Here is a 262,475-nt window from a genome sequence, read left to right as displayed (position 1 = left end):
TTTGCCTCTTCTTCGCATCTTAAGAAGAAAAGAGGCAAAATCAGTTATTTTGTATTCTCTGCCCCTGATTCCTTTCCTACTATTTCTAAGCACGAGAGGAATTCCCCTCTCATGTCCTGTATAACCTGTTCTGTCTGTTTTCCCGTTGTGCAGATCATTATGGTCACTCCTATCTTACAAAATGTGAGTGTCAGAGGTAAGAGGGGATTAATATTTAATACAATACCTACATGTAGGCAGAGGAACAGGTGTTTTGAAAATGGTAAAAGAGAAGTTGGAGAAGAACTGTCAGGAAGGGCACTGAAACTTTAATTACAGGATACGGATCCTGGCTGCCTTGTTTATAACTCATGTTTTGTTGCCCTTGGCAACCACCTGCTCTCACTGTTATGCAGCCATACGTAGACATGTAGGAAATGGAAAAAGAATTCAACAGTCAAGTCGTGGGCATATGTCTGCAGCTGCTGCCGTGGTCACAGCTTGTGCAGCACCACGCCTCAACTAGTGCTGAATGAACTCTAGTGCACCGCAGTAGTACCATGGAGCATACCTGTGACCACTATAAGCACCCAAAGCATCTAAATATGTGTTTGCACAGTTAGTCTGAGCTTCATTTCTCTGTATGGTGATCCCAGTGCTTAGCCAAGCTAGTTTAAAGCCAGTACAGATATGCATAAGGACATACTACCAGTGGCAGTGAAGAGGTTCCTGGGATAACTGTGAGCGAGACCAGAAGAAACACAAGAGCTTCCCCTGCACTGACCTGCCACCAGGCAGGCAGAGCTCTGCTCTGCAACGCTGCCTGCGGGGTCCCTGCTCTCATGCTGTGAGCTAGCTGTAGGACTTCTACGTGAATTGGGCAACATCAGTGCAGACATCTCCCAAATCAATTAAGTGGTTTTTTCTTTCTTGAAAACTGTGAAATCCAGTTTGTCCTCTGAGATGTATGGAGGCTACACAGATTGTGCTCTCCAGCTGTGAAAATCAGGCCAATCTTAAAGTAGTTCTGTAAATGCCTAATTTTAGATGTCTAACCTTGAAAGCGGAAACACAGACTAAAGATTGTATCAAAAGTACTACAGAAGATACTGATGCCATAATGTGAGTTAGAAAGGTTTTATTATTAAAATAGTGTTATTTCAAAAATAACTGTTTCCTACTTTTGAAGCTATACTGAAGAGTTTGCTTTTGCTCTTGGGTTGCATTTGTCTCTTTTATAAAAAATAACAACATCCTTCCTCCCCGCCTGCCACAGAAGACATGTAAAACCATACACACAACAAACCAGATTAACTCCTGAGGCAGTCTGGAAAGTTAGATGCTCCTGTAATACCAGTTAGTATCCTACTGAGTTCCCTTTACACTAACCAGGGATCTAGCCCATCACATAAAATTCCAATTTACTGTGAGGACCAGAGTCCTGCCCTAAGCTTTGATATATATTAATTTATGATAGTACATAGTATTGCATGGCATGAAATAGGAAGGGCAGATGAAGGATCAGCAGTTTATCATATAAAGACATTTTTGCATCATTCTAAATAAAAAATTCAGACAGATGCTAAACTAACAAAACATTTCAGCGCCCTCAGAACTGAAACATACATGACTTTTTGCTTAAGAAAATCAGATGGATGGGCAAGGTTTTGTTTCCATCATCGTAACTTGTAACACACATTCTTTGCACAGAAGGTTAAAGAACTTCTTTGAAGACAGTGCAGCTGCCTACTATCACTTCCCTGTCTTCTTCAGGTGTAATTTATTTGAATGAATGCTCCATACAAAAAAAATCTTGAATTCTGGAAAAAAAAAAACAACTCCAAACTTCTCTGGAAAAAGCAGCTGAAGTAGTAGTTTTTCACTGAATGATATTACTACAGTACCTGAATTATGTCATCCTTACCAATAAATGACACATAAACCAAGTTCTCAAGTATTAACAATTAAAAATATGATTCAAACAGATGAAAACTGATTTAGAGTGTTCAACTTCTGGCTATTTGTTTAACTGAAGAAAACTGACATGATTCTGAAAATGTCCATAAATTCTTGCAAAAGGCAACCTTCAGGAACTAATAATTTTCCCCAGGGAAGATCAGATATTTTCCCCTTTTTACACAGATAACTGCTTTTCAAATTTATAAAACATATAAGATACCACCAAACTGTGTGTTTCAAAGCATAAGTTTTAAAATGAAGAAGGACGTGATGCACTGCGTAGTAGGGGACTACCGCATGCAATCCACATGTACAATCTTCCCCCCAAAGGATTGTAAAAAACCCAATCTTTTCTTCTCAGAAACTTTGCACAAACTGAAAAAGAATTCGGCCATTTGTACAGGATTGCCGCATTCCTGGCAGCCTGATCATAGCTACTGCTCTGTCTGGCTACCAGACATCTGGACAACTCAGGCTTCTGCAAACACAGAGGTGGCAAACATAGTGAGCCAGCACATCTTGCATGCACTGGACCCTCTGCATGTGGCGTGTCGCACCCCATTGGTACAGGTAACACAGTAGGTCCAAGCCTTTTTGCACTTAGTACCCATGTGCTGAATATTAGGGAGTGCCTATGCACACATATCTAGTATTTCTCAACTGAAGTACGGGCAACTTACAGTCCACCTTGTTAATTAACATACCTGAGTGAGTAAAATGTACTAATTATTGGCATTATTTTAAAATAATAATTTTATGATGTGCTACCTTTTGCACTTAAGGTAGTGCAGGTCTCCTAATGTGTATTCATTTATATGTGTATGTATATACATATATATTTGTATACATTGAATACAGAAAAATGTAATTTTACAGCTAAGCTTGACAAAAGTGGAACCATTCATGTGCTTAAAAAAATAAGAAAGAAATTTCCTTACAGGACATTGCTTAAAAATATGCATATCTATAGGATCATTTGAGGACTACTCATCTTTTGAGTAGTTAGTAAGCACAGAACCACCTTATATTTACTGTAACCACACAGGCACCCCAGAAAGCAACGAAAAATAAAGCACTTCCCACAATCCTGGGAAACAAACAAAATTTTAAAAATCCTGCCAAGAAGGAAAAAAAAAAAAAAGCAAAACAGACGTACATGACTGAGTCATACGGGGCAAAAGGTGAATCCAGAGAGGACAGCTGTCTGGCTAATGTGCAAGTTTAAACATGGATAGACGTTGTCCGTTTGAACAGAAATAGGCTGGCTTTCCCCTTCAGCTGGAAGAATCAGTATAAAGATGGAGGAGTGATATACCCCATGCTCCTGTACAGATCCCAAGCACAGAAAAGGAGCAGAAATTATTAGTTTAGATCGTGCTCTGTTCAAAGGCTGCATTTCAGAGACTCATGAGACTTGAGTCTCATGACTCAAGTCTCAAGTCTTGACTCAAGTCAATACTTGCCAGTATTTTCACCCATTGCCCAAACACTGTCAGAGAACTTTCCTGTCCCCTGCCATCAGGCAGATTTTGGAGCCAAGGCTGAATTTTGTGAACAAATTATGGTTCATCCAAGGACCCCATTGTACACCGAGGACATTCTGAGGTAGTTGAACAAACTCAATATTAGGAGGGAGGTCGGAGAGCAGCATTTCTGCTATTCCTCCCACCAAATCATAGTGAGAAATTTGCTGCTGAACAAAATGATTGTGGCTGTCTGAGCAATTAGATCATCTGCCTTCTCTTAAGCCAAACAAGATTTCTGCCTAAAATCAGCTCCACTACATTTCAGAAGAAACCTACATCAACATCTACATAACCCTTAATTTGATTCACAATTTTTTTTTTATACTGCCCCCACCCCAAGCAAACCTCTGAGGAAAAGAACAGGCCACTGACTATAAACAAAAGTAAAACAGGTCTCACCTGGCTGAGGTTCTCCATCCACTGCATCACACTTGTTAGCAATAACAAATGGAATGTCAGAATCACACAAACTCCAACAGATTTCCATGTTTTCTGATTCTGTGTATTAGAAGAAGGTTCAATGACAAGCCAACGAGGACGCTTCAGAGTACTCCTTTGTCTGGGTAGTTAAAAAATGTCACAATTCATGCCCTTGATTATGTTTATTGTTTAGCTACCATACAGCCAAGATCTCCTTTTATCACAGGGTGATACATGCATTCTTATGTCTTACTGCCAAAATACCTTATGTAAAAAATTATTTTGTTTTTTAGTTAGCAATATATGTGTAACACACAGATTCACAGTATATTCGTTCCACTTCCTAAACCTGTGTATTGTAAAAAATATATTAACACCGAATGATTGCAAAATTTAGCTCATCTTCTCTCATTCTTGTGTATCTTGTTGTTTTATTTTCCCAAATATCATGTTAACATAGCTCTTACAGTTAACAAACTCCTTATGTTCCACAGGGTTCTACTTTTTTTTTTTCTAGCTAATCATTCAAATCTAATGCCTGTTATATACTCCCAAAACGAAAATGCAGTTAGGTTGATACAGAGGTTGTTATACGGCATATCAACAAATCCAAATTGGTATAGAGCCAGGAAATAAGCCGTTCATACATTCAGTTCTACCTTTCCAGTTTTCATCTGCTCTGTTACAACACAGTATCCTCTTAGAGAAAAATGTGTGTGGTCTTAAATCTGAAAAACTTGATGGTGACATACCCAAGCAGAACTGATTCGTGTTATGACTATGTTTGTGTAGTTTGAATGTGTAACTCATAAACACAGCTGGAACAAAACCTGGTTTCCCAGAAATGAATGTAAGGACAGTGCAAGGGGAGTAAATGGGCTACTAGAGACACCAGAGTAGGAAAATTAATGTTTTTTTGCCTTATCTCTTGACTGATCTCAAACCCTCGGCCAAGTCACTTACTCATAATCTCAAATCCCGATCTACACTTAAAAGTTCTGGCCTAACTGTGTGTCTCTGGAGTGTAAAAAACACACCTCCAACCAACTGCAATGATTAATGCCTTCAGGTAGACACAACATTGCTGTCAAAACCAGTAGGTTATCACGACGTGTTGTTCTGCATAGGATATTGCTTTATGGTTCTGCTAAGCAAGCAGAGTGGTGCAGAAGCTACATCCCCATTTGGGGAACAGTTATGAAAACTTTTCCTTGGAAGTTATATTAATACTGACCTCCCACGGTAAACACAATCTACGTGCACACCTTTATTGAGAGAGCTCAACACAGATGATAAAAGTTAGCTGCCATTTAGCCAAAAGAACTGCATCATCACAATAAACTAATAATAGCACTGCACAAGGTCATTTGAATGGAAGTTACCTTTTACCAAATCATCATCAGTAATCTGGCATCCATTAGCAGAAACACCCTGAAAACTGAAATGCAAAAAATAATGGGTATTTCTCCAGTCTTGGATCAAAACCAAACAAAAAAAAAAACAACAAAAAACCCAAACAAACAAACAAAAAAAAAAGACAAACAAAAAAAAGCCCACAAAACCCAAAGCTGAAAATTTCACTGGCTTCAGAGGACAGGACTAATTTACTCTAACTCTTTCCCATTACTTAGGAGGCATATAGGGCATTGGAACTGGACACAACCAACCAGAAAAAGCATTGAAAACTTTCAACAGCAGCAAATATTTATGCCTCTTGCTTCCAGTCCGCTAAGCAAGAAGCCTATAGTGGCTCTATACAACAGCCACTCTGTACAGAAGGGTGCTGCACCCCTGAAGTGAGAGCTGTTCACAGAAAGCTCCTATTCCCAAGGGTGTACATGGGTTTTATAGCTGGAAAATTAAGAATGAAGATTTGTTCTCTGCCCCAGACCCTCCTTCCATGCACAATGAGCACAGCTCTGGTACAGCTGAGAACCAAGAACCAAGTGAATACAGTAGACTTTTGAAAACTTATGTCAGTGAACAAAACAAGATGTACATGTGGAGTTCAATAGTGTGTGACATTATGACTTGTTTTCACTTTTTCATGAAACGTTTGACCTTTAGCTTCTGCTAAAGAAGTGATTATTAAATCAGTAGATCCTGCCCTGCTAGTTATCCACAGATTTAAGCTGTTTACAAAAGATGTTTGCATGCAGTAGGACTGCATCTCCTCTCAGCACAGGACCACGACAGCTTGTTACATTCAATATCTAGACATAAAAAGAACAAGCAGCCTTGTTGCTGAACAGTGCTGAATGATTCTAGAGGAAAGCCTTAGCAAAGTTTACTTCACTAAACATGGACTCAGAAGAATTCTCAAATGGCAATTTTTATCCTGTTGCTATTTTTTAAAAAGAACCCTTCATCCTCATTTTTATATCCACATAATTAAAAAAATATTTTCTGACACTGAAGATTGTTCTTTTTAATGGGATTCTAGCAGCACATCTACAAAATATATAGGTACATACACATAAGCCTATGTATTTAGCGTACTATGCATTTTCCACATGTAAAGTATACACTTAGATGTGAAAAAGTATCTGTACTTGCACTAGCTCAGGTGTGTTTAGGTACATGTTTTTATATTGTGCAAAACTAAATAAGTACTTTTGTAGGTGTGGAGTGCACCTTAGCAGAACTTTAACTCTTTATTGATGGGGTGAAACTGCAGCTGAGTTTCACATCAGTATAAGTTGAAGTTGTTATGCCTCAGTATATATAGCAATGCCCTTGTTCTCTACATTCAAGGACATAACAACCTGTTCATTAATTAAAGTCAGTGTTGTTGACAGGAAAAAACTGGACAGTAAAGATCACATTTGTTTCCTTGGTCTACTGTTACAAATAAAGTGATAACCGGAGGAAGCTTGTGGATTCATATTTGATTCTATAAATTTTAAGAGTTCAAAAACCTGGAGATAAGTCTAAAGAAGTTTTAATTCAACTTAAAATAAATTAATTGTAATTAATTCTATATTCCTTTTATTTGCCTGTCCAGAGCCTGCAGAACTGCTGTTCTTAGGGGTGAAGGGTAGGTATTACAGTAGTTTACAGACTGTAAGTTGAATTGTGTAGCTTCCACACTGCTATGTCCTGACACTCAGGAGTTACTGGGCACAAGCAGTGGGCTAACAACGGTGAGCAATTGCTCTCTCAGTCCACTGGAAGTTTATCTTCAGCTAGTTCTCACTGTGACAACCCTTACCATGCTCACTCTTAAGGACAACCAGTGTATATATACAGTGTACGTGATGATAGCCAGCACCTGGGTTTGCATCTTCATTTGCCTCCTGGTCAGCCTGTTAAAACCCCATCGCAACTGCCTTTAGTGCAGTGAAGCCTTCAGGACTTAAACTTCGCTGTGTGCTCTGAACAGAAGGCAGCTTTGCAGCCGATAATCATATTACAAGGATGCCCCTAATCGCTCCTCACCAAGCAATTTGAAGTCTTTTTTTTTTTTTTTTTTTCCCCTGGTTACAGCCCCCTGAATGCCAGCGTCTGAGAACTGCAGTCAGGTATTACATGGCTACCCCATTCAGATATCCCCCGTGGTGTTTTGTACTTGACATTCTGTCCCCTTGGCAACTGATTTACCTCTGCCCCCACTCTGGATTTACCTCTGCCCCCGCTCTGAAGCCTTTTACTCCTGTAGCACGAAAGCAACTGTAAATGCCGATAACTTTACCATGTAGTTACAAATAATTTCTCTGTAAGACAAGATATGAATATGAATTTCCAAAGAAAAGAAGAAAAGTTTTATTTTGGCAGAAAACTCCCATTGTGCAAATCAATAAAATATTTATTCTTATTCTCCTATGGAAAAAAACCCACAGAGACAGATTTCTATTGCATTTTGTATCATTTTACAATCAATTACCAATTAATGGTTCATCTTCAAATTGCTAGGTACTACAGTTGAAATGTTTCTATTGAATTTGCTCATTGAACTCCATTTAAATATTTCAGGCATCTTTCTTTTTCTTGCTTTCACTTTTCATATAATAGATACATTAACAATATCTAAAATTATATAAAATTTTTAACTAACATTCTTTCTCTACCCACCTACCAAGATAATTTTGTACTTTCTATGACTCTGTTATCAGAACACTTGACAGGTAAGGAATATGTCTTCCCAGTGACCTCTGAGGGCAGAATTGTCATTATCAGCCCCGTTATCAGAAAATAAATAAAATAAAAACTGAAGACAGTAATATAGGAATTGCTGAGTCTTCACTTCTCCTTGAGAAGTTTCATGAAGGTAGCACAAAGGGTCTGTGACAAATGCAGGAGTTCCTGTCCCCCTGCCTTTATTTAAAATTCCTGCCTTATGGCATTTCCTGCCATCTCCTGGTTAGTTTTAGCTGCAGGTCCTCTCCTCCCTTGGTAGTTTTGCCACTGAGAATAAAGACATGCACAATGGACTGAGTGCTGCTGATCAACACTTTCCTTGGTCTTCCACATATACTTGTTTTCTCTTTTTATTACTGCTCTCTAAGAAAACGAGAGGCCATTGAATATACGATGTTGAAAGGGCAATGATGAAAAAGATCCAAACAGCCTAGGCCTGGATTCAGTTCAAAAGCAGCCTTATAGCCAGGTCACAGTTTCTGCTGCATATGCAGGAACAAGTCATACAGATGTGCAACTGGCCAGATTTTTTCAGGTTTGCTCTAAAACACTGGGAAGAATACCACACATAAACTTAAAAGGAACCTCAAAGTCCGTGAATGAAGAGGAAAGGAAGAACCTGTCTCCCACAGAAGCCACTAGGATCCTTTCTATTGCTGGTAACAGAAGCTGTGTTTGTTCTGAAATGTAGTTACATTAAATGGCCAATGAATAGGAAAACCTAAAAGAGTATATAGTCCAAATTTTATAAAACATCAATTTTACAGCACTAGAGCTAAAAATTAATATTGTTATTAAATAAAAACCTAATAAATAGAAGTAAATATATACCATAACTTCTTCAGCAGAATAGTTTTTTTTCAATTCACTGATCTGAAACTTACAGAAAGGGCATATAATGAAATGATTATTGCACAAAAGATGAACTGCTGCAAAAATTAATCGAATTATTCCTAATAATCCTCTATGTTTTAAAATAGTTTTACTATTCAACCCAATGTTCTCATTAGGGAGTATTCAGCCACAGCTAATGTTCTGACGAAAACTAGTTACTTTCTATAACTGACAATCTGTTTACAGGATCCTTGCTTTTGTCAGACAATTTGTGTTTGCTGCTAAAGGACTTGTTCACATTACTTGGCTGGTACCTAGGACAGACTACCTATTTTGGGTATAATACATATATGAAGCATGCTAAATCATTTATCTACATTTGTGCATATGCAACTGCATATTTACATCTTTGCATATCAAATAACAGTCTATAACACTACTTTTTGTCCTGTTTTTGATACATCTTCCACCACAACAACAAGCAGTAGCAGCTCTGAGTTTTCAAGAGGCAAGATGTCAGAAGCAGTATAACATTGCTGATACATAGTCAAATGTGCTATCTAATCCTGACTGGCAAAGCTCTGGCATAGCCCCTCAGTTTGGTGTCAACTGCAAATATAAGGAGCAAACTGTCTACAGCAGCATAAGGATCATCACTGAAGACTCTCAATAGTAGAGGACAAAGTACAAAGACTGTAAAGAGCTCAAAGCATTCTTCTTATACTGAAAATAATCCACTTCCGTCTACTCTTGCACAGATTCCAAACATGTTTTCATTCATTCGCAGATATATGCAGCCAGCATGTTTCCCTTGGTTGCTTGTGAGAACAACATGGAGAAGAATGTCAAAAGCCTGTTTGTTCTTACTCTCTCTCTAAGGCCTGCTAGCATATTGCAGAAAGGGGCTACCTATCACCTTTATATTCTTCACCATTAATAGTGAAATTTTATTAGTTATCTGAAAATTCCTCCAGGATGGACATTATTCTTAGCACACTATAATTCCTGGCTTCCTTCTTTTTCCTCCTTTCAAAAACAAGCATACTTTAGGGCTTTTAGAGTCTTCCAGAACCTCCTCTACCACAACGAAAAATGCTTATGCTGACAGCTGAGATTTCATCTGCCTGCTCTTTAAGAGCAGTAAGCCAGGAGGAAGCATAGAATGCCTGATCACCTGGAAACATCTAAGCTATCCAAGTATTATACAGCCTGTTTCTTCCCTATAAGATGCTGACTACTTAGGCATTTATCTCTGTTATCAATTATTTTATTCAATTGACTGTAGTTACCCTTATGTAAAAATTGATTTAAATATTTCTCCCACATAGTCTGTCAATCACTTTCTTGGCCCACCTAATACAACATCATTTTTCCTTACTCTTCCACTTATTACTGCTTATGTAGAATGACTTTCTTGTAACTAGTGATAAGACTCCCTAGCTACATCTCCTCTGGAAATACGTAGTTATCTTGTTAACAAATACACTAGAAATTGCACAGAATAGCTCCTAATAATATATGTTTCAAAACACTAAATTCTCTAAGTCATCTTCTATTTCTGAGACTGTTCTCTGGGAAGCCATTATACATCTTAAGCCCCCCTAGTTTTATATTATCCTCAGGTTTAATTAATTGATTTCAGTAAACCAGCCACTGAAACATATTTTCTTAGTAATACAAAGCCTTGGCGATGCTTTTTGTTTACTTTTCTATATTTTTCTGTTGAAAAATCTTGACATACTGATGAGCACTGTATCAATTTCATCACAGTACAAAGGGCTTCAAGGAGTTTTTGTAATCACTGGTTGATCAGTGCTGTATGGTAGCTATGACCACCATCTTAATCTATTCTGATCCTTAAAAGTTCTTAAATGTATTTTAAAAAATCAACAGAAACTAAAGATTGTGTAGGTTTGTGTGTATTATCCTTATGAGGCTGAGGATGAAACCCTGATCTCATTAAAGTTGATAGGAAAACTTCTGAGTTCTGTAGAGACCAACTGAGTCAAATGAGTTTCAGTATCTTCTTTGGTTCTGTTTTTATTCAGAATAAGAATCTCACCTATTTAATCCTTCCCCGTTATAAATGCAACACTCAGAAATATACTGCATCAGGTAACTTTTCTCTAGGTCCTGTTTAGACAACACAGGACCGCCTGCTAAGTATATTAAACAAAAAGCCGTGGTGACATGGGCTCCCCCTCGTGGTTATTTGTTATGAAATATTTTAAACTTTCCACACAAAAACCTTAAATTTGCTAGGACTAATAACAAACAGAAATCCAAGTAAAGAATGTTTTGAAATAAAATGTCTTCTGTGTAAAAAACATTTTTCTCAGTCATATGTAAAAGATCAAAATCAAAGAGTTCTTGAATCATTTAATACTGATCAAAAGCAACCCAGAATCAAGTAATTCCATCTATAAATTTTAGACCTTAAAAGAATTTTTATACCAATATAATTTGTGTATGCTAAAAGAAAATTGAAGACAGCTTTGAAAAAGAATAGGTATAGTTTTAACTGCTGTTATGGTGATGGAGTTTCTAATAAAATGTCAGATATGTGTGCTTGTGGAAATCTAATTCAAGCACGTTAATTTGTATTGTCACATTATCTTTTCCAGCAGAAATTGCTTTGCTTGGCACAGCAGTGTTTGCCTCATGGGCAGCTGCAGAACAGTTTGTTTTAACTTAACTGTTTAATTCCTGGTTCCATGTACCACCTACTACCCATTATTCAAAGCCAGGTCTAAGACCAGACCTACAGCAACAGAACATCTCACAAAGACAAATTGTCCTCAACATATAGGACAGCTAACAGTTGTTATTATTCCCATTTTATATATGAGAAATGGAAGTACAAAGAGTGTAATAATTTACAAACTTTTCACAGTAGTGGAACTTCAGTAGAGATGTGTCTTCTTCAACACATGGCCAGGCAGATAGTTGGAAAGCAAAGTAGGCAATATTTCTTAATGAAATTTGTAAAACTGAATGCACAAGTTTAAAAGAAACATTAATACCCTCTTTCACTTTGTGAGTGTAATCAACCACAAATACATGTTATACAATGAAATCACAGTGTTATAATATGCAAATAACCCTACCATTTAAAAGAGCCACAGACATAGAAATTAAGAACTGTGTCAAAATGGAATTTAGAAGAGTGCATCTCACTGCACTGACAGTCTTATGCAAACTTATTTTTAGGATGTAGTAGTTAACTGAGCAAACTGACAGATCATGTAGCTAGACCTCTGCATCCTGTTAAATGCACCCAAGTTAATTCTACTTACACTGGTTGCATTTCCTGGAAGGATAATGGGTTTTTAAAACCACACCTCAAAGACTTACTACAGGTTCTTCTGTGCACTTTCCCTTGCATTAGTGAGAAAGATTTATCAGTCCCACTCCCTGACTGACCTTTTTGCAATGTTCTCCAAATAAGGAGATAGGTTTTTATTAGCATTGACATTGCTGTGTTATCATTAATTATTTGGAACTGAATCTCCTCACTTTTATAATGGTATGAACCAGGAACACACTCAGTTACTTTGCTATATAAAAGGTGCAAGTTAGAGAAAAAGCTGTCCCAGTGTTTAGTCTCGTTCATCCAAGATAATTGTTCTTTGCCTCAGCTGTAAAACCAAGATAAGAATTATGTACCTTAACTGGAGTGCTGCATAGTTAGTCAGTCAATGTCTGCATTTTTCTCTGAAAGCCTAAGTTATTATACAAACACAAGGAAATGTCACTATTTCAGTTCAGTAAAACAGAGCTTAGTAAACCAACAGGTCCTTTCTGCCATCTGTTTGTTCCTAAGAAAGGCTGATTTGAGATACTCGTCTAGTAAAAACTCATCTTGCCATAGATCCTCAAAGTTTTAAAAATATAAGTTCTTCTAAAACATGTGGAACTTCATATGTTTATATGAAGGACTGTAGTAAATTCACTCCCAAAAGCTACATAAATTAGGAAGCATAGTTACTGACAAAATCAAAATACAATGAGAAAGTGTGTCTATTTTATTATGGCATTTTGCCCATGTAAGTTAAAATGCATCATATATTGGCAAAATCTTTAGATGTGAAGCATGAGGAATTAATAGAACAAATGTGTAATATAAATCCTTACTTTTAGTCACATATGCCTGACAAAGCTAGACCTTCTTTATTTCAGTTTTCTAATTTTCTGTAAAATAGGGGTAGCAGTAATTGATTGCCATTAGGACACTACTTCAAAAAGGTACACCTCTATACTGTTACCCATTATCACTACATAACATACTTAAAATACATCCTTTTTGTATCCAAGTAGTATTTATAACTATCATCATGCATTTTATTGCACTGCAATGTCTATCACTAATTCCTAGGATTTAACCATTACTTTTTCAGTAATGTCCAAAATACAAAAGAACATGCCTTCCACAAATAGCATAAGTTTAAGTACTGAGGTGTACAACAACAAGTATGTACAACAAATGGAGGAGAACAAGGAACCAAAAAGACTGTTCTCATCACATGCTCTACATAAACTTATTTAAAAATTGTATAAAGAAAGGAAGCAGACCTTTATGTGGAATAAATCTTCCCTTGAATGTACTTAAAGTAGAAAATGGCACATTTTTTGAAAACCAAAAATATATGAGCACATAAGCCGTACTATATTTCTGAAAAACCAAAACTTGCCTCACAAAACCTTGCATTACCTTAGGAGAGTTTTTGCAGTGATTAAAGAACTAACCCCTCATCAGTAAGCTGCTGGTTTTCATCATGGCAAAGGTAAAGAGTGAAACACTGAGGATGACTGATTGGCCACTCATCATTCAAGTAATGGTAGTCTGCAATCTGAATCTGCCTTCCTGCAAAAAGAAACTCATGTTACTATGATACACAAAGAGGTACATCCCTATTCCATTGTTTGGATGATGTAATAGGTTGAAAATAATTTCTTTAAAGACTTCATTTCAAGAATTAGATCCAGAATATATGTTCAAATGTGTTTTTCTAGTAATAAATCCATCATTAGAATACAGAATGAACTAAAGATGAACTTTGATTACTTCACAAGCAAAGGCCAGTTCTCCTCAAACATACAAGAAAATTAAATCACATACATGCCCTTTGTCTTCTAATAGCAAAAAATCCTTTAGAAGTTTTACTGCTATTTGATATGGTATTACCACTTGACAAAAAACATTATTCCATACTCAGACAGTGCCATCTAGAAACAATCTTTATATACTATTATTGATGAAAGAATATTTTTTGCCTCTGCATATGTATTCCATTCTCATGTTCACTTTTCCCTATGAAAACACAGATCTTTTTTTTAGACCAGACATAATCCTGCTTTTGTCATACACAAGTTTCAGACAATTATTGAAGCCAAAGCATAAACGTTGTTTTACCTTAAAAGTGTCGTAACACATTTACTGTGAATAGAAAAAGAAGAACAATTTCTGAGGACACCAATAGTTTTTACCTGCTCTTGAGAATGAAAATCAGAACATGGGAGTCAAAACAGAACCCTAGTCTCAATTCAGCTGGTTTCGGCATTCAGGAGTTCATCTCACAAGGTATAGGAGCTACAGTGATTTAGGTCAATAAATGTCCAATAATTAGTGAAGATCAGTAGTTCTCATCTAACTGTTGGCCTACAGCTGCAAGATCTGTGCCCGCTCATTTCTCTAGCAGGACTGCTCACTTCCTTGTATGCTTATTTATTCTATCTATTTCTTGTATGACTGCATATGTAAATTGCTTTAATTTAGTCTGGGTTCTCAATCTTTATTTCACTCCACTTAAAACTGAAGAATTTCTGATATACCAAAACTAGCAACACGGGATACTAATACCAGCAAGCAATGCAACTCCTATTCAAATTCAGTATTAAATGTGCAGAATTCTCCACATTCTCCTTTACAGAATGCAACAAAATACATTATTTGGGGAAAAAAAATCATCATGTTAGCTCCCAATCAAACTGGACAACAAAATAACTCATTCTTCCAAAACTTTGTCTGTAGTGGGTAAAAATTAATTGAGAACTTTGAGTAGACTTCAGATTAAGTGAAGTACACGATATTTCATGCAATGAGCAACAAATCATTGCATTTGTTTATATTATAGAAGTGCTTCGACTAACACAAAGACGTTGCACAAAGCAGTAAATACCTCTACTTTTTAACTCACTGTAATGAATAAAAATTAATGAATTACAAGACTGGAAAGTAGTGGTTGCTTAAAGACCAGTTATTGTGACACACTTGTATTCAATATGGGAATACAGAACACAGCCTCAGCAAGTAATTACACATAATTTCTTATTCAAAGGGTTAAATTTTCCAATGCAAAAAAATTTAAGAAAAATTCAGAGAAAACTATATAACAAGTGTTGCATTGGCAGAACTCCTTAATTCCAGTCATCTTAGTTCCATCTCCATCTAATGAAAGACAACTGCATTTGGAAGCAACAATTAGAAATAACAAAGAGAATTTAATTAGTGTGAAAAGAAGGAAATAGATGGTAATAAAATTGAAATTATAAAATGCAGGAAAAGGGTAAAGGAAGCTAAAGACTGCTGAAGTAAATCTATATTATCAGATGTAAGGCCTAAAAAGCAAACATGTCTGATGAAATAAGGAACAGAAGAAAAAATGCCAGAGGTATAATCCCACTTCAAGATAGAGATGGTAAACTATTAATATTGCCTGAAAGGCAAAATTGTGCACCACGTGTTTCTGTTCTGTATTTGAAAAGAATCCATATAGTTTACTTGTACAACAGATTTGCAGGTCATTAAGAACTGAGGATTATATTTGAAAACATTCACTAAATATAACCCTTTTGAAATCATCAAGCCTGAGACTTCCATCCTAAAAGAGCTGGGTACATAGATAACCAATTTTTTAAAACCTTGAATTATTTAGAGAATATCGTCAGAAAGGGCATACAGGTAGACCAGGTACAACAGGTAGCCAGTTACCCATCCTAGTCAAAATAAAGGCAGAAGTGTCACTTTATTAAAATAATAGAAGCTATAAAACTTGAAATCAAATCAATATTGTTTTGTAGGAAGTAGTCTGGATTCCCTCTTGGGTTTTACCGCATACTTCCTGATTTACAAACACAAAACGAGGAAACTGCATCCTCTGCTGGATCTGCCCAGGAGATATGGCAAGGGAAGGTGGGGTTAAGGTGTACATGAAAATGAGGGACATTTGTTCCACCTGACAGAAAATGGCTGAAAACAAAGGCAATTCTCACTGGCCTGACAGTGCAGCAAAGGAATGAGAGGAAATAATTAAATAATCTATGATCATCAAGGGAAAACAAGCAAACTATTGAATCACTGCCCTTCGCTGCATCTTCTATAAGCTTGTATGAAGACAAAATTTGTCTCTCTGTCCATTTGTTCCTGTTCCCCTTGTGTTAACTTGAGATGAAAATTATCTAACATAAAGGAGAAATAGCAGGGAAAATCCCTTCAGGTCTTGCTTTTATTATAGAATGATACAGTAAATCCTGAAGAACTACACTAGGATTTCAAGGTCAACATAATCCCATTTCTGCCATCCACAGAACAACATACAGAAGACAGCTAACAGCAGAATATGCAACCAACACTGAGACTTCAGGTGGAGTCCAGGAAGCGTGGCATAAATTTACAGTTAATGTGCCATAATTACGTTAAATTTTTTCCCATTAGAAGTTAAGGTAATTTATGCATGTAAATGCCAGAATTAATAGAACCTCAACAAAATCACAGGGAAAATATCACCTCAGCTAATGAATTATAACGAACTCCTGAGACGGAAACTGGGAGAAAAATATTAGTTAGCAAAAAAAAAACCCAAACCCACAGGCATTCTGCTAGCATATACAAGTATTATTAGCACCCATAACCCAAATAAGTTTAAAACATAAGATAAGATAAGATAAAACCTACAGCAAACAGTTGTCTGTTCTTCAGACAACTGGCAGAAGCCTCGCATTCACAGGTCCTGATTCTCATGGGGGACTTCAACCACCCCAATACTTGCTACACCAGTGCAATCCATCAGGGCATAAGCAGTCAGGAGGTTTCTGGACTGCACTGATGACAATCTTCTGGCAGGTGATCAAGGAGCCCATGAGAAGCGATGATCTGCTGGGCTTCACACTTACAAATAAGGAAGGACTTATCAGGGATGTACAGGTCAGGGGCAGCCTTGGCTGCAGTGACCATGACACAGTGGAGTTCAGGATCCCAAGAAGAGAAAACACGGCAAAAAGGAGGATCACAATGCTGGACTTCAGGAAAGCAGACTTTGGCCTATTCAGGGACCTGCTTAGAAGAATCCTATGAGATACAGACCTGGAGAGAGAGGAGTGAAGGAAAGCTCATTGATTTTCAAGGCTTACATCCTCAAAACTTAAGAATGCTCCATCCCGACAAGCAGAAAATCAAGTAAAAGTCTCAGGAAGTGTGCATGGATGAACAAAACAGTTGTGACCAAATTCAGACATAAAAAGCAACCATTCAAGAGCTGGAGGCAGGGTCAGGTAACTCAACAAGAATAGAGAGATACTGTCCAAGCACACAGGCATAAGTTTAGGAAAGCCAAAGCCCACCTGAAGTTGAATGTAGTGAGGGATATGAAGGGCAAGAAGAACTTCCACAGGTACATTAATAGCAAAAATACAGTCATGATGCTGAATGGGACGGGGACCTGGTGACAACAGACATTGAAGAAGTTGAGGTGCTCAATGCTTTCTTCATCTAAGTTTTACTGTTAGGATTTGCCTCCAGGAATCTCAGTTTCCTGAGACCTGGGGGAAAGTCTGGAGCATGGAAGACTTACCATTTGTGACAGAGGATGAGGCTAAAATTCTGGTCTCAGAAGGTTATGCATCAGTGGCACAGAATTCAGTTGGACAGTAGTCACTGGTGGAGTAGAGTACTAGGGATCAATCTGGGGGCCTATATAATATAACATCTTCATTAACAATCTAGATGATGAGACAGAGTGAACCCTCAGCAAGGTTGCAGATGATACAAAACTAGGAGGTGTGGCTCATATACCAGATGGTTATGCTGCTATCCAGAGGGACCTCAGCAGGATGGAGAAATGAGCAAACAGGAATCTCATGGAGTTCCACAAAGGGAAGGGCAAAGTCCTGCAACAGGGGAGGGATAACTGCATGCACCACAACATGCTGGGAACCAACCAGCTTGGCATAAAAAGACCTGGAAGTCCTGTGGACAAGTTGAACACAAGCCAGCAGCTCGTCAACAGGAACTAAACAGCTACCTATTTTTTATTAGGATAAGCATCACCAGCAGACCAAGAGAAGTGATCCTTCCTCTCTACTCAGCAATGGTGAGACACATCTGGAGAGCTGGGCTTTGGAGCTTTGAGGTCCCCACTATTAAGATAGACATGGTCATTCTGGACCAACTCTAGCAAGCAGCCCTGAAGGAGACTGATGTACCATGATTAAGGGACTCAAGCATCTGTGACAGAAGGAAAGGCTGAGGAAGCTGGAAGAAGAGAAGGTTCAGAGGGACCAGTGTGTATAACTACCTGATGGGAAGGTGTAACAAAGGCAAAGCCAGCCTTCTCTCGGTGGTACCCAGTGATAGGGCAAGAGGCAATGGGCACAAATTGAAATGCAAGAAATTGTGTTTAAACATAGGAAAAACTTATTGACTTAAGTATTATCAAACACTGGAACATGTTGCCCATTGTAGGCTGTGGAGTCTCCATCCTTGGAGATATTCAACACCCACCTGGAGACAGCCCTAAGCAACCTGCTCTCGCTGACCCACTTTGAGTTGGGGCATTGGACTAGCTGATTTCCAGGGGTCCCTCCTACCTCAGCCATTCTGTGATTCTATGAAACAAAGAAACCCAAAGCTATAGATAAGCTACGTCTATTATGGCATCACTTTCTAAAACCTCTGTCTTCTCTTCCTTTAAAGTGTAGCGTCAATGAATATGACCAATGTCTTTTACAAACCTACCTGTTTAGTGCAAGTCTTACTAATGCAGGATTGAAGAACAGCTGCAGTAAATGCAACCTGGCTTACCTTAAGTCTCAAAGTGTTACCAGCCTCACGGTAACGCTTGTGGAAAGTATTCAGAAATTGTCCATTGTGCAAAGGCCTTGTGAGAACATCTACACCACGGAATGCAATACCATGCTAGGGAAACAGCTGATCTAACTATTAATGAACTGGAACGCCACATTACCATGCAATAATATTAGCTTAGGTTCCAAAAAGCTGCATTATTGCATCAGCACAATGCTGCATCCAGGCTAATTAGCTCTGCCAATCAGCTTAATTAACAGAGGGCATATCAATGCTGATGTAAACTACTAATCACAACACTACACTACACAGTGAACACCAAACAAGAGGTATCATCTGAGTATATTTAAAGGTGAAAACTCCTGTTATTCTGCCCATAATATAGTGTAAAATCTTTAGGAAAACATTTTTTTCTTGCTTTTCAAAACAGACATTTTTAGTATGAGGCACATTTGAGGCTATTACAAAAAAATTTTCAAGGATTTTAAAAACCTTTTTTTGCTGAATACTGGTTATTCTGCAAGATGATTAGCTGCTACAGCAGACTTTATCATCCCTTGGATTCTTGTCAGGTTATCTCTTTTAGAAGGAGAATCTATGAAAAGTCAGTAATTTCATTCATGCAGTTTTGTTTCTTCACACAGGGTGTTCACAAAGCTGTTTCCTTTAACACCATTGGAATAAAAACACCATGCATTTTTCTTGCTCATCCAGTTTTCTACTATCACTTTCTTAAAAAGTGTCGCTCCTAACTTTTAGCTGCATGAGAAAAAAAAAATACATTCTGGTGTTTGGTAAATGCCTTTATTTGTTTCAAAATGTTATGATAAAGCTTAGACTACTTTGTGCTTGCTAAAAACTGAAGGTACATTAGCAATTTCCTCTAGAATATATGTCAGGCTTTGTGTAAAGAACAGCTCAACCTCAGTCATGCTCTGCTTGCTTCCCAGAAACTGATCATATTGCTCAGGTAGTTCATGTCGACTTCATCCACTTCCAAATAAGCAATGTCTTTGATGCCAGCTAATTAGTTCTGCACTGCTTGAGCCTGTTCAATGAGGTTCTGTGTATCTGGGCTAACGCAACAAGCATAATAAAACCTTTTAAGTAAACTCATGATCTAAATCACACTTCTCAGGTCATACTTCAGAACATATTTTAAATTCCAAGTTTATATCCTGAATTAGCCCATCAACATGGCCTTGACCTGTCCAAGGTTTTCATCTAGGCAGGGCCTTGTTTGGCTTGAAAAATCTTTTCTTTAATCTCGGTCTTGAAAGGATCTTAACTACCAGAGTTTCACTTTATTTCTTTCCTGCTGTGACACTTTACTTGGAGCTGCTCACTGTGTGAAAGCTCAGTTTTCTGGTTGACTCCACAGATGACTGACTAACGACAAATGCATGGGACATCACCAGGGCAAAATCTGAGCAGGAAGGATCCTGAGTTACTTCTAGCAGATATCTAAATAAAGTAACCAGAAGACTTGTAATATGTGCTCAAATGCTAATGATTTGTTATAGCAAAGGTTAATTTGACTGTTACCACTGAAAAAATTAAACCTAAAGGTTTGACATTTCCCAAGTAACTGAAACTTATCCCTAAAAATGGCCCCCCTGGAAAGTTCAGTCCTTGTCTATGCTTGCAACATATTGTATACCAGTGCCCATAGCAACTTCAAAATGAAACACTGCTGCAGGGCAAACTTCCACACAGCCCAAAGCAGTGGGTGTGGCAAGACACTAATAAAGGTCACCCCGATTACCTCCCCTTCTTCTGTGTTTTAAATGTTGTTTCTTTGGCTGATGATTCAACAGGAGAAAGTCCTTTATATAAATATCTGAAACAGCCTTTGAATTAGCTGCTTAATATCAAGAGATATAGAAAACACATAGTAAGAAAGAAAAGAAACCCAAATCCGCTGGACAGATAAATGAAGGATTAAATGATTGCACTTTGCTAGGCTCAGTGAGCAAGAGGATGCAGAAGAAACCGTATCTAGGATGCCATGAAGAAGTCGTATTTTAGTTGTGAAAGGGAAATTCTAATTGTAACTGCTCAGCAGTGGTAATTTGTGACCAAGGAATTATCTGGCAAGAAGGGCAAGAAGGCCCAAATTCAGGGAGGAGTTAAAACTGGCTGGAAGCAGGAATGCCAGAGACAGAAGCACCCTTTGCAAGGGAGTGCACTTTTCCTTGGTGATAGACAGGAAACAGCCTCAGCATTGTCTTGTACACTGTCCTGGAACGGGAGCGCTCAGAAGCCCAAACTCAGGAGCCACCTTTGGGCAGCAGAGCTGGGCTGCGGGATGGACCCACACTGAGGTGCCCCATGTAACCACTCAAGGGATTGGTGCTGGTGCAAGAGTACATGAGGAACCTGCTTGTGACACATCTTTGGAGACTGCATGTAGAACCATGTATTGCAGTGGGACTCTGTTCAACACATTGTTCACTAAATTTTTGTTTTATGTTTGAACACCAACATGTGTTTAATTCACCTTGAGGGGTACCATAAATGTTCCCTAACAGTTGTCAGCATTATTTTAAAGAGGTTACTTAAATCTTCAACATACAACAGCTTCAGCTGGTAAGGTACACCTATCTACACTCTGCATCCAAACTGGAGCAATACAGGATAATAGCTCCTAGGGTATTTCATATGGCTTTTCATATCCTCATTATTGCATAGATTTTCAACACATAGCAGCCTGAGTTTATACTCTCATTCAAAAGTGTTCTACTGTCTGTTCTACTAATGGGAAATGTTTGAGGGCACTGTTTAAACAGCTGGTTGCAGCCATTTAAGAGTGCTTCCTTTTCCCTTTTTTAAGATCAGGATTTCATAATGTCAAAAAAAACTATATGAGGATCCTATTATCAGTTATTCCCATTTATTTGCTGTCTTTTCCTTCAAGTATCATTAAGTTTAACCTAAAAAAAAGCTTAAATACTTTGCTTACTTGTCCAAGGGGTAGCACATGCACTTCAGGGCCTGTATAAATAGCCATGATCACAACAGCAATAACAAACTTAATTCATAAAAGATCTAGAATCTGCTATTTCTCACCACATGTGCTGTCTTACTTTAAGTTAATCACCTTAGCGTCTTTTTCTGTGTGCCAAAAGTCACTGTAGGACTTGACAACAAAACTTAAAGGAATCACAGTACTTACCTCCATTAACTTAAACTGCAGTTGCAAAAAGAAGAAAGGAAAGTACAAAACAGATTTTCTGTTAAGTGACTTGGCAAACCTCAGCCATTTCGATACACTGATTTAATCTCTTCTCTTTTATACACAATGTACACACCAGTTCGAACTGTACATACAAATGACCTAGGCATATGTTGTATATTGTCAAACTAGGGCTTCATTTGGAGATAATAGGAAACTCTCCCAGGATGCATTCAAGTCTACAGAAACTGCTGGTTCTCCAAGACTGGGCCCAGAGCACCTCAAAATGGAACACAGAAAAAGAATAATAATTGAAGAGTTTAAAAATGTAATATTGATGATTAAAGAGCTTCATAGACAGAAAAATATGGATTCTTTCTAAGGTTGTGGTGTGTATAATTTGCTGTGGCAGACATGCTAACATCTACTGATAGACTTAATTAACTGTGACTTAATAAGCTTGGGAAGCACACAGCTTCTTTTATGTAAATAGTGTATATATTAAATAGCACTTTGTTTTCCAGAGCTTGGACCTCAAAGATTCGTTTCTTTTAAAATATGTATATGTACAATGCAAGTATGTGGGTTGCATTTAGGAGAGCTTCGTGTAAAACTTAAGAAAAAAAATCCATAACTTTGGTTAAGACCCATTTTCAACTGTTTCCTCCAAGAGGAGACAGGGAACAATATAGACGAGCTAAACAATCCTGCTGTTTTAAACAGTCAAATATAATTTAGTTGCTCAGAGTAACACTATTTCCCAAAGAGAACTGCCTCATTACATGAGATTGCCTCATGCTCAGTCCCCAGATCTTTGCCTGACAATCACTCTGGAAAATGGCATTCACCATTACTGCAGCCTACTAAAAATACATTTGAATAACAGGTTGAGAAGAGAAATTAAGAGTATTAACCAAGCATTAGAAGCAGAAAAAGACTTCGCTTTCAGGGACATAAACCCTAAACACCAAGGAGCAGAAATTACAGAAAGAGAGAGATACCTCCCACTCCACGCTTGCTGTATGACGGAGTATTGCACAACCAGCTGAGAGACTGTCCATGAACCCAAAGCAGCTATCTGCACTTACAACTACAGTGGAGCTAAATGATTTAACTATTTCTAATTGAGCCTGATGAGATAGTATACTTGTCTGCTCATAGAATACATATGATAAGCTAATATAGATCTGTATTTTTACTTAAAAAGAAGACATTCTTAAATATGAAATACATGCTATTAACCCTAATGGCGGAATAACCTACCGCAGCTGGTTAGAGAAGCAGCCCAGGATCTTCATGCCTTTGTGTGTTCGGAGTAGTAGCTCTTGCATCCTGCCGTACTTACTGTTCCAGCAACTGGAGGGGAGTTTTGTTAAGAATATTATTTATACTACTATGAATCTTTTCGTCCATACCAGCTGGGCACTAGCAGGCACATTTTTAAAAAGCTGCCTTTGGTTTGGCTTCATCCTTGTATTTCCCTATACTTAATTATACCAGTTAAGAAACTGTAATAGTTAAAGTGGAAAGTAGCTACAGATACTGAACACATGAATACAGGAATTTAAGAAAATTTTAAAAATACACATGCGAAGTACATAATTGTGTTGGCATCAGGGGCTGAACATGGTATTATGTTAGGGCAAGATAAAGACAGACTAACCCTTAAAACAAAGTGCCCTCTGCTCAGAAAAAAAGCTAGGGTCAGTTGTTAGAGGCTTCCTAATAGGCTAACAAGATCAGCATTACCTTCATATTTGCAAACTTTGTGTTATTAGTAGCAGAATACCGATAGCATAGAAATATTCATACAGAAGTATCTACTGTCAATCATAGTAGTATGCCTTAATCAATTTTGGAAACTTAATAATGTGCTGCATTTGGAAGTACTACATACCTATCCTCACTACACAGAAGCTGACAGCCTTTTTCTGATTTAACTGACCGTGTACAACTGAAAAAACCTTACTGAGTTTTGAAGTTTTGGTTCTTTGTGATATGCACAACATCCAAAGCAGAATAAAATGAAAGCACCACAGGAAAACTCCCAGACTCTGACCTGGGCTTTTCCATGCCTGCCTGATGAGTTTGGTTTACCTGATATATGACAGTCTATAACAGAGTACAAAGATCCTGCAAAGAGGCCTGCTGGCTTCCTCTGTTACAAGCTCCTCAAACGATACTCCTGGGCTGAGCCAGGACTTGCCTGCCTGCCCGCAGGGCTCCTGCCTCCTGCTGCTGCCGCCGCAGCCTCTCCAAAGGAACAGCACGCTTGGTTGCTAGAACATTTGTTCAGCTACCACTGAAATGCAACACCTGACGTTTGTTTGGGCAAGGTGTAAGTATTTGCTCAGGAATTCACTGAGAGAACGTGACATAAGCCATGACAGAGCTACCTACAGCAGGTGACCTACAGTTTTGTTTGCTTCCTTAGTCACAGCCTGGAGTTTCTTCTTTTTTTAGAAGCCACTTCCCCTATTAACCATTCAGGTCATTCAGTGCATTCTGAGCTGTTCCTCTTCGGCCTTCCGAGGAAAGTTTGCTAGTGCTTTTATTTTATTATATTTTGACTTAAATTCTTGAGAACAATGAAACAGAAATACTGTTTGACAATGGAAAATCTTCAATTTTATTCCTCTGCAGTAAGTTAAACTTTTCCACGGGTGGGATATCCTGGAAAAGTTTACAAACAAACTGAAGAAACTTGGGTTCAGTGACTTACCTCAGTCATGAATGAAAATCTGTGGCAAAGATCTGAACCCAGATGCCACGATCAAAAACCTGCAGTTTCTCTACCTATCTATGCATATGAGCCCAGGTGGTCAAAATCTCTGCTGAAGGAGGAGAGCAGGAAGACTTTTTCATTACAGAAAACTCGTTCAAGTAAAATGTGTCAAATTTAGTAAGTGGATCAGACCTAACAAGATAGCACACATTTATGTGTTCTTTTGCACCAAAAAAACCCAGTTTTTTTTTTTCATTCTTGGTTTATACTCATGTATACATTTAGCTGGGTACTGAATGTAGGAGTACTTAGAGTACCTGGAGAAAATTCATAGCTACCGTGTCAAGGTGAACTTAAAAATGAAAACAAAAATATAAAAGGGAGAGGGCACCTTGAGAGAAAATCACAAGAGATTAATATGTGAGAATTTTCCTTAAAAGAAACACTTCATTTACTGAAAAAATCAAATTAAAGTAATTTATAAGTGACAGTTTGTCAAGGATTATTAACTAGAATTTACAATAGTCCCAAAAGTATAATGGCTACAATTTTATATAAGAATATTTAAAGAACTTAAATATAAATATGCTAAGGAAAAAAATTTTTTTTTTTAATACATTACATGGAACAGAACAAGCATAGTAATATCTGTTATTGTTTCATGTAGTGCAGTTACTTAGCCATTACATGTTATCGTTGTCTTGATTTACAGCATACGACAAAAACAAAATATTTTGCAAAGCCTTTTTGTAGTGCAAGTGGTTTAGCAAATTAAAACAGTCTTTCTGTGTTCCAGGAAAAATGGAACACTATGGAGTATTACCCTTAATGCAGAAGCTGAATACATGGACAAGTCTAGACTGAATTAATTTTCCAGTAATACTGAGATTCACATAAAAAGAAAAACAAGGCATATCTAAAAGATCCATATCTAAAAAGACTTAAGATACTGAAATAAAAAGGGGTACATTACATATCACAGTGCACATGAAAACAGAGATCTTTTCATCCCCCCTCCAGAGAGACATAGGTTTCTTTGTAACCATGATCTGCATAGATTATCGATACACAGACATTTGTTCCAAACATCAGATTTCTACCACATAACTCATTAAAGACAAAGAAAACCTTAACAATTTATGACTTCAGAAATGGGTTTAATAGCTTATGAAATATTACATTTATTTCCTCGAAAACTGAGCAGATTCTTTCTCTTCAAAAATTTCCTAAAAGTTAAAATATTTGCACCAGTTCTCAATGGTAACCTGTTATTTACAACAATGACTGTACAACATGAACAGGAGTTATTTTTTCAGCAAATACAATATTCACAGACATTTATTCTAGAAAAACTTACAACTGTTGGAATAGGGTCTGTATTGCCAAATTAAAATTTAGGTCTGAACAGCTGTGAACACAAAGTTATTTAGATTATAAATAAATACATGTTTGAAACACATAAATGTCATTCACAAATTTCATATATCTCTCAGTGGTTACTAGGGTGTTTCTTAGAGTTTTCATTTGTTATTTCCCACCACCGGGGAATTCTTCCCTTTCTGCTTACTGATGTTAATCCAGATATTGTAATGCACTTACAAAACAATTCATCCCTCACAAGCTGCTGGAATTGGTGGCAGACTTGAGCAACATGTGAAAGTTCCTTATGGGACAGCACTGAGAAGATGCATAGCCATACCTCATCAGGCAGAAGCAGCCACACCGAGAAGCCACTTTTACCTTTATTGCTCTTACTGTAGATTAAAGCTACATGTAATTGCAAGGGATGACAAACAAATACCGTACAATCTCTGAGAATCGATTCTTGTCCAAGCAAATAAGCATCCAAAGTCAGATACTGAAGATGGGAGCATTCTCTTTTGTTCTTCAGACCGATTTTAATGCTGATTTACTGATTAAGAAATACAGTCTAAAACATGAACCAGAGACTCTTGGATTTAAGATCTTTAGGCCCTACTTTAAAAACTGCTTACAACACTCTGGAACACAGCTATTTTGTAAAAATGAGTTAGAGAACAGCTCTGCAAATAAATATCAAGTTGTTATAATTTTCAAGTCAACTTAGATACTCAGGCTCTGCAATCTCAGAGTAAGAATCTTTAGGAGAGACTCCTAAAGGCTGATTGGTGTCTTTGGAAAAAAATAAGGAAAAATGCAGTATTTTGAACATATAGCTAAGCATAGATGTACATATTTACCCAATACATTGTTCTTTCAGTAGTCTGAACTGTATTTGTGGAAGCTGGACTGTATTTGGAGTTGGAACCTAGAAGAAAGAGATATTACTTTGAAATCCCACAGTTACGAGAAATTTTAATTGTTTTTTAATATGGAAAGATTAAAAAAAAAAAGCCAAAGTAATACATACATAAGTAGTTGTCAAGCTGCAGTGGTATACCCTATGAGAACTTGAGATATGTACATTGTCACCACAGGGCAAACAGGATCAATATCAAATTTCTAAATTTTCCATGAGAAATTCGGTATTTCCATTTTACCCACTATACAACTAGCCAGATTGTAATTTCTAAAAACTTCCAGTGCAAAAGGTCAAAAAAGCCCTACAGCGTTAGGGGGTCTAGTCTACATTTTAGTTCAGACCTTCAAAGGGCTATTAGGCCTTCAAATCACCAGCAAAGGCAACTGGACACAAAATTTTGTGCCAGGATCTTTTGTGTTTGTACTTGGGCATAACTGCTGTCTTAGAGATGTCTAAGCATGCAGAGGAACATTTTCTGCAAAGCCAGCTCTAATGACTACTAAGATACAACATTGCAGGGAATCATCCTAGAATAGGAGGCAGACAGATTACATGGTTTAATACTTCATTCCCATTTCTAAGAAATCAGACCTCACCAAATGAATCACGTATTTGCCAGTCTTTCATTCAATTAGTATTTTATCTCAGTCACTGGTATTTTGTGATTATACATTAATTTCTGTCACTGCAATTGCTACATGATCAACATTTAATAGCTGACAAATTACTCTAGCATGGAGCAAATTAAGCTTTTACACACCATTGTGAAATATTGACACTGCTTTCTAGACTGAGCTTAACACTGCTTAAATTCAGCAGCATGGTGGATTAGAGAGGACTGCTGGCTTACCATCAGCCTGACAAATTCCACTCCATTGCTCCACTTATACATGAAGCTAAATAGCTGGGCAGAGTAGGGAATTGAAGGTCTCAGTTTTAATTGAGCATCTTAATTTTGGGCATAGTAAACTCGTACATGAAGGGCTGTGAACACAGCAAGTGAGAACATGGAATGCCACAGTATCTGCCCTTCACTTCAGCTTCTGTACTTCAGCTGACAGCTGATTTTCTAACAGAATTACTATGCATTAAAACCATCCTACTAAATCTGTTGATGTGATTCTTTGCAGAACACCAGAAGTGCATTTTGAAGAAAAACTGAATGACTCATAAACTTAAAAAAAAAATAATTGAATTCTGCTTAGCTTAACATGCTCAGTCTAAACCCACTGTGATTATAGGGCAACTATATTTTATCCAGATAGCTTTTGCAATGATGCAAAGCCACATGTGATCCCAGAGTCTTTCTTGGGAAGCAAAATAGTTAGCATGCTGAACTATCCATGCTAAGGGTATCATGTAACTACTGGAATAGAGTCACTGACTATCTTTGTGGATGGAAGGGAACAGTGTCATAAACTCAGATGGACCTTAATTGCTAGTATTTGTTGCAAAACAATAGTAAAACTGCAAATGTATACACTATTTCCAATTATAGACACAAGCTGTGTAAGTAATTACAATCAACCCATATAATAACAGATATGTATGTTTATGTATACACTATACACCTACATATAATGTTCATGTAGTTTACAGAATCTAAAACTTAATACACTACTTACTGTCTGCACTACTTCGTATAAGAACTTAAGATATAAAATCTTGAGACTGCTTGACTATCTCTTCAAGGAACTGGGCATATCAGTAGTATCCCGTTCAAATCTTATAGAGCTGTTAATATCACTTCAGCCACTAATCCAAAAATAGTTTCAAACCATTTCTAAGAGAGATTATTTTATTATGTTTTTATGCCACCTCCTGTAAGCTTCTTAAACGTGACTATAAGAGATGGAGCAGCTTCAACTGCTCAACGTTCAGCTGCTCAGGACGTCACTGAATGAATTCGTGACACCAGATCTGAGCAGAAGTTAAAACAAGCAAGGAAAGCAGTGGATGTAGCAAGCAGAGAAATTAGGTGATACTTATATAAATATTTTTATTTATGTGTATTTACAGTCTTCTGAAGAGCTACTAGTCTGTCTTCAGCAGGCAGTTTCTGATGTACTTTCTCAGACACAGTAAATTTCCAGGAAGGGTTTTCCCTTGTCTGGAATTGAAATGACCTATGAAAAAAAGTTTTCATAAGGTAATAACATAAGTTAATTACTTAATCAACAAATACATGATTTTCAGTATTCTCAGTTTCTCAGGATATGATAAGTAATGGACCATAGAACAAAATTATTTCAAAGGTTGGAAGGAATCCATGCCACAACTCAACTCAGTCATTGTGCATAACCTATTTCTAGTAATCCAGTAGTTCTGTGCTGCTGAACCATAACGATTCAGTCTTGACATGAGGTATCTTCACACAGTCTTGAATTTACCCGGCAGGTATTTCTTGGACCAAACATTCTACCCCATGCTTTGGTTCCTAAGTTTTTTAATCTCTTTAAACACTGCAAGCCCTATGTTAAGAAGTTTAATCGTTTTAAACACATCATGTCTCAGAAGTCATGGGCTGCCTCTCATAATATGTGGCTTGGGATCCACCAACTTGATTAACTCGGAGATATAATCCAATAGGAAAAGAACAGAAGGGGGAGAAGAAAACCCTTTATCTTCCTGCCTGACATTTTCAGTTGTGCTGTTTGAATGTGTGACTAGATTAATGGCAGAAGAATAATATGGATTCTAGTTGCGTTGCTGTTGAACAGTGTTGCTTCTATGAAACCGTGTTGTTGAGTCACGCAGTCAAAGTTAAATAAAATTATGTGTCAAATGATTGCTGATTTGGGGCCTTCCTTCTTTGAATGACCCCTCATTACTTCCAGTAAGAATGCATCTAGTACAAGCACACAGTCCATTAAGCAATGGGATGTTAAAGCCTTTCCAGGATCTCTTGCAATGTTCTGACACTGTGAACATGACATCTGAAAGACTGAAATGCAATTTCTTCATTTATTATAAGAATATATTTTTTGTATACTGTGCAAGTGTTTGTGCATGAGATTATTTCCTGGAACTTGTCTGTTATAAATTAGCCACCTTGTAGCACAAAAGACATACAAAAAAGGACAAAATCCAGTTCTGTAATCTACAAAACCAAGAATTATTTGCCATGGAAGGATTTCATCTAATTGATCAAGCCCAGGACTTCTAAATCAGCGTGCTTTAGAATGCATGTAAAACCCTTTAAGACTGCTATACGATTTAAGAATTGCCAAAGAAGTTGTTATTGTAACAGTATGATAAAAAATCAGTTAAATAAGCATTTTCCTGCTTTGGAAAGTGTCTATAATTGTCATTGTCATCATATGATTTGTGAAGAAACACAGTAAGCATAAACATAAGCATGGACCAGAAGCTGAAAATACAGAACACAAACCAAAACCTGAATATTTTATATGATAAGAGTAATAGCTGCTTGCTTAAGCAGACAATTCAGCGTAGGGTCAGTAAAAATCAGTTGCTCCTCCTATATGAAATATCAGCAGAAGTTTTGCAGGGACAGTATTACATTGCATTTTACACAGCATACATAATTAAATTAAATATACCACAACAGTACATAAATAATCCTAATCTATCTGGTTGATCTGCCAGTTGGTTGCACTGTCTCAGAAGGCTGGAAAAATGGATAAATGGGAATATCATGGTGTTCAGCTAAGGGTAAGGCAAAGTTCTGCAGCTGGGGAGGAATAACCACATGCACTAGAACAAGCTGCGGTCCAACCAGCTGGGAAGCAGCTTGGCAGAAAAGGACTGGGGGGTCCTACGGACAAGAAGTTAAACGTGAGCCAGCACTGTGCCCTTGCCACAAAGAAGGCCAATGACCACCTGGGCTGTATTACAGGGAGTGTCACCAGCAGGTTGAAGGAGGTGATCCTTCCTCTCTACTCAGCACTGGTGAAACATAGCTGGAAAACTGGGTCCAGCTCTGGGCTCCCCACTGTGAGAGAGACATGGTCATACTGGACCAAGTCTAGCAAACCGCCATAAAGCAGACCGACTGTGAGGTCTCTGGTCATGGATATATTCAATACCCAACAGGAGATGGCCCTGAGCAATCCACTCTAGTTGACCCTTCTTCAAGCAGAGACACTGCATGAGACGGGCTCCAGATCTCCCACCTACTTCAGTGACTCTGTGATTCTACATTCAGCTAGGGGACTGTTTACTCTCCCAGTTTTTTAAAAACTGCTCTGATTTTCACTCTTTATTAAGGCTTATCTCAGCAATGTGAACAATAAAATGCTTACTCTAAGTAAACTTGTGATGAATGCATTGACACCACTTTGCATGTTTAAACCAAAGACCAAAACCCAAAGCACAACTCTGTGAAAGCCCTTCAGCAGGTGTATGTAGATAGTAGAAGAATGTCTCTCCAAAAGCATGGAGAGTGAAAAAGTAGGAGCATGTGCAAGAGAAGAATATAAGCTTTTAGATGACATGTAGAAATCATGTACATTTGAATTAATAAACTTCTGAATTATTTTTCAAAGGCCAGTCTCCTACCTTTGGTAGCTCAGAGTCAAGCTTTCAGTAACTTTGTCTACCAGGTGGCAGGTGTAACTGGAGATTAGGGTAGTAATCAACACAGACATACAGGCTCCAGATTCTGTTTTGCAAGAAAGAAACACAACATCATTACCACCAAACTGGGGGATGTTACACTGGTCTTGTGTATTCCTAGGCATAGGTGCAATCCAGTTCCACTTTCTGGGCTGATAAAAAGAAAATTTTATGCTTGCTTTTACCTATTCATAGTATTTGTTTGTTTGGAAGTGGGATTGCAGCTACCCGAACATCACATTTAATGACAGTAATTCGGAGAAATAAACCAGAAAGGAATAAACTGAAGAATATTGAGAGATTCCAGTACCTGGTTTCCTCTTCCATTGAAAAGCCATGCTTTATTTCTGTTTTTAATTAAACTATAAAAATCTGAAATCTATTTTCATCCTTCTTAACAGAGTTAAATGGCCATTTTAGACCATGTGAAAACGTGGACTGTGAAACCTTGAGATTTATCTCACACCCATCAGCAGCAGTTACAAGCTACCTAGGTGTTGATCAGAATTTGTATTTTATCTACAAATATGCAATAGCATATACATTTACTCTGGCACATCATGAACAGATATGCCCCATTGCCTTAGCCATACACTTAGCCTAAGGACTCTTGTCATTTTAATGGCTCTTAATTCATGTACCTGCAGATTGACCATTTTGATACATATCATTAAACATCATCTTGTTTATAACAATTGAAACTGATGTTTGGACATTGTGTGATCTGTATCAGGAAATGAAAAAAACTCATTAAATTAGTTCTTTATTTTAATTTCTTTTCATGAAGAGCTATTAGTATGCTAATTAGCATATTATGGAGCATTAGCTACTACAGACTGCCAAATATAGTACTAAAATACACTGAAGACAAAAACATAACTGAAACTGTACTACTAGTATTTTACTGAATGTATTAAGTAAATTACATGCCTTAATAAGTGGGCCCCTTTTTGCTGAGACAGTATAATTTAATAAGTTGCAAATCCATATAAGGAATGTGGAACCACTCTAAGAGGCATATGAAGAACTTCAGGAATTCGCTATCATATTTATGAGCTTATTACCTCTTCAAAGAAAGCAATTTAAATTCTATTATTTAGCTTTCATAGGTTAACTATTTTGGAGAGCTGAATACAGATTCTTCCCATTAAAATGTAATTATCAGAAAACCCAAACTTTTGTTACATTGCTTATACTAATTTCATAATCAGACATTCGTATTAACATCTATTAGTCATCTATTAGACAACTGATATTAAGAGCATCTTTGTGTTCATTTTAGCATTGTTCAACAAATAAAATCAAATGTTAATATAAGTATACTTCTCCCCTAGGGATATAATCTCTGACAACAGTGTATTTCATAAGAGTTTCATTATTTCTTCTTAGTGAAGTACTCCAGAAAAAGAATACATGCATATGGATTTACACTATATGGGTTAAAAAAGCTTTAGCCTTGTATTTTTTTGTTGTTAATATAAATAATTACTGCTTGCCTTTATGAATGAACCAGGAAAAAATAGAGACAAAGTACAGAGTTTTTTCTAAGCAATAAAGTTAATTCAAAAGTCTTTTAGGAAATTGATGGGGCTTTATACAGTATTTGCTACACTTTTTCATGCAACATTACACAAAAAGCTCATTCAAATTTGTTTGGCTTGCATGCAACAAAAACTGACAGAATGAAGAAAAAAAAGCAGCAAGTTAGCAGCAATTAACTGTATGTAGGGAGACTTTTGGAGGAATAATCCAGAGTCCTAACGTTTGGTTTTATCACATTTAAATTCTTTGCTAATGATGTAAAGTTGTTGGCAGCAGAACCTAGGAGTGGAAGAGACTGCCCAGGTTGCTGAGTTCATTGTTCTACGTGACTAATACTACATCAAATAAACCTAGCCAGGACTAAAATTCATTGCTGTTTAGTCAGAAGAAGTTATGCATTAATAAAAACAAAAGAGTAACAATGAAGTGTTAAAAACCATTAATGGTGGAGCAGGGGGACAGGGATGATCCAAAGACATTCAGCTTTGAGAGTTTCAGGTGGTAGTAGGGTCACAATATGGTTAGAAATATGTGCTGTCAAACAAAAAGAGAAATAAAAAGTAGCATCAGCCCACTGAAGAACCTTTCTTTTTCCTTTTCTCTCTTCATGAAAGTCTCCAGCATGGTAACTGAAAAAGATGCATGCATGCATGTGTTTTAGCAACTTATGAACATAATAATTTGAGAACAATCTGTGTGCAGACACTGCATAGATGATCTAAGTTCAGAGGAAGTATTTTGGTGGAGGAGTTTTCCACTGGAAGATGTTACTTAACTGCAAACATAAGCTTTTGCAGAAATGTACCATTTTGACAAAACTTTCAGTGAAAAAATTGTGTCTCAAAAATAAAATGTATTTGTCTTTCAAATTTGTTTTGTTACACCACTTTTTTATTACTTCCCTATATAATTTTACATTGCAACTTTATTTTCAAAACATAATATTGTCATAAGGTTCTGACAATAACACCAAATTCTTTATATTTTGTGCAAAAAACCCCAAGTTTTCAGCTAAGGATCAAGTAAAATGAGGATAAAAGGCAGGAAAAGATTCTGAATAAAGGTGGCACGTCTTGCCCATGGCAATAAACTGGCACAGTAGACCCTGAAAATCAGTGAACTGGACAGATTTCCCACTAAGACCAAATACTGCTCAAGAATAAAAAGATATTAAAAAGCACTATTTGCAGTACTTCAGTCATCCACCACGTTGTTATTCCCAGTTTCAGGCTGGGAGATTTATGAAGTGCGCACATGCACAACTGAATAGGAGAGTGCAGGGAAACACGCTAGGTCCAGAGTCCTGTTGCCTTTGTGGGACTCCATGGGCAATAATTTGGCAGGGATGCTGACAAGCACATCACAAAGACAGGATGGGAAAAGACCTACTCAGACAACAATAATGCACTCTGAAAACAGGAACATTCTAAACACACCAGCCGAGAAGGGCTCAGCCAGTTTACTTGCACTCAGTTTCCTGGTGTGGTAAGTGACCTTAGGAGAAGGTGTATAATGAAGGTGGAAATAGAAAAATACATACTTGTTATGTAAGTGGTTTTTCAAGGCCCTTTTCCTCACCTATTTTCCGAAAACTTTTCTTCTTCCACTGCTTTCCTCCAGTAAACTTGATTTTTATTCATCTGTAGGTCAGCAACTTCAAATTTTTTCTCATTTTAAACTAATTTTAAGTTCATCTAGTGTAAATGCAAATCTGTTCCATGCTAAACAATATCTTCTGTTTAAATATACAAGCTTTCTACTTCTAATAGTTTTTTTTTTCTATTCCTCATCTTAAATATTCAGCTGTCTACTAAACAAAAGTGATGAAGTTCTGAGGCCTTTGAATAAAATTTTACCACAGACATTATGGAGGCCTTATGGAATATTAACAATACAGGACTTGTCTCATTTATGGATGTGCTTCAAACAGAAACATTGATTAAAAGAATGCATTCATTGTTAGTCTACCACCTCACCAGAGAGTGTATTAAAACAACACTCAGACAACTGTCATTTGATTTCTTTGAGTTAAATTAAATCATTATCAGGACAATTATAACCTTAAGGCAATACACTAAATATTGAGAAAAATATTAAAGCTGAAGATAAGAATTGAGGATGCTGCAGTGTTAAATATCAGTATTAAAGCCCTCACTGAAATATTCACTAAAGATAAGAAACACCTTATAAGAAATATAAACCAAAAAGTAAGCAAACGTTGGATTCAGCTGCCCATGTATGTAAGATGACTGTGCAAGGCTGGACTTCTCCCAGTGCCTCCTTGGACAAGTCACATTCGTTCTAAGGACTTCTGTTCCAGAGAGGTTCCTATCTAAATTACATGACAACAGTAAATGTTACCAAACACATTTATTTAATGCAAAATACAACATGTTGCTTTTAATAAGGAGAGAGCAAAACTTCTCCTCCACTGTAAGAGAACTGCTTTGTTTAAGCACAGTTTCATGGTTCTCCAATACATCGTGCTGCATTAAAACCAGTTTTTAGCATCATCTCTTGTAAACAACACCCAAGAATAGCTTTATTTGGCATGTTTTGTGTACAACCAGGTTACAGAAAAGTGCTAATGTTAACAATTAGTTATAGGAGCAACTTTTAGGTGCTATTTGGCAACATTTTTTTAATGCAGAAACTGACCATGCAGGAATAGATCAATCTATTATCTATTTCAATGAATAAGGGTACTATTTTTCAGAGTAATGCAATTATGCCTACTACTACATTACAGACAGCAACAAAGTGTATTTATTAAAAAATTAATTATAGTCATATCAAAATGTGTGACTTTTATCTAACAGCTTATATCTAAGCATATGTTAGAAATTCTTTACCTATCTGAACTTGACATTTGTTCTGCTATATGTTCTTACTTGACTCAGGCCTATCCAAAGGCTTTGAAAAACACATTCTAAAGCAGATTCTGCTTAAGAGCTCTCATATTCAAGAGGTATGGTTTTTTGTTCCACATCACCAATCTTTTAATTACCAATAAAACTTATATTGAATGATTTATAATCATTGCCAGTTTCTCCAGTCTTGTCTTGTTCAACCCCTTTATTTTCAGGATGTCTGGCAACTATATTCTCTTCAGAGAATGCATTTTCTCTTTGGAGACAAGGTGGTTCATTTCCTTCTTTGGGCAGAAGATTTCTCATCATACTTAGCATCCTCAAACAGAAATAATATTTACTCAAAACACTCATTTTGTGATCTATGCTTAATATTTCACCCTCCCAACACAACACTTTTCTTACTGTGGGAGCCTCATCTAAGTTGCTTTTCAAAACTTAGGTAGATGCGTTTATCTGATTTGATGCACTCCCTGCATACCAGCATGCTGTTCCACATCATATTTCCTAGAGTTTATTGATATACTGAACAGAGTACAGCCACATTCACTGCATGAATTTGTGTTAGGAGAGTTGAGAATTTTATAATTGGAAAAAACGTTAAAGGACAGGCAACTTCCTGAAAGACTGTCTCCTGAATTCAGCCCCAAATTACTGCTTTCCAGAGCAGAACCTTCTGCAGGTGACTGTAGCACTGTTTTACTACCAAAAATCCTGTCAATACTTGGTTCAGTAAGAGCACTATCCTTTTGCTTTGTGCTAATCCACTTCCTCACTTCTGACATTTTGTATTCCTCTTCTGTATCTTAAAATCTTTCTTTGTTTTCCTGATTTTTCAGTACTTTCAAAACTTCAAAATATAAGATCAAATCCTCCTAATCACCTACTTTTTCCTTTGCCTCAGGAGGGAAACCCTACCCATTGATGCTATTTGTAATATTTTTGCAAACACAGTAAATGTCAGTCTTTATGGGAAAAGCGGATTTTTTGATCTCATAATCTTCATTATCTAGTATATGCTTTTTTTCCCATGCTGCATTTTCCACTGCTGTTGGCCTTTTTTTCTGAAGAAAACATTACCTTCCAGCCAAGTAAAACACAAATGTTTTATATTTTCTCTTTTGAATTAAGAGACCTTCTTTGGAGACGTTTTTGATATGGTCTCTCTATCAGATCTATTTTTAATCTCTGTCAGAGCAATTGTTTCTGCACAGCTCTCATTAGAGATATCAATTAGGAGAGCCCAAAAACAGTTGTCTGTATTTTCTTGCAGTCTTTTCGTACGTGTTTGAATAATCATGCTTATTATACACAGAAAGCTGGAGTTGGCCTTGACATATGTCTACCCTTGTTCCTCCCTCATCCAAGCTTTCAAAATACTTTTCCTTGAGCTTTTGTGGTTGGTCAGCAACTGGAGGTTGGCCCAAAGTAACTTGGAAGATCTCAGGATCTTTTTCTTCCCATTTATCCATAATTACTGCTATTGTCAATTGGTATTAGACTGAATCTTACAGAAACACTTGTTTTGAGAAGGTAATGAATACTCTCTTAAGAAATTAATGCAAATTAATTCTTTTGTGCACTCTATGCTGATAGATCATAGAATTATAGAAACATAGAATCATTAAGGTTGGAAAACACCCCTAAGATCATCAAGTCCAACCATCAACCCAACGCTACTATGTCTCCTAAACCATGTCCATCTACACATCTTTTAAATACCTCCAGGGCTGGTGACCCCACCACCTCTGGGCAACCTGTTCCAATGCTTCACCACTCCCTCAGGAAAGAAATTTTTCGTAATATCCAATCTAAACCTCTCCTGATACAGCTTGAAGCCATTTCCTCTTGTCCTATCACTAGTGATCTGGGAGAAGAGACCAACACCCACCTTACTACAAGCTCATGTCACGTAGTTGTAGAGAGCAATAAGGTCTCCCCTTAGCCTCCTCTTCTCCAGGCTAAACAACCCCAGCATCTTGAACCTCTCCTCTTAAAACCTGCTCTTCAGACCCTTCACCAACTTCATTGCCCTTCTCCGGACATGCTCCAGCACCTCAATGTCCTTCTTGTACTGAGAGGCCCAAAACTGAACACAGTATTCGAGGTGTGGCCTCACCAGTGCCGAGTACAGGGACATGATCACTTCCCTACTCCTGCCGGCCACACTATTCCTGATAAAAGCCAGGATGCTGTTGGCCTTCTTGGCCACTTGGGCACGCTGCTGGCTCGTGTCCAGTTGGCTGTCAAGCAGCACCCCCAGGTCCTTTTCTGCTGGGCAGCTTTCCAGCCACTCTTCCCCAAGACTGTAGCATCACATGGGGTTATTGTGCCTCAAGTGTGGGACCCAGCACTTGGCCATATTACATTGCATACGGTTGACCTCAGCCCATCGATCCAGCCTGTCCAGGTCCCTCTGGAAAGCCTTTCTACCCTCGAGCAAATCAACACTCCTACCCAATTTGGTGTCATCGGCAAAATTACTGGGGTTACACTCAATCCCCTCACCCAGCTCATTGATAAAGGTGTTAAACAAGACTGGTCCTGAAACTGAGCCCTGAGGAAAACCACTTGTGCCTGGCTGCCAATTGGATTTAGCTTAATTCCCCACAACTCTCTGGGATCTATTTGGATCTTACTGGAGGAAAAGAAGCAGAAATTTAAATAGCAGGAAATCTGTTCTATCTACACTTGTCTACAGAGATAGACCTTAATCTTAAAAGAAATGTTTTACATGCTTAATTTCAAGCATATAGGTATTCTAGGTTACATTAAAAAGTGTTCTTTTCTCTCTCTTACAACTTAACACCAATATTTGTCTTCCAGACTGACCACGCAGTCAAACATGGAAATGTTTTGATAACATGATCCTGCATGTGACTGAGTGTATTAGTAAGACCTGGGTAAGGCTTACTCTCAACAGCATTTTCAGGGGTCACCTCTGTAATAATTAATTTTTCCTTAATATAAAGGAATTTTAGCAATGTCTCTTTCAGGCCGAAGTACTCTTTTGAAAGTAGGTGCTGGTTATTTTTAAGTATCTTCTTTGAGTATTTATCCTCAGATTTATATTGCTACTTTTTCATTTTAGGAAACAAGGCAATAAAATACACAACAATCTAACCAATCACAATCTTAATGATAAGTAAAAAGGGAGCAGTGAAACAATTGAATTGACAGCACAGCTAAGACTGGCTTTGTGTTTCCAAAGATGAATTCTCCAAGTTAATCTAATCAATAAAACAAACCCATTCAGAGGCTGCTCTTAGGCCAAATTCTTCCAAAGTAAAACTGACAGCAGATACTGTCAAGGCAAGTCAGACCCTTAAAATCTTAAGCTTCCACTAGACTTAAAGCCACTAAGGTGAACAAATAAATATGACCAAGAATTTAGGTGAAACACTGCATATCCTTGAACTTCTGTTCCCACCCTGATCTTAGTGTTTTGCCCAAGTAACTCACCTCAGCAGGCTGACTCATATTAAGCAAATAACAAAGTCAGAACTCCAAGCCCTGTGATATCATTCCTCAGGTTCAAGATAGGTTAGACTGACCTTACTACTGACACAGGTCTTTCACCTCCTCCCCCTTTGGCTACTCTGCTCATGGAGCAGAGGGCACATGGGCTCAGGTGTCAAAGAAAAAGAAAACAAATATTATTCCATCCAGTCTCTGTTCCAACAACGGGTTCTTGCATACCTGCTGGCCTCAGGAACAATGTCCACATCAGCAAAGCAACTGGTGTGAAACCAAGCAGTCTGCACAGTCCAATTCCTGCACAATCCAGTCCTGCACAATCCAATTCCAGCAGAGCAGGCAGCATGAGGCACTACAAGACTGTCAGAAGGACAGTCAAGTCAAAATGACACCCATCAGTTAAACGTGAAAAAATTATTTTAATATTTATGGGGAGTGAGTGACATCTATAACAAAATAGACACCAAATTAAATGCTTAATAAATTAAAATCACCATATGATTTTGTAAAATACAGCAGATTTGATGATTGATGCCTACAGCCATAAGTAAGCTACGTAAATAAGATACAGCAGGAAATAAGAGATGGAAGACAGGGCAGACAGGGCAGAAAACCAGGTCTTCTTGTTAAAAAACCTACTTGAAGTTCCTTCCAAGAAAATACCTTTTCGTTATTTCACAGCCTAAGTTTCCTTCCTGCACAGTTCTTTCAAGGCCCAAAGACCTGTCATTCCCTGTACATATCAAGGGCTTTTTTCCTAAATATTTTTATTTCTAAATTCTTCAACTGTTCTCTATTTTCCACTTCTAATTTAGACCACAAAAGTAAAAATATCTTTGTGCATTTCTACATTTTAAACATGGCCTTGGGGAATGACAAACAATCTCTCAATTCCTAGAGGTAAGAAGGACAACAACTAAGCAGTTGACTCAAAATCTTAACCGGCACAGCAAGAAATGCAACCCAGAGCCTTGCAGGTTTGATAAAAAGCAAACTAAAGCAAATAACTAGCATTCAGAAATAATTTACAAATTATATGGACAAAGCAATAACACCCAAGAACATGGAAATTAACTTCATCTTGCAAACACTATCTGAACAGGTAAGAAAATTATACTATGCGTTTTTATAACTGTTCTCAGAAACGCGGTTTTCAGGTTATCAGCCCACAATAATTTTCAAAGCAAGTGTCTCTCACATGCTTTTTCTTGCCTGCTTTCTCTAAGGGTAATTCTCAAATATTCTTTGGGCTTTTTTTTCCTCCTAAAATGAAGTCTAAAACCAAAGCGCTCTGACTCAGATCAAATTCTCTTAGGTTTTTACCAGTACATCCTGTTCTTCCCCACTAAGAGAAAAAGAAAAAAATCAAAAGTCTGATCTACATAGGTTATGAGGCAAAAGAAGATTTCATAGCAATACAGTGCTTTCAGACTTGGAGACTGTCTGGAGCTCAGAACAGTGCACTGTGTGTTAGTACACATGTATAGGTTGTACGGATACTACCCTTGATTGTTCCCAGGGAAGGTCTCCACAGTATCCTCCTCACGTGTGCCTGTTGGCAACTTTCTCTCAGTGAACTCTTTCTTCTGTATCCCCTTTGTCAGGAGTAACAGGACACCATGACAACTTTATTAATTATGGTTTTTCTGTAAAATTAAAGACAGCACCTGCATCAATTGAAGCCGCCGATGATTTTCAGTTTTGGCCATTTGGTGAAATGCAGCAGATGCACTTGTGCTACCCATGTGAAGATGAATAGGGCTGACAGGAACTTTTCATATGAAACTTGTCAGTGGAAAACACCACTCCATCAGAGTACTGCAAAACCTTGTTCTCTTTTAAGTAATTGACTGCTCAGGGGAAAAAAAAGATCTCTTATAAATTAAATACTTGAGCTTGGCATTACACTCGTCATCAGCTATACAACCGCACTGTCTTAACTACTGACCTCTATTTTCACATGTCTACTCTTTGGCACCATCTTAGCCTACAGCCAAATTTTCCAACTTGTTATCAAATGCTTCAGGTCTCCCTTCCTATTAGATGCTGCTCAGGAGCAGCTTCCTATACAGAAGTGCAATGCTGTGTGTTATCAGGACTTTTAGACCAATCAAGAAAGACAATGCACAGCAGAGACTGTCTGTCCTGGATGAACAGATTTCTCTTCTGTGATGCTGTACAACATCACCAATGTCACCATTAACTTCTGGGACACCTGGGCTACATCAGTGCTGTGGTAAGTTAAAATTCATGTGTGATTATGTTTGGTGCAAAGTAACTTCAGAAGCACAGGATGGGCAGGGGAGAAAGTGACTAAAGATCTCCCATTTCACTAGGCTGAAAATAAGTAAGAAATGAGGCCAGCTGCAATTATCCACGATACCATCAGCCAAACATGACCATACAATAAATGTTTGTCATTGCTGAGTGGGTTGAGAGGCATGACCAAAGGTGGGCTTGGTGTGCAGAGGGAGACAGAGGGAGGCAGAGGGATGCAGAGGGTCATTACAACCACACAAGACCAGCCCAGGGCTTAAACAGAGCTTGCTTTCACTAACCCCACACAGAAAAAGTGCTATGGGTATACTATGTATATAATGCATATATAGGGAGATACATATGTTTCCCTGCCTGCAGGGGCGCCGCCGGCAACGGCAGAGCTCTGAGCGCAACAGCTGCACACTCACTACTCCACCAACACAGGGGCCACCCAGCTCTGTCCCCTCAAGTTGGTGAGAAGAGGTGCCACTGGAGACCTATGCCGTTGTTGTTTTCCTGAACCAGTGTAAAAGCTAATTCCCAGATCAACAAAACATGAAAGGCACGTGTAAAACTATAAATGCCGAATTCAAACTTGTTTGCAAATATTTAATTAGTGTCATTAAAAAAAAAATCAAAGATCAAACAAAATCAAAAATCAAACAAAAAAAAAAACTAAAGGAAAAAGAAAGTCAGTACCAGAATCCAACCCTTAAAAAAGTCTTTCTGTGGAAGACAACTTCTGATGGATTATTCTGTAGTGCCACAAGAGGCCACTCTTAAACCGCATCTTTTAATGAGGTCCAGTGCTTTACAAGTTGTTTTGATTCAGGGGTAAATACAGATTTCTGCTCCCCAGCAACACAGAAGATAAGCACAGTTCTTCATATTCACGAAGTCTTGCTTGAGCTCAGAACTCAAGTAGTAAACAACTAATTAAATTGGGGTTTATAATCCCTTAAAAAACATTAGCTCAACTGACATCTCTAACCCTTTATACAAATTGCATATGCTTTGGTTCTTACAGCTTTTTCTAATACTGCACTTATACCTTTTGAAGGCATGTAATAAATAAAAAAAAAAAAGATAAATAAATAAATAAATAAATACATACATACATACATACATAAAAGGCATGTAATATATTTTACGCTTTAGTTAAAACATTCTTAGAAACTTGCTATTTCCATATCTGTACAGACATGGTACCAGTACTCATATACCTTGACTTTAACTGCTCAAAGCAAATAAGCATGTATATTTTTTTCAATGACTTAAGAATTATGTTTCTGGAAATGTAAAACTAGGTTCATAAAATTAGCCGTAGTATTAAAAGTATTGAATTAAAAACAACGTCATTGCCTTGTCATTATTTTAGAGATATTGGGTGCAAGTTTTCTAGATAGAGACAAGCAAGTAATTAGAATATGTGGATTATACATTAAAAACACCTGAGTTGATGGAACCCCATCATCAGTTCAGGACAAATGGAACAGAGATACGTAAAATGTCTTGCTTCTTTATAGTAAACTCCAGTGGAACAAGTGTTTACAACATACAAATGTAGACTATTTCTCCATTTTGCTTATTATATGACTTGCAGTAAGTTCTGTGGCCTGAATGAGAAAAACAAAAAAAAAATTGAAGATTAATTAGTTTCTTTATATCTACAAATAACAATAAAATGATTAGGAACAATAGAGTTTAAGATACCTGGTGATGCTTGTTACATTTGGGATAACTTCATTTTACATAAATTCATTTTAAAGTTGCCATGGAGTTGAATGATATTGTTAACCAAGATAAGTAGGACTTTAACACCTTTATTTTAATGGTTAATTGTTTTGGGGGGAGGAGAGGAACCTCAAAATGTTATTCAAAGCCTCAAATTTACACTTTCAGCTTTGGCTATCATCACAGCAGCAATTAAATGGATGCAGGAGACCACAACTACTGTTGTCTTGACCAGTGTGGCCAGCTCTGGGATGTTCTGCTAAGTCCTGCTTAGGCCCTTCTCATCTGTTTGCTGATTTTTGTCCAGTCTGATGTAGTACTACCAAAACAGCTTTTCCCACATCACTAGGTCCTGCCTGACCCACTACAGCATTTCCCACAGTCTAAATCTACCACACTGTCATCATACCCAGGAAGTATTTGGGTAAAGAAAACATGAAGAAACTCATAACAAAACAACCAGAGGTGCTTATAACTGCTGAAGCATACCCAGTTTATAGCTGATAATAATATGAACCACTGTGTTATTTCTTTTTTCTTCTTTTTCTCTTATATTCTATATGGAAGCTGAACATGTAGATAAATATAACTGCAAATAGGATTACAGTCTTTGCTTTGGAAAGAGTCAAACCAGCATAATTAGCAAGGCTGTCAGGTGTACATTCACAGTTGTAAAATGTTTTAACTAGATGTGCGGTCTGCTTTATTAACGCTCAGTAATGATTACGTAATTTCAAATTTGCTGTATTCCTTTTTCTAAGTTGTTATTTTGTGATTAATAGCTCCAGCCTTGGTGGGCGGCAGAATATCTTGTGATTTCAGAGTTCTGCTGATTGCTTTTTGCTAAATGCTCTTCTCACTGTCCTGCCAAGGGAGTCCAGATGACTTCAGAAATCAATATGCAAAGTACAACCATAAATTCAGAGGTGTTATTCACAGGCCGGAGAGCAGAGACTCTATAATTGTAGATTTTTAGTAAATAGGTAAGGACAGCGAGTGCTGCAATGGAAGTCGCAAAATGATAACTGTTCAGCACACGATATACAGGAATCAATTGTACATGATTTACAGCTTAAGAGAATTGTGAGTCAAAGTAGTACTGAATTAAAAAGGATGGGAGAGAAACTGAGAGCTGTCTCCCACTTTCATGTTATTCAAATGCAGTCAGAAACAACCCTTTCAGTGTAAAAGCTGCACTTCTTGTAAAAAACAAAACAAAAACAAAAACCACAGAAGAATGAAAAGGAAATACAGTTTTTAATGCACTGCCAAAGATTTAGCCTAACCTGTTCTTGACAGAAACTGCTACAGCAGCACATCCGTGTGAGCCAGGATGGCCAAACTGCAGTTCTCAGGCAGCTTAGAGGTGGCCGTTGAGGTCCCCGGAGCAGGCAGCCGACGTGCAGGGCTGCAGGGTGAGGCTGCAGGCGTGGGCTCGTGTGCCCGGCAGGCCCCGCACAGCCCTGCAGCCCCCCGGTGAGCCAGCGGCAGGGGTCTGCACCTGCATTTTAGGAAGCACCGCCACTGCTGTGATGGCAGATCAGTTGCAAAATGTTTCTGGTGCTGGGTGTTCGGTGGGCTGCAAAGGCTTGCACAGGGCTAAGAGAGCAGCAGAGAACTGGGGATGGGGCACATGAGAGAAGGAAGAGGAAGAGAAGCTTAGGAAATGGGGATTTTGACAGGAGGAGCTCTGTGCTTTGTGGAGCACAGTTGCCTAAATCAGAACAGCAATGGAGACTTCAATCAGAAGGACAATAAACATGAAGGAGGAAGCCATGAGTACATGGCCGGCAATAGAACGTTTCCAGCCTCTGAGCTCCCGTCCCACACCAGCGCCAGTTACGCTATTGTCATGACAAAGGCACTGCTCGCACAGAAAAAGAAGAGATCAGCCATTTCTCTCTTTACCCATATCACATCATGTTCTTTAAAGATACGTTGCTTTAGCTCATTTCTGAGGCTCCAGAATAACTTTTGGGGAAATCAATGGGGCGCGGGGGAGGGGGGGGGGGATGCTGAGCATGGGGAAGAAGGAGGGAAGAAGGGAAGAGGACTTCCCATCCGAGGCGGAGAAAATTGTGAGGACAGAATAATAGACTCAAAGGTAATAGAGTTAGTAATATCTTTGGTGGGCTGTCCAAATAAAATATAACTCAGCTATACTGGCTTAACAGTAGTTTTATTCCAGAAAAGCAGTAGAAATAAGAACAGATAGGCAGCTATGAAGCAAAGCTGACTCAATCTATTTTTCACCAGCGGTTGACATTTATTCCATTTTTATGACAGTTTACTACAGTGCAGACATCTCCTTATATCACCTTTGTTGTTACAGATCCCTCTGGGCATATCAGGGCCTCAGAATGAAATGGCACAGACCATCAGCTAGGCAAAACCACTAACAGGGGTGGTCATAATGAGGAGACCGTGAAATGCTGTGCTACTGAGTTTGGCATTCCAGTGGTTATATACCCGCTGAGTGAGGATTACAGCTGCTGGCTTAGATCCCAAGAACAAGATTTAAGCAAACTCTGTGTTCAGATGCTTCTTGTATTTGGCTTTGCAGAAGTCCTTTTTTCCCATACCTGAAGTGTAGCTCATTATGTCCACCCAGCTCTATCTGTGGGAAGAGGAATCTGAAGACCTGATCTCAGAAAATTACTGGACAGTTTAGGTGACATTTTAAGCTTTTATTGCCAGGTTCATTGTGCTAGAAGTTAATTTAAAAATACCTGCAGCCCTCTTGAAACTTCTCTTTAGAAAAATATTCCTGTGCATAATATTGAAAATTAAAAAATACCTTAAAGTGGTTTGAAAAACAGATTTTTCAGAAGACATTACATTTAGTAGATCTTTTTACTACAGATTCTAAATAGGATATATAGGACTGCAATTGAGAGGCTTTCCATGTTCTTTGGTCTACAGCACTTTCCAGTAACAGATGCCCCCTATTCAATCAATATAGTTAATTATTCTTCAATCAAAGAAATTTAACCTATTTCACCTCAATTTCTAGTCCATTTAAACCAATTATGTTCTCTTCATCTTTTATGACTAGCAATTAGTAGGTGGCATTTGTTCATCAGGACATTGATGAAGATTCTAGGGGCCATTTCACTTCTCTGAAATATCTGCCACTTTGTGAGCTCAGCACACATATCTGCATTGAAATTAAAAGCAAACTAACATGGGAAAAGTCAGTATGAAATAAACAGAGAGGGTGACTTTTCATGCTTGTGTTTCATTTTTAATTTTTGCAACCATTTTTTGTGTACTCCTCCACTACATGATTGTGAAGTAGAAATCAATGCCTTACTGTTCATCCTTTCAGTGCAGAAGCACTGAGCCGTGGCTGGTTATAGCAGGAAAACTTTCATGATAGAATTTACGCCACAGCTTTGAATTCACACCACGTCATCAAGCATCACTACACAGGGACAGATAGTGCCAAGTTTTCTAGGAGGGAGCTACAAGACATGCAGAGGGCAAGCTGTGAACCTTTCTAACAGTGTAAGACTGAATTCCTGCAGAGTTCATGTGCCTGAGATGAACAGCAATAACCTGCCTTAAAAGAAAGCAACTGCAAGCAAGACAGCTTCAAAACGTCAGAGCAGCTCCTACAAATCTGTGAGGATAAGGCTCATGAAGGACTTGCCTTTGTAGAGGGGCAGAATGAAAGGCATAAGACTATGGAATCAAAGTCTCGTAGCATGGCATTTAACAGCCACGATAGTAGAAAGGTCTGTCAGAGGCTTTCTTACACATTCAACACAGGTGGAAGAAAACCCACAACAAATCCATACAAACAGAACAGACAATTACTTCCTTTGGGATTAAAACAAAAACAACAGAACAAAACAACAAAACAAAACAAAAAGTTGATAAATGTACCTTGATTTCCAGATGAAATTTCTTGCACTCCAGTTCTTGTGATCTCCAGTTTGGCCAACATGGCTGTTGTTAAGTTCTAACGGCTACCCTACAGACACCATTAGCACTATTTAATGCAGCCTGATTTCTTCAAATGCACCTTTGGCATGACATTTCAGTGAGTTGTAATTTTAGAGAAATTTTGTGTGTCATTATTATGACATATGCTGAAATTTCCACCTAAAGTACACATACTATTTTCGTCAACTGTACTAGGTACTTAAAATGCAAACTATGTTGAGAAGGATGTGCTGTATTCTTATGCTAAAGAAAATGCAACCTCTTTTGAAAGCAGTGTTACAACGTACGCTGATCTAACGGAATGAATAATAGGTCTACCTGTACTATATAATCCTGGCCCTTTACATTTCAAATCACCAGAGAGTCCATTCAGATTTTGGCACTTTCTATACAGTACAGGCATGTCTGCATCTAAACGTTTTATGTGTTTAAGAAGTAGCCCTGGTGTCTCTGCCTCAGCTCCCCAAAATGATGTTCAGTTGCCCCTTCACAACTGGTATGTTTCTTACCAGATGCTTTTGCACTGAGCTCCAAACCAACTTAATGTTAAGCAAGCTCCATCCCAAAGCTGCACAACTTTGCCTGCGTAACACTGTAGACAGATCTGCCCCTACCAAAAGGTTGCAGCCGTATGTCTACAGCCAGGGCCTGACTTTAAAACCAGGCATCTCCCTTTGTATTCTGTGTGCCGTAATTTTATTTCGGGGCAAATTCAAGACTGTGACTAACTCTTACATGGTAACTGGCCAAACCATTAGGCCCTTGGTTAGTGCATCTGAAGCCATAATAACATCCTATTTTAAAGCACTTCCTTAGTGTCTCTCCGGCTAATGAATAAAAAATGTATGTTAAAAAAATTGTAAGACTGTTAAGAAATCTGTACTATATCATGTACTGACTAATTCTCAACAAAAACTATTATTTATGAAACATCTTTCACGATACGGACTGTCATAACTGCAGAAAGTTTTTCTCCAGTGTATTTTTATTAGGGATTCCTGCCATCATATCAACATACAAAACAATCAGGATGTTGACATATAGAAATGTGAAATTCACTGTACAAAGATAAGGCTCAAGTTACAGGTATATTTTCCCCTTAGTCTCCATGAAATAAAACAATTTTTAATTCTTCCCAGAGTTGTGTTTATAAATGTTAGACAAACCACAAAATAGATTTCAAGTACGTTAACATTTTACAATATAATCCAAGCACAGACAGAAATACACAATACTGTACCTATAGATGCTCCATAATCCAAGTCTGTCATCCTCACTAATAAAATAGTAGACTGCTACGCTGTCTGAATATCCCCAACTATATCCTTCCGTGTGTACTACGTGGTCCTGGCCTTTAAGTTATAGGACTTTCATGACTCTCAGTTAAGTTACTTAGAAACACCAGAGAATATCAAGGAAGGAAGGGAGAATTTTAAAAGGCCAGGCCTGAATGTACGCACACGGTTAGTAAAGGCAGGCACCTGTGCACACGCACACTTGCATTTATCCCTATGCAAAACCTCACTGCACTGCACATTTTCTGAGATGATGTTGTCATGCAACTCAGCTATTTTCTGACAGAGTTAAATCAAGCATAACAATACTCCTACTTCTGGAGTGCTGTAATTTACAAGGACAAGACTATGTTTTCGAGCATAGATCTATCTCTTTTTTTTTTTTTTTTTTTTAATAATTATCAGACTTATATAGGAGTCTGTGTGGAACCATGACTCCATAGTCCAGCAGGATGCCAGCTCTCACAGCCTTCACCACTCCAAACACCTTTTCCAACACCTTTCTTTAGAAACAATACAAGTGAGTAATCTCCCATTAAGGCCAAATGTCTACTTTCGTTCACTCTCCCCTTCTGTTAGGCTGAATGGTTATGACCTCATGGGAAAGGATCATTTAGTTGCAAGTAGCACAAGAAGAAATACACATCAAGTAACTAATCAGTAATGATTCTTCTGGGGAACAGATCAGCAAGGACAAACAAAGACAAGAGAAAAAAGGCCGTTGATTAAATTAGCCTTTGTTGGTTGGGAAATGAATAGCAATCCAAAAGTTTTCAACTGAGAAAAGGAACTCCTAAACCCTGTAACATTTGTCCTTTAAAAACTGGAGAAGATTAGAAGGGAAGGAGAAATCCTCTAAGGAAATTGCCATTTTCAAACTAGACATTTGCAAAGGCTTACATGAGAAAACCAAGCAGAACTGATTCGCTGATATCGAAACTAAAGGAATTTATTCAGTAGGAATTAGAGATGTGGTTACAATGCGTTAAATGCACATCTAATAAAACAGCCTCAAATACGTCTCCGATTCATAAATCTCTAAGCAGGAAAAGACTCTGAGGCCAAAATTAGAGTTCCCTAGTTTAAATATGAAATACATCTGCACTAAGATTGGGGCAGGGGAAAGAACAGAAACTTTCTCCTCTTAAATACAACCTCTGTGGTAACATTTGAGGGCCTTCAAATGTTCTCAGCATTGACAAGATTTTACTTAAGTATATGCTCTAAGCTACATTGGAATATCTTTAGATATACAAATCGATGTTACATGAAACAGCATTAGATCATGTAACTGGGCTTGTAATAACAGGGAAAGAGGGTAAGTATGCTGCTATATGTAAAAGGAAGCATATTAGTATGCACAGAAAATACGTTGTCTTAGAGATTAGTAATAATGGGCATCAAGGATGAAGATGCGCCTCTTGAAGTGTTTAAGCCTTTAACTGTGAGTCAGTAGAATACTTTCATGTCAACTGTGCAGCCTAATGCTTTGCGTTTAAAAAGGAATAAATTCTGCTCTATAATTTGTAAAGTAGGTCACTCACCTACTGATTTAGCTAGGGTTTTGGCTTTTTTTTTTTTTTTTTTTTTTTTTTTTTTTTTTTTTTTTTGCTACTTACTATTATCTTCTTCCATCTTATGTACAATAATCTACATTTAGACTGAAGACTCACTCTCTTCCAAAACATACTTGGACGATCTTGTAGAGACTTTCTACGGCACTGATAAAGTGTAAGACAACCTGACAGGTAAGAGGAAGCATCATTACTTTCAGTTCTGCTCACTTCCCCAAGCTTTACAACTGTGCCTTTCAGAAATTCTTCTGTGTACTTGGTGTCCTTTCACCTCCCTCACGCAGCCCCTACTGAACTTGAGTGAACTTTCTATATATTTCCCAAACCACAGTCCCTCTGTATAGAGCTATATTAAACTCATTCATTCTCCAGCCAGTAGTTTAAAAACAAATCATGGCTAAAACCCTAAAAACACCCTACATGCCCTTGTGCATTATTCTTACCAATTTGTACATTTAAATAACATCAGAAGTTGTCTTTTGCTAAAAATTTACCAAAATATTTTAAACACATAAAAATGTAAAAAACCAAACAAACAGAAAAACAAACCAAAACCAAAAACCCAGCATAAACATTGCTTGTATAGGCATTGGTTAGAAGAGATTGCTGCACTAAGGAGTATATTCAAAAAAGTTTTTCTTTCAGTTTCATTGGGTTTAGTGTCATGGATTGAAAGGTTAAGGACAATTAAACTTATTGTGACCCCATCTTATAGAATGTAATAGATGAGCAGGAAGTCTGAAATGCAATTTACATAAAGCTTCTTTTTGGTTACTGAAAGGTGACTGTATAAGCCTGTAAATAAAGGGGCAATTTAAGTATGTAAAGGGAACTTGAGAACCTGAAGTGTCTGTAATGAACTGGATATGAAGACAGATGCTGACTGATGGCCCCATGAGCATTATGGAAAGCTGGCACTAACTGAAATTTTGAATATAGCCCTTAGTTGTATCATATTTATTTAAAATTTAAAAGCTGCCCAGCATGTCACGAATGAAGTTTATTTTGCAAGCCACCCACTGTCTAAGGGGGCAGTAATATTCAATATGAAACTGCTGAAATTCCGGTGTCTGACGGATTTCATGGAGAAAAGAGATTTGAAGGTCCGACTCCAAGAGAACAAGGAGAAGAGGGAACACAAACAACAACAGTCCAAGGCCTACAAGAAGAAGTCTGGAGAAACTCTTCACAAAGGCATTCACCTCCATGTTACCCATTAGAAAGTCATAGCTCCACCTAAGCGCCCTCCGAGCTTCTTTCAGTTCTTCTTCCTCTGCAATCAAAAATGCATTTTCATCTGCTTCCAGTTCCTCAAATGAATCTGTGTCATCTTTCTCATTCTCTACTCTTGGACAGGGATCAAAGAGCATATCAATCTCATCATCAACAGGGGTGGGCAGCAAGCTGGCACTAGGATTGTACACCAGTTCTGAGATGGTTAAAGGTTCCTCTTTCATCTTCTCTTCCTGTTCAATGGCAAGATCAACATTCTCCCCGATGTCCTTAACTGGGGAGCTTGAAGTCACAGGTACTGAAATCTCATCTTCCTTTGGCAGCTGAATACCTGAAAAAAGGAAATTAAAATAGTGATCCTACATTTCTGCTTTCCTGGTGGGAAAAGTCAGCCTTCCAATAGTATCTAGCAGAGGTTGGAAAGAAGATTCTGCAATCATTTTGCATAATGAACCAAACCATGCACAATTAATAAAAACTGGAAAAGCTTTTTGAAAAGCTCCAGAGGAGGGCAACATCTTTTACAACACTGCAGTACACCAGATCTGTTTAACTCTCTCTGGTGCAGCTACTGCTAACAATGGTGTAATACAAAACAAAACAGAACAGCTCATTTTCTACTGGCAATCAGATTTCTGATATGAACGAGTACCTAGTACATATGTGAATTGGTGCTATTTGGTGTGTAACAACAGAACCACCACCCACCTTTATTTGTTTGAGATGAATGAGGAGAAAGTGATAAGATAATGGCTGAGGTTGAGAATTCTTAATAGTGTTTGACATTAAAAAGAGACAATAGGTTACCACGATAAATTCGTATTAACAGTAGAGAGGATAAAAGGAGAGGAAGGTTGACACACAGTATGAGAATTAGATATCATTGAAGCAGAATGAAAATGCCTCACCTCTTTAAAAAGCTCCCTCACCTAGTGTCTCCTTTTCCTCCATTCACCTTTCTATTCCTCATACTCAGAGTCTCTTCCTCTCCTTTAAATTTCTCTCTCCCCCTTGCAGAGGAGTATTTCGTAGCCTTACTGTTATGCATGTTTCTTATGACCCCACTCTTTGTGCCAGCTCTCTCCTCTCAAAACTTACTACCCTTTTTCCAGGCTAACACTAACAGCAATAAGGCTGCAAAAAAGTCTAGCAGTTTTGCGGCTATATCAACACTGCAGTGACTGCTGTTAGCTGCCAGTTGCAGGAGTGGAGGGGAGGAGAGTCGGGCACAGAGCTCGGACAAAGTGATGGGAAGTTTTGAATTTGTCCCACACCCAACACTGTCCTGGTTTCAGCTGGGGTAGAGTTAATTTTCTCCCTAGTAGCTGACATAGTGCTGCGCTTTGGATTTAGGATGAGAATAATGTTGGCAACAGAAAAATGTTTTAATTGTTGCTAAGTAGTGCTTACACCAGTCAAGGACTGAGGACTTTTCAGCTTCTCATGCCCTACCAGCAAGAAGCCGGGAGGGGGCACAGCCGGGACAGCTGACCCAAACTGGCCAGAGGGCTATTCCATACCATATGACATCATGCCCAGCATATAAAGCTGGGGGTAGTTGGCAGGGGAGCAGTGACCGCTGCTCAGGAAGGGGCTGGACACCGGTTGGCAGGTGATGAGCAACTGCATTGAGCATCACCTATTCTGTATATTCTTTATTATTGTTGTTGTTGTTATTATTATTATTTTCCCTTCCTTTTCTGTCCTATTAAACTGTTTTTATCTCAACCCATGAATTTTACTTTTTACCTTTTTCCCAGTTCTTTCCCCCATCCCACTGAGGGAGGGCAGTGAGCAAATGGCTGTGTGGTGTTTAGCTGCCTGCCAGGTTAAGCCACAACAAACACTCATTACCATCATCAGATGCCATCTATGTGCAAAAGGAACAGACCAAACACAGTATCATGTGCAACACTAATATATAATAACGCTTAATACTTCTTGTTTCGTGACGTTAAACATCTCTCCATCCTTTACTAATGACTAATCCAAATGCAACATATAGATAAGGATATAGCAGGTAAAACCAATACAAGATTACATGACTTGTCCAACAAGTAACTCAGGAAATTAATGTCAAAGTACTTTCTATAATTCAGATGAGCCTAATTCTTTGATTTGAGTGAAAGATCTCTGTAAAGGATAGCAAACTGACAACATTAAAGATTCATTCCAGTTTTACTCCAGTAAAGATTAAGGTTCAGAGACTTTAAAACAATGTCATATGAAACAAAATGCATTATTTCAGAAAAACAACTAATCAGAAAAGCAGTACATTTCCAGTGCTAATTACACCAGACATATAATGGTTTTCAGTGTGAAGTAAAAGGGTCTCAGCAAGCTCTGTTAAAGTTTTCTATTAAAAGACAGCAAACATAAAAAACCCCAAACTACACAAAAGGCCCCTTATGGTAATTTTGAGATGAGGGAAATAAAGCATGACTTGAACCATGCTATGAGGAAAAGATGCATCACTGCTTTGTAGACATATGACACAGGACAAAATTGAAAAGCAAAAATCCTGATCATAAAGACATCTGCAATATAGGACGATACACAGCTTAGATGTATTTTGCATCACAATTCTAAGCCACAATTTTACACAGTAACTCAGCTCTAATTGACTAAAATTCTGCAAAGAATCTCACTTTGAGATCAGAAGCCTTTACACATTTTTTCTTGAAAAGGTCAGATTTTTTTTTTACATTAGTCCTAAGAACTGCAGATACCATTCACTGCACTGAAATTACTAACTTTGCTTCTGAAACCTAGTTTCCCTCTATTTAACTAGATAGCAAAAGAATATTCTTACACTATTGGCTACTGATCATTAAAATAGCAGTAGGCATTACACTTCAGCGAAGTTGGTGATATAATTTACCTTACCCCGGACTTTCTAACTGTTAAAAATTTTGCATTTCTTGAATTACAAGGTCTTACAATCTCTATTTTCAATTTCTCTTTCTTTCCCCTTTTATACCTACCATGACTACCATGTCAGGACAGGACATATCCACAAAAATTTCAGTTTCGTAACTGATACCAGATTTGCACGCTACCAGGTCACTCAGCAGTAGACCTGCCCTGAGCCAGGCACAGGCACATGATCTCATTTCTGTCAGAGCCTGAAATACTCAGTATTTGCAGAAAAATCTGCCAATACAAAGTTAACATGTCAAAACTTTGTAAATGAAATTAAACAAGCAGATTAATACTTTGTGATACAAGGTTGCTGTACTGGGAATCTTAAATCTTGTTAAAACACTTCCTCATGGAAATAATCCGCCATAGTACTCTGCTGTATGTCAGAGTGCCTGGCAGTTACCACAAAATCCTCCACGCAACCTCTGCAGCTCTGTTAGCTGCATTAATACCAGTTGGGATGAAATGCCAATAAATGCAACATAAAATATATAACATATTACAAATATTTCTAAAAGGTGTAAGAAATGACAGAAAACCCGCCCTTTAAACCTACACAGATTAAATCACTCCTTGAACAAGCCAGCTCTCTCCTTACCTGACAAGACAACTTTCTGGATGCCCTTCTTAGTGCATTCTTTTATGTGTCGTGTTATATTAATTACATAAAACCTCTTCATTACAATACACCGTCCTCAGGAAGCATTCCCCCTTCAGTAGAGTACTCTAGCTATTAAAGTTCATTTCCCCTATTAAGTCTTCAAAATGGCCGAGAGAGATCTCTCTCCCTGTAATTTGTTACCTTTTCCTGCTCTCTGTGAGATAAGCTGGCCATGGCTCCATGTGAGGTTTCACATTCTAGCTAAATCAACCAAAAAGACCCTTTCTGCTTCCTCTTGTTTCATCCCTGAGCAAGCCAGCTTCTAAAGCCAATCTAGGAAAATAACTGTTTTTCTTCTTGGGTTAGTTCTCTGGTGGTTTTTCTTTCTGAACTGGCTTGTCAGATGTTCTCATAGGTGAAGCACATTACTGGGGATGGAATCACAGAATCACAGAATCCCAGGTTGGAAGGGACCTCAGGGATCATCTAGTCCAACCTTTCTAGGAAGAGCACAGTCTAGACAAGATGGCCCAACAGCCTGTCCAGCCGAATCTTGAAAGTGTCCAACATGGCCGAGTCAACCACTTCCCAGGGGAGATTATTCCAATAGTGACTGTCCTCAGTGTGAAAAATTTCACTCTTGTGTCCAATCGGAATCTCCCCAAGAGCAACTTGTGTCCATTCCCCCTTGTCCTCTCCATGGGACCCCATGTGAAAAGGCAGTCTCCATCTTCTTTGTAGCTGCCCCTTAAGTACTGGTACATGGTGATGAGATCCCTTCTAAGCCTCCTTTTCTCAAGGCTGAACAAACCCAGTTCTCCCAGCCTACCCTCATGGCAGGCTGCCCAGGCCTGTGATCATCTTGGTGGCCCTTCTCTGGACCCCTTCCAGCCTGTCCACATCCTTTTTGTACAGCGGGGACCAGAACTGTACACAGCACTCCAGGTGTGGCCTGACAAGCGCTGAGTAGAGTGGGATGATGACTTCTTTATCTCTGCTGGTGATGCCCTTTTTGATGCAACCCAGCATCCTGCTGGCCTTCGCAGCCACAGCAGCACACTGCCCGCTCACATTGAGCTTCTTGCCCACCGGCACCCCCAGGTCCCTTTTCCACAGAGCTGCTCTCCAGCCAGGTGGATCCCAGTCTGTGCTGCACTCCCAGATTATGTTTTCCTGGTGCAAGACCTTACACTTGCCCTTGCTGAACTTCATAAGGTTCTTGTTGGCCCACTCTTCCAGCCTATCCAGATCTGGAGAGAGAGCAGCAGTGCTCCTTTCACCAGCACCCAGCCAGCAGATCTGTATAGCTGAAATAAAACCTTTCCCTCAATAAAGAAAATGTAGATGTCTCCTCATTCGCTTGATCTGACTGCCTAGCTAGTAATTCCTTGCCTCAACTACTCTGTCCTCTCTTATCACAGCCGTTTTAGAAATTCATCACATTTCAGCATGAAACATAGTATCATAGAATCATTAAGGTTGGAAAAGACCTCTAAGATCATCAAGTCCAACCATCAACCCAGCACAACCATGCCTCATAAACCATGTCCTGAAGTGCCACGTCTACACCTTTTCTGAACACCTCCAGGGATGGTGACTCCACCACCTCTCTGGGCAGCCTTTTCCAATGCCTGACCACTCCTTCAGGAAAGAAATTTTTCCTAATATCCAATCTAAACCTCCCCAGGCACAACTTGAGGCCATTTCCTCTCATCCTATCACTAGTTCCTTGGGATAAGAGACCAGCACCCACCTCACTACAACCTCCTGTCAGGTAGTTGCAGAGAGCGATAAGGTCTCTTCTCAGCCTCCTCTTCTTCAGGCTAAACAACCCCAGCTCCCTCAGCCGCTCCTCATAAGACCTGCTCTCCAGACCCTTCACCAGGTTTGTTGAGGTCCTGGAGCATGTCCAGAGAAGGGCAATGTCCTTCTTGTAGCAAGGGGCCCAAAACTGAACACAATATTCAAGCTGCGGCCTCACCAGTGCCGAGTACAGGGACACGATCACTGCCCTGCTCCTGCTGGCCACACTGCTCCTGATACAAGCCAGGATGCTGTTGGCCTTCTTGGCCACCTGGGCTCAACTTACTATCTACACCAGTCTTTACATTAGCAAATACACTTGTATCCTCCTCTTGATGACTGTGGCAAACTCATTGAAAGTAGACGTAAGAGTATATGAACACTAAGAGGTGAGAACAGATTTGGGGAGATCTTTCTCCTAAGCATACTGTAACAGCAGATAATGCTGGATCACTTTCTTTTAATAGGAGTAAAAGGTAAGTTGAGCCACTTACTTTGGCACCTCAATATGGATTAAAGGACCTAATTTTAACCTCCCAAATTTGAGAATCCTGGCCATAGGCTTCTCTATACCTACTCAGATGCAAGGTCAGTAATGTACCTTCATCATGTTTCTCATCATAGAGGACAGCTGCAGCTACTTACTGCAAAGAAAGGTCACCCCAATATATGATTCTTGAGCCTTCTCTCCCTCCCCAGAGCAAATTCCAGAGTGCGCAGCATACACAGTGAACATAAACAAGAAATATCACATTAACTTTTGTTAAAACTGCATTTTTCTCAAATAACTGGCAAACAACTGTCCTTGTAATTAACCTGTAGACAGAAGGCAGCAAAGAAACCTTTTCAGATCAGTGTTTTCTGAAGAGGTGGTATTAAAATTGGAATGGGTCACAGTTCTGAAGCGTACATCAACTTTACAGTCCACTATTTAGTTTGACCAGATAACTTAGAGGCAACACAATCAGAGGAAGGCACATATGAAACTAAAACAATTACTACTGCAAATCCATCTTACCCAAACTCTTTTCGTAACACAGTAGTAAAAAATTTACATTCTATTCCTTAGTATCAAAACAAAAAAGAAGTTCAAAAAATAAAAAGGAATTTTTAACAGTTGTACATGTTGTTGAAACATATTACATCAAAGTAACTGCATTTTACATCAGCCAAATACAACTGTAAATAAATAATATTTTAACACAAAAATTTAAAAATTTGGAATGAACATAACTACTGCTGTTGCAAGCTTATTTGATATTTAAAAAATTAAATATATAAAGCTGTTTTTTTCATTCCTTCATATTCCCTATAACATCAGTTTTCTCAAGTCAAGGACTGAGGAAACAATTAGCTATTAACCATGGTCAGTGTAACCCCACAGCAAAGTTCCAGTCATGTTGCAATATACAGAAAAGTATGTTGGGCCACTCAAATTCTGATGGTGTCAAAAGACACAAATCTAGTGTCATCATGGCACATATCACTTACAATGCTTGTGCAGGCATAAGAATATCACATCACAGCACCAAAATTCAAGATTATTGTACAGTACAGTAAATATTCCAGTCACACATTTTTAAGAAATGAGCAGGTTTTTCAGATTATTTACCTTTTGGATAGCCTTCAAGACAGTCAGTTATCTGAAATAATAAAACCAGATTAAAAGAAAAACTAATCCTCAAAGTCTTCCAATGGAAAAAGGCAATCTAAAAGCTAAAGCAAGCCCAAAGTCAATATCCTTTGATTACTCTACAACATTGCTGCAAATCCTTTGCTCCTATTTATATAGAACAATTATTTTGCTGCTACCCTTATAAGGCTACAATTTTGTATAATTTTGGGGGGTAAATTTTGAAAAGTCTACTGTTTCTTTAGCTAAAATTTATATTGTATTTAGATTTAAAGGACTATGATTTGACTATCAAATTACATTTGAAAAGACTTCTTTCCAGTCTTCATTTTGTATTTTTATCGGCAATTTACATTCCATAGATCAGAATCTGTTAATACATATTACTGGAATATCAAGTAAATAAGCTGAATTTTATTTCTTATATATCTATAGCAAAAATTCGCTACACTTTTCTGGCAACTGGACAAATTTTAGAGAGCCAGAGATATCTCATTACGCAAGCCAAAACACAGTACTTCCACCAAATACTGGGATTGCTCCAAACCTCTAACTTGCTATAGCAGATAGGAGCAGGAGCAGCTGAATAAAACACAAGTTCACTGTGGTCACCTGGTGTGAACATGAACATGCAAGAAGTCTCACACAAATGCTGTCAGCTGCTAGTGCTTCCAAAGCGGCCAAAACCAGCAGCTGAGGATTAGCAGGATGAAGGGCAGCCCTAGATCCACCATTCTTAAGAAGCTGCAGTTGCTGGAAATACAGCACCCCAGAAAAATGTATTCTCTGCTTATTAAGAAAATCAGGTCACTTGTCTGGTGGCCAGATATACTACATATTACACACAGCTTTATTTACCAGACGTGCAAACACAAATACACATCTATAAAGGCTTTGTATAGTGGAGAAAGGAACAAATGTGAATATTTCCTTCTTTTAAACAGAGAACTGAAAAATAAGATACAGTCCAGAAAGAGCAGTGCTGGGAATTCTTCATATAGATGTGTGAATGAGGCCAGCCAGGCTGCAATTAGGACAGTTCCTTCCTATCCCTTTTACTATTTCCTCTAGAAATATTGTGCATTCCTTATTTTCAATGCAGACAAAATTTATTTGTACTATGAATAGAATGACCTTTTAGGGGAACAGAGAGGGTGACTTTCTAACATGAGAAAGTGCGTGGATATCACAAAGAAAATATAGGAAAGGGAAACAGAATCTAGAATTGCACTAAACTCAAATATTCCCTTACACAGGATCTATATCAAAGCAGGATCCACCTTATGGCCAGATGTCCAGCCCTCAGAAGTAGGAGGACAAAGATCCCTACCTTACCCACATCCCATGCCACAGAAGACACCTGTTCTAGCTTTGCAAGGGGAGTAAATCAATGACAGTTTATAGTAACTCCTTTTTAGGCAGTGACCTGGCTTTCCTGCTGGCCATTCCCATTTGCTTTAGTCTTATGGGAACTTCTAGAAGGGAGCAAAGCCCTGTCAGAGTTGCCAACTCACATCAGTTGCAAGCACTGTGACTCTGCAGAGTTACAACTGGCCTCCCAACTGCATTGTGTGTCACGGTGTTGAACTAATGCCACAGCTAGTGCAGCCACTGGAGACAGCCACTCTGCTTTTCACACCCCGCAAAGGGCAACCGAAGTGCAGAGACAGAAGCAAAACAGAGAATGCAGTGCAGCGGGCACTGTGGGGTGCCTGTCTCTAACCTCCCCTTGCCCTGGAAGGAGCCCTTTCGAGAACCAGGATTAAGTAGAGAAAAGGCTATGGGGAGTAGCAGGGAGAGAGAACTGTGTATCACGGAATGAGAAGGCAAGATACACCTGTCAGCAGCTCAGAGAAAGGGGAGGAGTTGGTGAAGGGACTGCAGCGACTCAGTGTCTAGCACCAAGCCAAAGAGAGCAAGCTGAAAAGAGCTAGGCACTGATGTAAAAGCTTAGCACCTGAGAAAAGGACAACTGGGACATTTCAGCATCGCTGCTCAGCAACAGGGTTCTCCCAAGGACTTATGCCACCTGCCATGAGTTTTGCACAAGCTAACTCCAGTCCTTAGGTTTCATATGCTGATACATAGGTTTTATATGCTGGTACACAGGTTTTATACATGTGTACACCAAAAGGAATAATATCCTATAAACAGTACTGCAAAATGAAGGTTTTTAAGAACCAGCATAGCCCCAGTGCACAAATCTGTTACTAGGCTGGTGTCATATTAAACCAAGAAAATGGCTTGTGTCTATTTAGAGCCAACATTGAACCTCTGAGGTGTAAGAACACAAAATACATGTAAATGCTAATGCTTTTCCAACTTTGCTACTCATTTTTGAATACAGGGAGTTAGCGGCATTTTCACAGACGCTACAGATTCCCAAGTGGTGAATTCAGAAAGCAAAGACAGACAGGAGCTGTTGTTACTCAGAGACAAATCACTGCAATAAGCAGGTCCTCCCATATCTGCTGCACTTACTGTCTTCTGATTTTCAGGTGCCAAAAGTGTGAGAATATTCTAGTCTTTGCCAAAGAATTCTCAGTCAATTCTTCTGTAAATACTTATTTCTGAAATGAAGACTCAATACAAGGGCACAGTTTTATATAGGTGGAAACTTAAATTTGTCAACCTATTTATGCAAAAATATCAGAAATAGTACCACAGAAAGCATGGAGAAACACACTTTGAAATTTCTTACTTCATTAAGGAAACAGAGCCATACAGATTGATAAAGGGGCCGATTTATCTTTGGCAAAGGGTTCTGATATAAAAAAAAGAAAAAAACTCCCTTCGTTTTGGTTGTTATGCAAAGCAATACTGAATTCTTTTTGTCCCTTGGGTTGCATTTCTATTTTGTGTAGTGAAAAATGGATCCAGATGAGACCCCTTTCCCTAACCACCCTCCCCACAGTATTATTATTCAGTATATTAAATTATTTGATATCTAAAAAATAAAAAATAACGTTATGATCTCACAACCCAACCCACTCAATTGCAGTAAAATGCTAAACTGTATCCACTACTGAATTCAGCTCAAGTTCAAACTCTGCTACCAACAAATTCTGCTAATCTATGAACAATTTACTTTTGTGAGAAATTATCCGTTTCAAGGTATTTCTCCCCCTCAGCCCAAGAAAACTAGAAAGGCGAAATTCCAGGCACTCATTTGTTAGCAATTAACAAATAAATCCACAATTTATATAAGATATTACAACAAATGTCATTTAAGTTTCACCTCATTCATTCCTCATTTGCAACCCTGCTTCTGTCAGTAATTCATCCTTACTCTTTACTGTACCTGATGTAACACTGTCATTGACAGTATAGTTCCTTTCCAAGAGGCCACTATTAACATAATAAACCTGGGGTGGGGAGGGAAGGAAAGGTTTGAGTAAAATAAATGTAAATTTACCAGCCCTTCTGGCTGTGATCTTGGAGCCATGCCGCAGTAATCGAACGCACACTTCCTTGTTGCAGTGGTTGACCATCCGTAAATGAATGCTTCTCTTGGTTTGGATTTTTACAAGACATTTCACCATTTTGACTATTTATTCCTCTTCTCAAAGCCTTGTAAAGACTCTACCCATACCAGCTTTGACCTTTTATTAAGTTCCCACTGAGTTCTAAGAGCCTAACACAAGTCACTCTCAATGAATCAAATGACAAGCTTCTAACATGGCCAACAAAAATATCCCAGCATGGAACAGAACGAGAGGTTATTTTTAAACATTTCCAAATGCCTCATAACGTACAACACAAACTTCCACAGCATCCATCTCAGTTAGCAGTTGCTAGCATAACAGCTGAACCACACACACAAGCATAAAAATATCCAAGGCATCAAAACAGTGAAACAAAAGGCCAGCATTTAGGGTCTGTTCTTTGTAGAACAAAATGACACTGTGGCCATTATTTTTCTGTAGAGCTTCAATTTGGCCACTGATGTCAGTTCCCCACCACTGCCTGGAAAGTATTTGTGGAAAATGTATAAATACAAAAGGAAAAATCCTACACTGTGCTTACAAACCTTAGTCACAAGGCAAACCAATGAGATGAAAACGCTTTCATTTCAAGCCCAGAATCAAAGCTGACCTGCATATGTATAAACAAGAAGAGAAGATTCCTAAGTTTAGCAAAAATATCTCTCTTTGTACATGTGCTCCAGTTCCCACTTATGGACATCTGTTGGACACATTTGTATCCACCAGAAAGAAGTGTTGGTTCAGAAGGCTTGGCACTTCCCTGTCCAGCAGAAATACACAGGCTCCTAAAAAAGGCATGACGAATATATGCTGGCTGCTGCTAACTTGCTCCAGCTGGAAGCTGGAATGCAACCACGTGCACAGCATCACACTCTCCCAGTGGGAAACAGGCTCTTACTGGCTTCACTGAAACCACAGAGAAGAGATAAACTGGAAGGAGTGCACTGGAGGGGAGGTAGTCTCCTACTTCCCAGAATACTTACCTTTCATGTTTACGACACGTCTTGCCATCTGACTCTTCGTTATCTGACGTCCTTATTCCCACTGAACCATAAAATCAGTGATGTGCATGTGAGTATGTGGGAAAGAAGGGAGTAGGATAGCCAGTCATGCAAATGTGTGTTTTACACCAAGTGATTTCTCTCATGCAAGACATCTGTGTCAGTGGAGCTTTTGGAATGCATCTTTATGGTGGCTCCTTTCCCCTGTGCGGCCCATATAGTATGAATATCCAGCAGTGCTTCTTTTTACTCCTTGCTCCTGTTGGGCAAACACTTCTCTCTTCCATTCCTTCTCTGCAAGCACTTCCATGTTGGTCTGAGGAAAGATCAAGCGCCCCTTTGCTTTCTATCTCCATTTTGTCACCACTTCAAAAGTAAGATTCTGTCTGCTTTTCTCATCTTTATTCTCATAACTGTTATAGCAACCAAAAGAGGATCATTAAATTAATCGCACTTAAAGGCTGGAATCTTCACTGTGGACACAGCTACAAAAACTGGAGAGCACCAGTTCTCACAGTAACCACCACCATGTCCAATACAGAAAACAAAGACTAATCAAGGACAAAAATACCACCTGGACAAGGCTGTGCATGATTTCCAACTGAAGCACATTCATGCCAATGAATAAACATGTATCGTTTATGTTTCATGTGACCATGCTCATGCAAAAGAGGAATGACTGTGATATTTCAAGTCACTGCCCACAAACCATGTATACAAAACTAAGGGAGACTACATTGAAATCTTGCACTGAGTCGGCAACTCTCTGTCTCTGCTACTAACTCTCAGCAAGTAAGGAACAGGCTCTGTCTCCTGAGAGAAAGACTTTGCATGATCTGACATTGGCAGCGTGTCCTGTGTAATGGTTGTAAAATGTTCTTCCACAAAGATTTTCCAGACAAGGAGCCTGCTTCCCTCCTGCAGAGCTGACTGTGACTCCGTGTGCAGAAGAGAGCCAGCAAGTCGACAGGTCCACTCTCAGTAACTAATTGGTTTTGCAGCTCTTGTCGTTCTCCTCCTTCCTAAACTGCTTCTCTAGATTTTACACAGCTGAAAGGCCAATGACTGGTGGGAACTGTGACAGAGAGACCCTTAGCATTCATGCCCCGTTACAGAGGGGACAGAAAACAGCAGATAGTTAACTGCTGTTAACTTCCCTTAAAATCAGAAAGTATGGTTTACAAATGCAAAAATAATCCCGTCCTAAAACAAGAAAACTAAAACTAATAGAACACTCTTCAAAACGAGTATCCTTCCCTAGCCTGTTCACTGAAAATAGTGAGCAGGAAACTTCTATTTAAGCATAACAATTTTAACGTATTTGTGAAAGGAAGTATATCACCTGTCTTCAGATTTTAGAGGTACCTTATTATGGTGATGGAGGAAACATTGTTTTCTTTGTAACAAAAGTAGCGATCTTATTTTGTAGACACATGGATGGTAGGCAACTGGAAATCCAAGATTTTGTAAATAAGTTGAAAAGGAAAGCTGGCAGAGCTAATTGTTGTTAGTGTTAGGTACTGTTACCTTGAAGTGAAAGGTTTGCTTGTAGAAAAGTTGTTTTCAGTCCTTGTAGGGCTCTATTAAATGGTTAGAGGACTGTAAATCCAACTTAGTTTGTTGAACACAGACATGATGATCCATGCAGTGATAGTAAGATCTCCTGAGACCAGAACACTCTTTGGGAAACTTGCACCACCCTCATGGTGAAGAATTTATTCCTTATATCTAGTCTAAATCTACCCTCTTTTAGTTTAAAGCCATTACCCTTTGTCCTATCACTACATGCCCTTTTAAAAAGTCCCTCTCCAGCTTTCTGGTAGGCCCCATTCAGATACCAGAGGGCTGCTGTAAGGACTCCTCGGAGCCTTCTCTGTTCTTCAGGCTGAACAATCCCAACTCTCTCAGCCTGTCCTCAAAGGAGAGGTGCTCCAGCCCTCTGACCATCTTTGTGGCCCTCCTCTGGACTCGCTCCAACAGGTCCACGTCCTATGTTGGGGGCCCCAGAGCTGAACGTGGTACTCCAGGTACCTCTACTCACAAGAGCAGAGCAGAGGCCAAGAATTGCCTCCCTTGACCTGCTGGCCACACTTCTTTTGATGCAGCCCAGGATATGGTTGGCCTCCTGGGCTTCAACTGCACGTTGCCAGGTCATGTTGAGCTTGTCATCAACCAACACCCCTAAGTCCTTCTCCACCTGACTGCTCTCAATCCATTCTCTGCTCAGCCTGTATTTGTGCTTGGAATTGCCCCAACCCATGTGTAGGACCATGTTCAACCGCACATGGAGCAAGGACCATGGGGAGGACCTAACAGGACCATTCAGAAGGACCTGATTTGGCCATCTGTGACAAAGATGAATTTTGCAATCCCACTTCTGGATACACTTAAAACTTTTGCAGCTAGGTGCCTTTTGAAGAATGTCTTTTAGGTTCAAAAGGTAGAAATGATCTCTCCAAGCCTATCTAACACTCCTACATATAAAATCTGATTCCATGAGATAACCTTCTATGCACAACAGTGATTTTATGGTTGCATATTTACACTACCATGCCTCTTTCCTACTCTGGAGACAGAAAGGATATTAGTGCAAAACAAGAGTCAGTAACAAGGAATGTAAAAGCCTGAAGACTCTTAAGCAGTAGCAACAAAGCACTGAGAGATGACCTGCAAAACCTAAGGCATGAAGACTTGAGCTTAGTTTTTAAATTTGATAAAATATGCATGGCTGGTAGCCAATCCCTTAGGTAAGTCACATAAGTGTAATTCGAAACAGGAATAAAAGCATATTTAAGTAAGAATACCAATGCAAATCTGGGTGCTTAAATTAGTAATTGGACAACTGTATATGGCCTCTGAGGGTAGACTGAAGAACTGCCTCTTGAAGAATGAGACACCAATAGACAAAGTCAGCGTATTTTTGCCTGCCATTACAATAAAAAGTAAAATGTCATTACTTATTTTCAAATCCTCTTGCATAAGTGTCAACTGCTAAAGTAACTGTTACAGGGATATCATTGGAATCCAGTATCTATCTTTCCACTAACAGTGGTCATTTATGACCATGTTTCGTCAGCATACCCTTTCTTAAATGTCTGCAAAACCACTGGACAATTTGGGCTTTTTTGCAGTACAGCTTCACTCCAGCATGACAGCCAGAGTAGATTTATAAGATGGAATTTCTTACAGGAGAATAGCTGGGCTTTAGTTGTTTTTCAATATTTGGTTGCATTGTGTTTATTTTCCATCTGAAAGGATTATGCTAAGGACAACACGGCAGTCTGAAGCTGCTCAAAATCCTCTGCAGACTCTGCTATCACCATAGCTTTGTCCCCTAGCAACTATCAAGTAATTGGCACGAAATCTTCCCTCTCACCTGGCAGTTTCTGTTAGTTCACTTTCATACCTCCCAGGCTCAGCGATCTCAGAGTTCATCTCTCCAGAAGTTTCAGGAAGCAGAGGTATTTACTCAAGACACTAAGGTGACCACATTTTTGGCCATGTGTTTTGCTCACAATATATAGAGCCAATTAAAAATTAAGAACAAGTGCGATTTGCTCAGTTAAAAGGCAAAGCTGTGCGCTCTCCTGAGTCTGCCCAAGGTATGTACAGCTGACGGCACCATTACAGCCAGCGCTGCTAACGAATTGCTTGGGCCCATCTACACAGCAGAGTGCAGCACTGTGCGAAGGTCTCAGCCATCAGCAGCTGGAACATCTGTACGAATATGGCAGCACCTTGCAGAAATATAAGCATGGGTCCTGGAAGCTGCATTAGCCAGCCAATACAGCGTAGGGACATCTGACCTAGGCATGGCTGCACTGTGCTCTCTACAGCATCTGCAGGCCCCCTGGAAAGCACTCCAGGGTGTCCACCCTCACCTCAGGCCCGGACGTTTAGGGAGATGCCAAGGCTGTTTCACATGTATAGCATGCTAAAAGCAGTTTCCCAATGCAGTTGAGTCAGTCTCAGGGCTAGCTGCCTTCCCCCCCCCACCTCCTGCTCCTGCACTTGCACAGGACCTTGCCCAACCCTCTCTGATGAGCCACTTGAAGGCTGAGCCGCTCACTAGTGTTACAGTTTGTGGGTTGTTGTTTGTTTGTTTTAATTTTTTTTTTTTTTTTTTTAAACTCCTTCTCCCAGTTCACTCTAAGGTGATTAGTGCTGGTGCAAAGGAGAAGATGGGAATTCACAGAATTGGATCGAGTGCATGTGGAGAAGAGAGCCAGCATCAGTGTCAGAGAGCTGTGAGACCAGTTCAAGCTGCAATTTGATAATATAGCCAAGTTCACTGCAGGAAAGTACTGTAAAAGAGCTAAGTACTGTTAACTTAGCAGCTGGTGGTATTTAACTCTGCATGACATATTCTACAGGAAACCCACCAACAAATATTTCTATTAAATCATAGTAGTACCAGCAATCTGTCTGACTAAAAGTAAACATGACTTTCAAAGTTATGTAATGCATGCATTTGAAATCAGCACTCTCTGGTGAGTGTATAGCAACGGTAAGTCAGCAGTTTCCAAAAATGGATTTCATTGCTCAGAGTTGTAAGTGTGGCACAGCAGTCTTACAAGCAGCAAGCTGTTGCTACTCTGCGGTGGTGGCAGTTGCCTGGGAGGAACACAGTGCTTCATACTTTGCTGCGAGAAAGTGAATTCTCAGCCACAGGTATTTCACAGCAGAGGTAAACAAGAAATTGTTAAAATTAACTACATGTCATGCAGCGTAATAAGCTAAGTGCACAGTCAATCTAATTCACCCTGTTCTTACTACATTCAGTGTTGAAACTCCAAAGAATGAATAAAACATGTTCATATGACTTCTATAAAATGAAATTAAGACATAGTCCCATGAAAATGAACATACTTGCTCAGCTGTTTTCTGTTTCCCATTAATTGACCACAACAAAGTAACAGCAGAAGTTGTATTTCCCAACTTCCGAAACAATTAGCTCGCAACACCTCAAGTGAGAAACACTGTTTTGTTTGGCTTGCTTCCTTTTTATTAGGAAGAATGCAGTTATCCTCATTTGAATTGTCTAAGATGTTCATACCATTCTTTGTAATGACTGCATCTCAAAAAGAGAGGTGTTGAATGTGTCTTTAAAAATACCAAATAAACAAATACATGGAAATCTTTGTTCTACAAAATGCATTCAAACTGATCTTCCAATAACATCCCTTTTTGTCAATGGGATTAAATTAGCAGAGACTTTCCTAGCTGAGCTTCAAATAACATCCGTTTTTGTCAATGGGATTAAATTAGCAGAGAGTTTTTCCTGACATTAGAACATACAGAAAGAAATATAAAAGTAAAGGGAAGCAAGACAAACAACACACCTAGCAGTAAACTGCCAGTTTTTACTCCTGAGTAACTGCAGTTACTATTTAGTAAAATGGTGTTATGTTGAGTTATTTATTTCCCGTTAAGTTCCTTTCACCTGACAATCTAAAAAAAAAGATTTTTAAAACAGAAAGATTAATAGCAGTAACTTTCTTCACAATGTATCTCACGAGGCTTGTGCGCAATTTCTTGAACTAGTGGCCATTTCTCAGGAAGACGTGCAGAGGCTTAATGGCGTACTCCTAATGGAAATTATTAGATTTCTTCCATATCCCTCAGTCAGTAACACACCCTTCTCCATGCATTTTGTAATAAATATTGGTAGTGTTCGGCAGGAATTGGGTAAGCAACTCACCTTCATCTAAAGGAACCTCTTCCTCCTCACAGGGAGAAGGAAGGAGGGGTTGCAGAGGTTCCATGTTGATTATGAGTTGCTTGTTCAATGAGGGAGAGCTGCGACTCTGGGTAATGCTGGTTCTAAAAGAACAGGGAAAACAGGATCAGTTTATTCACAAGAAAACAACTGTGGTCCAATACACCTCATCTCAGAATTGTTTTACATAAATTACAATAGGCCTTGAGCTATCACAACAAGCCCTGCACACTGAACGCTGCTTTCAGCCGTGTTATGTTGCACCCTCAGCAGACATACACCTTTCAACATCTGAAGTGTAAGAGATGGGTTTATGCTCGTTTGCTTCCCTTTACACAGCCTCACTCCTTCTCATCTCATGCAGGATTTCAGCATGTTGCTGCCTTCCACACTGCACAGCAGTATTTGGCTTCAAGTAAGGGCAAGGTAGAGCGGATACAAATAATTTTCCTGATATTGTTCCATTGCCTCCAGAACTGGGTAAAGGATTTGTTATGGTTTGAGCACTGCAGCCTAAAGACTAAAGCAGAAACAACCGTATCTCTTCAGTTAACAGATGCACAGTGCTTTCATTCTCATTCACACCAGACACTACCTCTACACCATGTCTCCAGGTTGCTCAGGCTAGTTTTCTTTCTCGTCTGACTTTGCTCTAACAGGCTTTCCTGGTAGCAGGTGTTGAACTTTCTAAGGTGAGTTTGAGGAATGCTGCTGATTTGCTTCAGTCATGAGGCTCATTACCCTAAAATCATATTACTGAGAATATAAAATGGCTCTTTAGAATAAGTCATCTAGCACTTACATGATACAGGTCTGAAGCAAGAATCCTGCAATAATTCTGAACCACTACATGATAAAATATTTTGACAAAAGCAAAGATGAAAGGGAAGAGGATTCTACTTGACTTCAAATGGTACATAGGTAGAGTGCTGAAGTTTCACAAAATGCATTTCAAGTTTGCACAAAGACTCGACTTAAAATTCCACATAAACAAACTGAACAAAGCACCTCTTGCAATTGAAAAGAAGGGACTGTGCATTGCTGAGGGCTTAGGTAAACTCAGGATCTCCTACTCTAAGTCACATTACATGTAATTAAATATTCTGTGGGGATAAAGAAGCTTTCTTGCTCAACTGCCATGATTCCTTGCCCATTAACATATGCCCAAAGCTCCTTATGTCTTCATTTGCATTCTGTGAGCAGTCTCTAACAATTATTTAGTTTAAATTTTCAGTATCCAAGTAGGTTTTTCACTCAGATTACTGCAATTACAACCACTCCATTCCAATGGTACCTCCACAGGCTTGTTATGCATCCCCTGGGTCTTTGTGCTTGCTGTAAAGAGCTGACAAGCAACCCTCAAAATAGAGATTGTGCCTGGGAACACCCACAAGGCTCATATCCATACGTATTTACAAAGACCCCTCTTTCAGGCACACCCCAGAAGCAAAATATTAAATCATTCACTGTGTATCTGACAGAAGAACTTGCCACCGCATTAATGACTACACACTCCAACAGATTTTCAGTCTATAGGGCTTGAAGTGTAATATCCAAACACAAAGATATTGAACAGTAACGTCCTCACAACTGCATGTTTCTTCCTCAATGTGGCCGTAGTCCCACTGAATCAACTTTGAGGGAGGGGACGCAGAGAAAGAAGATTTTATAGATATAGATAGATAGATAGATAGATAGATAGATAGATAGATAGATAGATAGATAGATAGATAAATGTATATATTTACCTTCATCTGTATCATTTTCTCTAAATGTTTTGCATCTGAAAAACAATTTCCTTTCCTCTTTCACAGAGTAACATGTTTCTAAAGCTTGCTTTTGTTTGAGCTGAAAAAATTTTTTTTTTTTTGCCTACTTGTTCTATTAGAAGGACAAGCTATCTACCAGTGTCTCCCATTTCAAGACCTCCATTATAAAAACACTTGAAATCGTTAGACTTTTCCTTAGTCTTTCTAAGAAACTGAACTTGGAGCTTCCATAATATTCTAAATGCAAGCATTTTAAGAAGGTTAATAATAAGAAATATACATTACTATTTATGGGTGTTAAATCCATATGATATTGCTCTATAAAATTATTTGCCCTCTGATCTGTTGCTTTATGTACACTAAGAGTTTTAAACAATATGTTTAAAATACTTTATATACTGAAAGCAAAGAAAAGGAAAACACAAGACAAAGAATTTCATGTGAAAATCTTTTTTTATCATATGGAAGAAAGAAACCCTATGGAAACTAGACAGTAAACTACTTCCTTATGTGAGTAACTATTTTCATTTAAAATGCATTTGTGTGCCCAAGTAATCTGCCTTGCCTCAACGATGGACCTATATTCTGCCTTCTGTGTTTTCAGTTAACATATTCTAGACCATTACTTACCCCATTTCTAAATGTAAGTTGCAAAACATCTTCAAAAGCATCCCTGCATGGCCTTACTATGAATTACATAGTAGGGCTGGACAACATATTTATAAATATTTGCTGCAAATATATTCCTACCCTTCAGTAAAGACAATCTACTTTTCTCTCAAATATAGATGGAATAGCCATATTCAGTGAAAAATAAACCAAACAAACACCCCCCACACCCCTGAAAAAACATCACAATAAAAGTAGGGATATGTAGATCACAATTCCACATCTGTAGAATGTCCAGAAAGTTAAGCAACCTTTAAAAAAATTTTAAAATAGCTTTTTCCTGCTGACCTCTTTCTCCTCTTCCAGAGGACTTCAGTTAGGTTCTTATCAATTTACATTGTCACTACAATGAGTGATAAGGACCAGAAAGTGTTATTGCAAAGTCCATCTGCTTATTTCTAAAAAGCCAAATCTTTTTTCTCCAAAAAATATTCTTTAATATTTTTTCTCTTTACTGAATGAACTTCTTCCTTTTTAATCTGACTGCATTATGGAAAAACTATCAAGTATACCTTTAAACATACCCATATACCCACACAAAACAGAATCTTTCAAACTGGGCAAGAACGAGGAAAGAAATGAGAGTGTACTTTTCCGTCAGGATCATGTAATAACAGTCTATGTCATAACATAGAAAATAATATAAGCTACTTATCTGACTGACTGATTAAGCCCAGCTTTGAAGCAGCACGGATTAAGTTCCCTTGTGCAGGAGACAATATACTATTGTCAGGCTTGCATGCCTCATTGTGGAAGCTCAGAATGACAGTCATTACCTCTCACAGTAAAGGAGAGAGAATTTCTCTGTAGAGGACAATAGTGCTCCTTAGTCCTTAAGCTTTAATATTGAATGTCAAGACATACCTGTGAACTTCAGGAGGTTCCCTCTGGATTTTAGCGCTTGCCTCCACAACCTCTTTGGCTACTTTTCCACTGCATTAAAACACGAAATAAATATTCAGGCAAATACTAAGATAAGCTCATTACATGCCAAGCACTATATATACATGAACAATTAGGTTACATTCAAAAGATGAAAAGGAAAAGGAAAAAAAATAACCCCATGTAGTGGATATATAATGACCCCGATCAAAAGTTCTGCTGACCACTTGTCTGCAAAGCTACTGAAGAAAAATTAGGCTTTTGTAGTAGAACACTAGGAGTGGGACTGGACTGTCCCGCTAATGCACCCCTGGTCTGGAGTTGCCCAGTTACAGGGGACATACAAACGCTACACTAGCAACACATCCTTGTTTTTCCAGAAACTGCACCAGAAGTGGAGCCCTGTTCTGGTAAAACTAGTCTTTGAGAGAAGACTGCATAAAGCCTCCAGTTTATTTTATAAGTGACTCTAAAAGGCAACAGAAAATCTTTTGAATCCTGACCTGGATTAGGTATGAACAAGAAGGAAAGCCCTCAGTTTGCCATGAGTAATTGCTGATGTTTTCTCTTACTTTCTGAATTAGTTCACCATGAAAAACAAACAGCTAACACCCACCTATATCGAAATCTACTGCCTTTAAAAAATATCTTGCTGCTGGACATGGTCTTGATCTGACTGGATTTTGCATACCTGGAAGAAAAAGAACAAAGGCTGTCACATTTTCAGCACAGAAGGAACCTGTTATGAAAAAATTAACAAGGCCAACTACAAGCTTTGTTATTTTTATACCACAAAGTAATATTCAGTAATTGGGCTTTCCAACATATTTTAAGGTCTTTATACAAAATAGAATATGAAGTGTACATAAAACCATTCAGACAGTACAGAACAACTGAACATATACCAAATGATTACACGGATAGGAAACCAAGAAAATTAAATGCTGACAGCTGCTGCATCTCTACAGACTTTCATTGACAGGATGAAGGAAAGACCATGGTACACCAAACACCCTTAGGACAAGTTTGCCCTACCATTACCTTGTTTGTGGGAAGATATGGCTATTTCCACTTTCCCAGTAGTAAAGCAAAGAAATAATAAAAAGTTGTAACACTTGTCTCCAAAAGTAGTTGCAGTTCCAATGTCTCTATACAGTCAACTTCTTCGAAGCCTACATCATATCCTACTGCTTCTCTCTAATCAGCGAAGTACAGAGCAACCCTTTATCACAGTCTTTTATCACAAAGATCATGGAAGAGTACCTCAGACACACCATCTCCTTGATATTCTCTGCCTTCAAAATGGCAAGTTGATTTCATACCAAGTCTCTCATTCCTAGACCCTACTAGCTTTTTATCTACTTGAAAATAATCACAACAGTCAACTCTGAGCCTGGATTCTGACAGGACTAAAGCTCTGTTTTTCAAGACATGCCAAGAGATCATGACCTTATCTTAAATTCCAAGTTTCAAGCTGTTGCCAAGTGTCATTATCATGAATTACTTACACAACCTGGCTACATCTGTTCTGATCTAATTAGAATACCTTGTTGATATAATACAAAACATAATCAGACAGGATTTATCTAGTGCTGTTAAGTAACTAACAGTCTACACTGTACAGCTCAGTCTCTCTGAAATGTATGAAAACTTTGCTGTTTCAAAACTGCTATCCTAGACCTTTATTTACAGATTGCTTTGGCTTCAGTTTCATGTCTGGAGGATTGTTGTTATTTTTCTGCACTCTGCATATTAACCATTACTATTTTCCAGTCTATCAGCCAGGTTCCTCTCCATTGACTATCACTACCAATCTTCATTTTACTGAAGTAGTCCTCTTTTAAGATCCACCAATATCAAGACAGGCAAGCATAATCTTACGCAATCGTGCTGAAGAAATAACCTGACAGTAGTGCCCTGAAGACATCTGTAAAGTAAAAAAACCATGAGAGAAGCAGCCCTGCAGACACCAAAGTCAGAGAAGAAAGAGGGGGAAGGGGTGATCCAGATGCTGGAGCAGAAAATACCTGCAGCCCATTGAGAAGACCACAGTGAGGCAGGCTGTCTCCCCTGCAGCCCATGGAAGACCACGCCAGAGAAGATGTCTACACTGCAGCCCGTGGACTACACTTCAACCCCTTCACTACAGCAGGTGGACATGCTCTGAGTGAAGCTGCAGCCCCTGGAAAGCCCACATAGGAGCTGGCTCCTGGTGGGATTTGTGGCCTGAAGGACACTGGAGCAGGGGAAAAGTATGAAGAGGAAGGAGCAGCAGCGATAAACTGCTATGAACTGACTGCAACCCCCATTCCCCATCTCCCTGCACTGCCTGGGGCAAGTAGGACAACGAAAAGTCAGGAATGTATGAGTGAAGTTTAGCCTAGGAAGAAACTTCCCCTCAGATGTCTTTACTTTGAGCACTAATTTCTCTCCTTTGGGTGGGATTTTTTTCCTATTCTAAATATTTATTTCTAGTAACATAAAATAAAACTGCTCAAACACCATGCACTATTTTCCTACTTCCACGTACTTCTAATGGAAAACATTTCCTGATAATCTTTTTGCTAATTCAGTCTCAAATGCAGTGGACGTTAACATAGAGAATTAACAGCTGTATTGTGCCAGCTCATATTTCCTGTTTCTTCATCGAATGTATCAATAGAACAGATTATATTGATATATTATTGTATCAGTGTGGAAACAGAAGGAGGAATCTTCTCCAAAATAAAGCAGGTCATTAACATCCATGTCAGAAGACACATTCTTCCTACTTAGTTATTATTTACCCTTATAGCAGCCCCCTGGTGTTGCTATGCTCCAACACAGAAACAATATTTTTTATAAAATATGCAAGATGCTGTAATGAGAGACTATGTAGCAAAAATAAAAGCTACATGCCTAAAGGGAAGCATCAATAAACAGATCTAACAAAGTCAGTGGAGGGCAGATAGAATGCATAAGAGCTTTTTAATGAAGAATTATTTTCAGGTTCCCTTTTAGGGAATAGGGAGGAAGACACGCTTTTTTTCTTGTCATTTTACAGGCATTTTTGTTTTTTTAAATGAGATGGCTGGCATCTTTCAAAATGTATCTGAGAATGGTTTCTTCTTTTTTTCAAGCATTGCAGAGAATTTTTTTTTCAACCAGTTCTTACTAAACCTTGGATTTCAAGTGGGAGTACATAACCTACCAGCAGAAGAGCCCAGAGAATCAAACGTAACAGATTGTTTCCTCCATTCTCAAGGTATTCAACAGCAGGGCTAAGATTAACAACTACGTTCCCAGACACAAGTACAGTACTGTGTCCATCCAATGTCACACTACGGAGCGGCAAAACCAGTGTACTTGAAAAAGTGTAATTATTCACTGCCAAAACCCTCCTGCTTCATTCAGATTTTAAACAATTTATAATACTGGCTTGAAATAAAATAATATTCCCCATTAACTTGCATATTTTCTGTTTGCACTTTGAATTCTGCTAAAGAAACGGAACATGTCGCATTCAGCAATCTTTGACTCACGTGCACATTTTTTTACTTTTAGTATAGATAATGACTTCAGGTTTACATACTTGTAAAAAGCCTGGTTCTCCACCCCACATTTCCAAAGATGCTTGCAGGCTGCTGGTGTAGAGGTATGGAATGACAGCACAGCCTTTTTCTAAGGGCAAGGAAAAAAAGGCGAATAAAAGTAATGAAAATGTTGAATAGTCAAAGACTGAAGTAGCTGTACCTGATGGCATCACCATGAAACAGATACACTGAAGACCAAGTTCTCCTGTGTAGCCTCAATCTGTCGTTCACCCACTGAAGTACAACCCATAGGTGGCTGATGTTTAAACTGCCCAGGCAACCGTTTCAGAAATAAAATGGGACGCTTGGAGGGGGCAGAGAAGAGCATATGTACAAGTGGCTTGTAGTATAAATCTGATCAACTGTCTTCAGGCCAAAATCAAGAAAGGGAAGTCTCTATATTCAATATTCCATATTGCACAGTCGCTGCACTACTTACCATCCACTTCTCCCTGTTCCCTATTTCCCACCATCAGATCCTCCTTCCAACCACACAAACAGCCCCTGATATCTCTGGCATTGTTTCCTTCCTCCATTTTCACCTAGACTGTATCCAAAGCCATCATCTTTGGCTATATCACTCTGCCCTAGAGGAAGAACTGGTTATAGCATGCTGTAGGCAAGTATCCCTATGATTTCAACAGCAAGAGTCCAATGATAGGACTCCTGTCCACTTAGGATAGACTCCAGCCTATTCAGCTGACCAGTATTTGAGGAGATGATCATAATTAGCCCAAAATACTTCACATAGATCCAGGCATCTACCAATGCCCACCTGAATTTTCAATCATATACAGATGTCACTCATGCTTTAGAGTGGGTGGGTACAGCTTTAGTACTTTAAAAGCCATTAAAACTTGACTACACAGATGACCCAAACTATGAGCAATCAACACAACACTGCATGAATGATAAGCGAGAAAAGTCTCAAGCCTTTGCAAATCAGACATTCTTTTGACAACAGCGATATCCACATTCACTTATATTCTATATTTTAGTTACAATATGAGGTACAATTATTGATTGTTTAGAATTTTGCTTAGTTAAAAAGTTATGTTTTAGTTGATTCTAAATCAAATACAGAAGTTCTGTAAAAATATTAAACCTGACCTCTTTCTGAGATCCAAACACATAAAAGGTCTTCCCTTCAAATTTCAGTTTATAGACATCACACCTATAAAGAGAAAGATCATTTAAGTATAGGAAAAACAGATCTACAGGTAAGAAAAGCAACTTGCATGCAAGTTTCCCTGATTCCCAAAGTCAAGCAGGCTGCCAAATGACAAAAAGCCTCAAAAGAAGTCTTAAAACCTTTAGCATAAAAGCATTTAATATTCTAATTTTCTTTAGAGTAGAGAACATAAGCCCAGAGTATTTCTTTTACATCCCTATGTACCTTCAAATAATTAACTTTGGCTGCTGGAAAATGAAGAGGAACTTAAAAGTAGGCAGAAGCTTATGTTTACATTCTATTTATTATACAGTTTGTAATTCCTATTATACCCTAAATTCTTGTAAAATCTGATGTAATTAGATTGAGGGGAAGACAATACTCTCAGCCTGCATAGGTTGCATAAGGCATACAATTTTCTAGATTCAGGCACTTTTTACCAGCAACACCTTACCTCTATCCTTATTTATTTGTGGTTTCATATCACACATCTTAGTAACTGACTACTTACAGACAGAGCACAACAGGAATTAAAAGAAAATGTTTGACAGCACTTACTACTGGGGCAGGTTAAAAGCACAATCTACATACGCAATAGCGGTGCACCATATAAAGGCAATATGATGCCTCTGCTTAAATTGTAGTGGAAATTTTGTCCCTACCACAGCTAAAATGGAGACACTGTAGTTTTTCATAAACTCCTCTAAAGATTTTGGATGTCAGATGGTCACACTGGGAACGATTCTGGAGGTAAGAACAATGCTGTCCTGGAAACTTTATAACAAGAGTTCTGCTTTAATATTAAAAAACAACAAATCATTCTATTTGAGAAAGCTCTTCCATTGAAAAGGAAATCTCAAATACGAATTTTGATTTTTACTCTGTAGTCCAAATTTCAGCTAATATCAGTTCAAGCTACTAGCACTCGCTTCTAGGTCTCAGAAATGAAAGGAGCAGTACGTGACATTCAGATAAACCTCACTTGATCGACCTTCCAATGGCCAGTGTAACACTGAGACAGCTTAATGGCTTTTCCTCTCTCACTATTTCATTTTGTATCTGGTTTACATGCCAATGGACTAAATTAATACCCTGAGATCTCTGAAGGGACATGCTATCCTTGGGTAACATGAAAAAATAAGTGCTGTGAAACTCATTCCCACAGTATGGTGGATACATGCTCAGCAAGTGCTATTCTCTCCTCCCTGCACCATATATTGACATTACAGTTAAACTGTCCCTATGCCAAAAGCACAAACCACCCAAGCACCATGACTAGGGCTACCTGAAATAAACCCTAGGGAAACTATAGCACAAATCCAGGATCACAAATGGATGGTATTTGACAGACACGTCCCCAGAGCTCCACATGCATCTGAATCATACAGACAGGACTACACTGACTTTATATCTCTGAGGATCTCAGGATAGTCACTTTTCGGGGATGTTTCTATGGATATGCAGCAAAGAGTCCAGCTCCACACAAAAAAACACCTCACTGTTTCTTCACCTCCTGCCCATCTTCTTCCCACAAGACAGGCTGGGAGCACTGAAGTGGAGCAGCCACATCTAGGTAACTGCTGTTGGCATTTGTTTAGCGGCAGGGCTAAAACGAGATTTATCGCTGCCTGAGCATGACTGTGCTCACTCTGCACGACATGGCTGACGGCATGGACAGCTGCTATTACACCACCTACAGAAACTCGGTTTTACCTCTCCCTCAACTGTGCTGAGGCTGCCCAATTAAGTCAAATGTTCTACAGGAGCAGAAAAGAAAAGTAAAGCCAGACAAACCAAGGACAATTGCATAAATGTCCACTTCTTTAAAAGACAGGCTAAAAAATAAAAATTCAAAGGCATTCTCACCGCCTCCTCTGCTTACCAAATAAGCTGGTTTATAGTTTTCAAAATGAGGTTACTTAAATGATAATTAGAACAATTTCTAAGGGTCACAAATAAAGATGCAGGTGGACTCTTGTAAACTCTTCCAGACATCTCTGCCAAGAAGCCTCACCAGTGCTTTACAAAATAGTTGAAGATTCGACTTACACAATTTTAGCATTTGTGCATTATGTTGACAAATGCACCCTGTGGAATAATTTTCACTGGAGGAAGAACAAGATCAAATTATTATTCTACTTCTCATCTAAGATCCTTTAAAACAGAAACATGGTGGGGCAAGAAAGGAATATTCATGTGATTCACCTTAAAGACAACAAATGCAGGTGAAGATAGTAGGAAGGAAAGACATATTAATCAACTCTTACTGCAAATGCTTACCATTTTAACAAATGAATTCTTTTATTCCCCTGGAAAACTACAAATCCTGCAGCTGTGAATCCTAAAAATGTAGTCATCCCCATTGAGTCCTTGAAAAAGAAAAAAGAAATATAATTTCCCCCTCATCCAGTGAGGTATTTATTACTGACAGCATGAATTGTTACTCCATTATAGATTACCTCTATTTTGTTTTCTTTTCAAAATATATTTTGCCTTCAAATTGTACACCTCTACATAGCAAAGACTGCTCTTGGCAACACAGGCCTTATTTATTTCTAAGCATTTAAGAGCATTTTATGCTTTGTTTCGGTCTACCTGTAGCTGATGACAATGGGGAATCTTTAGGGATACTCAGTAATTCTGCTGAGAACAGCACTTCTGTGTATGTCCCATCCTTATCATGCTGACTAACTACAAACCAGGGATTCATATCTGCTTCAACACTGATATTTTTTTAAGATTTCATAATACACTGTTCCTCCATGAGATGTTGTGTTGGAAGTACTGCTGACAGACAGCATTTACTACAATAAGCAAGTATTATTGAATATAAAACTGAACATATGGTACTTGATATGATACTTGCCTCTCAGATGGGAAAGACCATTTTTTAAATTTTTAATTCCACAATAAAAGTTCTGCTTCACAGTTTTTGAGCAACAATTCAGGTGAGTTTTGTATTAACCAGATTCCATGTCTATCCCAAGTTCCAGACCCTCACCTTGCTAAAGTTAGTCGACTTCATTGTGCTTTATGTTCCACCAATAAAATAAGGGGGAACAGAAACAGTGATGCTTCTGGAGTAGCAGATAAACCTCACTTGAGTGATCTTCCAACGGCCAGCGTAACACTGAGACAGCTTAATGGCTTTTCCTCTATCGCTATTTCATCCAGTTTCATGGCACTGGAAGGCGCATGTCATAAGGAGCCAGGGGAGCACTTGCTTTGCATTTCACTTTCAGAAGACTGAAAAATTGTCCTTAAGCACGGGCTGTGAACCCCTTGACACCCCACACTACAAGCCCTGCCACATAGATAAAGAGGAAATTCTGAGCCAGTTTTGGCTCTGTCCTAAGCGCCAACATAAGACTCTGCAATACCCTCTGAAAATCTGCAGTATAGTTGTGAACTAAAGTTTACCAAGTCACTGACTTCACTGAGCTCTGAACCAGACCCTGTATTTCACACAGAACCACCATTTCTAGCAAAGTATGTATGAAATCCGATGCAGCTCTGTTAGAGCTGACCGTTCAAGGGCACTCACCACTAGAACAGCTAACTTGACAGCACTGCTGTTCCACCAAATGAGGTGGTATACCAGTCAAAGTAAAAACAGCAATTAAAACATGAAGCAAGTAAGACTACAAACAAACACTGCAGATTATGCAGATAAAACCAAGGAATAAAAATGCAGGTGTAAGCGATAATCTAATCGGAACTGGTAACTAAAATCACCCTCTTATAGAGAACCACAAAACAGCAAGGAGGAGGAATATGCAAATGTATATCTGGTTCTCCCCTCTGTACATTTGGTTTGCAGTTCTTCCTAAGATTTGCACATTTTGATGGTGTTTGAAAAACTAATCTGCCAAGGACTAACAATTTGTTGCATCTTCCAGACAAGAATAACGCTGAATCCTGAAAAAAGTGGCAAACATAAAATATTTCACGCCTGGAGTATTTGGAGAAATCTTTGCACTAAATGCAAAGAAATTATGAAGTATAACCAAAGTTTTTGTCATGATGCTCTACCAAATTCTCCCGTGATGTTCTGCTTCCTCTGGAGAGACTTTTCCTTTGACTGATGCAGAAATGTCCACCAGTCAATGTTCTTCCAAGGCTTAAAAGTAATATGCAGTTCCAGGGCAAGTTCTTTTATAAATTACTCCCTATTTGTGTCTGGATAAAAAACAGAGCTAAATCAATTCAATTAACAGCTTTTTACTAAATGTTAGTAAAAACAACATTTTATTAAATGTTAGTAAAAAGAACTGTTACCTTGCAAGGATGAGGATCAACACCATAAGTTTCCAAAGAATATGCTTTCAGGAGCAAGTTAAATTCAGCAACAGCTGGGCTCTGGCCTCTGAAATTACAGAAGAAGCAGTAGTTTGACAGCAAAAAGAAAACAGGAGAAAAAGACTTTTTGACTGCAGAGTATAAATGCCTAAAAAGGGAGGAAAGAAAAGTTCTTACTGAAATACAAATTATTTCAACCATGTCGTGCTTATATTTAAAGATAGAAAACCTCTCACATGTTTTCTCCTGTTGAATTGTATTGAATTGTACAGTGCCTAGTGGTTTCACGTAAATCCTGATGGCTTTTTCTCAATCCTGAGATAACATGTTATGCAATTAACCAGAGCTATCCAATATCCTGCAAGCACTTCTTGTCTTTTGATATACATGCATGTCAGCCTGAATATGAAATTAACCCCAGCATCTTTTTTCCACAAACTTTTGCTCCCCAACTTATCTAAAAGGACCGTGCAGATTAACAAACATTCCTTCCAGCGCAGGTTATAAACAAGGCAATCGTATTACACTGTCTACTCAGATGCATGCCTAATTATAGCAGTGCCTGTTACCATCATGATAGTTCAGAATCTGTCAGCATTTCCATTATATGCTCCTATTTTTAGGGTGTCTATAATCAACTATGAATATACACTAAAGCCTGAAACATGGCATGCAAGATTTGAGTTCTAGAGTAAGTTTTATTATTTGATTTTTGCTCTACTAACTCCTGCCATTACGACAAGCTCAAACACAGATTTGCAATGCCTGTTTGTCAGTGAGCTGTTCCAAGTGTTATTTTATTCATCTGTTTGCATGACTACAGTAAGCAATTCTGGTAAATGACAATGAGCAGTGCTTAGGGCCTTTAGAAAGCCAGGCTTCAGAAATGCTTCTCATGCAAATTATCCAAAAAATGAGCTATACAGAAATCTTCAAGGAACACAGCAATAGTCATACTTTATTGTTTTGGGGTCCAGTCTCACACTGTGACTGATGGCACTCAGGAACTGGCATTTAAAAGCTGTTCTGTGCACTGGTGTATAATAATATCCCTGTAAGTCTGTTCTCCGCCAGTAGCTAGAAACCAACAAGCATTGACATATGACATTCAGTATCTGGCCCAAAGTTCAGTTTAACAATTAAGACAATGTCCAGCATGCTTGTGGATGTCAGTTCCTATCTTGAACCTACCAGGCTGATGCCCTGTAGCAATATAAGTGTCAATAACCTTTTCTGTTACAAAATTTTAATTCATTCTCATTTCTACTTCACTGCTCATCGTCTCCCAGGCAATCCCATGATACTTCTTTGGCTTTTTCCATGTGTTTTTTTGGTCCTCCTTGTTACTACACTACTTGCACTTTATTTCAGATCATGTTTTTGTTGATATTTAGCTTTTAAAGAATAAAAACCAGACAAGATTAGAGAAGAAGTGCCCTTCCTTCTCCTTCCTTTCTTGTTCTCTTTCTCACCACTTTACAATGGAGAAGAACATGTATCAAGCGGAACACCAAAAATTGTAAATGTGCATTTACACTGATAAATGTTTAAGGGGAAGGCAGCATAAAAGCAGCAAGTAGAAAATAAAAAAAGCTTATTTTGCCCAATCAAGTTTTTGATGGCTCCACTAAACTCTGTTTCTCCCCTTTCAACACGAATAAATCACAACTTTAAGTGTAATCACAACTGTAAGACCATAAATGATCCTTGAAAAGTCAACAAGTTTGTTTCAGGTACCAACCAACCGCACAGGACAGAAGTAATTAACTAACTTGACCTAAATTACTTTGAACATTTATGCTGCATAGTGAAAAGCAAAACAAAGAGACAGTTTGATTGCTTATTAGAAATTGGGCCTCACAGAAATATAAGATCATAAAATCCATCTTTTTCGCACCTCCCTTTGGTGGTACAAAGGAAAGTAGTCAGTCTTCTGGTTTGACAGTTCTAAAAGAGTGACAAATAATTTGGAACAATGTGATCTGGGGGCTTTGGCATTTCCAAAAGGGAATAAAATATTAAATCGTAGTGTTTATTAAAGAGAGGCATTAAAAAGAATTGGCATGCTCTCCTCACCTACAACCTCTGAAACTACGCTGTCTTTGTTCACATCAAGTGGAACAAGCTGTGGTGCTTGGAAAAAAAAGCAGAAGACAGGGACAAGTTTGATCTTATCGGATTACAGGCTAATGAAATGGCTACTGTGCAAAGCCTTAAAAGAACATCACAAAGCAAAAGAGTCAAGGGCAATATCAAATGAAAAAGTCCTCATTCATCCCTTATCAAGGGATTAATATTCCAGCCTTGATAATAAGCTTTTCATCTGTAACTTAGCAATGAAATGTTCCTTTCTAAATAAAAATGTAACTACAGCAAATCCTATCAGCAAAGAAAAGTCAACATTTTTTTATCAATCACTGATTTAACATTAGATATGCCTTTGATTGGTTTTGTTAAAAAGCCTTCAAGCTTTCTACATGCAACAAACAGCCTTACACAAAAATGTATAGTTTCCTCGCTCATGCAAGTGTTTAAACTAATATCTCCTACAGTGGAAAAACAGGGACTATTTAGACAAGGCATCTTTGCTGGTCTGTAACTCAGTTCTGTCAGGAAAGTCAGGTATCTTTCTCAGTGCATTCACTCCTTTTGACCTTGGGATGACTTCCCAAATTCTTCAGTATGTATTCAACATTAAATGGAAGATTTCCATATGTTGGAGCCACTATAGCACCGAGCAGCAGTATGCCAAAGGTTTTGAACAGCCCCAGTAAAAGAAACCATTACACAGGAAAGTTTCTGTATATGGTACAAATAATAAATGTGGATTACTTGTGAAATTAGAGCTCCACAGTTATTAGCTATGAGTTAATGATTCAGCCTAGGACTCAATCAATCTAAAAGTTCCTAATAAAATGTTAATGAAACAAAGACATTAATAGAAGAGAGAGGAGTCTGCAACACACTCTGTTTTTTCCTTTAGGCTCATGAGAAGTATGCATTAGAGCATGTACAAGCTCTTTATTCCCCACAGGGCCCCCAGCTCTAAAGCACTTCAAAGGCCAGGAAGCTCAACAGGGAATGCTTCCAGGGTGTGCCACAGCAATGATCTGCTTATTTTGCTGGCTGCCCACACCAATTCACTCTGGAATTTTCTTCCCTTCATACCTTTCCTTTGAGGTATGTATCTGTTACAAACTCAAGTAGTGAAACTTAGTTAAAGTCAAGGACCACATAGCACAGGACTGAGCATTAATTCCCTCTAACAAACAGAGAAGACTATGTAACAGTAACAGTAAAGAAAAAGCATTTTCAATTCTGTTCTTGTTTTCTTGCTTCCTAATGACCTTAGTGAAGTCACTTCTCCTATCTTCTCTGATTCTCTTACTGACTTATAAAGTGCTGTGAGATACTACTATTAATACAGTACTACTAATAATAAAAGGCATAATTATTGTCCACTTTTTTGCCTCACCTCTGTGTCAAAGTTACTTGCTGCAGAATACAATAGCAATACTGTACTTGAGCATGCCCCACGTACGATTAATTTCTGGGTATTTATGGTCTGTAGGGTGCTTCCATGTAACTACTTAAAAGAATAAATAAGTACGTACATAATGATCTAGCCTCTAGAAACACTACATATTCACCTCTATGCAAAACAGGGAAAAGTACCAGCCATGAAGCTTTAACTATCATATGCTCAGTCTCCATCAAACACCCTTAGCACTACCCTGCAACTATGGGTATAGTTAACTGCAGTCTTGGAGGAGACTGCAGTGACTATTTCAAGAAAGATCTCCATCTATAAAATATTCTCGTTGTTATATTCGAGATCTTGTACAGGACATCCCTCAGTAGAACACGGTTTACTGGGTTTGCTTTTAACCTAAAAAATAGCCAGAATTCTGCATAAAGCATCAACACATTTAGCTACGCCACATACTGATCACAGATCAGCTTACTCCATGGCTGAGGTTTTGATGTTATGTCCTTAAATATTTTTACACGTGGTTGAGACTCCAATTGCTATACAATTATAGTGCTAAAAGTCTTGAGTAATTTTTACTTTTCCTTTAAGCTCAGGAGATTTTGGTAGACAGTGAACATGTTTTTAAATACAGTCTTTCTGCTAGTATTTTTAGTCGTGATGAAGGCGTTAAGGAGGACTATGTGGTACTGAAACACAAATCTGCTACAATTATCAGTGTTTCAGTTGTACTGGAGACAATGCCACAATGGCGGTGATAATTTCAAAGAGAAGAACTAAATGAAGACACTGGTAAATGAAATTGCATTGTAGGCTGTGGCCCGGTGTGTCAGAATAGCAAGGCCAGGCTTTGCACATTGCCCAGGCAGCAGCACTGCTGCTCCCCTGAGAACTGCCTGTGACACCGGTAGAGAGGAGGGGAAAAGCCTTTAAACGGGTCTCCATATGAAAAGAGACCTTATCACCTAGCAAGTAGCTGAACTGCTGAAAAGTTGCTGGAACATATAAAACTGAGAAAACTGCAAAACACTCAAACGTCAATTTTAACTTGTACTGCAAAATTGTTTTTACTCTCAAATAGAATTCTAGGATGAGAAAACCTGAATAATCACTTTAAAACAATAATGAAGCTCTTCTACTGAATCTTTTAAATGCTTATAAGGTTTAATTTTACACCACGCACTCTCTAATGACATGTGCCACTTAAGTAATTCCTTCTGCCAGAACATTTCAAATAACTTGTGTGCTTCAGAGATCAGGCTGAGACAGTATCTCTGAAATCTGTGTTTAGGTATTTGTATTTCAACTCTATGTCATAAATTGATGCAGTGACGCAGACAGCTTTAAGCCTATTCAACAGACCAAATACATTTACAGAGCAGATGCAGTTTTACCTATTATTATTAATATAAAATCTATTCCCATGACACAGAGATATCTCAGCTATCTGTTTTTAATATCACAGTAGATTCATCTTTCTGGTCCAGACACACCTGGGCCGTAAAGCCTTCTCCCAGATAAAGAGGAGGGAGAGAGGGAGGAAAGGGACACAGGAAATAGGTCCTTTCAGCTGATGAAGAAATCCCTATGTTGTAGAAATTCACACCTCTGAGTTCTGCAGTATGCTAAATAAGCAGAACCTGAATCCAAATGTCACCATGAGAGAGGCAAAAACTAGCTTGGTAAAGAAAACAACCACATTTGTGGATCGTGATTACGACCACTCTTCCCAGGGCGGGGGAGGAGGGAGTGCATGCACATACACATACCACAAAATAAATCTTTCCTAAAGCTAAAAAATTATCAATGTTACAATAAACACAGCCACCTTTTTCAATTCAAGTAGCTTACCCCTTCTACTGAATACTTCTTGGAATTCCCATTAAAAGTAAAATCACATGTATTGATATATCTTTTCAGTTTTTCATTTTATCAGATAGACCTTTGGGAAAAAGAGAGGGAAAAAGACATCTGTTTTGTCTGTGAAGTTCCTTTCTCTAGATTACTACTACAACTGCATCTTCCATTAAGATCCTGCTCAGGTAAAGCTGCTCCTCACCATAAAGCTTCTGGAATTATTCTCTGCGCCATGTGAACACCAATCCAACAAAACAGCATCTCACTCTTACCATTTTCTGGTAAGTGCATCCAGAATCACAAGTACAGTTTTAATTAGTTTTAAGCACACTTCTGTAAGAAAAATATGGTTCAGAAGAACAAAGTTTTGAGGAAAGCAACACACACATCATTCTCCAGGGAAAGGACTAGGTGACAGGGAAAACATGTTATTTCAGACCTCTGATAAATACACATACCAGCCATCTCTCTAATTCAGTCAAATGACAACTGATAAGAACAATGGAGTGAAAGAATACAGAAAAAACACAGCAGAATAGAAACAAAAAAATTATTCATCTATTACAGCAAACACAATGGCATTTTAATACCAGATTGCTAAATTAGATAGAATTAGATAATTGTGAAGTTGCAGTGACATGTGCCAACATATACCCTGATGGATAAATCTAAATGCCTACACTGGGAAACTGTAAATGAGCCAGCATGGGCTATCAAGGCTGAAATGATGAGGACATTCAGTGCAGCCCAGGGCTGCTGTAATGACGGTGGGACCAGAGTAGCTGTCATGACTATCTGCCTGTGAACTTCCACTGCACATCATCATCCTCCTCAGCTCTCCAAAGTCCTTGGCAAACTTTGTACAGCTGAGAACTACAAAGGCTTTGGCTCCTTAGGCCTGGAAGTCAGCTGTCCCTGCTGTAGCCCAAGTCCTGCTCTTTTCCAGACTCCCTTGTCCCCTCCACGTAAATCTCTAAAGAGCCTCAGTCCCCAGCAAAGTGGCTTCTGTCTCGTGTAACCTGACTTCCAAGTTTTGGAGCACACCATATGTCCTTCCAATCGGACTCCCTTCATGTGTACAAGGCTGTTAGATACCAATGTGATTAGGGTAGTACAAGAAGCTAAATATAAAGCGTAGATGAGTATGCTTCCAGCTCTAAATGCATAAAAACAGATAATACGTAGTTTTAATTGCAAGTAGATCTTAAATGAAAGACAAGATCCACCTCATTCCGGACTTGCTAAACGGGAATTTAGTTTTAGCACTCTTTAATATATTCAAGAGCATGCAAGAAGTTGCTTTAATCTTGGATCAAACTATATTAACACCCACAAAGAGAAGCATTCTCTAGCAACCCTTGCCAAGTCTTCTAGGACAGCCTCCCAGAATATACTCTGATAGTAACATTTGTAGTTATGCTTGCCAGTGGCTCCATTGACAGCTGCATGTCTGCACAAGAGCTGGAGAGCCAAATCAGCAGAGATAGAGAAATCCTGTACTCCTGCTGGCACCAGAGTCTAAGCACCCATGGTAACCAACGGTACAGTGAAGGGAATACAATAACAGTGAGGGTAGCGGAGGAAGTTAAAATTGCTTAAATCCCCACTGTGTAGTTACAGTGTAGATGATGCAGCAAAGGATAAAAATTTTATATGCCCTTCAAATCAAATTTAAACAACACTTCTCATTTAGCTTGGATCAAAGACAACTACTAATTTGCTACTCTGGTTTTCAATAGAATACTACACTTTAGCTTAAAAATTTAAATTGCCTTTGAGATCATTAATAGCAGAACATGGTAGTGATTTCATACCCTCCGAGGAAACTTTTTCTTTCCCCAAAAGGTGTTCTCCCACATACAACTTTTGCAAAAGCTGGCGTATTTGATACACACAATGAAGACAACAGCCAATTCAGTAGCACTCAATCTTCTTGAGCCTGTATCTGCACTGGCCATCCCAAGCAATAATAAATAACTTGCATTTACCTATATGAGGTGAGTCTGGGAAACAGGCATTTGAAAAGGTCATGCAACTATAATTTACTGGGCAAAGTTAATGTTTGCAGAGGGTTCTCAGATAAATTACTGGCTGCTTACATAACACTTTCATATAAATTACATGGCGTAATATTTCATATCACAAATAAGTAAAAAAGAATCATTAGTTTTCAGGTGGGACACACACACACACAAATCTATTTTTTCAACCACAGAGTCCTTTCAAAAAAGAAAGGAAAAAACCCATTATTCCAACAAATATAAATTCCCTTGATAGGGATTTATGTGGAAATATTTGGAAACCTCTGTATTTTCGAGTGTCTGGCCTCAGGGAGCTCTGGCTGACAGGTATCTTTCAAAAGCCAGGGAATTTTATCAGAGTAACAAATATTCTGTTAAGGGACATAATGTTTGATATAAATTCATAGGAAGGAATTTGTGTCTTGGAAAAGGGAGAAAAGAATTTGACTGCACTAAAAACATCTGATCTTTCATTTGGTCGTCTGAAGCAAATCCCACAGTTGTAACAACATGGAAGTTGATTTGGAACCAATACTGACACAGGTGCGTTTGTACGGACAAAGTCCATTCTTTTGTAAGAGGAGCCCACAAAATCCAATAGCAATAGATAGAAGCAAAACTGGGTCATCTACTAATGCAGGTTGCCCAAACAAATAAACAAACAGCACTAGTTCTTCCATGGAAGAAGTACTACTGTTTTGAGAACATCTGGAAGCAGCAAACTCCTGATACGTTAAAAAAACAAACAAACAAAAAAAACACCAAAATGTCAAATCCCAAAGAGATTAATAAGATCACCTGAGTGATCTTCCACATAAAAACCCAGTAATCCTAGTAATCCCTGCTGTTATGCTTGAAGAATTAACCTTTCACTCAGCCTTCTTCTCCCCTACCTAGAAGATTCCATGACTGCTTAACCTCATTTGATGAATTAGTTTGGGTTTGGTTTTCCCCAAATCTACATAGAATTCTTCACTATATTTTTGTTAAGCTGGGGGCTTTTAGTCACCAGAAATAAAAACGAACTCTGGCTTTATACACTGAGAACAGTGCAGTGTATTAAATACCTTTAATACTGCCAAAATAGGTGAGAATTGAATGAGTGGTTCCATGTGTTTTTGCATGGAAGTAAAGTAAAAGAAAATAAGTTCTTTTTAATCTGGATCATTCCACTGTGATGTAATGCAACCTTACAAACACTTGCACACATCTAACTAAAAGGATAAGGGACATGCAGATGAACAACCTGGGGAGGGACATTAGCATTCACATCACTTGAAGAAAAAGCTGTATGAGAATACACTCACAGAATATCTAGATTTTTATAGCCTTAATCTTTTCCAATATGTTAAGAGCGGCAGGGGAACAGAAATGCAAGTAGCTATTACTTCAGTAGCTATGCTCTGTTGTAACCATACCTAAAAACATAACATTAGAATAAATTTTGAATTCATTTCAGAATAAGTCTCCAAGTCTCATCAGTTCCTATTGCACCCTCACATATATAAGATTTTAAGTAGTTAGAGCATTCTCTCTTCGCCTCCCAGTGGTATACTGTATTTCAAAACAGGACTCACTAGGAATGACAGGAAAGGAGAATATGTATTGTGATGAAGTCAAGGCAGATGTTTGCCCCACCACTGGTAAGGTTCAATTAAATTATTCCTGTACCTCTCCTTTTCTCAATAAGGGAAGAATAATTATTTAAAATTCACCAGACAATTAATCACAGCTTAATAAAGCTGACATGCCTTTCTGTCCATCACATTTATATTTTTGCAGTTAGGCAGAGGAAAGTCACATAAAAGGTCATATTTTAATAAAATCCAGTGATATTCTCACAGGCACAAAGCATAAGAAATAGGGGCACCCTGTCATACCTCAGTTTTAATTAATAAGAACAAGGTTTTTAAATTACATAAAATGAGTCACTAAGTCACTGGCAGCTGTCACGATGCCCTATCACTACTACCCAGACATTCTCCTCACTGTCTTCAAGCGCCTTTCAAAAGGCAAATTATTCCATCATGCTGTAGAGCAGAAGAAAAGATGTGCCCAGTGAACAGGTCTTGAGGATGCCAAGACAGGATCCAGTGAAGAAATGGCACTTTCCAAGTCACCAGGCTTTGGTTATATGGGAGCCTGCTGCAGCAGAGAGATGCCATGATCCTTCTTTATTTACATGTGTGAAGAAAACAAAGAACCAGGCTCACTTGCCATGCTGAAACTCAGAAGTAACTCTTCTGAAGGTAGCAAAATGGCAGCTGGATTAAAATGGCTTAGTCTCTTCTGCTCTCTTCATAGGTTAGCTGTCAGCTAACACGTCACTCAAGTATCTTCTCACAAAAATGCCAAGGGAACCTTTTGCAGCATTTTTAAAAATATTGAGCAGCAAAATATTAATTCTTATCAGAAAATTGAACTTGCTGAATGTGGTGAAACAGATGTGCTGATCAATAGTTCAACAGAAGCCTGTAAGCTCAGTGTTTTTTCTGATCAGCTTTTTCCGGGTAGATATGGAAATCTGATAATCTAGCACTGGACCTCTCTCTATAGTTAATTGTATGACAGATATGTTTTATTAATTTGTACTCCTAGAATAGAGATCCATGGAATTAAATATCAAGGAAAAGGTAAAACTTCTATATAACTCGTGAATGTCTGACATAAAATATGGAACAGGATCATCCATTTTAGGAAGACAGAGCTACAGTGGAAAATTGCCAAATAGTAGCTATCAAGAGAACTCTGAAATTGTCTTTGTAACCAGACAAATAGGTAAGGCACACCAGATGCTGATGTAAGTGAAAGGAAACAGAAAAGAGAGAAAACTGTTCCTGAGGGCTGCGAAGAGCTGTAAGCCACTGAGCCTAACATTTATAACATATAAATAGGTAAAATGTGGAAGAGAAGTATCATATATATATAAATGGGATATGTGAGGACAGTTCTGTTATAAATTATAGTTATGCCTCAAACACCTCCGGGAATTCTTGGCAGGAATCAGCAGATCCACAGGCGAAAGAAGTCAGGTTGATACCACCTGATTTCCAAAAGGCAATAATGAACAGTGTCTCCCACCAAGACTACTGAAGAAATACAGGGGACATCCTCACATGCTGAGCAGGCATTGATGGGAGGAATCCACAACTACGAGAATCCCAGAGGGACCTGTGCAAAGCTTGTAACATTTACTGTCACAGGATCAGGAACATCACATGAGCAGGAAAGGGTGTTTAAAAAATTGGCTAAAAAATATGCCTGGTTATACACAACAGAGGAAATAGCAGATTAAATTCACAATGGGTGGGCAGAACTATGCACAGGGAAGAAAACAACACAGAAAATTACATCTCTCCCAGAGCTATGATGTATAAAAACACAAGTTTTGTCTAACCACCCTTCTTTCCCTACTAACTTTAAATAAAGGACTAGCACGTTCTTGAAACACTGAATTGATCAAAATCTTTTCAACTGTACCTTGACTTAATTAATGAAAGATGTTGGGTTCTAAATGTTGAATTTATCCTTTCAGAATCTGCAGCCACTGTATGGAACAATACTGAAAGTAAGAGAAATTCTGGTTTTGTTTTGGCTTCTTTTTTAAAAAAAAAGGCTGTTTCTATGGGTGTGTGTAAAGTGCAGCCTGGACTGCTCTAAAATATTAGATGTAGGTGTGCCATTTAAAAAATTGTTTTGCTGAAAGAAATATAAACAAAGCATACAGGCTTAAGGAAGGGAAAAAGAGAAGACACGTTAACACTGGCAAGCTCACTGTCATGAACATTGCACTTTGGTTGAACAACATATTTGATAGGCTTCTGAAAAAACAAACTGTTTTAAGCTTTAACTCCTCTGAAAGGGAATTTTTCATTTTCTTTTTTTTTTTTCCCCCAGGAAATTGGTGTCTCACAAGCTAATTTCTGTATAAATAGTATACATATGCTTAAACAAACAATTACATGTATCTCAATATACAAACAAAACATAGGGGTTTTAAGCAAGTGCAGAGAGCCTTGCAATCTTTGAATAAATATTGTCCTCCTACTTTGTGTACTTAATCGTTTGCTTTCATTTGATTTTCTCCACATCCTATTCCTCTCCAAGTTTTCCAAGGACCATCCTCAACAAAGCGAAATGACTAGGGTATCATGCAAGCTATGGACAGGACTGCCGTGCGTGTCATTCGCTGACAGTCCTGAAGAGGGTATAGTTGCACAACGCACTGCCACTTCTCTCCTGAAACACCGTACTTCAGGGACCCGTTCAACTTTGAAACCGAAAGATTGATTAATCTATTTTCCTCAATTCCCCTTTGTCACACTGTTGAAGGTTTAGGACAGAAAAAGAGCATGCAGGGTTCTGAATCTCACTTCCTTAGTGTTCCAAAGAAGTTACTTAAATACATTTCTGTGCAATTCACCACTATGTTAACAACCTACAGATAAAATAACTTAATTAAAGTTTCAGTCAGGTCAATATCTATCAAGAGTTCTATAATTGCACTACATACAGAAATTTCACAGCAGAAGATGTGTGATCCCTAAATGAAAGATGTTACTCCACCAGTCAACCAGAGCAGCCCCCGTGATGTGAGCCACTCCCACTAACCAGACCTACATTTCAAGCAAATGCAGTCTAAATTACAAGCACACATGCTGGAATTAGTTATAATTAATGAAGGTTAACAGGACAAGAAAACCCACAAGCTGAAACCGCACTTCAAATACAGCATATTAGACAGCATATTGGTAGAGCATCTATTATAATCCAAGGCACAAACCCTCCAAAATTAACATACACTGTTTGGAAACACATAAAAGTATTTCTTAGCTGTCTTTTTACAAAACAGCACTCTAAATTACCTGAATTCATTTTTATGCATTTCAGCTATTTTCTTCTCTAGCTTTTGCGACTGCTTGGGAAAAATCTTAAAGTCGCTGATGTAATTCTCTGCGTGCTCATCAGGATCATAATCACCAAGCTCAGCTAAACAGATCCAAAATACAAAACAAAACAGAAAAATTCAATTGCAACATTAATTAATACGGAAAAAAGTCAGTAAATACAGTGTAATTCAAGACATTTCCATGATCCTTAAGAATCCAGCATCTCTCAAGAAATCCTATTTGAAGAACTGACAGTTAACTGAAACAACAAAATCCTTATAACTGCCACTTCAATCAATGAGTTTCAAGCGAAGTTCATGGTTCATTAACTGCAGCAGTAATTAGCAATCCTCAACTATTTTCTGTGGCTGAAATACTCTCTGTAAAATAGAGGCATAAGTAATGCTCCCCTTTGAGTACCTGTCATTCTGGTACCAGGCAGAACTAAAACAATGCACTCTAGATTCTCCTCTTTTCTACAGCAATTTATCCTTGCTGATATGGACTCTTTTAATTCTGTTCTAGCAGAGAAACACAGACTGTAGCATTAATTAAGGTAGCCCACAGTACTTGATTCTTCTTCTAAAAGATGCGTCACTTAGGTACCTAAACATGGCATTTGGTGTTTTAGTTTTCTAAATAATCCTCTTTTAATAAGGTCTAGGCTCAATCTCGATTTGGATACACTGCCTCATAATGCATTAAGAGGTTAATTCCTGTTAAGGCAGAATGAAGGGGACTTCCACACACATGAAGTCCCCAGTCAGACATCTAGCTAACTATTTCTCTGTGTGCAATCCAAGACACATACCTGAATTTGGCTCTAAGGAAGTGATGGGAAGAAAGAGAGGGAGAATTTAAAATAAAATGTAAAAAAAAAAGGAAAAAAGAGAAAAAATTACTCTTCTCCTTGAATTACCTCTACTATTTTTGCCAGAGATTCCATCATCACACAGGTCGTCTTTAACATAAGAAGGGGCACTGAATGACACTTTTCCCTGCTTCATTCAAATGAAATAGGCTACATTTACATTCAGGATTCAGAACAGAATTTTGTTTTGTTTATAACCGGAATCTAGCATTGATGCCATACTTTTTCCACTTAAATGCTAAGACAACCTATTGTTTTTAAAATTTTCTTAAGTTCCAGTTTGGTTTTAGTTGGCTAAATGGCTGAATTCCTTGAAACACTTTACAGTTCATGTCAATGTAGGGAAACAGTACAACTAAAAAAAAAATACATTATTGCTAGCTATATTCCCACAACAGATTTGAGTTTCTTTTTCTACTGAACATACCTATGAGTTTAGTATTTTAAAAAGCCTGCTGCTTGTACTTACCTTGGACAATACAGGCACCCAGGTAGGCAGCATCAGAAAAAGAACACAGCAAACGGCCATGGAAAATGTCCCTTTTTATTTGTAGATATAAGAGGTATCTGAAATATAATTTAAAAATTAGGAAATGATGTGTCATCTTTTTAAAACAGGTTTAACTTATCGGTGTGAAACCAGTTGTACAACTGTTCTGGATCTCTCTCTTGATACCTTAAATGGCAGGAAAAAGAGGCAAAGCTCAACCACAGGAAAAACTAACTGTAAGACAAGAGATTTTTCTCAATGACAATGAAATAATGACAGCAGAAGTTACAAAAACACACTAAGAGGTAGCATGGAGAGTACTTTATTTAAAAAGTACAGCTGTTACAATGCTCATTAGTAACATGAGATAAATTACAGTACTGTAAGTTTGTTTGAACACACTTCTCTCATTAATTACAGGTTTACACAATGAAGTCTCTCTCTCTTATTGCTGTAGATAAAATAGTACATTGACCACAGTGGAAAGGATTTCCTTCACTTTCTTTTCTTAATCCACAAAGAATCCTGGATAAAGTTTTGAGGAAGAAGCGACTCCCTGAGGCCCAGGGGGGTGCCAGGCACAGGGGACCTGCCTGGGAGGAACCTCTTCCATTCCTCTCAGAGATGTTCTTCCTCCAGCAGAACTGGGGAGAAGAAAACAAAATGCTCCTTCTGCCTGCTCTCCCCCTCCTACCACGGAGCAGCATTAATTCTAACAGCAAGTGGAGAGGCACAGCTGTGAGGCCATCACTTTCTCTTTTGCTTTCTCCCCCGGAGAGCAGCCCCTCAGTGATGGACCAAATCACAGCCCAGTGACTCTCTCAGTTCCTTTCCCAGCCACCTAGCTGGTTACAGCTGCGCCATTCAGCAGCTTCACCCCTCTGGGAAAATAAACCATTTAAGCATTGCTTTGGCAGATAAAGTCAACTATCTAGAGGGTGCTGTCAGTCTCAGTGCCTTCTGCAGACCTTCAGGACATTCCTTGATGCTGTGAGTCCTCTCTAACCTTGAGCTACAGTGTAGCCAATAAAAATCTGCTTTTTGAATAACATTGATGCCAGGCGTACTTTGGCTAAGTTACTTGGTTCTGTGTGTACCATGAGTTCCTGCACCAAGTAGCTTATCTGAAGCTTAATCTGAGTCCTGATTCAAGAAAGGGTGGAAGTATTATCTGAAGGGCAAGAAAAATTTTCCTCCTTTCCTTCGATTGTTACTAAGTGGTACATAAACACGAGACAGTTATCACTGAGAAAAGCAATTTGTACTCATTGTGAACACATCCCTTCACTGCATTAACAGTATTACAAGTTTCTACAGGAACTTTGCACTTCAAGGCCTTTTTTTTTTATTATTTTGCAACCCCTGTTTTTTTCCTGTAATCAGTGTCCAGTAACAGCTCACTAATTCACTTCCATAATTCAGTACTGCTACAGTACAGGTAGTTCACAGAGCAGAACTGCATCAGGGTGAACCAAAGGCCTCAGAGAGATCCGGTAAAAATTCTTAATGTGCAACAACAGCCTACTGGAAAAGGCTCAGTATACTGATGCAGATTCTACACATAACTTTGGCAAATGAGCAGTCCCCATCCTAGAACTTCTATTAAGTCTTGCCAGGGTGAAAAGTTGGGCTGTGCTTCCCCAGAGTGACCATCATCTTGAGGCCAAAGTGAGTTCACCTTTTAAGAAGTGCCAAAAAAGCCACCTATGAAAGAGCATCCCAAGATTTCACAGCATGGCCTGTTAGCTGAACTGTAAGGTCAAGAGATCTCCAGTGACACCGCGCATTGGTAGTTTCTGAGTCTGAAAATTACTATAATGAGATATGAAAGTAAATAGGCTTCTGGAAAATCATATTAGCCCAACCTACATTTGCAGACATGAGGCAGAGATGAGGACTAAGAACCTGAAGTCTCAGGACCAGGTGTATCTTGCTCCACAACCTTGAAATGGGCAGTAGAAAAAAGCAGCAGAAAAATAAGAAAATCCCTCACGTTGTTTTGATTATCAGTAATAAATCTCAGGGAGTGGAAAAGGCTCTTCTGTTGGCAGGGTGATTTCATCATCTTGATATAAGGAACAAAATTTTTTACAGTCAGAACAGTCAATCTCTAGGATAACCAATCAAACCTCCTTAGGGATGTGGTAGAGTAGCCATCACTGGAGGCTTTCAAGATGCAACTGGACAGGGTGCTAGATGATCTCATCTAGGCTCCCTTTCCCACAAAAGGCTGGACCAGATGATCCTTCAAGGTCGCTTCCAACATGGTCTGTTCTGTGATTCTGTGACCATGTTAATTCCGACTCCCCAGCTCTATGGATGGAAGCAAACACTATGAACAGTTACTTTTCTTCGTATTTACAAAATATTTACTTTGTAAATACTTTGTAAATATTTTGGTATTTACAAGATGAAAAATTAGTTTTGCAGTAAATTCTTTCCCATGTAATAGGATGAGGCACCAATACTGCCCACCTTGACCATCTATTACAAGCCATTCTCTTCAGAGCCCAGGGAGAACGGACAAGCTTCAAGAATGGACTCAAAGCACCTACTCAAGAGTCAGGCAGCCTCTCTCTTTCTCCCTCTCAAATGCTATGCAATAAATCACAAGTTAGATTCCTGAAGGTGAGATGGCAGGGAGTCCCGCTCCTCCCCAGTATACTGTTATTTTATGAGAATAAACCTAAAAACACACATACATTAATTCAAACCCAGTTTTTTTAATACAGGGGGACAGCCATCAATACAACAATTTGGGACACTAAGATACTTCAGCAGCACTTAGGATCAAAGACAACAGCAGCATTGACAGAAAGCCCTCAGAATGAAGTAAAAAACTCATTTCTACGCATTCCACTAAAATTCTATATAGATGAACATGGGAGTTTGGGTGGGAGTGTGCATACTTGTGGCATTTCTAAGCAAATAGTTTGTTGCTGACCAGGATCAAAGATATTTCTGCATCCGTAGTAGTCTCCATTATCTGAGCTCATCTTAAACAGAAATACATGGTTTTATTTTCCCCAGAAAGAAATCAGGCAGGAATATATATAGGTATTATACTAGTTTCTTGCTTAAGCTTGTTTGCAATATGAAACTACCAGAATTTGTCCAAAAAATACCCCCCAAAGTTAGCTTAATTACAATAATGATACATACTTTCAATCTACAACTGTCAATATATGCACTTTTGTCAATTACATGAAGCTAATAAAAATGTCCATTTCCTTCAGCTAAATCACTGACTCTGCAGTTGTTCAGAATAAAAAATCAGAATTAAAAAATTGCAGAAAATTTCCACTATAATTTTTTGACACTTCAGTACAACACATTTTAAATTCTCTTGTCTCCCTAATGTACCAGGGAATATTTTCTTCCTGTAACAACTGGGAAAATGCAAATACATATTCGATTTTTGCTAAGAGATATGTTAACAGAAAATAAATAAGATTAAGCAGAGGATATATAACCAAAACAGCACATAATGTATAATTTTAGGAAAAAGAACATTTGTGACCCAGAGCTGAGTTCTGCCCAGTGATCATCCTGGGATGACAGAGCTGAACACAAGCCATTGTGTCAGCTAGCTTCCGTCATAAATGACGGCTGTGGATGTTATTAATCTGTATTTGTTTCAAAATATATAGTCCCTAGCACTGAGGAAGAAGCTCTGGTTTTGCTCCCTTATATGAAAGGGGGTTTGTTGTTCCAGTGTTTCATTGGCCGTCTGGGGGGAGAGGGGACGCTTCTTGAATTGTTCATATACCTTTCCTTTACACTAATAAATTTTTAAATAAAAATACTGAAGTTTATTTTTTCTGTCACTACAGTTCTGTGCTACTGAGTTGCTGTATGTATCTAACCATAGAAATCCTTAATCAAATGGTTTGAAATTGCATGTGGAATTTAAATTATTCCACTTCTGAGAAAAAAAAAAATAATAAAAAAAAGAAACATCTCCAAGACAGAAGGCAATAGTCAAGAGGGGAAAAGAGGCACAGAGCACAGTTCACAGTGGAGAACGGAGAAACTGTTGGCTACGATACAAGGGAAGCATTTGCACTTATAAGAGGGGCAGAGAAATACCCATGCAAAGCAGAATCAGTGTCTGATGTGTTTTTCAGAGACCACCCACACCGCAAGCTGCAATACTGTTCATCTTCAAAGCATGAAGGGCAGTCTGGAACAAGACTAAGACATTAAGGAGTTCTTTCAAATGAAGGAGTTATACACACTTTGGACTGAAAGCCAAAGTTGCAAGCTTTGCCAAAGGTTGGCTCAACCTCAGACACTTCCTTTATTCCAGATAAAGTAATTTATGTCCCAGATCAGCAAAGACCTATGAATGTATACCTGACTCCTGAGTTCAGTAAGGTTTATGCATGTACTTAAAATTGCCTACACTTACAGAAATAACTTGCAAAATCAGATCTGATTTTGCTGCTTCTCATGTCCTTCCACCACAGCTGTTTTCTCCAAGTCCTGGCACAACTTTATAGCCTGATTTACAGCCCTAAGTACTCAGGCTTACCAGCAGGCTAGTAAATATATGCTTCCGTGCTTACACTCACAAATGTCTATCATTGGAATAACCTCATTTCCATTTATTATCTGTTTGCAATACAGATGACTCAACTCCAGGTTAGCCAAGCCCTTCCCGCAACTGCAGATGAAGGGTCAGCAATATCTATTCTTGTTTTCAAGCAGGCTTCATGACCTCCAGAGACCATGTTGCTAACTGCTTAACCGTCAATTTATTTATCTATTTTAAGATGTTCAGTGAGGCAAGAAAGCTTTCCCACAGCCAAACTTTGTGGTTTGCCCGCATAGTGTTTTTCTTCTTGTGTTGGAGTCACTTCACTCATTTTATTCCAGTAACAAGCATTTCTCCCAGTGTTGTCGCAGCCTTTCCAGCTGACAGACAAGGTCACCGCAACAGGTCCGGCAATGTTTCAAAAATCGTTATTTCAGCGTGGTGTCTAACTTTGACTGCCCTGCTCTTTCCCATGCTGCTGCACGTACACAGGTGCAGAGTAGCAGAGGACAAATGCCTGTGTTTACAGTATTCCTGGATTGGGTGCCCCCCACCCTGAGCAGAATTTATGAGTTCCTTATGTATATTATTCTGGACACTAACTTTGCATTCTATCTTTTGCAGTAGATATCATCAAGTACACTGTAGGAGCACTAGTTTCCTGCCAAAGTCTATGAATCTAACCTAAACAGTAACTACTACATACAAGTATGTAATAGCACAACTAAGAGAACACCTTTTCTATGCTTTACAGTGCCACCTAGATAATCAGACTAATAGAGAAAATAATTCTAGTCTCTAAAAATATATCGCTTGTCTACTTACTAATACCGGATAAGTATTTTGATATCTTATAAACTAAAGAAAAGCCAGCAGTCTATTAGCTACCAATAAAACACAGAGTTGACAGATCTTGGAGTCATCATAGACTGGTCTCTGAAATCATGAACCCAGGGTGCAGCAGCAGCCAAAAAATCTGATAAAACATTGGCCATCATCAGGAAAGATGCTGTGAACAAGACAGAGGGGCATTTTGCCACTGTTTAAAGCCTTGATGTAATCACATCTTGAATGTTTTAGCCCCTGCATCTTAAGTAGGACATAGTTGAGCTTGATACAGGGAAGAACAACTAAAATGAGTGAGAGCATAGAGGACAGACAGTGACTGAGGGGGAATATGATTAAGTCTTATGAAATCTTGAGGGTAGTAAGAAAGGCAAACACAGAACTGCTATTCCCTGAATCCTTGTATACGTGAGGCTAGGGGGAAGTCAGTGAAATCAGGAAATTGCTTAAAGCAGATGAAGGAAAGTACCTTACACAGCAGGTAGTGAAGAAATTGCTTCAGGAGGCTGTGAAGACAAACAGCGTTACTAAGTGCAAAAAAAGAGTGATAAGAAATATTCATGAGCAACAGATCCAGAAAATAATACCAAAATTAATGGGCAATAATATAACTTAAAATTCCTAATAAAATAATTTGAGAAACATTTAAGTGAATTTGGGTCAGGAAGATATCATCTATTTGTTTTCTTGTTTTTCTGGAACAATACGAAAGTTCTGTTCACACTAGCATGGCTTAAAGCCATCACAGCATTTGTAAAACAGATACACATGGCAACAAGCATGCCAAAGTGATGTTAGTACAGCAGTTGCCCTTTCAATCTACCTCATCAGTCATAAGCCAAATTCTAGCAGAAGCATTAGGAATTTTGAGGATAGACATCATAACTTCAAAACATAATCTTCGTTCAAAAACAGGAAAAGAGAAAAAACTTATTCTCTTAAAATATCTAACACCAGAAGTAGTAGGAACTATCTTGTTAACCCAATTGGGGAACTGCATGATTGTCTTTGTGTTAACAGGCACCTGTAGGAAGAACCACCCTCCTTGTTCTGTACTTTCTGGAAAGAAGTACTAATGCTAAGGATTCAAACACAAAAAAAGTAGCAGCACCCCACAGCTCCATCCGGAACCTATGTTTCTCCCACATCGCCAAAATAATCAGCAAAGCTCTGGATCCATAGTATTAAACAAAAAAAAAAAGGCAAAACAAAACAACCAAAAAAAAAAAACCAGACAAAACAAACCCAACAAACAAAATCCCCCAAAACTAAACCACAACACTAAAATTACTCCCTTAGAAAGAAACGTCCATTTTCTGCCCTGGGAGGGGGGTGGGAAGGTCACTTGAATAACAGCTTTCCAGTTATCTCAGATCTCTCATTTCTGTGGTCAGGATGACGACTGTCACTTATTTGACCTAGCACTACATGGGCTTGTCCTCCTGGCCTTGGAGCTGGCCAGTGTATGCATTACAGTGTAAGGTCTTTCCTTGGGAAAAGGTAAAAGTGTGAAAAATCACCATGATAGCCAGCTGCTTGACAACACTAGCTACAGGGGGAAAAAAAAATTTAAAAAGCTTTATTGCTACACAAGAATTCCTTTCACTGCTGAATAAAAAGGACAAAGGATTGGTAAAGGACAAGCTTTGTTTTGAATATTGGGTACATAACAGCACAGGAATAGATGCCCCTCTGCAAGTTTCCACAACTGAACTGCATCTCCTCAGCCCTCCTGCCTTCCCCTCAGAGGACCCCAAGAGGACACCTGAATGTGTATGCTCTCCTTGTCCCACAGGCACAAGCTCCACCAAAAAATCCAGCACTCTCCTGGATCATTTTTTTCCCCACTGGGAATGCTATCTGCAGGCCTGCCAGCACCGAGTGCTCTTACTAATGACTCTATTCCTTTTTAAGACCTATGCTATTCAATCTGATTTTGAGTCCAATACTATTAAAACTATAAACTCACTTGCCAACTGCCAATACGGCCTCAAGAAACGCAAAACAGACAAGTGGACTTGCAGTGGCATCAACACATGGCTACCACTGCACATCTCAAGAAACGCAGGACAGGGTACCCAGAGAGGCTGAGGTATTCCTAAATGATGCCTGCAACAGAGTTCAGCAGCACAGGCCCACCTCATATTGGCTCACTTTTGGAAGGAAGAACATATTGCAAGACTTTTCAACTTGCAAATAAATGGTTTGATAGTCAAGCATTAACAACCAGCTGGAGCACTATCAACCTCAAATGGCCTTCCACTTCTGAAGGAAAAAGCACTAGGCTCTTCCAGCACAAGGCAATATCAAGGACAGCTGTTTGAGACAGGACTAGTCAAGCATTGCATGCATGCAGCCGTATTGTTCTTCCTGGCCCAGGCTAGCTCACTCAGGGTCTTGAATCTACCATGTTTACATACCCCAAGACTTCGTCATTTTACATGGCTTCCGGTTAAACATTTTTTTACCTGCTTTTCTTGTATCAAAGTACTTATTACACTGTTTTATGACTGCCCAATGACTGAAGAACTGCTTCTTGGAGTAGGAAATATGGATTAGGAAAAAAGGGCATGATGAAAGCTACTTGAAATAATCCATCTTTGGTTAATTCCACCAGCTACTCACCCATGCCCTCTTCTAGGTCTGTTTTTTCTACAATAATCATGGATTACTGTTGATACAGTATTATCTGTAGCATTTTAGATCATTCCTTTGGGACCTCAAATGACTTTATATTATCTCATTTTAATTATGTATACACAGTAAAATGTAGGGATTTGGAGATAAGAAGGCATGAGGCCTTGGGCTGCCTTATTATGTAAGAAAGAGCAAACACTGATTTATTTATTACCTAACCAGGAACACTGAAAAGAAATAACATAGTAAAAATCTGGGCCCAAGTGTGACCAGTCTTTGGATCCATCTGTATACAGTCCCTTGACTGTTCCCATTCTGTTCACATGCAGCATCTCAGGCTTGCCCAGCTCTGGCCTGTGATCAAAAAATAGTGAAGAGCCACAGAGCAAAAATATTTGTGCTTTCCAGACAGTGTAGTGGGATGCTGTGTGTACTGCAGACTGAATGACCTCTGTAGTTACAACTTCCTTCATCGCAATTTTGTATCTTTGCATGCCACATACATAGCTAAAGAAAACCCCCTCTCACCATCAAACCTATCATGCTTTCTGCAAAAACAACTGGAATGCACCGAAAAGATGAAAAAAAAAAGAAAATTAGGAGAAAAGGAAATTAGCAGTAATACTGAAAATGTATATATACAAGGCCTCTACCCCAATTCTGTGTAGTGTCACCCAGAAGACAGGCTGCAGAGAGGATGCTGGTCTAATAAGAAAATAAACTAAAGTTATGTTTTACAGGTATGTGTGGCAGGAGGTGTGAGCACCTGCTTGTCATGTTGCCTAATTAAAAACTAGTAGTTATTACTCTCATCAGGGATGCTCAGCGAGGGCAGTTAAACGCTGCTTTCTGAAATTGAAGTACTTTGTTCTGACTTCACATCACCTGTAAGTGCTAGACAATCAGATCTAGAAATCCACAGATGTACCATTCAGAAGAGCCTGACATCCTCCAGATGGTACACATGAAGCAGAAGTCAAACCCTGATGCCACCTCATAAAGCAACATCACTCTTCTACTAAGTTTGAGCACCTTTCTCTGTTTAAAAGATTCTGTTCAAAATCCATATTCACTGTTTGTGTTGCAATCTGCTGACCCTCCAGTGAACCTGAAATAAATTCAGAGGCCCATCATTCAAGCAAAATAAGTTAAATCCTTGCCAGTATCATATCACAATTCTTTAAAAGGATCGGAAAAACTGCCTGATTAGTTTAACTATTAAAAAGTGTGTCTTTAGTCATTCTTGAACACGTTTCAGACACGTATGGCCTCACTGCTGAGGAAGCCATATTTCCAAAAACAAGGACAGATCTTCTAAAGCCATGCTAATACAAGTCAAGGAGATGAGTTAAGATGGCTAAGTACTGAAGTGTATTAAGATTAGGACTTTGTTGAGAAGTGGGGTTTCATGTAGTCTGTTATTACAGAAACAAGAGAGGTCAAGGCAACAACCCCCATGGCCATGGAAGTTAACTTGTGAACTGCAATCCTAACACCAGCTGACTCTAGAGAAAACAGTGATCAAGGACCACGCAGAGCCTCCTTGTGCAGTGAGAGGTGGAAATTTTGTCCTAAGTCCATGGAATTCCTTATTTAGCAAAAACACCTCAAAGTGCCTTAACATCCAGAGGCAGACACTGATTTTATTTCAAAAGCATAGCTATTGAAGCAATTGTTAATTAAAACAAGGGAAGATGAAAGTAAGCAGCTGGTATGGTATGACATGACTGACAATATTCACAGGCGTCCTTAGCAGTGGAACAAAATGCAGTGACAGGCAAGTGTTGTGGCTCGATCCTTTGCCCAAGGCACTCCTGGCCTCTGAACAGGCAGTGTGCACACATTTTCAGGCTCTTATGGGTTTTTTTCTATAATATCATAGACAGAGGGATGACTTCAGCTACATGATTCTTCATCTTAATTTCCAGAAAATAGTTCCACCTGTAAAACCACAGACTAACTGAAGGATTACAGTCCAGCCCAGACTACCAAAGGTGAGACAGAAACGAAGCCACAGTAATCTGAGGTGACAAATACTCAAGTTTTCTTTCTGCAAGTGATGTCTAAATCTTGAATGCTATTTCTATCCAAGTTACACTATTTTCGCAGAAATCAGACAATTTACCACATACACACACAGCTTCATGTATTGAAAAGATAATTTTTTAACATCAGATATTCCCATGGAAGAGCTGGAAAAACATTTTTTTTAACATCTGTATGTCTCTTTCATGTCTCTACGGTACTTCATTAAAGATTTACTCCTCCTATAAAGCTTTTACAAAGACTGCATCGACAATAATCCCCACGAGGCATTTAGACAGGGTTAATTAATATTCTGAACCGAGGAGTAGTACGACAATGTGACAGGATGAGTCTTACTGTATCTTAATTTCATTATCTAAATGGGGACTACAGACACCCGTCAGATTTCTACACAGTTGAAGAAGCAAGAGAGCAGCTCTGTGACATGCTTAGGCATGGAGAATAGCAGAAATGCAAAGCCCTATTATTCTGACTAAGCTGGCTGTATATACAGCTATGAAGTACTGATGGCTTTTAAGTCAAAGGGTGACAATATTATTAATTTCTTTTCAAATTATCTTAAGCACATAGTGCAACAAATATGATTGCCTGGTGAAAAGAGAAGAGCTTAAAAAAAAAAAAACCTTTCAAAAAGCCAACTAGCTATCAAGGTTTCATGACTGCTCCCTGTCAAATACTAATGGACCTTTCTTTTCTTGAATGTCACCAATTGTTTCAATTCAAGGAAAAAAAATTTAACTGAATTTAGAGCATCATCTTGAACCTGATCCTCTGCTTTAGATGATGAAGCAAATTCTCAGATGCGAGTTACATGACTACACTTCACTTCCTCATTTCAGGAGCTAGTGAAGCTATCTTGTTTCCTATACTTTGTTATTGTTTAAGAGACCTGGGCAGAGATAAAGCAAAGCTTCCCAAATAGCAACAGTGGGAAACTACAAAGCTGATCAGATACAAAAAGGTGTCACATGCACAAGGACATACAAAAAGAAATTATTTCTCCTTTTTTAAGTCTTAACAGTATTAGTTTAAACAATAGGCTGTAAACCAGTTTTCATACAGCAGCTTGACTTTAAAAATTGATTTCGAATATTCCAGCAAAGCCTAAAACATACTGACAGCACAATACACTTCAGAAAGCTAATTCCTTGTGCTTTGCATTTCGATAAAGCTTCTCCTGGGAGGGTATCCAAGTAGTTAAAAGGAACAAAAAATCAATTAATTAAGGTTCTTGAATGAGGAAGCTCTATACAAAGTTTATACTCTGGATCATAAAAAGTAAAACGTTCATCCAAGGACAAACACTGACAAATAATGAAAATCCTTTGACTTCCTGGTTTACAACCTGTTCACTCATCTAAATAGTTTCACTATTTCACCCAAGATAAACAGCTATAATATGAACTGCATGTTCCAGCTGCTCTGTACGAACCACAAACCTACTACTCAGTAGAACACTAGCTGTTCCTGAAACTTTCAGTATGAGGCCAGGGATAACGGGATCACTCCCATTCATGAAGTGACTTGTGAGCATAAGAATTTGCAGGGCTTGGGGAAAGCATCAATGAAGAACTCAAAGCAACAAGTGCTCAGGCTCTCATGCTCCTGCAAAAAGGAACTAACAATGCGGTAAGGTGGACATACAGACCTGCACAGCTGGTACAGGTCAAAAGAGCAGTTACTTTCCCACATTTTAGCCCCTAACTGCATTTCTTGAAAAATACCCTGAGCAACAGAATATTCACAATGGCTAGTAGGAAGGATATCACTCCCATGTATTTGACTGATCTGTTGCACAGGTGTGTCTTCATAGCAAAGGCTGGAAAATTCCAATGTCAGCAACAAGACTTGTTAACCTCCACAGCAGCGGTACTTTAAAAATATAAATATATTACACCACTACATCAGTTTGCTAAAGGTCTATCAGTACTTTAAAAATATGATCTTCTTTCTGGTCCTAAAGACACATGCAAGACAAAATTCAGTGAGGCTATTCATGTTCCTGTTGAAAGACTCAGGGCCATTACTGAATTAAACCTCACAGCTTATTTCACACAAAAAAAGAAAAACTAAGACACAGAAGGATTCTACTCCAGACCACAATCCTTGCCAAGAGAAAAGTCAAGGTAATCCTTGCCAAGTCATTTGACCACTTGTTCTAGTCAATGTGGATTCACCACGGGGAGATCACGCTTAACCAACCTGAAAGCCTTTTATGATGGTGTGACTGGTTGGGTAGACAAAAGGAAAGAAGTGGATGTTGTTCACCTTGGTATCACCATAATATCCTCGTGGACCAGCTAAGGAAGTATGGGTTAGATGAGAGAACACTGCAGTGGACTGAGAATTGGCCAACAACAGAGCTCAGAGCGTTGTGATCAACAGGGCAGAGTCTAGTTGGAGGCCTGTCACTAGTGGAGTCCCCCAGGGGTCTGTGCTGGGTCCAGTCCTGTTCAACATATTCACCAATGACCTGGATGATGGGACAGAGCGCACCCTCAGCAAGTTCGCTGATGATACCAAGCTGGGAGGAGTGGCTGATACACCAGAAGGCTGTGCTGCCATCCAACAAGACCTGGACAGGCTGGAGAGCTGGGCTGAGGGGAACCTCATGAAATTCAACAAGAGCAAGTGTAAGGTCCTGCACCTGGGGAGGAACCACCCCATGCACCAGTACAGGTTGGGGGCTGACCTGCTGGAAAGCAGCTCTGCTGAGAAAGACCTGGGAGTGCTGGTGGGCAGCAAGTTCACCATGAGCCAGCACTGTGCCCTTGTGGCCAAGGCAGCTAACGCTATCCTTGGGTGCACTAAAAGGAGGGTGGTCAAGGGAGGTTATCCTCCCCCTCTTCTCTGCCCTAGTGAGGCCACAACTGGAGTACTGCATCCAGTTCTGGGCTCCCAGTTCAAGAAAGACAGGGAACTACTGGACACAGTCCAGCAGAGAGCTACCAAGACGATCAGGGGGCTGGGGCATCCCTCTTCTGAAGAAAGGCTGAGAGACCTGGGTTTGTTCAGCCTGGAGAAGAGAAGACTGAGGGGGGATCTCTTCAATGCTTATAAATATCTGAAGGGTGGGTGTCGAGAGGAAGGGGCCAGGCTCTTTTCAGTGGTGCCCAATGACAGGGCAAGGGGCAATGGGCACAAGTTGGAACACAGGAAGTTCCACCTGAATATGAGGGGAAAACTCCTTTCCCGTGAGGGTGCCAGAGCAGGGGCACAGGCTGCCCAGGGAGGTTGTGAAGTCTCCTTCCCTGGAGACGTTCAAAACCCACCTGGATGCGTTCCTGTGCCCCCTGCTCTGGGTGTGCCTGCTGAAGCAGGGGGGTTGCACAAGACGATCTCCAGAGGTCCCTTCCAACCCCTACCATTCTGTGATTCTGTGACTCTCTTTCTGAAAGTTCTTCAACAGCATCACTACTTCTCTGTACGTTATAGATAAGTCCCCTTAAAATCCTTTTTAAGATCCACAGATATCACAATAAATAAAAAAGCTATTGATAGTGCAAATGTCTGTCCACTCTAGTATTCTAGCATAAATAGTGAGAACCCTACTCAATGCAACAAACTGTCTTATTTTGAACTTGTTAATGATGTACATCGAATGCACAGACAAACAAAGAAACAAATACCTGGTGAGCTCTTCTTTAATCTTCAAGGGTTCATGTGGGTAGAATTTCACTCTAAAGCACATGGTATATGGTGGGTGAGCTGAAACATTATAAAGAAAAAGTATGAGAACAGTAGCAAATAAACATTGCCTCAGCCCCTCCAAAGGAGTGGCCTCCAAGAGTCTCACAAAGTAACGTGCGTGATGGGTGGCTCTGAAGCACCAGGCATGGATTTAAACAAAAGGAATAAATATTATATATACACATATGAAAAGAACTTATGACAAAGAAGGCCAAAGCACGTGCAAATTACAGCTAACCTATGCAAATCAATTTATAAATGGTTTTGCACCTCAGAAGACTTATTGCTTGATCCAATAAGTGCAAAACACATTTGGGCTGCTCCTTCTTTTTTTTTTTTGACAATTGATAAACAGGAAGTAATTGCATCTCGTCACAATGAGATATAAAGGTGTTATGTATATTTTTTATTCCTGATAATAATAATGCCTAGACTGCAAAATGGAATAAATAATTCATTAAATTTGATTAATGAAGCTAGAGACAACAGAATTGTTTCTACTTCCAGTATTTAGTAAGACTAAATTACCTATTCCTTAGCCTTATATCAATAGCAAAAATAAAGAAGGAAAGAAAATCACAGTAATGGGAATTATTTCAGTTCTGCAATTGGTGTCTCTCAGTTTTACATTAATGAACACCTGTTGTATCTTTGATAGCATTCAAGATATTATCAAATCCTAGGTCAGTGATCTTTCAGTGATTACAGGACGGACAGAAAGCAAATCGAAGACTATTATTCTAATCAAAGAGGCAGCTTGTGATAATCATGTTAGGATAAAAGATGTATAAAAACCAAGTAGAAGGCTTAAGAGTATCACATCAGGCACAATAAGCAGGTAGACAGAGCCCTCAGAGCTATCTGTAGCCAGGTAATGTTCCTGTTTTAAATACCAGTGTGAAGTGAGAAGGAAAATACCACATCTTCAAACGTAAATGATGTGGGGAAAAAAACCACCTATATTACTCAGGCCATGGTAATTGGCAGGCCTGCTGGTGACACTGAAAGAGAGCACAGGGATGAAGCAAGCACCAAGGCAGAACTGTTGTCCAAGCAGCACGAGCCTTGGCACAGTAAGCTCTTTACCAAAACTTTACCAGCACAGCCATTTTTAGATGGACAGAAATAGAGGAAAAGCTGAGGCTTCAAACAAAATGGGAATACGTGATCATTTGGGCGTGTCCTAAAGACGTCAGTGAAGAATTATAATCCTTTTATTAAAATATTTAATTCTGAAATTAACTTTCTGCATACATTTACAGTAGTATGCAACATTTATAGACCCTTACTTTTAACAAGTTGGGGTTTTGTGGTTTTGTTTTGGTTTGGTTTTTTAAAGGAAAGCACCCATGCAACTTTAATTCATAGTAAAGTGCAGGTCTGTAATATTCTAGTTAGTTTTAAAAGTCTCTTAGTTAATGTATACTCAATGCACACAACCAATCTAACATCTTGAATAGACAGTGCTTTTACAGGGGGGAAAAAATTGGCGGAAGAAAAGGGCAAAGAAAATCACAGAGAAAATGGAGGAAGAGAACAGGTGAAACAGACAATTACATTTTAATTGTTGTAATCTACAACAGTAATCACTAAGCTACCAGAACATTTGACTGTACTATCTCCTCAAGCTTACTAGCTCACTGGCTTGTATACACTGCATGTGGCAATTAGTTCAACAATCATAATACTCCTGAAGCTACTTTGACTGCAGTATTTACCTGCACTTTTCCAGAAACACATCTCTGAATACCACATAGTTCCATGTGATGTACAAAAGCAACAGAAAATAAAAATCCATTACAATTTTTATTATGGTTGGTATCTTTTGGAGTGTTCAACTGCTTTAAAGATGAAGGAATGTTTTCCCCTTTCAAGACCTCATGTTGCACTTTTTTTAAGTATGGTCAGCCTCAACAAAAACTGCCGATTTAACTCTTTTTTTACTTTTTAAAATAACTACTCATTTAAGACATGAGGAATGTCAGAAGAGATGGGGATGGAAATATGAAAAACACAGAAAAAAAAGAAAGCAAGGAAACTGTAACAAATAGAAACAAATGAGAGGAAATGAAGAAAGGAAAACAAGCCTTAAGAGTTCTGTAGGGATGGTTTGAACATTCAAGCTAATAAAATCTGGACAACCCATCTGAAGGCAAGAGAAACACTCAGACTGCTTTCACTGGGCTTTGGCATCTTAGATGCGACTGCAGCATTGTCTTTCAGTGACTGGAAATAGGCTGCAAAGCAGACGACACTGTTATGTCTTCCCTGTCCTGTCATCCAAACTAGAACTTAAACTGAGTTCAATGTCCCGGAAAGGAAAATAACCATCCAGAAATGTGCTAAAGAGTCACGTTGCCTGGACAAAGCAAAAGATAATATAAGTCATCATAAATGGTTCTGTCTCTTCTCAACAGCCTTCTTTAAACTGTGCAAAGGAGAAAAACTTGCACTTTCAGAATAAGGTTCCACTTAAAAAAAACAAGTGATAGAAGAGCCAACCTGTATTAAACGAGCAAGAGCTCTTCCTCAGGAAAAAAAGACTTTTAAATATACTGGCAGATTTAGAAATAGTTTGTGCTTGAAACAGGCATAAGAGCAGTTACTGCATGGTTCTGCAGGGCCCTAGCTAGTAAAAGCCTACTACAATACCCTAAAAACGTACCAAAAAATACCCATAAATTTTACCCAAATTTTTGGCTGCCAATGAAACAACTGAAACTTTGGCTGTGGTAAAAAGCAAGAAAAAAATATACAAAAATTAAAGCAACAGAGCCACACTCTGGTTGTATGTGGTAACCTCAGAAAAACAACAGCTGCCCTACACACAGAGTATCATAGCGAGAAATGGATGGCATACGCTGCACTGAAAAATAGCGCACATTCAGTTAATAGCAAAGGTTATAACAGGAAATGTTTTCCATGTAGCAGGACAGTACATGAGAGAAGTATACACCAATGCTCAGAATACACGGGAGATTTGGCAAGGTAGTTTGAAGACTACTTTGAAGACGTGTTCCTAAACTTGAGCTTCTGTAACAATATTCCTCCTCAGCAGTGGAGCAAGCAACACAAAACAAGGCTGCTGCAGCCTGCTAAACAGAGGTCCTTTCTCAGCAACACCTGCAAGAATAGCACAATCCCGACCTGCAATTTGAAACGTTATAAAGAATATGATCCCCTCCATCTAATTCACCTCTGGAGATGAGATAAGAAGGTACGCTGCAATTACAGAAGGAAACAGAATGCTCTTTTTCTGTAGCTCTTTCCCAGTTAGGAGACCAGCCACAAAAAATGAACACTTGAAAGGGGAACAGGAGAATGCCCACAGCTCTCCAGTTTACTCTCCATCTTAAACGGATCATAAGTCTTATGTGATTCCAAAAACGCACTTGATGATGTGTAAACATTTAGTAAGGCCTTTGTCTTACAGATTTTACAGCAATGGAGAAACACATATGAGAACCTCATATTCTCTCATTCACTCTATTCTTGTAGTGGAAAACAAGACAGGCACTTAATTGTATCAGCTCAAGAGATGAGCCTGTCAAGCCAGTCAATTCCTCAAGTCCTTGAAAGCAAAATTACTTTCTACCACTTATTCACACATTAAAGTGGAAACATTAGCAACAAACCCTCCCAAAACAGAACTCAATTTGCAGAACATTTCTTCAGCACAAATCTAGCCTGAATATAATCAATTTTATAATAGCTATTAGCCTTTTCTTTCAGAGTGGTCCTTTATCTGTCAGATAAGGAACAGCTGGTGTTGCGAAATGCCCAAGGCTTTGTTAGAATTTTCTACCATCACAGGCTTTGCTTTCTCACTAAAAAAGACTCACAATTACAATAATTTCAAAGGACTTTAGCATGGAGAATAGCACTGACTGCAAACTCCATTGCAATAGGGCTATCCATTTGCCAGTTTATGTGCTAACAGCACATAAGAGATGAAGCCAAAAGAACAAATAAAATCATTCAAATGATATAAAATACTGAAACCAGTCATGATCTAGACCCTCATGAAGGAACTCGACACACAGTGTGGAAGGTTTCCAGGCAACTGATTGTATGTTTTTAAGGTTTATTTCAGTTGCATTTAACTAAGACGAACTATCCAAGTACAAGAAACAGTAAGGATCTGCTAGCTAAAAACCAAACCTCTAACACTCTGACAAGAACGAAGAGAAATACGGGAGCTGCACCCCTTGGCACAGATACCAATGTGTAAGAGACTGAGTCTCACGTGCATTCATTTTTATACAAAGACCACTGAATCACTCATCTTCTGTGTATGTGAAGAGTTTGTAGGGAATAATAAGCCTAAGAAAAACTATACATTCATATTACCATTTTCTTCATAGAAAGACAATCTGAAGAAAACAAGAAAAATATTTATGTAAGAGAAAAAATTGGTTTTAGAAGCTGGAGAAAAATTTGAAAAGTTTTAGAAATGTGAACCAAAGAGGGAAAAGAACAGAACATTCTCAGCTGCCACTTTTGGGAAGGTTTCCTGTTTAAGAACCTACTTTTCATCCAGCACAAATACTAGTTTCTGTAATGAGCTGTACTGGCGGTGTGTTTTTTTGATTAAACACAAAGTGCAGATGGATACTGAAAGCCCAAAACAGATGTTTACATTATTTTCATAGGCCTGAGAATGCACCATTGCAGAAAACTTCCTGCATCTCTCCTTGACTTTACATATTCATCTGAACTACACTACCCTACCAAAAGTTAGAGCTCATTTTAAATAAAAAGCAAAACCATTACACTCTAACAATCTTCATGTTCACTGATGCTGCAGAAGGATCTCTGGTGAACCCTAAAACATATGCTGTTCTTTCCATATTCCTCTTTGTGCTGGTTTCGGTTGAGAAAGAGATAATTCTCTTCACTTTAGCCCCTGTAGTAGTCAGGGACCTTCCCAGCTTCCCATGCTCTGCCATGTTGGCAGGAGGCTGGGAGGGGCGGGGCCACAGCCAAGACAGCTGACCCCGACTGGCCAATGGGATGCTCACTCCATACCATGTGATGCCATAACCAGTACATTAACCGGGGCAGTTGGTGGGGGCTGGGGTGGTGGTGGTCTGGGGACTGGCAGTGTCGGGGGTGAGGGGGTGAGGGGGTGAGGGGGTGAGGGGGTGAGGGGGTGAGGGGGTGAGGGGGTGAGGGGGTGAGGGGGTGAGGGGGTGAGGGGGTGAGGGGGTGAGGGGGTGAGGGGGTGAGGGGGTGAGTCACCTGCAGTTTGTTTTGGTGGTTCATTCCCCCATTGTCGGGTTCTGTGCCTCTCTCATTGTTTTCCTTTCCATTGCATCTTTTGTTGCTTTACTTTAATTATTAAACTGTTCTTATCCCAACCCACGAGTGTTACCCTTCTGATTTTCTTCCCCCATCCCACCAGTGGGGGAGTGAGCGAGCGACTGTGTGGGGCTGAGCTGCCGGCTGAACCGTGACAGTCTCTATTGGTGCCCAATGTGGAGCTCGAGGGTTCAAGATAATAACAGCTGCTGGTCACAGCATCATGTTCTCATTTTTGCAGTTTTTGTCAAAGATTGATGTTGGTTTGTTTAGTCTGCTGTGTTCTGCTGTGATCAGTAATGTTTTGCCTACGAGATCTGTTATGCAGATACTGGTTTTCAGTTCTATCTGGTATTTCAGGTTTTTGCTGAAACCATTACTGTACTTTGGATACCACCTTGTTGAGGTGATTAGCAATTATACCTCCTCCTCTGAGAGATTCTGTATGGAGAAAATACAGAATGGTATCTTTGCAACTTTCTTCTATGATGTCTCCGCCTTTATTACAACAACCTTTTTGTATCTTGAACGTCCTTGGACAGTTAAGTTATACTTATCGTTAGTTTTTGGGCACGTTGTTTTGGTTTTGACTAAGGTTAGAAAGCAACTTAAGAATACCACCCAGAGATCTGCCCCAAGGCTTGATAGTTACGAGTGGCAGGGCATGGGGGATAGCATGGGCAAATACCTAGGGCAGTGGGCACCCCCAGTGTTTTGGAGTTTCACCCCTGAACAAGTGCAGAATCCTGAAAAACTAGTAGAATATTTGGAGAAAGTATGTTGTTACGCTGGGAACTCCAGAGAGACACAAATAACTGCAACGTGCTGGGGCCTGGCCCACGCGTACCGAGCCCTGCTCAACAGTGTTCAGTGCCCCCAGGGGGAAGAGAATGCCTCTGGATTGAAAGGCAACGTGACAAACACTGCAGCCACTCAAACCCCCACGACAAGCACTGGAGCTGACTCAGAAAATCAGCCCGTACCAGTATCAGTCGCCCCCATACACAAGAAGAAATATTGGAAGCGGATGTCAAGTCGTTTAGACAGGGATGATGAACAAGCAGGGCCATCATGAGGAGAGGAGGAAGAAGTCATAAATGAAACAGAGAGACCACCCAGCCCTGACCTTGAGTGAGTAGTGAGATATGTGTAAAGATTTCAGCCCTCGTATAGGTGCGCACATTGTCACCTGGCTGCTCCGATGCTGGGATAACGGGGCAGTAGCCTGGAGTTAGAGGGAAAAGAAGCCAAACAACTGGGATCCCTTTCTGGGGAAGGGGGCCTTGACAAAGCAATTGGAAAAAGAACACAAGCCCTCAGCAGCTGGAGGCGACTCCTGCCCAGAGTGAAGGAAAGGTATCCCTTTAAAGAAGATGTTACATATCACCCAGGAGAATGGACAACCATGGAGAAAGGTATCCAGTATCTAAAGAAATTAGCTGTGCTTGAGGTGATTTATGGTGACCTGGACCATCAACAGTCATCCAAAGATCCAGATGAAGCCAAGTGCATACGACCCATGTGGCAGAAGTTTGTACGGAGCGTACCATCCTCGTATGGCAAACTCATTGGCAGTGATGTCCTTGAGAGGGGACGAGGCACCAATGGTGGTGGAGATGAGCGATAGACTCTGGGATTACAAAGCAAATATCTCTTCCTCGCTAGTCTTTGCTGTGGAGAAACTATCCTGAGAGGTCCAGCAACTCAAAGAAGATGTGTCCTACTCCCCACTGGTACTGACCAGTATCTCGGCTGTTAGGAATAAGCATCATTTTGCTCAAAGGAGAGGATACACACCACAGGCCACCCTATGGTTCTACCTGTGTGACCACGGAGACTACATGAGGAGGTGGGATTGCAAGCCTACCCCGACACTAGGGGCACAGGTACATGAGCTGCAAGGAAGAACAATCACTCAGGGAGCTTCGTCCATGAAAGCTGCTGCTCCAATTTCCAGTGAGCAGGTCCCCAGACAGAGGAGTAGAACTGCTGATTTTATTTCTGAGCTTAACAGAGAGACTCTTGATTCACATTTACAGGAAGTGAGTTGCAAATGCCATGATCGGGACTAGAGGGGCCCTGCCTCCAGCCAGGTGGAGGAAAGGGATAACCAGGTGTACTGGTCTGTGTGGATCCGATGGCCTGGTACATCCAACTCACAGGAGTATAAAGCTTTACTGGACACTGGTGCACAGCGCACCTTAATGCCATCAAACTATATAGGGGCAGAACCCATCAGCATTGCTGGAGTGACAGGGGGATCCCAAGAGCTAACTGTATTGGAGGCCAAAGTGAGCCTACCCAGGAATGAGTGGCAGAAGCACCCCATTGTGACTGGCCCTGAGGCTCCATGCATCCTTGGCATAGACTGCCTCAGGAGAGGGTATTTCAAGGACCCAAAAGGGTACAGGTGGGCTTTTGGTGTAGCTGCCTTGGAGACGGAGGAAATTAAACAGCTGTCTACCTTGCCTGGCCTCTCAAAGGACCCTTCTGTTGTGGGGCTGCTGAAGGTCAAAGAACAACAGGTGCTGATCGCCACCACAACAGTGCACCGGCGGCAATATTGCACCAACCAAGACTCCCTGATTCCCATCCATGAGCTCATTCGTCGACTGAAGAGCCAAGGAGTGATCAGTAAGACCCACTCACCCTTTAACAGTCCCATATGGCCAGTGTGGAAGTCTAACAGAGAGTGGAGGCTAACAGTAGTCTATTGTAGCCTGAATGAAGCCATTCCACTGTTGAGTGCTGCTGTGCCAGACATGCCAGAACTTCAGTATGAACTGGAGTCCAACGCAGCCAAGTGATATGCCACAACTGATATCGCTAATGCATTCTTCTCAATCCCTCTGGCAGCAGAGTGCGGGCCACAGTTTGCTTTCACTTGGAGGTGTGTCCAGCACACCTGGAATCGACTGCCCCAGGGGTGGAAACACAGCCCTACCGTTTGCCATGGACTGATCCATAATGCACTGGAACAGGGAGAAGCTCCCGAACACCTTCAGTACATTGATGGCATCATCGTGTGGGGCAGCACAGCGGAAGAAGGTTTTGAGAAGGGGAAGAAAATAGCCCAAATCCTTCTGAAGGCTGGTTTTGCCATAAAACAAAGTGAAGTTAAGGGACTCGCACAAGAGATCCAGTTCTTAGGAATCAAATGGCAAGATGGACATCATCAGATCCCAATGGATGTGATCAACAAAATAGCAGCCATGTCTCCACCAAGTAGCCAAAAGGAAACAGACGCTTTTTAATGGGTTGTGGGTTTTGGGGGAATGCATATTCCAAACTACAGTCTGGCTGTAAGCCCTCTCTATCAAGTGACCTGGAAGAAGAATGATTTCAAATGGGGCCCTGAGCAACAACAAGCCTTTGAACAGATTAAACAGGAGATAGTTCATGCAGTAGCCCTTGGGCCAGTCCGGGCAGGACAAGATGTAAAAAATGTGCTCTACACCGCAGCCGGGGAGAATGGCCCTACCCGGAGCCTCTGGCAGAAAGCACATGGGGAGACCCGGGGTCGACCCCTAGGGTTTTGGAGTCGGGGATACAGAGGGTCCGAAGCCCGCTATACTCCAACTGAAAAAGAGATATTGGCAGCATATGAAGGGGTTTGAGCTGCTTCAGAAGTGGTTGGTACTGAAGCACAGCTGCTCCTGGCACCCCAACTGCCAGTGCTGGGCTGGATGTTCAAAGGAAACATCCCCTCTACACACCATGCAACTGATGCTACATGGAGCAAATGGGTTGCACTGATCACCCAGTGGGCTCAAATAGGAAACCCCAGTCGTCCAGGAATCTTGGCATGTGATTATGGACTGGCCAGAAGCCAAAGATTTTGGATTATCACCAGAGGAGGTGACACGTGCTGAAGAAGCCCCACTGTATAACAAGCTGCCAGAATATGAGAAGCAATATGCCTTGTTCACTGATGGGTCCTGTCGCCTCGTAGAAAAGCACCGGAGATGGAAGGCTGCTGTATGGAGTCCTACATGACACGCAGCAGAAACTGCTGAAGGAGGTGAATTGAGCCAGTTTGCAGAGGTAAAGGCCATCCAGCTGGCCTTAGACATTGCTGAACGGGAAAAGTGGCCAGTGCTCTATCTCTGTACTGACTCCTGGATGGTGGCAAATGCCCTGTGGAGTGGTTACAGCAATGGAAGCAAAGCAACTGGCAGCGCAGAGGCAAACCCATCTGGGCTGTCACATTGTGGAAAGTTACTGCTGCCCGGGTAGAGAAACTGGTTGTAAAGGTACATCATGTGGATGCTCACGTCCCCAAGAGTCGGGCCACTGAAGGACATCGGAACAACCAGCAGGTAGATCAGGCTGCCAAGATTGAAGTGGCTGAGGTGGATCTGGACTGGCAACATAAGGGTGAACTATTTCTAGCTCGGTGGGCCCATGACACCTCAGGCCATCAAGGGGGAGATGCAACATACAGGTGGGCCCGTGATCGAGGGGTGGACTTGACCATGGACGCTATTGCACAGGCTATTCACGAATGTGAAACATGCACTGCAATCAAGCAAGCGAAGCGGGTAAAGCCTCTGTGGTATGGGGGACAATGGCTGAAATATAAATATGGGGAGGCCTGGCAAACTGACGATATCACACTCCCACAGACCCACCAAGGCAAGCGCCGTGTGCTTACAATGGTAGAAACAACGACTGGCTGGATGGAAACATATCCCGTGCCACACGCCACTGCCCGGAACACTATCCTGGGCCTCGAAAAACAAGTCCTGTGGTGACATGGCACCCCGGAGAGGATTGAGTCAGACAACGGGACTCATTTCTGAAATAACCTCATAGACAGCTGGGCCAAAGAGCACGGCATTGAGTGGGTGTATCACATCCCCTATCACGCACCAGCCTCTGGGACAATTGAACGGTACAATGGACTGTTAAAAACTACACTGAAAGCAATGGGGGGTGGGACATTCTAGCACTGGTATACACATTTAGCAAAAGCCACCTGGTTAGTCAACACGAGGGGATCTGCCAACCGAGCTGGCCCTGCCCAGTCAGAAATCCTACATACTGTGGAAGGGGATAGAGTCCCTGTAGTGCACATAAAAAATATGCTGGGGAAAACAGTCTGGGTTATTCCTGCCTCAGGCAAAGGCAAACCCATTCGTGGGATGGCTTTTGCTCGAGGACCTGGGTGCACTTGGTGGGTGATGCGGGAGGATGGAGGAGTCCGATGTGTGCCTCAAGGAGATTTGATTTTGGGCGAAAACAGCCAGTGAACTGAATGGCATAAGGCAAACTGCTATGTAATATTGTATATCATCTCTTCTGAGGTTGCTATATGGCATATCAATGATATCATAGCACATATCTCCCAATCTATGGAAGATGAACTTTGATGAAACAAGCAAAGTGCAGCAGTGATGGAACGGTGACTGACTTGGTACGCAGCTACTCAACACCACACACACCATCTCTCCCACCCTGAAAGATTGATACAATAGATGGAGCTCAGAGTCATGGACTGGGTGAACTCAACAGACATTTTTATGGACATTTTACAGGGAAGGCCTATAAACTAAGGGAATGATGTCTGTGTATTATGTCAAAGGATGGGAAGGGGAGGGGTGGTGGTTGGTAAGGTTGTATTGGATGGTATGGGACCTGGGCATGATGTAAATGTTATGGAATAAGGGGTGGAGAATGTGCTGGGTTTGGCTGAGAAAGAGGTAATTCTCTTCACTTTAGCCCCTGTAGTAGTCAGGGACCTTCCCAGCTTCCCATGCTCTGCCATGTTGGCAGGAGGCTGGGAGGGGCGGGGCCACAGCCAAGACAGCTGACCCCGACTGGCCAATGGGATGCTCACTCCATACCATGTGATGCCATGACCAGTACATTAACCGGGGCAGTTGGCGCATGGGGGGCAGTTGCGGCTCGGCGACTGGCGGCGTTGGGTCAGCGGGCAATGAGCGGCCGTGTCATGTGTGGCCAGTTTTGGTGGTTCATTCCCCCTTCCCCAGGTTTTGTGCCCGTCTCATTGTTTTCCTTTCCATTGCATTATTGTTGCTGTTAACGTTTTAATTATTAAATTGTTCTTATCTCAACCCATGAGCATTACTCTTCTGATTCTCTCCCCCATCCCGCCAGTGGAGGAGTGAGCGAGCGACTGTGTGGGGCTGAGTTGCCAGCTAAACCACAACAGTCTTCCCTTACCAAATGAATCAGCTGTTTATCCATAGCACCTGCTGGGCATATTTAAGACAGAACACTGCTCAAGTGCTTTTATTTTATGCATTAGAGATACCTGATCTAGCAGAAATCTCAAATTGTGGGGTCTTCCTCATTGCACTCAATTAGTTATGGGACAACACATGGCAAGGTGGATTTTCCTCAACCAGTTATAATAATGTTTTAAAGCATGTTATTAAATCTTCATGAGGATCATAGGTAAACATACAGCATTCAAATTAGTGCCTGAGGAATCACAAACTTCCTGTTTCATTGTGCATGGATTTATGAACCTCATATTTGATTAAACTTGCTTTCAGATTTGTACTGAGAGACAAACAGATGGCAAGTTTGTTGAGATTTAAGAATCTTTAGAAAGTTTTGCACCACCCATATCTGCATCTAGGTTCTTGTTTCCACTGATTCATTCCACGTCCTTTCACATTTTATGACAGCATTAGATATTAAGGAAATTAACTTAACAAATTCCCATGGCCTGACACAGGATAACATCCGTTTTGCATTACTCTCTCAGATCATCTGAGGTGTGATTCTGCAAGAAAAGCATGTAAATTTTGGACTCCTGCATATCAGAGCAACAGAACTGATGCTATTCCACTGTCATAAAGAACGAAACCCATATAGTTGGATATTTCCCACAAAGCAGGTTACAGGATAGCTGCATACTTATTGTACAGAATAACATTTAAAATTAATGACAAAAAGAGAGAGGAAAAGTACAAGGGAAAACTCTGTTCTTTACTTAAACATTAGTGCTGATGTGACCAGTAAGATTTACACCAAAACATTCCTAGACAGAATATAAGTTAAAAACTGTAAGCTGGCCAAACTGAGAGGAACTTTAGAGAATAACAGTGTACTCAAAAATATGCAAAAGAACAGAAAAAATGGTTTTAAAAGGTCTTTATCTAGAGTGACAAAGATGCAGCCACCTTAGGCAACCTTCCAGAGAGTTTTTCAACACACTGGCTCCAACCAGTACAAATAAGGCTGGCAGAGGTTCAGGACATTTCTCAAGCAACTAAAATTTCCCCTCTCAGGCAAAATTAGTGGTAAAAATGGTTGAGGCACAGACCTAGACTTTACACATCATGTTATGACAGAAATGTTTCAGTGAAGGTAGAAAATCCAAAGGTAGATGGCGAGACAGAAAGAGGCCATGCATTCATTCTTCCTGTGTTGCACTAGGACACATTTAAATATGGTTTCATATGTGATAAGACAAAATATAGGATATTTTGGAAGATCCCTTCTATCATATCCCAGTATTACTAAACATGAACTTGAAGCAATCTTTGTAAAGCTACAGAAATTAAAATGGTAACGCATCACACAAGAACCTGTGCAGACTTCAGAGCCTCAAACATACAACATTCTACCCCACCAACAGAAATGTATAGCTGCCAAATTGTGATTTCTGTACAGCCCGACTATATAGAGGAATTATGCCTGAACCTACTGAAATTTGTATTAGAATAGTACTCCCAGTCATTTGTTTTCTGCTCTGAATATCTGTCAATACTGAGCTGTATGAATAAATATGCTGAAAAACTTGTCACTGTGCTGGGGGAAAATGAAGTTCCCCGTAAACAGTAGCTGAGGTGAAGCATGAAGCTTTTCTCAAATTTTGCTGCATGTATACAAGTGCTCTGTAATCCTACGTAAATCTAAGCATTCAACTGAATTTAGAATATTTTAAATCATTAGTACTAAAACAACCTACTCTTGCATCAGAGGAAATGAAAGGTCATTCTTACAAAACCAATCATTTCACTATTTTCTGAATTCCTTAATGACAAAAAAAAGGAAACCTCTAATGCAGTCACTGTAAACAGCTGTCTGCCACCATTTCTCCCAGAAGTCATATATCTAATGTATGTTCTATGAACCAGTCACTTCATTGCTTCAGGTTTTACACTTTCTACCTGCTACTCATTTCAGTCCTTACTTGCATCACCTGTGACTGCGGTGCTTTTCAAATGAATATCAGTAATTTCTTCTTCTGAGTCTAAACCTTTCCACAGTAAATTGATTATTTTTAGACAAAATATAAATTAACCTTGCATGTCTTTAGAAATTTTTTAGTGTTCTACATTTATATAGCATATTTTTAGAAAAATAAATCAAGAGGTTCCTGATGTGAAATGCTTGCAAAAACATCCTTGAAACCTGTGGGAGTAAAAGATATATTTATGCATAATCTACATGGATTCTACACATGCTTGTAATATATACATGTAATATATGTAATTACATGTAATATATACATGTAATATATACATGTACATATATGCATGTAATATATACATCTCTCCTCTGTTGTTTACTAAAAGGGTTATTGTAGCAACTGAAGGCCTTCATCTAATACAAAAGATAAAGTCACCCTACTGTTAAATTGAAGTTGCTCAAGAAAAGCCAATCACATAGTTCAATACTTCTGTGTCCTAAATCTACAGCTGAAAACAAAATACCTTTCTTAGCATCTCATTCTTTTTTGCTGTTTTTGTTGAGACCTTTTCATCATGATAAATAACCTCACACTAACTGCGTTTTATTTTGCTTTTTTCCTATGCATTCATTTTTCAGTCTTCAGAGTTTTGATTAGGATTCTACCACAAAAGTCACACAAGTCCTCTGATGACACCATCACATCACTGCATCTATGGAATTTATGGAGTACCATCGATCACATCTAGACAACATCTATATGCAGATAGAGTTGTTTTAAATAAATCAAAACACTCTCAGTGCATCTGTTGGCAGAGTTCCTGAATATGTTGCTATGCAAAGTGCAGCAAGAAGCATGAGCCCTTACACTTTGTTGGGTGAAAGCAGTGATACAAATGCACATTAGAGGATACTTTGAGGAAACCCTGTTCTTCTTTTGATAACACACTGGAAGGAAGAGATAAAAGATAGTTTGTAATTATTACAGTCCCTCTTTTCTTCCTTCACTAGCACTGCAGAGGAGCACAGCTTAGTTTTAGCTTGACATTCTTGAACTTATTTTTTACGAGCTAACACTTCAGCTACCTAAACACTAAACAGTTCACACTGAATACGATAGGTATGTGTGTGCATGCTTATATACACACCTGTGCATACATTGCAATATATACTATTGCTGCATTAATGGAAGAATTTCTTGAAGCATTCCATGATGTCCAGCCAACACCCAGGATTAACTGTTTTTACGTATTAGACAATCTCTTAAGCCTCATCACATTTTAAACCAAATACATTACCTCCTTCAAAAAAACCCACCTTATGCTTAAAACAGAAAACAACTGCATACAAAGGGTATGTGAGTAAAATTCTCCTTCATTTCAAAAACTAAGTAGACAACAGCTTTTATTAAAAAGACACAACTCCCAATGACCTAAATGAAGACTCCAGCACTGCCAAATAAACACTCTCTTCCACTGCTAGATATAAACTTCTGAGTACCAAAGCAGTTCTGTTTCCTGATAAAGTCTTCACAGTTGGCCCATTTCATGAAAAGGATGAGTCAGACTGTAACTTTTCAAAAAGATAATTAAAATAATACATTCCTATTTCAAGGAGTCTTTTTTGAATAACGATTGTAATTTTCCACTTGCCTGTGGCAGGAGCTCACCACTTAACCCATAGCATTTGAGTTTGCTGGACCATAACAATGTTCTCAGACCAATGCTCTGCATTGTCAGGAAGCAGGGGGAAGGGGAAAGAAAGCAAACTAGTAAGACCCAGAAGCAGAGTGCCACACTCCATAGTTTATTGCCATCTCGCAGTGGCTGACTGCATCTGACTGAAAATGAGAGTCAGAACATACAGGTCTTCCCACCAGACCGGCCACCTGACACACTGGCCAGCTGGCCTCTGGCTCTAGCCTTGAGCAGTAAGGGAAAGCTCCTGATGTGCAGAGCACTGAGAGGCAGTGAAATGATGGTATCATGGAGTTTTTAGGAGTCCAGATAGGATATGAAGAGCTTATTTGCACCAGAAAACAAATGAAGCATATTCTAAATTACTGCATGGAAGCACAGGAAAACCTTTGGGCATTTCAAAAGCAGTTTAAAAACAAGCACTCAACACTTACATTTCATTTGCTTGAAGATGGACTTGTTGGGCTCAAGCCAGTGCTGGAAAGGCAAGGCAGAGAGCAGAGGTTAATATGGATCAGAGCAGACAACAACATCCTTGTAGTTGTATGTGGTACCAAAAATAGGAATTGGGATTCTTGTTTCACTGAGGCATACATAAACTGGAAAAAGCACCTCCATACTGTTATAATACTGGAATTGCACTGTAGAAGTATACTTGATGTTACCACTGCTTATAAGATGTAGTTGAGACAAAAATAAGACAAATATTTCAAAGACAAATTTAAAGGAGACAGGCTGTAGTGATTAGTTTACAGCAGACATTTCAGCCTGACACTTTCAGCCAATTTCTTCCAGAAGAATGGTCATATTGGACAGTAGGACAGACTATTAAGAAATGTTAATGTCATCTGTTCATTAATGCTGTCTTCTACAGTCCTTATAATTAAAGTATGTGTAAATACTGTATTCTCTGCCAGCACCCTCAGAACACAAGGTATTGTTCTTTTCTATCAGAAACTAAAAATCTGAAGGGAAAGAGTGTAGTTTTCCATGAAATGTTTATACTATGGCCAGTCAATGCACAACACAGAGGTATGGATGCCTACCAGTTGGTATATAACTTTCCAGGGAAAGACTAATGGCAGGAAAACTTTGGATTTTTGTTCTCCTGGAAAATTAATTCAGCTGCTTCTGTGGCAAAAAGCTAGGCTAACACTTTAGTTAAGACCCTTAGCACATCCCCTGCTAACCCTGGCTGAACTGTTCAGGATGATGTTTTGATTGACAAAGGAACATGCTGATATTTGAGTGCCACTTCTGACCACATCCAACAGCATTTGTACTAGGATTTTTCCTGTAAGCAAAAAATCACCACACTAAAATAAGATTTGTGCTGCAGGAGCAGCTGGTCAAAAAGCACAGTATTCAACTTTAATAAGCATAATCAACACTGTAAGGCCTTGCACTAAGGGGTTTCATTTTTAACCCTTTTCATTCTAGCCCTAAAACCCTACTGTCTACTGCAAAAAGAAAACCTAGCATTTTTTAAAACCATGTGTAATACTTAAAATATCCTACCCCAGCTACTATTTTTCCTCATAACTTAAGACAAATTATACTACAGAGAAAGGGCGAGGGAAGAGATTTTGTAGGAACTGATAACAGGTGACAGAAAATTATTAATATAAAAATCATGACATCTCAAGAATTCAGTCAAAATCATTGGTAACTCTTAGCTTTCTGGAACATAACTTCTGACAAAATTAGTAGCTTGGAAAGAACAACGTTCAAATACCTGCGGCCTACACGCTATGGCTGCTCAGCGACTCTCGCATATAGTTTACAGCAATATTGGAGATAAACACTACTGTGTATTTCTGTTTCACAGAATCACAGAATGGTAGGGGTTGGAAGGGACCTCTGGAGATCGTCTTGTCCAACCCCCCTGCTTCAGCAGGCACACCTAGAGCAGGGGGCACAGGAACGCATCCGGGTGGGTTTTGAACGTCTCCAGGGAAGGAGACTTCACAACCTCCCTGGGCAGCCTGTGCCCCTGCTCTGGCACCCTCACGGGAAAGGAGTTTTCCCCTCATATTCAGGTGGAACTTCCTGTGTTCCAACTTGTGCCCATTGCCCCTTGCCCTGTCATTGGGCACCACTGAAAAGAGCCTGGCCCCTTCCTCCCGACACCCACCCTTCAGATATTTATAAGCATTGAAGAGATCCCCCCTCAGTCTTCTCTCCTCCAGGCTGAACAAACCCAGGTCTCTCAGCCTTTCTTCAGAAGAGGGATGCCCCAGCCCCCTGATCGTCTTGGTAGCTCTCTGCTGGACTGTGTCCAGTAGTTCCCTGTCTTTCTTGAACTGGGAGCCCAGAACTGGATACAGTACTCCAGTTGTGGCCTCACTAGGGCAGAGAAGAGGGGGAGGATAACCTCCCTTGACCACCCTCCTTTTAGTGCACCCAAGGATAGCGTTAGCTGCCTTGGCCACAAGGGCACAGTGCTGGCTCATGGTGAACTTGCTGCCCACCAGCACTCCCAGGTCTTTCTCAGCAGAGCTGCTTTCCAGCAGGTCAGCCCCCAACCTGTACTGGTGCATAGAGTGGTTCTTCCCTGGGTTTGAAGCTCCCTTATCACTGAGAGGCTGATATGGAACTCTGGTACGCAAAAAACAAGTAAAACAAAAACCCAACAACTCCAAACAACAACAACAACAACAAAAACAATCCTATACCATTTCTTTTCCTCTTCCATCTACCCAGTAACTCTCCTTTTTCAGAAAAGAAGGAAGAAACAGAACTGAGAAATCAATGACCGTTTAACCAGCTTACCAGAAATATGCAGCCCATTTTGTGCTTTTTTAGATCCTACAGATACATTATTTATACATCTTGCTCTTAATAATGGGGGGTGAGGGTTGTTCAAAAAAAGGTAAGGCAATTTAAGAAATTTGATACAGTATTTTATAGACACAAAATCCAGAATGAATTCACAGATAGGAAACCAGTCAAGACACACAAATATCCAAGTTTACTTTCCTAAACCTCTCCATACTCTCACATCAACCCCACCAGGATCTAGGCAGTCCTAGCTGAAGATTCAGACAGCAAGAAGGAAATTTGACAGTGAGCCCTGCTGTACTGTTCCCAGGAAACTGAGAGTTAAGGGGTGTATCACTATTTTCATCTAGCAGGAACACAACACATTTTGATATTTCTTTTTGGAAGGCCATGCTGAATTATTAGGACAGACTAGGTCTGCATTTACAGCTGTTTAAAAAAGTCAATTACCTATTCTAACAAAAAGTCAGAGGTAAAAAAAGCCAATCTGCAAATACAAAACCCTCATAATTCACCATATGAATAATGAAAAAGGGGAAATATGGATAAAATTGCTCATGCAGTGCACCAAACCCCAGGAACGCAGATATAGCTAACATGTCCAAAAGCAAATGTTTCACTAAGACCTAACTTTCATGGGCTAGAAATGGATTGAAAAGACACTGAGCAATTAATAAGCAGTCTAGACTTTCACCTGGAGGTCAAAGAACTGACAGGCAGTGTTTAGAAGCTCAGATTTCTGTGGTGACCTTCTGTTGGTGAAATATTGCAAGTGTGTAGGCAATTCAGCTGAATCTTCCAGAAAACTGAACAGTTACCTTATAATTTGTGGAGATTTTTGAAGACACAGCAATTAGCTTAATGATCTGTGAGTGTCAGGGGAGATAAACACCTAGTCATTGCTAGCACTTCTGAAAATAGCCACTCCTATATTTGTTTGCGTATTTCAATTTGAGTTTTAGGAAAGATTTTCCCCTGAGTACTTATCTTCCAGCCTTAGAGCACTGACTATTAATAATTAATAACTGTGCCTCATCTCTGCTGTAGAGTATTCATGCTATATTTATTCCAAGATTAATTAGCTGTTATAGCTAGGACCAGATTAAGGTTCCTATAAATCCATCGAAGGGTTTCTGCAGAAATTTTCAACTGAAAAGCATCTGGCTTTGCAAAATACTTCTTTCATGTATCAAGCTTTTTATAAAATAATTTTGCTTACAAATAAAAAAAAATCTTCAGATGAAAGGAAAAGATAACATTTCAAGTTAGCTCATCGGGCCAAATTATAAAAGCTTTTTAAATCTTCAACTGCAAAAAATTTTCATTACTACTGTATGCCACACTGCCTTGCAGGAACAGACCATAGGTGTTTCCAATTCTTTCTTGTAAGGCTAACACCTCATAAGACAAATAAACAGACAAACAAAACAAACATGTCAAACGTAAAATTGGAACCAGAGACATGAATCTTTAATTTCTCTCCTTGCAGTAAAATGCACAAACTAGGGAGAGAAAAAAACCCCAACAATCTTACACACTTTCAGTTTTGCCTCATGTATTTCACTGTCCTCCATAAAGGTTGCTTTAATTGAGTGATGGCCTACACCCTCCAACCAGCTTGGCTTATATTTGATAGTACTTAATGATCATCAGAAATCATTCCTGCAGAGGCTAAGCCTCCCGTTTCCTTGATGTCATGTTAGCAACATGGTTGTTGGCCAATGGAGGAGTCTTTGATCCTAATGCAGCTAGCACCTATTACCAAGGAGCCTGTGAAGAGATTCACGTTCAACATTATCAATTTCTAATCTCTCCCACTGAAACAGTTTTGGGTAGCAGCTGGGTATCTAGATAGTCAGGCTGACATCCTCACAGAAGTGGAACGCAGAGAGAAAGATATGTAAGAAATCTTGAAGGTCAGTCATGGGATAGCTACTGAGTCTTGGTGCTTCAAGCACCAGTAGCAAGTAAGCAAACTATTATGGATATAATTTTGGTCCCGGGATCCTAAAATATGCTCAGAATTGCCTACTGACTAAGGTTTCATTGTGACTGCATGCTGTGCTTCAGACTAGTGCAATTTTTACTTTGTAAATACAGCCCTCACCTCTGATCAGCTTTTAAGTGGCACTGAGTAGTCATTAGCGAGGCCAGGTGTGTTCTTGCTTACCCACAAATGCTGAGCAGCTGATGTGCTACCAGCTTCCACAGCAAAAGTTCAGGATGAGCAAGGACACCACGCAAGGGTAAAACCATCATTCTAGAAAGTCAGTTTAACTCCACAAATGCTGACGTGCTTTTAGTAAAGACACTTCTGCCAACAACCTGGTTCAAACTAAGTCATTACCTAAGAAGCTCAGACAGGATGGAGCTTGATCTCACTGTAGCACAGGGTTAAGGGTTTTAGCGTAAAAAGTGGGGAGGAAAAAGGACACAATGTCCCAAATCTATTCTTACAGCCTTTGTAAGGGGCCAGGTGTCATTAAAATTCCCACACTGTTCTTCTTCTACATTGCAACAGCCACTCTACAGTACAAAGGTGTGTGCTCCAACCTCTTCTTCCTATGGACTCCTGCACAAGACTGGCATAAACTAAAGCCCACCTTCTAAAAAACTACCCTCCCAAAAGCAGGTGCTTGGGACCCAACCAACCAGAAGTCCAACAAGTTCAGTGAAAAGTCTCTCCCCTCCTCCAATGCAAGAGGCTTTTGATTTAGTCCTTCAGTTTGCAAGAAGGGCAGTAATGAAGGGGCAAAAGTGGCCAAATGCTGTGAATATTTAAATCCCCCTCAGCAAGCAATACTCAGTCAAGTGCTCAGATGTGCATACAGTAAAACAGAAACAGAAGAACCTGCAGATGTCACAAGAATATTCTAGCCAGGCAGGGACTGGATTTGAAAACTTTGTTTAATGGACAGAGGAGAGCAGGAGACTGGAGATACGCACTGAAACACTGCTAGAAAAGTAATAAAATTCATTTTAGTTAAACCTCAACCCTATACTAATATCGAAAAATTAATACCCAACCTTTTCCTTGAACAAAAATCAAAATCAATTTGCTTTAGCCTCAAGGCAGTAACTTGCACCAGGTCACCACCTGCCAGAAGTCTGACAAAAAAAATAGTAACAGTATCCAAAGCTAATGGCAGCTCTGATAAGGGAATTAATTGGGTGCCTGCTCTATACCAGCACAGCAGATGCCAAATGAGCCAGGGCACCCTGCAGATCTCCTTCTTCACTCCCCGAGGCTGACACCATTTTTTTCATGCCTTCAAGAACCTTTATACCAAGAATATCAATGTTGTTCTGTTGTAGCAAAGGAGCTGTTCCTCTGTACTGTTCCCAAAATCAGGGCATCAGCTCTGGCTAATGGTATGCTAAGCAGAAAGAAACAACATACATCGCTATCACAAAAATTAACCTCGTCCAGAAATACTACCATATACTGGAACAGAATCACCTCTTCTATGATTCTGAACTGGAATTTACTAAAGAAAATTCCAAATTGTCACTCTGTTATTCCTATTACATCAAAATATTCAGAGAAACTCCAGCGCTGTAAGTTGAGAGTAGCTCAACCAATCCATAACCTCTACCTCAGCTGAACATCTCGCCATAACACCTGCATATATTGATGCATGTATGAGCCACCATGTGCTTACAGCCAACAGGTTCACAATTGATGAAAAACCATCTTTATTTTCATTAAAATAACATGCAGAATGATCTGGTTTACAAGGTTACTAATCTTCACACAAGGTATTTCAGTTAGTAGTGTTACTACTGAATTAAGTGTATATTTATGTTCACACTACTACTCATTTGTGACAAGATTTTGCTATAGTACCTACCTGATACAGTTAGAGCTGTTGTGACTAAAACTTGTTGCTTTAGGGGAGTCAGAAAGGCTTCAAGACAAGAAGTGCTTAAACAAAAATTTACAGCGACAACATTTGACCTCAGAAAAGCAGAAGTACAGAACCATAAAGGCAAGGACCTGCGAAGCAAACGCTAAACCAGAACAGACCATCGCTCAAGGACAGTATATAAGTGATCTCAGAACTGAGTTGGCATGAAAGCAAAAGTTAACTAGTGGACACAGTGAGGAAGAGTATATCCTTCATCCAGAGACCCCTGATGACCACCTAGAGACACCAACAGGCATGCGCAAAGGACATTAGCATATGATAATGAGTTCTCAGAAAATTAATGAACATGTATATCTTTTCTTAGGAAAACTAATTAATATGTATGTAAAGCTTGTGTAAGTTATGCAACTAACCCTGCACAGGCACGCACATTAGGATGGGTGATCCCCTGTGTGTCCAGCTTTGCCATAAAGAATACCTGCTTAATAGTCTTTCAGACTATTGGGTCCTGATTTCGGCTTTTCATGGCATCACACCTCTACTGGTAAAAGCAAGTACCCATTTAACTCAGCATTTTGTCCCTGAAAATGGCCTGAAGCAAACACTTAGAAAAAAAAACGGTCTTTTTCTACCAGCCTCCATTACAATTTAATTCTAAGCCTTTATATACTTTCACCAATTTGTCTAAACACTTACTTTTAACACTTTTTTTATGTATTTTGGCAGCTGTAACAATGAATTTTATGACTAGGTATTATATTTTTAAAACTATTTCTCTATACCAATTGCTTTATAATTTCCTTAAGTGCATTTTAGTTCTAAGAATCACAGGGCAATCTTTCCTTGATCACCACCTGCAAGCCATTTTGCATCCTATTGTTCTCTCTCATTCTCTCTTGCTCATTCTGTTGCTCTCTCCTCCTAGCTGAATTATTCTAGGCTAATCCATCTCTCTCTGTATGAAATCCATTCCTACTTGGTATCATTCTCATGGTCTTCTTTCTTTGTTAATTTTCTAGTTCTACTGTATTTTTTTTTAAAACAGCATGACCTGAACTGCACACACCAAGCAGGGTCACAGCAAGACTTTGTGCAAAAGGACATAATTTTTGTGATAACTCTGTCCAGGAGTAGAAATTCATATGCATGGAGAAGCATTGAAATTTTAATTAACCTATGGCTCAGTCACTCTGGTGTTCAACCTGTAATGCTTCTGCTCCACCCCTTCAAAGAGACTGGAGGGCTCCCAGATAGCTCTTTACATAGCTGTATGGAGCCTTACAAGTCATTACAGAAAGACATAGCTTTGTTAAACTGAGGTTGCAAATTATCTGTTGTCTCTTTCTGCCAACCTTCACATAAGACTAAGTGCATATTTTTAAGAACATGTATTAAATAGCTGTGGTTGCTAAAGCAGAGATCAGCTGCACCCAAGACTTGCTGACCCTTTCAAAAGGTCTCTCTGATGAGGCATTGCTGCACATTTTGCGTACATGTCCCATTAAAAAAAGAACTGCTACTTCATGATTAAGACGTTCATTACTCACTAGACAACAGGCTCCAATTTCCTTCACTAGTAAACACCGGGAAAATGCTGAACAACTTAGGTCATAGGATTAAACAAATACTCTGTCCAGGTCCATTGGAAATGATGTACTCTAAAATAGAAATGGGACCCTTCAGCTGCCTTACTAATCATACAAACATGTAGTCTGACAAAAAACTACCTGTGTGTAGAGATGCTACCAGTTTTCAGTGTATCTAAGCTTGAAAGCAAAACAAGAGTTGTATCTGCAATGTTCTTTAGGGAGAGACTGGCAGGAACCAGCAAATCTGTTGCGCACAATTCTTTCTAACGATGCACAGACCTGGGCTCTGTGGTCTGGGGAAGGCAGAAAATCCCACTGTACTCACAGCCACCATTCAAGATTGGCTGCATAGTGGGAGTGTGTTCATAGAGCAGCTTCACTGATTCAAAAGCTTTGTTTTCGTACTGACAGGCATACATGCACAGAGCTAAAACCGCTGCACGGCTGTGCTGCTTCCAGACAACCCTGCAGCACATCCAAATGGCAAAGCTCCTTAATGCTTCAGGGTGATCACAATCTCAAACATTTCTACAGTGACTGGTGAGACTTCACAGTTGCTTTAGGGTCCTACAAAGCCTTTTATAACACCTAACACTTCCAACCTTCCCCATGGGTAGCTCCAATGTATTTCTGCCTAAATATCACTTCATACTTTCACATTCAAAAACCTAATCACAGGCATGTGCTCAAATCCACCCACTGGGGTGAAAAAAAAAAGTAAACTTAAGTATTTTCAACTTTAAATCACTGCTCAGATGCCCTTCTGAGGGAACTTAAAGAATAAATTTCACCTCACTACCATGTTCCTTCAGCCCAGTCCTCCATTGCCCTCAATACCTCTCCAGTGAGAGATGCTGAACAGTAGCTGCATTATTTCATCCTATTCCCATCCCCTGCCAGCCCCAACACACAAAAAAGGTGCTCAGTCAACCCAGGGGAAGGAAGGAGTATACATTTAACATACTTGAAAAACAACCTATTAAAATAACAGCTTTTTCCAACCCGTTTTCCCATATTTCAAAATTTTGCTCCAACCTAAGACAATTAGCTCTGTTATCTACATTTTTCCCATAGTCAGAAGTTCTGAATGTTCTAAAAATAAATACTGAAACATTTCATTTGAAACATCTAAAATACTGAAACATTTCATTTTTTAAAATCTCAAACTCAGTCAAGTGTTTCAACAATCCTAAGTCAAAATGCTACATTCTGGTAGCATACTCTGAAAGAAGACATTTAGGATGAATTAAAGCTGTTATTTTTGCCTGCTTGAGCTCCCTCAATAGATTACAAAACAAAAAGTCTGCAAATTAGCTTTTGGAGCAGCTCTGCAAACTTCGCACAGAAAATTACATAAAAATAAAAAGGAGGCCAGCATCACTGGCAAGCAGGAGTAAGCAGGAGTAATTCTGCATAATATTTATATTTTTATATACATATATATGTATGCGTGTGTTCACTACATACTAATAAACTATTATGCCATATAGCTTAACTATTCAAAGCACCAATCAAGAATAAATCACTAAAAGCCAGAATTAAATGCATGATTTTTCCAGTTTTATTTGGAACCACAGATATAGCCCTTTCTGTGCAAAGACTGAAACTATGCAGTGGAATATAAACCACAACAGAGGCATTCAACACTTCCAAGAAAATGGGCAAAGCAACATGAATTGTACATTACCTGCATCAGAATCAATAATGTCTCCTAAAAAAAAGTTATGCTTTCTTGTTTCAGCTTTTACTACATATTCTTTGCAGGAAACTTCAGAAGATGGTGTCTAGTCTCTGTCAATGTTTAATATAAGCCCCTTCCATAAAATCATAGATATGTCTCTTAAAATTCATTACAAATCCAGTTTAAAAATTTGCCCATTGCCTCCATTATAGCTGTTCCAGATGCTGCAGTCCTCATTGGCTTAATTAAGAAACCACCTCTGTTGCTTAAACTTTCTCTTTCCTTCTACTTTACGCTCTGATAAACTTATAACCGTATCCACTTATCCTTTGTTTTGTTGCACTAAATGGGTTATGCTCTTCTTAATATCATCTCAAAAACAAGCTCTCCATTCTCTTTATCTTTCTAATACTCCTTCTCCTGACTCAGCTAAATTGATCTTTCTTAAATGCAGACATCTAGATGAGAGTAGCTGAGGTCTCACTAGGGTGTAATGACATTAATACTCTCCTGAAAATACAATCCTAAGGGCCAAACGAAGCATTGTCTTTTATCATAGCCACATCATACCAGTGACTTATTGCCAAAACCAGGCTAGGCAATATTCATTTATTCATTGACCTGCGTCTCTCTATTTGCGTACGGGTCACTGAAGTACATTGTCACACACATTGTTGAACTGGTTTAGGATGAATTATCACTTCCCTTCAAAGCAATTTTCTCAGTCAAATCACCAGATTTAACTTTAGAAAGAAGCTCTTAATTAATTCCACCTATAGATCTCTACTGACCTACTGTTTCTGTTGTGTAATACACCTAACCATCACATAAGAATGTACTGGAGAAAATGTCTCTCCCTTTTTCCTTCGTGGGACCTACAAGAATTCCACAGAGCTTTGGAAATCTCTTCTACAGAGCTCTAAGCACTCTTCCCTGTAAGGTAGCTACAGTGATGTGGCATTCCTCCTGCGACCCCATTACATCTTCTACTTGCTACAGCTTATCTCTATAACCACACACCTAAAGAACTACTTCTCTGTAATCTTGGGTTTCTGTTAACATGAATTTCAGTCAGCTAAGCTCACAACTGCTAAAATACGAAACTATAGAAAGAGCCATCACCTACCTCATCATTTCAAAATCATGATTTCCTCTAGTTTTCTACTGAGCCATTTACTGAGGAACTTTAGCTACAATGCCTGGGCCCCAGCATAATTATTCATGAAGTCCCATGCTTGTTAAACTACTAGGAGATTGTTGGTTAGTATGTTTCTTTAAGATCAAAAAAAGATCAGAGCAGTCTTCTGCAGATGGGAGAAGAATTGTAATTAGAGTTTCACAGTCTTCCTCCATCTGACTAGGAGGTATTCATGCATCAGTATCCAATATAGAGGTTAAGACTCAGGTAAGCAAGCTTCAACAAGATCAAAGATTCAAAAGATCCAGATGACATAAGCCCAGTATTCCTTTATTATAACATTTGTCTGCAGTTTCATCCTTAGGACAGGGTTTGTTGCAGAGGAAATATCCACTCTGAGAGAGGCAAAGCATTTAATGCATAGATATTTAGAAGTGTAATCTTTAAAAAAAAAAAAAAAGAAGAAAAAACACAACCGACAAAGTGACAGCAGAAGATACTGCATGTAAAAATAGCTTATTTTGATGAAATGTAATAAACTTAAGGGAAGAATGTATGCTGCTTTCAACTCATCACCCAGAGCATTTAAGTCTGTATAAAGTAACGTCCCTTATAATTCACGGCCTAATTCATGAGTGGGTTTAAAATGAAGAACTAATACCCAATTTAGAGAAGTTATCCATATGCTTAAAAACATGAGAGTAATTATAAATCAGCATTTAAAAATGCATGTATGGAAAATGTAAGCTTGAGAAGTTTACTTAACAAAATCCAGCTGAAGAGTGGGCCAGCTGACATAAGCCATCCTACTTCACAGGATGGCCACAGTCGTCTTAGTTGTTGGTTTTAAATGGAAATGAAGACCTAAAATTTTTCAGGTAAGAACATAAAGGTTCTCTCAGGCTATCTTTTACTGCTAACCAGGAGAAAACTTAAGCTTCAGTATAAACTATATTCTTCCATAAACTTAACACAGAATTAGCTATACTATAAGGTGTAAAAGAACAACCGTATAGCCAACAAGAATAAGATATGCAGTGAATTTGTCAATATAGTTAACAGCTCTCTGAAACAATGGAGCCACATAAGGTATGATATAACAAGCATCCCAATAGGAGTGGGTTTTTAGAATTTTTTCTGAAACATCACTCTTTTAAAGTATTTGGAAAAAAAAATCAAAGTTTTTACTAAAAACACCCTCTTGATTGCTGTTAAGTAAAATAACTTTTCTGTAGCAATTTTTGAGTGACTGACAGAGAAAGGCCCAACAAAAGTAAGTATTCATTAAGACCTATCTAATTATAGTCTAATTCAGAACTCTACCTACTTCTATCAATTCTAACCACGTGAACACCTCTATAATTTTAATGATTGTGAAGAATTAAGTACACTGGTCAGAATAACTGCTAATTATTCTGCTGATTATTTTAATTTAAAATGAGAATGCAATGGAAACAACTTGCTGCAGCTTTGCAAAGCTGTTGCAATTCTATAAGGTTGAGCAGAGGGTGACTCCCTAATTCCAGTGATTTTTGACAAAACTAATGAGGGTGTAGCATGAGATACCCAGCAAAATGTTTTTCTCCTCCTGAATCACAGCAGTTTCAAACTGGTGATTGCTTCCAGAGATTAAGTGCCAGTATATGCCAGCATGATGTTTAAAGTCATATCTAAGTCTTAAACCTGAGACCAGGTCAGGACTGCGCGGTGAAGAAGCAGTTCTGAATTTCACTGCCTGAGGACTTCTGCTTCCTGTCTTGACCATCCTTTTCCACTCTCAAACAGTAACAATCATCTGCACGAAACAGGGAATAGCAGTAGCAAACCACCTTCAGAATACAACCTGCAGGACCACCTTCCACCTAAGAGAGATGACTAATCACTGTCCATACAAATGCCTAGAGCACAGGCCTGTAAACTTTATTGCACAAATGTAAAGGTGCTCATAGGGCGAACTAACTGGAAGAACCCCCCACAACCTGACAAAACATACCTATTTTGTGTATTACAGATATCTAAGTCCATGGACCCTGTGAAAAGTGGAATAGAATGACTGCTGTTAAAATCAGTAGGCTTCCTGCCTACAATTCCCAAGAAGCCTACTCTACAGAAAAACAGAAATCCCAAATTTCAGTGCATTGTCAGAGCATTTTGCTACCCTGTGCTACCTCTGAGTCATGCCTCTAGATGTTTTCTATCTTCAGTGCCCAGGAGAACTATACAAATCAGAATGTATCAGTTTACCTGAAACTAAATACATGAATGGAGGGGAAAAATAATTTAATAATGCCACTTTAGGAACCTCTGTGGATTACAGCCAGAGTATAAACTCTCAGAGATACATAACTTTGCATTAGAACTTGCCTGCTTTTTGAAAAATAAAGATCAATTTAGCATTACTTAAAATCAAATGTAGTCAGAGTTCATATACATACCCTCTGCTTCTCAGGGTCAACATATCGAACGCCAAAATAGTCTTTTTCCAGCAAGCTGTAATAGTTGCAGATGTGATCTATAAGGAACTGACCTTTAGTTTCCCTCTGTAAAAAGAGAAAAAATTGATATATTATTCTGAGTATTCTGAACTTGCTGCCTATAAATATTTTAAAAATCTAATTGAATTGTCAAGGAAAATGGCATACGAAATCTGTTGTTATTCAGATGAGGACAAGGATTTGAGCATTCATCTCCCCTAAAAGATGCAGGAGATTAGCGATCAGTATACTCCCTGCACAATCACAAATTGATTCGTTAAGAAAATATCATTATTACTCCCACCTCAGGAAACTCCTGCTACTCTAATAGCTGCACAACTATAGTATTTAATATATTACTAGTAACCATACTTCCACCTGATGCTATAATGGCATAACAGATATGCATTTATATACGGAACTTCAAAAAAGCGTGTGTCTTTTTGTATCCCCCAAGTTTGCAAGCAGTTTTTGCAGGGAGTACCTTACTGGTTCTTATCACAGTGCCCACAGCAAGGCAGACCTGACCCTTAATTCCCAGACAGCACTACAGTACAAAGAATAAATGCCCAAATGACTGAAAGAGATGTTTTCATCTTTACATTGTCACTGGGTAACTATAGCCTTAAGAAAAGTTACTGGTCACATGATGTTTAGTTAAAATCTCATTCTTTATTTCTGCTTTCTTCAATCTCAATACTCTGTTTCATTTCTTCTTAATCTACTGCCTGATATGGAGAACCTACATGTATTTTCACATTTCTTCTGAGCCAGCTAATGTGAATTTTTTGTTCTGAACTGTGATGTGTGTAAGTATTAACACCAGTCTAAAGCTGTTCTCCTAAAGCAGTCCACTCTAAGCAGATGAACGTGCTTCACTACGTCAGAGTGTCGGGTCTCTCCATTTCTTCCACTCTGTCTACCCCAGTCCTGCACTGACGCCTCTACTGTGGACGAGGTAGCAAGTTTGCAAGACTCTATCTTTTGCTAACGTGAAACAACTTGAACTTACCTGTTTAATGTGTACAAAATAGAAACTACACAGGATATGCAATCACATTATATTAAAAAAAACTACTTAATTTTTTCTTCCAAATGACTCCCTGAAAACCTTAATGCTATGCCTTATTTAACCTGCCTTTAAAAAGCTAACAGGCAATTTAAACCATAAACAGTATGACTGGCTACGCAAAACTGAATAGGTAGCTCCTGCATTTCTCAAGGTAGCTGAGGCAAAAACCGTGACCTGTCCAAGGTCATACGCTAAAGAGCAGAAGAAGCAATGGCCTTGGGACAACCACTGCTCAGTGCAACCCACTGTTTCCCACATGAAAAATGAGACTTGCGTCAAGGCTGGAGCGTTAGAAAATAATGCAATCCATTAACTACTGCTCTATTTTCCTATCTTTGCAATTAATAAGGAATTCTGACATGGATACAGTTGCTCATCCATCACTGAACAAATAGACTGACTAAATAAAAAGCACCCTCACTTAAGGCACTGAGACAGAGCTGTCCTGCCCTTCCAGTGTGCTAGGGCTCCTGCGGCTGCCTCCGGACCTTATCTCCTCCCAAATTCACTTCCAGTCACAAGGGAATTGCTAATTTCTCTACAGATTTCTTTCTCCTAGACACAGGAGGCTCTGCTTCTCTTCCTACTGTGTAAGCCACCTACTGCTGCTACTCCTTTCTTCCTCCACCTTCTGTCTCTGATGTATTTACCCCTCACTATGTGGTCCTTTACCCTTCCATATGCTGCTACTTGCCTGGAGGATACCACTGGCTTGTCTGCGCCATGCTATTTCTGTACTTTGTTTTTCTATTTTTAAACGGCCACTGTCAAAGGATGTTAATACAGTTTGCCTGTTTTCTGTGCATGCTCACTCAACCTCATGCTTTGCTCCCTGCACTGCTACCACTTCCCCTGTGACATAGCTGCAACAGGTTTCCTTCTGTAATTGCTTCTTTCCAGCCTCAGGACATTTAAAAACTGACTTGTTTGCTGTTAAGAGTGGTTAACAAATACACTGACATTCTTTTATACTGTACCAGTTACAAGTATGGGCATGCTAGTAAAAGCATAGAGAAAACTCATCTCAAAAAGCAAAGCCAGTATCAGCGACTGAAAAGTACAAAAAGAAAAACTGCCACTCTCCCGGTGACTGAAAAAAAAAAAGGTCTGCACTTATACAATCGTATCTCAATGAAGTATCTTCTAGCTAAGTGCCTGCAAACTTTTGTGACTATGTGATAAGCAAAACAGTCAAAATATTAAGACAAAATTGCACAGTGACATTTCAACACAAAGGCAGTAGGAAAAAATTTGAACACAGATGTGAAATTCAAGCTGCACACAGTTTTAAGACAATCTACAATGAACTAAATAGGACTGGGAAGTAACAACTATTAGGTGACTCAGGTACCGTCAAACATGAAAATAGACTTTACTGACAACAGTGTACAAAAGAAATCCAAATTTTAAAACACTGGAAATGAGGCAACCAGACTAGACATTTTCATCTGACAACATTACAGGGTGTTACTGGAAGAACAGTCAGCAAATCTACTAACTTCTATAGGTTCACATTTTAATCCACACATTTAACAGGTCCTTTGCTTCACCCACCTAAATAATCACAAAATTTTTTTGAGTTCTTGAGGAATCTGATAAAAGTCTAGGGCACGTAGGGTGTTTCTCAATCCAGTAACAACGCTTCCTTTCTAAGATGAATTGATGTCCTAGTTTTTTTGCTTGAAAGATCGATGATGGAAATGAACCAAACAAAAAAGAGCAAATGAACAAAAGCCTCCAAGCTAAACTCTTGCTCTAGGAATCCTTAAGCCCTCCATAGGTAAGTAAAAGGGACTAGGTAATCACCTCACCCTTGGTTAGTATACACTTCAGTTAATAGTGCTACTCAGTAAGGCTTCAAGTTCCATGTGATTCATTACCAGATATTTTAAAAAGTTTCAAGATGGATAGAAGCGGCTAAATAGGCACATATATAATGTAATGAGTGTTCTCATAGAAATACTGTTCTAAATGCACCACTATTATGCTTTCTAAATACCTGAAATTTGAAAAAATTCAGATCATAATTGATACACAGAAGAAAATGCTTGATGTGGTACAGAGCACCTCAAGTCTGAATTAATAATAGGTAGTGTGGTAAGAAAGACAGGCAATGGTTCATTTTGTTTTGAGCAAACAGCATTCATAAACATTTTCTGCATTTCTCTTAACACTGCTCCAAATTCCCCTGAGCTTCAGAATCTGATGATCTTTCATGTCTCCTGTGTTTTTTGATATACTTATTACATATTATAGTACAAAAGAATATTAAATCCAAGGTTTATGCTCATTTGTGAAAGAATATGGATAAATTAAATTAGAAACTGCCAGTCATCCACAACAGAGCACAAGAACAGATTTGGGTCACAGAATAATGATTATAAAACATTGCCTGAAATTTCAGACAGTTGCCATAAAGCTTTCCAATTAAATGATCCTCTAAAAAAAAGAAGAAAAAACAACCAAACAAAAACAAACCACAAACTCTGCTATACCAATAAAGTACTTTACAGCAATTCAGAAAAATATTTTTATGCTACATTTCAGCATGTTTGTCAAAACATGAAAAAAATGACATTATAAAAAAAGCCATATGTGAAACACTACTGAAAAATGTCAGCAACAGACCACAGGAATCTGAGAGCAAAAGTCAAGTAATATTTTTTAAAAGCTTCACAGCTCAAATCTTTTCTAATTGTACCATAGTTCACCCAGAAGTCAACAGCTGTTCTCAAGTAGAGATGACCAGCTGACCAGCCCAGGCAGAAATAAGACTCACAAATATGTTTAAGCAAGAGAACCAAGATGTCCTGGATTGTAATCAATACATAGTTTTCAGTGAAAGAATACCAAGTTAAACAAGCCACTTTTTTCTAAGTCCATTAATTCAAATACAACATCTGGCTACCTCAGTTGAGATATATTTTCTTTCAGACTTCTGTAACCCATACTGTATGAAATGCATTTCTTCAAAATGACCTTAAACAAAGTCCTACAATGTAGCCATTCCATGCACTCATGCAAAATAGGCTTTTGGAGATTCCTATAAATAATTGGAGGAATGACTCTGATTTGCTTAGATAAACAGGCACAGGCAAGATGGGTATGTTTTTTCCTAAGGCTGCATTTGAATATCTGACCTTAATACCACTAAAATCCTATAACGAACTCCAAAACACATGCAAAGGATATAATGCCATGTAAATGACAGAATCCCTGAACACAGAAGATCAACTTGCAAATAACTGTTGAACTCTGCTTTTTAAGCTGGACCAAAAGTTTTATTTTCTGTTGAAACAAGTATGTTATCAAATTAAACTAGCAGCTGCTGCAAAAGAATTAAGCAGAACAAGGGACATTCTCCACTCCAATGAAACATGAAACCATGACTGTGCAGAGTCCTCCATCCACACACTCACAGGACAAACTGAGTTTCTTCCTCAGCTCTAGGAACCGAGTAAGACATTGCAGAGATGCTTCATTTTTCGCTACCAGACACTATTATTACGGCTTCCATTTCTGCAACTCTGCAAATGTGTGACTGAGTAACCCAATTCCTTGGTAACTCCTCTGTTATGCAGAAACTAATCAAAAAGATCTCGGCGGCTCTTGAGCACTTTCAGTCTAGCACAGTATCCCAGTCTTGTGCTTGCTTTGGGGATTTATTTTCTTTTTGCATTCCTAGTACCTTTGCGGAAGTTAAAAAGCAAGGGAGAGTATATCTTGTTCTGCCAATTTAACCCTTCTCAAATGACTAAGATGAGACCACAAAACATCTGTGACTGTTTCACAATTCTGAAAGTGAGAGGAAAACCATTTAGAGCAGTTTAAGATTTTGCATTCAGTGAAACGTCTTCCCTATTTGCATCTGCTTCACTGTGGAGTTCTGTGCCTATTTATCTGAATGTCGTCACAAGGAAGAGCAAGAGTCACAAGCAGATTAAACACAATGCTTCTGCTCTGTTACCTAACCACTGAAGTCCTGCCAGCTGTGCTTATCTCTGTCAGGAAGCCACTGACATTAGTAAGAAGCAGTGCAGAGTCATAAACACAGTGTTTATTTGTACTGGGGATTTCAGTCCTCATCTCACAAGTGTCTTTACTTGTGCAAACAATGGCCAACAGTGACCCTCTATGTAAAGCTGTTCACCTGATGAAGTGCTTGCAAGACTAACACAAATCCACTCAAGCAAACAAAACAAAACAAAACAAAACAAAGTTAATTAAAAGCACAATTAAACCAGTATTTCTGTTTAAATAAACAGGAAGTCCAGTCTCTCAGGCAAGGCAAGAATAATGTCTGGTTTTGTATACTTGTTTTCTTTAGTGTGTAACTTATTTTGAAGTTCTATGGATATAAAAAAATTAAATACATTAATTCAAGAATAATCATAATACCACCATAGAATGAACCCTTAACCACGTCAGAAAAATAGACAAAATTAAGAAGTTCCTCTAAGGCAAAAACATAATTCAAAAAGCAGCTTTACCCATTGAAAAATGTAATAGTATAGTTGACAATACCTGACAAAAACTATAAAAACTATAAAAAGCAAGAGGTTTACAGAGCTAAACTGGCTCCTTGACTGCCACCTCTCACATATCTGACTTCTCTCCAGACATCCTCCTCCAGTGATGAGATCATACTTCTAGGCATTTCATGACAGGAATACCTCGAATCCCAGCAGGCACACATCTTCCATTTCATCAACAATTATTCTACAGTTCAGTATTGGAGCCTGCTCTCATCCACAGAAGTGTGGCTGTAAAAGGACATCTGGGAACAAATCTCTGTTCATGTCAGTTTTGGGGCAGCTGTCATCACATTTGCTTTTGTTTCCAGTGGCACAGCAGAAAAGTTCACTAAGCATCACCTTGGACTGGGGCATGTGCCATGCGAATGGGACTGATCTAGTATCAACCCTTCAGAGCTAAATAGGGAGGAGGGCTGAGAGCACAGAGAAGGAAGGCAACCTGGCATGCCCGAATTTCGTAGCATCTTCTAGATGAATTTTTAAGTCCTGGCTGAATAGTAACGTCAAGAACAGAATCATCAATCTACAGCAGCCGAAGGCAGCAAGGTGGAATGGGCTCAGCTCCAAGCTGGCAACGTTGGGCCAGCCCTAACCCTGAAAACCCCCAGCACCCTGGGCAAATTTCTTACAGTTCTTTGGATTTATGGATTCACTGAAATTACAAATGACAGTAACTACTCCCGAGACGGATACAGAGACAACCTTTTTGCCTTTTTTGGTCCATCTTTGCAAACAGCAATAGAAGTATTCTTCTGTAGATGTTTCACAAGAACTGGACATTGCATAATGCCTTCAAAATATAAAGAACAATTAAAACCACGCCCTTTTCATTCCTCAACTAAAATGCTATAACCCCTCAGAAGGATTTCCTTCCCACTCATGATCAGCACCCTCAATTCTTAACTACTTGAAAATACAGTGGAAGTCTATTATACAGCATTTAACTGGAAATTTTTCTCAACTGTAAGAAGGGCCAGCTGTAATTTACTTTTTTGTTGTTGTTAAAGTTTCAACAACAATAAAAAAAGACAACAAACTTTACCGATAATAACCCAACTTGGAACTGGCAGATTTTATTTTAGAAGCAAAGTATTTGTCACAGAATTTTCTTTTCTTTACAGTGAGGAATTAAGTATATTTCTACAAACCTAAAACAAAGGGGAAAATTTGGTGCTAATAACTACTACTGAAAACCACAGAAAATGACATTGCAATAAAGCAGTTGGCATTTACTTAATTACAAGAGTTCTCTTCCATACACTATTTTGTATGAATTACACCTTACAAATTATATATGTCATTCTGTATAGTCAATTACCTAACCATAATCGGTATAAAAATTTACCAATTCTAGAACAGAGAGGATGGATTTTTTTTAATCTGTGCCTTTTAATACATTCTGTTCTGCATAAGTTCACTCATTTCACTACAAGATGTTATGAAATCAGCTTTTGTAAAAAGATTTTATCTGCATATGTCCAGGTCTTTCTAAGCAATGTGTCTAACAATGTGCTCCCAATAGCAGAGTTTTCATTATCTTTTTTTAACTGAAGGGAAAAAGTGGCCCTCTACTACATTGTTGGAAATTCAGCCACACCACCATCTACTTACAAATGCCATTCAGGTAGATCTGACTAACAAGACACAAGCTCAGGAAATGGGAAGAACAGAGGAAGTACGGGAAAATCCTCCTCTAGGGAGGAGAGTGACAACCCAGTACAGTAATGCTACCACAAAGCAGAAACACACCTCATGATATGAACATGTACTGAGGGAAGAACTATACTTGCTATTATTTATTTACTCTCTTCCTGGAGAGAAGTCATGGAAGATGCATCTCGTCTTAATAAACCCCCTAATAAGACAAGCAACCAGAATACATGTTTCCCTTAGTTCCAATACTTTCAGCACAGAGCTTCCCAGATGTGTACACTGTAGAAATGCAGTTATCCAACAACAACCCACTCAAAACTAACAGAAGTAAAACTTCAGTTTTGAATTACCATCTTATTTTACCCTCAGCTGAAATGGGAAAGACTTTCAGCAGGAAAAAAGAAAAAGATGTGAATACATGAGTGACAGCATCAGAGAGTTAATGCCCATTTTATTTCATAGGGACTTTAGTAGCCACTACTGATAACCCTTACCCACAAGAACACTTCATGCCTGAGACACAAACTACCCATACTTCTCTGGTTTTAGAACTCATTTGCTAACCTGGAATGGGTCTTGAAGAACACCATTTTTACAAAGATATCAGTCTTCAAAATCAAATTTCTGAGCCCTTGATTATCAGTTGAGCCCCAAGTGCTATATATTAAGAATTAAAAAAAAAAAAAAACCAAACCACCAACCTCTTCCCACTGTTTCATTTGGGCAACAAACGTACAAATACCTCTCAAAGATACAGGAGAAAGAAAAGAAAAAAAATGAGAAAAATATCTAAGCTGAGAAGAAGAGAAGTAAGTGGAGAGCAATTTCAAAGCTGCATGTGCGAATGCAGCTGTGGAAGCTCTATTAATCTTAGTTGAAACCGCATGGCTAAATGTACACAGGATTGAAAATTTACCCAGAAATATCTCCTGTAGTGAGGTCAGAAATACATTTGTTGAAGGTGATTCCTCTTGTGTGGTACCTCAGTTGGGAAATGAAGAGGGTTATTCAAGGTTACTTATTTTTCTCTAGTTTTGCACTATTCATTTGCAACAGATGGACAGCTTTGTCCATACAGCAGCATATTTTTGCCTTCTCTTGAATTAGAGGTTATTCTAGGATGATATTGGTCAAAAAATAAAAGAGGAACAGGAAAAACAAATAATTACACCACAGAAAAATTACACAATGACAGTCCCCTGTAATGGAAACTATCATAAATACAAAATCACATGGAAAATTAAAATTGTATTTTACTACACAGTAAAACCTGGATGGCAGGAGTGAACACTGTAACAGCTTTCACACAATCAGCTCTCGACCTCTGTGCTATTCTGCAAGTAAATTACTCTGACCCAGGAGTAAATTATAAATGACAAAAAGAAACATTTATAGTTCACATACTGCAGCTCTCCAAAGTCACCGCCAGCCAGGCATGCAGGCACGGAAGAAACCACAAATGCAATATTCATTTACAGGGCTCATCATCGTTTTCCATCCCTCAGCACATGGGCAACACTTGGTCATTTAGGTTTTTATGTCCCTGAAGTGACAGCCTCACAGAAGGCTTGCAGCATTAACTGCTCATTTCTGGTAACAGCTTCCATTAGTGCAGCATTCGTGATGCTATCTGAGGCACTATTGATTTCTTAAAAGGAACTGAGTGCTTCTGTCAACAAATCCGTCATTTTATTCAATATCCAGCATTGTTCAGGAAAGCTAACTCTGCTTTCTCTCTTGCATCCTCAACATCAAAACTAACTTGTAAGATACAGCTAGGACACACCATCATACCACATCTAGCAAAGACTTCAAGAATTTCACACAAGAAATTTTAAGAATGAGTTCTCAGCTCTCACCTACAACAGCAACCTCAGAGACAAATCAGGATTTCGACAAAATACCCTAATGTTCTCCAGTACAGGTGATGGTCAACAAACCTCCCTTGTCCCCGTGCATTACTGAATCTTCTTGGTGGGTTCAGCAGACCCAGAAAATGAGGCCTCCCACATATTCTGCTCCAAGTACAGTTCTGTAACTACACCTTTTCTAACAGACACACAGCAGTGTGCACTTTTTATACAAAAAGAAGTATTTTAAAAAAAGAAAAGCAAGCAAAAATGCTTCTAGCCAAACAAGATGATTCCCTGACCACAAGGCAGAATAGAGAATCAGCATGATGTGACACAGCTTAGTTAAGCTGCTCCCAGAAAAACAATCACCTGGTGAGGGGCAAGAATGCCCCTTTGCAGCTACATTTCAGGGCTCATCTGAAGGTTTTGAACCCCAAGCATGGTGAGGGTCATGCAGGAGCAGCCACACTCTTGTTTCCACACCAAGCGGGAAAGTATGACCACAGCAGAGAAGGACGACTGGGAAGAAGAGATGAGCAGAGCCAGGGAGCTGCTGTTGCCATAGCGCATTGGTGCTCCTGTAAGCGCTGGTAATGGTGCCTCAGCTGGTCTCATTCACCCCACAGCTTGGGGTTACCCTCCATGTTCCTCTCCTCTCATGGGGAAAAACAGCATGAATGCTTGCAAGCATGACATGGGGTGTGCATGCACTGGGTGGGAGGGAAGGAGAAAGAAAAGGAAGATCACGGAACATAATCCCTAGAGGGAAAGATTTCCTAAGTGCTGAATTAATGTCCATTTAAAAGTCTATTAGAGTGACGTGTGAGGTTAAAAGCTTACATAAAGAACAGAATATATGACTAGATATTATGGAAATTTGATCCATCATTATGTGGATTGCTGTAGAATCACAGGCCCAGCTGTGTAGTCAGTGGTCTGGCAGTATCAACTCTGACACACTCTGAACCTCTACATGTGCTGCAAATCACAGATGTCTCCTGATGGACAAGACCCTCAGCCGTTGTAATGAAGTCAACAGTTCCCAGTGAACTAGCTGAAAGTGTAACTCATACAGTAATCTGATGTGATAAGGGCCTAGATAAAAACTTTTGGCTTAGGAATCCTCACCACACTATGCACTTGAAGTGTCCAATAGTCAGACAATTAATGCCTCAGAAGACAGTGGTAATAATACCTTCTGAGGATATACAGAAAGGTTTTCATGGACTGGAAGAGGCTGAGGATGCACAAAAAGCTCTCCCACCTTCTACTCCACCTTAGACTCCACTAAAACACTTTTTCTTTCAAAGACTCATATTGCTCACCTGCCCTGGTAAGTAACTCCTTTCTGTGAAAACCATCTGGTCTTTATTAGTGTCGCACTATGCGCTCTCACTTCTTCCATGTGTTTTGACTGAAGAAATTTTGTAACTTGAAGGATCACGTTGGGTCATTTCCCAGTTGCCAAAGTGTTTTATTTCTTTACTCTCTTTGGGCAAACTGAAGGAAAAATTTTACCATGAAAAACTATTTCCAAACTGCTCAACTAGCACTTTATAGCCACACATGCATAAATACATTCTCCTGTTACACAGGAAAGAATCTTTCATCAATACTTCTCCTCCTCACCCCTGGCTCCACCTTGTAGTAATCCCAGCTGTTAAATGCTTGTTGTGAAAGAAAACAAACAACATGAAATTGGTCAGATTAGACATCCAATCTTCAGAAAACCAAATTTATGGTAGATTGAAAATACTGGACAAAGAAGTCCTCCAGAACCATTGCTTGGGACATAGTGCCTACACCAATGCACCCCGGTGGTATTTAATAAAAGCTAGCTAATGGCATCAGAGAAAGAACTCATTCTCTGTGTCATACAAGCTTCTCTATGCTAAAAAAAAGTTCTCAGTCACGGATTTTTTGTAGTAGGGGGAGGTAGATTGATTTTTTTTTTCATTCTTTCTCTCTTTCTGGAGGTCATTCAGCCCTTGAAAGCCACACAAACTGCTTCATTAGCACTACCTAAAATAAGATCTCCATTTGCTAGCACAGCCAGAACTCCCCTTGCATTTGTAATCATCACCTCACAAAATTTCAACTATGGTAACTTGTTTTATTTTTATTAAGAACAATTAGATATAATGCAGATTTAAAACACAAAGCCTTTCTGAATTTATTTTAAATATAACCAAAAAAGACAGAAAACATTCTAAATAATGGTAAGCAAAAATCCAAATGGAAGGTTCTACAGGCTTGTTCCATTAACCACAGGTGCAAAAAAGACGGTAATAAAACAATACATTTTACAAGTCCCATAACAAATGAATTGTTTCTCCCTTCCTAGATTCCACTTTTCTCCTTTACTGTCAGATTCATCTGCAACTTTCTGTCCTGTGCCCAGACTTCCTGTTCCCATGCACTCAGCTCAGATCGAAGGCGAACTGACTTAGCTTTTTACTGTTTCAGTAAGTGGTATGTTTTCTACATCTTTGAGTCACAGTACATATTGACACACTATTAAAATGCATCCTTTTTGACTAAGTTAGGAATTCATCACACTTGGTTCTTCTCACCAGTAATTATTCTCGCTTCTTTTAAGATACCCACACCCAGAATGAATCCTAGGAGACTGCACACATTTCTAACACGTAGTAAATGGAAAGCAAAGCCCTGAATTACATACCAAATGACAACTCATTTTTCCCAGTGCAAACCCTGACCTCACAGAAACACTGTATGTGTCTATTCAGGACACAAATTCGTGTCTTTGGTATTTATAACATTTTAGTTCTCTGCTGAAACGAAAGAAAAAAAAAAAAGAAAAAAAACACTAAAGAATAAATGTTTAAACATTGGGAGTTGTCAGACATGTTCCACAGTAGCTGGCATTTAAGAAAAGCATTGTAAAGTCACTCAGTTCCTGCATGTGAAGCAGAGGATGTTCATGCACACTGACCAGGTTCCCTCAGCTATGCACATTGCCTAGTGCAATTGAGCTCGTGGAGAAAAATGCATTATAACAAAAAACTACCAGAGGAAGATACTGAATGGAATCACCTGTATTCGTTTTACTATATGTAGTGGTGGATAAGAAAGCCATTCAGTGAAAACTACATTCTGTACACAGTTAAGCAGTGCATGGTTCTCCCAAGCAAGCCTCTTCAGAGGATTCAAATTCTAACATATTAACAAAAAAAAAATTAAAATTCCTTGTTTACAGGTATTTAAGCACCAAAGCAAATTTTTTGAAATAAAGTCCTGTTCTCACACAGGTGGTTAAGGGGGTGGGGGGAGACCTGTCAAAAATTGTAACATACAGTAACATTCATAAATATATCATACAGCTAGTTCCTAGCTTGCCAGTTGCATCAGAAAGGTCTCTCTTTACATTCCTGTCATATTTAGAGAAAAAGCAGACCCGCGGCAAACATCAGGATGAAAACTGAGCAACCTGACAAAGGAGCAAACAGCTTTGAATATTATCTCAAGATAAAAAGTTAAGTAAGGTTTTCCTCCCCTCTGGGTGTTGAAAGATCTGTGCTGAACCTCTTGTAATTTGGGAGCAGACTAAGGCTACATTTTCCTTCTCTTCACCCAGATCATCTATGGCTGCTACAGGCTTATGCGAAAAAAAAAAAAATCTCTTAAAAAGTCTCTTAAGAAAGAGCTAAAGCCAGCACAAGGCTGACATACAGATAATAACAAGCAAAGCTCTGACAGCTTCATACCTGCTGTACCAAAACTAACTGCAAAACCTCAGGATGCAATTATTTTATAATGATCCTCTTTTCAAAACTGAAGAAGTTATATAAATGAGCAGATGACACCAAAGAAGAAAAGGTACCTTTGTCTTATTGCACAAGGCAACTTTTTGTATTTCTCTTTCTGCCTGACACAGTGAAGCAAAAAGGACTTTTGGGAAATAAACTAAGAAACAAGGCAGCATGGGAATGGGCAAGAGAGCAAGCACACATTTTAGCGCCCTTGCAGCCTTCCTGTGGGATGCATCAACGATCCTTAGCCACGCGCCCTAACTACAAGTGTGAGCAGCAAGCAGAAGGAAGGCTGGGGAAGACTTCACCACCAAGTGCACTTCTGTCAGTAACCCAAAGCCACCCATCTTCACATGTTCTCCAAAGAGCCTTAGGGAAATAGGTGGACTCCCAAAAAAGCTGAAAAAGTATCAGAGTTAAGCATAACCCTATGAAAGACACAGGAGACCCAGTAAACCAGGATGTATTCTTCTAGATAAAGGTGGAAGATCCCCTTTTTTCCAAGGCATTTAAACCATAGTGCAGGAGTGGCACCCCATTCTTGTGCTGCCCTGTTCCACCAGCTGGTCTTCTCTAACCCATCCCAGTCCTGCCCATCTTCCTCTCCACCATGCAATAGCAGGCGGACAGCCTCAGTCCACACAGGTGGGAAGAGCATATCAAGACACCCAACAGCCAATATGCTCTGCAGCTTTGTCTTTGCCACCTTCTCTCAACAGAAACCAGAAACCCAAAAGTAAATGAACATCAGCTTGCAAGCTCTGAGCATTTGACTGTAAGGTACGCTGAGTTATAGGCAAGGCATGAAGGAAGGCATAGGTGGTTAGCAGTGCAGAACTGTCAGAAAGAAATTAACTACTGAAGGACACAGCTTCACAGTGTAGTTGAAAGGCGTTTCAATAATTAAATGCCAGTATTTATTTCTACATGTGACTACATATTTAAACAATGACCCCACTGAGTCCCTCTAGTACATACTCATACGTAGCTGTCTTGGAGAGCAGCAGATACTAGTCTTGAAATATTAATGTAAGATCCTATAATAGCAATGGCCAATAGATCAAAAATGCTGACCATCATCATGTATTCAGCTCATAAAAGGCACTCAATTTTCTAGCTTATAATGGATCTTTGATATCTCTCACACATACACACACCATACTTTTTTATGCATATGTGTCTATACATACACACTTTATATATAAATATATAAGAAAGATGTCAAGGAAAATGACTAAAGGGTTCTAAAATTATAGAAGGCTATTAGATCACCTGGATGTCTGCATAATTTGGAATATATAATTTTATCCTATTTATGTCTCACACTAGCCAGCTTTAACTTCTGTCAAGCTCAATAATTTTGTTTTTTCTAGCATGTCTTCAGCCAAGACAGTCAATCTTGATTTAAAGCTTTACAAAAAAAGAGCTTGAAAATCTGCAGGTTCTTTTGCTGGTTTATTCTACTGCATTACAAGCTTTACAAAACAAACTTGGAAAAAATCACGCTTCAGTTAACTGTCAGCTTAGCACCGTGGAGCACCATAATTCCCTATGAACATTTTTACTAAAACAGGAACACTGAAAAAAAGAGCTATCTATCTAGAACAATACCCTTTGATCAAATGGATTTAATGAAGGACCATGATCTATTTGACAGCATTCAAAACCTGTTATTTTTAAATATATATATACTGTCATATTTAATAACATCCACTTTCTTACAAAACAGAACACACCCCGAAGTTTTAGGCACAGCTTTTCCTACAAAAATTTAAAATACCTTTTCATCCTTATTTTACTGGATCCCTAGAAAATCTATGGGCAGCCAACTTGAAGTGCCATATTGGGTGAAACTTTTTACAGAGCAATCAAACAGTCCTACAATATACATACACAAGAATCTATTTCAAACACCATCTTTGTTTTCCAGCATCATCCTTTAAAGTGATGTAAAACTTCACCATCCCAACAGCTTCTGATATTTTGAACAGCTGTGAAGTTTAGATATCCTTTCTCCAAAAAGCAAGAAATGAACAACAAAGCATTCAAACATTAGGAAAATCTTGTATGATAATCAGTTCAGCTGCCTAATGCAGGCTGAAAGCAGTTAATTTGCTGTATATGTCATTTTAGGTGAGAATTAAAGGCTTTCCACTTCTTAAAACTATGGGGCAAAGCCATTATTTGATGCGAGAACAGCTCTCCCAAGTCCAGTGAGTTTTCAGTCCCTTGCTCAAGTACAGATCTTGTCCCCATGCATTTTGGGCACTCTCCCCACCCCGAAACACACCTCTTTGCTGAGTCATGCAGACTGCACACACACCATGGACCTCAATCAACAATACGCACAGTTGCACTAAAGCTCCAAAGCAAAGCAATTTTCCTGCACTGGTGCCCACAGCCCTGCCCTTCAATGGCTGATGGAGAGCTAGCACCAAGGAAAGAATGTGTGGATATCCCTTTTGCACTGGCACTGGAAACAGCCATCTCCAGTAAGTTCATGACAGATTAGTGAAACAGAAGGCAGGCAGGCAGCTTGCCCTGGGACAAAATTACACTCCTGCCCACAAAATCACAGTGGACCAGATGTCAGCCCCAGCTGTGTAATGGTCACGGTTCCTGTCTCACATGACAACTTTCAAATGTTACCCTACATCAGGGGGAAAAATACGCATGGCTCCTCCCTTCTGGCAGAAACAAGGGAAATCCTCAGAGCTGCCTGCCGAACACTTGAGCTGAATTTTATATTTGTCAAGTTCCCGAAAAAAAACCTCATCTAAGGAGACAGACACAGAAAACAGATCCTGCCTACAGCAGGTGGCAATTCCACCCACTTTAGACTTTGTGTGGCCATTTCAGACTCTTCCGTTTTAATTAGAACGCTTCCCAGTTTACTTCACCCTCCCTCATCAGCTACCTTGAACTATGGCCTCTGCCAGAGAGCTTTAAAATTACCAAAAAGCTGAAACATAAAGATTCTTCTACTTGTGAAAATATTATCGGATTGTGCATTATGCGCATGAAAAAAAGTCTCTGACAGATTAACTTAAAAATTCACACACTTTTTTCAGATTCTTTCTCTGATCACCAAAAGAAAAATCACGATATTCCAAAACAAGTGGTACAACAGGAGCAGGTCTCAACCTCTCAGCTGCAAAATCCTACCTTTATGACACCAGTCTCCTTTTGCATATCACCCAGTGTTAGAGGTGATACTAATGGACTGCTGATAACAGCTCCCATTACTGTATCAAAATTATTGTGATATTTGATCCACTCCTGAAACTTTCAGCTGGCATAAAACTGGACAAGGATCTCTGGTTGAACTTTAAAAAAGTAACAAGCAAAACATGCTCCCCAAGCTAAGGAAATCCCACCCCCACAAAACACCAGAAAGTCGGGGGGGGGGGGGGGGGGGAAGGCAAACTGCATTATAGAATCATAAAGCCATAGAATCATTAAGGTTGGAAAAGACCTCTAAGATCACCAAGTCCAACCATCAACCCAACACCACCAAGCCTCCTAAACCATGTCCTGAAGAGCCATGTCTACACCTTTTCTGAACAACTCCAGGAATGGTGACTCCACCACCTCTCTGGGCAGCCTGTTCCAATGCCTGAGACCACTCCTTCAGGAAAGAAATTTTTCCTAATATCCAATCAAAACCTCCCCTGATGCAACTTGAGGCCATTTCCTCCCATCCTATCGCTTTTTACTTGGGAGAAGAGACCAACACGCACCTCGCTACAACCTCCTGTCAGGTAGTTGTAGAGAGCAATAAAGTCTCCCCTCAGCCCGCTCCCTCAACCTCTCCTCTTAAGACCTGCTCTTCAGACCCTTTACCAACTTCGTTGCCCTTCTTGTAGTGAGGGGCCCAAAACTGAACACAGTATTCGAGGTGCGGCCTCACCAGTGCCGAGTACAGGGGCACGATCGCTTCCCTACTCCTGCTGGCCACACTATTCCTGATACAAGCCAGGATGCTCTTGCCTGCCTTGGCCACCTGGGCACACTGCTGGCTCATGTTCCACCAGCTGTCAACCAACACGCCCAGGCTCTTCTCCACCAGGCAGCTTTCCAGCCACTCCTCCCCAACCCTGTAGCATCGCATGGGGTTGTTGTGACCCAAGTGCAGGACCCAGCACTTGGCCATGTTACATCTCATACAGTTGACCTCAGCCCATCAATCCAGCCTGTCCAGTCCCTCTGCAGAGCCTTTCTACACTTGAGCAAATCAACACTCCTACCCGATCTGGTGTCATCGGCAAAATTACTGGGGTCACACTCAATCCCCTCACCCAGCTCATTGATAAAGGTATTAAACAAGACTGGCCCTAAAACTGAGCCCTGGGGAACACCAGTTGTGCCCAGTGACAACTGGATTTAGCTCCATTCACCACAACTCTCTGGGCTCAGCTGTCCTGCCTTTCATGAAGCTATGCTGGCTGGGCCTGATCCCTGGGTTGTCCTGCACATGCCTGGCAAGGTCACTCAAGATGAACTGCTTCATAACCTTCCCTGGTACTGATATCAAGCTGACTGGCCTGTACTTCTCCGGATCCTCCTTGAGGCTGTTCTTGTAGAGGGGCATCACATTGGAGAGCCTCCCACATCACGATTGTGTAAATACAGTTTGGTTTTCTTATAAGCCAATCTTGCAATTTTAGGGGTGATTTTCATATGCTTGCTATTAGCAGTATTGGGAAAAAATAGCAAATATGCTGTATTACGTGCAGCAAATGAACCAGTGCAACCAAAACAGTATCAACAAACAACGAGCCTTCAACGGCACCCTGCCACGACTACATAAATTAGACACAATTCAGCTCTTCTCCTGAACAGAGAGATATTAATCCATGTCAAGGACAAAAATTCAGCTTTCCTAATGCAATATTCTTCTGCCTAGACTGTGAAAAAGCAAACATCTAAAGGTCACTTGCATCACAGATTTCAAATTTTGGAAGAAAAAATGAATACATTTATTACAGCATTATATCTGATCTAGGAATGAGTATGACACATTTTACTGAGACAGCTTAATGGGTTCAAACAAAAAAATATGAACTCCCAAAAAACTGTTTTGCACTGAATATCAGCATTGCTTTCAACTGCAGCAGCAAGACAACACAGAAAAATATCTTCTGTCTGAATGCCACATCAAGTGTAGCCTTTATTCTGATACTCTATGATAAACGCCTGATAATCTTTTCCATTTAACAAATTTTAATGCTTGGTAATAAAAAAGTTTAGTGACAAATTGCCTAGATTTAATGAATTATGTTTTGACAGTTTTCTGCTTTACCACTTGCTTTCATAGCAATTTCTTTCGTCATGCAAAAAAAAAAAAAGCTGTATTCCACTTCCTCATCTTTTGATGCCTACTTTGGTATAGTAAGGAACAATGGACTTCCAAAGCCTTTTCTGTCATGTCTTCTATCACTGAACACCCTAAAATACAGCAACAAAAACATCTGGGGGGTTAGCTGTATTATGTGTCTTGATAACCTAATCATCCATCCATTCCATCCACTTATCACCAGCATTTCAGTTGAGAGTCTTGCTCCCAACTAGCCCAAACAAAGAATCAGCCCCTCTGCAGAGAGCCAGAGGGTAAATTCTTATTAACTTTTATCTTAGTAAGTAACATTATGATTGTCTCCTGGTGATGCAAAAAAACATAGACATTATATAGCCTAACCCCTCCCTGAAAAGCAGCTGCATTAAGGACAGACCAGGAAATCTGTCTACTTGCAAAGAAACCTCACTGTTGCCTAGCACTTTCATGGAAAACATCTAAGTAATAAAGTTACGTATTTCTTAGAGTAAATTTATTTACTCATAAAGAGCAGCAACACATAAATAGCCAAGAGCCAACATAAAGAGCCAAGAGCTGCAACACTGAATGCCAGAGCCCGTCTCCCCTCAGAAATGCAACTATGGAAGTACACTACCTCTTTCCTACATGCATCCTAAGCTAAAAAAAACCCTAACCCCACCCAAAGCATCACAGAGCAAATAAACTGCACTCTCTCTTGCCTACACTGGCTTCTCAGAGAAGATCACAGAAAATTCAAGGTCTTATTCTGACCATTTGTCACAGTCCAACACATCCTAAAGACCACGTAAAGGAAATATGGACAACATTTGTATCCCCCAGCCAGTCATTTGGGTTACAGCCCAGGACAGGAAGATGACTCCGCTGCCAGCACACTACTATACGGGGCAGAGGAAAGCAGAACCATCCCACCTAACAGAGGAGGGAAAGATTACAAGGGCACTACAGATTGCACACAGCAACAGACTCACCTTTGTCTTGACAGTTTATTGAGTCTGGCTTTACACCACCTTTACCAGTGGGATGGTGGAAAGCAAGGATTTTCATTACTAACCCACTTCAGGGTATTCCATGCCTAAAGCACATCACTGTGAGAGCAGCAGCAGAATCAGCATAAAACAGCATACTGCTACCACCTCAGCAATGCCAGCTTCTAGGCTAGCAACACAGGCTTTCAGGCTGCCATGACAAATTTTTCATTGCTTTCAAAAACACGTGTGAGAAGACCTTGAGAAGTTCGTTAAACCACTCTGAGTAAATAATATAGTTCAATATATTTTCAAATTGTATTTTTAATATATTAGCTCAAATGCTTATTTTAGAGGATCCCTCCTGTAAAAGACTGTATTTTTAAGCTATTTATTTTGCATCCTGCACCCCACTCTGCAAACCTTACTGGTTTTATTTCTAAAAATTCAGAGCTTAATTCTGCAAGGGTCAAATGCCTCACGTAACTTCACACTGGATGGAATAAGTTAACAGCTAGGAGGGATGGAAAAGAAAAAGAAGCACGCACCACACAGCATTTTTCAGTCTCAGGCTAGCATCTCAGCCTACAATGCAAGCTGCTATTCACACATTACAAAAGGACCACTTCATGCTAATTTATGGAGCTCAAACTTGTACACAACTCCTGAAGCGGAATAAAGAGTTCAGTGCTTAAGTTTGCTTGTCTTGGTCCCAGTAAAATTCAAGGAATATGCAACATGAGCAAGCCAGGGTCACGCTTTCTTGTGTTTCTCTTTGCATTAACATGCTTACCTATCCTCTTTACGCATGACTTGAATTTATTCTGTTTTCAGTGTAACATTGCGAGATACAGCACAGCACGTACGCAGACTTCTGAAGGTCTGAAATACGTGCATCACGGTAATATCACAAGCACACATCATGTGTTCTCAGGAAAAAGTATAAGGAAGGCCAGCCACAGGTCTGCAGAGGGAAAGATGGGGGCCCAGATCACCCTGTCCACTTGCAAGTCCTCCATGCAGGGCAGGGAAAACCAGAAAAAATGTCAGCAGTCACAGGACTTAGCAGTAGCCAGGAGGCATCCACTTGAAAGAGACAGGGCAAATACATATAGCTTTTTGCCAGCAACAAACGGGCGGCTAAGAGGAGTGTTAAAATGCACCAGTGTGAAGGTGCAACACCCATTGCACCCCAAGAGGCTAATGGTAACCACCAACAATGAAATAGCTACTGACTTGAGATTGCTGGATCCCTTCAACCTACTTGCATCAGAAGCCTTTGAAAAGCTTACTGTACTCCCAAAGGGAAGCCACAGAAAGTAGGTTTTTTCCCAGTATCAGTTGGTGCAGTCATGGGAAATTACATCAGAGCATCGTTCAGCAAAGGTATGAACTTGAACCAGCAGAACATGAGGGATCACATCTTCAAGGCAAATGGATTGAGTAAATTATGCAATGAAACAGAAAGCTGTAGCCTCTGTTCTTCACTCTCCTTTCATGTAAGCCAAAGACATCTGTGTATTAATTTCATTAATTATGATTAAGATTAATTTTTAGGTTTTATAGAGATGAAAGAGCTAATTAATTAGTTCTGCTTTTATGTTCATTAGTTCAAAAGTAAGCTGACCAATAAGTTGCATAAATTTTAAATATTTGAAAAGTAGCAGGGCCTGATATTTTCTTTGAAATTCCCTAGGAAACTGAGTAACACAACTGATCACTATTTTGCACAACCCTTATACTCTTCGATCTTTTCTTCCAGGGAATGCCAGTCATTCCCCTTTATGTTTTAGCACACCTAATGCTACCAAATACATTTCAGCTGAGAAAGTTCACATTCTAACTAACATATTACTGAGTATTTATTGAACAATTGTTGCTTAAAGCCAAAAAATAAAGTCATTTAAATGACATAACAAAACAGAAAATCCAGCATTTAGAATCATCTGACGCAAAAACCAGTATTTAGAGTCATCTTTTCCTCTGGTACACAAAGATGAAGCAAATGGGTTTTGCATCTGTGATTCATGCAGTAAATGAGGAAATTAAATGCCTTACCAGTTCAAAGCATCACTCTGGCCACTACTGCAGCCTACCTCCCCTGCACTGCCTCTATCAGGAGTTGCCCCATAGCTTCACACAGTTCAGCAATCCACTTACCACCATTTCTTCCTCAATTTTCCTCTGCGTGTCACTGCACAAAGAGATAACATGGAACAACATGTACTCCACGGCTCATGGCAATTACTGACCTCACTCTGATCTCAAGAGCAGATCCCCAGTTCTTGCACTGGGGAATGGGTGCTTCTAAACACCTTTAAAAAACAAGCAACAACAACAACAAAAAAAAACCAAAACAAACAAAAATTGGATCTTGATATGAGAAAGGTGCTAGGAAAATTAAAAATAAAAGAAATGACCAAACAAATAAAAAAATCAAACAAGTATACAGTGGATACTAGAATTTTACTTGGATTATGATCTGCTTTAAAAGACCTCTTTCTTTAGCATAGGTGACCATTATGGGCAGTCAAGAGAACTGAGCCTGCTACTAACATCAAGCACATTCCTCCCATGTTTGCTGAATGGTAACAGTAAGATTTTCTTCTCTGCTGTTCCAGATAAAACTTCTAGTGGACAGCACTGCTGCCAGCATGGCCCCTTTCCACATTTTCACACTCCACTGTTAGTGAACACTGGCAGTGAACAGTGATGACCTGACAGCACTTATACTTATGAAAACACAAGGAAATCTCATTACAATATATCTTTACAAGTGCAGATGGGAAATTCTTGTTCCTTTCATATGTACTGACAGTTCTGACCATTTTTATAGATCACATTGGTACTGAGGGGAAGCTATCAATGAAAATTTTGTAGATAAGGTCTAAAGAACGTGATGCTAAACTATACATGCAAGATTAATCATAGGTATTTTTCAAATTTTAAAAACCTCATATTGAATACATATTGAAACTGAACATAAAAAAGCAAAATGCATTATTAGGGGTACTAGAAAGGATGTTGATCATGACCCTTCCCTTAAATCATTCAGTCGTCATAGTGATAAACCTTTCCAGTGCAGGGCTTTTACTTACCTTCTCAAAGAAAGGTCCATTTTCTTTCTCAGAGAAAAAAGCCATTTTCTTTAGAGCAACAAAAAATATTTCCTTCCTGAATAAACATTCCTCTTCTTTTCCACCCCATCCAGAGAAAGGTTAAATTAAACCTAGCATTCAATCCAGTGCACACCACTAGGACCTGAATTCCAAATTTACCTTGAGGAGTAAATGTTGAAGCCAACAGGAGATGCTACTGGTTTCAGAAGGGCTCTACAAAACACAAATATCCATTCCTTATGAATCCGCTTGGGAATCCCACAGGCAATAGGTCCTTCAGTGATCATCAGTTTCAAGTTAAAAATCTGACCTTTTCTACATAATACGCTAGAAGCATATGGGAAGTTTAGAATGATTTCTCAAACAGTTCAATCCAACTGCATTTGAAGTCAGTTGGAAATTATTTTGGTAAGAAATGGACTAGAGCCAAAAAATTATCATTAGCACTCAAAACTGCTGACAACAAATGTGATCACACTTCGCATCACATGCTATTCCCTGTGTTTTGGTTTTATATTTACCTAAACAAATCCCCCCTTAGCTTTTAAGCCTGGCTGATTTTCTGTCTCACAAGGTGATGCCTAAATCCTGATGCCTCCTCTTGGTCAACATGTGCCTAAAGCTGAATTAAAAAATGGGCTTTGACACGTAGGAAAGCAGCAAGATGGAGAAACTTGAGAGAAAGCAGGAGAAAGATTAAACATTCTTCCTCCTACACCATATTTCTCCTTTAACGGGCACAGGAGTGACAAAGCTTGAACTAAAGAAGGCATACAACAAGCTACTGTGCTTCAGGCTCTCTTCCAGCAGACGAGCAGAGCCTAGCCCAAGCACAGGACAAGGTTCAGCTCCCCACAGCAAGCCAGGAGTCATTCCACAGCCTCTGTTCCTGCACCATGCTGGTGGGTAAGCAGCATAAAAGCCCCACATTGAGATCTGGGTAGGGACAGCTGACTAGAATGAACATAAAAAACATGCTTCTGGGGTGCAAAATAAATGGATAAAATAAATAAGTAGATCACCTTCTGCCCAGGGCTTCAAGCAGTCACCTATTCTGCACTCCACGGCCATTCTGCACTGCAGACACAGCATGGATCATGGCCACCTGGGGTCTCCTGTTAACAAAAACACAGGCCCCTACCTCAGGAGCTAACAAAGGTACCCTTATCTGAAAGCAAGACGGATCCATTACTAGCCAAAGCCATTACTTGCACAGATGCATATACACACACTCATACACCAGTTAGTTTTGATTTATTTCTAGCGCTACAACTACACACACTACTGAATTTCTCAGCACTCACTTCCTTTTGGTTCTGGTTAAGCCGAAAGGGCTACAGCTATACAGTAGCTGATATCCTCAATTTATTTTCCATCTTTTTGTAAAGTAAAAAATTGTCTTCTGAAAATACCTACAAAAATTAGGCTCACAAACAGACAGCAAATATTCAGATTATGAAACATCTAAACAGTCTGGAAGACCTGAGTTGCAACTTAAATCTTCACTACTTCAGCTGAAGTAACTTTCTTTTGGTGTCTAGAAAAAGGCTACAAACCTCTAGAAACTCAGACTTGTGCAATGTTATGGGCACGTAAGCAAATATTTCACACAACAAGCGGGGAGAACAAAACATTACCAAGTCGATTTGTTTGCCTAACCTAGCCATAAAAGAACTGTCTCTTGGGTACACATGTAATTCTTCTCCAGTCAGTTTGTCTCTACATCAGGCTTTTTAGCCCCCTGATAAGCACTGTACCAGTGGCAGTAGGGTGGTACAGAATACAATGAAAATGCCATCATGGCTTACGTTGCTCTTAGGCAGTTCTCAAAAAATTGCAGCCACCATGGGAATGAAGTGAAAGCCTAAAGCAGTAGAAAATGAAAGGGGTAAAAGTCCTCAGTGCTTACTTCTTCAAGGAGGTAACATAAATAAGGGGGGGGGAAATTAAACGCCCTTCTGGTTCATCAGAGAAACTCAAAGGTTGTCTAAGCAGGACTATTCCTCCCTCCCCACATTTCTTCCTCCTAGCTGTATATTCACCATACTAAGCGTTTCCTGTCCAGAGAGATTGTTTAGTATTTTCTGCAACAAAAAATAAAGGTTTTTATAATCTTCCTACTTAGATGTCGTGCACTAGATTTCCACTGATCTCTCCTACTAGTCACAGATCTACAAGTTAGGAGGTGAAGTCATTGCTGCTGATGGAATAGGTCTCCAGTAAAAACATGACTAGAAATAAAACATCACAGAAAACAGGTTTACCATTTTTTAAAAATTATTACTTAATACATGAAGTGTAAAATGAATGGACAAATACTAAAAAATTGAATGTGGAAAGAGTAAACAGCTGAAACAGTCCTTATATACACCACTGAAAATTCACTTCTTAAACATAGAAGTGATTTCCTCAGAAAGGAAGAGTTCAGCGTGTGCCTCCAGTTTCAGCAGACTGAGAACCTAGGTAAAAGCAATCTGCACGACAGAGTCCCTTTGCAGGATATTTATCCATCAGAGCTGCAGAAGCCAGATTAACGAAGGTCTCCATTTCATTATCAAATTGGCCATATATCACAATATTGCAAAAATGTATGCAGAAAGTTCTGCAGTCCTTCATTTTAGAGCATAAAACCTGCCCCTCTCATTGTCACATAACACTTCCAGTAACTATTAATAGATACATGTCTCTTGTGGCATCTTTGTGGTGGAAATTACCACCATGCCTCCTATTTTAGCCACGAAACCAAGACACTTTGAGGATGGTTTAGGAAACCGAGATTGAGACTGTTTGAGAATCCAAGTTTGAGAAGCTGAGATTGAGAATTTCACTTGCTCCTGGTGAAGGCAAGTTCAGTACTTTGCCTGCAACTCACCTCTGTACATTTATACCCTGAGAATTTGGGACTCTCCAGTTTTGGAAACCATAGCCACAATACCTGGGGTTTTGGTTTTTTCCCCGCTGAGACACTTTCCTAAACTTAATATAAGTGAATTAGCAGAGATCCTCTATTTACCAAAAAGTCCTTCCTTCTCCTCTTCCGTCTCCAGTACAAACCAGTTCCCACTGAACTACACAAACATTTCCAACAGGATGCCAACATAGACAGGTACCTGCTGCTTGGCAGTGTAGGTTTATATTTGTTGCTCACTTGCTCAATCTCATCCTTCTCCAAACCAATTTTGGACCTTATCAGTTCAGTGCCCCAAGGCTGTTCAGACTATTTAAAACAAGCCACAACAGAATAACATTTTGCAGAAATGCCAATTTGTGTCCCCAGCTGACAATCCTGCTTGTTTCCCCACCAGTCTGGCTAGCAGATATGTGATGTAGCATCTGCCTACGACTTTTGTTCATCTGCATGTCATTTTTCTTCAGAAACATGCATGAACAAGGAATCTACTCCCTGTTAAAAATACCACAGAGGTTGCATTTAACAGGAATACAACAGAAGGCTCTGTTCTTTAACAGGATGATAGAGGCATGTGTCCCATTGCTCTCATACATGCTCTGCCAAACTGTTTTGGGGAGAAGGGATAAAAGCCTCCCACCAGCCATTCAGCTTCCCACTTGCATACCAATTTTCATGTGTAAGCACGAGAAGTTAACCCGTGTGACCCTGTACTACAGTGATGCCATTCAAATTCATGGAGATAAACAACTTTGTTCCAGACAAATGCAAATTTCACAACTGCTTTATGTTTTGCAGGTTCTTTTAAAAGATAAGGTAACTTATTACGACTAAATATTCTAAATACTGTAACACAGAACCTTAGCATAAAGAAAAGTTGTATAAATGTTGATATAAAAATGCAAACTAGTTGCATTCTTAAAATTTACCTTAAATAAACGTGCAGTAAACAAATACTGGTGCCTAATGACGGTAAGTTCAGTGATACCATTACGACATCAGTATACCAGAACTCAGAGAAGGCTCTACAGATTTTAAAATATTTAGCTTCTTTCACCCCACAAAAATAGCCTTGAAAACTTAGTGTAACCATTCCAGAGGCTTAACAGACTCCCCGAAACAGAAGACTCCCTGACACTGAAATTATTTTGTAACGCAGACACTACTGCAAGACACCACTTACAAATTTGTGTCACTGTGGATAGGATCTGCATTCTCCTGTTACCAGTTTAAGGTACACATACATAAATAGTGCTGTTGAAGTTATTTATCCATTTTCACTTCACTTTCAAGTAGACCTGTGTAAACCTTACTAAAAACTGCACAAGAACTGTAACGGCTGTTCGAGACTTCAAACCGTATGGGTGTCTCTCACCATATGGCAATAGCTTCCCATATGAAGTCTGAGCTTCCCACTACCAAAGAAAGCATTTACCCTGCCTGTGTGAACTTGGACAAACCTCTGAACATCTGAGTCTTTGCTCCCCTGTAAAATGGGTCTAAACTACCTGCCTTTATCTCAGAAAAATTAATATCCATTAGGGTCTGTAAATAGCTCCTTAAAATTTTTACATTTATTTGCAAATTTATTGTTCCAACCATCAAGATTTCTAAAGGGAAATGAGAAGCTTAGCCCTCCCAAATCTGTAAGGCGGATACCAGAGAAGAGCAGCCACATCGATTTTTGAGAGAGTTAGGTAGAAACAAGTGTGAAATGGAAGCCAAGATAAGGTGGCATGACCCCAATTTTGGCTTTTGCTATTTGCATGTTTTCCTTTTGGTCAGCTGCTGGAGAAAATGCACATCATTTATGCTTTCATGCAAAACTGGAGGGACAAAGATCTTCACCTATAGATACCTAAGTTCTAAGCAGGGCATTGGTATGCTTTAAAATCAGGCAGCAGTTTCAAGGGTTAATAGAAGTGCCTCTCATGCACTTTCTTTAGCTGTAGACCCATTGCTGTCAACCTCTTCATACTTACTTTTCTGCCTTGAACACTGAATTCTGAACACAGTTGAAAATACATCAGTTTTTAACACACACAAGTGAGCGAAGAGAGGAATGCACATGGCAGTAAAGTATACAGGATTAACACTGTTCTCTCTCAGTCAGCAGTACTGTGATGGATTGCATCAGTAACTATCTATTAAAAAGATGCAATACCTCTTGTTCCTCCTATAGCAGGGTGTATATGCCCTAGAGAAGCTAAGTGGTTGTATGCGGACTTCTATAGGAAGTAAAGCTGACATTCAAAAATGCATAGTAAATAGCTAGTATGAAAACGTCAGCTCACTACAGTGAGGGTTTCAATATAGGAATTATTTCTTTGTTGGCTTCCTCCTCCCTTCCTTGAAAACACAGCACCGTATTTTTGCCAGGTAAAGTACGTATAACAGCATAAGAGACAAACAAGCTGCGAAGTACCAGCTTTACATTTTGATGATTCCTTGCAATCAGACGACTTCTTATTGTAATTTAAAAAATAAAAAAAAATAAAATAAAAGGAAGAAAAATGCTGCAAGATTCATGGAAACGTAAGAAATCCATTTTCAAACAAGTAAGAAACCAGCAGCAGAAGCAGATAAAATTTGAGTTTTCCAGGCCTCTGCTGGAGATGTACCATCTTCCCTCATTGCACTTTCCCAATTTCTGTGGCCTTGACAAGAAAAGAAATACATTTAAATCAGAATACAGGCTAAAAAGAACAACTTCAGGAATAAAAGTTTGTCCAAAATGTTATCCAAAGAAAAGTCTCAAGTAAATTGTTCAGTTTTTAGGAACTCCTATGCCAGAGGTTTACCATAGATATTGCTTTAAATCTGCAAGGAAGGCAGACCTCCCTATCCCAGTCATCAGATGATAAGAGCACGGCATGCACTAATTCTATCACTTTTCACATTTCAGATGTTATGTAGGTAACAGCACCTACAGAAAAGCAGAAGAGAACACAGCGAGTAATGGTGAAATGGACAGTTAATCCAATCGTATAATTGTTTAACAAATTACAGGTGTATAACTAATTCCATACATAGTAGCCGGCAGTTTCAGATGCACTATCAATTAAAAGGAAGCATGTGAAACAGAATGAACCCTTCCACAGAAGAGCTGCTACTGTGTAAATCAAGAGATGACTAAATATGCACATCCTGCAGCAACACAAGTATATACGGTGTCTACCTTTACCCCCAAGGTAAAAGGTACATAAACTGCAGAAATTTCTCAATGTAAGCTCAATTACTTCTTGCTTTTATATTTTATGGATTTAGTTCAAGATGGTATACTGTTTACTGTCCTCAAATCACCCCTTAAAATGAAAGTGAGTGCAGCTGCAAACCTGTTCCTTTCCTGTGTAATCCATCAGTCCAGGTCAAAACTGCACAAGCTGGACAGTCTTTAATTGGAAAGTCCTGGATGTGGTAATTCATCATCTCAGTATAATCATACTTATGAAATGAGTGAATAAGACTGACACTGAGGCTACTGTTCAACTGAGGGAAAAAAAGATACCAAAAAATTCTGTAAAAATAACATTGTCATGAACATTTTATTTATTCCCTTAAAGACTAATTACACTAAACTCTTCATAAAAAATAAAGTTTCATCCTTTGCAAAGCACAATTACAATCTTGCTGTCAGATCTTCCACATTAAGTACATCCCTGTTAACAACTCTGAATCTATCACTAAACTAGTAAGACCCCAGATGTTGCCCTCCATTTAATTTCCAGTTTCTGCTGTATTCTTTCAGCAGCTTTTTGACTTAAAAGCTACTCCAGACTCTACAGCAACAAGTTTATTGCTCATTTTCAAACTACTGTATTTAGCAAATAAGAATTCTTAAACAAGATACTAAACCCTTCCCCTTTAAGGCACAATTGTGTGTTATAACATACTATTTTACGTTTAGTTGCTTACTTTGTCTATATTGATCAGTACATCTCATTGTAACTGAGAAGTTTAACATATCTGAGCTGATTCCTGTGCAACAGCAGCAACAACTCACTGCAACCAGCTTGTTCAACTTTTGAGTCTACCTCTGAAGGATCTTTTAAGACATACACTGTATCAAAACCTAATCTACATCAACCAATAATAAGATTAAAAATTCATCAAAACCGAAACTCAAAATATAATTAGGCTTAAGAGGCACATCTTCTCCCCCCTCTTCTATTCTAAGGAGCTGTCATAAATGACTACATGCAAAAAAGCTCTTTGTAAGCATGGATGAAGGAAGTATTTATCCCTTGCAAACATGTGATGAAGCCCACATGTATACAAACCCTAAGGCATACACAAATCCTCTGAGAAACACGGTTGCATCAGAGTTCCCCTGACTTGCACATTTAACAACAGATAGAGGCCAGAAGATGAATGACTGGAGCACACTCCTCCCACAAATCCTAAAAATAGTTTTCACATTACTGGATGAGGTCTAGTCATGAAAAGAGAAAAATGAGTATCTAAAGATAGAAGAACTTTGCTTCTGTCAATGGTGATTTCCCAAAAAAAATATTGCATGAACCAGAACAGCTTCTTAAATTTTGAGACACTGTTACTGGTTAACAAAAGATACATTCAAAGCATGTACTAATTTTGATTACAGGATGAATTATATCTACCATATTAAAAGAACTTCGTTTGCAGCATCTCCAGCAACTATATTAAATATCACCACTAATATGATTATAGAAAAACAGAATATGCAGTCCACTAAATATTCCTTCTGTACTGCACTTCCTAGGACAAGCAGTATATGATGATATCACTACATCCATTTTCACAATCAACCAGAGTTATGTTTATTTTTCCTCTTCCCTCTTCCCCCACCCTTTTTCTTTTTAATAGGAGCAACTAGAACTAAAATATTTCACTTGCTTTCCAAAGAATAGCAGTTACAGGATATACAAGAAAGCTAACAGAAAAATCTCACCAGCTCTACTCATTATTGTCATAATTGGTGATAATTAAATGGATTAATTTAAAATTAATTGTAAATAAAAGATTTTTTTAAAATGCTAAACATTGAGAAAATAAAAAATAAATTAATTTTAAACAATCAAAACACCAAAGTATCAGCATTAACAGACATCACAGTGCCCTCAAATTATTAAACAGAGGGATCTCATCCTTGGAAGTTGAGATCCTTAGGGTAAAATATACGTAGTCAGAATCATCCAAGGTCAAACTGCTGAGTACATATTTAAAACATGGGGGAAATATAACTGCTTGCAGTTCAGCTTCAGTTTCCTGTTGCATTCATGTTTCTACACTTAAAGCCTTTGGAAGCTTTCTCTACTTGGCCTTCAAAAGCATTTACCTGAGAAAAATAAGTACCACCAGTTCACGTGAAGATTCTTGCTTTACTAAAACAATACCACAGAGAGCGCTTTGCTCTTAGTACTATTTAAGCCTCCTAGCAGCTTAAGGTAGTTCGGTCTTTGCTGCAGAGCTTTATTCAGGGAACATTTTATTTGTTTAGTATGTAGCATGACCAGAAAAGCTCAAAAGAGGGTTGACTTTCTCTTTACTAATAGTGAAGAGACCCACTATGTTGCTTCTGCAAAGACCATTATGCAGGATATTGTCCTCAACAAACTGCTTATAAGAGTTACAGCCAGCCAAGTAACAAGTGAAGAAGACTAAAATTAATTATGAGATAGTAATGACAATGTCTGAACATACAAAACAGGTGACATTTCCTTTTAATTCATGAAGTCACACTAACCCATAAATGTCCTTACCTTCTCTGAAGAGGTCCTATTCAGCAATCCAGGACTCCTGTTTACTGTAACACCCCAATAATTTGCAAAGCCATCTACCACTGGAATGCAATCACCTCCTCTGAGGATGCTTCTGAGGGATACAATACGTGCTATAGACAGAAATTGCACTAAGACAAGCCTAGCCACTTCAATAAACTATAATTGTTAGTTGACTCCATTGCAGAGTTGAGGTTTGTTAAAAAATTCACAACACACCTTACCAAATTGCCTTGTTAAGGTATTTTTCAGAAGAGGACCTCAGCTCCATACTTGCTGAACCTGAAACCAGATCAAAGACAAGAGGTTGGATGGCTCTGTGCATCTCCCTCATCTGACCTTTCAGGATTAAAAGCAATGTAGACACCACAGCTTCACAAGGTAGGTCTGAGAGACATCCACAAAAGGTGCACATAGGTAGGCATTCAAGTTCCACAAGTCGTTGCAAGAGATGTTTATCTGTGCTTATCAAGTATAGAGGCTGGTACTAGCTCAACAGTTGTACTGGGTTTGCATGGCAAGGTTTTGGTGGAGGGGGGCTACAGGGGTGGTTTCTGTGAGAAGCTGCTAGAAGTTTCTGATAGAGCCAGCTCCAGCTGGCTCCAAGGTCGACCTGCTGCTGGCCAAAGCTGAGCCCACCAGCAACGGTGGTAGAACCTCCATAATTTTAAGAAGGCAGAAAAAAGAACTGTGCACAGGCACAGCAGCCAGAGGAGAGGAGCAAGAATATGTGAGAGGAACAACTCTGCAGACAGCAAGGTCAGTGAAAAGGGAGGGAAGGAAATGCTCCAGGTGCCAGAGCAGAGATTCCCCTGCAGCCCATGGTGAAGACCATGGTGAGGCAGGCTGTCCCCCTGCAGCCCATGAAGGTCCACAGCGGAGCAGATAGCCACCTGCAGCCCATGGAGGACCCCACGCTGGAGGAGGTAGATGTGCCTGAAGGACAGTGTGGTCCTATGGAGCGCCTGTGCTGGAGCAGGTTCCTGGCAGGGCATGTGGGCCCATGGAGAGAGGAGATCATGAGGGAGCAGGTTTGCTGGCAGGACTTGTGAGCCCACAGGGGACCCACGCTGGAGCAGTCTGTGAAGAACTGTAGCCTGTGGGAGGGACCCGTGCTGGAGGTGTTCATGGAGGACTGTCTCCCGTGGGAGGGACCCCATGCTGAAGCAGGAAAAAAGCATGAGGAGGAAGGAGCAGCATAGACAATGTGTGATGAACTGACCACAACCCCCATTCCCTGTCCCCCTGCACCACTCAGGGGAGGAGGAAGAGAAAATCAGGAGTGAGGTTGAGCCTGAGAAGAAGGGAGCAGTGGGGGAAAGGTGTTTTAAGATTTTAGGGTTTTTAGTCATTACCATACTCTGCTTTTGATTGCTAATAAATTAATTTCCCCACGTCAAGTCTGTTTTGCCGGTGATGGTAATTGCTTAGTGATCTCCCTGTCCTTATCTCGACCCACAAGCCTTTCACCATATTTTCTCCTCCTGTTCAGCTGAGGAGGGAATTAATCGAGCAGCTTTGGCGGGCACTTGGCGTCCAGCTGGGGTCAACCCACCACAACAGTCCACTTGCATTCAGGTAAGACAAAGGCAACAAATGCATACAAATTTTCATATTATAGTCGGAGCTTCTGGATTTTACAAATCTTATCCTAACAGCTAATGCTTATTATTTGAAATTTATTATCTTGGATAGATTTTTATTAGAAGTTCACCTTTAGAGTCGCTTTAGGTATCTATAATTATGTCTCAGAACATGTTGATATCAGAAAACAGTATCCTAAATCCAAATCCACCCTAGCATTGTTCACTACAAAAAGTATTTTTTGCAAGTCTTTTTAATGAGAGCCTACTTCTTGCTAGAGAACACTTTTCTTGGTGGGCCAAGAAATAGACAGAAGTCTTGCTCCCGGTTAAACCTCACAGTAGACAATCTTCAGGACGCCTCAAGCTGTTAGGCCAACTACAGCTACAAGAACACTGCAAGTTCATGCAGAATTTTCTACCTGTGCATGGTCTGCAAGTCAGCTTGTCATCTGGCTGTGCAGGGGTCATAACTGCTCCCAGAAGCCGAGACTGTGCCTGCTTGCAGAAGCACCTGCTCAGGAGGCATGCCTTCACTGCACCACTGATGCTGCCAGTGTACATGTGGAATGCTCTTGAACAGAATTCCTTGAACAGCTTCAAAGAAGATGGTCGGACAGGCACTTGCCTTAGGACAGCTTCTCCTCATGCCCTCTTTGGCATGTTACTGAATAGAGCACAGCAATCAAAGAAAATTGAAAACAGTTTGAAATAGAAGACTAACAGCATTATATAAATTTGAGTGTAATGTATTAGAGTTACAGAGAAGAAAAATTCTCTAGCAGCAACAGTATTTTTGAGTCCAACAATCTTTTAGAGTAAATTAACAATTTATAAAAGACTTTTGGGACAATCACCCCACTCAGGACCCAAATTCATCTTTACTCGTGTGTCTTCCACAGAAAAGCAGCAAATTGACCATTCTCAAGATGACCCACAAAATTAGGAAGGCCTGATACATGACATTCAGAAATCTTAGCTGTCCTGCAGTTCTCTCTCTCAGGAATCAAGCATTATGTCCTGGAAAAGCAAATATCTCTTTGGCTGTTATTTTGCCCTAAAGACCTAATATGTCATAATAGTTGATTTTACCTTGCAACCCCACCCTCCTCAATACACCTCTCTGATAATCTCTAAAAAATGCTCAGCTGGTTGGAGCCCTGGTAAGCGTCTGTGCAGTGACCACTTCTAGGGAAAGGATTAGAGGTAAAGCTCTAACTAAAGTTACTGAGAGTGAGGCCTGTAAACTGACTAAACAAACCCCAAATTAAGAATGTAAGGCTTCCTACCCAGGACTGTTTTAAAAGGTGCTGGACTGTTTGGTGTTAGCATTTTTATCTTCAGCATGGACTTGAGGATTCCAAGTACAGAAAACAACCTGGAACCCCTGTAATTCCTAAAGATTGAAATAGTTTCCTGGAATATCAAGTTGACAATTAGTCTTAGCAATATCCACTAGCCAATTTATTTTACAACAGAAGATTTCTTATTTGCAGTACTATTTTCTTCCTAGCCTCACGCTATTTCATGAGGCTGTTCTTGCAGAATTGATGGAACTAAAGCAAATGTGCATTCCAGCTGGAAGCTTATAACCACAGCTTTCAAATGACATGCAGTGTTAATCTCCACTCACTCTAGATGAAGATGATAGTATCAGCTAGAGCTATGTTTAAATTACAATGGTGAAAACATGAGGTAGTAGTCATACTGACCAATTTTGAAATAACAGCATTTTCCAGTGTGTTTATAATTGATTTTCTGATGTTTTGATTATTGAGTTCTTCTCACAGATCTTGTCAGCTGCTTTTAGGAACACTGGAAGTCACACATGCAATGCCATTTCTCAGAAAATATGCAATAGCCACTTGAGCCCACGACACTTTATAAGCACCATTTCCTGCTTCTCCAGTCAAGAAGAGGTATAAAGGGAAATTACTGGAGCTAAGACAGAAGATAATGAAATCTGCGTTTTGCTAACATCTCCTGTTAGCAGCTTCAGCTTCTCCTTCTCTTAGATGCAGACAAGGGAAAGCACATTCTATGTTAGCAGTAGCAGCAAGGGACTCAACATTTGGCATCCGTTAAAGCAGCACAATGCAGCGCCAGGTAAAGATACCCCAAAACCTCTGAAGAGGACTCTTCTGGGAGAAATCAAAGGACTGCTTGGATCAAATCCAGTTTCTACTAATGGCTTAAAATTAGCTATACCACTTATCTGTGTAAGAAGGTTCAAATACCAGCCAATACTGAACTAAACAGGGTGCCATTTTTGCAGTATACAACCTTTAAGCGTGCGTTGGAGTTTGCAACTGGAAAAGCTAAACACACTTCATCTTGTCATTTTAGTTTTTATCAAATTTCTGTATCTTTATAACACAGGCCTGACTCACAGTCAATATGCAAATTATTTTCTTCCCCTTATTCCATTTTACAGTAAATCATTCAACTGATTTAATCTTCTTTGGGGCTACAGTACTTCATTGAAAATGCCCTGAATAGGAAGTTTATGCATCATTTTATTACGACTCCATAGTTAACCTGCACCATCTTCTCCACAGATTTAACTGGTCACCACACCAAGGCCTTTCAGTCAATCTTAGCAGTACATACCTTGCCTAGCAAACAATATTAACCACGCCTATTGAGCTAAGTGAAAGGAGAAAATTATCTCATGAGAAATAATGATTTAATGAAATTAGTGTTGTCCTTTGACAAGAATTACACAGCAGATGCTGTCTTTTGCTAACATGCACCTTGGCCACAGTTCAGCTGGTCATGTCTCTGGTTCCCCATATGCTGTATTTTATTTTATGGTTTTGTTAAAGAGAGAAGCTGACAAATACAGAGACTTGACCTCCACAACCGCAGATCTCCAATGCTCTTTCCATCATCACGTGCTCCCCACTGTGACAAAGAGAGGCCCCATTCACATATGAGAGAGGAGTCAAGTTAACTCTGGGAAATGGGCAAAATTGCCCTGAAGGTAGCAGCTGAATCGCAGCCAGGCATTTTCACAGCTCACCCCGCTTGCTGGTGCACCTTTTACTCATGTACTACTGTAGTAGATCGGATCACACAGAGAGAAACAGGTACACAAGAAGATAAGTGAATTACGTCTTCAAAAAAAAGCTGAGGACTCACATATCGCAAAACCATTGACCTTCCTCCCGTGCTCATACCATACATTTCAACTCACGAGGCCACACAAGAAAACAGTGCAATAAATTGCAGCAATTTTCTTACCCCTCCATGAAACCACTGACAGAAAACAGGTGATAACACACCATTTTGTATGAACTCACCCTAAAAAGTGATGGAAGTTGCATCTACCAAGCATGTCAGGGTGAGCTGTTACAAGCCCCTCCTTATTCAGATGGATGATTTGTCTGTAAGGCCACAGCCCATTCAAAAAATTAACACAATTATAAGACTTTCTAGCTCTGCCCATGAAGCAGCAAGATAACAACATTCTCCCAACTGTGTATGATCCCAGGCAGGTATATACTCTCAATAAACCCCAAAGCCTTTGAAGCACATCAACAAAATACTTCAGAACTAACTGGCCATGCTGTCTGTAGTATATTTTGTCACCTACACTAACAGCTAATTGAAACTGAACAGGTAAAGCAAGAAAAAATCCATCCTAAGGAGAATGCAGCTCTTGCAAATTAGCAAATGAGCATCCGTGTGTTCTTTTCAAATCCCAGTCTCAATGGCTTGAGGTGGCACAGAAAGAAACATGGCCAATAGACAACTAATTAAAAGGAGCAATAGGAGATTATGCCAGAAAGATAGATTTTTTTTTTCCTATCAAGAACAGGAAACAAACTTTCTTACAAGTCATCTAACCAAGACTAAAACATCAAATGCAGAAAATGCCAGTAATAGTGTCCTCTTCTAACTGTTCATACAATAAAATTCGTGCTGTACAAAGCACCTAGTATCCAACTGGGAAAGGGAAAAACTCAACAATCCAGCTATTTTAAAAAAAAAAAAATTAATCCGAATTCACTGGGATAATTTCCATAATATCTATCTGTACTTTTATGAACATGTCACATAAATTTATGAAATCCGTTAAATGTAAAGTTTTATAGTATAAAAAGCTGGTCCATTTTTTTCTTAACTGCACAGAAGTTGTACTGACAAAGTTTTCATTAAAAATACCGATTTATCAAATAAGAAGGTTTGAGGCAAGTGCTACTTATACCAGCTCTCTGTCAAAAACAGAGGGAAAATCCTGACATCCCATCACATCAGGACATTCACTGAGAACACAGAACACCTACGAGATGTCCATATTTACCTGAATCAGACTGTTTCCCAAGAAAGGAAGACCCTAATTCAACTTTATTTGCTCATATAGGACACATTTTTTTATGAAGATGAGATTTATTTCACCTCTGCTGAAGTTGTACATAATTTTTTAAATTAATATATACCTGAACATTCATGTGTGTCCATGCATGTGTGCCAGTGACAGAAATGAAAGGTGACAAAAGCAATAGTATTAATATATCTATATATGTCAATATAGTCAAATTTATGACAATTAGGAAATGGGAAATAGAAAGAGACTTCATTTGAGTTTGGGAGAGTGGGAAATTCAACCTAACCACAAACCCAGTCCTGGGTCAGAGCATCAGGAAAATTTATTCAGGGCAAGGCTGAAATATGCTGTCCTTCACACTTCGGGGCGGGGGGGAGGGGGGGAAGGCAGTTAGTTCACTCTGGTTTACCATACATTTGAACAATCATAAAACTATTTTTACCTAGCAGGCTTAATTATGAGCCTTTGAATATATCCAGAATATGGTGACAGAAGTTAAAGAGGAAAACAATAAGAAGTTGCAACTGACCATCTGCTATGCTTCTTTAAAGCTTTAAAAGTAGTTACTTTTTAAAAATCCAGTGTCTGACCACAGCATTATACTCTCCATTCTCCTTCTTACTTTTCCTGCTTTGCCTCAGCCATCTTCCCCTTTTCTTCTTTCCACCTTCTTCAAATAAGAGTTATCTGTAAGCATCATTACAAATTACTAAAAGGGGGCACTACAAAGGAAGCAGAAAAAACATAGGAGGAAAGAAGACAGACATGAAGGTGACTGGCAGTAAAAGTAGACTATAGCTTACTTTTTTAACTATAAAGCTGTAACGTGTTGTAAAATGACAGCAATAGCTGCCAAGCAATGCAAACACAAATTTAAACCTGCTATACACACAAGATCCGACATATATTTTGAGTTTTTTTCAAATTAATTCTTCAGTGTTTTGGACCATTCTATTTGCTTACCAGTTGCTACTGCTTATGGGTTTCTAACATGTTAAACCAGGCATACAATGATTGTGAACGGCAGATTCTGGTCTACCGCCAGCTCTGTGCTCTGTCAAGGCTCCACCGATGGCCCAGATATGCAATGTGCCTTACGTTCTGGCAGGAAATCCTTCCCCTGCTCTCCCAGGGCTTTGGGAAGTAGCTGCAATGGACTGCTTCAGTTCCCAATTGCTTAGAAAACGTGCAGTGCCTTTTGGCATTGCAGAGTTAGAGTCAGCACACAGCAACTACTCCCTGATGCCCAACCTCATGGACAGTGAATTAATCAAGGTCCACTTTCCGTAGACTCAGATTAATTATGTGGTCCTTTGCTAACTATGATATTCAGAGTAAACACCTCAATGACCAAGCGAGTGTAATTCATAAAATGATCACAGATCATCATAAGGACACAAAATTTTCACAGAAAGAAAAGAAAAAAAAAACCCAAAATTATTGAATGGGGCTTGTTTGGGAAGTTGGTCCTTGCAAGCAATTCAGGTGCTGCATCCAGCCCTCGTGAAAGTAATCTCTCTACAAATCGCCTGTTGGGAGAACTTGCATCAAAGTACGTACTCTGTCTTCAGTTTTTTAGGGGAGTACATCTAAGCTTTACAGATGAGTTTGTATTCAGGGAGGAAGAGAGATGGGCTGGAGGAAGAGCAGAAGTCGGACAGATTAAAAAAGCTCAAGTAGTGACAGATTGAAATGAAAGAAGATATATTTGCAATTGCAAAAAGCAAAGTCAAGACCAGCCGAGGCTCTGAAACTGAGCCAGATGTGTCACTAGCTTCTGCAGCTAAATCAGGTATTATGTCACCCTGGGCAATGCCTTTGAAAAGCAGGTGCTGTGGAGAGGTGTGCACTGAAGGGCAACCCAGATTACAAGAAACACAAGTGTAAGTGAAAACCCTCACCACCTGCACCAGTTAGTGGACTTGGTAAGGGAGGAATAAAGTAGGACAGGTTACAGAACTGTCTGTGGGTGATTCTCAGTAGACTAGGTAATAATATATTTACATTTCCTATAAAACCAGGATTATGTAAGAATGGATCACATTATTTAAATTACATAAACAAGAAGAAAGAAAGAAAGAACATTACCGTTAGACATTCTGACCTAAGCTCCACAGGCTCTGCGAAATGCATGTCACACATCAAGCTTAGCATCCAACAGCTCCACATTTCTACTTAACCTCATCCATGAATCTGGAACCCATCCAAAAATCAATAATAATAATAACCCATCCATAAATCAGTAATCATAACCATAAGGCAATAATAAACCAAAAATAAACAATCAATAATAATAATAAACCATTCAATAATCATAATAACTGAATCAATAATAAACCAGTAATAAACCAATCAATAATCATAATAATCCATCCATAAATCAATAATCATAATAATAAACCAACACTATACATACACACAGAATCACAGAACCCCAGGTTGGAAGGGACCTCAGGGATCATCTAGTCCAACCTTTCTAGGAAGAGCACAGTCTAGACAAGATGGCCCAACAGCCTGTCCAGTCGAATCTTGAAAGTGTCCAACATGGCCGAGTCAACCACTTCCCTGGGGAGATTATTCCAATGGTTGACTCTTCTCAGTATGAAAAATTTCCCTCTCGTGTCCAATCAGAATCTCCCCGAGAGCAACTTGTGTCCATTCCCCCTTGTCCTCTCCATGGGACCCCATGTGAAAAGGCAGTCTCCATCTTCTTTGTAGCTGCCCCTTAAGTACTGGTATATGGTGATGAGATCCCTTCTAAGCCTCCTTTTCTCAAGGCTGAACAAACCCAGTTCTCCCAGCCTATCCTCATATGGCAGGCTGCCCAGGCCTGTGATCATCTTGGTGGCCCTTCTCTGGACCCCTTCCAGCCTGTCCACGTCCTTTTTGTACAGCGGGGACCAGAACTGTACACAGTACTCCAGGTGTGGCCTGACAAGCACTAAGTAGAGCAGGATGATGACTTCTTCATCTCTGCTGGTGATGCCCTTTTTGATGCAACCCAGCATCCTGTTGCCCTTCTTGGCCACAGCAGCACACTGCCCGCTCATGTTGAGCTTCCTGTCCACCGGCACCCCCAGGTCCCTTTCCACAGAGCTGCTCTCCAGCCAGGTGGATCCCAGTCTGTGCTGCACTCCCGGATTATGTTTTCCCAGGTGCATGACCTTACACTTGCCCTTGCTGAACTTCATAAGGTTCTTGTTAGTCCACTCCTCCAGCCTATCGAGATCCTCCTGCAGAGCAGCTCTCCCTTCTGGAGTGTCTACTTCCCCACTCAACTTAGTGTCATCTGCAAAATTCATCAGGCTACACTTGATCCCGTTATCCAGATCACTTATGAAGATGTTGAAGATGTTGAATAACATTGGGCCCAATATCGATCCCTGGGGGACTCCACTTGTGACAGGTTGCCACTTTGAAAAAAAGCTATTTACCACCACTCTTTGGGTGCGGCCTGTCAGCCAGTTCCCCACTCACTGCACAGACCACTTGTCTAGGCCAAAACACATCAATTTCTCCAGGATGCGGCCATGGGGAACTGTATCAAAAGCCTTGGAAAATCCAGGTAGACAGTGTCCACTCCCTGCCCCATGTCAACCAGGCAAGTCACTCTGTCATTGAAGGCCACCAGGTTTGTCAAGCACAGTCTGATCTTAGTGAAGCCATGTTGGCTTTTCCCAATCACGTGCTTCATTTGACTTGTGACGGCCCCCAGCAGGATTCATTCCATAACTTTCCCAGGGATTGAAGTAAGGCTGATGGGCCTATAGTTACACAGATCCTCCCTCAAGTCCTCCCTCAAGCCCTTCTTGTAGATAGGGGTAACATTTGCCTTCTTCCAGTCCTCTGGGACATGCCCTGTTCTCCACGAATTCTCGAAGATTATGGAGAGTGGCGTTGCAATGATGTCAGCAAGCTCTCTCAACACCCTCGAGTGGATGGCATCAGGGCCCATCAGTTTGTAGGGGTCAATCTCCTGTAGTAATTCACACACTAACTCTTCCTTCACTGATGGTGGGTCTATGTTAGGATCAACCAGGAATTTCATTCCCAAAACCTGGGACCCAACAGCGTTGGCAAAGACAGAGGTGAAGGAGGTGTTGAGGACTTCTGCCTTTTCAGCATCATTGGTGATTGACTCTCCTTTTCTGTTTAACAGTGGGCCTATATTTTCCTTCTGTTTCTGCTTGTGGTTGACATAACTGAAGAAACCTTTCTTGTTATTTTTGACATCTACAGCCAGTTTCAATTCAAGCTGGGCTTTTGCTTTTCTAACTGTACCTCTGCTCTGGCAATGCCCTTGTAGCTCCTGACAGATAATCCTCCACTTCTCCATCTCTGGTATCCTCTTTTGGATTTGAGTAGACCCAGGAGGTCATGGTTGAGCCATGGGGGCCTCTTGCTCTGCTTACTTCCCTTTCCTTTGTAGGGGATAAACTGGCTTTGTGCTTCCAAGAGAGAGTTCTTGAAGAACTCCCAGCTCTCACTAGCTCCTTTGTCATCCATGGAAGCTTCCCATCGAATCCCTCCCAACTGAGCCCTGAGTGAACTGAAGTTTGCTTTTCTAAAATCTAGAACCCTTGTCTTAGAGCTGACCTTCAGCATGCCCAGCAGAATCCTGAACTCCACACTGTTGTGGTCACTGCAGCCACGGCTACCACTAACCGAGATACTACAAAGCAGGTTTTCATGATTTGTAAATAGCAAGTCCAGCAGTGCCTCATTCCTGGTTGGCACATCTAACATTTGTATGAAGAAGCAATCCTCTGTGCATTCCAGGAACTTGGTGGATGACATGTGAACTGCCATATTGTTCTTCCAGCAAGAGTCTGGGTAGTTGAAGTCAACCATAAGGACCAGGTTCTGTTGGCCAGAAGCTTGCTTTAGTGCCCCAAGTACCTCTTCATCGGCACTGTCATCGTGGTTAGGAGGTTGGTAGCGGATGCCCACTGTGAGGTCGTGCTTGGAGATGACCCCTCTGACTTTAATCCAGAGGCATTCGATAGAGCAGTCACAATCACCACAGCTGACTTTGATACATTTGAGGTTTTCCTTAATGTAGAGTGCGACTCCTCCACCTCTTCTATCCTGCCTGTCTTTACGGAAAAGCCTATAACCATCCATTTAGTTGTTTGAGTTGTCCCACCATGTTTCAGTTACTCCTATGATATCGTAACCTTCTGAGTAGGCACAGAGCTCCAGTTCCTCCTCTTTGTTTCCTAGACTGCGTGCATTCGTATACATACACTTGAGGTGACTGCTCTTCTGTTTTACATCTTGGGAGACAGCTAAGGAACATTTGTCACTGCACTAGCTGGCCTGACTTACTTCCCTGTTGGACATGCTGGAGTGAGCATTTCTGTAATGGATCCCATGCCCCAAGTCCTTCAGTTTAAAGCCCACCTTACCAAATTAGCCAGCCTACTGCTAAAGATTCCCTTGCCCCTTCTAGACAGGTGGATTCCATCCCTCCCTAACATGCTGAAGAACACCCCATTGTCATAAAAGCCAAACCCCTCACGACAGCACCAGCCATGTAGCTGGAGTTGATATACATTATTTGCCTATTTCTGGCTCCCCCTTCCCTCAAACTGGCGAAACAGAGGAGAAGATAACTTGTGCACCAGATACAAATACACACACATAGATGATAAACTAATAGTATAGTATTCAATACAGAAAGGCCGTTGTTATGATGCAGCCATTGCAACTTAATATTTTGACATAGCTGTATCACAGAAGAAAATATATTCAAGTTTTCACACTTCAAAAATCCAGAGACAGAACAGTTTCTCTAACCACATACATATATCCCGTAATTTTAAAGACCTGAGGAATGTCAGCTACCAGTGAAAAAATCTGTTATGGAATAAACTAACTCCACGAAAATTAACATCAGAAATGTTAAATATAAACCACCATTTGTCCTTTTGTTTGGACATAATTTTTCTTCATAATAAAGGTACACATGGAGTCCTGATCACTCCTTTCTGATACAGTAGACAGAGAAGATGGGGGGCTCCAGTTAAATTTTAAATAAAAGCAAACGTATAAATATTTAAGTACGATTTTTTTGAAAAATCAGAAACATTAGCATAACAGATTATTATGTCTGGCCTTCAAAAATAGTACAGCTTCAAGTACAGCAAAATCAGCATTTCGATCATTTATTTAAATTCTATCTTAATTAACAAATCCTGCTTGCTACAAATAAAATGCTCTCACAGAAGAATAAAACAAGCTTTTGAGCTTGGTTCTAGAGAAGCAGTTAAATACATCATTCACCCACAGCTGGGCTGACATAAAAAAAAACCACTGTAGCTTCCTTCTGGTCTCTCAATATACTATGATCATGAATACTGAAGGTGCCTTCAATTTCTGATGGCAAACAACAAAAATCTATTAAGGAAAGAGACCACAACAGATTTTCTCAGTTTTTTCGTTATACTGTGGAATACTGTTTTCCTAATCATTTGCTGATTTTCAGAAACACAGAAGCTAGACTATTACACTCAGTCATGTTTAAGGCTACAAAGGTATGCAAAGTCTCTGTGGCACTCTGAAACTAAATCACAGGCAACAGGGGGGAAAACAAACAAACCCAAACAAATCAAACCCTGAACAACCACAAACCAAAGTATTCCAGGAAGCATTCTGGAAGATTTGATTCTTTATCCACAGATTAATGGAAAATACAGATCTTGCAATATTACATATGAATGGGAGTATTTTGCCTTTTGCGAAGATATGTTCAGCTTGCAGTTACAAAAAAGGACAAACAATTGAGAGTATCCAAAAAATGGAAAAGTGTCAAAGCAAATGCCTCTGGATTACTAGATCATATGAGTTAGCAATAAATTAGAAAACTGAGATTAATATAACAAAAGTCTGTAAGATCTGGCCCAAGAATTATCCATAGAGCAAAGAGGTAGAGGCCCAACTCAGACCTGCTGAGTTTCATCTGTACCATGTTACTCAATTTTCAAGCATTCAGGATGGCTTAAACCAATGGGCCTGTCCCATTCCTAAAGACCAATTTATACTCTAAATATATCCCCCAGACACAGGACTGATACTGGAGTGGAAAAACTTCCAAGATATACTATTTAATTGAAATTAGAAGAATAATATGAATCTCACAATGCAAAAAAAATGTTCTATGGATAATTTTTTGGCAGAACTTGTTCATTACTGTACAACAAGAATGTAAACAGCTCTTAATATTCAAGCCACAACTATTCCTTGAGACAGGCTATCGTGACTGGACTGGCAACACATGAAGTTTGCACTATGTAACTGGACTGCTGCCAGCCTGAAATGTCAGAAATGTCATAAACAGGACTAAAATCTTTAAGCACAGCATTTTATAGTCACAAAGAAGGAATACCCATACAATGAAGCTGATAAGGAAATGCATAAAGAGGAAGGAGTCAGAGACAGCTCAAAGCTTTCTACACAAAAAAAGTATCATCTTGTCCTTGACCGCCGCATGTGCAGCAGCAACAAAGCAAGACCTCAGGCTCCCTACTGTTCACTCCATGGACCTATACACAGCAAGATATGGGAGCCCCAGACACACACAAACCTCTCCCCATGGACATCCTCACTGCCTACAACAGGTGTGCAGCCAATTATCCCTATCCCATGTAACCCCTCAGCACCCTTCCTAATCAACCCCATCCTTCTCCAAGCTACCGATGAAACACCCACCCCTGCCTCAAGGCAAGGAAGCAGCTATAGCAGAGGCCACCAAGGACTGGCCTGTAGTCCTGGCAGCACAGTCACAGGCCACCACTGCCACCCCTCCAGTAGATGCTACTCTTCATCCTCTTTTCATTTGCATCAGCAGAGGGCTGTGTGGGCAGAAGAGTCCCTACTAGTTGCCTATTTGCTGCCTGTCCAAACAGCAGCATCTCTCAAAGAGCAGCTTTGAGACACCCTGCTGTGCTGGGGCACAGAGGGACTTGCACAAAGGAAAGGACATGCAAAGCGCTTGCAGCAATGCCAAGGCTCCTGTTCTTAACACTGCAACGCTAAAAACTTCAGCCAGGGCAGAAGCTAGGTCCTGCCTCCCACCCCAGTAGGCAAGACATCCATATAAAGAGTGGGTGTGTGAATGTGTATAATCAGAAGAAAATACTTTCTGAAACACTGCCCATCAATACCATAGATAGATAGAACTGTTTTAAGACCAGACATGTCAAATCTCTGAGACTTTTGCCACACATCAAAAGACAATGGGCAGGAAAAGTTTCCTTTTTAAACTACCAGCTAGTTCTGGAGACAAATAATTGAGCTGAAAATTTCTGATGATCGTGATAGCAGCTTCTAGCCTTCAGGGATTAAAATCTACTGTATTAAAAAATACAGTAAAATACAGGTACTTCCCACATACAGCCAAGGCAGACATCAGTGCGGAACTGCTATACGCCTAGGATGTGGGTAATGCTGTGTAATGTTGCTTGGTGATGGATTTCTTCCCCAAAGTAAGGTAAATCCCACTAAAAACAAAAAATTGTCCACAAGTGATGCAGATGCTGCTTCTGCTTTTCCTCCCTTAGGCACATATGCCTTCTTTAGAACAAACAAACAAATAAATAAATATGGGGGGCACAAATAAATAAATATTTTTACAGTTAGATAATAAAGTGCACTCCTTCCCATTTACCTAAAACACTTTGCTGACACAAGGACATCCTCTGTGACCGGTAATTCAATCTTTACTATTATTATGTAGCGCTCAGTGAAGCACTCAGCATGAATCAGAAAAACCTTCATAATAATCCCGTCTATAAATTATGTTTTATGACAGATTGTGTGTCCCCAAATTTCCCGCTTCTCAATTGAAATATGTGTGTGTTTACAGTTTCCCACTTAAATAATATGCTTTACTTAGCTGTTTTATACAGGATAAATCAGGCTTATGTGACTAAAAATGGCAGAAGATAGGTATCTGCTCTTAAAATAATTACAAAAATTAATAACCTTAATGGGCTTGATTCTTTCCAGCTAGTTCATAAGCAGAGTAAGGCTTGTATCTCCAGAAACACTGACATCCTATTCTCAGAATTTCCAATCGGAATTTCCATCCCAATGCTGTGTCTTTCATTCAAAATACTTTCAAACATAATTTTGTTCTGATTAAAAGAAAATAATACAAAATTAGGACCGTCACATTTTTGTGACCCTCTGCAAAGAATTACCAACACTGAAAAATCTATTTCAGTAAATGTAAATACTCGAGACCTTTGTATTTGTCTCCTCCTAAGCATAACAATTTTAAAAAAACAACACACAGATTTGTAAGTTTCCTTTAAATTGATAATTCATTCTGGTTTACAAACCAGCGGCAGGACTGCCCAGGAACAGAAAGCAATACAGCAGCACAGTTGGTACATAAGCCCAGCAGTTCACAGCCCTGACTTACTCTACGCTGCGCAATCAGTGACGATAAGAGGTTTGCATTTAGCAGCAGAATTCAGCCCTCAATATAAACTGCAAAAGTTGAAAACATTGACAAAGATCCCTCATCAGGCACACTTTACAGTAGCAGAGAAGGATCTTCAGCTCTAAACCGGTTGGGATTTTTGCTTCGTTATTTCTGCTGGTAAAACCTGAAGCCAAAGTGGCGCTGCGGCCATTACACATATGGAAAACCGCTGTCCAAGTACGCTGGATTTGCAGTAGCAACCAGGAAATTACTGACATGCAAAATAAACAATTCCATTTTAATATTTGCACTTTTTTTCTTTAAATTAATTGTCTTTAGTTGATAATCCTTGAAAACGTTAACCAACGTAACCATGCCATTGTATTGAGTAGACATACATAATCATTTAAGCCATTAAGTATCACCAAGCTGAGTTCAATACTAGATTTCCATTTGTGTTCTGTTCTAATGCGATGGACACTAGAATTCAACTGAAAAGTAAACAAAATAAATGTCTACTAACTAAAACTAAACTACGGATTGGAAAGGAATCCAGTAAGTTACTTAAAGGCAAAAAAACAACTCACTGAAAAAAGGAAAGCAATATGTACAGTTGGAGATATGGGCTGTTTATGGTGCTACTTTTACGTATGTTTCCGAACTTGTGTCTTTTTGTTATCATTTCATTCACAGTGCTAAAGGGGAAAAAAGCCTTTCTTCAGTTCTCCTCATCAGTTTCTGAAGTGTGTGCAAGTCATGGAGGTGAACAATGCTTTTCAAGGAAAAGCTATTGTTAATAACGGATAAAGAAATACTATTACAAAGCAGTCAACTTTTATAAGATTTATCATTTTGGAATTTTTTTTTAATTCGGTACCATTAAACATATCAAATTTTAGCCACCATGTATTACATTATCTAATCCTTAATGTATTGTGCACAGAAAATGAAGCAAAACATGGATTAGTGGCTCCTTATGACAATGGAATGGCTTGTAACTTTCCCTCTTTCCTTGATTTCAACTCAAAAAATCACAGATAGACCTAGCAACATCACCACAGAAAACTCCAGTTCATTTTCTGTTTGCATCAGGCATAAAATCAGCTTTATTATAGCACCTAAAGCAAACAACCTCGTCATTCTGAATGCTTGCAAAACACTGCCTTCATGAGGACTACATAGCTTCATACAAATTATTCGGTCTGACAAGGCCTCAGAGTTGTTACGTAAAATTAACTTTCAAAGCTGATTGTGATGTTCGTGTGATTTTGGTAGTGCACCCTCAGTCTCTTGAAAGAACGTTACTGAAGGCAACAGCTGTAACACTTAAACCAGCAGCCTCTGTTCTTGCCCCAAATCCAAGACTATCAGTACATCTACAGCAGCAGAGCCAGATACAATACTCCAAACCTCTTCCCTGGAGTTAACTTCGACAGAACAAGCTGGGAAACAACTTACAGAATATTTAAAAAACAAGATTAAGCCATGCCTGAAAGAAAATGGCCCTGGTCAGTGTAAGTATAAAAAAATCATAAGACAGTACATGTATTTGACAGCAACTGCTTTTAGGTACTGTGCATGTGCAGTTCCAGATTCCAAGCACAATTCAGGAAATAAAGATGACTCACATATAACTCATGTACCTCAACCATATTGATTCCACTGACTGCACTCGGACTCCTCAGATGGTTCCACTCACCTCAGTGCACCTAGGAGGATTTCTTGAAAAAGAGTTAACCATTTCTCCAAACTGAAATTTCTGCATATAAACGTCTGTCTTTGTTTCCCACTCTGAGCTTTTGAAGTGCTTTACACGTGAAAACTGATCCATTTCCTGCAGGATGTTTCGCATTAAGATTTGTTTCTAACTGATATCACTAATATGTTAAACAAATAAGAGTTGTACACACCTAAAGCTAAATTTAAAGAAGTGTGTAAGCTTTATGTATTATTCATGGTACAGTTTTGCCTAAAGCTGATGTAAATTATAACCTTGTTCCCACAGTGACATAAATCAGCTGTAAAGCAGCACACGTAGCTCCTAACTTCCCTCCAAATCCACTCTGCCAGGAGTTGAACAAGCGCTGATCCATCCAATTAGTTACATGCTAAAGTAACTGACTTCAGTGCATTTTAAAGTACCTGAACTTCCGTCCCTTCATATTCAAAGGCACTGGTTCAATACATATTTTGCAGCTAACAAACATGTAATCTGTCATATAACCAAGTTATGACTGATCAAGAAAACATTTTAAGTACTCTAAAATGTAGATGTAATGAAAGGTATGTGTATTTGCGTATCCCACGCTACATCTCTGGCATAAGCAGTAAGAAGAGCACTATGTACACTTGCATTCACTCTGATTATCCAATAAAGTTAGGGGGAAATTTCTTGCAAGTAAGAAAACCACTTTCATAATTTAGGTGTGCCATATTAAACCTTACACATAATACGTCTGAGTAGTTCATGAATAATGGATTAAGCATGCAACCAGTTTTCCTTCACATTTTTGGTCAGGAATTGAGAACAGTCACAGTCCGTTGGCATTCTTCACCACACAATCCTTAATCACATTAAACAATCTTTTAAAAGCCAACTGTGAAATGTTCATTAAAAAGTATTTAAGTTCTTTAACTTAAATAAATTCCCTATATTGCAGTCTTTCAGCACTAACATTTAAGCTTGTTGCCTCATGCCAGAAGGCTGTTACCTAGCCTAATTTTAACTATTCTAGTTTACTAAACTAATCTAGTCTAATTCAACTTAATCTAGTCAAATACCTGGTACAAATCAACAGAAACATTTACATATTTTATTTTCATGGATTTTCATTTTCCCCGGTGACTCAAGTTTTTTCTCCAAAGCAGCAAACTGCACTGGAAGACAATAAACAGCTCACCTGCAATTCTACCCTACCACAATGTTCCCTAACACCCTGTTAAAACCTCTGAGTTTTTCCACACTAAAACTGTTAGAGATGCCAGCCATTTTTTTATTGTTAGTGTAATATTTTTTGAAGCATTAAAAGCTGCTCATCATACTGAAGATCATACCATTCAAGGGCAGAGTGCACATAATTTGTTGGCCAAAAGTACAGCAATTTTGTAGAAGTTGAAGAGCTCAATGGAGTTGAGACTTGCCTTTCAAGTCTGTAGATAACCTTATGGACAATCCCAAAATACGGCAAGTCTAAATCTAGATTATACCATTCAGAAGACTGTGACCCTGCCAGCACACAACTGAGCACTAGCATAGTTCATTCAGGATTCTCCATGCCAAATTCAAAACAAAGAAGTATTAAAATATCATTTATTAAGTGAAAATGGGTTCTACTGCTAAGTGTCTGGAGATTTATTACCTTCTTGTAGGCACACCCAGTACATAATACAACCAACTTCACAGCCCATGCATCCTTGGTCTGTCAAAGAAGGCTTTTAAAAAGCTCTTACTTGCTCAATTAATTTTGAAATATGACAAAACCCTTGTTCTCCTAACACACACCTACTTTATTTCCTAAAATCATATTCTTACTACAAATAGTCATTACTCCTCCTAACCCCTAAGTAGACAAGGGTATATAAACTAAAACATTCTTTCATTACCATCCTTTTGTGTACAGATTATTCCAATATTATATCCTCTGGCCTGCCAAATGCCACTTTGCTCCACTGGTACCTTTCCAAACAATGATGCAAAGATCTTTTCCCTGGTCTAACACTTCATCATACCCCTTTGTGCATCCCTCCAGTGATTTTGTTTCCACCAGTTTCATCCATCTGTTCCCCATTGTAATTCACTCCTGCCTATCAGGACCCTCTCACTTTATGCCTCCTCCCTGCTGAGTCAGAGAGGATAGCAATCATCTACCCTTCTCAGCTCCCACAGTCCACTTCTTGAACTTCCAAAACAAGCAACTTCCAGGTCAGCCCTTCTGTCAGGAGGGAGGGACCACAAAATACAGCACATTATAATCTTCTAAACCTCTCTTGTCTTGGCAAAGATGACAACGTGTGGAGACCCCTACATCACACTGCCCAATGTTCTTTCTCTGACTGCCTGTGCCCACCTAGGCATCAGTCTTATTTTAAGAATGTGGGCACAGAATATAACTCAGCTGTATCTGAAGATTTAATAGATTATTGACTGCCTTGGTTAACACTGTCCAACCGCAATATATTAAAATGTATTGGTAAAAAGGCTTTGGACTATTTTTTTCACTCCAGGTTGCCATGAGCCAAGAGCACATACAGATTCAAGTAAGACTTCTCACCTAACTGACAGCAAGCTGTTTTATTTATGCAACATACTATTCCACCGGATGTCCGTGTCCTCAGACATGACTAGGAAGTGTACCTTACTTTGTGTTTGCATAGCAAAAATGGGGTCCTTATCCATGCCTTAGGCTCTGAGGTGCTATTGTGATAACACAGTAAACACCACTATCACCACCCATGGAAATGCACTCCACTTGCTTCATTCCCTGTGTCAAGCGGCCATTTGCATGTTGGCTCAAAGCTCCTTGCATTCATTAGATATACTGAGACAACCGAAGCATCTGAGTTTTGGTTGCTTGGTGTGGTTGGTTTTTTTTAAATTACAGAAATGTAATAGCAGACATTCTTAATGAAAGTCACCCAAGCTTCTAAGACACACATTTATCCTTTAATAATGGCAAATCCTGAGAGAAAAAACAAATAACTAGCATGGAGGAAAAATATTACCAGTTCCTTTTGCATGAAAGCAGAAAAGGGTTCACTGAAAATCTGTGACAATACCAGCGCTGCGGAACAATGGGCTCCAAAAGAAACATGATTCTGCCTTCGCCAAATTATAAGCATCTGAAAGGCATATAGGGTAATTTATGGAAATTCTGAATGCTCTCCATCCTGTGCTCTCTATTTGCAGTCCTGATGGTTATTTTGTAAATAACATAGAAAAACATAACGCTTCAGATGACCTGGAGTACCTGAGGTCTGGCAGTAACACTCCGTGCACAGCGTCCATAGCCCTGCTTGTGAGAATCACAAGACACAGGAAAGCTTAATGCTTAACATCCCTCTGGGACACAATATCTATCCCACCCAGCAGAAAAAGACATTTATCAATTAATCCCCTCCAGCTCTGGAGTAGTGACAATGTAGAGACAGCCTGGATGGCTACTTCTTTCCCGGTCACTTTGGAGAGACACAGTGACTGCAAGCCCAGGAAGAGTGTTACAGCTACGCTGTGATCAATACAAGCTCCATCTCCTCTCTCTGCAAAGCAGGAGAGGGTCAGGAAGGGAAACAATAAATATGAATGATAATTGGTTTTCCACACTACCCATAGCAAAGCACATTCTCGTTGATGAGCTCTGCAGCAGACAAGTTCCATTTCAATGCAAGACACTCCATCCCGCACAGTCACCTGAGGAACTAAATGCTCTTTATGAATCTCAGGGAAGATGTTCCCACATGAATGTATCTACATATAGAGAACATTAGTGTTTCCATCCCAGATTTGCAAATTTTGTAGTCATTCTTGCAGAACTCATACAGTGCTGAAAGGAAACAACTTCCATTACAGCCTCTTTCTCTCCCAAGAGCAGCTTTTACCCTTAAAATCCAGATACACACCTCTCAGCATGCCCTACGGGAATCCCGTATATAGACATTTGAGGATAAAAGGTTCCACTACGACCACAAAAAGTCATGGAAAGCGTTTCCTATTCCTCTGAGGACTGGAACACATGAGCACCCCATTTCCCAGGAGCAGCCCTGACTATGACCATGGATCATTGCAGTCCCGCTTCAGGCACTTTCGATCCCATATTGTAAACCAGTAAACCTGAACTCCATTACTGCTCAGTCGGGCTAAACATTCATATAACTTGTTTAATTTTTCAACAACTACTGCTGTGCTGTAATGCCAAATGCTTCACCAAAATCCCAAACCACACAGACCAAGATGGACGGGAGGCAACAGGCGATCTGTACCTCTATGCACTCTCATATACATATATACATTTTATTAACTGCCTCACTGTCAGGGAATTGTTCCAGAATTTGCTTAATAAAATTGCTCATGACAGCTAAGCCATGGGATATGCCCAGTGCATGCAAATCAGAGTTTTAAACATTTTTCATGCACTTAACAGAAAGCACGTTACATGCCAAATTTGTAGTCATAGTTCACATCCTTATATGCAATCTTCACCGTTTGTGGTCTCCCCACATAAAGAACAAAATTAGACTACCAGCATACGGTCCGTTACATTTGGGCCATTAACAAGGTGAAGGATGTCATCAATATTGCAGCAGATCTGGCACCAGTTAAAGCAAATCTGCATAGATGAAAGAGCAATCATTAAGGCTTTACAGGCTTGCATTCCTCCAGAGTGTCAAAAATCCTCCCCACATGCCCTCAAGTGCTGGAGTTTGGTTTTGATCTCTGATTTAGCTGAAAGATGTGTAAAAGCAGGCACAATATTATCCATTGACTAAGTGCCTGAGACAGCCCTGTGTGTTGTTTATTCCAGTAAGCGCATAAAATATCTTGCGGTCATGAAATGTGTCAGAATGATGTTTACTTTGAACAGAAATACACAGTTATCTTGTTCATAAAGCAGAAACCTCTCTCTCGGCAACAAAACTCAACTCATGGTATTTCTGCAAGAAATACTGCTACAGGAATTCCAGTGCACCTTTGGGAGGACAGTACTTCCCCTTTTATTTCCGTCCTTTTTAAGCATATATTTAGGTGTTCTATTTCAGGAATACATGGGAAAGGCTACATAGTTCAAAATGAGAAAAACAATATTCTGTAGAAGCTGATCCAATTTTAATTACAAAACAATTTTAATTGCTTTGTATGCAATCTGTATGGACACAATAGGAAAACAGAATTCATTAAACTGGCTTCCCCCCGGATTCATAGCTTTTCTTCATCATTCAGCCTGCAGGATAAAACACTCAGAATCCTCCTCCAGCAAACATTTTGGTTTCTGCGTAAGCAGTGAATCCTCTGGAGAGAGAAGAGGCAGAGAGAGGTTAGAAAATGCAATTCCTTCTGTATCTCTCAGAGAAGCACCAAACATTATATAGGGCACAAACCAGCTCTGCAGGTTCACCACAAACGTAGCTCTTTCTTCTCAGAGTACTGTCAAGTCAACCAGTTAGGAATTTCAAAAAGGATTTACATGTCACTGTGCCTACCTGCTTGTTCCTTAAAGAACCAGAAACTAGGAGAGGGGATAAAAACCAGTTTTGATGCAGTGAACAGAAAAAAGGAAGTTCCCCCCTCAGCAGATTACCTGTGTGGCCAAGACTGAAAGTAAAGAGGTTTACTTCATAGAAAAAAAAGGGTAATACAAATAATACTAGTAATATTGAGACAGGCAGGAAGTAAGAGAACCACAGAGGTCAGTTGAGGGCAGGAGAAGAGCGAGGACATCACAGGCTTAACTAGCATCCTGCCTGGACATCAAGAAGCATATATTATCACTTGGGCCATACCTGCCAACTCCTGGTAGAGTTTTCAACTTTCGTGGACTACCACCAAAGCACAGCTTGGCTAAGCAGAAGGAGGGCACCAAAATCGCTGTTGGAAATCAGTGCCCTCAAAACAACCAAAAGCTCCACCTCTGGATGGTGGGGAGAAGAAGAAAGAAGGAGAAGGCACCTAAATCCATATCTGCATCTTCTATTTCCTGATTAATAAAAGATATGGCCAGCCAGAGCTCTTAAAAGCAAGTTAATGGAAATGCAAACAAAAGTTCTTCCATCCTCAGAATACCAGCTATATATGGAAAAACTGAAAAGGAAATACAACTCTTTTGTGGTTTTTGGATTACAATCTCTGATAACAAAGCAGCAGCATAAATATTCCCAGACTAAAAAAGAACTGTAAAAAGACATTAGTTGGAGCTATGAATACAAAAACATTCAGTTTGTATCTATTTTTTCATGACACAGTAAGACAAAAAACAAGGGCAAACACTGGAAGGGTGTAGTCAATACTGCCATCTTCTCTGCAATGCACCATGTAACCGCTGAAATCTCTACACAACTAGAGTCTTGCTCTCTTCCCCATACATACCAGCATCCAAGTGCCGGAATTTCTTCTTCTACAGTAGTATTTTCATCCCTTTACTTAAGTTAAAACTCAGACCAACTACATAATTACTTCGTGCAGTCTCATCATCACAACACGAACTAAGCACTTCCTTACTGTGTTTCCCCTGAAATGACATCATAAACTCTTCTGGGCAAGATACAAACCAGCCTCTGAATGTCAAAAAGACACAGGATGAAAACTGCTACTTATTTGGTGCATATAATCCACACACAAAAAATAATCAGAACTGTCCTGAACACACTGTCCTGAAACTGTGTAGATTATTGTTCATCTTTCACTTAGATGTGCCACTCTTTCTACTTTAATGCCCACAAGTTAGCAGCATCATTTGGTTTGGGGACTGATGATTCCCACTCAAGTCTTCTCTGTTCTGGTGGCTGTAAAGTAACAACTGCCAGACCCTCTGAGAAAACTAATCCGGAAATCCTGGCGCCATGAGTGGATTCTCCAGTCAAAACAGAAAAGCCTCTCTGGATCTGCACCTAGCAACTGGCAGGGGCACCGCAAGCTGCTGGAACGATTTCATGTGAACGGCTGAGTCTGCATGCTGAATCATTCACGGCACCGTCTGTAAAAGCCTCTGCTGTTTCCTTCTTTTCCCCGGATGGAGCTAATGAAAATTCACATAGAGCAGGAGAGTCAGTGTGTCTGATGCACTCCACCTGTTGGCACACTTAACATCTGGAGAGAAATCCTTGAAGTCACCTAAGTTCAGGCTGGCACTGCACAGCTTCAGAGTTCAGTTCGCACCCTGGGTAGCGGTCCCATCTAACACAAGAGCAACCATCACTCTCTGACCGCGAAGTATTTACCTTTGTTACCCAGTTTTAAAGTAACAGAGCGGAAGTGAAGGATCAGCTGTATTTTATTCTGAAAAACGTAAAGAAATAGGATTAAAAGTATGTTCTATAGCATCTCTGTGGCATGCATAGCACTCCGTAGAGCCTCTCATCTGCGCTTTTGCAACTACTGTTCAAAGAAATAGCCACGCCTCATTTATCACTCCACTATAGGGCTTGGAGTTTCTGTCCGTAAAAATAAAAACAAAAGCAAAACCAAAAAAAAACCCACCAACTGATCCTGATCCTGCAGAGTACTTTTGTACTAGACACTGTTGCTAAAAGCATTCAAAAAAAAAACCAAAAATCAAGACTCTGTCATCCCAGAAGAGATTACAGGTTCAAATCCAAGATTACAGCCACAGATCCTAAACACAGCTATTTTGTAAGCACCTACTAAAACTAATGCTACTCATAGTTTAACCACCACCAACTGTTTAAGATGCTCCACACAATACTTCAGATTTTGCACTTAGAAGGACACTGTTAGGAACACAGTTACCGTTTCACATGTTTTAGTATCAGAACTATAAAACACATCTTTAGTCATTCACAAAATCATTTTTTCTTTTTTTTTTTTCTTTTTGAAAACCGAGATTGCATCTATACTAACACTACTAAAAGTCTCCAAGCATTCTGGGGTACCCATGCTAGCAAACTGCTAGGGCATCGCCTGACAAAAATCTGGTCTGTGCCAATTAGCATTCCTGCTACCCAGTTCCCAGGCATTGCCTGGCAGATAGAAGGGTCCAGGAATGACTCCCAAATAGCAGTTCACAAGCAGGCACTCTGTTTTGGAGACAGAAACATCTGACTAGCCTTCGTGCCTGGAAACAATACAAATACATGATTACAGTCTGAACTTTATGCATCAGTATACACAGGATCTCACCATTAACTTGAAATTGTTCGTGACTGCTTTTTAGTGTCTTTAATAAATAATGAAGCCCTTTTGTAGATTCTCCTCATAATGTATGGGTTTGAGGGGATGACAGGATTGTTTGTTTGATTTTTTCCACTTTGCAATCCTATTTTTTTGTTGTTTCTGTTGCAGTTATATGTAAGGGCAGAAAAAGCAGGCATACAGACTGACTGTAGGAAAGAGGTCTTACACAGTGTTATCAGAAATACTCAAAGTTATCTTCACAACATATGCCCTTTTACAGTAAGTTTATGTACTACAATATCAAGACAAAAAACAGCCAGGTGCAAATCCTGTTTTTCTGTTTGGTTGTTGTTTTTTTTTAAAGCACAATTCTCTTCCAAGGAGAGTTGCCATGGGGAAAATATCACTGTGAGATAATATGTTTGCAGGGAGCAAAGCATGTCTTCAGTCCAGATTGTTTATTTCTTCTTGAGGTTTAAGTAAACAAGGGAAAAATAACAAGTGTTTTTAATGAAGATATTGACTCATTTAACATTTTACTAGAGGAAGACTTTAAAGAGCAATCATTTTACAGCCACTTAATACTTATGTTTCTTACTGTAACTATCTTAAATGGCCAGAATTCCAATTATTACAGGAGTTATTTCTGTTTGCAAACCCTTCTGCTGAAAAAGAACTCATGGGATTGTGCTGGTTTTGGCTGGGATGGAGATAATTTTCTTCACAGTAGCTGGTATGGAGCTATATTTTGAGTTTGTGCTGAAGGCAGCGCAGAGATGTTTTTGTTGTTGCTGAGCAGGGCTTACACAGAGTCAAGGACTTTTCTGCTTCTCACACCACCCCACCAGCGAGCAGACTGGGTGTGCACAAGAATCCGGGCGGGGACACGACTGGGATGCTGACCCCAACTGGCCAAAGGGATATCCCACACCATATGATGTCACACTCAGCATATAAAGCTCGGGAGAAAAGAAGGAAGGGGAGGACATTTGGAGTGGTGGCGTTTGTCTTCCCAAGTGACTGACGCGTGATGGAGCCCTGCTTTCCTGGAGACGGCTGAACACCTGCCTGCCCATGGGAAGCAGTGAATGCATTCCTTGTTTTGCTTTGCTTCTGCAGGCAGCTTTTGCTTTACCTATTGAACTGTCTTTATCTCAGCCAATGAGTTTTCTCACTTTCACCCTTCTGATTCTTTCCCCCAGGAGTGAGTGAGCGGCTTGTGGTGCTTAGTTGCCTGCTAGTGTTAAACCACAACAGTCATATAGCCCACACCTCATTTCCAGCTGTGAGCAACCTTGAAAAGTTTTAAATATATACACTTAACCTTATATAGATTGGTATGATCCATTTCATCTCAAGTTTCCATCATTACTTTCAGTCAGGGGAAACTTTTCCTCCAAATGTAACAGTACTAGAGCATCAACATTCATTCTTCATCCCTGGGTCCTCCTTAATCAAGTTTCTCAGCAACTCCTGTGAACGGCAACCATGAACAGGATGATTACCGTTCACACTTGGCCTACTACTGCCATAATTAACCATAAGCTGGAGAACAGCATCTATCTTGTCAACACACTGAAATGGCAAGAGCTGATTATCAACACAGCTCCATCAAAAACAACGTATTAAACCCTGAAAAGAGGAAAACAGGAACACTTTTATGAACTGAGTGCCTGTAGCTGGAAAGGATAAAATAAACTGGCAGTGGAGGACTGAAGGAATAAAGAGTGCTTGGGGCCTCTTCTTTTTAGTTTTATGCCACAAAGAAAGTGATTTAGTATTAATTTAGTTACTGCTGAATTATTACAATTGTGTTTTCACGGTCAAACAAGAAACTAAAACAGAGTGAGAACAAGGTAATCCCATAGGAACAAAAAGATCATTTGTAAGGCCTAGCAAGGATCTCTAGCAAGGATCTCCAAGAAAGCAAGGCTAGGGAGAAAAATGAGGCTGTATTTAAGCAAACAAAGAATGAAGAAACAGACAGGCAGCCTCAGCTGAAGAAAAAACTGTGAGGAGGTATTTTCCATATGCAGCTGGGAAATACACAGCGAAAGTAATTTGGTGACAGCTTGACTTCAACAGGAAAAGGACAGAAAGATTATTTGGACATTATGAACCTTGCCAACAGGTTGATATTATCCACAACAGGGAGCGGAGCAGGTGTGCAAAAACAGAGAATAAGAAGAAGAGAGCCACTTTCAGTACGTTTGATTTAATGAGCCAAAATACCCAGAAGGACAGACACTTGTGCTACAGGGAACAAGCGTTTTATTACGGAAAGCATTGCATTCCAGTCTTCCCAACCCACCTGCTTTTTTTGAGGGAGAAGAGAAAAATCAGCTGCCATTTCTCCCATTCTTGAGTTTTTAAAACCTTGAGTTTTTAATATACTGTCTGTTCCAGGGGACCAGCAACAACCATCCAGGCAAAATCCAGACCCCCTATTTCACCTTCCCATGGAAAAGGCACTAATATCTTCTTTTGTTAAAGGTCATTTCAGATTAATTTATATACATTACCATATCATTCCTGACCTATACAGAAACCTCAATCTACACAAATACAGCCAAAAAGTGAAAACACAGTACTTCCTCACCAATGATTCATTTTGGCTCTACTCTTAGGTCAATTAATTCTGCCAAAAGATTGCTTCTCAGCAGCCTCCTATATTAGATCTGTATCAGTGTGCTGAAGGTGCCTAGACAGGCAAAAGCATCTCAAGGTGCAAGAAGACTAAGCCTCATGAGGTGCCAAATGCCCGTTCAAGATGGAAGAGCGTATGAAGTTCTTGCAAGCATAAAGCGCCCTGTATCTTACAGGAGTCACTTTCTACGTCACAGGATCAAACCAATGATTTGCAGTTTGGAGATCTAAGCTGTGCTGCATTGTATTATTGATTTTCCAGTTGCCTTTTACTATTACTACAGCTCTACCCCTACTGTTCAGCCAGTGTCCAAACATGCATGACAACAGAGAATGTAAAAAATTTTATTCAAAGCTGTAAGAAAAATGAAAGGTGAATAAAAGTAAAAAGACTACATTTTAAACCAGCAGCTATCCTTTTAGCTTATCCCTGCTAACTAGCTAACTTTGTCTAAGGATACCTGCATTCTTCACATTTTTTTCCTCCACACTGCAGCCCTACACCTCAACAATCTACTGAAATACTTATCATCTAGACTGCTTGTATTTACTGAAACACACATTCACCTTCAACCCTGGATCAGGCAAGTCTTTAAAGCACACATGCAAGTTCCCCCACCTTTGTTTACTAGCAATCAAAACATGAATGACAATGTCAACTGCAATACACAGGAAATACACAGTTAAAATGAAAGGTAGGAGCATTGTCTTTAGGACAGTGAATTTTCAGATTTTGTTCATTAATCAGACAACATGGAGTGTGGACAAAAACTAATTCAACATCACTAATAAGCTTTATCCAACACAAAAGCAGCTCAGCTGCAGTTAGTGTATATTGGATAAAATCCTGCATAAACCAACTTGGTAAGTATTTTCATTTAAGAGTAACAAGAAAGAACAACAGAGTTTGTGCATTGGTAGTGACATGTTAAGTATTACATATAGATATGTGCCTTCCCCCTACCAGAGATATAGAAACCAAAGTAAATAAAGCATAGAATCATAGAATGGTTTGGGTTGGAAGCGAACTTAAAGATTACTTAGCTCCAACCCTTCTGCCATGGGCAGGGACACCTCCCACTAGACCAGGTTGCTCAAAGCCCCATCCAGCCTGGCCTTGAACACTTCCAGGGATGGGGCATACTGAGTTTCACAAACACTTAGCAAAATGCATCAAGACAATCAATTTCTTAATTCGGTAATGAAAAACTCCAAACACCCTAGTAACTTTCTAGTAGCACTTTCTACTCCTTGTTTCCTTTGCAGCCCTGGAAGGAGCTAAGAGCACATCCATAAGTGCTTTTAAAAAGAAAACATGTTACTGCAAATTTAATCAAACACATGAAATGACAACAGACATAGCTTTAATCCATAGGCTTAGCCTAATTACAGAGGCTTCTCATCTGCAACTCTCACCAAGAGTACCTGCTGTAACTGTACAATTAGAGGCTCAAGCATGAAGTTAGAAATGCAAGCCCTGGTATGCGGTTTCTAAAATATGTCAACAGAACACGGCACAGAATCCATCCTAACTTACATCCCCTTCTTTCTCTCGTCTTACTATTTTGAACTGTTACAGCATCATCCCAGCAGCTCAAGGCGCTTGCTGGTTATGGTTCTGACATCACTTACAGGATAAATATAAATTCACTAAATCTCCTGCCTGCTGTCTACATAATCCCTTAACCTTTCCCTTTCCGCAGCTAAGGTTCTCTGCCTTCTTCTCATCTCTGGCCTCTCTGCTGTTTTCATTTCTCATGCTGCCTTCCCTCTCCCACTTATTTTTCCAAATCGTACACATTCATCATATCTTAACAGTAAGATTCATGGGCACTGCTCTTTTACCTCATAGCCTGCTTCAGCATGTTATTCTGTCTTTTGCACTTTATTGAGGGATGGGAAGTTTAAAGAGAGTTCTTCAGTTAACAGATTTCTATTAAATTTAGCATCTGCCCACAAGAGACAGACCAAGCAGAAAATATTAAGCAAGAAGGTAAGTTTCCAGTCATCAATGTGCCACGAAAAGAACTAGACAGGGCAGTGTATATCCCATTTTTTAAAAAAGAAAAAATCAAACTAAAACATAATACCAAACTACAGGAAGCAGTACTCAAACTGCATATAAACTGCTTCTGAATTAAGATTAAAAAGGCATGAGGCCATCTTACACTATTGGACCACCAACAGCAGAAAGAAATGAGCCTTCTCAGATTTCATCATGCTCATTTTTACTTATGCAAAAGAAGGTAAAAGGTCTAAGAACAGACCACATGTAAACCAAAGCTTTGCTCTGCTTGTTTTCTTCCTGATTTCTAAACCAGTTTTTAAAAATTATGTCTTCTCCTTGCTCAAAAGCTGGACATACACAGAAATTCAAGTTTGTTCTTTTAAATGGCAATCAAGTAATCATTTAGATACATATAAAAAAAAATCAGTAGTGTAGCCAGGTGATATTTTGGGGGATATCTATACAGATATTTGTTTGGAAAAGCTCATACAATGCAAAACCTGTGGCATAATAAAGGCCCCATCGCTACATAGTTTTACATATGGGCTGAGGCACAAGAAGATCCAGTCATACAGTATTTCTACAAATGAACACACAGACAGCAAAGTTCACTACCACTGTCAATAATAAGCTCCAGCTGAGAGAAAAGCCTCATTCATGCCAACCTCATCGCCAGTTTTGCCACAGCTGGACCTGACCAGCTCAAGGAGAAATTAAACCTTGCATTAATTTAAAAATTCAGTAATACATTAAATGTAGCATTTTTCATGAGTGAGCTTATAATTTTTTATTAACCTCATATAGAGAAATAAATTTAGAGTTATAATGGTTACTAATACATGCTCATATTTTAAAAAATCTAGAGGAACAGTAGCATGCTCGAGAGTCACTTCAGTTAAACAAGATATACTGAAACCCATGCCTTAAAGAAATGCTTTAAATAAGAGCACGCCAGTGGCACCACTGAACCCAGGCTGTACTTACGTATCTCATAACAAACAGTCTACCATAACAGGACCCTGACAGTTAACTTTAGTCACAACTGAAATAAGCACAAGTAATCTTAAGAACAAGCCAGACCAAAAAAAATCTGTTTTTCCTTACTGTTTAAGATGTTTAGCCTATTGTTACTAAAAGGTCAGTTAGGTGTTTTTAAGTTTTTGCAGGAAGCCTGCAAAAAAGAGAATAAAGTGCTTGTTATGTCAATTACTTAGAAAACAAGTATCTCATTAGTATATCCAGAAAGGAGGTCCTCCTGCTGCTCCAGACACTTTTCCAATAGTTATGAAGACCTGCTTCCCCCACTGCCCTCTTTCTAGCCTTGGTCTGTGCTTTATCAGGCAGCCTGCGCAAGCAGGTCACCTCTCTTGCACACGGCAACAGACAGCGGCCGCTGACCCTTCAGGCTGTTTTTCATAACCTCACCATTTTAGCTGTGCCACTACAACTTCACCCAACTGCTGCTGTAAGTCTGCCCGACATCGGGGTCCCAGAGGGGCTTCACAACCAGCCGAAAAACATGGGAAAATAAATGTCATCACAAGAATTAGTTAAGCGTCCCTCGGGCCCCAGCCCTTTCTCATGTCTGTCACCACTTCAGCTAATTTGCAGTCATGAAGTCTCTCAGATGAGGAGGATGACACACTGAATCCCGACCTTTAAGCTGCAAACCTAGCCTTGAGCAACTTGGTGACCTACATGGCAGCCGCACAGCTCGGTAGCTAGTTGGCTGGAGTCTGCAAACGCATGATTCATCTCTGATTCTCCCCACACCACCCCATATGCTGTCACTAGACTCGTTGCTATAAAATATAATTTTCAACAGCAGGCTCTATTACCCTCTTGGCTTGCTGAAACACCACTTTGAAAGAACTTTAATAGTAAAAAGAAAAAAATTTTTTTTTACTACATAATGTTTACTATGAAATTTACACAGGGAGACAAAAAAAAAAACTTCTTATATATGTCTAAAACTACAAATTGAGTTTTAGAAGGTTCTTATTTTTGCCAACTTACAGTATCACATGCAGCACCTAAATACATCTGCTCCTGCTTACTTTTCCTAACGCTACTTCCTAACATTTTAGCTGAGTAACACACAATTCTGGTTGCACATTTCATAGGGCCAAAGACCTACACTGCATCTGCAAAGATTTTAATTAGCAGTCATCTCTGCGCTGAAGTGGTATTGGGACCCTCTGATACTAGCCTATGTGTACAAGCCAACTGCTGGAAAGATACGCTTGAAAAAGTAGGGTTTGACGAAATTTAACATGAGAAAATGCAGCTAATCATCAGCTACACATATCACCATCCAAATTAGTTGCATATCTCCCCTCCTTTCACCCTGAAAATGCACAGCTAGAATTTCAGTCATCACCATTCCTTACTGCATCCCACGTCCTTAAGAGACTCTGTTGGCATTTCTCAGTGTTGTAGAATTAGGCTTTCTTATCCTCCTAATGACCAAAACACAGCTGTCCAACATGTTCCAGCTCGCACAACCCTGGTATCTCTGCCCTTAACCCAGCAGCACATCGTCTGCGCTATTTTGTCCCACTGAATATGCATCGATAATGCATATACACAACTAAGTTGCAACCTTTTTTTTTTTCCATTCAAAAATAAAATTGTGTCATTGTGAAAGCTCCTAGCGAGCTTTGTTCACATTATGAAGTGCAAATACAGATCTGATCGAGAGGCTAAAGACAAAAAGTTGAGTGGTTTGAGATTCGTTAGTCTAGGATCTTAACAGCTATGCACATATAAGAGGATAAATAAACTATACAGCTAAATTATACATCCTCTGTACACAGAGTCATAGGTAGCTATCAATAGATAGGATTAAGCAGTTTGAAACATGTGGCACAGGGAATAGTGAAAGGTAAGTCAGAACTATAAAATATCATCATTAATTCCATGTTTCTGCTCAAGTGACAAAGAGCAAAGTAACTCCTCACACTAGGATCTGCATTTACATTTAGAATTTCAGTACCTAAAAAATCCTAGGGAAAAACAACAGGAGCCATTCCCACAGTTTAAATATTTTTGGTCAGTGTACAGACTCAAGAAAACTAGTTATAGACAAGTTTATAATAGAATTCAATTTTCAGGATTACCCTTAGAACTATAATAGTTAAAACATTTTCAACTGTGGTGTAAAGCACTTTTCCCCTGCATGCATTACATGTGGAAGGAGCCACAACAACACAGTAGGATTCAACTGGTTCTGAGCTCATCACCTCACCTTGCACAATGTAACACCTAAAGTAATGACTGGTTTTTTTCTACCCTGGGGGCGTGGAAGGGCATGCTCCTAGTACATATAAATCTGTTGAGCGCTATAAATCACAGATCTGCAATGACACCATCTCAAGATTTTGACTTTAAATTCATCGTTGTTTAAAGACACTTAATTTTTAAAGATGCCAAATAAGTTATGCAAAGCTTGCATTAATCTCTGAGCAAAAACTCTGAAGGCCATCCTGTTTCTTACCCATTAAAGCCATGATCTCATAACCACACTATTAATTAATAAGAGTACTACAATGATGCAGGTACAAGATGTTTCAGTAATATCCTGTTACTTCCACGCTACATGCTATCTGAGTGTAACAAGTACACAAATATGGACTGAGAGACAAATGCTGGAGAGCAGCCCTGCAGGAAGGGGTCTGGGGGTGCTGGTTGACAGCAGGCTCGGTATGAGTCAGCAGCGTGCCCTGGCAGCACGGAGGGCAAGCCACAACCTGGGGTGCATCAAGCACAACACAGTCAAAAAAAGGTGATTATCCTGTGGTACTCAGCATTGGTACAGCCTCACGTCGAGTACTGTGTGCAGTTCTGGGCCCCACAATTTGAGAAGGATGTGAAGGTCCTTGACTGTGTCCAGTGGAGGGCAACAAAGCTGGTGACAGGGCTGGAAGGCATGTCCTGTGAGGAGAGGCTGAGCACTCTGGGCTTGTCTAGTTTGGAGAAAAGGAGGCTGAGGGGTGACCTCACTGCTCCCCACAGCTTCCTGAGGGGGAAAGTGGAGAGGGAGGTGCTGATCTCTCCTGCCTGGGATCCAGGCTGTATGGGAATGGTCCAAAGCTGCACCAGGGGAGATTTAGGCTGGACATTAGGAAGCATTTCTTTACCGAGAGGGTGGTCAAACACTGGAACAGGGTTCCGAGAGAGGTGGTTGACGCCCCAAGCCTGTCAGTGCCTTAAAAAGGAGGCATCTGGGCAATGGCCTTCATCATATGCTTTAACTTTTGATCAGCCCCGAACTGGTCAGGCAGTTAGACTGGGTGATCATTGTAGGTCCTGTCCAATTGGACCTGTTCTATTCTGGGTCCTTTGGAACTAATAAAAACCAGAATTTGGTCCAGGTAAAAACATAGCTTGCATCTCATGGCACTTAATTTTTTTCAGCCATAGTTGGTCCATGTATAAGACCACCAACTTGATGTAAAGCTGTGGATATTTCATGCTACCAGAAAGATAGAAGGACCAACTGTGAGTGACAACTTCCCAAAGGACCACTCACATGTTCCAATCCAGATGCCAAGCTCATCTCCGTGGTTCTATGAATGCCATGGAATTTTCAAACAGGGGGACTTGTTTTCTAATGCTCACAGTTTAAGAATCTGCAAGACTTCCATAATGCACCAGAGTTCGGATCTGTTAGGACGCCTAAAATACCCCTGCTTGCACACACTACAAACATTGCTGCTCCACCAGAAATTCAGACTCCATACTCTTTGCCTCCTTATCCTTATGACTTGAAAGGGACTAAAGTAATGAGAAAGAGGGACTACAGCAAAGCTGCTTTCCTTCCAGTTGCACAACTTACTATCACCGAAAATCCTCCTGTAAGTTATCTTTTGCCTTAAATTAGGAGGAAGGGGGAGCAGCACTTCATTTTGAATTCTGCCCGCTATCTCAGAAACAGCGTTCCCTGACCCCGCACGCCGCGGGGCCTTGCTCCCAAGCCAGGGCTTTCCCGGCCGCGCAGCGCTGGTCCTGACCGCGGATCCCCTTGGCAGCAAGCAGCGCCCTCCGGGGCGCTCCCCCGCCGAGGGTCTCCCTCCCCGCCCGGGCCGGCAGCTCCCGGGGCCGCCGCAGCCCAGCGGGCTCCTTCCCGCGGCGATGCCCCGCCGGCGGGGAGCGCGGCGGACCCCGCGGCTCCCGCAGCGGCCGGGCGGGCTCGGTGCCGTCCTGTGCAACGCCGTGGCGCAGCGCCACGGAGACGCGCCGCAGGTGCGGGGAGCCCCGCGCAGGGGAACGGGGCGTGCGGGGAGCCCCCGCCGCGGCCGCGCCGCGCCGAGCCGCCGCCCGGGCCCTCCGACCGGCTCCGCGCCGCCGAGCCCGCCGCCTGAGTCCCGGCCCGGCTCCGCGCCCCCGGCCCGGGGTGCCGCCGCCCGCCGAGCCTCCGCCGCCGCCCCTCTCCCCGCCGGCACCTGGATGTGACAGGAGATCTCGGAGTCGTCCAGCAGCCGCACGGTGCATTTCATCTCCGGGCTCAGCGACCTGATGCTGGAGCTCCGGAACCGGATCATCCCGGCAGCCCGCCCGCCGCCGCCGCCGCCCCGCAGGCAGCCGCAGGGGGCCAGCCTGCAGCGGCGCCCGGCCGACCGCGGCACGGCGCGGCACAGCGCGGCGCGGCGCGGCACGGCACGGCGCGGCACGGCACGGCGCGGCGGCGCCGCCCCTCAGCCCCGCGGCGCCCCGCCGCCGCCGCCCGCCATCCGCCCGCCCGCCCGCCGCGCCTGGGGCCGCCGCGCCTGGGGCCGCCGCTGCGTCAGACTCCAGCCCGGCCCGGGCCGCGGGGCACCGCTCCGCCCTCGCCCGCTCCGCCGCCCCAGCCCGCCCCGGCGGGGCTCCGCGCCGTCGGGCCGGCGGAACGGGGCAGCCCGGGAGGGAAATGGTCAGCGCGTTTGCTCGCCTTCCCCGCCACGGGCGTGCTTCGCCTGGTTTTGAGTGCGCACACAAGAGCCGGGTACTCGCGTGGGAGGGGAGCGCCCGGTGCCTCGCAAAGGGCGGCATCTCCTCAGCTGCCGGCGGGGAGTGAGGTCCGCACGCTGCCCGAGGGCCCACAGCGTGGGTCTCCGAGACATCCCAACGCAGCCCGACGCGGGAGCAGGACCCTTTGAAAGGCGTGTATGTGTATATATATAGTCATATATACAAGCAAATTTCCAAAAGAAGATGGGTGTGGTGTAAGGAAACAGAAGAAAACATAATGCAACTTCACGTAAGAGTGGAAGTCCTGGAAACTTGTTTCCTCAGGGAAGAAGAGTGGTCCGTTAGGGAGGAGTGGTCTCATGCCATTTCTTGTGCAAGTGGGAAAGAAAATACAGCACCCGGTGGCTCCACTGGTATGCTTTCCGCCACAGAAAAAAGCTATGCACATTTGTGCAAAACCTCGCAGAAAGAAAGCACTTAAAGTTGACCAGCCTTGACGAGCACTGTATTGAAAAAGAATGCCCTTTTTCGGTGTGAAATGAAAAACAGCCAGGGCTAAATGAGACAAAGAGAAAAAAGATACTGATGGTTGCACACAAGGTGTATTTAAGTCATTTTGCCTGTTGTCCTTGATCACCTCTAAACTTCCATATTTTGAAAATAGTTCTGTGAGAATGTAATGTTCTTTTGAAAATCCAGTGGAAAAGGCGAAGTGCCGCTACTTCTGTAAACTCTTCCTTTGGCTTTCTGCTGGACTGTTAACAGCAGGAAATACAGAGAACCACAAACAAATGAGATGTATATAATGCTCACTTCCATCAGCTAATAAATATGCAAAGCCCTTTAATGTGGAACATAAAAGAAAAACTAAATATATGCTTCTCATAAATGATAAACACTTTCAATTGCACAGTGAATAGTGAAGCAAACCAGTGAGTACTGAAAGCAGAGTATTCACCTCACTAGCCACAGTCAGCGTGCAAGGTATGGAATAAGGTCCTGATCAGCTGACACACCAGTTGTGGACGCCCACTCATTAACAGCAAAATTACACTTTTTGTCCTATGGTCCTGCAGCATGGCAGCGCAGCAGAGGCAGGATTTCAGCTCGCATGTGGGTTGGCACTCAGGCAACACAGATTTTCCTGCCTACAGTAGAGAAGGAATCTTTACTTTCCAAGCCAGATACTTTACGTTTCCCTTCAGTCTCTGCAGCATGCCTGTCTACATCCGAAAGGGGAACCAGAAGAGGGAGCTGAAGCTTTAGGGAGCAGGGACACAATCACTGCCTTACTCCTGCCGGCCACACCATTCCTGATACAAGCCAGGATGCTGTTGGCCTTCTTGGCCAGCTGGGCACGCTGCTGGCTCATATTCATCCGGCTGTCGACCAGCACCCCCAGTTCCTTCTCTGCTGAGCAGCTTTCCAGCCACTCCTCCCCAAGACTGTAGCGTTGCATGGGGTTGTAGACTTGAGGTGCCTGAGATCTCTGTGAGACAAGAGACAGATTTATATGTTAGTTACCACAGAAATACAGTCACTACTAGCACAGAAGACAGCAGCCGTCTAGCAGGAAGTCACCAAATCAATGAAATTATTTTTTAAAATCTCCATCCCATAGCAAAAAGAAAAAAAGAAACAAACCCCAGGCAATGAAAGCAAACACTCTGCCCAGCTGGAACTGCAGGATGTGAAACCATCAGATGGGTTTTGCATCAGATGTTAGGGCTGCCATCCCTTCCTTATTCAAAAAGCATTATAGGCCTTTTTTTTACTAGAAATAGAAGGCTCTTAAATGTCTCATATCATTACAGATTGTACAGAGAACCCCACAAACTTATTTTAACAGCCATTCTTGACTGAGTGCACCCCTTTTTGCCATATCTTGGTGGTCAAACAATCCTTATGCAGCTAGCATTTGGAAGGATCCCCTGAAAAGTCAGGTACTTCAGGATCTCACATTAAATAGTACAGCCATTACTAGAAAACACAAAGATAAGTTCAAAAAATAAATTCAGTTCAGCTACAGGTAAATGTTGAGCTGAAGGAGTAAAAAAGAAAAATACACTGCTCATACACCTGTTCAACTTCTGTCTCAGTGGAAGGTTATCAGCTGCTGCTATTGCTGCCAAGACCACGGCATGTTGTAGAGACGTCTATCCAAGCACTCACCTGGCTTCATACTGCAGAGCTTGGGAGATCGGATGGGAGATCTCAGCACCAGGTAATTATGGCTGTAGGAACAAATGTTGGTGGGGAGGTACATGCTTGAAATGCATTTGAGATTCATCAGTCTCAGGAGAGTCACCACTGAATGCAACAGCTGCATTCTCATTCTTTGTCCCTCTGACTGGTCGCTGAATGAATTTTCTTTGAGCTGAGTACATCTCAGTAAGGCACAGTAGCCTATACTTTCTTTTTACCTAGGAATTGCTGCCAGATGTGGTTAGAATCAGGGATAGCAGGGAGTACTAATGAGCTTGCATAGTACTTTGATTTCTGGATGATTCCGCATGGAGCCAAATTACAGAACGTACTAGCAAAGAGTTTTCCCTTCAGTGACTGATCATCACAGCAACTTTACCTCTTTAATTTAACGTTTATAATTTAAACAAGTATATACACGCATATATATGTATATGTATTTCCAAATACTCAAAAGATTAATCCATAAATGCAACTGCTGCAGCTCTAACCACACCTGCCTTGGGTCAGGCCTTGGGTTTCACCACAGGCAGAACGGGTACGGGATTCACTGTCCCCACAGGGATGCCCTGCACGACGCACTAACCTCCTTCCCCACACCTACCTATCGCCTTGGGCTTGGGCCTCTCACAAGGTTCTCACAGCCAGGTCATACAGCATGTACAGCAATTAGCTCTGACTAAGGCTCTCAGAGATCACTGTGCCATAAGCAAACAACAGTAACTCCATTAAAATAGATTGTCTAGCACAGTTTAGAATCACAGAATCGTTAAGGTTGGAAAAGACCCTTAAGATCATCGAGTCCAACCGCTAACCTATCGCTGCCAAGTCCACCACTAAACCATATCCTCACGCACCACATCTACCCTTCTTTTAAATACCTCCAGGGATGGAGACTCCACCACCTCCCTGGGCAGCCTGTTCCAATGTTTGACAACCCTTTCGGTGAAGAAGTTTTTCCTAATGTGCAACCTAAACTTCCCCTGGTGCAGCTTGAGGCCATTTCGTCTCGTCCTATCGCTTGTTACTAGGGGGAAGAGACCGACCCCCGCCTCGCTACAACCTTCGTTCAGGCATTTGTAGAGAGTGATAAGGCCTCCCCTCAGCCTCCTCCAGAATAAACAACCCCAATTCCCTCAGCCACCCCTCAGTTTAGATTTGACTCAGTTCCCTTCTCCAATAGGGTTAGGATCTCCAACTCTATTTCAGCTGAAGACAGATGATCTGGACACTACGCTTCTCCAGAACGTATCCTAAGGAGTGGAGGGTGGGGACTGAGCTAGGAGTGAACCAGTATTTAAGGGAGCAGTTTACTATAGTCAGGGAAGTATGAGTTTCGCTTGCAAAGTCGCAAGGTCCACAGCAAAGCTAGTTCCTAGGTGTCCTAGAGTCCCCGTTACACAGAAGAAGGTTTGGAGGCCTGAAGGACCCAGTTCACCCGGCAAAATACTGCCTCATGTGAATGCCTCATATTTTTGTGCATATACTTTGTTTTGTTCAGTGGAATTACAGAATTACCTTTAAGACACACACTGTATTTTTGTAAGACGTATCCAGAAGCCATGCTGAAATTAGCAATGAGATAACTCAATAGAGCTGGGCATACCGGGCAGCACTCAAAATATGAAAGCAAACAAGCTCATCAAATGTTATGCATACAGAGAGATCCCACACCTAGAGGATGCTTTTGTTTCAATCTTACATAAGCATTTGGAAGGTAAAAAATCAATCTCACTTTATAGCAAACAACAGTTGTAAGGAAAAGGGGGGGTTTGCATCTTGAAATAAAAGGTCGCTCACATCTGAATATTACATTAGTAATTTGAAAACTATATATAAAATATTAATGCATATTCCTATAATGCCTATTACTGTACTAACAAACCCTAAGAGTATTTAAAGATACATAATTTACAAGGAAAAGGTATTTAAATAGCATAAGTTCTACTGATTGCTATGAGGGCAGAGTTGAGCCAGAAGCTGAAACTTTAATTCACATAGGCTTTCTACTTTCTTTTACATTACAAAAACTCTACAAAAACATCACATATTCACTGCGTGAACGAGAAGGCAGCAAGATCTGTAAAATACAACATTATTGGACAGTAGTGCCAAAGTACTCTGGGTTTTCATGTTTGTACTTCAAAGGGAATTTCTACTGTGAGCCAAACAAGCTCTCACTCCGAGTCCACTCCAAAATGCAGAGCTAACAGTGACATATTTGGCAACAATTATAAGCAAAAAGACCTAAAGTCCTACTGAAATCAGCAGGGATGTATCACAGCTTGCATGGCACCGGTGCTCCTGCTGGCCTCCTAATTCATTGGATGCAGCTGCAAGGGTGGTCACAACCATGGCTCATAGGGGGAGCAGGGGCGAGTCAGAAGTACGCATTTTTTTCCACTGCTGAAGTTCAGCAATCTCTGCAAAGATTAAGAAGTACGGGAAGAACACTACAATGCTTCTTTCCAGCAGAGAATAATGGGTTGAATTTACTGTACAAACTTCTTAGCAAACTTGCTCCAGATGTTACCAGGAAGCTGAAATATCAATCAGCATTTGTCTGAATTAAACTGTATTGCATAATACCACACTGGAAAGTTTCTTACTGGAGCAAACTTTACATTGATTTTTATCCACACAAGACGGCCACCATGAAGGGAAACGTCAGCTCCCAGCCGTTGGTTTGGAGTCTACAAAGTCAGTGAGAAGATTATCATGGTTGACTGGGTCCTGGGACTTGCCAAGATGATTTTACCAGTAGAGATTGAAATGTTTTCTTGGTACACTCTTATCTTTTCAGGGAACACACAGCCAGTCCTGTTTTTCTGATACTATCATCAGGAAAAAAACAGCAGGCAGTGTACTCTCTCAGAGCTTCCAATGCTGCCCCTCCAAGGAGTCTCTCTCCTCTGAGGACCATGTTTATTCCCAAATACTTTTTTTGCTACTGGTTCTCTCTAGTTGCTTTCACACAATCCGTGCAGTAAGTATCCCAGCTTGTTAACACCAGCAGAGAAACCCTGCAGCTCCCACCACTGAAAGAGTAACAGGTTTTGCATATGGCACAACTGGTGGTTTCAGTGTCTACAGTTAATTCAGTACCTACAGGAACTTGATTGTCTCTTACCGAATGCAGAGTGGTTGCAACATCCATGTGTCTGCCCAGACTATGATGAATTTAAAAAACATTCCTGCACCAGTGACATAGTAATCCAAATAAAGTTACTCTGCATCTCCTGATCAAGATGAAAATCAGGGCTCTGCTCTCCTGACTGTGTTTGTGCATAGACAAAGAATAGCACAATGCACGTCTGCCCATCAAAAAAAGTTTATTTTTTAAGTAGGTAGAGGTATATTTGCAGACCGTGCTGGCAGGTGGAGAAAAGATGTATTGCCCACTTACACCTTGAACAGGTCAATTTTTTAATAGTATGTACCTAAATGCATGTTTAGTAAGGCTTCAATTCAAAATTGAATTGAAGTCTAATGTTACACCAAATAGTCACATTTTTTCAACTTTATCATTGCACGGAGGATAAAACCAAGAGTAAAAGTTGATCATTACTGTGACACTAACACTAGTCATAAAATATACAAAAACTACATTACCAGGTGACCAGTCCAGCGAACTCTTCAGAGCCAGGCTTTGAAGAGCTCTCAGCATGCCAGAAGACCCTGTTACTGAGAGCACAGAGAAATAGCCTCCACCACAGACCTGCTTTGTAGGTTTTTTATGCTGTTCTTGTTACTGGGTAGAATTTGGATGCTGACGGGCAGAACTCATTTGCAGTAACGTCCTGTTTCCATGGCTGCTGCACATGCACTTTGAAACAGCTGGAAGTGCTTAGACCAGTTTTGGCTGGTTTTATAGTTCCTTTTCTTCTTCTGGGGTTATTCTGATTTTTAATACTCCCATTGTACAATTTGAATTTTACATCATTTGTCTGCACTGGTAGTTGTCTAACTTCAAATGTGGGCAAAGCACTTTTCCAACCAGGAATGATCCTTGAAGTTGGGGTCTGTATGAGAAATCAGATTTTACACCCGCGTCTAATTTGCATAAATCAAGGTGAAGTCCAGCAAATAAAACTTGTGCTTTGCACATGAGGTAAGTCAGGTTCCCAGTACATTTTGTGAACAAATTAAGTAGTACAGGAAAAACATGTATCATATACAACAGGTATTTCAAGTTTGTTAATCTTGCCAGCATCTTATCACTATCCAGAGTCTGTTATTGAAGTAATTAGCACTGTGATTTTTAAATAATAATATGCAACAATATTCAGTCTCTGATACAGCTCTTTTTATAGCCTCTGATTTTTGTCATTAATTCGTTCCAAATTACTGTAAGGACTATTGCTTTTTATTGATCTGGCTCTTTTAATTATGTAAGAGCTAATAAGCACTGGATTTAAAGCTGCAGTTACCTTTGTTGCTGATCTTTCTGGCACATGAGAGGCTCTGTGGTGCAAGAGCTAAGTATGTTTGTAAGTGAATGCAGAATAAAGGCTTGGCTATCCAGGGAAGAGCTGTCGACTAAACAAATGCAAAAAAACATCAGAGACACTAAGAAAGTACACTTCAAAAGTATTCATTAGTAACTGCTCAGTAATAGTAATCTTACGACTTCCTTGTAGGAGCAGCATTTTAAGATACATCTATTTTCTCCTTGCCATTTCCAAAACCAGCAGGTGGCTACATCGTACTAATGCTTTGAGTGCTTTCAAAATTAATGGTTCTACATCATTGTGTGCTGCTGCCATTGTAAGTAATGCTGAAATATAGAGTATGTAACTTTTACACCCTGGGTGTTAGGAGGCAAATACAAGATGAGAAGATAAAATAATAGATCTGTTGCAGAACCTATACTTCCAGTGGAGGTCAGAAGCTTTCAAAGTGACAAAGTAATCCTGGAGAAGCTACTTTTAGTCTCACTTAGACTGAAAGAGGAACAGTATAGTTCTCCTGGTGTCCTCCTTTGCTATGCCTGGTTTATTTTTGAGGAGTCTAAAGAAAATTAAATCTTCTTCCCGTCACTCTGTGGTCTTTATTTCTAGTCTGCCCCTGCAGTAACACTGAAATTACTCCAAATTACACCTGGCTGTGGCCTGCAAGCAGCAGCTGTACACTTACATGAGCGCTACATATGCCGGCAGCCTTCCATGGCCAGGTGGGAAGATCTGTGTCTTTTCCTTACTCTGCTCCAACAACCAGATATGATCCCTTGGCTTTCACAGTCACTTTTGAATCACACTTCTGCAGGTCTAGTTGTTACTTTGGACTGAAACCACTCTAATTTTCCCCTTTTTTTACACTCTCGACATGGCAGATAAATAAAATTTTATTGCCTGAGGGTTTCTGACAGATTTTGATTTGTTGAGCACTTCTCGGGATTCTTTATGTTAATCCATTGATTTTGGTTGCATGGAGAAATTCTTATGTGGGGAAACAGACTTTGATTTCTTATACACAATTACATTCGGTAAGATACTTGTGCAAACTTGGAGTTAGTATTGAATGGTTTACTCCAGATTACACTGATAAACTATAGCCCATAAAATTAATTTCAAAACCGAAAGAACAACCATCTAAAAGACAGCTAATCTTCCATTGCTTATCTACATCAATTTTCTTCAAAGAGGGTCAACTAGCTGTTGCATAAGCATATTGTAGTATTGCCTTTGTTGTTGCTAGAAAAATAAAAATGAATTAACAATACCTTCTGTGTTTAGAATTATGTGTATTTAACTTTTAAATCAATGTTTTCTTAGGCTTCTCTATGCAGAAATTAGTGAGCTAGGACAGGTACAGCTTATAATATGGTATGAAGTATTGCATTCTCCTTTTACCTCTAGCTAGGTTCAGTTCATTTTGTCATTCTTCCAGCTTCAACAATCAACCTGAGAAATAACGTGTGTCACTTAGAAGCAACAAAGTGCAGTCACTTCCATTCCCTCTTACCTGGGTTCTTTGTACCACAAACTGGAAAAAAAAAAGAAGTTATTTACAGCTCTAGTATTTTATGTTATGAACATCGTACCTAAAGCTCTGCACTTCAGTATGAAAAAATGGGATAAGATAGCACAAATAATTAATGTGATTTTTAAACCTATAACAGCTTCAGTTTAATTTACTGATCCCAAATGTCTGAAAGCTTGACAGATTCCTCAAATTGACAATTTTTTTCCCAGCACAAATCCAAAATTAACGCTATCCCAGTGAAAACCAGCGCATGTTGGTACAGTTTTAACACAGGCATAATTTGAAGCTGATTTACTTCATAATGAGGACTAACTGTGACTAACAGAACACTGCAGTATAGGCTATTTCAGTGACTCTCCTCACAGTGAACACATCTCATTAACACTCTCTAACTTGTATTTACTGTCAATATATATCCAGGATTTAATTTGAACCCCTAAAGGTCTACATAAATTTGGGCCTTAGCTGCTTCTATTTCTCTCCTTAAGATTCAGGAAGTTGAAATTACCCAATGTATCTCAACCCTCACTTTTATAAGAAACAAACGTCCATGGTGCTGGATGTTGCTGGCAAGCTCTAATGGGTCTGTGCACTTTTATGGTAGTTCACCGTTACACTGTGATAAGTTTCAATTAGGAGTTAGTGTGGGAATTTTTTTTTCTACTTTGAATGTGGCAATATTCTGAATACAACAGACCTTTCCTGTTATCTTTGTGAAGGAGACAGGTACAGTAAAGGCAAATAGAAATAGCTCCAGGAAAGTGAAATTCTTTAATTCATATTTCGTGTTACCCTTCTCTAAAATCAGGCTGCTGATTTAAGTAGAGGATAGAGTTTTACTGGATTCCACAAGTTCATCATCAGACAATTAGTCAAACCAGAGAGGCTCAGAAAGACACTGAAAATACTCCAAAAAGCCAAAAAATACACTGAACGCCATTTTCTAGAGTATTTTAAAAATATAGTATTTGGAAAATTATTTAGCAGCTAGGAGCTCATGATGGTAGGTATTCTTGAGTTTTTTTGCCTTTTAACTCTTGACACTTCCTCCTTCAGCATTATATTTTAACTTCACTTGTTATTAAATATAATAAACAAAACATCGGAATACATTTACATTCCATTGTCTCCTATTTCAGCTATGTAAATGTACTCTGGAATTTATGAAACCATACTACTTTTTCATATAACTATATCAAAGCTTCAGGATCAAGTCATATATTCTGCCAACATTAGAAATAAAAAGAATTTTATATGCCAGAGAGAAGGCACCCATGCCAATTATGGCAAATGGTCTTCAATGGAATGACAGCATCAGAATAGGTTCTCTAAGATGTGCATATATCGTTAAATGACAAAGACTAATGTGAAGCCTCTCCGTGTTATTAAAGAAATACTAAGTGGAAAAAAATATTTATTTTGTCTGTGACTCAGACAGACTGGAAGAGAAGTCCCCATTCAACTCAAACCAAAAGCATCCACATATCTTATTGGATCTACAACTTAGTTAAACACACCTTAAGTGGATACTGAAGCGTCCGCAATGTGATCCTGTTAAGTCAACCATTTAGCTGAGTTTTATCCCGTCATCTCTCCAGTTGATCACTAACCTGAATTATATCTGCACGAACCAAATGAACCACACCAGCAGGAAGTCTGAATATAATTGCCTTCTTCACATTGCCTACAGGCTCTGGCGTCTGTATAATTCAATCAGTTTTCTCCCTCTCCTTTTCCCCTCCCTGCAGCAGCATCTGCAGAGTGCACTGCTGCCTGTACAGCTCTGACAATGAATGCTCGTGATTTGTTAGCCTGGGCTTGAGTAAAAGAGAACTTCTGGCAAGACTTCCTGCAAATACACTGATATAAAATAGCAGTTAGATTATAAAATGCAAAGTTCTGTATTATGAAAAAAAAAGCTGTCAAACAGAGAAACAGATGTTTTCTCTGCTTTGTAGTAATCAAGCTGGATAAAATTGTGATAAGGTGGCTACAAAAGCAGTTGGATGTGCACTCTAGGTGGGGCAGACACTTGCTCTTGGGGCTAACAAAATCTCAAGATTTGTTGTGACAGAGCAATTAAGGTTTCAATTCTGGGAATGGGAATAGCAATTGTGATAATGCTTCCAGGGGTGAAGCGACCACAGGTATTTTGGGGTTTTTTGATTTGGATTTCTCAAGAACTCTCATCAGAATGAAACATTTCCCCCGCCTCACAATCAATCAGCCAAGAAATTGAAAAGATGCAGGCAAATTCAATTACTTTAGCACAATCATGCTGCTATTACAGTATAATTTGTGTTCAGTCGCTGGGTGCCTTAAAGGAATCATTGTGGCCTGTTAGTAATTTGAGGACTGGGCTGTTTGGGTAGTAGCCTAATAACTTGGAAGGGTCTGGTCTTTGTTAAGAAACTCATAATAGGTATGTGAAATACAGGCAGTTCCAACCTCAATTAAATGGTCAGAGACAGATAACAGTAAAAAAAAAAAAGCAAGACATCCATCATTCATAACGTTATTTGAAGTGCACTGCAAAGGAAATGAAATTTCATGCAGACTGGGAGACTTAATGTACTTTCTGAGAATTTCTTTCAAGGTTTGATTCATATAAGGTCACATTACCCCTTTTAGCTTCAGAAACTAGGATTAACTCAATCTTCCTCATTTTGAAGAAGCACTTCTATTTGAGAAACTAGTGATATAATCTAATTAACTGATACACATTTAATAAATCTATTCTTTCAAAGGAGGAGCTAACTTAAAATAGTAGTAAAGAAGAAACAAATTAAGTTTAGTTCATTAAGAATCACTACCACTATCAGATCTTTTATCTGGATAAAGTTTTGGTGGGTTTTCTTTGTTGCTTTTTTTTTTTTTATGTCTGAGCAATGAACTTACTCATTTTGCAATTACCTAGATAGTCTTTCCTTACAGGAAAAACCCCAAAGAGGAAATCCAATGTATATAATGAAAACAGGGAGATATTTTCCCATAAAATGAATTTTTCAAATTTCAATACATGTCTTTTGTTATGGCAGTGCCCATGAAACTTTTTTTTTTAATTAAAGAAGAATAAAAATACTTTTCTATCTGTCCCATAGCAGAGAAACCATAAGGCAAATTGCAGAAAGAAAGAGTTAAAACTAACTGGATGAATCAGTATGATTAATAACGTGTTCATTTAAGACCTCTTTTATTATTTCAAACCACAATTTCTCACACAGATGGATGAAGCCTTGGATAAGTAAGCAAGGTACACCATTTCAAAATTCATATAACAGTGTATTTGAGGAGTAATTACAAAAACACCATGATTTTTAAAATCTGAGCTTTTTTAAACATGGATAGATCTATCATATTGTGTCAAACAATTATGACCTGTACAAGCAACATTACATCAATATATTTAGAATTAGCACTACTGCCTATTTTGGAACAACTCAGTTCCTGTAACCTAAAGTACATACCTACTATGCACCATTCTACAGTGGTAACTGTGGTCTCTAAGGCATTAGCAGCTGACTCCTACAGCTACAGTGCAACATTCAATATGATATGAGCCTCCTCGGTGTCCAACCAGTGTTGCCATTTTTTCATGGATACTTCTTACCTTCCCAACGCCCTACCACCAGGCCATCTACTCTAGGTACCTGCTAGCCCGCCCCTCTGGAGCATTACAAGACGTCTGAGCTCAATTGACCGTTACCTCTTTTTCCGCCTGTGGATTGTGTGTAAGTAGAATACATAGACCTTGGACTGGAATTTCCAGATGTTTGGTTGTTTAGTTCAAGTGCCAGTTCAGACCCATCTGCCAAAGTCCGTAAACCCCTGCCAGGCCCACCATGCCCACTAGGCAAATCAACTTTGCCACTCATGTACGGCGTACGTGGCTTGTGCAAGAATAACAAACACTGTTTACAGTAACACAACTTGCTGTGCAGGCACAGGCCATCAGTCAGGAGCATGAGGTGCAGGTCTGGGACGTCCCACACCCATTGGGCGCGCCTATTCCCCTGCCTCACTCTACCTCGTCTCTCTCGGGAGGTGTTCCCTCCGCACCTCCAGGCAAGACACAGACCTGCTACAATACTTGCCAGAAGGAAAAAAAGAAAAAAACCCACATTACTCCACTTGCACATTATGTCATCCATATTTATTTAGACTGTATTTATTTAGACTGGAACCTTTCCTGTGAAGAGCCTCGCACCCAAAGCCTCTTGTATGTGCAGGGATTTCTGTTATTCCCGACTACTGCCACGCTGCGGTCCTTGTTGCAGCGTTAGCCAGAGGCAGCAATTTCTCCACCTAGGATACAATGTGATCTTGCAAAGCTGAATTTTAAGAGAGGAAGCTGAAAACAAAGCACCTGACACAAACACCACAGATTTTCTTGGTTATATTTCAACATAAATGCCTACATACAGCAGCAGCCTTGCTCATGCCTGACAGGAGAGCAGGCCACGCACCATGTTCTTCTGGAACATGCGGGTGGAGCAGCTCCCACTGCAAATGCTGCTCCCCTACCAGCAAAGCTCCCATCAGAGCTGATCGGCAGCAGTGTTGCGTTTGATCCTTAAGCTCAGATATACATGCATGCTAATGGCACAAATACTTTGTGTCTAAGGGCATTGCCACAATTTAAAAATATGACTTGGTTAATCCTTAAGAAAAATACAGAAATTGAGTTAGCTGTGGCATGGCTAACCAAGAGAGGGCTCTGGGGGTTCTGGTCAATGGCAAGTTGAATGTGAGCCGACAGTGTGCCCTGGCAGCCAAGAGGGCCAACCGTGTCCTGGGGTGCATCAAGCGCTGCATTGCAGCCGGGCGCGGGAGGGGATTGTCCCGCTCTGCTCTGCGCTGGTGCGGCCTCACCTCGAGTGCTGTGTGCTGTTGTGGGCACCACAGTACATTAAGGGTATAAAGCTACTAGAGAGTGTCCAGAGGAGGGCCACAAAATTGGTGAAGGGTTTAGAGGGGAAGCTGTATGAGGAGTGGCTAAAGTCACTTGGATGTTCAGGCTGGAGAAGAGGAGACTGAGGGGAGACCTAATGGCGGTCTAACAGCTTCCTCACAAAGGGAGGAGGAGGGGCAGGTGCTGATCTCTTCTCTCCGGAGACCAATGACAGGACCTGAGGGAATGGCAGGAAAATGTGCCAGGGGAGGTTTAGGTTGCGTATTAGGAAAAGGTTCTTCCCCCGGAGGGCGGTGGAGCACTGGAACAGGCTCGCCAGGGAGGTGGTCATGGCACCAAGCCTGACGCTATTCAAGAAGCACTTTGGACAACACCCTGAGAGATATGACGTGAATTTGGGGTTGTCCTGTGCAGGGAGTTGGACTCGATGATCCGTGTGGGTCCCTTCCAGCTCAGGGCATTCTATGGTTCTATGGCTAACGGGTTAATTAAATTTTAAAAGCAGAGCTTTACAAGCGAAGGGTAAAACAGCATCCAACAGGCGTTAATGCACGCTTTAACACACATGGCAGGAATCGTTGTTTCTATTAATTCGCGCGTTACCGAGGCTGCAGACAGTGAACACAGCTGGGGATGGCTGGCACAGAAGCGCCCGACCAGGCAGACAGAAGGGCTCCGAGGGGAAGGGTCAGGGGGAGGATGGGGTAACTTCAGCACAAGGAGCGACGGCGGGAGAAGAAAGCGGCGGGCGTGTGCCGGGGCAGGGGAGCGGGGGACCAGGCGGCGGGGCGGCGGGAGGAGGCGGCCTGGGCAGGAGGAGGCGCTTTCGCCGCAGACACCTCCCGCGGCCGTGGCGGCAGGAAGGAAGGGGCGGGGAGGGAAGGGAAGGGAAGGGAAGGGAAGGGGCGGGGAGGGAAAGGAAGGGAAGGGAAGGGAAGGGGGCGCAGAGGGATTCGGTATCGCCATGGTGCTGCTGGTGGTGATGGGCGTGAGCGGCTCGGGGAAGTAGGTACCGGGGGGGCTCCGGCTCGGCGCTGCCGGAGGCGGCCCGCGGCGGGTCTGGGCCCCTTGCCCGGTGGGGTTTGTAACCCGCTGTCTGTGCTTCCCCGCAGGACCACGGTTGGGTCGCGGCTGGCCGCGAAGGTACCGCCGCCGGCCGCCGCGGCTGATGCGCCTCCGCCCGTGCCGCCCAGCGAGAGGCCTCCTCTCCCCCCTCCCCCCACTCCCCCCCTCCTCCCCCCACTCCCCCCCTCCTCCCCCCACTCCCCCACTCCTGCCCCTCCTCCTGTCCCCCCTCCCTCCTCCCCTCCCGGCGGCGGGCAGCCGGCCTGGGCCCAGGGCGTGCCCGCCGCCGTCGGCCGTGGGGCCCGCCTCTCCCCGTGCCCGTGGGTGTGTGTGTGGGGGGAAGGGGTGTGGGGGGCTGCCGCCCCTCTGCAGGGCCCTCTTTGGCGTCGCGCCCTCCGGCACCAGCCCCTGCTGCTGCTTGCCGTGCTGGCTTTGCGATTTCTGCTCATCCTCATGGCACAGGTGGTGATTCCTGCTGTGGTGTAAGAGGCCTGTAATTCCTTAGGTGCCCTCCTTGTAAATTCTAGCATCCTTATTACCTCGGCAGCTTTTGCTGAATGATCCGTAATCCTACTTATTTCTCCCTTAGCTGGGATGGAAGTTCTACGATGCAGATGATTATCACTCTCCAGAGAATAAAAAGAAGATGGCAGAAGGGATGCCACTAAACGATGAGGTACCTGGTATAAACCCAGAAAGAACAGTCACGGACATGTTTGTCTCCACCTTGGCATAGGCCTGCAGTTGACACGAGGGGGAGGCTTTTTGTGTTACAAAGGATTCTGTTTTAAAAAAAAGAAAAGCTATCAAAGTGTGCTTGGTAGCTCACAAGGGGCTCGATGCTGATCCGGGATTTGTCAGAAATCTCTCCCTCTACATCAATATACAGAATTGCAGCTTTAGATTGCATGCTGCTGCTTTCGGTTAAATACACGAAGACAGACAAATGTTTCTGCTGAAGTATTTCATAACTTCCAGTTATTGCAGTGATTACTCCACAATCTTATGTTTTATACGCTTGTACTTAGAATGTGCTTCCTTTCCTTCAACCTGTTCTTCAGCCTAAACGGATAAAAGTGATTGAGTTTAGTTGTACGATACTTAACAAATTCAGAGACTTGAGTAAATGAAAAAAGTTGCAAGATAACACCGCTTGAACTTTTTCTGGGAAACCTCTAGAAACATAAAGCTGAACTAGGGAGTTCTTCAAAGCACTCTCTATCGACTGAAAAAATATTCTAGATTCTTGTTAAAAATCTTTCACCAGTGGAAGTTTGTATAAGCCAGTATGTCATCTAAAGCAGCATTTCACAGTTGAATGACTCAACAACCATGGGTGTGCGGTGCCCAGCAAGAGGAAAGCATCTCTTCTGAAACACCAGAGGTGCAAAATTGCGAGAGTGTTCTTGAAAGCCGGTGGGAAGTTATTCTGTAATGACAATAACAAAAAAATGTTGCATTTATTTGTCCATATTATCATTTCTGGTGCGCACCCAGCAGTAACAGCATTGAAAGATGAAATGGGAGCAGTTGTCCAGTGCTCAATAGGTATGACAAAAGTTTGTGGGAGCTTAAAACTTGAAATAGGACTATAACGAGAAGCTGATCAATCACTCACATTGTGTTTGCCTAACTGCTGAGTGAAAGCATTGCAAAATTGTGGCTAGGATTACATTTATTGGTGATTGCTACTGTCCTAAAGATGATATAATTAAGTTATTGCAGATAACTAAATTTAGATCTGTCTGTTCCTGAAAACCTCAACTTTGATCCAAAGCATTGTGTGTATGCCGAGATATAAGGAAAAAGAAATAACAGCTGGGACTGTATATTTGAACCATATAATAGAAGCAAGTGAAAAGTTGACTGTCGTCCAAAGGTTTACAGGGTGTATGTGACATATAAATACATATTGCTTCCACCAGATACTTCTAGGTGTCTGTAATATAAAAAGTACTATTCCACTAAAAACATCTTATTGATAATATGCCTAGGGTTTCTCGTTAGCCTTTGGGCAGTGGTAACAAATCCACATTAGGAAGAAAGAATCAAAACTGAACTTGCTGTACAGTTTAATGCTAATTTTCATCTGTAGTCAAATGCTTACAGTGTTAGAAGCAACTGTTCCAAATCAATTTCTTAATTTTGAACTAACTTGTTTTCTTTCTAGGACAGGATTCCTTGGCTTTGTGCATTGCATGATATACTAAGGAGGTAAGAGGACACATAGCTTTAAAGAATTTGGGCTAAAACAAAAAAAAAATGTATCAGAAGTATTTTCCCCATTGCATTCCAAAGCAGCAGTGCATGTAGTAGTGTAAAAACATCCCGCAGGTCATAAAGCCATTCTATTTTGACTAATCTAAGCTGTCATAATAACTCCTGAGGGTGAGAAAATCCCTGAATAATAGCATTAGGAAAATTGTTGCCAATGATAGTTGGTTTTCTACTGTCTATGTAAAAGTAACTTCAAGGATCCAGCTCAGCAATAAACCTGACATGAGCTACTTACAAAGAATATAACCACAAAATACACCAGTCACGACAGTAGGACAAAGTTTTGTAAAATGTTGTCAGTTTGAGTGAGATATGGTGTCAGGTTCGCTTGACACCATCTGCCATAGGATCCTTATAGAGGAGCTGATGGACGTATCAGCTGGTTGAGCAGACAGGGAGGTGGACTGAAAACTGGCTGAACAGCGAGGCCCAGAGAGTGATGATTGGTGGCACAAATTCTAGCTAGCGGCCAGTAACTAGCAGTTTACCCCAGGGGTCAATACTAGGTTCTGTTCCATTTAGCATCTTTATTAATGGTCCAGGTGATGAGGCAGAGTGGTCTCTCAGCATGTTTGCAGAAGACAGCAAACTGGGAAGAGTGGCTGATCCAGAGGGACCTTGTCAGGCTGTAGAAATGGGCTGACAGGAACTTTGTGCAGTTTAAGAAGTGCAAAGTCCTTCCCCAGGGAGAAACAACCCCAGGCACCAGTCCGGACACTGGGGAGCACCCAGCTGGAAAGCAGCTGTGCAGAAAAGGACCTGGGGGGCCTTGGTAGACACCCAAGTTGAACATGAGCCAACAATATGTTCCTCTGGCAAAGCAGGCCAGAGATACCCTGGGCTGCATTAGACAAAGTAGTGCCAGTAGGTCAAGGGAGGTGAGGCTGCACCAGGAGTACTGTGTCCAGTTTTGGGCTCCCGTTTACAAGAGAGACATGGATGTACTGGAGAGCATCCCACGAAGGGCAGTGTAGATGATGAAGGGATGGCAGCATCTCCCAAATGAGGAAAGGCTGGGAGAGCAGGGACTGTTTAGCCTGGCTTTACACAGTGGCAGTTACTTGCTTGTGCATATCAGGTGAGCGTACTTCCATGGAGCATGGGTTAATTCACTGAGAAATTTATCTGTCTGGATTGTTAGGCTGGGTCCATTGTTTTATGTGACCTGCTAGCCCAAGGCCACTGCTCAGCTCCAGAAACCTTGCAAAATCAAGTATATTTTAAAAGAGCCTAGTGCCAATGTTTAATTACTAGGACATGTAAGTAGCTGAGGCTGGCATTGGCCTACCTAGGTGATAATAGTAAGTATTGTAAGTTCCTACTTTCCTATGAACCAAAATCTGATGAACATAGCATGATTTTTAAATAGGTTTATACCAAATCTTAGGTCACATTTCAGTCACTCTTCATAGAGACAACTAATTCTGGATTTGCTTTTCAGTGGAAGAGACACACCCACAGTTTAATGCTTGTTTTATTTTAAGAAACCTTGCCAATAAAAAGCACATGTGCAATGCATTAATTTAGCTGCATCAAACTTGTTGCTTAACTTGAAGTTGGCATATGTGGAGTGCTGCCAATGAAACACAAAATTTAGGAACACAGGAATAACAGGAAACATAAAATTTAACACAACAGTTAAATCTGAGACAGTGAAAACAGGTGTTGGAAGTATACCTGCATACGTATTTAAGAACAAAGCTCTGTACTGTTCAGCAACCACTTACTCTCCAGACAGATTAGTATAGTAATTTTATAGATAGCGGGTGGGGTTTTTTGTGGATATTCAGTTGCTGCTGTTCTCAGCAGTTAAGGAAGTTATCATGATACTTCCTTGTGCTAGAATTTAATTTAATTTGGGAAAGAATGGTGGCTAATAAAGAAGGTTGCCAAGATGGAGATTTTTACCAGGAGGCTGGCTAGCCTGTCCTTACTTTCAAATTACATCTTTACCTGCACTGGAAATTTGGTTTCAAAATCCTGTCAAAATGACCAAAAAAAATTCCACTACTCCCAAGGCTGTCCTCAGCAAGTATCCAGGGCTTGCCTCCCTTGTTCAGCAGAACTAATGAGCCATTTTATTGTACCACATGTGGATGGTTGTTTTTTTCTTTTTTTCTTTTGGATAGAGAAGACTTATCTGGGCAAGACGCAATTCTGGCCTGTTCTGCACTGAAGAAGATGTATAGGCATGTATTAGTTAGTGGAGCATCTGCAATTCAAAGCAACCAGCCAGAGCGACCGGGAGAAAATGCAGCACTGAAGATTCTCTTTGTTCATTTGGATGGGCCTATAGACATCATTGCTGGCCGCCTGGAGAAAAGGAGAGAACATTTTATGCCACCTGGACTTCTCAAGTCTCAGTTTGATATTCTGGAGCCTCCTAGTTCACCAGAACACTTCATTACTGTCAATCTAGAAAAATCTCTCCCTGAAATACTGCTGGAGATTGAGCATTTTTCAGGGTGAGGCTTTTCTGGAGTAAGTTTCTGAATTTAACATACAGAAATTCCCTTAAGGATATCAAGGGTAGGGAATTGAAACAGCATTTTAATTATTAAATTGATTATTACATCAAAACAAGTTATTTTTTCCAATAATTAAATGAATTGCAATGTTAAGAGCTGGTTTACTACTGCTGATATTTTTATCATGGCTCTGTAAAAGACATACAAGATGAAATTTTCAAAAAACAACTTTTTAAACCCTTCACCATATGAAGTTAAACCCCCCATTTTAGGAAGACCCTGCTTTTGAAAATGGTACTCAGTACCACACAGCCACTTGCTCACTCCCCCCCAGTGGGTTGGGGGAGAGAATCTGAAGGGTAAGAGAAAACTCGTGGGTTGAGATAAAGACAGTTTAATAGGTAAAGCAAAAGCCCCACATGCAAGCAAAGCAGAACAAGGAGTTCATTTGCTACTTCCCATGGGCAGGCAAGTGTTCAGCCATTTCCAGGAAAGCGGGGCTCCATCGTGCATGACGGTTACTTGGGAAGAGAAACGCCATCGCTCTGAAGGTCCTCCCCTTCCTTCTTCCCCCAGCTTTATATTCTAAGCATGAGGTCATATGGTGTGGGATATTCCTGGTGTCAGTTTGGGTCAGCTGTCCCAGCTGTGTCCCCTCCCAGTTTCTTGTGCACCCAGCAGAGCATGGGGAGCTGAAAAGGCCTTGACTAGTGTAAGCACTGCTCAGCAACAACTAAAACAACAGAGTGTTACCAACGTTATTCTCATACTAAATCCAAAACACAGCACCACACCAGCTACTAGGAAGAAAATTAACTCTCTCCCAGCTGAAACCAGGATGCCTGCCAAGGGTGACAATAATTTGATTTCTTCATTTTAATTTTTACTCTGTCAAAGATGGAGATGGGCACTACTTCTATTAAGTGATGAAATAATTTGCAGCTGTCTTAGAAGCAATATATTTTTTTCTAGAAGTGTAAGAGGCAGGAACACACGTGACGAGGTTCTGTGCTTGACACTACCACTGTCTCACTGCCAGATTTTCAACAAGGTGTAGCTTCTGTTTGTGTCCTTGCTAACCTCACCAGGGCACTGGTGCCTTCATGAGAGCTTTCATTAACTCTTTATTATATGCATCAAAAAAGCTGAAAAAATGTGAGAAAAGGGGGAGGGATGTGAGACTATACACAATATAATTGTATGGAAAGCTTTAGAACAGTAAACAACCTGATCTGGGTGAAAATGTCCCTGCTCACTGCAGGGGGGTTGGACAAGATGACCTCTAAAGGTCCCTTCCAACCCAACCATTCTATGATTCTGTGAAAGTATATGTGGCATCTTACTGGCTCTGAACTCCCATCATTCATGTTCAAAGCATACCCACAGAAGTGCAGTGGAGAGAGAGTCAACCAGTGATCTAAGATGCTGAATACAAGATTGACAGAACTTTCCTTCTTTTAGAAACACTTACTCTTTCACAGTTGGACCTTTTCCTTCACTTCCCTTTTCTGGTGTGCTTTACTCTTCCGTCTCAGCCAATGTCCAGTCCAATATATGCTTATTGATAGGTGTTTATACAACTGCTTTAAAGCTTAAGATTAAACTATTTCAAACACAGTTTTCACATCTTTTTCTTTTGTGATCAGAAAATCCTACCTAATCAGTTACTTAGCTCACAGAATTTAAGGTTAAAACCCTTTTATATTGCATAAGGTTTTCTTTAAAAGTTCATTATGCCTTGTTACACGAGAGGTGCCTTTTTAGTTTAACAATGAAAACTACATATAGTTTTTCTAAGAAATATTTGAGTCACGGCTGGAGTCATCCCCATGAGCCAATTGCACATGGATTATTTTTAGTGTCTCATGCAACTTTTTATTTCTAGAATGATGGATGAACTCCTGTAGAAGCAAAACTCATGTTTAGCAGCATCTCTCTGCCATTTTTCACCTGGATAACTAGTTTAAAAACATTTGGTTTGGTTCTCATTTTGATGAGTAGCAAGGGCTTTGCAGTTTACTAGACAAACTACTGTGCTTAAATCAGTGCAATAAATGGTCATTATCTGACTGAAAGCAGCCAATTTTAGATACAGATTTGGGATTGTAGACATTACACACCCAGTCAGAAGTGTTCCTTTCCTGTTTGTTCATGACCTGGAGGGAGAATACCAGTCAGTTACCTGTTCTAGTCTGCTGCTGTCTGCTACAGCAGCACTAGAAAAAAATGCTTGGTCTCAGTTCAGAGCCTGTGTCTTCTGAGAGCCAGTGTGCCAGCTTAAGACTCAGAGACAAAGTTAAGTGCAAGAGACAGGCATGTCTGGCTGGTTCTTAACACCCTCACATTTCAGAGACTAGGCACCTCTGCAGACCAAGTGGCTCATCAGAACCGTAGAAGTGAGTTTGGTAGCTAAGAAAATCGAAGAAATGGCACCCTCTTGTGGTACCTCTGCTTTTAAAAGAAGTCTTCATATTTTTCCAATACACCGTTTTACAAAGAGCTTTCCTAATATACCCACTATTAAGTAGAGATTTACACCGACTTTTTTTCAGCCACAATAAAACTAGATCAGGTCACTGTACAGTGATGGGAAAGCAGCTCCATCCTATCACTAACAAATGATCAGACCTTCAAATTAAAAACAGTATTAGGCAACATTCTCACGTGTGAGTGCCAAAAAGGTTAGACTCCAATTTTCAGATCTGTTTGCCAGCGTTTGTAACATGCTTACAGAGTGGCTGGCACTAACAGAAAATTGTACTCAACACCTAAAATCCATTTTCTCTTAGGGAAGTCTGTGTAAGCACCTTGGGTGTTCAAAGCCTTTTCTAAACAAAATAGTATGTTCTTACTTACAGGCAATTCATGCTTCTGCAAATTAGGTCCAGGTATTCCTCACTCTTTGATCCAATGACAGGAATATTTCTTTCCCTTAACCTTTCAATATATTGGCTTTTTGCTTTTACTTAAAACAAAACAATGTATTTCCACAGTTCAAATTATGCTGACAGGAGAATGAAGCCACCATTTAAATTAACATACCATTAATCTTGTGAATGGCAGGTGCAGTTTTCACTACCAGAGTTCAGTACTTTAGTCTGTTACATCCTAATTAGCTGTGCTTGAAGGTTGTAATTCCCACCTACATCCTTCCATTACCCTCACTATTCTAGCCTCTGCATTTACTAGAAATTATCAGCACCTAAAGTCAGTCGTATTTTGCAGACCTAGTGTTCATGAGATCCTCCTGTTCCCAAGAAAGGGAAGCTGGCAGTACATGGATGAACACAGCAAGCTGTTAAAAATACACCAGTTGTTTTTCAGAATGCTGATCTGAAAATAATGCCAAGCATCTGTGCTTCTCTCTCAGAATCTCAGGAGAGGAGGGAGTTTGCCTCTACCTTGCTCCATCTCAGAAGGGGATAGATATAGCCAGAAAAATTGCAGAATCTGCCCCTCACAACAAAAAAGTAGAAACCAAGAAGCCATTAGTTTCACTGGAAAGTGAGGGTTCAATCTTCAGGAATACAACTTCTTACAGACACTTTTCCTCTTAACTCTTCCTTTAGAAGAGGATGGTTGAAAGGCTCCTGGTAAACTTTTCATTAGCTCCATCTGGTGTTTGATTTATTTTCCCCAACACAGAACCAGGCTTGTGTACTTTGCTGGACAGAACTGTTAAAAGTTACTATTATTTCTTAAACTTCTGCCACAGTGCCGTGTCTCCGGACTTTACAATGCTAATTCCACGGGGGCTTGCAGGAGTGGTTGCTTTTTCCCCTCTACAGGGAAAGCCCACTTGGTTTCTGCCAGCCTGTTCACGTGCGGCTGCAGGAATGCACAAATTGCTTAAAAAGGATAGCAACCTTGCATTTCACAGGGCGATCTGTGGATGCCAGCTCCACAGTTCGAGACAGTTCCAGACACTGTGTAGAAGGTTGTTGTCAACTTAGGTAGTTAAATAGTCTGTTCCTGGTAGTCTGAAGGACAACAAAGCATTACTTGTGTTCACTTATATCCTGTGCATCACAAATTAAAAGATTAAGATGTCAGTCATCCAAATGCAAGCCACATACAAACCCTCTCTGATTTTAATGATGATGTGCATTTGTACAGTGGAAGGAAAAGATCACAGAACAATCCCTGTACATAAGTTTCATTTACCTGCCCAAACACAACCCTACAACATTTCATTTACTTAGGTGTTTTGTTTGTTTTGGTTTTGGTTTGGCTTTTTTTCTTTTTTAAATGAAGTTAACACTGTATCAGGGATGTTGTATTTAGGTTAGTTGCAATTCAGATTAGTTGGGTATCTTATTTATATTTAGCTCAGGTTATTTGGATGCAAGTTTTCTGTCCATATTTTGAAATACATTTAGCAAAGGCAGCAAAAATGAACGAGGAAACATCCAGAGTTAGAAACTGCTTTTCCTGTCTCTGCCACGAGCACAAGTTATCTGTGGAAGGTACATGCACTATACCTCCTCAAAAACATGTGCTAAGCACAAGTCATAACATGCTGTGTGGATACTGTACCTACTACAGCATAAGTATTTTGCAATGCTACAGTGAGGAAATAAAAATGAAATGTTAGATCCAAACAGCAGTATCCGTTCATATATTAAACTACTCCCAGGAATGATAGTTGTCTTAAACATCACAGGTTACCTACACAAGCAAAGGAACAGACCCAGCCGCCTGCCAGGTCAGCTCTATGTTGAGGTGTTTATTTTATTATGCAGGCACTGAACCAAGAGGCGTAGGCAGACCCCCATCCTTTACAAAACTAGCCACCTTGCTGTCACGTTCCCAATAGCACTCTAACAGCATTTGATTTCAATATATTTGCATTTTAAATCTTTTAAAAGGCGCCTGTCAGTTCACACTACCACAACCTCCAGCTTTTTTCTTTCTGTAGCCGTTACTTTCTCTAGCAGCAGTTTGATAATCAGGCAAGGCAGTTGTGTAGACAATCCTATGAGATCACTTGGTCCAGTGTAGGGGAAGAGAAGAAAGCAGGAAAATAAAGAGACAACCTTCACGCACACATGCCCTTCTTCTGGTCCAAGAGGCAAGCAGCAGTTTTCAAATACAAGTTAACAAAGTGCTCGGAGTTAACTATAAGATTGCTTCTGAAAGAAGAGGTGTAAGGGAGTATGGTACTTCTGAAGAAATAATTTTGAAAGGGGGCAACGGGTACAGGGGCAGGGGACACAAAGAGGAACAGTGTAATATACTGTTAAACCAGTAAGTGTGATCTTTCTTTTATTGTTAAAGATGTAATAAAAAGTCTACCCTACTTATCAGCCTTGTTCTAGTTACTGTGTTTTCTGACAAAACTAAAATTCCTCCTATGCAAGAGATGACTCAGTGTTTCACCACTACTTACAAGAAAGTAACTGTTCTTACTAGTTGACAGTAGGTACTGATAAATACCAATTGTACTTCAAGAAGGAAACTTAGCTCAAGGGCTTAATTGAAAATTTAGGTCAAACTTCATCTCTTGTGGAAATACAATAAAATTTTACTTCAAATATAGTGTCTTTTAATTCGTAATGTGCAATTAAAATACTTATGTAGGTGAACTGAATGTTGTCTCAAGATAGGTGTTCATGCTTGTTAAGATTCATTGTTTGAGTGTCTTGGTAAAACTTGGTAAAAATTATTCCCTTCCCCATCTCACCCTTGCCCCTTCATTTGACAGTAGCCTTTTGTGGATATTACACATTGTGTTTTTAAAAGGACCTGCCTTCTGAATGCAGGGGGTCTTGCTTTTTCAAGGCAAGGTCCCAGTAAGGCACGCTGTAAAGTCAAGTCAAATCAGTTACTTTGAAGATCCTAATAAACAGTCATTGTGAAAAGGTAGTGATTATTCTACAGAATCTACTTGCTCTGTATCGCTTCCATATCACAGCCTTGTCCTCAGTGCAATGAAAGCCACCCACCCAAGAGAAGTCACTGTGAAGATGTGGTGGTGAGCCTGATCACCCAGTAGGAAATAAAAGAATAATAATTTTGTACCCAAACTGTAGGCATTTTTAAAAGGTTTTGATTTTATTAAATTAATTTTACCAACAGATTCTATTATTTATTTCTGTTTAACACTCTGCGCCGCTGCACCTATCAGACTTTGATCCGAAGGCCTGTCAGGGGCTAGAAACTTCTCTCAACATTGTTGGCAGGATAGTTTCTTTAACAAAGCCTGATTACTGCGGCAGCTGAGCAAAATAGTTTAATCACCAAGGTCGACCGGACAGGAATGTGTGCCCTGTTATCTTGGAGTACTCGTCCCGCGCATACGCCCGGGCCCAAGGCCGACTGGCAACATATGGGGGGGGCTTGGACCCTCTAGAACTTTCTATCACCCTCTAGTGACAGTACTGGGCATGCGCCCCACCGCCGTGTGGGAGGCAGGGGTATGCGGAATGTTATTGACTATGCAGGAGAGCAACCTTATAAACAGGAACATCCTCCCCTCCACTGGCTTCAAAGATGCATCGGACACCCGGACTCCCCCCTCGCCTGGAGCAGATGGACTGCCACAGATCCGTGGTGACAGCTATCGCAACAATCCCACTCTCTCCCTCCCTCCCTCCCTCTCGTACCCTTTTTCACATTTTTTTTCTCTCTTTCTTTTCTTTTCTCTCCTTTGTGCAGGAGGCGGCCTGTCTCCAAATGATGTACGATCAGGAGCTCAAGCCCAACCAGAGTTCCCCAATGATGATGACTGTGGACACAGAGAGGATGACTCCCCTGATCTGGGAACTCCCTGATCCCTGAAACCCATCGGGATCAAATTACAGGGAAAAATTCTAAACACCTCAGAAGGAGAAAGAACTACGGCCGCTCTAGGAGGGACAATAACCCCGACCGTCAGCGGTCAGGAAGGAAAGTGTGGGGGTGGGGGAAAGTAGTGCAGGAATTATTTCAGTTTTGGCAGAAGGGACCAGAAGGTCCTATCCGACTGATTGGGTTTTGTTCTAGAAGTTTTAAGTACACCGAAAAACGATAATCCAGTTGGGAAAAGGGTTTGTTTGCAGTGAGCTTAGCCCTTAGAAAAGCAGAGCAAACCATACACCAACAACCTATAGTTTTAGGGGGACCCTTAAGGTAATTAAGCCTGTGTTAGCAGGGACACCTCCCCCTGACAGGGTGGCTCAAAGGGATAGTGTGAGAAAATGGTATGCTAAAATTGTACATTATTGTAGTGTTCTTTCTGTCACCGAAGGTGTCCCAAAGGTGTTAAACACACAGGAAGAAGTGACAAACCTTCTGGAGGAGGGTACCCCCACTGCCCTTCTGTTGTTAAAATTGCTCCACCTTTTTCAGAGGAGCTGCGAAATGTGTGGTTCACAGATGCCTCTGCCAAGTGAGAGGGCAAACAGTGGAAGTATTGGGCTGAGGCTATTAATGTGGATACCAAGAGGGAAATAACCGAAGGCAAGGGCAGTGCCCAAGTGGGAGAGTTAGTGGCAGTATGGAGTGTGTTACCATTGGGGCCACCCCCCTCGTACTCGCTGAACCCCTTACTAGGCATGCCTGGAAGGCTAAAGATGCCTGGAGAAAGGAGCACAAAATTAACACTTGCTAGATTGTCCCCTCATTTTAACTGTGCAGACAAAGCCCAAGCAGGGTGAGTCAATATTGAGTTTCATTTCACAGGAGACCTTGGTTGGAAAGGACTGAATGTGGCATGATCAACATTTGATTTATGTAACCATTTGTGGTTTTGTGATCTTTTTCATAACATTTGTAAGCCTAGGCTGGATGTGTAGAGCAAAATGTCAATTTTGTTGTTTTGGTGTATTGTACAGACCGCGACCCCTGGATCAATCAGTTACCCCCTCAGGAACTCTGGGGCTGAAGGGAATGATATGAAGAATTCTTTCATGCAATTGGCTGAACAAATAGCAGGTGTTTACAATCTCATGAAATGCTGGATAGGTGGAGGACCGTTTGGTCTATCAGGTTGGCCCTGGGTAGCTATACTTTTGCTACTGAAATGGTTGGTGAGCAGGTACAGTGAAGTGAATGGGAACAAAACATGGGAAAGCTCACATGATTCACCATGGCACATACAATTTCCTGAGAAAGGTAAATATTGTTTGGCTAGAACACAAAAGGATGGCCCCTTCATGGGCAACAGCACATGTGAGTGGATGTATCAGAATTAAGCATAGCCATTCAGGTGGGTGAAGAGCCACCTAGAAAGGGTGAATTCATATATACCTATGACTGAGTGAATGATAAAGGATACACAAATGCATTTCCCAGATTTTGGTCTCTTACACCTAATGCCAGTTGAGGTGACACTGTAGACCATGATTTTCTTTGGGACCAGGAAGCCGGAGCTTACAACTGTAAACCTCATAACAGAATAGACTGGCTCTGTTGAGGGATGTGGGAAAAACTTTGTTCAGACTCACCCTGCTGTGAAAACACCACAATGGAATCACAATATTTTTGTGGTGGAAGTGACCCATTTGATTTAGAACCTACCCCTTACTTTGACCCTTCACCCCATGTGGGACGTTGGAGAGGACCTTTTGCTAATGGATCAGTGGCCCTTAAGGGACACTACTGGATATGTGGAAACCATGCATATAAAGCACTGCCAGCAAATTGGTCGGAAATATGTTATGTTGGTGTGATTGTCCCTAGCTTCTCTTACTCTTAGAAGCAGGTGGAAAACATTTAGGTGTTCAAGTATATGATGATTTGAAGCGGGAAAAATGATCCAAAATTATTGATACCTCCCTCACTGATGGGAGTGGCCAGTCCTGGGGTAAAGATGTGTGGACCCCTCAACGTATCATACGACATTACAGACCCGCAACATGGAACCCCAATGAATGGGTTAGTGGTGCTCAAGAACCCATTTACAACCTAAATCACTTTATCCTGCTGCAAGACCTATTGACAGATCAGGCAACCCGAATGTGAACTGCAGTTCATCAGCATCACATGGTTCTCCTTCTAGCCGAAGAAGGTGGAGTCTGTGGGAAATTGAATGATTCTAATTGTTGTTTAAAGATTGATGACAATGGCAAGGTTGTAGAACAAATTACTGCTGGAATACAGAAATTAGTTCATGTTCCCGTCCAAGGCTGGAATGTTGATATGCTCTCCTGGCTTCCAGAAGGTCCTTGGGTTAAACGAATCTTATTTTACCTATTGTGTGGTCTAGAAATGTTACTGGTTTTGCCATGTGTCATCCCATGTTTCATGCAGTTAATCTGATGTGTTGTCGCAAATATGCAGTTTCTACCCACTGTGTCACCTGATGGAATTAAACAAATTCAAGCTGTACCTCAGCCTGTGTCATCCACAGTCCAAACTGCATAAACTGTTTGTCTCCCCAGTCTGGTTTTTTTTTTAGTTGAAAACTGAATTGTTATGGATGTTAGGCATTGGCCTTGTTTAGAGTTGATTACAATGTTTTGGCCTTCATAGCTAAAATTTTTGTTATTGATCTAATCTTTCTGCCTTTCTTTGTATTCTTTCTCTCATCACTGTCTCAATATTCACCACCAATGTTGAGCCACAGGGTATCTATTTCTGGCCAAATAAAGTGACTTGGCACTTGACTCCGTTTTGACTCTTAATTCTGTTTCTGAGAATGTAAAAGGAACGTAGTCACGATAACACATTGGAATTAATCAGAAGTTCAGCCCAGCCACTCCCAACCTCCAAGAATTGTCTGAGGTTGGCTGGAAAGCAAAGGGGTTTAACCTCTGCCAAACTGTTCAACCCAACAGTGGATCATGACAAGGCCAACCAAGAGATCTTGCACTTTCTCCAGTACCATGCATCAGAAGTATTTGATCAATTTACTTACTGGCAAAGTAAGAGACAAGATCACCGGACAGTGAGTGAAACTCCTCTTCCGTGAGAAGAATACAATGCAGTTACTGCCAACAAAATGGCACATGTGGCTTTTCCAAAGGTTTTTAGATTAGACTATATGCTGATGTGTGCTCAACTTTTCATTTATACCGCATTATAATTTTGCTTCAAACTGACTGTGCTGGTTTTTGCTGAGAAGGGGTTAATTCTCTTCACTGTGGTGCCTGTGGTGGTCGGACCTTTCCAGACCTTTCCAGCTTCGTGCAATGTGGGCAGGGGTCCGGGAGGGGCGGGGCCACAGCCAGGGCAGCTGACCCCGACTGGCCAATGGCACATTCATCCCATACCATGTGACACCATGACCAGTACATTAACGGCAGCCGTTGGCGTGGGGTGGGGGGGTGGGGCGGTTGCTGCTCGGGGACTGGCAGCGTCAGGTCAGCGGGCGGTGGGCGGCTGCATCACATGCAGTTTCTTTTGGTGGTTCATTCCCCCTTCCCCCGCCCCACCCTGGGTTTTGCACCTCATTGTTTTCCTTTCCATTGCATCTTTTGTTGTTTTATTTTAATTATTAAACTGTTCTTATCCCAACCCACGAGCGTTACCCTTCTGATTCTCTCCCCCATCCCACCAGTGGGGGAGTGAGCAAGCGACTGTGTGGGGCTGAGCTGCCGGCTGAACCGTGACAGTCTCTATTGGTGCCCAATGTGGAGCTCGAGGGTTCAAGATAATAACAGCTGCTGGTCACAGCATCATGTTCTCATTTTTGCAGTTTTTGTCAAAGATTGATGTTGGTTTGTTTAGTCTGCTGTGTTCTGCTGTGATCAGTAATGTTTTGCCTACGAGATCTGTTATGCAGACACTGGTTTTCAGTTCTATCTGGTATTTCAGGTTTTTGCTGAAACCATTACTGTACTTTGGATACCACCTTGTTGAGGCGATTAGCAATTATACCTCCTCCTCTGAGAGATTCTGTATGGAGAAAATACAGAATGGTATCTTTGCAACTTTCTTCTATGATGTCTCTGCCTTTATTACAACAACCTTTTTGTATCTTGAACATCCTTGGACAGTTAAGTTATACTTATCGTTAGTTTTTGGGCATGTTGTTTTGGTTTTGACTAAGGTTAGAAAGCAACTTAAGAATACCACCCAGAGATCTGCCCCAAGGCTTGATAGTTACGAGTGGCAGGGCATGGGGGATAGCATGGGCAAATACCTAGGGCAGTGGGCACCCCCAGTGTTTTGGAGTTTCACCCCTGAACAAGTGCAGAATCCTGAAAAACTAGTAGAATATTTGGAGAAAGTATGTTGTTACGCTGGGAACTCCAGAGAGACACAAATAACTGCAACGTGCTGGGGCCTGGCCCATGCGTACCGAGCCCTGCTCAACAGTGTTCAGTGCCCCCAGGGGGAAGAGAATGTCTCTGGATTGAAAGGCAACGTGACAAACACTGCAGCCACTCAAACCCCCACGACAAACACTGCAGCCACTCAAACCCCCACGACAAGCACTGTGGCTAGTCAAACCCCCACGATAAGTACTGGATCTGACTCAGAGAATCAGCCCGTACCAGTATCAGTCGCCCCCATACACAAGAAGAAATATTGGAAGTGGATGTCAAGTCGTTTAGACAGGGATGATGAACAAGCAGGGCCATCATGAGGAGAGGAGGAAGAAGTCATAAATGAAACAGAGAGACCACCCAGCCCTGACCTTGAGTGAGTAGTGAGATATGTGTAAAGATTTCAGCCCTCGTATAGGTGCGCACATTGTCACCTGGCTGCTCCGATGCTGGGATAATGGGGCAGTAGCCTGGAGTTAGAGGGAAAAGAAGCCAAACAACTGGGATCCCTTTCTGGGGAAGGGGGCCTTGACAAAGCAATTGGAAAAAGAACACAAGCCCTCAGCAGCTGGAGGCGACTCCTGCCCAGAGTGAAGGAAAGGTATCCCTTTAAAGAAGATGTTACATATCACCCAGGAGAATGGACAACCATGGAGAAAGGTATCCAGTATCTAAAGAAATTAGCTGTGCTTGAGGTGATTTATGGTGACCTGGACCATCAACAGTCATCCAAAGATCCAGATGAAGCCAAGTGCATACGACCCATGTGGCAGAAGTTTGTACGGAGCGTACCATCCTCGTATGCAAATTCATTGGCAGTGATGTCCTTGAGAGGGGACGAGGCACCAATGGTGGTGGAGGTGAGCGATAGACTCTGGGATTACAAAGCAAATATCTCTTCCTCGCTAGTCTTTGCTGTGGAGAAACTATCCTGAGAGGTCCAGCAACTCAAAGAAGACGTGTCCTACTCCCCACTGGTACTGACCAGTATCTCGGCTGTTAGGAATAAGCATCATTTTGCTCAAAGGAGAGGATACACACCACAGGCCACCCTATGGTTTTACCTGTGTGACCACGGAGACTACATGAGGAGGTGGGATGGCAAGCCTACCCCGACCTTCAGCCCGACCCCGGGCTAGCTGGACTGTGTGGATCCGATGGCCTGGCACATCTGACCCACAGGAGTATAAAGCTTTACTGGACACTGGTGCGCAGTGAACCTTAATGCCATCAAACTATGTAGGGGCAGAACCCATCAACATTGCTGGAGTGACAGGGGGATCCCAAGAGCTAACTGTATTGGAGGCCGAAGTGAGCCTACCCAGGAATGAGTGGCAGAAGCACCCCATTGTGACTGGCCCAGAGGCTCCGTGCATCCTTGGCATAGACTGCCTCAGGAGAGGGTATTTCAAGGACCCAAAAGGGTACAGGTGGGCTTTTGGTGTAGCTGCCTTGGAGACGGAGGAAATTAAACAGCTGTCTACCTTGCCTGGCCTCTCAAAGGACCCTTCTGTTGTGGGGTTGCTGAAGGTCAAAGAACAACAGGTGCCAATCACCACCACAACAGTGCACCGGCGGCAATATTGCACCAACCGAGACTCCCCGATTCCCATCCATGAGCTCATTCATCAACTGAAGAGCCAAGGAGTGATCAGTAAGACCCACTCACCCTTTAACAGTCCCATATGGCCAGTGCGGAAATCTAACGGAGAGTGGAGGCTAACAGTAGACTATTGTGGCCTGAATGAAGTCACTCCACCACTGAGTGCTGCTGTGCCAGACATGCCAGAACTTCAATACGAACTGGAGTCCAAGGCAGCCAAGTGGTATGCCACAATTGATATCACTAATGCATTCTTCTCAATCCCTCTGGCAGCAGAGTGCGGGCCACAGTTTGCTTTCACTTGGAGGTGTGTCCAGCACACCTGGAATCGACTGCCCCAGGGGTGGAAACACAGCCCTACCATTTGCCATGGACTGATCCATAATGCACTGGAACAGGGAGAAGCTCCCGAACACCTTCAGTACATTGATGGCATCATCGTGTGGGGCAGCACAGCGGAAGAAGGTTTTGAGAAAGGGAAGAAAATAGCCCAAATCCTTCTGAAGGCTGGTTTTGCCATAAAACAAAGTGAAGTTAAGGGACCCGCACAAGAGATCCAGTTCTTAGGAATCAAATGGCAAGATGGACATCATCAGATCCCAATGGATGTGATCAACAAAATAGCAGCCATGTCTCCACCAAGTAGCCAAAAGGAAACAGACGCTTTTTAATGGGTTGTGGGTTTTGGGGGAATGCATATTCCAAACTACAGTCTGGCTGTAAGCCCTCTCTATCAAGTGACCTGGAAGAAGAATGATTTCAAATGGGGCCCTGAGCAACAACAAGCCTTTGAACAGATTAAACAGGAGATAGTTCATGCAGTAGCCCTTGGGCCAGTCCGGGCAGGACAAGATGTAAAAAATGTGCTCTACACCGCAGCCGGGGAGAATGGCCCTACCCGGAGCCTCTGGCAGAAAGCACATGGGGAGACCCGGGGTCGACCCCTAGGGTTTTGGAGTCGGGGATACAGAGGGTCCGAAGCCCGCTATACTCCAACTGAAAAAGAGATATTGGCAGCATATGAAGGGGTTTGAGCTGCTTCAGAAGTGGTTGGTACTGAAGCACAGCTGCTCCTGGCACCCCAACTGCCAGTGCTGGGCTGGATGTTCAAAGGAAACATCCCCTCTACACACCATGCAACTGATGCTACGTGGAGTAAATGGGTTGCACTGATCACCCAACGGGCTCGAGTAGGAAACCCCAGTCACCCAGGAATCTTGGAAGTGATTATGGACTGGCCAGAAGCCAAAGATTTTGGATTATCACGAGAGGAGGAGGTGACACGTGCTGAAGAAGCCCCACTGTATAACAAACTGCCAGAATATGAGAAGCAATATGTCCTGTTCACTGATGGGTCCTGTCGCCTCGTAGAAAAGCACCGGAGATGGAAGGCTGCTGTATGGAGTCCTACATGACACGCAGCAGAAACTGCTGAAGGAGGTGAATCGAGCCAGTTTGCAGAGGTAAAGGCCATCCAGCTGGCCTTAGACATCGCTGAACCGGAAAAGTGGCCAGTGCTCTATCTCTGTACTGACTCCTGGATGGTGGCAAATGCCCTGTGGAGTGGTTACAGCAGTGGAAGCAAAGCAACTGGCAGCGCAGAGGCAAACCCATCTGGGCTGTCACATTGTGGAAAGTTACTGCTGCCCGGGTAGAGAAACTGGTTGTAAAGGTACATCATGTGGATGCTCACGTCCCCAAGAGTCGGGCCACTGAAGGACATCGGAACAACCAGCAGGTAGATCAGGCTGCCAAGACTGAAGTGGCTGAGGTGGTTCTGGACTGACAACATAAGGGTGAACTATTTCTAGCTCGGTGGGCCCATGACACCTCAGGCCATCAAGGGAGAGATGCAACATAGAGGTGGGCTCATGATCGAGGGGTGGACTTGACCATGGATGTTATTGCACAGGCTATCCACGAATGTGAAATGTCCGCTGCAATCAAGCAAGCGAAGCAGGTAAAGCCTCTGTGGTACAGGTGCCTCAAGGGGATTTGATCTGGGGCAAAAACAGCCAATGAACTGAATGGCACAACACGAACTGCTATATCATATTGTGTCATCTCTGTGTTGTATCAATGATATCATAGTACGAGCTTCCCAATCCATGGAAGATGAACTGTGAAACAAGCCGTGCAGCAGTGATGGAACGATGACTGACTCGGTATGCAGCAACCCAGCGCCACACACACCATCTCTCCCACCTTGACAGACTGATACGACAGATGGAGCCCAGGGTCATGGACTGGGTGAACTCAATGGACATTTTTATGGACATTTTACAGGGAAGGTCCATGAAGTAAGGGAATGATGTCTGTGTATTATGTTAAAGGATGGGAAGGGGAGGGGTGGTGGTTGGTGAAGTTGTAGTGGATGGTATGGGACCTGGGCATGGTGTAAATGGTATGGAATAAGGGGTGGAGAGAAGCACCAAAAAAAGACTGTCACGGTTCAGCCGGCAGCTCAGCCCCACACAGTCGCTCGCTCACTCCCCCACTGGTGGGATGGGGGAGAGAATCAGAAGGGTAACGCTCGTGGGTTGGGATAAGAACAGTTTAATAATTAAAATAAAACAACAAAAGATGCAATGGAAAGGAAAACAATGAGGTGCAAAACCCAGGGTGGGGCGGGGGAAGGGGGAATGAACCACCAAAAGAAACTGCATGTGATGCAGCCGCCCACCGCCCGCTGACCTGACGCTGCCAGTCCCCGAGCAGCAACCGCCCCACCCCCCCACCCCACGCCAACGGCTGCCGTTAATGTACTGGTCATGGTGTCACATGGTATGGGATGAATGTGCCATTGGCCAGTCGGGGTCAGCTGCCCTGGCTGTGGCCCCGCCCCTCCCGGACCCCTGCCCACATTGCACGAAGCTGGAAAGGTCTGGAAAGGTCCGACCACCACAGGCACCACAGTGAAGAGAATTAACCCCTTCTCAGCAAAAACCAGCATGTTGATCAACAACTTGGAGTTAAAATGGGTAGTTTTACACCATTTGCAAGCAATTTTAGAGCAGACTCAACTTATACCTGTACCATCAGAAGAAAGAGACTGTTGAAGCCAAGTATTTAAAAGCAATATAGGAATTGAGTGAGGATGTTCGCAACTGCACTGACCTGCAAGGCCAATAAAAAGCGGATGCAATTCAGTAACACACAGTAGTGTTTTTTATTTCTTCTACCCCTACTTTATCATCATTAGTATGCCTCTTATGCTCTCCCCTCGACCTCACACTCAAAGAGTTGTTCACTAATCTTAGCCCAGAGGTGGTGAATAGTCCCAGAGGTTACACTCAGATGCCAACTCTTAAGCTGGTCAGTCATCTCAAATTCTAGGTAATCATCAACTGCAAACACACAGAGACAAGATGCTTGAAGAGTCTTTAATTCACTTATTACCTGTGCACAAGAGAAGTAACTACCCATAAAAACTCAAAAGATATACAGTATTTTTTACATGGTGGTTAAAAGTAATTAGAATATCACATGACCGTGAGTGAAAGTATTGTTTCCAATTACAAATCAGAGTACATATTAGAATCTCGGTGGAACAAGCCAAAAAGCCTCAGAAGCTATTCCAGAGCACAAGTCAGTGCCCCTTTAATTTGCACAATGATAGAGGTAATTTAGTTAATCTTTGTGAATACTGAGACAATGTTACAATGCGAGTTTCTGTACAGTTAGATGTAAAGAGATAACCAGAACTGTAATTCTAGTATATTTTAACTGAACTTGCTTAAGCATTTTTGCTGAGATGGTTACCAAAGATGCTGGAAGATTCTACACCAAAAACATGTCTTATGAATTCCCCCTCTCTCCCCGTTTTTTTGCGTTACTTATGATCTCATTCTATTGCAGTGTGTAAAGCTCTAGAAATGAGCTGCCTCCATTGTATATATTGTGTTTATACAAATTAAAGCAAAAAATGGTAGATTACTCAGGTGGTAAAATCTTACAGCATTTTGCTAGCAAAAAAAGTACATGCCAAAATCACAGTAAGCAGTATGGGTACCCACAGATTGTAGCTTCAATTAATTTGTTTTCTTTTCATTTATGTATTCTACATAAATTACTACTGAAGGCTAATGTTTAAGGAGTAAGCAAATTGGACAGTTGTAGGTCAGACAAAACCTGTTCACCCAACTGTGGAAGGTGACATCGTTTAAAAAAAAACAAAAAAAACATCACAAATGATGCAGAACAAAAGAAGTGTGATGCATGCAACGGATGCAACTGCATTGATTCCCACTGTTTGAAGAAAACTAATGCACTCCACCTTAAAATGTGTCAGACCAGTTTCAGTTGTAACAAGACAATCCCAAGAGTCAGAATGAAATAAAGCAAATATTTTAAGGATTTAAGAGCTGTTATCAAAAATAAATTAGATTTTTCAAGATAAAGAAACATTGCTATGAAGGCTGAGAGCCAAGGAGCCTTTCAATAGCTTCATTGATGTCACCTCCAGTTGCTATTAGAGCTTGTAAGTTTGCTTCATGGTTCAGAAACCCCATCGCACTCAGCTGCTCCAGTTGTTGCTGAAATCTAACTTCCGGATTTTCTAACTGCGAAGAACAAAATGTCAAGTTATAAAAGCATAACACATTTAGCAAAGTACAGTATTTAAACATAGGTAGTCCTGCACCACTCCCCGTCTTTAATAATTTCTGACATTTTTCAAGATCTTAAAACTATACTATGACATAAATTCAATTCACACTTGAATTACTCTTTGACAAGTCAGAGCAGCTTCAATTTTAAGAGTAAGAGTGTAAGAGTACTTACACATGCCATTCTTGAACTACAGGAAAAGCTGCTTGTTTGATAAAAAAATTAAAATTAAATTGCATAAATTCATGTCCTATGAACAGATTCTTAAACATACGCATATAGATTTTTTTAAATGGAACAAAGTTCAACCTAGCAATGACGAAGAGCAAGGAGTATGATGTCACTGTCAGCAATGGTGAATGTCACAGGCTTTTTTTACTTCCTTGACATAAAATTCACCTCTTTTTTAATGCTCCAAGTATTTGTTGACTAAAGTTACCAAAAGTCTAGTTGTTAGAAAGCTACAGTATAAGGCAAACTGTCACCTGTGCTTTATGGGATGACCCTGCTCACAAACTCACGGCAAAATTCTGCATGATTTCAGTGCTATGATCTTCAGTTCAGAGGCATTTTTGGATCAGAAGAATTATAGCAAAGTTATAGTCCCATACGAGCTACTGTAAAGAAAGTGAACCCTATCCCAGGAAAAACCAGTACAAATATGCTGGACTAGTACTGAGAAGTCACTTTTTGAAGTCAAGGGGTCGATTTAGATACCAACACAAAACTTGTGCAGCTATTGCTAATTTTGCTTTTGTTCTAATTCAACAGTTTCATACATCATGAAATCACTACCAGTATTTACAGTCTGCATGTGGTTTCCAAACCAATACAATGTAAAGATGTAATGTGAAATTTAAGAACTGCCCCCCACCTGCTTCTTCTAAGCAAAACTAAACAGAATGTTGACCAGTGGTTTAAGATTTGACAGCATAATAAGTCAAAATGGATGATAATATGGTTTCCTATAGTGACACCCACCCATGCTTTCTCATGGTGAGATAACAAGAGAAGTCTATCAGATCAGCAACCTGAACTAACTCACCCTGTGGCAACAGAGGAGGAAAAAGCAGGACCACCCCTTCCACCAGCAGCCTGCTATTACACTGCGTATGTACCACAGTGTAAAGGTGGTGTTTCACACAGCACTCATGAGAGTTAACAGCGTGTCTCCTTTAAATGCAGTCTTGCTCATCACCCTACAACTACTGGCAATGCTGCTTTGGTTGACCTCTGGAGCTCTCTGGAAACCCTTAATCCCACACAGTATTAACAAAATGCCTCTCTGGAAACTGATAGTCCCACTCAGTATGTTAACAGAATGCACTGCAGACTGGACTTGCAGGATGCCAGTGAAGCCACACAACAAGTCCATGCTCTAACTAACCAAAGCATGGCTATTTCAAAGTGTGGGAGAGAGACTTAGTTACAGCGAGAGTGTAACAGCAACACAGACAAAACCCACAGAGGTAATGGTGTTCAATATGCCTAAGCTTTTCTCTTGCCTCAGCCCACACTTCATTTGCGAGTGAACCTTAGCACCTCAATCTGCCTCAAGCTTTCCAAGTATTTCAGAAGTTCAAGGGTATGAAGATGAGTTTATAAAAAAAAAATCATCAACTGTTCAGAGGACACTTTTACTCAAATTTGATGTTTTCCAGCATTTACTTGCATGGCTGCAACACCACTTTTAACCCTCCTCTGCTCTCCTTTGACGAGAAGCATCCGGGGAGCTTTCCTCTCAACTATCAGCCTCCCTTCTAGCTGTTTATAATGAAAAAATAAAGTAAGAATTTAAAAAAAAAATCTAGAATATAGTGATATACTTTACCTGAGTATTTGCACCAGCAAGTGCCTGCAACATTTGCTGAACAAACTGCTGGTGACCAGGTTCAGCAGTTCCTGATACTGGACTTGTACTTTCACTGGGAACAGAACTAGGTACAGTGGACCCTATAGGAGCTCCAGTGCTTCCCAATCCACCTAATGCAGGATTAAATCTGCGGAAAAAGAAATATAGCACTTGAATAATAAATACTGGCTTGTCTATTCTCATTTGTTTAATTACTGAGTAAAAATCCTGTCAAAGAGGGAATGACAATTTAAGTAAAGTACTAAGACAAAGACCAGAGTCATCACTATTTAGAAGTGGATGGCAGGCAAAATGTGACAAATTCTAATACAAGTTTAGTTAAAAAGTAGAAGGGGCAGGAGGAGGAGTCTTTAATAAAAACTGCGTAAATCTCTACATGTAAGAAGTATGAACAACATAACACAAGAGAAAAGTTCTTGTCTAAATTGATAAGACTGATCCTTACCCTGGTATAAGCCCCGGTGCTTCTGCTGCCAGTGTCTGCAAACCCTGCTGTATCTGTAGCAAAGCCTGCATTGCTCTAGGGTTTGACATAGCTGATAAGGTGTCAGGATTCTGCATCTAAGAAAACAAGAGAAACTCTTAATCATATGCAGATGTTCAAAGTTAATCTTTATCACTAGATTTTTTTAGAGCCCAACATAATTTCAGAACTCGTTTTCCAACTTCGTATTTGAATATTTACAGGAAATCCTTCGGGTTTTTTTTAAACTTTCATAGGAGGTCATGAATGAACTCTCTAGATGTGGACAAAGTCTTTCAAATGAGAAGTACATTAGGAAAAGTATTTTTCATTACCTCTTCTAGCAGACTTCATCTTTCAAAGCCATAGGACTGTTATTAGTCCAACATCATTCTCCTGTATCATACTAGTGGTAAGCAACAACACTGAACACAATGAAACTTTACCAAGAGATACCTAAGAAAAAGTTCTGCAATAATTTTTTCTTCCTAGCTAAATTCAGACCACAGCAGTTTGAGCATGACTATTTTAGTATCTGTAGCACTAGAGAAATGCAAATATATGCACTGCAAAACGTAGTAGCAAGCAAATTCCCTGAGGTCCCTTCCAACCTGTGATTCTGATTCTGTGAAATGTGTAATATTCAAGGGCCCTCACTCTAGTGTGACTTCAGTTAAGAACTGGCTTTCACATCCACAGATAATTAAAAGGAATTTCTGAAATTAAATGTCCAGAAACATGACTGTTTCAGATACAAAAGCAAAACTAATGGCTTATGCTCACCTCTGCTTAGAGGTGCTGCAGGTAAGTGAAAAGTAATGTTTCACACACAAGTGACAGTCTTGGTAGATAGACCTACTTCAAAGAGCAGACAAGCTTATTAATCTTAGCAGCCTTCACTTGGCAACTAGACCAAATTCCTTCTCTGCAAAAACATTTTTGATTCACATAGAAATGCGCATATTATGGACAAACTTCCTCTGGCGCAAGGGAGAACTGCAGAATAGGACATGAAAACCTCTGGTCTGGAATATGGGTACATAATGAGACTTTAGCATGGCAAGTTGTTAATCTCTTGGACTATTATTTTCCTGACAGCTTAAAGTCAGAGAATAACTAAATATATAGCTGGCAAAGTTTACCTAAATTTTAAAGAGGGAAACATTTTGGGTTCTCCAAAGAAAGCTGCTGCATTTAATTTAAGAAAATATTTAAATCACAACTTACCGTCTGATATTTGCAGTTGTTTCACAGAAATGGTGGCCCAACAATTCTCAGAGCACTTAGGTGACCTGGATCATGTCTCTATTAATGTTATTAATTCCAGCTGTTAAGTAGCTGCAACTCTTGTTAAGAGTCATATAAAAGCTGGAGATGGAGCAGCTGACAGGTGAGTTTTCCTAGTTCTACTACTCAATTGCCCTTTATTGCAAAAACTGCCTTCCACTACGGAGAGGAACTTTCTATGGTTTCTGTCACCCGATCCCATAATACAAACACCAGTGGATAAGCAAGGAAGACTGAGCTGCAATATTGTCAACATTCTGTGAATACCCAGATATTTTTCCACTTCACTTTACCTGCTAATGCTGCTGATCATCTGACCTAACATAGTGAATACAACAGAGAAACTAGCTGTGCAAATAAACCCCAAGGTGATACTCATAGAAGGAGATACCCAGAGGAAACAGAAATTATTCCTACTGTGGCCTCATTAATTACCATTTATGCATAGATTTCAAAATATACATGAAGTGCTTGCTCTTCAAATACTGAGTCATCACAAGTGGTGGCATTACAAAACACTATAGCCCTTCATGTGGTTGAAACAATTTAAACAGTTTCTTCTGAACACTGAACTTGCTACTGTAATTCATGTATGTATTAATTACTTACAAAACTGCCTGTGTACAATCAGATCTCAGGAATGCACATCTACACTAATTTGCAAGGACTGCCTAACGATAGAACTCATGCATTGCATTAAGTTTTCAATTTCTAAAAAAGTCTTGCTTGCTCCTATTTAGGGAACACAGTACTACTACACACTGTGACAGCTAATATCAAGCATATACCTGCACTGCAGGCACAGTGTTACGAGGGGAAGATAGCAGTACAGCAGCCTTTACAGGCAAAAGGCTTCAGAACCCACTTCTTTTGAATTAGGTAATGACTTGGGTCTTTCAATGTATGCCGCAAGATCTCTTTACCCAAACACTTCAGGCAGGTCTGAAGAGGTATGAGAAAAGCATAGTGAAACTTTATTCTAGCAGTAGGTAAAGTACTGATCTTTTAATTTATGATACAAATCATGTCACAAGCTGGTGTTCTTTGGCTGATGTGTAGGAAGAAAAATTATTCCTTGCAAGCAAAGAAGCAAGAGCAAATCCAAGCAGCTGTGCTAGCCACAGACAAAAATATCCACTAAAAGTCAGGTTTAACTGATGAAGGGGACAGAGACATTAAGCCAGAATTTATTATCAAGGGGCAATCTAAGGTGGTGTCTAAAGCTAATACAAATATATTACAGAATCTAGCTTTTAGCCACAGACACACACTAGTTTACTAAAAATATTGCTCATTGACTTGCAGGCATGTTAACAGCTAGTATCTCATCTTACTTGCTGAAGGAAAATAGGAAGTTGCTGTCTCATTTGTTCCTGAAGTTGAGGATTTCCAGCAAATAAAGGATTATTCAACATCATCTATGGGGAAAAAATATTTCGCTTCAAAGATAAAGCAGTAAAAACCACAGGGGGTTTTAAGACAACAACTTACATGCCAATAGTCTATGAACACAACCTCACAGAATAATCATCATCTACTACTTTGGCTTAAACTTATTACAAACCACCAGCCAGAACATGTTGCAGGCAGGCATTATTTGTTGTTGTTGGTTTGGTTTTGTTGTTATTTTGGTATTATTTGGTTTTTGTTTCGATCTTTTAAGTGAATGAATTGCCAGATCCTTGCCAAGACAACCTCATTACAAGAAAATCCTTTTCTGCTCAGCCTCCACTACAGATCTAAATAATAATTTCCCTATAAACATCATCTGAAGTCAGGGATATTTTCCAAGTGAGTGTTTAACACAGAAAAGATATTTTTTAATCTCAGTTCAGGATTTGACTTTGGATATTACTTAAGTAAAATTTGAAAGCACTTCTATAATACCATTCATAAAACACCACCTGCACTTTTACAGTGAGCACAGGTCACAAAAGACAAGTTAAAACCAGAATAACAACTAGATATGGCATCAACTCCTCTCCTGTCATGTCTTTCCTCCCAAGCTAGTGGGGTATTTATTTACTGGCAGATCTACATTAATTTACAACCACAGTATTCGTTTTGTCTAACTCGTTCTTATGCTGGGTCAGAAGCTTAGTGCTGTACGTAACACACAAACTTACAAGTTATTTTAGAAGCATGAATAGTGTGATGTCCAACTACAAATTGAAGAAGCTCTCTGCAACAAATTCTTAAGTGTAGGTAGGTAGTAATTTCAGTGAGTTAGGCATTAACACTAAAAACTGGGCCATTTACCACAGACAATTGTTGAGATGTTTGCATAACTGAAAATTTCACTGTATCAGAGATGCAACTCTTTTTTTGTTTTTCTTCAATTCACACAATACATTACTACACCAAATGCATTTACCTGTACTGCCAGATCAGGATTTTGGCTTAATGACTGCATCATGCTTCTCATATAGGGTGCAGACAACATATTCTGCATAAGTTGCGGGTTTTCTGTTATTTGCTGTAATAAGCTCTGCATTCCTGGTGTGTTGAACATACCAGCTTAAAAAAAGTAAGAGGCCACTTTAGTAAACATCCTGACTATTATCACAGGAATTAGACTACATAAAACGAGGATATAAGCACTTGGTCTGTAAGAATTTAGGCTCTGAAATACACCTCAGTGTGGTTCTGCTTAGAGAGATGCATCTACCCTAGAAGTTAAGACAGAGGTTGTATCCCACAAGCAGTACCAAAGTACCCACATTATTAGCTGTTTTCACATTTGCCTCCAAAGAAGAATACTATTATTCATATAGAGATTCCCCACCTTTGTTATTTTAGGGCAATACACAAGTACTATTATCCAAGTTTACTCTTCATGTTTGTTTTACTACAGAGGACTTTCATACTAGTCCAATGTTCTATGAAAGTAAATAGCAATAAAAGCTTTGAACCAAAACCTCTTTCTAATGAAAGAATCATTTCAGCAAACTCCCAAGTATGTGAAATATATGTAACTGCAATCACATACATACCTCCTAGTCCAGGTCCCAAATTTGGTACAGTTGAGCCCTGTCCCGCACTGTCAGAGGTGCTGTTTCCAGCACTACTACTGCCACCGCTCTCACCACTGGTGCTGGTACCTGTTGTGGAAGCCTGTGAGCTGGACTGAGGAGCCCACGGATTTGGTAGAGGATCTCTATTTTCTGTACGAGATGGCTGACTGTCCCCTCCTGTTGGTGCATTGCTTACTAGAGAAGCAAACGGGTTACCTCCAAACTATAGAGGAAAGAAAGCAAACATGTATCATCTACTAAAGTAAACCACTTTTTAGTCTGCTATAAATAGCAAGTTACCTTTCCAAAATTACACATGAAGATAAATGTTGATGGCTCTTGATCAGTTATACTCACCATCCTACAGTAATTAACTGTAAATATTCTGAAAAGACACCAACATTGAAAGATACTAGCACCTCCAAAAAAATTAAATCACATTTCTTTTTGAAAGCAGTGTTGCGACTACACGGGTATTTTGATCACAGTAGAATTATAACTTGCATGCTGGTTTCCAACCTCAAAGTTGTTTTTTCTTCCCGTCTTGGGTTCGCAGCTGCTAAACACAGCATTAAAAAAATTTCCTGGACCTCAGAATTTTAGGGAAAAGAATGGAAGGAATTCAAATTTACATAATACAGAAATCCATTAACTTTAAAATAGCTTCTCAAACACACAAAGTGATATCTGTATTTCTTCAAGCTTAGAAAAGCATAGACTTTTTAAAGCTTTCCTCTCAAGAGTAAGAGGCCATGTATTGACTTCAAGTCTCAAGAAATCTTTTGTCAAGTATACATTTAGAAATGTACATTACCTACATGACTTTATTTTAAAAAAATTTACTTTCAGTGGCACTTGCAATCTTCTCTCACCTGTTCCTGTGCTGCATTCAACATTGGCTCCTGAATATCTGTGTACATACGTCGTAAGGCATTGTATCCACCTGGTATACTTTCTAGGTTGCTCAAGGCTCGGTCTTGGTTTCGCATCATTTCTTGCATCATTGCAGGGTTTCTAGCAAGTTCTAGTGTCTAGGGAAGTGGAACATTTAATCTGTATTAATAAGAAATCAGTTCTAAAGTGAAAACATCAGCATTTGGCAATAACTCAGTTACTACTGTATTATCCAGTTTGAAGTTATGGCTAAAGTCAAATCAAGATGTCAGATTAGTGGGAGTCAACTGAATTAGATATTTAGCCAGCATTCTACCACAATTGTCACTATGTTGGTCAGGTCAGGAAGCACTGGCTGAAGAGGAGAAAAATATTGAATGAACTATTTTCTTCTTTCTTGATCTTTTCAACACAATATACTCCTACCATTTCTAACATAGTTACAGCAGGCAGACTATAATATGAACTTTAAAATAAATACCTACATTTTCAGAAGTACCCATTTGTTTTTTGATATCTTCTGCCACACAATGTATCTTACATACTATCTAATTTTGAAAACACTCAGAAGTTAGATTAAATGAAAATGTGTGGTATTTTGGAGAATTACTACTTTTGGTAAACTCATCTATACAACAAAAGATTTCAAGTACACACAGGGACATCTAACTCTAACCTCAGAAGACATGATTACACAGCCTTCAGAGTCTTTCAAAACTATTCTGCAGGTTTTCTGAATTATCAGTCTATTTCAGACATTAACAACTAGAAATACAAATATCAGCTGCCTACAGCATCCTTTTATGGATTTTTTTAACAAGCCTAAATACTTAAAGAATGTTTAAGCACTTGACTAAGCATGTCCAATTCCTGCTCTGTTGTTCACAGTTACAGTATAATCAAAGGTCATGAACTTAGAGAGATCTACATACCTGTCTCATTATATCTGGATTATTCAGCATGTGACTGATTTCTGGATTTCTCTGTATCAGTTGCTGCATTTGAGGGTTAGCCATAATTAACTGCCTCATCAGCTCAGGATTTGAAAGCATGCTCTGAACAAATGGATTTTCCATTATTTGAACCATCATTTCTGGGTTGGACATAAGTTGCCGTTGCATCTGACTTTGCAACTCTGAGAAGTTTGATGTATTAAATCCCAGGCTACTCAGACCTGCCAAACCTCCAAGGCCACCTTTAAAAGGATGAAAAAAAATATAATTGAACTTTCAGCTTATAGTATACTTTTAACATACCCAGGTTCTTTCTAAATACAAAAATACTTGAAACATCCCACACTTCAAAATAGTGAAAAAGAATGGAAAGTCCATCTTTGCAAGGCTGTTAAGGAGTTATCCACCAAGAGTTTGCTTCTTTAAATAACAAGATATATAACTAAAAATCCAACAAACCGCCTCGGAAATACACACAACATTTAGGGCCCCAAAACTCAGACATCCCTTGCATCTTAGCTGTGGAAAATGAGAAGAAAAGCTGTTAGAATTTTAACAAGTTGTATGTCCCCCCACCCTGCAACACTTTCCAATGCATTTAAAATCATTGTTTATCTGTCTCCTCTTGGTTAGACTATAACCAAGAGAGATCTCCCAATATGACTCATATTCCCTATTCTAATTAAAAATAGAGCTCTTCTTACTAATGCACCAAGAACTAATTATGCTTTGAATTCCCCTCCTTTGCCAAGTCCAAACAAAAAGTTTCAGAAGGTACTAGTCAGTCTGAAGAACTGTTTACACCTAAGAAAGCAATTGCTTACTCTGGTTAGCTTTTCCAATTCTACTCCTACCCACCCCCTTAAAGCAAATGAGGTGAAAAAACAATGAACCAAAAACCCTATTGTGATTATGGAAATAGTGTTTTTAAGTCAACAGACTGCAACCTCTTTATTCATGAAAGAGAAGACTGATATCACTATCAGACTCGGAACCTGAGAAACACTGAATTGTTAAGTTTAGCAGCAATTTTGTTACTTTTGTTCCAGATCTTGGCTTCATGTTACAGGTCCAACTTCATCAATACTCTCCTCACAGCAATTCAGATGCACTTTTAAGGAGCACAAGGACACTGGAGGATTTTCATTACCCATAGTCCCAGAATATAACATCAGTGGCACCTTACTACTGAAGGAAAAACAGCACATATAAAATTAAGAAAACAACCGTCCTCTGATAACTTACTGATCAGAAACCTTCTACATCCAGTAACATAGATATTTGTAATAAGTTTTTTGCCTTTTTTTTTGTTTAAAGTTCTGTCTACGTTATAATAAAGCTTCAGGGACAGTTACCTGAATCCAAGTAAAGATACCCACCATGCTACCTAACAAATATTCTTACCCAAGCCAAAAGGGTTACTACTTGCTGAAGCTGCTGTTGAGGTACTACTGCTTGATGTTGATGTGGTAGCAGTACTCCCAGTGGCATTTCCTTGTTGACCTGGGTGCTCTTGTGATCTAAAAAAGCAAGTTTAAGAGTTGCAAGATTAATAAGTTAATTTAAATAATGCCATTAAATACAGGAATACCTTTTCATGTAACAGACAAGGAAAGTTCTCAAAGCAGGACAGAAAAGTAGACAAGCCTGAAAACTTGCAGTTCATAGTGCTTCTATGGAAGCTGGAGATATATACACTCAAGATAATGGTTTGAGTGTCAAGTCTGTAAGCCTCAAGACTGAAATTCCTGCCAAGTGCATATGATCTTTTATATCCACTTTGCTGTTATGTTTCCTCCTGTTACTTGTGAACGAATTACAGGTGTTGACTTCAAACTCTGTATTCAGAAATTCAATGCATCTGCACTGCCCATTGCTAATCACTCACTGCTACACTGACACTGTATAGGCCAGCTTACAAGATCATACTGGAAGCCTGCATCATTCTAGAAAATGTAGTGCTGTTATAAAATTACCTTTTTTTTCAACAAGGATTGTCTGGGATATATGAGGATTCCTATTTGAAAGTTACACGTCTAATATTGTTTAGAAGGGAAAGGATCATCCTCAAATCTAGTTTTGGAAAGAACTTTTGTTTATTCAGACATATGGCAGCAACAGTAGCAGCAGCAGTCAACAGAAAAGTAAATGGTATAGTGTACAGTGGTTTGGAGCAATCCAGTCTTGATACTCATGGCTAAAAATCAGCAACTGCCAGGCCACACTGGCAGGGTCTAAGTCTTGTCTTTTGGGTCAAGCATAAAATCCAGGTACCTTAGTAAAAAGAATGTTGAGGTGGTTCAGGGCTATGTTATACTTTCTCAAAGCTGAATTCCATTGTGCTGGGAATTCTTTTTAGCAGGTCTTAGGAGCATACTTTTAGTTTATTCAAGCAAAGCTAGTAGGTGAAAACCTTACTGCCTCATTTGAAAATAGGGTAGATACATGCAAAGGGTCTGTAATTTTTTGTTTGTACATCCCTGTCGGAGACATGATTAAAACATCCTGAACATAATGGTAATACTCCTCTAAAGTTATGCAAAAAGTGGGAGAGAACTGAGACAGACTGCAATGCTGACAGGACCAATGCAGGGACACCAAAAATTCCCCAAAAGCCATAAATGTGGCATTGCGCAAAGATGTTCCTTTGCCCAGAGGCAAAGTGCAAGAAGGTACAAGACCGGCACTGTTATTTCAGTGTGTATAGTAATTGTAGGTCCAACGTATGACCCTCTGAAGGTTCTGCAAGTTAAAAGCATCCTGCTATCACTACTCTTGAAGCCTCTCTGCCATACTCAAGACTGGAGGCAAAAAAAGGCAGAAGTCATTACAACAGCAGAACACAAGTTCAGATGCACGAAGCACAAAATTGCAGTATTAGCTACTACTGGGTATAAGATTGAGATGGCTATCAGCTCTACATTTCAGGATGGGGAGGCATAGGGGAAGGAAGTGAGACCTCTGCAAGTGCAGACAAAAGGGTTTTGACAGAGAGAGAACCCCAGGACAGACAAGACAGTCCTGCAAGAATGTAAGCTCCTCACACCAACACACCAGCAAGCAGGGTGAGGGTGCACAAGAAGCTGGGAGGGGACACGACTGGGACAGCTGACCCCAAATGACCAGAGAGATATTCCAGACCATGTGACATCATGCTCAGCATACAAAGCTGGGTGAAGAAGGAGGAAGCAAGGGAACGTTCAGACTGATGGTGTTTGTCTTCCCAAGAAGATAGAGCCCTGCTTTCCTGGAGATGGCTGAACACCTGCCTGCCAATGGAAAGTGGTGAATGAATTCCTTGTTTTGTTCGCTTGCATGTGGGGCTTTTCCTTTACATAAACTGTCTTCATTTTACCCACGAGTTTTCTCACTTTTACTCTTCTGATCCTCTCCCCCATCCCACTGAGGGGGAGTGAGCAAGTGGCTGTGTGGTGCTTGGTCACCAGCTGATGTTAAACCACAACAGTTAGTAATAGGCCTCTGTGACATGCTGAGGCCTGGAAAGGGAAATCTTTTGTCTCCTAAGTTCCATGCTCTTTCCTTCATCACCTGATCTCTTCCTATAGGAGAAGACCCTTACCACAAACAAGCCTTACATAGAACAGGAGAAAGACAACTTTCAGTCTAGAACACACACATTATTGACGAAGCAAGATATATATCCCTCAACAGAATCTTACCCAACTTGCTGTAAGTATTTTTTAGTTGAAGCTTTTATGTCTGGGCACTCCACAGGAAGTAATGTGCAGATGACATCATGCATGTGTTTTGTAGTTGGCGAACAGAGCTAAACCCAGTTCGCAGCCAGGGCAGAAGGAGTGTTCCCCAGGGCTCAGTTTTGGGGCCAGTCTTGTTTAACATCTTTATCAGTGATCTGGGTGAGGGGATTGAGTGTGACCCCAGTAATTTGCAGATGACACCAAATTGGGTAGGAGTGTTGATCTGCTCAATTGTAGAAAGGCTCTGCAGAGGGACCTGGACAGGCTGGATCGATGGGCTGAGGACAACTGTATGAGGTTTAACAAGGCCTAGTACTGGGGCCTGCACTTGGGTCACAACAACGCCATGCAACACTACAGACTTGGGGAGGAGTGGCTGGAAAGCTGCTCAGCAGAAAAGAACCTGGGGGTGCTGGTTGACAGCTGGTGGAACATGAGCCAGCAGTGTGCCCAGGTGGCCAAGAGCATCCTGGCTTGTATCAGGAATGGTGTGGCCAGCAGGAGTAGGGAAGTGATCGTGTCCCTGTACTCAGCACTGGTAAGGCTGCATCTCAAATAATGTGTTCAGTTTTGGGCCCCTCACTACAAGAAGGACATTGCCCTTTTCTTGACACACTCCAGCACTTCAACAAGCTGGTGAAGGGTCTGGAGAACAAGTCTTATGAGGATTGGCTGAGGCAGCTGGGGTTGTTTAGCCTGGAGGAGGCTGAAGGCAGACCTTATTGCTCTCTATAACTACCTGAAAGGAGGCTGCAGTGAGGGAAGTGTTGGTCTCTTCTCCCAAGTAACTAGTGAAAGGATGAGAGGAAACGGCCTCAAGTTGCATCAGGGGAGACTTTCATTGGGTATTAGGAAAAATATCTTTCCTGAAGGAGTGGTCTCAGGCATTGGAACAGGCTGCCCAGAGAAGTGGTGGAGTCACCATCCCTGGAGGTGTTCAGAAAAGGTGTAGACATGGCTCTTCAGGACATAGTTTAGGAGGCTTGGTGGTGTTGGGTTGATGGTTGGACTTGATGATCTTAGAGGTCTTTTCCAACCTTAATAATTCTATGATTCTATGAAATAGCTCAATTCATGTAACTTCTCATCATTTTAAAGTTTCCTCACCTATACAACAACAAAAACGATTTTAAAATTCAAGTCTTTCTGTTCCGTGAAATAAATTAGTTGCAGTAAAGCAGTTCTCAAAAATTTTCTTTCCTTGTTTTACCAAAACACTGAATAAGGATTCACTGGATGTTTTCACATGTGAAAAGACAAGCTGCACAACATATCTTTATGGACAGTAAGTGCTGCTATCTGAGGAGTACGGAGCCAAAACACAGCTAGTACTCAGCACTAAAACAAAAAAGAAATAACAGAAGAGACTTCCATTTTAGAAACATGACTCCAATTAAAATACAAGATAAACCCCCAAAAAAGCACTGTAATTTCAGACTGGCTTTCTACGCCAACTGTTGACTAAGGAGCTGATAAAAGTGATTTGGTCAAATCCAGGTTTGTCCAACAGAAAACTTAAGAACTAAGAATATTTCTACTTTTTCAAGGTAAACAGAAGATCACTCATTAGGAAGGTTACCTGTTTTGCGTTTTGATAACCAGGTGAACAGTGAGTCCATCATGAATTCCATGCTGAGTCAAAGTATCTTGATCTTTTAAAATTTTTCCAGCAAATATCAACACAAGCTGATCAATGTGGGACTTGAAACGCTTAGAGATTTCTTCCTTAAACTAAAGAAAAAAGTTAAGATTATACATTTATATAATTGAATACTGAACTATACTTTTTTTAATAAGGACAGGCTGTTTTGTTCACATTTAATGTATTACCCCACTTGCACTGCACATTTTTACACCATCTAGAAATTCTTTATTAAGTTCAATTTTTTTGTCCATAGAATGATGGGAAATAGTTGTGTGTTTTTTGTACAATAAGAACCAGAAGAGTTTCAGATCTAGATCACTAGTTCTATATCTACAAAAATCTGACTCCACTTAAAGACTACTGTGACTTCCATCAGGCATGCATCCATGACAAAGAGTATATACTAGTATACATACCACTTATAGATACACATATATATTCACACTGTAAAGTATGTATATAATGACATACTAGCAAGTATACACTAAGAGATATATACACACACACACGCACCACTGAAGGCACCCATTGCTGAAAGACTGAGGATGCAATGTCACAAGTAAAGTAAGTCTGTCCACACTTTTGCTGGAACTGCACAGTGAAGTATCCTCTCAGACACATTTTTACTGCCTTCCATGCGTCAAAACTAGCATTCGTTTCCACACAAGCAAAAGTTACCTATCAGGTAGCTCTGCTTTCTCATTCAGCTGATGACATATCTACATGAAATGAGACTGCAGCCCAGGGCATGGTGAATAGCCACATTCTTCACCTGACCAGGAAATCATGCCCTCATTAAAACAACTGAACATGGAAGCCCACTGTATACCTTCTTGCCCTCCTAGCCAATAATAACCAGGTTAAGCTTTGATTGAATTCTGACTGAGATTTATTATACTCTAGAAAAATGCTCTTACCAAGAGCAAAAAGTTCACAAAACTTAAAAGGAAAGATATTGAAGAACACCACTAAGGAATGACTTGATTGTAAGAAAGCCAGATAAATTTACTTAACAAGACTAGTCACTAGGCTCAGTATTTTTAAAGCCATCCTAGGCATTTAGAAATCCATTCAGAAGGTCAGCCTATTGAACATTTTAAAATTAAGTTGACCACACTACTTTAAAAAACACCCCAAACATCCTACGGAATTCTCACTCCATATAGGAAAAGATTCATTTTGCAATTAGTTATTAATAATTACATTTTATAACACGCAGGACTAAAAGTAAAATCCCACTGTATTACGCTTTGAAGGTTGAGTCTCTAATTGAAAGGTTTTATAGTATAGGAAGTGGAAAAAAAACCCAGATTAAAAAAAGACAGTCTGAGACACAACAAAGGTAAGAAATCTGTTTGGGCAGGAGGTTGCCCTTGGTTAGTGAAAAGTCTACTCACACAGCACAGGTTCCAGTTCTTGGGGAAACAACTTTTAATGCAGCCTTTGTACTGGCTATATTTAGACTAGCGTGTATTCCAGAAGGTCACCCAGTCCATTCCTTCCCAAAGTGGACTACCTACCTGAATTACTCCTGACATGTTTATCTAGTCTGTTCTAAGGCTCCCAGCAGCTTTTTCCAAAAAACCTATTCCATTATTTCACTATCTTATTTCTTCATTGTCCTGCCCACAATGGACAATGCAAGCAGACTGTTGTTCTCCTTAGAATAAAGGGTTGCAGCAAGACTAATCTTTCCTTGAGGGCCTTCTTCTAGTCTGATCATTCCCACCACTCTTTGGACTTTCAAAACTAATTACATTGTTTTGTAAGTGTGGGGCTCAAAACCGGCCAAAATATTCCACACCAGTTCTTATCTATACTTAGTGGAACAACAGGATGAACCCCACATTCTGAAAGCTATATTCGTATTTATAAGAAAAAGGGAGAAATCCATGTGGAAAAATGTGTAACACCACTGACTTTTTTTAACAGCTGTAAACTCTAGACCCTCTTCTGCAGACCAACTATTCAGGCAGTTGCTTCCAGATCTGCATTCTTCTGGTTAATTATTCTTAATACACATTCCAAAGTAACATAAAACCAGCAGAAATACTCACGATTTGGTACAAAGCTAATGCATAAGGACAAGGTCTACCATACTGTGCCAAACCAAAGAGCAATGCAATTTACCCAAACTTATTTATTATTGTATTTTCCACAATATGTTGTAACAGTGAGAACCACAACTTAATTCTTACTGGAAGGCTGATGCTGTAGTATAAACAATATTCATAGAGTAAGTCAAATTGGAAGGGATCCATATGGATCATAGAGTCCAACTCCCTGCTCTGTGCAGGGCTACCTAAAACTAAACGGTATCACTAGGAGCATCGTCCAGAGTTCAGGGAGGATCTGGATAGGCTTGGTGCCATTAGCACTTCCCTGGGGAGCCTGTTGCAGTGACCACCCACCCTCCCAGTGAAAAGCCTTTCCTAATGTCCAGTCTGAACTCTCCCTGAGGCAGCTCCATTCTATTTCCTCCTGCCCTATCACTGGTCACCAGAGAGATGAGACCAGCACCTCCCTCTTCATTGCCCACCTTGGGGAAGCTGTAGACTGCAATAAGGTCACCCCTCAGCCTTCTCCTCTACAAGCTGTGCAGACCAAGTGACCTCAGACATTCCTCAGAAGTCTTGCCCTTGAGACCTTTCACCATCTTGGTTGCCCTTCTCTGGACACACTCAGGTACCTTGATGTCCTTCTTATTACTTTACCTTAAACCAAGCCCTGTCGTGCATTTCTAGAAGCTGTTATTTACTCATAAGGTCAAGGAAACAAAACATTTATACAACATAACCGAACAGTACTTAATACTACCAGTATATGAGCATCAAACGCTATACATTTCCTTTTCCCTACTTGCATGTAATGTCATTTAGATGATCTGAAAAAGCAACTCTACAGGAAGACATGAATGCAACACCCAATATACCAAGACCCCCAAAATAACCTCTATAGCAACATACATGCATGATCCAAATGCACAGTAGATCTCTTTCCAGACAGAATAATAAAATTGTCAAGAATACTAAGCCAATTTTGGCTAACAGAGGCATATTAACATAAAAAGCCTAACAAGAAAAAACAACAACAAAGTCAGGTCTTTTCATCAGCTTCACTTGCATTCAGCACAACCTTGGGACTTCTGAAATCACAAGGTATAAGCAAGACCAAGCCCTCTGTTTGGCACTTCATTCACAGAAGACTGTCACATAAAACCCAGGTTACCGTGCAAGGTATTTTGCAAATGAGTCTGCTGTTTAGTGTTACTAGTCAAAAATACCACCAATAACAGATTAGGTTCGCAGACTTATTTTTTTGCTGAGGCAGGATGAGAATCACCCATACATTTCTAAAACAGAATCCCAAAACCATCATCAATACTTGTGGGTTTGTCTTCTTCTAATTATCAGGATCTAATGTGCTGCTTCTGAGGTGCCATGGTTTTAGCTGGGATAGAGTTAATTTTCCTCACTGCAGATGGCGTAGTGCTGTGCTTTGGACTTAGTATGAAAACAATGTTGATAACACACCGATGTTTTAGTTCTTGCTGGGCAGTGCTTGTACTAGTCAAGGACTTTTCTAGCTTCCCATGCTCTGCCGGGTACACAAGAAGGTGGGAGGGGAGGGGAGTACCGCTAGGAGAGCGGATCCAAACTGGCCAAAAGGATATTTTATCACAATAACATCATGCCCAGTATGTTAACAGGGGGGAGCCAGCTGGGTGCAGCTGGCTGGGTGCAGCAGGCTGCAATCGTGGCTTGGGGACTGGCAGTGTCGGTCAGCAGTCGTATCATTTGTAGTTTTGGTTTTTTCCCCCTTTTTTCCCCTTTTTCTTTTTATTATATTTTGTTGGGTTTTTTCTTTTGCTTTTGCTCTTCCAATTCTCTCCCCATCCCACAGGAGGGGGGAGAGTGAGTGAGCAGCTCTGTGGTGTTCAGTTGCCAACTGGGGCTGAACTACAACAGTCCTTTTTGGCGCCCAACATGGGGCTCAAAGGGCTTGAGATAATAACAGTTGCTGGTCACAGCATAGACTATTCTCAGGATTAGTTTGTCCTATCTGCACCATGCTCTTGTACTTGCTGTGTCTGTTAAAGATTGGTGCTGGTTTTTAGGGTCTGCTGTGCTCTGCAGTGATTAGAGATGTTTTCCCTGGCAGATTTGTTATTAAAACACTGGCCTTGAGTGTTACCGGTTATTTTGGTCTTGCATGAAAGCTTGTACCCAATGTCCAGTAACACCTCATAGAGACAACTGGCAATTGTATCTCCCCCTCTGAGAGGTTTTTTTATGGTGGAAATATAGAATGGCACCGTAGCTACCTTCTTCTATAATCACAGGCGAAAGGAAAGCCCTACTTGACATGGGTAAAGTTTAAAAAGGATTAAAAACTGAAATATCAAAATGCATCTGTTACCCTGCAGAAAAGTATCTGCCCGCAAGACACTTCACAGTATTTTTTCAAATAGGTATTCTTATTTTACTATATCTGCCCATAACTTATCAGAAAACACTTGCTAAGTACCACGGTTAGATAACTGATACTTTGGATTTACATTGAACTAAGCCAACTACCAGGACCGTCAATATACCTTCTCCTAAAGGTTTTCATTCTACCAAATAGCCATCTACCATTGCTCTAAAACAATTTTAATCAAGCTTCCAAACTGAGGAAAAAATAGCTTAAGAAACGTTAATAGTCGGAGTGTGTTGCAAGGCAGACTCTATAAAAAGTCACACAGATGTCTTTCAAGGCTGAGACACCAAACAATGGAAAACCTGATACTATAAACAATTCACATACTCAAGTGCCTTGCTGCCAACAGAAAGCTAATTCACGACCCTGGAAAAGACAGCAGGCAAAAGAAACAAGTTTTACTGAGCTGAAAAGTCAGCACTGTCGGGGTCAGCTAAAGTCAGCAGGCTTACAGGTACTCATCTTTACTCACCATGTATTCAGGAAGCCTTTGCACAGAGCAAGATCAGTATCACACCCAGTCAACGAAGCAAATATTTGGTCCTTCTCCTAATACTGTGCCAAACTGTTCTCAGCACAATCAAATAGGTTCCAGAGAAAGAGACAGATGGGTGGCACTTGCTACCAACTGAATCCCGGAGTAGCTTTCTACCTGAAGGCTATTTTCCATTCCAGCTCACATGCTCACTGTTCTAGCTTCACAACACAGGATCAGCAGTAACAAATCCTACGTTGCTGAAGTGTTCCAACATAGGGAAAAATCTTCCCTAGCTTGGGATGGTTGCAGACCTGATCTACATTAATGGAACAACATAAAATACACTTTGTGTAGCCCTAAATTTGGCCCTGATGACCCAAAATGTTTACCTAAAAATCTGCATTTTTATTCTGGAAGTACTCTGAAGTGACTGCAAACAAATAAACAAGTCAACTCACTAGGCCATAACATTAGCTACAAAAACATGCAACTGAATGGGTTTTATTTTGCTGTGTGAGTTTAGGGTTGCTTAGGGTGTTTTTCACCCTGAAAATATGGCAGGCATTGTAGACCCACCTACACCAACAGAACAAACCACTTGCTGATCCCAGATGCTTCTGAACAGATGTTCAACCTGCTTTTTATTTAAGATCAACCCATTTTCAAGGCTGGCTCTAGAAACATCACATCTACTGTTGATGCTTATTATAAACAACAGCTCATTTTTACAGTTTAAGAGAAACCACCAATACTAGTCACACTACAGGGAGAGTGCATTTTTTAGCACTACATATGACATTGTCTAGGACTCCAAGCACACAGGCAACCCACAGGGGTAATCTTACTTCACAGGAATCAAAATAGAACTGCAGATCTAATCCGTTAACAGCAGCTTCCAAGGGAGACAACATTCAGAGTTTAATATATCTGTGGACAACAAAGACATTTTAAGCAGCGTATTCTATTAATTACCTAAACTTACATGGGTGCTTTCAGAAAAAACTAGTTTTCTGGCTAGCTTGTATAACTACTTCAGTTTTTTAAGATAATTGCTTATTTGAAAACCTGGGAGCCCCTCTGGCACTCACATTTGAGACAATCCTGTTAAAGTCAAACAGATAACAAAATTCATGTCCTAAGTAAATCTGTTTATATAATTCCTGCAGTACCCAAACTAACTGCAGACTGCTTTTCAGGACAAATGTGATCCTCAGCTTAGTTCCAGCAGATGAATCTCTTTTTTAAAAAAAACAAAACCAAACCCCCAAACTTGCAAAGACTTTTACAAAAACTGCATTGACGCTGCTACAAATCTATGGTGAACAGAGAAGTGAAAAGCACCCCTTTCAGAATGAGATTGCTGGGAACACAGTGAACAACATTAAAAAGCAAACACAGTCATTTTACCTTTGGGAGAAATGCCTAGATTAAGCTTGCAGAAGAGAGTAGCTGATGGCATACAATGCTGCAGCTACCAAAAAACCAATGAAGACAAGAGAGTAGTCTCATCCGTCTGGCAGCTGGAGAGAAGACCTCGACGAAACTTATGTCTGGGATACTTATAAGCCAAACACTGACATAAAAAACACTGAATATAAAACAGAACTTCACCTTCTGGAGTACTTTAGCACAGCAATGTATACATACTTCACAAGCAGGAGACTCTTTAGCAGGCTTTACAGGGCCCCTACCTTACACTTTTATTACACTTTTTCTATGATTTGTAGCCTTCTAATCTTAAATAAATGAATCTCTAGACAATATTTGCATGGAAAACCTGCAAGAAAAACAGAAGAGTTACAGGAAATAGTGTCAATGATTGAATAGGTGTCACTGCTTCTTCTGAGCCAAAGGCACGGTGGGCCACAGGCTTCCACAAGGAAGCAAAAAAGACCCGAATAATTCAGAGTTATCTTACAGCGCAACCATGCTAAGTACCGTATCAATAACGAGCACATTTAAGTACAGTAAAAGGCACGCTTTATTTGTACCGCACATTTTACAAACACACTCTAAAGACAGACTTCCCTAAAACGAAGACAACTTTGCGTAACCCTCTCGCTGTTTTTAAAGGCAGTTTTGTATGAGGATAACTGCTGGCAAAACAGCGCTGCGACGCGGTGACCGCATACGTTCGCTATAGTCATGCCAGCCAGCCACCCTCCTACTTGGGGACTGAGTCAGCTCGACGGGGCAACTCGCAGTTAGAAAGCGAGCTACATCCTCCTCCCGGGCCGGCTCTCGGGACTGCGGCAGGGAGAAGCCAGGGAAAAGCGGGTGAAGCGGTAGGTTTCCTCACTCGCCGCGCCAGCCTCAGACGGCGGCCGTCCTCCCGCAGGCCTGGTGCCCGCCAGGCAGCGCCCGAGCAGCTCCACGCGGGCAGGAGCTGCTTTGTCACCGGGAAGGGACCTCGCCCTGCTCGGGGCAGCAACAGCGGGCCCGGGGCCGCCTCACCCGGCCCGGGGGCTCCCGCCGGCCGTCCCCGGACACCCCCAGCCCCTCACCTGCCGGATGCTGCTGGTTTCGGAGATGGCGAACTCCTCCTTTTCCTTGGGAGTCTTTACCGTCACTTTGATGATCCGCGGACCGGCCGATGCCCCGGGTGTGGGGGAATCCGGCGGGCTGCGACCCCCCGCGGGACCCTCCGCGCTCTCCGACATGGCGGGGAGCGAACGGAACGAGGGGTGCGGGGGAGAAAGGGTGATGAAGGAGGAGTGAGACCGAACTGACCTGCAGCACGGCGCAGCGCCCAGCCCGCACTACCCGCTCCTGCGCCGGCGGGCGGAAATATGTCCAGCTCCGGCGCGGCGCACGCTGATGACGTCGCGCGTCGGGGAAGTTACTAGAAAGGGGAGTTGCCTCTGAGGGAGGGGACGCGTCCGCCCCGTTTCCCCAGTGCGCCTGCGCCGGGGCGTGCCCGGCGCATGCGCACGCGCACTGGGGAAGGGGAGGGGTCTCTGGTGGGTAGCCCGCGCATGGGGCGTAGTCCTTACCTTTAAATAAAAATTGTACTTTCCCACAGTAGCCTGACTCACCAGGGAAGTCTAAAACGTTCTAAAACTCCTCCTAAAGCAATTTAAAACCTGCTTATGGATTTATAAAGCAGGAGTACCAAAGACTGAAGGCAATTCCCGGTTTTGCCACCCCTAGACCTTTTGTTTGTTGCAGATAAAAGTAATTTCAGGCATATTTAACCACTAATCCTTTCATTGGTCACACTTGTTCCTTTTCCACATTAGTCACAACCATATGAGGCGTTGAATTCTGTGGCAGCAGAGCACTTCGGCACATGCCAGAGCTTCGTCAACAGCAAAAAAATTTTGAGTTCTTAATCCTTCCTAGGCTGATGGGTTTTTAAACACTTACT

General features: G+C 40.3%; 3 protein-coding genes across 6 annotated transcripts; 1 reads left to right on the top strand and 2 right to left on the bottom strand.

Moving 5' to 3' along the window:
• Nucleotides 1–50,356: 50,356 nt before the first annotated feature.
• On the bottom strand, nucleotides 50,357–203,663 carry FRMD3 (FERM domain containing 3). The gene is made up of 14 exons (XM_075078982.1): nucleotides 203,484–203,663; nucleotides 137,188–137,292; nucleotides 124,129–124,171; nucleotides 108,467–108,545; nucleotides 94,751–94,848; nucleotides 93,387–93,510; nucleotides 81,133–81,220; nucleotides 79,135–79,223; nucleotides 76,794–76,857; nucleotides 75,683–75,771; nucleotides 72,728–72,802; nucleotides 72,094–72,162; nucleotides 68,774–68,895; nucleotides 50,357–51,958 (listed from the first exon to the last, which is right to left on the bottom strand). Exons 1-14 carry the CDS (start codon nucleotides 203,580–203,582, stop codon nucleotides 51,363–51,365), a joined length of 1,740 nt encoding a protein of 579 aa, XP_074935083.1. The 5' UTR covers nucleotides 203,583–203,663; the 3' UTR covers nucleotides 50,357–51,362.
• A 14,334-nt stretch (nucleotides 203,664–217,997) lies between these two features.
• On the top strand, nucleotides 217,998–228,203 carry IDNK (IDNK gluconokinase). The gene is given in 6 exon segments (XM_075078568.1): nucleotides 217,998–218,095; nucleotides 218,203–218,233; nucleotides 218,745–218,831; nucleotides 220,326–220,369; nucleotides 222,562–222,885; nucleotides 222,887–228,203. Coding segments are annotated over 6 exon segments (558 nt in total). The 5' UTR covers nucleotides 217,998–218,054; the 3' UTR covers nucleotides 222,918–228,203.
• A 10,861-nt stretch (nucleotides 228,204–239,064) lies between these two features.
• UBQLN1 (ubiquilin 1) lies at nucleotides 239,065–261,924 on the bottom strand. 4 transcript variants are annotated; one of them, XM_075079966.1, is made up of 11 exons: nucleotides 261,613–261,909; nucleotides 254,086–254,237; nucleotides 250,192–250,307; nucleotides 248,767–249,029; nucleotides 247,813–247,971; nucleotides 247,028–247,163; nucleotides 246,301–246,443; nucleotides 245,261–245,344; nucleotides 242,622–242,737; nucleotides 242,135–242,303; nucleotides 239,065–240,257 (listed from the first exon to the last, which is right to left on the bottom strand). In XM_075079966.1, the coding sequence occupies exons 1-11, from the start codon at nucleotides 261,766–261,768 to the stop codon at nucleotides 240,105–240,107; spliced, it is 1,647 nt and encodes a 548-aa protein (XP_074936067.1). In that variant the 5' UTR covers nucleotides 261,769–261,909; the 3' UTR covers nucleotides 239,065–240,104. The 4 variants fall into 4 exon arrangements, with proteins under 4 accessions (XP_074936067.1, XP_074936065.1, XP_074936068.1 ...); XM_075079964.1 differs by having other exon boundaries at nucleotides 246,920–247,163; nucleotides 261,613–261,908; XM_075079967.1 differs by lacking the exon at nucleotides 245,261–245,344 and having other exon boundaries at nucleotides 261,613–261,924.
• Nucleotides 261,925–262,475: the final 551 nt, after the last annotated feature.

This window comes from Phalacrocorax aristotelis, chromosome Z (genome assembly GCF_949628215.1).
Source record: "Phalacrocorax aristotelis chromosome Z, bGulAri2.1, whole genome shotgun sequence".
NCBI classification, from domain to species: Eukaryota; Metazoa; Chordata; class Aves; order Suliformes; family Phalacrocoracidae; genus Phalacrocorax; species Phalacrocorax aristotelis.
Note: the sequence above shows the minus strand (reverse complement) of the source record. Positions and strands in the feature narration are given on the sequence as shown.

Excerpts from the sequence above, each read along its gene's own strand:
- FRMD3 (XM_075078982.1), bottom strand. The coding sequence starts at position 203,582 with ATGATCCGGTTCCGGAGCTCCAGCATCAGGTCGCTGAGCCCGGAGATG. Across the intron at positions 93,511-94,750 it reads GGGTGCCTGTATTGTCCAAG|CTGAGCTTGGTGATTATGAT; the intron begins GTAAGTACAAGC and ends GGATCTGTTTAG. Across the intron at positions 68,896-72,093 it reads GAACCTCCTGAAGTTCACAG|AACCAGCATTACCCAGAGTC; the intron begins GTATGTCTTGAC and ends CTGTTCTTTTAG.
- UBQLN1 (XM_075079964.1), bottom strand. The coding sequence starts at position 261,768 with ATGTCGGAGAGCGCGGAGGGTCCCGCGGGGGGTCGCAGCCCGCCGGAT. Across the intron at positions 250,308-254,085 it reads GTTATCAAAACGCAAAACAG|ATCACAAGAGCACCCAGGTC; the intron begins GTAACCTTCCTA and ends TTGCTTTTTTAG. Across the intron at positions 246,444-246,919 it reads TTTGGGACCTGGACTAGGAG|CTGGTATGTTCAACACACCA; the intron begins GTATGTATGTGA and ends ACTTTTTTTAAG.